We start from the raw sequence: 288,358 nt of genomic DNA on the forward strand, positions 1-288,358 counted from the left end.
GAAAAACTTGGTGCAAATCTACATGCATGCCACAACTGTACAACAGTGAAAAACTACAACTACAAAGGAAATTCTCTATATAATTACGCGCTAGCAATAAACAAACGCTACACTAATTACACAAACTACAAGAAAAAAAATCAGAAGATTCCAGTGAGGTATCCTCGGCTAAGGGTCGACATATGAAACGTCCCCTTAGAAAAATTGTACATGACTGTGCTTAAACTGACACACAATATTTTTAGCGCAACGCAATCTGACTTTCACAAATCCCTACAAAAGAATGGCCCTGACTAACATTAACCTATACCATTCACAAATCACTTACCCCACAAAAATCTTCGTTACTCGAACTACTGCAATACAGCGAGCGCCACTACTGCCAGCTAAATAAAAGATTCAAACTACTGAAGGCACTAACTACTGATAGGCATAGTTAGCAAATGAAATATTTTGATAGAGAACAAACAATGTATTTACCTTAATAGTGTTGAAAAATCATAATATACATAGCAGTTCATGACATCCAGTCTTACAAATTTCAAAACCCCGCCATTTCTCTCCCCACATCCACCACTGCTGGCAGCTCACCACCAACTGCGCAACGCTACACGCTGTTCACATCCAGCTGCCCAACACTACAATGGCAGACAACAATGCAAACTAGCCACAGACTGCACACAGCACAGCCAGTGATTTTCATACAGAGTGCTACGTGGCATTACCAATAAGAAACATAAACAGCCTACTTACAACAGAAATTCTTTGATTAAGTCTTATTGACAAGACGCTACCAGCCATAGCTATACATAGGTATTTTTCTTGCTCTTGTAAAGGCCTTTGACACCTTTAATTACACCATCCTGCTGCAAAAATTTATTCCTATAGGATCAGAGATTATGACTGTTTTAAAAAGTATCTCAGATACCAAGAACAAAATGTTCAAATAAATGAGATTAAGCCTTAAGAAATAGCTGCTGCTACACTTTCACCTAAACAGGTCATAAAACATAGGGTTTCAGGAAGATCAGCCTTAGGCCACTTATTTTTTTAGATTTTAGCGACTAAGTTTTAATCAATTTTAGTTTGTGTTCACCATCCCCCCCACCTCAACTGTACAATATTTATTATTTTTAGTAGCACTTTTACTACATGCACAGCAAAATAATGTGGCAGTGTTATTCTGTTATAAGAATGTTTTTAGATTCTATTTGTACATGCACTTTCACATTTGTTTATTTTATATCGTTTGAGATTAACAATGGCCTTACACAAGACACGATTTTATCTTTCTATTTTAATTTTACATAAACTACTTAATATAGTCTAGGTGCACTTCTCATGTGCACACATTTAGCGCTGTCTGAATTTAGCTTTTCTTAACACTAGAACCCCTACATTTGGACAGTTGACTTCTGCTAATTGTCAGGAGTATATCTACTGTTATAATCCAGATGTCATCATTGTGTTTTATTGTATGTAAGTCAACATTTACGTCAACAAGAATCTTAAGTTAATGGACCACTATATTTGGCATTTAATCTTCACAACTAAAATATTACGTTCCTGCCATCTTAAGCTATGGCTTGTTATTTTTGTGCTCTTCGGATGAGTGTCTCATATGACAAGTCAGATACTGATACCAGCTTTGGATGAGTTAACAAGCCCGGTTGAAAAAGGAGTAGGGGGAGGAGTAGCACATCATTAAAAAACCTTGGTTCACCTGGCCCAGGTGATAGTACCTCGTGAGGGTCCTATGCCAGGGAAACGGTGAAGACCTCAACAGCAGTGAAGGTGGCGATAAAGATCATCAGAACAGTGGAAGTGGTGGAAGAGGCAGGCTTTTGTATAAAAGCACCAGACTCTAGCGTCTGTTCTCACAGTGGGTGGCTACAAAAGGCATCTGTCCCACATGTTAGTGGCGGCCTCACTAATAATTCTAAGCTAAATATTTGAATTTTTATCATCGAAAGGTTCAACTACTTTTCCCCAAACCACACTTTAACCTAAGACATTATGGTAAATTTCAAAAGGAAAACTACTCCAGGAAGTAACCGCTATTCATGGTGGTGCAACTAGGCCTTTGAGTCCTGGAGAGCCTAGAACATCATGTAAGGAAGAGTCAGAGCTTGCTAGTACTTCTTCAAAGATAAGACCCATGAAAAAACATTTACTGGGGACTCTGAACATCAACACACTTATGAAAGTTGGAAAACTAAAACACCTAACAGACACTCTCAATCAATGCAACATACTTATATTAGCACTTCAAGAAACAAGGTATCTGGAGGAAAATGCATTTGAGTAAGGTGAATACAGGATCTACATAGGAAAACCAGCCATTAAAAGTTCCAATAATACAACTATATTAGGGACCGCATTTATGGTCAAACATCAACATATGGAATCAATAACTAATTTTAGCTCCCCATCAGAACGAATTTCATTTCTGACTTTCAAATCAGGCAATAAACGTTACACTATTATAAATGCACATGCACCTATCAACCAACATAACAGAACCAATATTGACAAAGTGGAAGATTTTTGGGAACTGCTAGAACACGAAACACCCATATTACAAAAGGAACATATAAAAATTTTAATGGGTGACTTTAATGCACAAGTTGGCAAAGAAATAAAATTTAAATCACTAGATGGAGATTATCCTGCACATGCAAGAACCAACAGAAATGAGGAAAGACTCATAGATTTTTGTAAACAATTTAATCTAAAAGTACTGTTGGCATGTTTCAGGAAACTTGCAAAGAAAGAAAAAAAGTTGGGTATCACCTAATCCAAATCAAGGTTGGACCATGTGGCAATAACGACTTCCAACTACAAGGAAATCTTGGATGTCAGAGTGAGGAAGGGCCTAAACATAGACTCAGACCATTATCTGACTGAAATAAAGACCATGTTACAACCAAACAAACATAAACCAAAACCAAGAAGATTTCCAAGAGTAAACACTAAATTTCTCATGCAAAATCAGGACAAATTCTGTGATATACTAAACACAAGAAAAATGGATGATTGGGAAGAAATTAAAGAAACAATGCTAGAGTCAATTAAAGAAATGGGACAACCATGAAGAATACCAAAACACAGATGGTGGAACGAGCTGTGTAATGAAGCAATTGACAATCGACTAAAGGCATGGAAAAAATGTAACAGTAATAAGAAACATGAATACTGGGAAGAGTTTAAAGAACAAAGGAAAAAGACAGCAAAAATCATCAGATCAGTGAAAAGAAAATATGACAAAGACAGATTAGAAGAAATGTATTCCGACTTTAAAAGGAACAACACTAGAGACTTCTATAAGACTTTCAGAGCAGTATTAACAGGATTCCAGTCACTAAGTTTACATTTTAAAGATAAAAATGGAAAAATTGTTTCAAGCAATAAAGAGAACTGCCAAATTTTAGCTGAATACTTTGAAAATCTATTAAATTGTGAAGAGCCTAATGACAGATTACAATTTCAAAAACCGCAACATGAAAATCCACCATGGGAACCACCTACAGTAGAAGAAATAGAAAAGTTTATCAAAGCATTGAAGAATAACAAAGCACCAGATGAGGAGGGGATAGTAGCAGAAATGTGGAAACGAGGGGGCTTATCTGTATAGCAGAAAATCCATCCTCTCCATAAAAAAGGAGATAAACCAGACACCAATAACTACAGGGGCCTATCCTTGTTATCAGTGACATACAAAATACTTTCTAGAGCACTTTTAAATAGAATAGAGGAACAAGCAGGACCTAATATAGGAGATTATCAAGCAGGATTTAGAAAATATAGATCATGTGCAGAACAGATTCTTAATTTAAAAACAATTTTGAGAGTGAGAGCTATACAAAATGAAAATACAGTAGTTACTTTCGTAGACTTCAAGAAGGCCTACAATTCAGTTGACAGACAAACACTATTCCAGATACTTTATGAATCAGGGACAGATGAAAACACCAGAAGACTTGTTGAACAAACGCTCACAGATACAAAATCAAGAATTAAGTTTCAAGGCGAAATATCTAAACCACTCAAAATCAAAACAGGAGTTCGACAAGGAGACGGACTATCCCCAATTCTCTTTAACTTGGTTTTAGATAAAATAGTAAAAATATGGGAAAGCACATTAAAAAACAGAGGCACAAAGGGTATAAGCATGGGCCAAGGAAAGAAAAAAATTGAAGTGAAATGCTTAGCCATTGTGGATGATATGGCATTGATAACTGAAAACCGAACAGACGCAACAGGTATGCTTGATCTGTTACATGGGACTGCTGAAAAGACTGGGCTAAAAGTATCCTATGAAAAAACCGAGTATATAGAAGACAAACATAATACAGAAAAGTTTATGAAAACAAAGTATGGAAAAATTAAAAGAGTTGATAGATTCAAATACCAGGGGGAGTGAATCCAAGCCAATGGACTAGTTAACACAACAAATAAAGAAAGAATAAAAAGTTAGAATTTGCATATAAATTAACACAAAACTACTACAATAAGAAATCAATATCCACACAAGTGAAGATGAAACATTATAATTCAGTTATTAGGACACAAGTAATGTATGGATCTGAGTGCCTAACATTGAATAAGAAAGGCGAATTAAGAGAACTTGAAAAAAGAGAGGGAAAAATCTAAGAAAAATTCTAAGTCCTGAGAAATACAAAGAAAATAGGTGGATTAAAAGGAGAAATGAAGACTTACACAAAAATACAGAAAAGATCACAGATACAATGAGGAAGAGATGGCTAAAATTTTATAGACATTGAAAATGAATGTAAGAAACACAGATTACAAAGAAAATTTTTAATTACATTAGTAAGCTGAAAAAAACTGTTGGCTGGATAGAAGCAGTAAAGAAAGACGCCAACAAAATAGGTGTTACAGAAATAATACGTGACAGGAATCACTTCAGGCTACTGGTAGAAAACGCAAACTGTGAAGAAGATGAGCCAAAACCTTGACCCAAGAGAGTGTGGACAGATGAGCAGAGACAAGCAGTTGGCAAGAAAATGAAGAAGTACTGGGAAGAATGGAAGAAAAAGAAACACCATAAGTCTTAAGTTGTATGCGGTCCATAGTTGGCCAAATTAATATATATATATATATATATATATATATATATATATATATATATATATATATATATATATATATATATTAATATGAATGTAGCTACAATGTTTCATGTCAAATAATTTTTCTCTGCTGTACAAGAAGATTATAATTTCGTCAATGTATACAGAGAGAACATTACGATTTCTAGTTGCTGCGATACTCAATGACAAAATAGTATACGCTGTGCAGTAGACTTATATCTAACGGTTTTCCTCTGCAGCTTCAGTATCTGAGATATGTTACTTGAACTTGCCCGAAAAACTATACCATAACTAATGACAGATTCAAAATAACTAGGATATGCTATTTTTGTGTACTCATTTGCTAGTATTTGCATTGAAGATGCAAAATTATTTAATTTATTTTATTGAAGGTAAACATGCAAATTTCAAATAAGTTCATTTCCACATTTAATCCAAGGCATCTGATTTATCGACTTCTTTAATAAGTTGGTCTTTATGCTGTATTTTAAGCTGTAGAGGTTTTGAAATGTGTCATTTGGATTTTTACAGTGTTAACCTTCAGCCCATTTAATGGGATCCAGTTTTCTAGGGTACTGAATGCGCCCACAATGGAGCTCAGAATTTTTTTCTGACTTATGAGTTTGCATTAAAACAGCAGCTTTACCTATAAAAAGGAGTGATATGGAATTTATATTTACAGGTGTGTCAATTACATAGAATGGTAACAACATTGGGCGTAGAATGAGATCCTGAAGAACACCTTGTGATACTATAACTCATTTAGAATGAAAATTCACCTTATTTGAAGTAAAAGTTAGCCTTTGTTTTCTGTTCTAAAGATAAGAGATAAGCAGTTGTAGAGCATTATCCCTTGATCTCATATTTATCTAATTTTTAGATTAGCTTTACTGAGTCTAAGGCTTTTGTAAGTTCACAGAAGATACCTGTAACTTTACCATTCTGAACTAGCGCTTTGATTGTATTTTCAATAAAGTTGTTCACTGCATCCAAAATGTTTGTCTACTTAGAGTAATATCATTTTTTACCAAACAATTTAAATCTGGATTGCAGCTATTTTCTCAAGCCCTTCTTATGGGACTGGGAGAAAAGAAGTAAGATCAGGACTGGGAGAACAGAAACAAAATGATAGTTTCCCATATCTTCCTCTGACGTAACTCTGATTTGACAGATGACCAGACAGCCGTTGCCTTACTTTTCTGTTATATATTAAATTATTTTTTACCATTTTTGACTGCCTTTTCAACTTTTTACATAAAGCTTTATTACTTCTAACATACTCAGTACAGTTACTACTTTTTTATGTTTTAGGTAATTGTGGAATCGCCCAGTTCTGACAATAGGAATTTTTATACCTTGAGTTATCCATTTAAATCTGCTAATCATTTTCTTACAATCATATTAAGTGAGAAGGATACATTGAACATGTCAATAAAAGCAGGGCCATACTATAAAATTTCTCGAAGTTACTACTACATGAAACACAGTTAAATTAATACTGAGAATGGTGAATTTTTTTCATTGAAGTGCCTTTCCGTATGGATTTTGTTACAGTAAATTTTTCTGTTAATTTCACTAAGTAATGCAGGGTGGTCAGACATTCCTAAATCTATGAAAAATTTATTAACATCTCCAAACACATAATTAATTAAAATATTATCGATACAAGATGCTGACTGTGCATTTTTATGGTTTGAGTAAAGCTTAAATTGAAATCATAGTTTTTTTATTATGTCAGTGAATTTGGACTTACCACTGCTTTCAACTGTGATATTAACACTGAAGTCTACAGTTGTTACATTGTTTTCCGCCTTTTCTTTATTAACCCTCAGCCAGGTGCGCCGATTTCCGAAACACAAGTGGGTACGTGGCGCACTTTGTACACACATATAAAATACCAAGATAAACATGTAAGAGCAAAATCATAGATTAATCTTAGTTTAATTAAACAACAATAAAATAAACTTACATAATATGCACTAAAACACTGTTTAATTAAAAATAATGAAATAAACTTTGATTATATCATTCTGTTGCCACAGTTATGACCCACTCGAAGCATTAAACATCGCAGTTGCACCAGATCTCAGCCAACTGCTTATTCGACCGCTCATTATCTCATAGACAGCTGCTTCATTGTGGGATTGTACTGCTAGCTTGTAATATGAGTCATTTCCCTGCACAGATCGTAAATTTTTTCTGATTTAGCTCGCTTTTTATTTTATGTTACTGCTGCTCATTTTGACATATGGGACCTCAATTTATCACTGTGCTACCTGAAGCAATAACGAAGCAACAGGTGTGGGCTCCCCATTGTGAAAGAACAATGGAATCGTACAAAATAATTTTATTTGTGTTTGGTGCACTTTATTATCATAGGCACGTCTGTTCGAGGGCACAGAAAATACACTCCTGGAAATTGAAATAAGAACACCGTGAATTCATTGTCCCAGGAAGGGGAAACTTTATTGACACATTCCTGGGGTCAGATACATCACATGATCACACTGACAGAACCACAGGCACATAGACACAGGCAACAGAGCATGCACAATGTCGGCACTAGTACAGTGTATATCCACCTTTCGCAGCAATGCAGGCTGCTATTCTCCCATGGAGACGATCGTAGAGATGCTGGATGTAGTCCTGTGGAACGGCTTGCCATGCCATTTCCACCTGGCGCCTCAGTTGGACCAGCGTTCGTGCTGGACGTGCAGACCGCTTGAGACGACGCTTCATGCAGTCCCAAACATGCTCAATGGGGGACAGATCCGGAGATCTTGCTGGCCAGGGTAGTTGACTTACACCTTCTAGAGCACGTTGGGTGGCACGGGATACATGCGGACGTGCATTGTCCTGTTGGAACAGCAAGTTCCCTTGCCGGTCTAGGAATGGTAGAACGATGGGTTCGATGACGGTTTGGATGTACCGTGCACTATTCACTGTCCCCTCGACGATCACCAGTGGTGTACGGCCAGTGTAGGAGATCGCTCCCCACACCATGATGCCGGGTGTTGGCCCTGTGTGCCTCGGTCGTATGCAGTCCTGATTGTGGCGCTCACCTGCACGGCGCCAAACACGCATACGACCATCATTGGCACCAAGGCAGAAGCGACTCTCATTGCTGAAGACGACATGTCTCCATTCGTCCCTCCATTCACGCCTGTCGCGACACCACTGGAGGCAGGCTGCACGATGTTGGGGCGTGAGCAGAAGACGGCCTAACGGTGTGCGGGACCGTAGCCCAGCTTCATGGAGACGGTTGCGAATGGTCCTCGCCGATACCCCAGGAGCAACAGTGTCCCTAATTTGCTGGGAAGTGGCGGTGCAGTCCCCTACGGCACTGCGTAGGATCCTACGGTCTTGGCGTGCATCCGTGCGTCGCTGCGGTCCGGTCCCAGGTCGACGGGCACGTGCACCTTCCGCCGACCACTGGCGACAACATCGATGTACTGTGGAGACCTCACGCCCCACGTGTTGAGCAATTCGTCGGTACGTCCACCCGGCCTCCCGCATGCCCACTATACACCCTCGCTCAAAGTCCGTCAACTGCACATACGGTTCACGTCCACGCTGTCGCGGCATGCTACCAGTGTTAAAGACTGCGATGGAGCTCCGTATGCCACGGCAAACTGGCTGACACTGACGGCGGCGGTGCACAAATGCTGCGCAGCTAGCGCCATTCGACGGCCAACACCGCGGTTCCTGGTGTGTCCGCTGTGCCGTGCGTGTGATCATTGCGTGTACAGCCCTCTCGCAGTGTCCGGAGCAAGTATGGTGGGTCTGACACACTGGTGTCAATGTGTTCTTTTTTCCATTTCCAGGAGTGTAGAACCAGAAATTTTCACTTTATCTGGTACTCTTCCAATATGAACTACTATGATATTTAGTTTCATTAATCGACACTGCAGCTCTCAAATATATGCTCTTCATTCAAATAATGAAGGTCATTTCTTATTTCATATTCTATATTGGAATAAATAAGTCTACATGGACCTCCACATGATTTCTCTTGTCTACAAAAGCGTTTGGCTACTTCGAAATTCTGGATGTTATTAAGAATTTTGATATTATGACCCATAGGCCTGTATTCACTCAAGCAAATATTTTTCATAATTTTAGATTCAGAGAGAATAATCTGTAGTTCACTGACATTATTTATAAGTTTTGTCTGGAAGGTCAGCACTTACACTATTAATATGAAAGTGCAAAATATATGGAGTTTCTTTCTTATTTATGGATTGAAGCACAGTTTTTCTTAGGCAGTGTTTCGTTCTTACCACTTCCGTTTCTAAAGATTGGTTATTAAGCCTGTCCCTATCATTTATAATTTTACACGTGTCAGCAAACATTTCACAAAAAATTGTGAACCCTAGCACAGCTACAGTTTTTGTTTTGTATCACAGTTCATTCTAGATATTTTGTAGACGCTACTAGTGGATCGAATTAAGCCTTTTATTTCACTAACAATTTCCACTTCACTACTACATCAAAGAGATATCGTATCTATATGATTGAAGACTCCTTTGTATTTCTTGTTAGTTGTCTGCTAATCCATTCTGTTAACTTATTATGTTATTGAAGTGTTTGTTCCACTGGTTTGTCGGGATCCCTGTCTGTTATGCAATTTGGCACTACTACAGTTTTGAGCGAGGAAACGCCTGTAATGTGGAATTCAATTTTTTTCTTTTGTTCTTCATTCCTGTGACACTTCATTTTCTTTTCACTGTGTTTTGGAGTTCTCCACTTATATTTTTTTACGGTTTTCGAAATTTGAATGGGAAGTCCTTGTGTAGGTGCAGTGGACTCATTATTGATGAGGCACTTCTTAGGCACTTGTTCTTAGGCACAGAGCACGGAAAGTGTGTGTTAGCTTGCCATAGGTGGTTATGTCCTAGTTAGTAGAGTCTTTGACCGCTTATGCTTCCACCTACGGTTGTGATCATAGGTTCCCAGAGTAAGGATGAAAGGGCTGTTCGAGTGTCTCGAGTTCCTGTATAGTCATGTGGCTTTTTTTGTGAATACTTCCTTGAGGGTTACAAGGCAGTATTCATTGGGAAGCTCTGCGGTGTGTGTGTAACATGGAGCATTGCTAATGATGCATAGCAATTTGTTCTGTATGATCTGCAGGCTGCGCAGGTATGCAGGAGGTATGTATCCCCAGATGGGAGCTGTGTACGTCATCAAAGATCTAATTAGTGTCGTGTATATGGACCTCAACACCCTCCTATTCAGTGTACTTCCTCTGTTGAGCATTGGGTAGTGTTGTTTGAGCCTCGCGTGCTCTCTGTTGGCAACGAATTCAATGTGGTCCCCCATGTAAGTTTCCATTCCAAGAAGGCACCGAGATATCTGACTTTCTCTCGGAAACATATTGGGCGTGTATGTGGTGTTGACAGTGTTGATGTTTGCGCAGTAGTTTCGGTATGCATTGGAACAGAACTGCTTCGCACTTTTCGACGTTTACTTTAATACGCCATCGTTCCAACCAAGGCTCAGCAGTTTCTGAGTGCTGTCTGTATTCGTGAATTTATGTTCGACGGTTCCCAGTCTTGCACAAGGATGGCTGTGTCATCTGTGTAGAGGGCTAACGTCGTGTTTTGTATTGCTGGAAAGTCATTACTGTACAGTCATTAATGTACAGGTTGTACAAGATGGGCCCCAGTATGCTTCCCTGGGGTACCCAAGCTCGTATACCATGTTGTGTCGATTGTTTGCCCTGTACATCAGTGTTACAACATCTATTTGTGAGAAATGAGTGTATGAGACGTACAAGTCCGTCTGGGAAACCTGGATGGCTTAGTTTGCATATAAGGCCTTTGTGCCAGAGATGGTCGAAAGCGTTTTCGGTGTCCAGGAACACGGCCCCTGTGGCTTTGGTCGTGTTGTAGAAGTGTGTTATATGTTCGACTACACGGAGGAGCTGTGCTGTTGAGTGGTGATTCCTCATGCCGAATTGCTCCAGTCTTAGGGTGTCATTGACGGTGCAGTGCCTAGTAATGTGTTTTAGTATTACCTTCATAACAATCTTGCTGAGCGAGCACAGTAGACTGATGGGTCAGTAATTTTGTGGGATTGAGTGTTATTTCCCTGGCTTCCTGAACATCAGGACCTTGGGCACCTTCCAAAAGTCAGGGAAGTGTTAGTGTTTTAAGATGGCATTCGCTATGTGTGCAAGGTATTCTATGGCTCTATCCGTGAACTCCTGGAGGATACAGTTTTGAATGCCATAGGGTCCAGGAACTTTTATAGCACTGGTATGCTTGATAGCCCAAGTAATTTCGTTTGTCCTAGTGCATCTGATTTTGTCACACGAGGGCTGGGCTGCAATTCGTGTAACCTCCTGCTCTGTTTCAAATGTGAATACTAGATCTGATGGAGCCAAATTCGACAATGATAGACGCTGCAAGTGTTGTGGCGAAAAGCTCTGCCTTCTCTATCACGGAGTAAGCTGGGCCGTCTGGTCCTTGTAGAGTGGGAATGTAATGTTTCCCCCTGGTGAAGTGTCTGGCTACCATCCACACGCCAGGACATGTCGTCTCTAGCCCTGCGAGTTTCTGCATCCATTGTTCGTTTCGAAATGTTTGTATTTTGTACTGTATTATACCCTGGAGTCTGTTGACGTGAAGTTTATAGAATGGGTGCCTGCTACACTGCCAGTATCTCCTGAGGTGGTTCCTCATTGAGAAAAGGCCCAGAATTTTCTGGGGTAGGACCGTCGAGTGTTGCTTTGGTGTGGAACGTGGAATGGCGTCAGTCATCGCGTCTCGGACAGCAGCAGTAAGAGCCTCCAGCGCCTCATCAATTTGCTGCATGTTGTTAATTTCGTGGGTGTCCGGAATACGACTATCGAGCGTTTCCTTAAACAGGATCCAATTCGCTCGCTTGTAGTTCAGTATTCTGCGTGGTTCTGTGTCCTGCGGTGTTTTTTCCGTGTGTAGTATTACAGGCATGTGGTCTGATTCCAGATCGTTTTCAACCATAAGGTCGATTGTGCACATGATGCCCTCGATGAGGGCTACGTCTAACACGTACGGCCCGTGTCGGGCCTGTGCAGGCACGTACGTGGGAACGTCCGACCCGAGAATAATGTAGTTTCGGCCTAGTACATGTTCGTATAGTTCCTTGCCGTTGGAGGTACGTATTCGTGATTGCCAATCGGGGTGTTTTGCATTTAGATTTCCAGTTGCGATTATCCGCAGTGCTATGTTGAGAACTGTGCTGATATCGCGTGTTACTATGTTTTTAGGAGGGTTGTACAGTGACACCCGTCCACTGTTGGTTCTGTTGAACGTGACCCTGACAGCCGTGGCCTCTAGTCTCTCAAGTGGAGGGAGCTCGATGTTCGTGTGTTCTATGTCTTTGTGTACGATGGTCGCTGTGCCGCCCCCCTTCCTGCCGTCCGCTCGGTAGGCACGATAAACGCACTAACCTGGGATGTTTAGCTGTTTCTGAGGCGTAAGCAGTGTTTCTTTCACTAGTGACATTCGGATACCCTTTCGCTCCATTATCGCAACCATTTCGGATCTTTTGTTTGCGATCTCATTGGCATTCCAAAACAGGATATGTGGATTTGTTTACCCGTTTGCGTTTCGGGGTGGTGTGGCGTGTTGTCCACGTGTTGGTGTGAACAGTAGTGTGATAATACTTTGTACGCTAGTCCAGTTGAGCGAGTCTGACACGAATTGTGTAAAGGGTTGTGAGATACACCCCATAATCTTCGTCACTACTTTGGTGGTCGTGAGTCCGGAGAATAATGTCTCCGTTATTCTTCGGAGTGTCGGGTTAATGTTGAGAGTCTCGGCCTGTGGGTTATTGGTTGTGTTGGCGGTCGCTGGTGCTTATGTTGGCGTCTGGTGTGGGTTGCTTGTGTTTCAGCTGTTTGAGTCGTAGTTATGGGCGCCTGTGTGATCTCTGTGGTGAGTGGGTGTGTTGTGTGAGTCGTCGAGTTGGTGTCCGAGTTGTGTACGTGTGTATTGATGTCTTGTCGTCTGTGACATTGCTGTGGTGTGGTCGAGTCCACTGTTCCAGTTGTTTCTCCTTCTCCTTCTCCGGCGTTGCCGCTGTCCCTGTGTAGGTGCGTCTTTTGTGGTCTGTGGTGGACTGCAGTACTCGGTCTCAGGGGTAGGGCGGTGTTGTTATTTGTGTTTTGTGGTGTAGCCGATGCAGGTGTTGTGTTGGGTGTTGTATGTCTTTGCTGTATGTATGTTGCTGGGGATGTTTGTTGTGTGTGTGCACAGCTCTGAGGTTCCTCTGACCGCCCTGCGCTGCTGGGGGCGCCAGTTACCACTCCAGCGAAGGATATTCCACTCCTTACTGGGCGCAGGGGCGGTTTTGGAGCTGTGATGGCGGTGGTATTTGCGTGCTTGGCTATTTTACGCCTCAGAGCCTTCGTATATGCAATGCACCCCTGTAGATGGCAGTGTTGTGGAGTTTACACTGTTGGGTCATGTGATCACCAGCGCATTTGTGGCAGCAGGGAGTGAGACCGCATCGGAAAAAAAATGGTTCAAATGGCTCTAAGCACTATCTGACTTAACATCAGAGGTCATCAGTACCCTAGACTTAGAACTACTTAAACCTAACTAACCTAAGGACATCACACACAACCATGCCCGAGGCAGGATTCGAACCTGTGACCGTAGCAGTGCAGTTATGGACTGAAGCGCCTAGAACCGCTCGGCCACAACGGCCGGCAGACCGCATCAGATACCCACATGTCCAAAGCACGGCAGTTCTGGCATTGTTTGGGATGTGTGGCATGTTGTAAGCCCATACATTGACAAAGATGTGAAGAAATAATTTTAACTTCAGCAGGTCAAGGGATTTGGCCTTGTCGGCCAACTCCACCAAGTAATTATGCGATGGTCTCACTGAGCCAAACTCAATCATTCAGTTTACAAGAATGCATCCCCACCCAAGAGCGGTGAGTTCCTTGTGTACTGTCTCTGTCAGGGTTAGAGAATCTATCCCCTTGATTGCGTACTGCTGGGTCTTTTCCGAGACTGTACTGTACGTGAAGTTTCCTACCTTTCTTTCTTTTTGAAAGCTCAGTAGATTCATATAATCTGACATGTTCACCACGTACAGTGCGGCATGGTCCCCAGTGAGGTTAGAGTAGTATGTCGTGGGGTTGTGCTTGTTATTACACAATTTCCTTAAGAGACTAAGGTCTCCATAGTCATGTATGGTGACTTGTGGGAAGCCAGCCGAGGACTTGATGGTTTCTGCGTAGCTGCTTGTGTACTTGAGTGGGCTGAAGTCGTGGGGTTCTTTGTGTTGTTCCCTGTGTTGCTGGTGTTGCTATTTTGCGTTGTCGGAGCTGGCAGCAGCACTCGGATGTTGCCTCGTGAGTTTGTGGGCTCACTTGTTAGTGTGTTTTCACGGGGTTTGTGTCGTGGACCGACCTGCTGCCACGATCCGTCTTCAGTGTTGACTGTGTCTTCTGTCAGCTCTGGCTCCGGCTCTGTCGGTGTCTGAGTCACCTGATGTGATAGCGAGGGCATGTGTTTGCGGCAGACGCTTGTGCGTGTGGTGAGTGTGTCGGTGTGTGTGTGTGTTCACTCTCCATGAGAAGCTCAATCAGCTTTCGCTGCTCGGCGAACTGATGATCATTCGAGGCAACTGTACCAAATTAAAAGCTAACACTACATTAACTGGCGTAAAGTATAGGCCTAAACAGGACACTGTGTAGATTTGCCATTCTATGTACCGTATTTCAGTAAATATTGGTGGTAATGAACAGTGTTTCCCAGTAGTGTAACGTAACTGAAATGTCCCAGTACGTATTACAAACAAGACGTATTTATGGGGCTTTGGAGGGAGGGTATAGCTAACTTAGTTTTCAGTTTCTATTATTTATTTTGTGATACACGTTTATTACTGAATTAACAAAATTGTATCGTTTACATTGAAGGCTAGCTATTCGTAATATTACATTAAAAACTATTTTTAATCAGAAGAAACGCGGAATTTCGCCTTAACGAGATTTTATTTTAAACAACAACTTTGAAACAACCAATCTGATGACGTTACATGCGTATATGGTGCAATTAGCGACTGTAATACACACAGCGCTATAGCACACTGGCAATGTTTTGGTCAGAGTGTCATGGCAGCGAGCCACGCCCCCATGGCTTCAATACGTAGTACGGCTGGGATACGTAGCGCCATCTCCCCTTATTCTTACCTCCATGGTTTAATACGTGGTTTGCTTGACAACAATATTTCGTTTCAGATATGTAGTATATTATCTTTGCATAGCATGTGAAAAGCGATCATCTATGATTATCAAAGATTATGTGCTGTGTTATTGTCAAGTTATGGAGTGGTGGTGGAAGTTGAATGTGGGGTAGTTTGTTTTTGTTAATTATTGTATATTCAGATGTCTTATAAATAACGGGCTGTCGTAAGCCTATATTCAAGCATTATGGTTGAACCGGAACCATTTTTTTCAGCAAATTCTTAAAACCAAATGTGTGTTCAGATGATGTATTTTAAGGTATACAAAAAATTCTGTCTAGTTCAGGTGTTCCAGCACATAGAAATAACATACGATTGTTAGACGACTGAGTCCGTATAATACTCTGCCGATAACATATTTCCGAAGTGCTGAACATACCATTACAGACCTGGGATTAAGGTTTTCATAGGAATAATGGAATTCACATCTGAAGGCGTGGAGAAAGCTGTGACAGTATTTTACACATCTCGCACTTCAGATCAAGCAGAGGCACATCGTTGGTTAACTGAAGCTCAGGCATCTACTACAGCATGGAAATTTGTGTGGGAGCTGTTGGATCCGTCGAAGGCAAGTGGAGTTGTAATATTGATTTTGAGTCATGGTTGGTGTTTAAAAGTTCGTAATTGCAATGTTTTGTGAAATTCATATTGTAAACACTTTTCACTCTACTACCTTTCTTCCGACAGTTTCCTTACTTCCTCGCTATGTATCTCTTGTAATATTACGCAATTACCAAGCTATTTGTGTTTGCAGCATTCCAGCTATTCAGAACAATAAATTTCTGTGGTGACCTCATCGTCAAAGTTAAACTTCGGTAAGATTCAATAAAAAAAAAAAAAATGCGATTTATGAGAGTACGACACCTCCACACTCCACAGATTTTCCATTCTGTTTCTTTTTATTGCAGTGTTTCAACTTGGTGAATTTATTTTTTCTCCATTACCTCATCTTACACCCATTTTTATTTGGTGCTGATATCTGCAGCATCCTTTGCCACATAAACAACTCGTTTGTTTATACATAACAAGTGTTATGCAGACGAGCTACAAATTTTATCTAAATGATATGTAATCCAACTTATTATTCAGATTGTTAATGTTATTTACCTTGTGTTCCTTTTGATACTTCTCGGCACTTAGTGTTTTAGCTTGTTTTGACAATGGTCAGAATTGTCCTGCTTATTTTGCTTTGTTTATCCATTTACCACTTATAGTTTTAACTGTTGTCTGTATTAGAGAATTGTGTAATTTTTTTTTTATTCCAGTCTTTGATCACAATATCAATTGTGTGTCCGGGCATTGTACGTAATTTTCAGATTTTTTTGTTCATTTCTTTCCGTATTTTATGTTGTGTTGTTATATATATCTCAGTGATAACCTTCTTAACTGAGATATGTATATCAGTGTGGTGCTAAACCCAGTAACACTATTTCCTAACCACTTCAGCTTTAACCATTTCCAGCAAATCATGGGTGCTTCTGGTATCTTGTACATTCTGGTGTCTTGTATGTTCTTTCGTCTTGTAGTATCAACAGTAGCAAACTAGATTTTTCTTTAAAGGCATTTGCTGACTTATTTACAATCAGTTTTGTTTTGTAGAAAAGCTTTTGTGTCTTTAACATGTAGGTACGAAGGCAGATAATTTTTATGTTGTCTATGGGTTATTCTGTTGTTATTTTGGTGGATCCTAGGGTGACACTTTCGGAATTTAATAGTATCTGGTACATGGATACCTACATGTCTTAATAGTAAATCTGCCCAATAGGTGTAGCACTTCCTAAGTGAAACCATGTTTGATAAATTCAGGTTTGAAAGCTCAAGGGTGTGTACCCAGTCATTGGTAAAGCACCAATCCCCAATTTTCAGATACGTACTACTCAGTAATGACCTGCTGTAGAGACCTGAATATTTTTGTGTCTGTAGTATGTAGGTCATTTAGCTGATGCAGTTTATAAAAAGTAGGATACATGATTCAGATTTTTTATAGAAAGTGTTGGGAAAAAAGAATGCTTTTTCCGGGCTGTGCTTTAAATTTGTGATTTTTTAAAAAAAGCGGAACTTTGTATAGGAAAACAGTACAGATCTCATCCTGTGCACTATAGCTTAAAGATGACTCCATTGGCAAAAACCTCAAATCTGATGAACTTCAAAGTCCTGTGGGGGTATGTAGACAATTGAATCTCAATCTGATTCTTTGCTGAAATGTTTACATATATGGTAGCAATCTTAGGAGCAAAGAAGAATATCCTAATACATTTTATTCAATGGCAAAGAATAAAAGTGAAAATGCCTCTTACACGCACCACCCACATTCAATACTATATAGAATTGGTAAATTTAAACCATGTGTATTTCTTGAAACACTGTACCTAAAATATTTGTGGTTGACCTTTAGGTTGTTAAATATCTTTCCAGTGTATGGAATTATGTGAGACAGCTTGGGTGATCAAATGTGGAGATACATTCTTATATAGGAAGAAGAGTCAGACAAGGATGTTGTCTTTCACTGAGTATGGAGAATGGCTGGCAAGATAAGCTTTGAAAGGATGTGGAAACTTCAGGATAGCACAACAACTCAGCAACACCATCAAGTATACGGATGACCTGGTAGTGCTTGCCGAAAATCAAAGACAGCTGCAACACGTGTTGAATAAGTTGGTGGAAACTGGAAAGAAATATGGCATGGAAATCAACATCAAGAAATCAAAGTGATGTGTTTATCAAAACAGGAGAAACCTTTGAGGATAACTGCCAACAATCAAGATCAGCAGAATGTGATGCATTTCATTTCAAGTACCCGAGAAGAATGCTGACAAAAGTTACCTTCTGCAAGAAAAGAAACTTGAGCAAGAGTCACCAAGGGCAAAGGAGCATTCAACAAGAAGAGGTAGTGCTAAACAGCAAGTTGAGCTTGATATTAAGGGATAAAACTTGTGAAGTGCTACATCTGAAGCATTACATACACTACATGGAGCAGAGACGTGGACCATGAGGAAAGTGGGGAAAAAATACCTGGGAAAGTTTGAAATGTGGTGCTGGAGAAGAATAGAGAAGATCAAGCGGACAGATCAGGTGACAAATGCCGATGTACTGCGACAAGTAGGAGAGAAGAAAACTATTCTGAATACAATTCTTCAGAGAAAGGCCAACTGAATCGGACACATACTTCGGCATGAGAGGCTCGTGCAGGATGTCATCAAGAGGAAGATGAGATGAACTACAGGATGATGAAGAAGAAGATTTCGGCATCTGGACGACATGAAAGATGGAAGGCGATAACGGAAGACTGAAGGAAGAAGCTGAAGACGGGGAACATTGGGGCCAGAAATTCTCTGTACAAAGACATGGACCTGCCACTAGGAAGAATACTGCATAATAACAACGATAATAATGTAATAATGTGTGACATTAATGATTTTTTTACATATATGCCAGTGTATATAGAGATAAAAATTCTGAAAGGAATAGTTTTGTAAACAAATTCAGATACAAAGAAGGAAATTGTATTTTTAAAACTCTTCCATCTTTCATATAACGTTTTCCTTGACATCTTGATCAAAAAATTAACTAAAGTAAGAGATACAATCTTTTTGTTGTCAAGTTTATATAAACATGCACTGTGGCTTTGTAATGATGTGACATCCATCTTACATATAACACTGAAGAAGGGGGCCCAAACAGCTTCTTTCTTACTGGGCTGTGGAAGGGAATGTGCCTAGTCATTGGTCAACTTCACCCTATTTGCGGAGATCTACTACTTCGTAATGAGTTGATCTACACATCTCAGTATTATTATGAATTTAATATGTAGGACACTAATTTGATATAATGTGTAAACAGTAGGATACATGATTCAGATTTCTTATGAAAAATGTTGAAAAACATACTTTTTCTGTGCCATGCTGTAAGTTCACAATTTTTTTTTTTTAAAATTGTAACTTTGTGCAGGAAAGCAATACAGTCTGCAACTTGTGTACTACAGCTCTTTAGTCCTAGTATTAAGTATAAATAATAATGGAAAAACATTTGACATTGCAGTTAATAGTTCTTACTTTCACGTATAGGTCACTCCATTGGAAAAAAAAAACTCAAATTTGCCAAACTTCAAAGTCCAGTGGAGGTATGTAGATAATTGAATCTGAGCTTGATTTCTTGCCTAAATGTTGGCACATCTGTTGGATGTAGGAGTAAAGAAGAATATCCTACCGAACTTTATTCATTGGCAAAGAATAAAATGATCAGGATTAAGACACTGTGTTTGAAAGAAGTCAGAATACAGAGCAACACAAAAAAATGCATAATAATGCATAGAAAAATAAGGTTAGCTTAGTTCATCAAAATATTATAAAATTGAGTAATGCAGTAGAAGAACTTCTTGTCTGAAAAATTTAGAGAGCTCTGAAGAGATAGATATCCTGTGCCTATGTGAGCACAACATAAACACAGGGTTAGATAGGTTACATATAAAAGATTACACTCTAGCAGCTTACTCATGCAGAACTATAATGGGAAAAGGAGGCGTTGTTACATGTATTAAGCCAGAACACAAGTTCCAAAACATTGAGAAAAGTAGATTTTGTAGTGATTAGCACAATTAATTTGTGCTTGTGAATTAATACTGATAAATAGTTCAGTTTTAATTGTAACTGTATATAGATCCCCACTGGGAAATTTTGAACTATTCTGAGGAATCTGCATTCCCTACTGTGCAGTGCGACAGCAGCAAGCGGTTAATAGTATGTGGTGACTTCAGTGTTTATGTTCTCAGGGATTATGATAGGAAAAATGCACTGGAAACCTTATTTGGATCCTACAATTTGTTCTCAGTAATTATCTTTCCAATACAGGTGGATAAAGACAGTTGGACCCTGACTGATAATGTTTCCTCTAGTGAAGCTCAGAGCAAGAAAAAGACGTTTCACCAAATAACAAATGTCCAATCTGATTAGGATGCACAGTTAGGATGAATAACACAGTGCCTACGAACAACTTAAATTAGAAATAACACACAGAAAAGTTGTGGGGAAGGCAAAGTGAAGGCTGTGTTTTATTTTCAAAACACGTAGAAGATGCACAAGGCCTACTAAAGAGATGCCTACACTATGCGTGTCTGTCTTCTTTGGAGTATTGCCCTGTGGGATCCTTACCAAATAGAGTTGAGTACATCATGAAGTTCAAAGGAGGGCATCATGTTTTGTGTTATCAAGAAATAGCGGTGCGTGTCGTGGAGATCATACTGGATGGACATCATTAAAACAAACGTGTTTCTCGTTACTTTGGGATCATCTTGTAAAATTTCAATCACCAACTTCGTCCTCCGAATGCAAAAATATTTTGTTGACGCCAACTTACATAGGGAGAAATGATCATCATAATAGGAGGAGGGAAATCAGAGCTCGCACAGAAAGATATAGGCGTTCTTTTTTTCCGTGCGCCGTTCGAGAGTGGAATAATAGAGAATTCTTGTGAAGGCAGTTTGATGAACCCTCTGGTAGGCACTTACGTGTGATGCAGAGTAACTATACAGATGTAGGTACAATATGGATACTACTCGTCAGTGGGACCCAATTAGAATAATTGGCGACTCCAGGACAAATGGTTTTAAGATTACTTTACAAGAGATGACCTTGGATGTAATTTATGGTGAACCAAATACTAACATAAAATTTAATCTATGCAATGATAAATTCATATCATCATTTTATGGGGGACTGATGACCTTAGCTGTTTAGTCCCCCTTAAACATCCCAACAACCACCAGCACCATCATCATTTTAAAATAGCTGTCTGTATAAGCTAATTAGACAGGACGTTAAACATCCATGTAAAAAGCCATGGATTACTAGAGGAATCAAAGTACTTTATGAAAGGAAAAGGGAAATGTATCTGTCACCAATAAGAAGTAGAGATCTTGCAGCAGTAGCATACTTCAAAAACTACTCAAAATTACTTAGAAAGGTTATTAATAAATCAAGGAACATGCACATAATGCTAGAAATCTAATTACAATAGGCTTAAGGCTATATGGAATGTAATGAAGTGAGAGACAGGACAACTAGCCACAGAATCACAGAACAGGATAACATCACTATTGAGCTGAATGGGAGGGCTGTAAATGATGAGTCACAGGTAGTAAATATATTTAATAATCTTTTCTTAACTCTAGTAAAATTCAAGAGGAAAATCACAGCAATATGTTGAAAAAGTAACTTTCATAAAATTAAGTCATATGGCTGTATCAGAAATTAAGAAAATTGTACATTCTCTCAAAAATAAAAGCTCATCTGATTTTATGGTGTTTCCAACAGAGTACTAAAGATTTGTTTCGATGCAAAAAGCCCAGTCTTATCGGGGGTATGTAATGCATCACTAACTCAAAGCAGTTTTCCAGAGAGACTGAAATATGCCATTGTTAAACCCCTCTTTAAGAGAGATGATTAGAGACATGTCAATAACTACTGACCTGTTTTACTACTGACATCATTTTCCAAAATTTGTGAGAAGATGATATATTCTGGGATAGTACCTCACCTTAACTAGAATAATAGCCTCAGCAAATTGCACTTTGGGTTTCAGAAGGGTTGCTCTACTGAGAGTACCATTTTACATGTTCACTCACCAGATCGTACAAGCATTAAATATTAAAATATTGCTGGTTGGTATTTTATGCAACATATCTAAGGCATTTTGACTATGTGAATCACAGTATTCTCCTAGATAAATTAACATTTTATGGGGATTGATGGTATAGCCAGTTAATGGATAATGTCATATTGAACCAAAAGAATGTAGAAAGTTGTACTCACTAATTGAACATATATAAATGGGGAACCTAATTCTGACTGGGGAGAAATCACTATGGGGTTCCCCAAGGCTCACTCTATAAGGTCCAATGTTGTTTCTCATATATGTAAGCAATCTCCCATCTAATATACAACTGTTAGAGTTAGTTCTTTTTACAGGTGACACCAGTAATGTATTCAATCCAAGCACACATACTGAAACAGAAGAAATGGTAAATAAAGTTCTGAAAAGTAACATTGATTGGTTTTCTGCGACTGGTCTCATGCTTAATTTTAAAAAGACACGACAAATTCACTTCCACACATCTAGGGGTACTACAACAATGATAAATATTACACATGGTGAGGAGATAATAAATAGGGTGGAAACTTCAAAATTCTTAGTTCAGCCACAGTTTCACTTAGAATCTTAGCAAATCTTGGGGAGAGACAAATCGTTTAGTAGTGCCATATGGAATAATGTTCTGGGGCACTCATCTGTAATAAAGTAAGTCTTCATTGCTCAAAAACATATTGTAGGAATAATATGTGATGCTCACCCATGATCACCTTGTAGACATATTGTTAAGGAGTTGGGCATTCCGACTACGGCATCACAGTAGACTTATTTGCTCCTGGAGTTTGTTGTAAATAATACACTGTATTTCAAAAGGAACAGTGATGTACATAATCACAATAGCAGAAGGAAAAAATGACATTTATTACTCCACATTAAGGTTGTCTTAAGCACAGAAAGCCATGCACAGTGTGGCAACCAAAATTTTTGATCACTTACACAGTGATATAAAATGTCTGACAGACAGAAGAAAAAAAATTGAAAATGAACAGAGAAAGTTTCTCCTTGACAACTCCTTTGTTCTTTAGAACAATTTATATTGCAGTAATGTCTAAAAAGTGGTGGGTAGGAATTACTAACTCACATCTGTGTATTAAGAAAACATAGAAATGTTCAGCATGTAACAATATTTACAAATTAATTGGCAATTTGAATGTAAAAGGACTCATTCCACATGATTGCTATTTATAGTGCAAAATTATCTGTGGAACATGATACTAACTAACTTACTTTAACTGTTAAATGTTTTTTAGTCTTAAGAGTTACAGGAGGTAACTTGGGTGAACAAATCTGGTGATATATCCTTGTTCTGTTACTGTAAATGTCAAAGTTAGCGTAAGGAGGGCTATGCGTGAAGCGTTCAGTGAATTCGAAAGTAAAATACTAGGTACCGACTTGACAGAAAATCCTAGGAAGTTCTGGTCTTACGTTAAATCAGTAAGTGGCTCGAAACATCATGTCCAGACACTCTGGGATGATGATGGCATTGAAACAGAGGATGACAAGCGTAAAGCTGAAATACTAAACACCTTTTTCCAAAGCTGTTTCACAGAGGAAGACCGCACTGCAGTTCCTTCTCTAAATCCTCGCACCAACGAAAAAATGGCTGACATTGAAATAAGTGTCCAAGGAATAGAAAAGCAACTGGAATCACTCAACAGAGGAAAGTCCACTGGACCTGACGGGATACCAATTCGATTCTACACAGAGTACGCGAAAGAACTTGCCCCCCTTCTAACAGCCGTGTACCGCAAGTCTCTAGAGGAACAGAAGGTTCCAAATGATTGGAAAAGAGCACAGGTAGTCCCAGTCTTCAAGAAGGGTCGTCGAGCAGATGCGCAAAACTATAGACCTATCTCTCTGACGTCGATCTGTTGTAGAATTTTGGAACATGTTTTTTGCTCGAGTATCATGTCGTTTTTGGAAACTCAGAATCTACTATGTAGGAATCAACATGGATTCCGGAAACAGCGATCGTGTGAAACCCAACTCGCATTATTTGTTCATGAAACCCAGAAAATATTAGATACAGGCTCCCAGGTAGATGCCATTTTCCTTGACTTCCGGAAGGCGTTCGATACAGTTCCGCACTGTCGTCTGATAAACAAAGTAAGAGCCTACGGAATATCAGACCAGCTGTGTGGCTGGATTGAAGAGTTTTTAGCAAACAGAACACAGCATGTTGTTCTCAATGGAGAGACATCTACAGACGTTAAAGTAACCTCTGGCGTGCCACAGGGGAGTGTTATGGGACCATTGCTTTTCACAATATATATAAATGACCTAGTAGATAGTGTCGGAAGTTCCATGCGGCTTTTCGCGGATGATGCTGTAGTATACAGAGAAGTTGCAGCATTAGAAAATTGTAGCGAAATGCAGGAAGATCTGCAGCGGATAGGCACTTGGTGCAGGGAGTGGCAACTGACCCTTAACATAGACAAATGTAATGTATTGCGAATACATAGAAAGAAGGATCCTTTATTGTATGATTATATGATAGCGGAACAAACACTGGTAGCAGTTACTTCTGTAAAATATCTGGGAGTATGCGTGCGGAACGATTTGAAGTGGAATGATCATATAAAATTAATTGTTGGTAAGGCGGGTACCAGGTTGAGATTCATTGGGAGAGTCCTTAGAAAATGTAGTCCATCAACAAAGGAGGTGGCTTACAAAACACTCGTTCGACCTATACTTGAGTATTGCTCATCAGTGTGGGATCCGTACCAGATCGGGTTGACGGAGGAGATAGAGAAGATCCAAAGAAGAGCGGCGCGTTTCGTCACAGGGTTATTTGGTAACCGTGATAGCGTTACGGAGATGTTTAACAAACTCAAGTGGCAGACTCTGCAAGAGAGGCGCTCTGCATCGCGGTGTAGCTTGCTCGCCAGGTTTCGAGAGGGTGCGTTTCTGGATGAGGTATCGAATATATTGCTTCCCCCTACTTATACCTCCCGAGGAGATCACGAATGTAAAATTAGAGAGATTAGAGCGCGCACAGAGGCTTTCAGACAGTCGTTCTTCCCGCGAACCATACGCGACTGGAACAGGAAAGGGAGATAATGACAGTGGCACGTAAAGTGCCCTCCGCCACACACCGTTGGGTGGCTTGCGGAGTATAAATGTAGATGTAGATGTAGATGTAAATTAAAGAGACAGCTTCAGTAACATAAAAGAAAAGATGCAAGCAATAATGAGAGATAAATAATTTTTGATGTATATAGTGGTGTTTATAGAAATAAAAAAAAAAAAAATGCAAGGAACAGTTTCAGAAACAAATTCAAAGAAAGAAACTGTATTTTTCAAACTCTTCCATCTTGTATATAACACTGTTTTCCTTGACATCTTGAACAAAAAACAAAATATGTTCACTTAAATGTAAGAGATACAACCTTTTCAAAGAACTAACTGTCAAGTTAACACCTGTGTGCTGTGACTTTGTAATGGTGGGACATCTGCCTTACATATAACATTTTAGAAGAGACCCAAATAGCATCTTTTCTACTACTGGGCCATGGAAGGAATTGTGATTCAGCAGAAGATATGCAGTTAATCTCAACATCCTTAAATACATGTGGTAACTGTAAAATGTGCCCTGTGTACCAGCTTTCATCATATTTGAAAGACACTTACTGCCCCACTTGCAGCGGTTCCAACAGAGCATTTTCGCAAGCCGCAATAGTAACAGTGGCCCCCTTTGCATCTGTTGAAAGTCTGTTCACTAGAAAGGTGCTAACAGTGATGACTAGAAAAGCGTGCTGTAATCGTGCTCTTCTGTTCTGAAAAACTTTCATACTGTTTGACTGCCTGTGAAGAAACAAAGAACATCTTAATGCCCTATATTATGTGTGCAACTCTTTCACGTAAACTAAAATAAGTCTTTTCTGCAAGTGATCCTTCCTGCACAAAGTCTTGAAAAATTATCATTTTCATAAAGCACCATTATGGCTTGTTTCACAGTTTCAGGTTACTGTCTTTTGACCACTCCTGCATTCTGGGGAAGCAATTACACCACTATTGCCTTTAACTTTTCTTGCTATATGTACCATGTGCTCTTTCACACCAAAAGTAGCTGCTACTCCGACCGTACTCCACGAAGGGGGAGCAAGGGTTAAAACGTAATCAGTTCAATGCAAATTGAACTTACACATTTTTGAGTGAGGAGCTCCAATACAACAGGAAAATGTTTTACACTGTTTATGTGGAACCCCACAAAATACACGGCATTTATATCGGCATTTATATGTTCTTTGTTTCGACACAGTGGATCAAATCATATGAAGGTTTCTTCAAAAGCAGGTACAGTGAGGACATTTGCAGGAACGTGGTCTTACTGTGTACTTCTAGTCACTACTCTAATACATTTCTGATGAAGAGACTTTCAAGAGATGCAAGTGGGACCACTTGCTATGGCAACTCATGGAAAAGCTTTGTTGGAACAGCTGCAAGTGGAACAGTATGTGGCTTTTAAATACAATCAAAACTGGTACATAGGACACATTTCCTAGTTATCACATGAATTTAAAGATGCTGAAATTAACTACATGTTTCCTGCTGAGTCACAATTCCTTCCATAGCTCAGTAGGAAATACCCCTTCTCCAGTGGGTGCCACAGAAATACAAAACCACAGTGCATGTTTGTATAAACTTGACTTCGAAAAAATCGTATCTCTTACCTTAGTTAACTTTTTGATCAAGATATCAAGGAAAACAATGTTATATGCAAGATGGAAGAGTTTTAAAAATACAATTTCCTTCTTTGTATTTGAATTTGTTTACGAAACTATTCCTTTCAGAATTTTTCTCTCTATATACACTGGTATATATGTAAAAAAATCATTAATGTCTCTCATTATTACATGTGTCCGATCCAGTTGACCTTTCTCTGAAGAATTGTATTCAGAATAGTTTTCTTCTCTACTACTTGTCTCAGTACATAGTCATTTGTCACCTGATCTGTCCACTTGATCTTCTCTATTCTTCTCCAGCACCACATTTCAAACCTTCCCAGGTATTTGTTCTCCATGTTCCTCATGGTCCACATGTCTCAGTATAGTGAAATCCTTCAGATGTAGCACTTCACCAGTTTCTTCTTTAATATCAAGCTCAACTTGCTGTTGAGCAGGCACCTTTGCCATGGTGACTCTTGCTCAAGTTCCGTTTCTTGCAGAGGGTAACTTTTGTCAGCAATTTTCCCATGTACTTGAAATGAAATGCATCACATTCTGCTGATCTCGATTGCTGGCAGTTATCCTCAAAGGTTTCTCCTGTTTTGATATCCGCATCACTTTGATTTCTTGATTTTGATTTCCATGTCTTATCAGTTTCCACCAACTGATTCAACGTGTGTTGCACCTGTCTTTAATTTTCGGCAAGCACCACCAGGTCATCTGCATACTTGATGGTGCTGCTGAGTCATCGTCCTACCCTGAAGTTTCCACATCCTTTCAAAGCTTATCTTGCCAGCCATTCTCCATACATGTTGAAGAGACTCGGTGATAGACAGCATCCTTCTGACTCCTCTTCCTATATAAGGATATCTCTCTACATTTGTTTACCCAAGCTGTCTCATGTAATTCTATACACTGGAAAGTGATTTTACAGTGAAATACAACAATATACATTAAGCAAAATGGTCGTTAACTGTTATCAGCTCTCATCGGTTTACAGTTCTGACCTAAAGGTCAACCACAAATATTTTGGGAACAGTGTTTCAAGAAATACACATGGTTTATATTTACCAGTTCCATATAGTATTGAATGTGGGTGGTGTGTGTAAGAGACTTTTCATTTTATTCTTTGGCATTGGATAAAATGTGTTAGGATATTCTTCTTTGCTCCAAAGATTGCTACCAGATATGTAAACATTTCAGCAAAAAATCAGATTGAGATTCAATTGTCTACATACCCTCAGAGGACTTTGAAGTTCCTCAAATTTAATGTTTTTTGCGAATGGAGTCATCTTTACGTGAAGGTAAGAACTATTAATTGCAGTGCCAAATGCCTTTCATTATTATTTATACTTAAGATTAGGACTAAAGAGTTATAGTGCACAAGCTAAGGTCTGTACGATTTTTCTATACAAAGTTATGTTTTTTAAAAAAAATCTGGAATTTAAAGCATAGCATGGAAAAAGTATTTTTCTCAACATTTTTCATAAAAAATCTGAATCATGTATCCTACTTTTATACATTGTATCAGTTTAGTGCCCTACGTACTAGATGCGTAAAAGTATTCAGGTCTGTAGGTCAACTCATTACTAAGTAGTAGATCTCCCAAAATAGAGAATTTGACAAATAACTTTGCACACACCCTTGAATCTTCAAACCTGACTTTATCAAAAGTGGTCTGAGTTAGGCCAGTGCTATTTGGCAGTTACACTGTTGAAACATGTAGGTATTCATGTACCAAATATTACTAAATTCTGAAGTGGTTATCTTATAAGCCCCTATGAGATTACACATAACAATCCAGATAGATAAGGAATGGTTGGATAAATATATCCTGTACTAAATGCCTCAAAGGGAATGGATTGATTATGGGATGCACTGAGCTGTGGAAAAGAGCATCTAATTATGACTGTTTTGTAATTCTTTTTGCCTTTGTCCTTGCATGATGGAGGAACCAGTTACCTATTTTTTCTTTTACTGTTATGGTGCAAAGCACAGACACTATGTGCCAGATATGAGGATTTTGCTATGCAGGTTGATACAAGTACAGCTCTTGTAATGAGATGGTGTCAGCTTCAAATCCTATTTGAGCCATCATGAGTTGGCTTTCCATAACTTACCCTCCTGGATCAACCTCCTTTGGAACACCTGGCCCACTTGTGAATTAGAATGAAGTGAGTTGCCATTTTCCAAAAGATGACAGGATATTAATGGTGATGGTGTATTTGCATACAGTATTCAAATGGAATGTACCAGGCAACATAAAATTGAGTTAACATTGAAATATGAGTCAAAGGAGTACATTTGGAATATTGGGAGCAAAGACATTTCATAAGTCTGTCACCAAACATGAATTAACTAAAGTCTTGTATGAATCATAACTGAAGTTCTAAGAAATTGTGAATTCTTTAGTGAATGTGGTTGTGACAGGTGACTTGACAATAAAAAAATTCCAGGCCTACAAAACACAGTTAGTTACATGTTCCTGAGATTGTTTGAACGATTCTATCGAATGATAGAACAACAAATCAGTGTACAGGATATGTATATATGGTTAGTGTTAACATAAATGAACACATTCTTTTTTAGTCCTATGCCATGCAACTATACTTAAAAACTAGTAGTATTTTTTAAAAAAAATGCTACCAATTTTTAAATGAAATTCATACACGGAACAGTAGTAGTTCACAAGAAATGCTTGCTATCCATGCTTTACAGATCTACATACCATACCAAATGGAAAGGCTTTTCCGTAATTGCCAATGGGCAATGAGGCCCATGGGATTTGGGCCAAGGATTGCCTTTTTAGAGATAGGTATGGCTGGTCTGGAAGCTTTACACCAAGGTTGGAGCAGATCTCCACCTTGACTAACTCTGCCAGTTGCCTGTACGAACTGAAGATGCCTTCAGAACCCAAGTGAGAGGCATTATTGGTGCCAATGAGTGTCACAACTTTACTGCACTCTGTACACTCAATAGCCACTGGCCGTGCCGCCTCTACATCTCGGTTAAGTCCCCCAGCAGACATACCGATTGCATATTGACTTTGTTTCTGGTCGTGGATGCTGTTTCCCTAAGTTATCACATAACACATGTAACATTGGAGTTCCAAATAACTAGTAAACCACTCCACCTCTTCCCTAACTGTGTGTTATTCAGTTGGCATTATGATACGGTGTTTTACCATGGGCTACTTGGTTTACCTTTTCTCCACTCTGGATTTGAGAGCATCTAAGAATTGGCTCACAGTGGCTAACAGCGACGTTGTTCCTCGCTTGGGCCAGATCTTATTGGCAGTTTGATAGCTTTTTCCAGTGTGTTGTCTACAGTGGTAATGGAGTATGATTCTTTGTCGACGGCAATGAACTGCCCATCCTGGAATTGTTTTTCTTCTCTTCTTCCACACATTCCTTTAGGGATGGGTTGTGGCTGCTCATGACACATAGTGATCCAAAGTTCCCCTTGACTTCCTGCAGTGCTTATGATCATCTTTGGTATGTATATTTCTTTTGTGAGCCTGAGTAGCTTTCTGCAGTCAACAAAAACTTCACAGTTAAACAGTGCGTCTAGATTGGTGACTGAAACTCACCTTATTGATAACTGTGGGTAACAAAGTTCTCAGTGGCAAACAACTCCCCAGAGCAATCTTTGTTCTGTGTACGTGTTGGATTGGCTTCTTCAGTCTGGAGCTCTTTTCTTTCACACTTATGAAGGCTTGTGATGCCTGCAAGAAGTTCCACCCAATAATAACTTTATAGTTACATTCTGTTAAAATGATAAATTCAGAGGGCTGTGTCCTGTCATAGTTAGTTTTTCTTGCAACATGTTCCCATCAGCTGGACGTATTTCCCATTTGTGACCTTCAGCACAACTGCTTTTGCATTGTGGAAGATAGTCGTCTTTATTTGTGTTGTGTACATAGTTCTGCGTACACAATTTTCCCACTAGAGTGCGCCCCGCTGAGCAAAACAGCGCAGGCGCAGTGCTCGTCCGTCTCCGCACTACGAGATGGCGCTGTCTTAGAGATGGACCAAATTCTGCTTCCGCCGATCCGTGTATTAATATGTAATGCAGCCGATGAGATTGCTGCTAACATAGAACCTTTTCTCCTCGCGGATCACACTCGTGCGGTGATACCTGAACGCTCGAGGTATTATAACGAGTGTACAGACCTCCGATTAGTCAGTCTACATTAGTCTGTAGTCAAGTTTCAGTCTGCGCCTAATGAGATTATCATATTCCTGTACATAGCCATGAAGATAAATGTATAGACACTTTGTCAAGTATCAGAGATATGTGAGAATAAGATTAACGTACCAAGACCAAAGGAACTTCAGATTGTCAATTGTAGATAGCATCCAGAGTCAAGTTAAGTAAGGTTTATGATTGTTATTATTTTAATAAATGTGTGTGAAAATTAATCAAGTTCTGTTTAAAGTTGGTAACTGTCAATCTGCTACTCTAAACGTGCAAGTGGCGTTTCTATCGTCTGACCTAACGGCAGAAGATAAACACGCCACGATAAGACCACGAGACATATTACTGACACTCGCCTACTTCGTTAGAGCGACAAGTCAAATAATCTGATGGTGTGTGTACCGAAGGTCTTACAGTACACACCCCGCAATTTGGTAATGGTAAACATTTGACATTACAGAAAAAGAAACTCGAGTCGACTAGCGCCCAAACAGTTTCACTGTTAATGATGATGTCAATTAGATTTCCTGTCATCTTGGCAACTCTTGTCCATGAGGGATTTACATTTGTGACAGTCTCACCTCCATGAATTTGGTGGCTAGGCGAGCAGTTGCAATGTGCCTTGAAGCCCTCTGCTAGGATCTCCACCTGTCCTCGCTGGAATGTGCTTCATGTATTTTCTCATGCACAGTCCTTGATTGGTGCCAAAGCCACAAATCAGGACTGATTTATTTCAAGGTCCTCCAGGTGTTAGTCATCCCATGACCTTTTGGCATCTGTTATTTTGAGTTCTCCAGGAGTTTCAGGGTGCAGCCATCTTTTACACTGACGGCTGTAAAATTGTGAATAATATTGTGTTTGGAGAATGAAATTTTCACTCTACAGCGGTGCGCTGATATGAAACTTCCTGGCAGATTAAAACTGTGTGCCGGACCAAGACTCGAACTCGGGACCTTTGCCTTTCGAGGGCAAGTGCTCTACCGACTGAGCTACCCAAGCACGACTCACGCCCCGTCCTCACAGTTTTAATTCCACCAGTACTTCGTCTCCTACCTTCCCAACTTCACAGAAGCTCTCCTGCGAGCCTTGCAGAACTAGCACTCCTGGAAGAAAGGATATTGCGGAGACATGGCTTAGCCACAGCCTTGGGGTTGTTTCTAGAATGAAATTTTCACTCTACAGTGGAGTGTGCGCTGATATGAAACTTCCTGGCAGATTAAAACTGTGTGCCGGACCGAGACTCGAACTCGGGACCTTTGCCTTTCGTCTCGGTCCGGCACACAGTTTTAATCTAGTTGGGAAACCAGGTATGTCTCACAAAGAACGAGCCTGTACATATTTAATAAACAAAGTTTATAGTTTCATACCAAAAGAAGGTTACTTACAAATGCAGTGTCGTATAATATAAGTAGTAGTTACAGAATGCCACAGAGTAACAGTTGGTATGGCTAGCAAAGTTATCAGCTCTCCTCAGTTGATAAAAACCATCATCAGTGATGTCTGTCATGTCTAAAAAATGAAAGAACAGAACTAGGGATCAGAAACTGATCTTCGTTTAAAAAACAGTGAAACAATAACTAAAATGAAAAAGAGATGGGGCCATCTCCATGTAACGTGGAATACCTGCCATAAATGGGACTTACTTGTATCAAAATTATGAACTGTCATCACTTTACCGATTAAAATATGATCTTGTTGGCATATTTCAAGAAACAGACAATGCCCCTCATAAATGTTATCCTGGTAAATACTGGGTCCTGAAGTGATTGAAGAATAAAATAAATCTAGTGATGAAAACTAATGAAATTAATATATTGAAATCTACTGAAAATTATTTTAACTGTTTTGGGGGCCACCAAAGATGGAAAGGAAGAAGCTTATGCTGCTGTTCAAACTTACCGAAAGCTGACACGCTTACGTGTGTTTTGTTACCAACACAGCAACTGACAACACGAGCTACAAGTGTGCAGTGTGTTGTCGAAGTGTGTGCAGTGTCTGCCATCCAGATACTGACACGGTTAAGGAAATTGAAGTAACACGGGCAACACAGAAGATAAAACAAGCGCGCTACTAGTGCTTTGCCGAGGAATTGTTGTCACCGTGCAAACTATCAGACTCAGCTCCCTGTATTACATAAAATTGAACCAGAATAATACTAATATAATAATGTTTCTAAGATGAACTACTTATTTCTGAATCATTAAAATGGTGTATACAATAAATGGATCAGATGACCTACACTTGGACCGGCAGTCCGAGTAAACGTGAATATTAACAGAAAAAAAGCTGTAATAAGCTAACCGACTAGTTAGATGTTGAGAACCCTTACTTCAAAAATTCAAATAGTCAAAGTTGGTCAGTAAAGCTTGATACCTTAATTCCATTTGGTTATTGAGAGTATTATCCGGGGACTGTCTTATGGACTTTATCCTCAAGCACATTTCAGACACCTCTCCTTCTCTCTTTATTGTGAAGATCTGAAATAGAATGTTGATTATCACATAAGTGAGGTGTTAGTGCAGATTTTAAACTGCTCACATTGAGATGTTCTTTAAAGTGAATATCAAAACCTGTGCTTATTTGCCCAATGTACTTTTGAGAACAGTCTTTAGTCTATTTGGCACCAACATTCTGCAGGATAAAAAATGCAGCATTTGTGTTATTCTTTTTTAAACATTTGGCAACTCTTTCTGAAAAAGGGCTTTTCGAAATAATACTGGTTTCTGTAACAGAAATAAAAGGGGGCATGGTGGCATACATGATTGTAACTTTAAAATTTGGTATATATATAGGTCAATAATTTCTTTTATCTTATCATACTTTTCAGCTTTGAATGGTGATTGACAAGTTAGAGAAAGAGTCCAAATACTATGTTTTCAAGATCCCTTTTGGAAAAGCAGTGTGCATTGAGTTTAATTGCTTTTATCTCCCTAAAAATAAGGGATGTTGCTCTCTGTTTTCGAAATTTCATGAAATATTTATACAGATAGAGTGACATGATTTCAGAGACTTTACTGGTCTCGTGCAGATATGATTTTGTGTATATAGACTGAAGCAGTGAGTGAAAATTTGTACGAAGGCTGAGAATTGAACCTGGGTGTCCTCGTTACTAGGCAGGTGCATTAGCCACTAAGCCACCTTCGCACAGTGGTTCACACAACTGCACGGATTAGCCTGGCACACTTCCATCCTCAATCCAAATTCTCACTGCTGCCCCAGTTCTGCCTTACAAACGAACAGAATTTCCGAGGCTCTCCATGTTCTGGAATAGAATACATGAAATCATATCTTTACGAGACCATTAAAGTCTCTGAAATTGTGTTATTTCATTTGCACCTCGGTTTCAGGCTTCATCCCCCATTTATGTTCGATACTGAGATGCTGTTCCAGAACGTGGAGAGCCTCGGCAGTTCTGTTCGTGTGTAAGGTTGAATTTAAAGTAGACTGGGGTGGCAGTGAGAATTGGGATCAAGGAGGGAGGTGTGCCAGGGTAATATGTGCAGTTGTATGAACTGCTGTGCCAAGGTGGCTTTTTGGCTAACGCACCTGCCTAGTAAGCAGGAGATCTGGGTTCGATTCCCAGCCTTGGACAAATTTGCACACACCCCTTTAGTCTATATACATAAAACCTCAGAACAAAAGAGCACGTAGTACTCAATGTCTTAAAAGTTCCTTATTGTTGTTGACTGGTTTGGCGCAGCTCTCCATGCTACTATATTCTGTGCAAGCCTCTTCATCTCTGTGTAAGTACTGCAACCTACATCTTTCTTAATCTGTTTATCATATTCATCTCTTGGTCTCCCTCTACGATTTTTACCCCCCCCCCCCCCCTCCGCCCCCTCCCACACACACACAATTCCCTGCAAAACTAAATTGGTGTTCCTTTGATGTCTCAGTATGTATCCTATCAACAAATCCATTCTTTTAGTCAAGTTTTGCCTCAAATTTCTTGTCTCCCCAACTCTATTCAGTAACTCTTCATTTGTTATGTGATCTACCCATCTAATCTTCAACATTCTTCCCTAGCACCACGGTTGAAAAGCCTCTGTTCTCTTTTTCTCTCAACTGCTTGTCATCCACATTTCACTTCTGTCCGTGGCTACACCCCAGACAAATATATTCAGGAAAGACTTACTAACACACAAATCTATGTTTGTGGTTAACAAATTTCTCTTCGTCAGAAACACTTTTCTGGACGTTATATCCTCCTTTCAAGACACTGTCCATTCTGTTCAACTGCTCTTCCAAGTTCTTTGCTGCCTGTGACAGAATTTCAATGCCATTGGCAAACTTCAAGTGTTTTGAATATTTTTGAACCTGTTAAGGCTTACTAAAAAAAAAAAATTACAAAGAAATTGTTGCAATTTTTCCCGTAATGCTTCCTCAAATTGAGGTACCATTTAATCCAATGTTATAAATTTGAAAGAGACCAAATTTTTACCAGATATGCATTACATGATGGCCGAGGCACTAGACCTATTTAATTCCGCCTATTATGTATATTACAAGGGTAAAAAATATCACGTCTTTCATCTTAATTTTTATAATTTTTCCCTTACAAAATGTTATTTTTTCTATAATTTAGTTGATTCTGCAATAAAGCTTAGGTCTTCTACATAAGTATGGACCATTGCAAGTTACAGAAAAAAATTAGAGCAATGCTTTATAAACTTTAGGAAATATTTGTACCTGAATTATGAAAAACACAACTTGCGGGAAACTGCGAATGAATCTAGCACCCATCCTCTTTTGCACATGTCCACAACACTCAAGTTTTGTGACCAAGGTATCACCATGAACATTGAACCCATTAATTTTATTGAAGGCTTTAGAGACCCCATCGCCTAGGTACTTTGTATATCTAATGTTATAAACAGGCACCAACCTCTGTGAAATAGTTTTAGAGCTCCATCACACTTCATACCTCCACTGTAACCATCATAATTCTTAGAACACTGACGTTCAATATGTCCTTCAGTGTTACCATGGCAGGTGTGGCAGTACTTAGATAAGCACTCAACATCAACAAATTTTCCATTCTCCAGAGAAGTAGCACTTATAACACCATTCAAGTAACGATGTCCTCGATGTTGCCATGTCCCATCAAGTGCAACAGCAATGTCCCTGGTTTATTTACAGTTTCTTCTACTGCACGTTTCATAGATGCTTTAGACACAACTGTCAAGGCACCTAAAAGTATTTTTATGTACTTTCTGAGCCTACTGGTAGGAGGAGGAAGGTCCATCAAACCACAAAATGTTTGAGCAGCCTTTTTTCCTTTTCCTATTGCACAGATTGCATTCATAACTTCAAATTCACATCATATGAATTATGCACAATGTTCAAAGTCATTTTCGAGGTAGATTTTATTGCATGATCTACACAGAACAACCAATTTTGATGCCAAACCCTTCCTGCTACTTTGTTTCCTACACCATCACATTGTTTACATTTTGCCACTTCCTTTGTCAAAGAAGATAAGGTGCCCACATCAACAGCAACTAATCCACTACAAACAGTGTCATTGTTAACACAAAAATTTGAATCGCCGTGTGGGAGTATGTTCCCTAAAGAACTGATACGTAGGTTACTTTCAACAGTGTGGCTTGTTTTGTTTGTGAACTGGTTACCACAGAATTTCATTTTATTTAATTTCTTGATGCATGGCATAGTTCATATTTATTGCACAGTAAAGGATATGTTATTCCACAAATATATGGAGGTTTTGGGCAACAAACATTCAGTAACACGTGAACAAACTGCTTCAGCAAAACAAAAGTAAATACTAGCAAAGATAATTGTTTACAGATACTAGAAACCTGCATTGGTACCAACATATACAATGTATCATATGTATAATCACTGGAAACAGATAGTTCACAGTTCTTTTCGAAATAATACTGGTTTCTGTAACAGAAATAAAAGGGGGCGTGGTGGCATACATGACCGTAACTTTAAAATTTGGTATATATAGGTCATTTTTCATTTGAAACCCTATAATGTATATATCAATGTAATCAGGAAAGACTATTGAATTTAATAAAGCTATAAAGAATTTTGATTTTTCCACCATTTATAAGTACCATATATCCTTAACTATCTCAATAATTTCTTTTATCTTATCATACATTTCTTCAGTCTCATCATCATCATCTGTGGAGCTAATTGGCATATTAACCAGTACTACTGTGGTGGGTGTGGGTGTAGTGTATGTCTTGACTACGATGATAGGTTCTCTATGCTGTTCATAGTATCTTACTCACATTCCTGTTATCTTATTCATTATTAGAACTACTTCTGCATTGCCCCTCTTTGATTTTGTATTTATAACTCTGTACTCACGTGACGAGAAGTCCTGTTCCTCCTGCTACCAAACTTCGTTAATTCCCCCTACATCTAACTTCAACCTATCCATTTCCCTTTTTAAATTTTCTAATGTACCTGCTCCTCCTGATGGTGACGTCCTTCTGAGTAGTCCCCACCCGGAAATCCGAATGGGTGACAATTTTACCTTCGAGATATTTTACCCAACAGGATGCCATCATCATTAACTCATAGAGTAGAGCTGCATGCTATTAGGGAAAAGATTACAGCTGTAGTTTCCATTTTCTTTGAGCTGTTTACAGTACTACCACAGCAAGGCCAGTTTGGTTGATGTTTTGAGGCCAGATCAGTCAGTCACCCACATTGCTCCTGCAACTACTGAAAATGCTGCTGCTTCCCTTCAGGTACTACATGTTTGTCTGGTTTCTCAACAGATACCCCTCCGTTGTGATTGCACCTACGGTATGAAGATTTGTATCGCTGAGGCACGCAAGCCAGCCCACTAGCAGCTAGGTCCATGGTTCATGGGGGGACAAGTTCCTTAATATGAAGAAAAAAAATACTGTGGAAATTACTCATATTAAATGAGCTGCCATGTCCTGTGTATTTCACCACTAGCTTTTGTTATTACCGAAAGCTGTGCGTGAAGCACAAGAAGAATACATTTTGTACAAGCTACACCCAGAAACGTGTATTTCATAAACATTACACTTACTCTATCCATTATATTAGGTGATGAATAATATACAAAGTAATTTAGTTCTTTAGAAATATTTTCAGAATAAATGACTAACTTTTTCACTTTGCCTTTGCTTTCAAAAAATTGTGATTGTTGTTTTTAAGACATTTAATTTTCATTTTACAGCTAACGGAAGTGCAGTTTTTTGGTGCTATTACATTGCATTCGAAGATAGTGAAGTGGTGGCATGAAATTCCTATTGATCAGTATACTCCTCTGAGGAACCAGATTTTAGGTTCCATTGCGTCTCATTGCAGTGGTCCAAAAATAGTTCTCAGTAAGCTTTGTGCAGCTGTAAGTGTTAAAAATATTGTGTTACTAGTGTTTCTTTACATTTATGCTGCATCTTTATTTAAGTACAGTGTTATAGAAATTCATTAATGTAATTACTTGTTACAGCTGGCTGCTTACATTATTAATGTTACGCCTGAGCATTGGCCCAATCCCATCAATGAACTTATACAGACATTTCTGACACCTTCCACAACTGTCCCAGCCGAACGAACCGCTTGGATTCTGATGGAAATTCTTACCATGCTACCAGATGAAGTACGTCAGCAGAAATATTTAATTATGTGGATTTCACGATTATTTTTGCATGATGCACTGGATAAATATCTTGCATTTTACATTGTATATACTACCTGTGTTTCATTTTTTTCTATATTTCTCTAGATTTTTGGTACCTTTAAGTACTGGACCAGTTCTTACTTTATTCGTTCCAGTTAGAGTAAGATAGTGGTAGGTGGTAATTACTTAAATTAATAAATGGATGCATGTAGTAAAACAGATGTGATGTTATTAGCTGATAGGTAAAACAGTAATACTCATTAACACTTGTATACACTGATTATGCAACTCCACGAACATTGGAGTAAAATGAATCCTGAATTGTGATAGAGTCAGCATATTGATCATTTCAGTTATTAATAACATGGCATTTAGATTCATTCACAGCAACAAACTGTATTAAGAATATTTAAAATGCTCCTTGATGTTTTGAATATACGTTTAACATTAGAATAGGAAAATTTGTAATGGTGTGATCTTGCTACTGAGTAATTTTTCGTGGAATTTAGTAATCACTTTTGTCTCCGGTGCAGCTACCTTTCTCATTTAGATTCTTAAAAAAAAGTTAAATAATAAGAGCTCACCTCAACACTGCAATTTTAAAGTTAGAATTTGGGAACTAGGTTTAAGGAGGAGAGTGTAACATTTCAGATGAAGACCATTAATTAAGTTTTTTTGGTGAGGTATGAGATCACTTTATAATACATATTTTGTCTTTGTATACAGAGAAACTGAATTTTGTTGTGCTCTTTTGCAGCTGAATAATTCTCGTATTGGTGCCCAACAGAAAGGAGCTGTACTGGCATGTCTTCGTGATAGTGTTCATAGAGGTTTGTTCATTTGGCTATCAGTACTTTGTTCAGGTATTATCTTTGCTGTGAAATAATAGCCACATATCAGGGAACACTCTCCATAGATAAGTCATAATTACCTTGCCCTCTTTTTTTTTTGTTAAGGAATATGTTGATGAATAGATTGGCCTCTGTGTGTGTGTGTCATCACCAGTGTTTGCACATGATTACTGGACAGAACTTGAGTATTCTTGTAGCTTACTGTAAAGTGGGTAAATTTATGTATAGTTTTATTGTACTTAGAATGTGTGGGACTGACTCATTCATTTCTTTTATCAATTTATAGTGTTGTACAATAGTTATATTCCACCTGTATCATGTGAGAAAATATTTTGGGGAATGTTAATAGTTTTTTCATGACTCCTGCAATAGTTTGTAAATTTTGTTGTTCATAGTACCGGGTGGTTATAATTAAACTTCCCAAGATTTAACATATAGTAACATGGAAACTAATTACCATTCGAGTACCAAACTTTGTAGCATTAATGTCCAGAGTATGGGGTGGATGATTTCTATGCGTCACAGCACCATCATCCAGCTCCAACTACGACTACCAGGTGCCGTGGTCAGTCATCGTGATTCATAGTCTCACACACCTGACCAGTTGCAGTGCACTTGTTGATGTGTCAACATGAGCTTGGACAAAAGGAGTAGGGCATTATTGGTGAAGCTCTATTATCAAAACAACAGTAATGCTGCAGCTGCACTTCGAAAATATCGCTGGCTGAAAGAATTATGGAAGGGTCCTCTTTCTCCACCTGCTGTGCGGAGCATGATGAAGATGTTTGAATCAACTGGAAAATTGGGAGTCACTCCAGGAAGAGACCAACAACCGATTGCACCACAGGTGGTTGGTGAAATCACTGCTTTGATGGCAGACAATTCTGTGCGCAATTCATGATCATCAGGTAATGTACATGCTGTGTTACGACTGTTGAACATTCTGTGGTCCACTGTAAGGGAGGTGCTTCGAACCATTTTCAAATGGTACCTGTACAAGATCCATATCGCACAGCAGCTTGCACCACAGTATGCACGACGTGGTGTTGACTTTGCTCTCCACTTTCTCTCAAGGATTGAAGTTGACAAGGGCTGGCTCTGAACCATCCTATGGACAGACAAAGCTCATTTTTCTCTGATGGATGAGGTTAACATACAGAATTGCCGAGTGTGGGGATCTTCACCTCCAGTCATTGTGCATGAAGTTCCTCTGTATGGTGAATGTTTCACCGTATGGTGTGGCTTCACGGCTGTATTAATCATTGGCCTATTCTTTTTGAACAGGTTAGCACTCAAGGACCAAAGACGTGCAGTGTGACTGGCCAGCATTACTGCAATATGTTTTGCCAGCATGTCATACCCGTCCTGCAGGAGAGAGATGCATTGAACTCAACAATTTTTATGTAAGATGGGGCCCACTGCACATCGCTCGTGAAGTTCCACCTGCTTCTCCGAAACACATTTGGAAACGATCGAATTCTTAGCCGATCGTTTCCAAATGCTTGGTGGGTTCATTCCCCTGATCTCACTTCCTGTGATTTCTGGTTGTGGGGCTACCTGAAGGACAGGGTTTACCAAGGGGACATTCACATGTGCTATCTAAAGTGCAGCATTACCAAGAGAGGAAGCCAGCATACCTGTGGACATGCTTTGTTCTGCTGTGCAGAAAGCAACCCTGTGCTTTCAGTCTCTTCAGGACACTGATGTGTGCCATATTGAACCCCTTTTGTACCACTATGTAATGGTATGATGTACTTCAGTAGCACATTAAAAGTGTTGCAATTGGGTTGATTCTGCATGATTTCTCTTCCCCATGTCCTTGACATTAATGGTACCAAGTTTGGTCCTCATACTGGAATTAGTTTCCATGTTAAAACATGTTAAATAGGGAAAGTTTAATTATAACCACCGGGTATTTACGCAAGTATACAGTCTCAGTCAGAGAAGATTCAAGTGCATCTGGCCACCAGTAATGAGCGAATTAAACCTACTGTCGGAATCCTTGTTAAACAGTGTAGCATATAAAACAGATTAGTTCAGACACTAAATTCATTTGATAGTGAAAAATCGTGACTGGAATGCAAACAGTATTGTCAACCAATGGAACTTGAACTCTTCACCAGAAGTCAGAAATATTCTTCAGGATATGTGGCTGCATTGCCAATCTGTAAAATTCTCTGACATATCAGCCACTGATGCAAGGGTGTTTTGCTGACTCACTCATCACATACCCCGAAGAATTTTATTGATTGTGAGAATGCCTGTGGAAGCCCGTGCTTACACCTTCATCAGATGAGGCATGATTAATGTGCTTGCACGGCATGCAAGATGAATATTTGAGTCACAGGACCTCAGATGTGAGATGTAACACCTGGACTGTGTGCTGAGGAGCAATTGATACTCTGCCAGTTGCACAAGAAGTGTCACGAAGCTTATCACTCAGTGAATTGACACATTAGAAGAAAAAATTCTGATACAGCCTTTCTGCCATATGTTTCCAGGGTGATCAACCGAATTGGCTGTATAAGGCGCAAAAACTGTGTAAGGATTATTTACAAACTGACCAAGAAGGTCAAGGAGTGTCTCAGCTTGGCAAAGGACAGAAGGGAGCACTTACAATGTCGGAGATGTACTGTATGCTGTGTACATTTGGGAAAAGTCTGTGTTAGAATGACTGGACAATCCATTACTGTCCATAAATGGTACTGCAAGCTGGGACAGGTGGAGAATTGTCCATGGCAGAGCATGCATTGTGCGAGATAGACCACATAATAGAATTAGGTGCAGTTAGGTTCTTGCTGTGAAGAAGAGCTATCATGTCCCCTTGTTCAGGAAAAGTCATAGAAATTCATTTGAAAGAAGAAAGTCTAGTACCGTCCGCCGCGGAAATCGAACACGCGTCAGAACAATTGGACGTGGTCAGCCCATAGAGGGCTTCGCCTCCGCGGCGGCTATTCCGCACAGCGAGGGCGCCACCGCTACACCACGTGCAGACCGCGGCCAATAGCCGCTCCCTCCGGTTTCGTATATAGGGACCCGCTCTGCCCTAGTCCAGCCAGTCTGGTACTCACTTTGGATTTCGTTTCTATCTCGGCGGTACTGCGTTCTGGTTGTTGCTCGTTGTTGACATTTGCCTGGCTCTGGTTCCGAGTGGATTTACGTTTGGTGTTTGGTGTTGTGGTTTCCACAAGCCTCCGTTGTTTATCACTTCCTTGTTGTGTCGTTCATAGTCGGTCGTGGTCGGTTGTTGTCAGTTGTCGTTGGTCTGTCGTCCGACTCATCCTGTGTTTACCTGGTGGTGCATGCTCCACCGCCGGCAGCTTCCCCGCCTGGCGGCTCCGATCTGCTGCTCAAGGCGTTCCCGCTGTTGGTTGTGGTTACTACAGAAAGCCTCAGTGTTAATGGATCGTGGATTCCTGTGCTGCAGTGATCAACTGTTGCAAGTATTAAGGGGAGAACTACAGTGGTAATGAGCAGGGAGAAGACCTCAGATGTTGGGGTGAAAAGTACATATGACCTCCGGCCATGGGCTTGACTCCAGTTCACTACTAGCAATGGAGGGTGAACGTATGACAATACTGGCCACTTGTGTTGGAAAAACTTCAGGAAACTGTTAGATTAGATTGATTAGATTAGATTAGATTAGATTAGACCAGATCAGATCAGATCAGTACTTGTTCCATAGATCATGAATACGACACTTCGTAATGATGTGGAATGTGTCAGGTTAATAAAAGGTGTCTATACAAGATATTACATTACACAAAATATTACATGACACTTAATTTTTTTAAATTTTTTTAAAATTTTTTTAAAATTTTTTTTTTTTTTGTGGGGGTTGTGAAAATTACCCACTTACTATATCCAAAAATTTGTCTAATGAGTAGAAGGAGTTTGCCATTAAGAAATTCTTTTAATTTCCTTTTAAATGCTATATGGCTATCTGTCGGACTTTTGATGCTATTAGGGGAGTGACCAAAGACTTTTGTGGCAGCATAATTTACCCCCTTCTGAGCCAAAGTTAGATTTAACCTTGTGTAGTGAAGATCATCCTTTCTCCTAGTGTTTTAGCCATGTACTTTTGAATTCGTTCAGATTGTTTATAACAAATTTCATAAGTGAATATATATATATAGTATGAGGCTACAGTGAAGACCTCTAGCTCTTTAAATAAGTGTCTGCAGGATGATCTTGGATGAGCTCCAGCAATTATTCTGATTACACGCTTTTGTGCAATGAACACTCTTTTACTCAATGGTGAGTTACCCAGAATATGATGCCACACGAAAGCAGAGAATGAAAATAGGCGTGGTAAGCTAATTTACTGAGATGTATATCGCCAAAATTTGCAATGACCCTATTAGCATAAGTAGCTGAACTCAAATGTTTCAGCAGATATTCAGCGTGTTTTTTCCAGTTCAACCCCTCATCAATGCATACACCTAGAAATTTTGAATATTCTACCTTTGCTACCGATTTCTGATCGAAGTCTATATTTATTAATGGTGTCATTCCATTCTCTGTGTGGAACTGTATGTACTTTGTTTTGTCAAAGTTTAATGAGAGCCCATTTGCAGAGAACCACTTAATGATTTTCTGAAAAACATTGTTTACAACTTCCCCAGTTAATTCTTGTCTGTTGCATGTGCTAGCTATACTTGTATCATCAGCAAAAAGTACCAGCTTTGCATCTTCATGAATATAGAATGGCAAGTCATTAATATATATTAAGAACAGCAGAGGACCCAAGACCGAAACTTACGGCACCCCATTCTTGATTGTTCCCCAGCTTGAGAAATCACCAGTTTTTTGCATATTACGTGAACTGCTTATTTCAACTTTCTGCACTCTTCCAGTTAGGTATGATTTAAACCATTTGAGTGCTGTCCCATTCATACCACAGTATTTGAGCTTATCTGGAAGTATTCCATGATTTACACAATCAAAAGCCTTTGAGAGATCACAAAAAATCCCAACACGTGACTTCCGGTTACTCAGAGCATTTAATATTTCATTAGTGAAAGTATATATAGCATTTTTCATTGAAAAGCCTTTCTGGAAACCAAACTGACATTTTGTTAAAACTTTATTTTTGCAAAGGTGTGAAGCTACTATACAATACCTCTTTTTCAAGAATTTTGGATAATGCAGTCAGAAGAGAGATTGGGCGGTAGTTGTTGACATCAGACATATCCCCGTTTTTATGCAGTGGTTTAACAGTGGCATACTTCAGTCTATCTGGGAAAATACCCTGCTTCAGAGAGCTATTACATATGTGACTTTTGTGAGAATCTACTTTTTTCTTTAATCCACCAATATTTTGGTTAAACATGGTAACATTATTATTTACTTTCCTGATGTGAGAATATTGTGAGTTTTGGTCCTCTTTAGCACCTGCCTGCCTGAACTTCTCATTGGACACTGATATTAGTCTAAAACATCTCTTGGGAACAAGCTTTTATTATCCTGCTGGAAATGCCACCAATTCCATGTGAGGTTTTATTATTGAGAGAGTTTATTATCTTCCTAATTTCAGAAGGAGAGGTGAGTGGAAATGGTGTGGGTAAGACCTCTTCCATTAACTGCCTTGCTTCTTCTAATGAACATTTAGATCCTATTTTCTCTACAACATTTAAAAAATGATTATTCAAAATGTTTTGGACCTCCGGCTTGTTGTTTGCCAAGTTTCCATTTGCTTTGATGGTAATGCCGTCGTCCTGTACTCTTTGTTGCCCTGTCTCCCTTGTAATAATATTCCAAAGTGTTTTGATTTTGTTATCAGAGGTATTAATCTCAGACATGATACACATGCTTCTGGACTTTTTAATAACCTTCCTTAATGTAGCACAGTAGTTTTTATAATATTTGGCTTTTTCAGGGTCATTGCTCTTTCTTGTTGTTAGATACAGTTCCCTTTTGTGGTTACAAGATATTTTTATCCCTTTAGTAAGCCAAGGTTTTTTACATGGTTTCTTATAATTAGATTTAACTACTTTCTTGGGGAAACAGTTTTCAAATTCTCTTACAAGTGTATCATGAAATAAGTTATATTTTAAATTAGCATTGGGTTCCTTGTACACCTCGTCCCAGTATAACTGTTGAAGATTTTCCCTGAAATTTCTAATTGTTGAATCATTAATTGAATGCACACCTTTGGAGGGTAGTTTTGAATTACTGAATGGAGCTATGTTATATACTGTAACTATCTGAGCACCATGATCAGAAAGGCCATTCTCAGCAGGACAAGAATTTGTTTTTACACATATCTTAGTCTATAAAAGTGTCATCTATCAATGTGCTGCTGTCCTTTACTACCAGAGTAGGAAAATTGATGACAGATGTCAGATTGAAAGAACCAAGCAAGACTTCCATGCCATTCTTCCTATTACACTCTTTCAGTGAATCAACATTGAAGTCCCCACAAACAATAATTTGCTTTCCACTGTCTGACAGATAGCACAACAAGGCATCCTAGTTTTCCAGGAATAAATGAAAGTTTCCTGAAGGGGATCCATATACTGTTACAATTATAAAAGAGCCCTCCTTCAGTTTAAGTTGACAGGCACATGCGTCTGTATGTTGCTCTAGACCAAACTTTTTTGTATGTAAGCTTTTTACACAGTGATAACTTTTGACATACATGGCAACTCCTCCTCTCACCTTATTCTCTCTACTCATATATGCAGCTAGTTTATAACCACTGATGTTTACCTTTTCCATATCAGACACAATGTGATGCTTAGACAGGCATAGTATATCTATTACATTATTAGATTCAATGTCATCTAAATAAACCAGGAGCTCATCTACTTTATTCTTCAGTCCCAGAATATTTTGGTGAAAAATGGTAACATTATATTTTTTACTTTACTTTTGTGAGAATCTGCTTTTTTCTTTAATCCACCAATATTTTGGTTAAATATGGTAACATTCCCCCCCATGAACCATGGACCTTGCCGTTGGTGGGGAGGCTTGCGTGCCTCAGCGATAAAGATAGCCGTACCGTAGGTACAACCACAACGGAGGGGTATCTGTTGAGAGGCCAGACAAACGTGTGGTTCCTGAAGAGGGGCAGCAGCCTTTTCAGAAGTTGCAAGGGCAACAGTCTGGATGATTGACTGATCTGGCCTTGTAACAATAACCAAAACGGCCTTGCTGTGCTGGTACTGTGAACGGCTGAAAGCAAGGGGAAGCTACGGCCGTAATTTTTCCCGAGGGCATGCAGCTTTACTGTATGATTAAATGATGATGGCGTCCTCTTGGGTAAAATATTCCGGAGGTAAAATAGTCCCCCATTCGGATCTCCGGGCGGGGACTACTCAAGAGGATGGCGTTATCAGGAGAAAGAAAACTGGCATTATACGGATCGGAGCGTGGAATGTCAGATACCTTAATCGGGCAGGTAGGTTAGAAAATTTAAAAAGGGAAATGGATAGGTTAAAGTTAGATATAGTGGGAATTAGTGAAGTTCGGTGGCAGGAGGAACAAGACTTCTGGTCAGGTGACTACAGGGTTATAAACACAAAGTCAAATAGGGGTAATGCAGGAGTAGGTTCAATAATGAACAGGAAAATAGGAATGCGGGTAAGCTACTACAAACAGCATAGTGAACGCATTATTGTGGCCAAGATAGACACGAAGCCCACACCTACTACAGTAGTACAAGTTTATATGCCAACTAGCTCTGCAGATGACGAAGAAATTGAAGAAATGTATGATGAAATAAAAGAAATTATTCAGGTAGTGAAGGGAGACGAAAATTTAATAGTCATGGGTGACTGGAATTCGAGTGTAGGAAAAGGGAGAGAAGGAAACGTAGTAGGTGAATATGGATTGGGGCTAAGAAATGAAAGAGGAAGCCGCCTGGTAGAATTTTGCACAGAGCAAAACTTAATCATAGCGAACACTTGGTTTAAGAATCATGATAGAAGGTTGTATACATGGAAGAACCCTGGAGATACTAAAAGGCATCAGATAGATTATATAATGGTAAGACAGAGATTTAGGAACCAGGATTTCAATTGTAAGACATTTCCAGGGGCAGATGTGGACTCTGACCACAATCTATTGGTTATGACCTGTAGATTAAAACTGAAGAAACTGCAAAAAGGTGGGAATTTAAGGAGATGGGACCTGGATAAACTGAAAGAACCAGAGGTTGTACAGAGTTTCAGGGAGAGCATAAGGGAACAATTGACAGGAATGGGGGAAAGAAATACAGTAGAAGAAGAATGGGTAGCTTTGAGGGATGAAGTAGTGAAGGCGGCAGAGGATCAAGCAGGTAAAAAGACGAGCGCTAGTAGAAATCCGTGGGTAACAGAAGTAATATTGAATTTAATTGATGAAAGGAGAAAATATAAAAATGCAGTAAATGAAGCAGGCAAAAAGGAATACAAACGTCTCAAAAATGAGATCGACAGGAAGTGCAAAATGGCTAAGCAGGGATGGCTAGAGGTCAAATGTAAGGATGTAGAGGCTTATCTCACTAGGGGTAAGACAGATACTGCCTACAGGAAAATTAAAGAGACCTTCGGAGATAAGAGAACCACTTGCATGAACATCAAGAGCTCAGATGGAAACCCAGTTCTAAGCAAAGAAGGGAAAGCAGAAAGGTGGAAGGAGTATATAGAGGGTCTATACAAGGGCGATGTACTTGAGGACAATATTATGGAAATGGAAGAGGATGTAGATGAAGATGAAATGGGAGATACGATACTACGTGAAGAGTTTGACAGAGCATTGAAAGACCTGAGTCGAAACAAGGCCCCCGGAGTAGACAACATTCCATTGGAACTACTGACGGCCTTGGGAGAGCCAGTCCTGACAAAACTCTACCATCTGGTGAGCAAGATGTATGAAACAGGCGAAATGCCCTCCGACTTCAAGAAGAATATAATAATTCCAATCCCAAAGAAAGCAGGTGTTGACAGATGTGAAAATTACCGAACAATCAGTTTAATAAGCCACAGCTGCAAAATACTAACACGAATTCTTTACAGATGAATGGAAACACTAGTAGAAGCTGACCTCGGGGAAGATCTGTTTGGATTCTGTAGAAATACTGGAACACGTGAGGCAATACTGACCTTACGACTTATCTTAGAAGAAAGATTAAGGAAAGGCAAACCTACGTTTCTAGCATTTGTAGACTTAGAGAAAGCTTTTGGCAATGTTGACTGGAATACTCTCTTTCAAATTCTAAAGGTGGCAGGGGTAAAATACAGGGGGCGAAAGGCTATTTACAATTTGTACAGAAACCAGATGGCAGTTATAAGAGTCGAGGGACATGAAAGGGAAGCAGTGGTTGGGAAGGGAGTAAGACAGGATTGTAGCCTCTCCCCGATGTTATTCAATCTGTATATTGAGCAAGCAGTAAAGGAAACAAAAGAAAAATTCGGAGTAGGTATTACAATCCATGGAGAAGAAATAAAAACCTTGAGGTTCGCCGATGACATTGTAATTCTGTCAGAGACAGCAAAGGACCTGGAAGAGCAGTTGAACGGGAGACACTTAAAGTAGTAAAGGAGTTTTGCTATTTGGGGAGCAAAATAACTGATGATGGTCGAAGTAGAGAGGATATAAAATGTAGACTGGCAATGGCAAGGAAAGCGTTTCTGAAGAAGAGAAATTTGTTAACATCGAGTATAGATGTAAGTGTCAGGAAGTCGTTTCTGAAAGTATTTGTATGAAGTGTCGTCATCTATGGAAGTGAAACATGGACGTTAAATAGTTTGGAAAAGAAGAGAATAGAAGCTTTCGAAATGTGGTGCTACAGAAGAATGCTGAAGATTAGATGGGTAGATCACATAACTATTGAGGAAGTACTGAATAGGATTGGGGAGAAGAGAAGTTTGTGGCACAACTTGACTAGAAGAAGGGATCGGTTGGTAGGGCATGTTCTGAGGCATCAAGGGATCACCAATTTAGTATTGGAGGGCAGCGTGGAGAGTAAAAATCGTAGAGGGAGACCAAGAGATGAATACACTAAGCAGATTCTGAAGGTTGTAGGTTGCAGTAAGTACTGGGAGATGAAGAAGCTTGCACAGGATAGAGTAGCATGGAGAGCTGCATCAAACCAGTCTCAGGACTGAAGACCACAACAACAACATGGTAACATTAGTATTTACTTTCCTGATGTGAGAATCTTGTGAGTTTTAGACCTCTTTAGCACCTGCCTGCCTGAACTTCTTATTGGACACTGATATTAGTCTAAAAAAGAGGTACTTCCATGAGTACTAGTGTCCCCCCCCTTATGGATTTCGCTAACAACCCTGCCAGTTTACCCTTCCCTTTCCTATTGAGGTGTAGGCCATGCCTTGTGAAATCCCCCCTATCAATAGTCTCTACAGGAACCGATCCAATGTCTGACGGAGTGGTCGCCCTATGCAAGTGATCCAACTCCATATTTACCCTCCTGACAGAGCGGTTCAACTGGGGCTGATCGTGTCGCACGAAAGCAGGCACCAGTACAACATTGGTATGGGTCGTTAAAACGAACATTGGGTGAAGATCCTTAGGTTAAAGCCAACAGGCAGTGCATGATCAGTGTGATATTGTAACTGTAACATCGGCAATCATACTCATGATTCTTTCTTCTGGCTCTTTCAGAATCCCATTGCATCAGTCATCAGTGTAAGATTTGTATTTATATTGATTTCATAATAAATTTAGTATTGGTGCAAACTGCTTGTTTTATTCAGTGAAACGAAAGTTTACTGTTGCCAGTCACTGTTTATTTATATCCACGACTCATTTTGAAGGTTTAAACTTCCACCAGGTGGATTTACATGTGTTATTATGACGTGTGTGTTGTTTAATGATTTTGGGATAACTTTTGTTACTGTCTTGTGGAGAACAAAACATTACTTCAGAACATGATTTTGGTTTTGAAAATAAGAGAAGTAAAATAGAATACCTCCAGTGGTCACCGCTAGATATACATTTAGTTTTTAGTCAAAAAAACTCCCGAAACAGTGTTCTGGAATAGTGTTTTGTTTCTCCACTAGCGAGTGCCACAAGTTACCCCAAAATCATATTACAACACACATGTCATACTAACACGTCAGTTCACCTGACAATGAGGGTTTAAACCTTCGAAATGTGTTGTGGATATAAATAAACAGGGACTGGTAACAGTAAACTTGTTGTTTCATTCAATATCGATTACAGTCACAATAAGGCCTAACCTAAAATGTTTGCATTTAAAGTTAATCTGCTTGTTTTACTTTTTATTGGAATGGTAACATTTTATTTTTATTGTATAGAAACTAAATCAAGTTTCTTGTTGTTGGTATCAACAGGTTTAGTGCTAATAATGCTAGTAAATATCACAAGTAAACAAACATTCCCATTTCATTTTCAATTTTAATCTCATAATGTGTTCCTCTTGATGCAATTTTAAGTGTTTCCAATCTGTTCCAGTGGTGGAAGTGGTAAGACACTGTCTTTCTGATGCTAGTTTTGAAAATGCAAATGAAGTAAAAGAGCATGCTGCATCATGTGCAGTATCTTGGCTGAGAATAGGAATGCCAATTGCCGCATGTGAAGGCTTGGCTTTGGATTTATTAAACATGGTGTTACAAAATGCAACCAGCGATGATTATACCGAAAGTTCACAAAGGTACATATAATTTTTTTCCTTTTTTGTAGTTATATAATCAACTCTGTGTGTGTGTGTGTGTGTGTGTGTGTGTGTGTGTGAGAGAGAGAGAGAGAGAGAGAGAGAGAGAGAGAGAGAGAGAGAGAGAGAGAGAGAGAGAGAGAGAGAGAGAGAGATGGAGGGGGGGGGGGGTTACTGCTGCTGCGCATGCTCCATAGATTAGCTATCAAACTGCTGTTCTTTTTTGGTGTTCTGCGCTTTCTTGTTTGTGTGCTTGTGGCCAACACTTTCTCTAAATGATGCAGGGTTGTCTCTTTATCATCATTGTCTGTTTTCCAATAAGGATCAATGATATCATACTGAACTATGTTGTTATTTGGATAAAATAAAAATGAGACAAATTTATGAGCTCCACTAAGTGACCAAAACTGGGTAGTGTTGTGATTCCAACCAATGATGTATGGAACATCAGATACTATACATGAAGATTTATCCGATAAAAATTTGTTGCTCTCAATTGACTATTTTGCCCTCACATACAATATGTTGTTGGAAATAACAAAAACTTGTGTAAAAAGTCATACAACCAAAATTGATGCAGGAAATTGTAAACATTTGAAGCTGTTAATACAGAGTGCATAGATTAAGGAATGTGAATGTTGGTTTTTCTGTGGTGGTAGGTGTTTAAAAGATGTGTGCCTTCTACCATATATATTTTTAATTGTAGTTAGTTACTGCATTTCTGATAGACACACACTTAGTTCCTAAAATGGTTAGTTATGATATCTATCTGTAAGGTAACCTCCTTAAGGCCAGTGGTGATCAGTTATCTTGTGTTAATGTGAATTCAGGCTATAGGTAAAATAAAACTATATGAATAGAAGCAGGTTGATGTCCAGTTCAAATTTTTAGAATAGTTTGCCTAATGCTCTCTAAAGATTCACAGTTACAGTGTAAGGAATTTTTGAGAAGCTGTTGTCATAACAGCATTGTGGCTGAGTGGTCTAATTGCGCAGTCTGGCAATTTGTCAATCCAGGTTTGATTGCTACTGATGCCAACTTTTTTTTCTTTTTATTTTATTCCTCACAATGTTAAACTATTATAATAAAATTTAAATATGTAAAATTAATGTATTCAATTTAGTTACGTCAAAAGGCTATCTGCCACCACATTATAGCACACCGGTATAATTTTGCTCAAGCCTGTACTGTCTGAGGCTATGGATAAAATACTGGAATAGTGTAAGCAAGTTTATTATATAAAACTCTTAAAACTTCACCTTTGTAATACTTCTTTACATAGCCACCATTCAGAATCAAGCTTTTGGTATATCTCGTTATAAGTTGACAAGTTCACTCTGCATAAAATTTTGCTGCCTGAGAGTGAAACCATTGCAAGACAGCATCTTGAGCTGCTTAATTGGAGTCACATTGTTGGGAACTAAACCAAAGTTGCATGTGAGTGAAGAAGTGAGTGTTGTAAGACAGGTGTTGAAAAACATCCCATTTGAATTGATGCAACTATTATTCTGTTTGCCTAGCAGTGTGTGGCCAAACATTGTTATGCAAGTACGCAAAACTGGTAGCCAGGATATCACCTTACTTACTTTGAATGGCTATGGCTCGTCTTAATTTTCTTTATGTCTCACAGCAAGCTGCAGAAGTGATTGTTCTTCTGCGTTCCATAAAATCCACATGCAGGATTCCTTTAACACCCGTAAAACTGCTAGCCATAAGCTTTCTGGCATGTTTTCTTTGGTTCGTTGGGCAAGATGGTATGACAACACATCACTTTTCTTTGTCTCACTGTTAGCATTGGTAATCCATATCTTGTTGCCAGTTATGATTTAGTTTGGTTGACATTCTCCTTCCACATCATAATGAAAAACAAAGTCTAGAGTATCTGTAACCTGCTAAGTGTTGTAGTTCTCAGAAAGGAATTCTTTAACCCAGAATAGTGGCACTGTAATTTTTTTGTCATGATTTCGTGCAAAACATTCTCAGAAAATCGCAAAAAGTTTACCGGCAATTGAAATATCACCAATTTGTTCATCAATTTTATGTAACAGTTTATTGCTGTCTATAAATGGACAACCACTTCTGTCATCACATTTGATCTCTATACAGCATGGAGGAGGAAATTGGTGTTTAATGTTCCATCATCAGCAAGGTCATTAGAGATTGAGCACAAGCTCGGATTAGGGAAGGATGTGGAAGTAAATCGGCTGTGCCCTTTCAGAGGCACCATCGCGGCATTTGCCTGAAACAATTAAGGATTGGATTGGATTGTTTGCGGGAGCAGGCCAGACAGCGAGGTCATTGGTCTCATCGGATTAAGGAAGGACAGGGAAGGAATTTGGCCGTGCCCTTTCAAAGGAACCATCCCGGCATTTAGGGAAATTACGGAAAGCCTAAATCAGGATGACGGGACGTGGGATTGAACCGTCATCCTCCCGAATGCGAGTCCAGTGTGCTAGCCACTGCGCCACCTCACTTGGTGAAACGATTAAGGGAAATCACAGAAAACCTAAATCAGGATGGCTGGACGCGGGTTTGAACAGTCGTCCTCCCGAATGTAGGTCCAGTGTGCTAACCACTGCACCACTGCACTCAGTAATACTGTATTCCCCCACTACTTCCCATGCTACTTGAAAACTGAGATTACTTTTTGGATGACCCTAATCTGTCACATAACTTGTAGTAAGTTATTACTTGATCTGTGGAATACTTTTGTTTCATGTACCATATTGACTTATCAATGACTTGATGGTGAAAAGTTGTAGTCATGCGTGGACTCAGTTTGAGTTTCTTAGAAACATGTTACTTAGTTATTTTATGCTGTAAAGAATGGCGTTACTTATTGAGTACAAGAAAGAGCAAATTGTGAAGAACCTACAAATGCAGAGAAAAATGACAGTGCTTAGAAGGTGGAACCATACAAGTGGTTCTTGATTAGTGCAGGATGAGAAACAGTATGTAGATGTGAGGATAGAGAAGTATGATAATACCAACTCTGAAGCTGTTGGTTCTGCTGAATCTTGCCTAGTCGTCAGCTATGGGCAGATTAGGAAACTCGCTTTCTCGGATCGCTAGACAACATTCAAATTGTATTAATGAGTTCCATTAGAAAAAGGAAAAAAATACAATACTTAACTTTGTGCTAAACAGATGTGTTGCAAGCAAAGGGCGACAGACAAAATAAGAAATCTCTTCAGTATAACAATTCTAAGTTTGAGCTACATAGAATGTATGAGCAAAAAATCAGCTTTGACACTTCTGTCCCAATTACTAGTCTTGGTGCTGGTGTAGAAGGCTTATGTTCTCTTTGCGTAGAGGCTGCGCAGTGCTGTTGCGTTGTCATGGAGAGGGTTTGGTCAGCATGCAATTGGCTAATGTCATGTAACACGTAGCCATTTTGGATATACCGAAAATGGAAGGAGTGGGGAGAATGTAAATTTAAGGCTCGTAATGCATGTTAAGGGCTGTGGATAAGGGTTACTAAACTTATACTCTGCTCTGTGGCTGCTGCGTTAGCTCTCATAGGTTTTTTTAAACAGACTTTAGTTTACAAAGTATGTGGGATATGAATTAATAGGGTGTATATGAACCGGGACAACCGGTAGATCAGGTAAAAACCCGGGAATTTTTTCATCCGGGAGAAAACCAGGAAAAACCCGGGATATTCTTAGAATTCCAGGAATTTTTCATTGTTTTAGTTTTTAGTTAAATTTTTGTAATTTTGACTGTTAAGAACCGATACTCTAACAAAGGATATTACTGTCCTGCAGAATAATACTTCAACAATAAAACATAAACAAGAGAGAGAAAAAAAAACCTTAAATTGCAAAGGAAATGCGCCATATACAACAATGACACTCAGTGCTCATGCAAGCGTCTGCCAATTGAAAATGTGTCAAAGGCTTTAGGAAGACTATCCAGTGCTTCATAACAACAAATTGCTTCCAGTGAGCGTGAAGTTGCAACTGTTTACATTCGATTTGTTTTAGCAGTTATGCACGGGCTCATGCGTGTGCGCAGTCAGTCAAATCACATTTGAATAGTAGATTCTCCCACTTCTGGCTACAGGAATGTGGCTGTTGGCTGTGCAAGAAGTCGCAGCAAGCAGCTAGGTGCTACCGGGCAAAGGGGGCACGAAATTCACATTCTTGAGGAAAAAAACTTGTTTCACAAAGCGCCTAGCATCTAGGGCACGTTTGTCTATCGATTATTCATATGATTTTGAAACGTTTTCCTGTTGGTTTTTGAACACATTTTAAGTTGATTTCTGAGTGAATCATAAGTTGACTTTTGAATGCGTGCATAGTGTATGTGATGTCTCTGTCAGGAGAATCCTTGTTGCATCTAGAAATAAACTTTACGCAGACAAAAGGGGACGGAGCTATACGAGCTGAGGGAGTAAACCCGAACGGATGAATGCCAATCACTGTCTGATTAGGTGGTTGATTGGGTTTGCATATGATCAGCATTGTTATAATTACTAGCAAAATCCATAGTTTCAGACTACCAGAATGGAAATAAACGACTGACAGGAATAACAGATGAGAAAGATTACGTATTATCTTCTCGGTGTATCCAAGAAAATGAAATTTTGACAGAAAATTTTTGGCCAGATCACTACACTAGTACGGACCAGTAGTACAGTCCCCGGCTAGCAGCCGCGTAAGTTCTGTTCTGGAAGTAACGCGGAAAACATGTTGTTCGAACACATAATAACGCATAACCGGAAAATAATCATGGGATAACTAAACCTGCAATTCTGGCAGGGTTAGTGAAGTTAATTGGCAAACAAATTTTCACAGTTGCAGCAATAGCTACAGAATTGGTGATGACAAGATTGATTGATAGAACGAGGAAGGAGAAGAAAAGGGGACATCACACAAATTATGGAAGAATAAGACGATTCCAAATTTGTATAAAAATTTCGTAATACTACTTTTCGATCTTATGCTTGAGAAGTTGGTGCGTATGAATGAAATGTGAAACTATTTCCTAACATTAAGCTTTTTGCTTGTAGTAGGCCTAATAGGCATTTCATGTTGGTACTTCGTGGATTATATTCTGTCATGTAATAAAAATGGCCATTTATGCCAAAACAGTCTCGTTTATTTGGTGTGATACAAAATTGCTGCCACACCAGAAAGGCCTATTTTGTTTTATCTAGCTGACAGTGACAAAATAGATGTAATCAGATCGAGAAACCACACCAGTCTTGGGCATTATTTGTATTAACAGCTTCTTCAGTATTAGATAACGACATTTCAATTTTTCATGTAGCAAAATGTTTGACGAACTTTGATGAGGTAATAGATTCTTTCGCAGAAAGGAAAGCACACCATGTAAAACTGTAGCAAGATTAGAGAGAAAAAAATGCTAGGAGCTAAGGTTTGAAGAAATGTGTAATTTCTCGCTTATCTCTTGTCAGTATTGGTTTTATATATCCTGTGTTTAATTTTATGTCACACAAAACAGCAAGTTATTAACTAATAGGCAATAAAGAGTTCAGATTTTCTGAAGAGTTCTTGTTCTCTCGGTTACAAATAATCTCATCCGCTATTAATTGCAAGATTTTTTTTAAAGATGGGCAGACTGTCAAACCGGCCGACTGGGAGCAGGAGAGGCACCACAGGACATTTCAGTTTCCACTCTCCTGAATATAGTTTGGATATGCGGTAGATAAATGCTTTATGAAGAGTCGTGGCACTACACTTTGGCATACTTACAACCAAATAATATGTCTTACATTTCCTTGAATACATATGTTATGTGTTTCAGACTTTTCAGAAAGATGTGTGCTACAAGAGGGAACATATTTTGAAAATTCGATTTTTTTTTAGTATTGACCCGGTTCGCAGATGTTGTAGATCCAGGGCTGATGCGCAGAGCAGTCTGAGTTATAGTGGGTAGTCTCCATGTGACCCGTGTTTACATTTAGTGATTTTGCTGTTTCCCCTTCGTTTACTTTCATGTCAAATGAAAACAAAACGGATATCTGTGGCTGGCTATCAAGTGAATTAAAACACATTCTCATAATTACGGAAGGCTGAAATATGTCATTAGTTTCAGATTTTATTTTATTTCCACCCTTCTGACAGTCAAGCATTAATCGCCTTGTGGAACAATGAAGTTATTTTTGTCTGTTTGCTGAAGAAATTTGACTTTTGTTAACCTTTTCCACAGAGGCAGTCAATGTATCTGAAACGAAATGTTTAATTCCACAGTACTGGCTAGTTTCAACTGCTCGGTGCGTTTCAAGTGCATGTTTTCATTTTCTAGCACGTGCGGCATTATGCCATAATAAAGAACCAAACATGATATAATACAGTACTGGTGCTCCAAGAAAATTTACATCCTGAAAACCACACTGAAAAGCTTAATATCAGGTCGAGGTCTACTTCACTAGGAATTTGGACATACGAATGTGCCCTTTAAGTATGCACTTTAAATGTGCACATTTTAATATGGTTCACAAAATTCCAATGCTCTTGCAGTGTCCTCTGATGTCTTGTTTCTTTTATGACGTAATGTATGATCTTTCAATGTTTTACAGGTATGTACATACGGGCTTCCTACGTCATGATAGCTACCCAAGCGCGGTGTCGCCTGTTACTTGCGCGCTCTGGCAACTGCTGAAACAAACCTATTTCTAACAGGTCGCGGGAAAATATTGCGTATAGTGGTTTGAAAAGCGTTACTTTCAAAGTAAATATCCTTTTACGTAAGTTGAACTATGTACAAGAATGTACAATGAATTTATTAAATCACAGAGCATTTGACTCTCTTTTAAAAATCAGCTCTTTGATGACGAGCCATTTAGAAGAATTTTGAACCGTGAAGTTCAGACATTTATGTCATTATTAAAAATTTACTTAAAGTGTAACCCTCGCAAAAAAGATCAACGGTATATGCGAAAGCTTAGCTTCTCTTGCAGCTTGAGACCAATATTATATGTGAAAGCTTTTCTTTTCTTGTAGCAACACCATGTATATTAATTTAAACTATTAACTTTTCCTGTTTGTGTGTTCGTGCTGCTTAACAGTGATGTTGCTGTTGGCTGACTACATCACGTGTCCTATGCTCTGAATATCCGCTGTCATTGGCTGGTGAGATCACATGACATGAGCTACAAACGGCTTACAAAAGTGCATCGCAATCTCGATTTCAATGATTCGGAAAGTAATATGCAGTGTTTGGTGGAATTCCAATGTATACTTTCGTAATTTGAAAATAAGCAGTGTACATGTTGCTGCACATCAAAGATATTTCCAAAACGTGTCTTTTTCCCTGAGTTTCGTTTTTTAAAATGCCGAGAAATTGTACGCCCGTGTATAAAACCATAACCATTCAAAGGATTGATAAGGGAAAATATGCTGTCACCTGGGAGAATGTGTAATTTTAACCGGGAAATCTGAGAATTTTTTTCCTTGTCCACGTATACACCCTGATTAAATCTCATTGTTTTAAATATCACCTCATCTCTTCATCAGAAATAAAACTTTAGTTTTAATTCACATCTACTTTTTTTCCACTTCAGGAAAGTTTTTATACAAAGTTCCTGCTACTGTGAACCATTATTTTTTGTATTGCTACTGATTTAAATTAGTGTACAGTGCCTGAATAAAGTAGTAGAGGATGAATATAGTACAAAGAGAAAAAAAGACTGCATAGAGTAAAGTGGTAAGGAAGGACTGATGATCAAATAAATGACTGGAGTGTGCTAGTACGAAAAAGGGTACTCACTGTTACATAATGAATTACAGAGTACACGGGAAGGCACTTCACTTGTGTTGCTTGAGAGAGAATCTGATTGATGGACAATAACAAAAAGGAGCAGCAAATGTATAAAAATCACAGTGACGTGGATATTCATTAACACTTGTGTCACCACCATAACACACACTAAGTACTTGTTGTATTAAAATTAAACACATAATGTGGGTGCATTGGAAGGACATGCATTTGCGTGAATGCGAGACAAAGGGGTTTCAGCTTAGCAACAATAACAACAGGATGGCTTTAGAAAGTGTACTGCTGACTTTAAACACATACTGATTTATATTTCCTTATAATTAATGGTATAAAGAGGCACATATGCTTATCTTTATTCATTTATTTATTTATACATGAAGTTCCATAGGACCAAATTGAGGAGCAAATCTCTAAGGTTGTGGAACAAGTCAGTACATGAAAATGCAACATAAAAGTAATAGCAAATAAAAATAAAATGTTTATGAACCCGAAAAAGTCAATCCATAAGTTTAAGTAAACACAATCAACAATACAACAAGAATCAGCTTAATTTTTCAAGGAACTCCGAGAAAGAATAGGAGTGACCCATGAGAAAACTCTTCAGTTTCGATTTGAAAGTGTGTGCATTACTGCTAAGATTTTTGAATTCGAGGGATAGGTTATTGAAAATGGATGCAGCAGTATACTGCACACCTTTCTGCACAAGAGTTAAGGAAGTCCATTCCAAATGCAGGTTGAATTTCTGCTGAGTATTAACTGAGTGAGTGGAAGCTGCTTATTCTTGGGAATAAGCTAATATTATTAACAAGAAATGACAGTAAGGAATATACACCATTGGCCATTAAAATTGCTACACCAAGAAGAAATGCAGATGATAAACGGCTATTCATTGGACAAATATATTATACTAGAACTGACATGTGATTCCATTTTCATGCAATTTGGGTGCATAGATCCAGAGAAATCAGTACCCAGAACAACCACCTCTGACCGTAATAACGGCCTTGATACGCCTGGGCATTGAGTCACACACAGCTTGGATGGCGTGTACAGGCACAGCTGCCCATGCAGCTTTAACACGATACCACAGTTCATCAAGAGTAGTGACTGGCGTATTGTGATAAGCCAGTTGCTCGGCCACCATTGACCAGACGTTTTCAATAGGTGAGAGATATGGAGAATGTGCTGGCCAGGGCAGCAGTCGAACATTTTCTGTATCCAGAAAGGCCCGTACAGGACCTGCAACATGCGGTTGTGCATTATCCTGCTGAAATGTAGGGTTTCACAGGGATTGAATGAAGGGTAGAGCCACGGGTCGTAACACATCTCAAATGTAATGTCCACTGTTGAAAGTGCCGTCAATGTGAACAAGAGGTGACCGAGACGTGTAACCAATGGCACCCCATACCATCACGCCGAGTGATACGCCAGTATGGCGATGATGAATACACGCTTCCGATGTGCGTTCACCGCGATGTCGCCAAACACGGGTGTGACAATCATGATGCTGTAAACAGAAACTGGATTCATCTGAAAAAATGATGTTTCGCCATTTGTGCGCCCAGGTTCGTCTTTGAGTGCACCATTGCAGGCGCTCCTGTCTGTGATGCAGCATCAAGGGTAACCTCAGCCATGGTCTCCGAGCTGATAGCCCATGCTGCTGCAAATGTCATAGAACTGTTCGTGCAGATGGTTGTTTTGAAAAACATCCCCATCTGTTGACTCAGGGATCGAGACGTGGCTGCATGATCTGTTACAGCTATGCGGATAAGATGCCTGTCATCTCGACTGCTAGTGATATGAGGCCATCGGGATCCAGCACGGCGTTCCGTATTACCATCCTGAACCCACCAATTCCATATTCTGGTAACAGTCATTGGATCTCGACCAATGCAAGCAGCAATGTCGCAATACGATAAACCGCAATCGCGATAAGCTACAATCCGACCTTTATCAAAGTCGGAAATGTGATGGTTCGCATTTCTCCTCTTTACACGAGGCATCACAACAACGTTCCACCAGGCAACGCCGGTCAACTGCTGTTTGTGTATGAGAAATCTATTGGAAACTTTCCTCGTGTTAGCATGTTGAAGGTGTCGCCACCGGCGCCAACCTTGTGTGATTGCTCTGGAAAGCTAATCATTTGCATATCACAGCATCTTCTTCCTGTCAGTTAAATTTTGCATCTGTTGCACATCATCTTCATGGTGTAGCAATTTTAATGGGCAGTAGTGTATATATTGAGAGGCCAATGTCAAAATACCGAGACTCGTGAACAGGGGTCGACAAGAAGTTCGTGAACTTAACAGCACTTATTGCACGAACCGCCCGTTTCTGAGCCAAAAATATCCTTTTAGAATGGGAAGAGTTACCCCAAAATATAATACCATATGACACAAGTGAATGAAAATAACCAAAGTAAACTAATTTTCGTGTTGAACAATCACTCACTTCAGATACCGTTCAGATAGTAAAAATGGCAGCATTAAGTATTTGAAGGAGATCCTGAACGTGGCCTTCCCATGACAGTTTACTATCTATTTAAACACATGGAAATTTGAATTGTTCAGTTTCACTAATCATATGCCTATTCTGTGAAATTAAAACATCGGGTTTTGTTAAATTGTGTGTTAGAAACTGTAAAAACTGAGTCTTACTGTGATTTAGCGTTAGTTTAGTTTCTACAAGCTATGATCTTAGGTCATGATCTGCACTATTTGAAACGGGACCGGTGTTGCCCACAACATCCTTGACTATCAAGCTAATGTCATCAGCGAACAGAAATATTTTAGAGTTACCCGTAATACTAGAGGGCATATCATTTATATAAATAAGGAACAGGAGAGGCCCCAACACTGATCCCTGGGGCACCCTCCTACTTGACTGTACCTCTCTCAGACCCCACATCACAGCACTTCTCCACATTGTGAATAATGGCCTTTTCTTGTCTGTTGCTAGACTAAGAGGTGAACCATTTGTGAGCTACTCCCCGTGTTCCGCAATGGTCCAACTTCTGGAGCATTATTTTGTAATCAACACAATGAAACGCCTTAGTTAAAAAAAAAATATGCCTAGCATTTGAAACCTTTTGTTTAACACATCCAGTACCTTACGGAGAAAGAGAATACAGCATTTTCAGTTGTTAAACGACTTCTAAAGCCGAACTGTACATTTGATAGCAAATTATGTGATATAAAATGATCAATTATCCTTACATACACAGCCTTTTCAATAACTTTAGCAAACACTGATGGCATAGAAATAGGTCTAAAATTGTCAGCATTATCCTTTTCTCAGTTTTTATAAAGTGGCTCTACTGCTGCGTACTTTAATCGTTCAGGAAATTGACCATTCCTGAAAGAAAAATTACAAATACTACTAAATATAGGGCTAATATGTGCAGCACAGTACTTGAATATTCTGCTAGATACTCCATCATATCCATGAGAGTCCTTAGTCTTCAGTGATTTAATTATTGACTCAATCTCCCACTTGTCTGTATCACAGAGGAGTGTTTCAGACATCAGTCTCAGAAAGGTATTTGAAAAGAAAGTTATATGATTCCCTGCAGAAACTAAATTTTTATTTAATTCCCCAGCAGTGCTCAGAAAATGATTGTTAAGTACTGTACATATATCTGATTTATCAGTAACAGAAATATTTTTACTACGAACCGACTTTATATCGTCGACCTTGTGTTGCTGACCAGACACTTCCTTCACAACTGATCATATGGTTTTAATTTTATCCTGTGAATTAGCTATTCTATTTGCATACCATATACTCTTTGCCTTCCTAATAACATTTTTAAGCACCTTACAGTACTTTTTGTAATAGGCTACTGTAACTTGATTGTGACTACTTCTAACATTTGATATAATTCCTGCTTTGTTCTACATGATATCCTTATCCCACTAGTCTGAGCTGCCTATTACTACTAGTACCCCCTCTAGAATGTTCTAATGGAAAGCAACTCTCAAAGAGCGTGAGAAATGTGTTACGGAAAGCACAATATTTATCATCTGTGTTATCGACACTATAAACATCCTGCCACTCTTGTTTCTTGACAAGGTTTAAAAAATTCTCTATTGCTGTTGGATAAACTTTCCTACATAGTTTGAAATTACATGCGACATTTGTTTGAGTACAAAAGCCTTTTAGTGTTAAAATTTGTGCATCATGATCTGAAAGGCCATTTACTGACAGAATGCCCATCTAATAATGAAGAATGAATAAAGATATTGTCTGTGGCTGTGCTACTGTTGTCGTGCACCTTATTTGGAAAAAAACACAGTCTGCATCATATCATTTGAATTTAGGAGATCTACCAACATCCTTTTTCTTGCACCATCATATACAAAATTTATATTGAAGTCACCACATATAACTAATTTCTGGTACTTCCTTCAGTGTTAATCAAGAACCCTGCCTAGCTTGAGCAGAAATGCTCTGAAGTCAGAGTTAGGGGATCTATAAACAACAACAATTAGAAGTTTAGTTTCACTAAATTCAACTGCTCCTGCACAACATTCAAATGTCTGTTCAGTGCAGTGCCATGATACGTCTATGGATTCAAATGGAATACTGTTTTTTTACGTACATAGTCACTCCCTCACCTCACAAGGAACTCCTCGAAAAACAGCCAGCTAATCTATTGTGGTAAAGGAAGCCTCTGAACTGTCAAATTATTTAAGTGGTGCTCTGATATACCAATAATTTCAGAGTCAGCATCTATAAGCAGTTCACTAACTTTATCTCTAATACCTCTTATATTTTGATGAAATATGTTAATTTCTTCTCTACTTGGAAACATGACATCCTCTGAAGGTGAGCCCTTAGAGGGATTTCCTTTAAGCAGGTATACCTATCAGCTGACTTTAATCTAAAAAAGGTGCAGCTCTAACACCAACTACTACAGGAATTTTTCCATGTGTGATCACACCACCACCCACTACACTGTCACCTAAGAGCTTTGCCAGCCTCCCCTTCCCATACGTATTGAGGTGCAGGCCATGCCTAGTGAAACCTGATCTACTGATAGACCCAACTGGCACCACTGAAATGTGACCCATGCCCTCTGCCATCAGTGCCTTCTCCAGCCCCATGTTAACACACCTAACAGTCGCGGTAAGACGAGGTCGATCATGATGCTGAAACAGTTGCATGAAATGCACATTAGTGCCACTGGTTTGAGTAGCTATCTTTACCAGGTCATCACCTACATCATATATTTATCTTCGTTAAATAGCTCAGTGTCTTATGGGTGAATTAATTAAATCTCAAAACATTGTTGAAGTGCATTTTGTATTTTTGAACTGAGTGTTTTGCTACAGTTTGAGAAAATATACTGTGATTACATTGTATTCTTTGTGCTTAACAGTCTCATAGAAGCTGCCCTAAACTGCCTCGAGTCCCTGGTTACGCACCCTGATACACATCTAAACCCAAAACATGTCCAGCGCCTCATGGAAGAGATTTTGAAGTTAGAAGTTTTGTTGGGTCCTAAATGGCATTCTGCTGACGAAGTAAGTATGAATAGTACGAAATTACTGCCATTATTTTAACATATTCTGATATGCAACCACTTACTGCTGATTGAATTGTATATTTGGTTTTTCTGTCTTGTATACTATATTTTAAATATTACCAACATGTGGCTTCTTCAGGCAATTTATTTTAACCAATATAAAGTATGCACATTCCAAAATAATCATATAAAAGTGCTTCGACATTGGCACTCTACACTCTTAAGTTACATCAAGTGGTAAAACATCATCTTTGTAAGACTTTTTTGATAACATGTAGATAGCAGGGAACTTATTTATGGCATTTCTTTTTTTAATGATTTGGTTGAGCTATGCAGTGTTTTAAATATGGTGAGGGAGGAACGAGTACGGACACCATCAGGAGTAATCCGTATATATATCTTTGTGTGTGTGTGTGTGTGTGTGTGTGTGTGTGTGTGTGTGTGTACCTATCTATGTTCACCATCTCCTCCTAAACCACTAGACTGATTTCAACCAAACGTGGTACACACATCACTTACTGCCTGGAAAGAATCACTGTGGTGGTAATAGCTACCTACTTATCACAGGGATGGGGGTGAAAAAGCCCACGATGTCTGAATGCGAAGCATAACGTTTGAATTTATTACTTCTTCACTACTATCTGTATTTGTGACAAATTTTGCAAGCAGTATTCACACATGCCATTGAAAGTAACAGCAAAATTATGTTATTGTATGACACATAGTTGAAGAGATATGACATCAAATACTGAGATGCTCAGAAAACTGCTGTGTCGTGCAAGACATTTTAATTTATTAACTCTTTACTATTAACTCAATTCACAACACATTATGCAGACAGTAGGCACATATACCAGTGGATGTTCCTGCAAAATTATGTCATTGTACACCACATAGTTCTGGAGAGATGATGTCATAAACATTGATCTGCATGAAAGTTCAAGGCAAAGTTCACTAGAGATACTGGTGAAGTATGTGTATAAATGTGTTAAAAATATATGTGAAGCTACAAGTAAAAAGCTCATTAAACATCTGGAATTATTTCAAAGAACTTTGGTATACATAATAGTTACAATCTAGAAACAAATACTGTAAGAGTAAGAACAGCCAATGTCCTGTTGGGGTGAGCATGATAACATGGAGAGAGGAGGGGGAGGAGGAGACAGACTGACAGAGGGGGAGGGAAGAAATGGACACACATATGGGGGAGAAGGAGGTGGACAGAGAGAGGGGAGGGGAAATGGACACAGACAGGAGAGGAGGAGATCGACAGAGAGAGAGAGAGGAGGAGATGGAGAGAGAAGGGGGAGCAATTGATAGGCAGTGGGAGGGGGGGGGGGTAGGAGGATATTGACAGAGAAAGGAAAGAGAGGGGGAAAGAGGGATTGGACAGAGAGGAGGGAGGTGGAGACAGACTAATACAAGATTGAAATAAATACATACTCAGCTGTTTGAAGATTTTTTTATATTGTTATTATTATTACATGGATTGTGGGTTGTGAGAGCATTTAAGATGAGCATAGAAATAATAATATTTCACAATTCTTCTGTTATTTTATCTGGTGGGTTTGCACTAATCTTTGTACGTGCACATATCCTTTATGCCAGTAGGCACAGTACGACATCTGTGACAATTTTTAGCCCCTGCACTTCCCTCCATTACCAAATTAACTATTTCTTGTTGCCTCAGGCTGTGTCCTGTCAGTCTAGGTGTTCTTTTCATCAACTTATATCATATAGTCCTTTTTCCCCAATTTGATTCAGCACCTGGTCATTAGTTCCACAATGTACCATCTGATCTTCAGCATTGTTTTGTAGCCCTTGCCTGAGGATGTCTCCCATCAACCTCTCTCTTCTTTTCGTCAACTTCTGCCATAAAGTCGTCGTCCCCCGTCAATTTGATTCAGTACCTGATCATTAGTTCCTCAATGATGTACCAGTCTGATATTCAGCATTCTTTTGTAGCTCTACTTTTCAAAAGTGTATATTCTTATGTGTGTTTATTGTTAACATCTCTCTTTTTCAGAAATGCTTTTTGTGCTGTTGCAAGTAGTCATTATCATATTTGTTTCAGCCATTGTCAGTTATTTTGCTGCTCAAATAGCAAAACTTTGTTCATCTTATAACCTCTGTCAAATACACTATCCACTCTGGTCGACTGATTTCCCCAAATTTCTGCTTGGTTTTCTTTATTACTTGCCTTGCTGTTATGCACCCATAAGAGGTAATTAAAAAAAAAAAAACCCTCACTCACTTTATTACTTGCAACTGTACAGATTGAATAACAAGGGGGATAGAATCAGATTGAATAACTAGGGGATTAGATTATAGGCCTGCCTCACTTTCTTCTCAGTTACTGCCTTCGTTTCATACCCTGCCTCAAGGTCATACTGAATGTGCTTTGGCTGTGCATGGGCAGACAAAGCATTACACAAGTATATAAGAAAGAAATTAAATATTGTTAGAATTTAATAATTTGTTTGTAGAATGAAATAGGTATAATAAAGATTAAGTTTGAGAAAAACTGAATAAACAGTTTCCACAAAAATTTGTTTTTAATAATTTTTTGCAGGTGTCAGGGAAAGAGCGATAAAAAGCTGAAATTTGGAAAATATATGTACTTTGACATAAAAATGTAATGTACAGGGTTTGGTGAAAGTTTCTGAAGGAAAAAACCATATCATACAATTGGATATAAGCAATCGCGTGGAGTGGCCACGCGGCTTGATGTGCGATGTTGTGGATTGCGCAGCCTCTCCCAACGGACGTTTGAGTCCTCCCTCGTGTGTGTGTGTGTGTGTGTGTGTGTGTGTGTGTGTGTGTGTTTTTGTTCTTAGCATAAGTTAGTTTAAGTAGTGTAAGTCTAGGGACCGATGATCTCAGCAGTCTAGTCCCATAGGAATTCACACACATTTTTAAATATAAGCCAGAATAGAGAAAATACTGCACTATATTTGATGTAATGATTAATGATGATATACCAAATTACAGTTCAGTTAATGGGTATGCAGAGGGAATGGCTTTTTAAGCACAGTCACAGGCACTAGCATTTCAGAGATGAGTGTTCCATTTAGCGCTCCACTCTGAATGACACTGTGTCTGTGTAAGGAACCCTGAAGGTGCCTCAAGGTTCATTCACTCAAAGTCTTTAGTCAACATTGTACATCACTGTCGGTGGTGAGATCTGCAGTGAAATGCGTTGTGATGCAGTCTGCAATTGGGAACACGAGCCGTCAGATGGCTGCGTATGGATACTTCGAGTGATGTTGAAGAAACTTCAAGATCACACATTTATAGTAATGGTAAAGTGGACTTTCACGTGAATTGTAGCATTTTAAAAGCTTCTTTCATTCTGCTCAATATAATTTGTGTGCTGCCCATTGCATTATTAATCCGCATGGTGAGTACAATATTGAAATTTACCCTTTTTAAGTGAGCAGTGAACGGTTCCTTATTTTTGGAATAGTACACTGGAATGTTGAGGAGATTCAGGCTCTGAACTTTGCCAAGTGCTGAGTAGCGTATTACAGAGTTATGTGATTTATAAAAATATCTGTGTGTGTGAAACTATAGATTTTCTGATATGCGTGATTATTTAAATTAGTAAACTTTGTAATTTACTGCCATTCTATCTGTACTCCTAGCGATGCAGCAATTATGACTTTCTTTCTCAGTCTAGGCGAACTGAAATGTGGATAAGTGGAATGTAGGTTATGAGTATCAGGCTTTAGGTTACTTTCGGGATATTCATCAAAGTAATCTACAAGCTCTTGAAATGGGAGGTGAAAAACAGAGGTGAGATAATGAAGCACAATCCTGCCGCACCCTTTGACCCTTAGAACTGTAGTCTGGTTTCTGTAAAAGTTGTAGATAACCTTTTGCATACTGTATTTTGTTCCTAATAAGTTTAGAATTCCGGAGACTGTAATCCAGTCAACACCGTGAAAAGCTTTTTTAAAGTCTGCAAGTGCTGTAAATGTGAGTTTGCCTTTCTTCTGTCTTATAAGTTGTTACATGTTCCTACGTTTCTCCAGAACCAAAACTGATCTTCCCAAAGCTCATTTCTGCAGGTTTCCCCATTCATCTGTAAATAATTTGTGTCGATATTTTGGAACCATGACTTATTATTGATGGTTCAATAATACACCCATATGTCAGTACCTGCCTACCTTCGTTTGTGTGGGGACTATTACGTTGGCCTTGAAATCTTAGTGTATTTCGCCTGTGGCATGTTTTCTGCATACCAGAAGGAACATTTTTGTTACAGTTGGTGCTTAAAGTGATCCTAATAATTTTGAGGGGTTGCCATCCACTCCAGTTGTCTTATTTTGCATCAAGTTTTCCAGTGCTTCGTCAAATTTCTCTCACAGTATGACGTCACCCATCTCATTGTCTTCCCTTCTTTCCTTTCTGTAATATTGACTTGTCATCAGAGCTCTTGATATTCATGCAGTTGCTTCTCTTTTCTACAAAATTGTCTTAATTTCTCCTATGAGCAGCATCTGCCTATCCTATAGTTAGGCATGATGTGACAGCTTTCCATCTCTCCTTCAGCCATTCCTGTTTTGCCATTTGCATTTCCTACTCTCTCTCTCTCTCTCTCTCTCTCTCTCTCTCTCTCTCTCTCTCTCTCTCTCTCTGTCTATTTCTCTCCCCCCCACCCCTTTTTTTTTGGTATCTGTATCCCATTCTGCCTGTTTCACGCAGTGCATATATATTTTTCTTTTCATCTATCAGATTAAATATTTGTCATGTTGTCTAAGAATTCCTACTGGCCATTGTCTTTTTGTGTAGGTTTTCATCTGCTGTGTTCAGTTTTTAATCATCTAAAGCTATCTGTTCATCTTCTGTTTTATTTCTTGCATGCGTTTCAATCAGTTGTTGCCTTTAGCTCCCTCTGAAACTCTCGATGACCTCTAGTTGTTTCAATTTATCCAAGTCCAATATCCTTATTATTCTACCTCTCTGCAATTGGGAACTGTCATCTTCATGTCACAACTAATAATTCGTGGTTAGAGTCCGCAACTGCCTGTGAGAATGTTTTCCAGTTTAGATTCTGGTTTCTTAATAACTGTCTTATCATTATATAATCTATCTCAAACCTTTCAGTGTGTCCAGTTCTCTTCCACATATACAACCTTCGTTCATCATTCTTAAACCAAGTGTCTGCAACAGCTAGATCATGGTTGACGGGAAATTCTACCAGCAAGTTCCCCTTTCATTCCTTTTCTCCAGTCCACGCTATTGTTCTATTTTTCCTTTTTCTTCTTTTCCCATATTGAATTTCAGTTCCTCATTACAATTAAATTTTTGTTTGAATAATTTCATCTGTTTTGCCATATGTTTTTCCAGCTTCGTCATCAGAGCTGCTAATAGGTTTTACTACTATATGGACCATGGATTTGTCATGACTGTGATAATCTGTTTACTGTGTTGTTTGTAGACCTTCATCCACATTTCTGTAACCTTATTCATTATTCCACATGCTCCTGCATTATCTTATTTGACTTTGTGATTAAAATATCATGCTCATCTGACCAGCATTCCTGTTCTTCCTTCTTCCGCTCTCTAACTAATCCACAGTGTGTCCAACCTATCCATTTAGCCCTTCAAGTTCTGTAACATGCTTAACATGGATTTAACTCCCACACTCTGACCCATAGAATGACAAACTTGCCGTTTTCTAATGCCAAAAGTCTCTTGAGTAGCCCTCGCGTGGAGATCTAAATTCTGGACTGCTTTACCTCTGAAATATTTCATGCAGGAGGATACCATCACCATTAAATCATACAGTTGATCTGCATGTCCTCAGGAAATACTATGTCCATAGTTTCCACTTTCTTTTAACCATACTGCAATACTGTACCAGTATGCAAGGCCTTGTTAATTGATATTACAGTGTCAGATCATTCAGTCATGCAGACTGTTTCCTCAGCAACTACTGGAAAGCTGCTGTCGCTCTTCAGGAACCATGTGTTAAGTCTGGCTTCTCCAGCTGGTTGTACCTGTGCTTTGTCTATCTGTATCATTGAGGTAGTAATTCATCCCACCATACCAAAAGTCGATTGGTCATGGGAGTTGTGTGTGAATATATACTGGTGGAAAATCAATGAAGTACCCACATTGCCAACTTCATTATCTACCTTGGTACGTGGTAAGAAGTTGAGTGGCTCACTCTTTGATCAAAGCAGGGAATCCATTTGACATATAAACCATTTGCTACTGCAGATAAAAATGAATGAAATAGATGTAAAATAAGTATAGCTCCAGTCATTGACAGAAGTGGCTAATTTTGGATGTAACTTTTTAAACACATGTTGAATGTTGGTATGGACTGAGGTTAATGTTGTCACAGATGTTGGAATATATGGTTATTGACTTCAAAATGCATACCATAGACATCCTGATTGTGTGTGCTGTTTCCTCACATTGGCTAAAATCACATATGAGTGCTGAATTGTAGATCTGAACTTCAGAATGCCCTGCTTTCTAGAATTATGTGGACTCAAACTTTACCATCATCTGCTCTGCTTGTAATGATTTCCTTTGTTTAGTACCACTATTTTTAATTTGGTCATTTGATTTTGGCACCACTCTGTCAGCACTTTTTGAAACTTTCTGAAAAAAGAACAGTTGTAGTGAGTAAACATGCGAAAGGTGTGCACAAATGTAAACATTCAGCCAAATCGTTTTGCAAAGGGAAGGTATCATGGTACTCTCTTGTCGCTCTGATAAGTGAGGGCAACTCCATCAATGTTCCTGTTTGAGTACCGTTATCTCCAACCATCTTTCTCACATCGTCACCTTCAACATTGGAGTGCACACACAATGAACTGAGGGAGTTGTACAATTGTGGATCGTGTTGTTGCCTTCTTTGTAATCTCAGTCATATACTGATGTAATAAGTGTTTGTCTCAGGAGGGTTGAGAATATTCCAAGAAACTAGTCCACACACAATCACAACTGTGTACCTTCAACTTAGCATGGAGAAGAAACATTTTCAGGAGCATATAGACAACCGGAAGCATTGTGTGACCAAATTATTATAGGGGTACTGTCAACGCACTCATATTATGTCTTTCAAGCCCATTGTGATTCAGTAATGTGTACTGTATCTACTTTGATAGTGTTCCATTTGTATGCTTGCATATAGTCCTCAATGATGAAGCACTATGTAATATTTTACATAATTTTAGTATACATATTTCTTCTTTATTTCAGGTTGTAACAAGTAAAATATACAGACTGTTTGTAGGAATGGGGGAATGCCACTCTAAATTGATTCTACGTCTATTATTACAACCAGGCAGCTCTAAAGTGTTGGGCAGCAAAATCGTCGAAAATATTCTGCGTGCTACCAGTATTCAAGGTGTCTATCCAGTAGAAGAATGTATAAGTGTACATTCATTAGGGTTTTGGTACATTTTACAGGTAATAAATTACTTTTTTTAATTTTTAGTCACATAAATTAATAGGAGTTGTTAGCTATTATCTGACATAAATTCAAATTCTATGGAATATAGTCAGTGTAAAACTTAAAAGGCGGAAGTGAAAAAGTAGGAGACAGTACATAGGATCCATAACAGTAATGTGGACCATTACAGAGCAAGTAAACCAGCTGACACACCTTCATCTTTGAAGTACTAATTAATTTGAAAGTCATTGAATCATTCACTTTGCTATATGTTTAGTACCTCTTATTTTGAGTTCTGCACAAGCAGTAATATAAAATGAGTAAAAATGAAATAGAAACAGTGATGGACAGAAATTGGCTCCAAGTCACACGGTTAGTAAATATAACAACAATGCTATGAAAAGGATAGATTGCTACTCAGAATATAGAGGAGACTTGGAGTCACAGACAGACACAACAAAAGACTGCTATACATTTTAGCTTTCGGCCAGAAGACCTCCTTCCAAAATAGAAAATACACACACATTTACACAAACACAACTCATTAGGGGACCTTTATTTAATACTTTTCCTTCAGTTTATGCAAGAAGTTTAGGAAAACTGTGATATTTGATATTTTCAGGAAGATGTGCAGCCCATGGAGGGAGATGAGAGGACTGATTGTATAACTGTGCTTTCACCAATATACTGCACATTGGTTGAAGTATTGCTGAAAAAATCTGCTCTTCCACCTGATATAGACGAATGGAACAGTGACGACCGAGAGAAACTTAGATGGTATAGGCAAGATGTTGCCGACACACTAGTGAGTATTTTACATGCTTATCGTGGTCTGAAATGGTGGCAGTATGTTATAAATGTATAAAGGAGATTTAATTTAGTTCTCAAAATGTGCAACCAGTCAGGATATCCTTTATATTTTTCTTGTTGTTTAATCAATTTCTGGTAATTTTGAATTCTATAAAGCTCTAAAGTTTTTGTTGTCAAAGCTACCAATACCCGTTAGTGATTTATGGCAGTAATATATTTATTGTATATAAGCTAGTTATTGGGTTTTCCTTGAGTATTTCACTATAAAAAGAAGTTGTTATTAAGAGATTGAGGAAAACAGCAATCAATCATAAACAAGTTTAATAACTGTTTTTCTGAGTCAATACTTTTATTTCCTTAATAAAGTAGGAACTCATTCAGAAAGTGCACAGAAGAGTTATAAATGTTTGATGATAAAGAGCACTTTTCATATTATCCTTCTGTTTCATTACACAAAGGCTAGCGTTTTATAATATGATATTGTACTATTGTGCTAAGTGTATGTCTTCCATTGTTTTGGGAAAAAAAGGTGTGTTATATATTTCTATGTGCTTAATTATCCAAGGCTGTTACCAAATACAGAGATGTCAGAGGAAAAAATACCTAACACAGTTGAGAATTTATCATGTGTGTCCAGTGTCCAGTGAGTGGCACACTCTACACCATGTTTACCTGTCATCACAACTAGATGCAACAAATACAGTCCAATGTCTGCTCTTTGAACAAGATGTGCCTGTGTAAAACTTTTTACTGCTGCCTTTGAGGACATTATTCCATATTTTCTACTGTGTGATGCGAGCACCTTAGCTCACCATGTATGTTTAATTTTTAATGTCGTGTAATTTACGTTACTTTCTTTCTGAAGAAGTGGTGGTATTGAAACTTGGTCAAGGTTTTTACAGTAGCAACCAGTTGACTGTATACTTTATGTATTGGAAAAAAGTTACTTTGAAATTTGTTTTGTCACTACTACTACTACTACTACTACTACTACTACTACTGCTGCTGCTATCAATATTTTCTTCTTCTTCTCCACTTTTCCAAATCATTTTTCTGGTGAGCGAAGAACATTTACAGGGTGTATGAAATATGGGAAGGTGGTGCATGTTGTTTTTGGGTAAGATGTGTTGAACCTCACTATTTTGCATTTTTCCATGGTTACTCTGAGATCAATTTATAAACTCTCACAGTATTTTCATCCATTGACAAAATCAACCTTGTGTCAAGCCAGTTTATGACTGTCAACTCACCATTCTTGACATGGGATAGGCCAGTCATAAACTTGTAGCAGTGATTCTGTTAGATGTGAGCAGTACCGCTATTTCCTGAAGACAAAAGAAAATTTATCAACAGCACATTTTTTGTGCTTTGCAGCACACTCAAAAATTGATACATGTTGATAGTTGATTAACAAATTTGCTTAATGTCAGAACATGCCTTTGCTTGAAACCATTTTTAGGTTTTTGCATAAAGATTCCACCAATAACTGAAGCATTTGGTGAAGCTTAAATGTGTTACAATAAGCCCACTTATTTATGGAAGCATTTAAATTTTCTTCATGGTAGTCCCCTCCACTCCTCCCCCTTTCTGATATAAACATAATGAGCAAGAATTTATGTATTGTGCTGAAGAAAGGTAACATCTTCATGACTAGTGGAAGTTTAACTTCACATTTTTTGTTTCTTTGAAATGGTAAAAAAGTCTATCTTCTCCTAGGTAGTAACTGATTACGAGCATACATTTTCAGTTCAAGTTTCGTGAGTACGTGTGTTGCAAGCATGGGGCCCCAAGATATTGTACCACCACCTTCCTTTTGTGTGCTGCAATTTTCTGACTACCGTATTTACTCGAATCTAAGCCACACTCGAATCTAAGCCGCACCTGAAAAATGAGACTCGAAATAAAGGAAAAAAAAATTCCCGAATCTAAGTCGCACCTGAAATTTGAGACTCGAAATTCAAGGGGAGAGAAAAGTTTTAGGCCGCACCTCCAAATCGAAACAAAGTTGGTCCATTGTAATGTGAGACACAACTTAGGTCGAATGAATGACGATACAGCTACAGTAGTTTGGTTAGAGTCGAAAGCTTAGCAGTTAAGCTTTACCAGGTAGCCATTGCTATGCGTCAGGCGCTCCGTCCGTATTTATACGGATACCCTTCCTTTTTCACGTGCTTCGTCTGGTTTGAATCGATTGCTTATTTTGCTTTGATCTGAAAGTGCCGTTTTCTATGTTATAGGTGTTTACGTCAGTCACTCTAAGCTGAAAATGCATTACTATACTGTGTCATGCATTGTTTGACGCATTCGATAGTGCGTGTTTACGGCCTGCCGCTGCTCGCGGCATGGCTTGCTTTTGTGCGCGCTACCGCCGCCTACAATTAAAAAAACAGAGGAATTGTCACATTAGCGAAACAATGGCAAGAGACTGCTATTTGTTGTTACTTACACTGCTGCTTTCTTTGATAATGATCAACAAGAACCAAATAGCAGACTGCGTATGATAGAACATGTTCTGAACGAGAGTTTGGCGAAAATTTTTCTCCGTTTGAAACTCTTTGCGGCCGCTTCTTTAGTACATGAAATTCTGCACAGAAATTAGTCATCTTAGATTTAAAAATCTAGTCAGTTGCCGTGCTTCATTTCTGACTGTATCACTATTAGGCATAAGAGTAATACGAATATAAACATGACACGATACGTATATTCTTCCGCGTTTGCTGTTGTCTCACTCTAGTTTCGTAGTTTATTTGGCAGACAGGATTTAAATGAGATAGAAGCAAACACAAAAGAATACATGGTAAAATGTTTATATTCGTATTATTCTTATGGTGAAGACAATACTGCATGTGATTCACAAAAGTTCCCATTAGCAACCATCTCTTCTCACAGGTAGGAAAAAATTCAGAACGTAGAGTTGGCCATATTGACAAAAATCCCAGTATTACCAGTCGGATTTTCGTAGTACATTGAAATTCGAAGATGAACAATACGGAATTTGTATTTACTTCGTTGGATAATGTATGAAAAAGCAGTGGTCGAAACTAGGGCAGAGAAAAAAAAACTCTTCTTCCAATTTTTTTTTAATTTTATTTACTGACGCAGATGTTTTGGCGCCAGTATTTATCTTTGTGCGTGCAAAGGATGCCTGTGTAGTGCTACATATATTCGACGGCAGAAGTTAGTTGTGGCGGCACCCATCAACATTTTTCAGAACTTCCGCTTGCTTTGCACTCGATTCTAAGCCGCAGGCGGTTTTTTGGATTACAAAAACCGAAAAAAAAAAGTGCGGCTTAGATTCGAGTAAATACGGTATCCTCCCCCCCTCCCCCCCCCCCCCCCCCTCTCCCCCATCTCTGTGTCCGCCTTTTATGTCGATCCAGCTGCCTTTGATGTTGACCCGGCTATTCTCTAGGTTCTACTTTCCTTTCTTGGAATATTCTTTCATTCACCACCAAAATGTGGCTCTAATAATTTCTGGTCTCCTCCTGGGTTTGACCATTGTCCAAATTTTCCCGTAACGTTGACTGGCTGGGGAAGAACACCTTAAATACCGTATACTGCGTGCAACATTAAAGATCATCGGCGAACAGTACCCGGTTAGGCTCTTATTTGGGCTTCAAAACCAATGTGGTAGCCAATGCGACACCTTGGGGTAGTTAGCTACACCTTCAGTTGAGCCAACTGACAATGGGATCACACTGCTGATGCCTGTGCTGTTAGCTTCCAACTCATGCCAAGGAGTAGATGACCGTCTTCCTGGGGCATCAGGACTCACAGCAATGGCCATTGTGCTAGATGGCCTTTTCTGCAGTTGGGTGGTGTCCATGGGGAGAGACCTTGTTTAGAGTAGCTGCCATCTGGGCGGACGTTTCGCACATGAAACAAATTGCATCAAAACAGTGACTGTTCTGATCTGGCCATCTCATCAGACAACTATAGAAATTTCAGTGTGGATAGTTATAATGCTGCTGCTTTCACTACCCTGGCTACTCCATGCGAAGGGCGACAAGTCAGACATCTAGGAGGAAAGCAATTTATCCAGTACTTAGTATGTGCTCGAACTGAAGGTGATACTTTTATTGTTACAAAGCCATTATTTTTTGTGAAACATATTGTAGATAAATTTGGAGAAGTTGTGTAATTGGGGAAAAATGCACAGTGGATCGTTATCGATTAAAGCTGCCTCTGCTGCACAATCTGCAGCTTTCAGTCATGTGTACATCTGGGTGACATACCAATGACCATTTCCCCACATAAGACTTTGAATATGGTGGAAGGAATCATCTTCCACTGAGATCTTATCCTCTAAACAGGCAAGGAGCCATGGGCTAATCTTGAGTGGCGAGGTGTACATTTTGTGTGATGTGTCCTAAAAAAGTCCAAGGATAACTAAATAGATACAGGTGCCTTAATCTTAGCTTTTGAAGGGAATTTCCTCCTGGAAAAAGTTAAATTCATGGTGTACAGGTTTGATGTGAAACATTCCGTTCCATATCCTGTGAAGTGCTTCTGTTGATGGTGCTTTGATTGTATGTCAACCTGCTGCATGGCAGACCTAAAATGTAGTAACTGCATACTATCACTCCATGAAGGTGGACCTTGTGAACAACCAGCTTCATGTGTCAGGTCCATGGAACACCATCTTCCATGTACATCAATTTGCCCAGTCTTCAAGAGGGTGTAGGGGGGAAACATATAAAGCTATTGACCATCTCTTGTATGCTGAGTAACGTAAAAAATATTAACGCCTACATCCTGTTGAAATGCGTACAGTTATGCAAAAGTCACAGCCATCACTCCCACTACCACAATTTTTTCAAAGTCAGTTTTCCCAGCACAGCTCAGTCATGGGGAATCACTTCCCACACCTGACCTGAGGAGCAGCTTCTTCCTCTGGTGCCTACTGGTGACAGGGCTCCCTCTTGGGATCAGTCTCCCCAAAAACCCATAGATCAGAGGCCAGATGCCAGCCCATGGCTGCTTGTTCTTCACCCACCATGCCACATCTGGACTTGAAACTCTACTAGGGCACCCAGAGCTTGGAAGTTGCTGCACAGTCCCATTGTCTGGGCTTCCATTTTGATGAACAGCGGACTTGGCTGCCCCATATTCGCGGCTACAGACTAGCTGCACAGTAGGGTTGGCAAGTTTATGACTGGGCAGCACATTTGGCTTTGAAATTGTTCGACCGAGTCCATTATGGTCGAGTTCGTGTGGTCACTCATGCCTTTTGGTCTAGTCATTGATGAAGCAGGGATCTTACCTCTTCATCTCCGACAGTACCAACTCTTGGTCTTCTATGCAGCTACCGTTTGTCACTTCCCTAATCTTTTTACATATGAGGGGTGTCAATCTCCTGATACCCATCCTTGGGGGAGAGTACTAGTTGGAATGTGCCTCACAGCCCTCTGCCAGGATCTTCGTCTCTCCTCCCTGGAATGAGCCCTCCATGTTTCCTCGTGCACTGTCCTTGGTTGGTGCCAAAGCCATAAATTAGGACCAGTCTCCTTACCTATTTCAAGGTCCTAAAGTCTTAGTTGTCCCATGACATTCTGGTGTCAGTTACTTTCAATTGTGGGTGCAACCATCTTTTACACTAATGGCTTTAAAATTTTGGATTAGATGGTGTATGCTTGTACATCACCTGCCAATCAGGAACACCATTCATTGCCAGGGACATGTAACGGTTTTATGGCAGAGCTGATTGTCATTAACAGAGCCCTCCATTTTATTAAATGGCATCCCCTGACTGCATTTTGGTACATAGTGCCTCAACACAGTCTTTAGATCATTTACCAATGTTACTCTTGTCTCCCTGTGGTCTCTGCTATTCATTACCTCCTTGCTGCACGTATTCATACTGACTACTTGGATGCCTTTGTCTGCGTCCCAAGCCCTGTGGGTAACCCAGGGAATGAACTGGCTGACCTTTTGGCTAGAGAAGTTATTACTCACCCTCATTTGCTTTGCTAATCCCAGGTGCAGATTTGCGGGTGCAAATAAGACCTCTGTTCACTCAGAGATGGAATGACAGCTGGAGCTTTTCCCACTGCATGCTGGGTCTGGGGGACCCTTGACCTTGCCTCCTCCACCAGCTCACTCTTTCATCCCTCTCTTGCTCTGCCTGAATTGCTTTTAGATACGGTTTGCCTCCTTTACTGCTCACTGTATTTTCTGTTTCAGAGTGAGCACTCTGTTGAATAGTGGGTGCTGTTAAACACTTGACTACACTGGAGCAGGGATGGGACAGCTGTGGGTGGAGCAACTCCGGCCGCATGCAGAGCGTCGGTGATGTCCACCTGCTGCTTTACCTGTTTCTCTCCTCTTGTTTTCATTATTGATGGTCCGACTGATTTTTGTTACATTTTTTTACCTCACTTTTACTTTTTTGAATCTACCATTTAGAAGGCATTCTTGGCTCTGTAATTGTCTTCGGCCTTCATTGAGCTAGTGGAGGGCCAGATGCAGTGTGGTACTTTTCTTGGAATTGGATGAGCCTTAGGAAACACCTTGTTTGCTCTGACCTATGCACTGGCTTAATCCATACTCTTCTCAGTAGAGTCTTTCACAACTCTAACATCAGTATTGCCTTCAATGCCTTGGTCCTACCATTCCTACATACATTCATCATCAGAACATATATTTTGCATACATCACTAATTCCAAATGAATGCCCCTAGATTTCAGTTCAAGAAAATTGGCTGATTTAGCTTATCCACTTTCTCTAATATGTCAAATCATAGGACTCGGAAACCACTACAACCATGATATTTGGAGCATTTATGTATTATTACTCTGATATTTGCATAGCAAAAGTCATAAAAAAACCAGATATTAAGTATTTCGCATTGAAATTTTGTGTTTCTGTCTTAGAAACTCTGTACTTACCCTCTATGCAGACTCAGTGATGTTTTAGTGTGATCAGTTTTGAAAGAAATTGGTAAATGTGGGGGTAGATTACAATTTATTAATTTGCTAAGCAGTTTCACTTAATTTTCCTCTGTTGTAGCACAGTGAGCTACATTTCGTTGGCTGCTCCTTTTCTCAGTTGCTGCATATGCATCTTAAAATGAGACTAGTCCTCTGCTTGAAATCGAAAGGAGTTTATGTTAGGAAGTTTACATTAAATTTTAAGAGTGTTTCCTGTTTCTGACATGTGAATTTATGAAGCACAAAATAGCTACTGTGAATATGCATGGGTTTAAAAAATAGAAAAAGATTTTGTCACACTTTTCTCACTGCGTTCAGCACTAGAACCGTGATCTTTCTTGTAAAATTTAGGCCGTAAATCACTACAATCATTTGAAAGACCACTAAATTTGGTGTTAGTGTGTTAAGCATAGTTTACCAGATCTGTAATCCTTCTTGACAAAGTGATTCTGTTTAGAAGTGGATTTGCCACTGGAAAATGAGTTCCACACTAATATAGTGCAATAAAGAGATAAAACATATTCCAATATTGAGAGAGCACACAAAAGGAAAAATGTCACACCAGAAAGCCATGTGCTTGTAATATGTGCTAAGTGGATATACGAATGAATGCTAAGTGGACGAATGAATGAACGAATGTATGTGTGCGTAAGATTGCACTACACTTACTTATACAGTGTGTCGCAACCGTGCAGTCTGTGGTAGTTAAACACTGCGAGAGCTTAATGGCAGTGTAACAAGTTAGGCACGTCAATTGATGATTGGGTTGAGCACTGGCATTTACAGGAAGGAAATCCTTTCTTTCACCTTTCATATTCTAAGTTGTATTTCTTTCCCTTCATCTAATGCCTTTCATGTTCCCAAATTAACAGGTATATCTTTGTTTCTCTTGTCATTTCCATATTTACATGCATGTGAATTGTTGAATCTGGTATTGTTATTGATTTATTACATTGGTATTTTGCAGAATTAGGAAGATGTTAGTCTTCTGTAGGAACTTCTTCTTCTGTGGCTCTACAGCTCATGACGAGTCTCGGCCTTTTCAACTATCCACTTCCATTTATCCCAGTTCCTTGCTAGCATTTTCCAGTTCCTGTAGCCCATCTTCTGAAGGTCTTCTATGACTCCGTCCACTCAGCTAGTTTTCTGTTGACTTGTCCTCTCTGCCCACCTGGCTTTTCTCGTAAAATCTTTTTGGTATTTCCGTATCGTTCATCCGTGCCACATGTCCTGCCCACCTTAGTGTAGATAACTTCACAATTTTTCTAACAGGCTGATCTTTGTAGATGCTGTACAACTCGTGGTTGTATCTCCTCTTCCTTTCACGAATTGTGCCAGTGATTCTCCTGAGTATAGTTCTCTCGAATGCATCCAGCGATTCAGCATCCGTTGCTGTTAGAGCCCAGATTTCAGAGGTGTATATAAGCACTGGTCTGATATGAGTGTTATAGGTGGTTAGTTTTGTGGTCCTAGTCAGGAGCCTTGAAGATAGAAGCTTTGTTAAGGCTAAACAAGCTTTATTGGCTGCAATTAGCCCCTGCTTTATTTCATAGGAGGTATTATTTAGACTGGTTACAACTGAACCCAGATACTTGAAATGATTGACTCTTTCAAAATTATAACTACCCATCATTATTTCGGCTGGCATGTTCTTCCTGTCCGCTTTCACAGCAGCGAGGTATTTTGTTTACTGCTCATTGATAATTAGTTATATAGTCCAGCTGGCTTGTTCAAGTGCAGTGAATGTCTCTTCCATTGCTGTCAGAGTTCTTGCTGCTATGTTGATGTCATCTGCATAGGCCAATATCTGCACAGATTTATGAAATATCATTATCCTATTCGAGATATTTGCTTCTCTCATCACCTTCTCCAAGGCGACGTTGAATAGGAGGCATGCTACCTTGCATTCCTCTCATTGTCATTCTTACTATCTTTATCAGTTTTTTTGGAATGCCCAATTTACCTAGAGCATGATATAGTTGCTCTCTGTCTATAATATCGTATACTGCTTTAAAGTGAATGAAAAAAAAAGAATGATACATTCCATCCCCATATTCCTTAGTTTTTTCCAGCATTTGTCTTAGGCTTAGGTATCTGGTTGATAGTTGACTTACCAGGGCTAAATCCACATTGGTATGGCCCCATTTCCCTCCGTATTATTTGAAGGAGTTGTTCATACAGTATTTTAGAGAGTATTTTGTGTACCAGGTTATGCAGTGTGATCCCTCTATAGTTACTGCATTCCATCTGGTCTCTTCTCTTATCATATACGGCATATAATTCCCTCTTTCCATGTTTGAAGAATGTCCTCCTCTTCCCATTTTTTAGATTAACCAATTCTAGAATGTTCCTTTCCAATCCAGAGTCCCCTTGCTTCAAAAGTTCTGCTGGAGTGCTGCCTGTCCCTACCACCTTGTTGTTCTTTAATTTCCTCATTGCAGTTTTCATCTCTTCTAAGTTAGATAGTCCACACTGTTATCTGGGTCCTCTTCCTCCTGTATTTCTGTTGGATTCCTTGTTACGACTGGTCTTGGATTAAGATGTTTATCAAGAGTAGCAATGCCACCTTTTTCATATCTCCTTCTCTTTGCTTATAATTTCTTCTCATCTTTTATTAAACTTGTTCTCCCCCGAAAGGTTTCCATGCCTTATGCACCTCTATACAATTTCCTTGCTTTGTTTGCACTTCTCACAAGCTCCATTTCTTCAATATTTGCTTCCATCCACTCCCTCTCTGTCCTTTGATGGGTCCTTTCTTCAATTCTCTGTTTTTCTTTATATTCTTCCATTATCCTCCTGGTGCAATGTGGTTGTAATGCCCTTCTGTTTGCTTCATTTTTTCATTAGTTACTGTTTCAAATTTGGTATCGAACCCTGAGGTTCTTATTTGCTTTACGCTGTTCCTAAGTATCTTGCTTGCTGTTATCTGCACTGTCTTTTTTTATCCTTTCCCACTGATCTTCAATGTTGTAACATTCTGTAGCGTTTTCAAGGGCCTGAATTATTCCCTCCTGGTATCATTCCCTTGCTTCCTCTGATTCTAAAGCTGTGATATTACATTTCTGTGTCCTGGGGCAGCTTCCTTTCACTGCATTACATATTCTTGCCCTCATCCATGCCCAAACTAGGAAGTGATCCGTGTCTATATTTGGACCTCTTTAAACTCCTTACATGCAGTAAGTCTGACTTCTGCCTTGCATCAATAGTACATGGTCGACCTGATTTATTGTATTCCCATCTGGTGCTGTTTCCGTGTGTGGGAACAATGTGAAGACTACCACCATGTTTCTAGATGTTGCTTTGTCTCATTGTCATTATTTGCAGCTTATTTACTATAGATACTGACTGTTGGTCTACAGATTTGTTCTCTGCCCACCTGGGCATTTAGGTCTCTGGCTAGTATTTTTATATCATGCTCTGGGCAATCGTCATATGCTCTTTCCAGAGATTTGTTGAAAGCTTCTTTCTCCTCATCCTCTGATTCTTCAGTTGGTGCGCGGGCATTAATTACGAAGTAATTGAAGAATTTCCCTTTTATCTTAAGTGTAGATAATCTTGGATTTACGGGGTTGAATCCTATTAGTAAGTACTTTAGTTGGTGACACACCTCAAATCCTGCCCCGAACTTAAGGTTTCTTTCGCTACAGCTATAAAATGTGTGTGCTTCTTTCCTTCCTAGGATTCCACTCCCTGTCCATCTTACTTCTTGTAATACTATGATGCTCTGCTTCAGGTTCATTATATGATCTAGCATCACTTTCAGGGCTCGAAGGCAGTATAGTGATCTCACGTTCCAAATACTGATGAATAAATCCCATTTACTCATTGTATTGGTTTTCTTACTTTTTTTGTCTCCATTGTTTGGTTGCCCATTGTCCATAATCTTGTCCATGTCATGTCCATTGTCCTTTATTTATCTGACATTTCTTTGTTGACCTTTTGTAACAGGTACTTTTTACAGAGTGAGCTGTCAACCCTACGTCCAAACTCTACTGGAGAGTAGGTAACTTTTATTCAGTGTTTTCTTCCCTTAGCCTCTGGAGGCCCAACTCCCAGCTGCAAGGTAGCAGTTTGCTAGTTTTGGTCTGCCCTAGGTGTTTTATTTCCCCAGTGTCCACCATATCTGGTGAACGTTTCCCTATCCACCACCTGAGGAGGCACATGATGGAAAACCACATGGGTTCTGTAGGAACTAGAACAGTATAATTTGGATTTAGCTTCATCAGTTAAGTTGCTGGAAGAGTTTTTTACTGCAGTTACCTGCCGTAAAACATGTATTTCATATATTTTTGTGACTTTGATGTCATGTAAATAACAGAAATCTGTTCACTGAACATAGGTTTCAGATAAGTCTTTTTTCTTTTCATTATTAATATTATTATTATTAACAAAAAATTAGTCTGCCTCTGTAGCGGAATAGTAATTGCTACTGACTTGTCAAGCGAAGGACCCAGGTTCAGTTCATGGTACTGTCCGGACTGTTTCATTAGTAGGAGGACTGGTAAAGGGTGTACTTCGTCTCATGACATGAACTCAGGAGCTGCTTGAGTGACAGATGAATCATTCATTGCATGAGTTAGATATTGGGAATGGGTGATGAAGGGCAGCCAAATTAGTATGTACAATATACAACCATCAAATGGCATCACTGTCAGAGATCAAAATCTTCACTCCCTGTAGAAAGGTCATGTCTCATTGACCCATGCTGTTTTTGCAATGGCTATATGGAACTGTGCTTAATTGAAAGTGAAATACATTGGTGGCCGTGTGTTACTTTCATTTGTATTTTCTTGTTAATTTTGACAGAGTAAGAATCTGGTGTTTGACAGCTGTATCATCTGGAAGATTTAAAAAGATGAAACATTAATTCCCTGTACATGGGCATAGTTTTCTCCCATATGATAGAAATGGGGCTAAACGAAGTTGGTGAACCCTCATGACAGGACTTGTATACTTGAAAAGTATGCTACAATGATCAAAAAAGTGTCAAGTAAATTCCCAGTGGAAACTGGTGCTCCTCTATTAGCATTTAAAAATTGATGACCTGTCTATTTCAAAATGTCTTGCTTCTCTGAATCAAGCATGGGAAAATTTCCTAAGGAACATTAACTTTCTTTTTCCTCTTGGAAAAGGATGAGTGAAAACAGAACAATTCATTGATGGTGCTGTCACAGAGAGATTTCAGCTCTTTTACAGCTTCACTAAGGATCCTGTACTCCCAATGAGTTAGCATATCTTGAAAAATGGGTGCCCATCAATGTCAGAAAATCATGATATATATTGAAAGTTCAAAGAAAGTACATTCCACATGACTATATGGAATTTTACGATCAGTTGCAAGAATCGCCAGTAACAGGAGAACAAATAGTGATGATGACAATCAAGAAGGTTAACCTGTTTTATTGTGTTTCATTTCACTATTGTTATAAGAAGTGCAGCTAAGCTCAAAATATGAATAAAATGCTAACAGTCTTATTTAAGTTTGCAGTTCATCATATTTAATGATTTTGTAATGAAATCAACATATTTTTCAAGTATAACTTTCATTTATTGGAACAAATAGTTGTTCATTTCAAACAGCTTGTGTCAGCAATTTTTAAATTTACTTTTATGCTAAACTATAAATTACAAAACAAAAACACACAATGCTACACAGTCCTTGGAGACTCAATAGCCATTGACATTGAAATAACAATAAATACACTGATGGTTTGCACTGTAGGTAGTTTTTTCTTCTCCCGTAAAATTTTACTTTTGTGACTCATGACCATTTTGAAATGATTGATTCAGATACTTTCTGTGCTGTTTGGAAAGTAACCAATGGCTGTGAGAGTGGTAAGCTAACCATGTAGCACAAAGTGAACAGAACTGAGGAAGAGAGGTAGAAAGTTAGTAAAATGGGAGCTCTTAGCAAATGAAATGAAACTGCCGGCTAAAAGTGTTAATGGAATTTCTACTTGTGTTAGAAATGGTGGATGCAGTGATATTTTTTTGCAGTGATGATGAATAAGTGTCCAAATTACATTTCTATGTCCAGAAATACTGAAACTGTTTAGGAGACTGTTGTGGTCATTGGCACAAGGAATATGGTAGCATCCATATTACCAACAAGTGTTAAGAGACTGAAGTAGAGCGTCCAGTGTAACGCCAGATATAAGATGTTTTGGTGATGGTTGCCATAGGCTTGAATGTTTGGTTTCAGCGTCTTACACATACACAGATCAACAAATACCAATTTCTTATGGAAGTGTAGGTGTTTCTGATTGTCTGCAACCCCAAAGTTACTTATTTGACTATGAGTTTGTGGCATCAAATGAAATATGAACATGGGACAGTTATTCTGACTTGGTGAACATCTTGCCACCATCATTGAAGAATGAATTAATTGTGCCATTGATTATTTGCATGATTTTTATGGAAGTGAAGTGAAACAAGTCATCTACAGCCAATGTTAACATGATTTGTTTGTGTGTGTGTGGTTACATATTGGTCACTTGAGAATTGGTTGATGGAACAGTAGCTTAAATGTAATAAAAATAACACATTTCATGTATTTGCAAACACAAATTTAGTATGTCTCTACACTAGAATCTGCAGAGTAGCAGGGGCAGACACATACAGTGACAAACCTATAGTTCTGTAACTGACACAGGTAAAGAGAAATCTGGTGTAGGAACTTCCAAGCAGGATAAGTCTGTAGCACAAGTTCCATTACCAAAAACACAAACACGCAGTATGGATCAGTCCAATTGTAAACAAGTTTATAGCAGTGACCGGAAGTACTGCTTTATGAGAAGGCACTTGTTACACTGCGGAGTCCCATTATTAATTGGAGGAAAGATTACCACTTATGCTACAGATAGCATCCATGGTAAATACAGAACAGGCTATAGGTTGCAGAGCGAGCTACTGTATTCGGAAACTACTGCCAGTGGGTTGCCCAAGAAATAACTTGCTGTTATGATATTCTTATTTTTTCATGTTTTGAATAAATAAACAAAAACTCTTGCAAAGTAAACTACTTTGTGATTACAGTTGTGTTGTTTGGTGTCGTCCTATATCGCAAGCATAAGCTTGTGATCACTGCGCATTTTTAATTCTATTAACATCACAAACAGCCACAGCAGTCGAATCGTGCTTGGGTGCCTGAGCTTCACGGCCTCAATCGTAAGTGTCAGTTTGTCTCAAGAGTGTTATGTGGACGTGATGGTCAGGGTAGCTATCATTCATTTGACCACAGATACGAAGGTGCATCAACCTGCACTTCAGCTGGAGGACCTTACATTGGAATAGATTTCGAATATTGCACAGTCATTGGAGATCTCCCACACTGCTTTCCGTCAGTGAGAGACTTGGAGTGATGTCACCATTGTTGAGAGCATGCAGCCCCAGCATGTGGAGAGTAGCATGTTGGGGGAAGAGGAACTCGGCCACATTATACACAAGCCCACCTGGCCGATGTGGCCAAATGTGTCGGTAGCAGTAACAGTGAACGCCACTTCCTTCGTGCCCCTCTTCTTTTGTACAGCACGGGCAGGTGGCCTGCCCAAAGCAGTGGGGCTCCTGCTATAAATTTAAAACAAAAATGGTCACACAGCAATGGTATGTTGATCTCTAACTTCCCCTTCCCCTTCCCCCTCCCCCTCCTCCTCCCCCTCCCCCTCCCCCTCCCCCTCCATCCCACCTCCCTCATGAGTCATTAAAGAAATCAATGGATATCGACATTCACACTGTTTTGTTGTTGCGTTTACCGTTGTCTGCAGGCCAGAACAAATTTTTCATTGAAGTGCAGGTGAAAGATCAGTCATTACACTTACAATTCAACATGGGAGTTTCACTTGGTAAGCTATAACAAATGGCAGATTCCTATTCTTGGCTAATTCATGCTCTAATCAATGTACAAGTTCCGTTCTGTGTTGTACTTGGTGGCTAATGATATGAGTACTGAAAATTTGTTTGGGTTAGATGCCTTTGCTACTTTTGGTTTTTCTGTTACGGATGTGGTGCATCCGGTGTTGGACCAAGTGCCGTATCATGAATTGGATTCTTTATGTTCTCAGTTTCCGCATCTGTTTGCCCTAGGGTGAGGTTGTGCATACAATTTCACAGCACACATCACCCTCAAACCCTCCACCCGCCTTCATTTGTTTCGGGTGCGGCCAGTGCCGGTAGCTTTATGTGAGCAGGTGAAGATGGAGCTGGATCGCTTAATGTCATTGGGAGTGATTAGACCAATCTCCTCAAGTGAATGGGCCACACCCATAGTGATTGTAAAGAAGCTGTCGTGTCAACTTCATCTTTGTGGTGACTTTGTGGTCACCATTAAAGCACAGGCAGTCGCAGACATGTACCCTCTACCTCACCTGGAGGAGGTATTCACCTTCAGATTCTGTTGGATGAGGCAAAAAAAAAAGAAAACAGTTGCTTGTGGTTAATGTGCCTTTCAGCCACTACCAGTGTCAAAAACTAAGTTTTGGGTCAGTAGTGTGCCTGCCATCTTCCAACATTTTTTAGAACACATTATGTTGGTGGTCCCTCAGTGCATCAACTATCTTGACGATATCATCATGACGGGTGCTACCCACAGGGGATCATCTATGTAAGCTCTTTGTTTAGTGTTCTACAGCCCATGGACCTCAAATGTAATCTCACCAAGTCTCACTTTTTCCAGCCTTCCATTGTTTATTTGGACCATGAAATTTCCTGGCAGGGTGTGTACCCCATGGGAGAACACACTGCCACTGTTATGGCTTTTCTCCATCTGTCTAATCTACAAGAACTTTAGGCATTCCTTGACAAAGTGGCATAATATCAGAAGTTCATTCCCAGAGCGACCACTATCGCCCACCCCTTGCATCTGTTGCTTCGGAAACATACTCCTTTTGTTTGGTCTGCAGGCTGTGTGTGTGCTTTTGGGCAGCTTCCTTTTGTTTGGCCTGCAGGCTGTGTGTGTACTTTTGGGCAGCTTCCGTTTGTTTGGTCTGCAGGCTGTGTGTGTGCTTTTGGGCAGCTTAAGGATAGTCTCCAGTCAACACCATGTCTTGCGAAATTTCAATCAGGCAAGGATCTGGCCCTGGCTACAGATGCGTCGCAGTACAGGATGGGGGTGTACCTGCCCCAGCACCATTCAGATGGCTCTGCACAATCTAATGCCTGCCATAAATGCTCAACTTGGCTTAGCAATGTTATTCTCAGGTGGAAAAAAAAGCTCTTGATATTGTCTGTGCCTTAAAAAAATTTCATGTGTTCTTGTCTGATGAAAAGTTTTATTTAATTGCCAACCATGAACCCTTGGTTTCCGTTTTTAGCCTCTTGGCATTCTTACTGGACAAAGGCAGTCACCATTTTCTGCGGTGGGCTGTGCGCTTGTCTTGGTGCACTCATAGGATCCATTTGTATTCCATTTCACAACATGAAAATGCAGATGCTCTGTTCTGGCTTTCCATGGGCCCTGATTCCACATTCGACTAGGAAGAACGGCTTTGTTTTCAATTTGATGTGGAGATGAGACATACAATGGATAGCTTCACTATTGGATAGCTTCACTATCACCAGATCCCATATTGCCTCTGCTGTGGTGGCAGATAAAGTGCTTCAGCGGGTCGTATGCGTGATACAACAGGGTTGACCTGACCATCTGCCAGACCGGGTAGTGGACATGCTTCGGAATATTTGTGCATTGCACCATGACTTCTCCCTCACGGATGGCATTATTCTCCTTTTGATGGATGGGTTTACACCACGCATCGTGGTTCAAGCAGCTCTGTGGCTGGAGGCCCTCTGCTTATTACACCAGTGTCACTGCAAGATGTCTCACACGAAACTGGTGGCGCACCACCATGTGTTTTGAGTGGGAATTGATCAGGAGATGGAACACCTTGTGACACCTTTCCACAAGTTCCAGATCAGCAGGTGGTGCCTCACAGTATTTTATCACCATGGCTGGCATCCACACAACCTTGGGAACGAGTCCACATTGATTTTGCTGGTCCAAACACTTTTTGGTTGTTGATAGGTGATGCTTTTTCTCATTCTACTTATGTCATTTGTTGTATATCTGCACCAGCAGATGCAACTGTCAAGTTCGTGTTGAAGATATTCTTCATAGAAGGCTTGCCTTACACCCCAGTTTCAGACAACGGTACTCACTTTGTGGTACAATTTTTCAAGGGCCTTTGTACACACAGTGGCATTCACCACATTAGAGTTCCATAGTTGAACAGTGAGGCAGAACACGATGACCAAACATTTATGACATAGATGCGCAAGTATGTAGAAGATTTTTAGGCTGAGAAGGATTTCACATTTTTTATAAGCTCGTACAGAATGATGCCAATTGGGGCCAAAAATACTGTCAAGCTCCTGCGAGGTCATCAGCTGCAGATGCTACTCAACCTCTTGCTACAAAGCAGGTGTCTCCCAGCAGTTCTGGTTTCATTGACATTTGTGCCCAACACGCTGGTCTGGGCCAATGCATTGCTGGGTCTTCATGATTTGCACTGGAAATCGACTCATGACATGCCACCAGAATCAGTTGTGTCCCAGGATGGATGGAGGGCTGGATACTAGGGCTGTGGGTGAGTCAACTCTTTCTTAGTCAGCCCTGGCTGCTCCAAGAGTCAGGCAGACCTGGCTGTGCTCTCCTAATTTGGCGATCAAGGCTCTGTGAGCACAGATGTTGAGTTTACTTCTTGTGACCAGTGCTGGCACCGCCCACTGCATTGATTGGGAATCTGGGTCTCCATCGCTGGAGCCTCTCCTCTCCAGACTGTAGTCATCATTGCGCCAACATCCAGATAGCTGCTGCCTCCCTCTTGCTGACTGTGTGCACTAGTTGTCTCGGGGTCCATGGATGGTGGACTTGCCATCATTCCAATCACTTTTGTGGACAGTGACACACGGTCCTTTCCCTTACAAGGAAGTAGGTGCATAGCAACTCGCTGGTTGCTACACCTACTATCTATAGCGGACATAAGTCAGGTCACTATTGCAAACGCAGTGTGCGGAAACATTCGAATGGTGTGTCTACAGTAACTCAAGGTGGCTGCCAGGGGCAGGCGAGTCACTGACCGCAATGACCTGTTATGCCAAGCACGTGCAGCATGAACCTGGTGGCAGCAGATGGAGGGCAGCAGATGGAGAAGGCGTCATTATAAGTCCGTACGTGGGCCTCCGGGCTCTCAGTTGTCAATGTATTTGATAAGTGTAACTACATCCAGTTTATTCTTCATGTCACGCCATGACCCAAAAACTGTGTTTATTTTAAAGCTCTGATATTCCTGGTGTTTCTAGTTAGAGCACTATTGTCTGTGCTGCAGGGTCACATGATCATCTGGTACCGGTTCTACACCATCAGCAGTGCTGCAAATCGGCCAGTGTGCTCTTATGCAGGGTAACTAATGTTTTGTCTGGTGAGCTTATTACAAACAGTTAACAGTTCCGATATTAACATTATGAGTATCAAAACATAGGTTGCTCGTTCATACTGTAGGTTTAGAGCTTATGGACTGAAAAAAAGCACTTATCTGTTGTGGATTGGCATTACCAAAATATGGATAAGATGTCTGCGAATGCTGATTTCAAATTGCACTACAGAAAGTCAATCTTGGTACCTACACTCATATTATCTATAAAGGAAGAATGACCTGTTGTTCTCCATGAGACATTTACTCATGTGATTGGAAGCATGCCTTCCAGAGTAGACATGGTCATAAAAAGTTAGTTCAGTACCATATTCCATGTCACAAGATGAGATGCATGCAGTAGCTCATCATCAGGATCAGTATAAATTATATTTCTGAGACAATCTACAGATATTTATTACAGTAATATTATTAATTGGCTGTCTAGCAACTGTGTTGACACAAGTTGCTGCTGGAGCTGGGTATAATGAAGAATTCTCTCACACATTTTGTCATCTACCACAGTATTAAGTTTGATGAAAATAATCAGTTTGGTGAAAATAATCAGTTTTTGAAAATATAATGTAATTCGATAGATAAAAAGTGTACTCACCAAGTGATGAAAGGAGAGTACACAAACCAGGTGGTTGTAATTAAACTTTCCCTATTTAACACATTATAACATGGGAAATGTGAGTATCAAATTTGGTAGCATTAAAGTTAAGGACATGGGGAAGAGAAATAACGCAGAATCAATTCAGTTGAAACACTAATGTGCTGCTACGGTACATCATACCATTACGTACTGGTACCATTACTGCTACAAAGGGACTCAATATGGTGCCCATCAGTCTCCAGAAGAGTCTGAAAGTGCAGAATGCATTCTGCACAGCAGAACGAAGCATATCCATAGGTGTGCTGCCTACCTCTCTTGAAATGCTGCGCATCAGTGCACGTGTGACACATTCACCATACAGAGGAACTATATGTACAGTGACCGGAGGTGAAGATCCCCACACTCAGCAATTGTGTGTGTTTACCTTACCCGTCAGAGAAAAATGAGCTTCATCTGTCCGTAGGATGGTTCAGGGCAGCCCTCATCAACTTCAATGCTCGAAAGAAAGTGGAGAGCGAAGTCAGCACGTTGTTGTGTGTACTGTGGTGGAAGTTGCTGTACGATATGTATCTTGTATGGATACCATTTGAGAACGGTTCGAAGCACCTTCCATACAGTGGACCACGGAATGCTCAATTGTCGTGGCACAGCACGCGCACTGCCTGATGATCTGGTATTGGGTGCAGCATTGTCCGCCATAGCATCAGCGATTTCATCAAGCACCTGTGGTGCAATCGGTCATTTGCCTCTTCCCAGAGCGATGCCCAGTTCTCCAGTTGATTTAAACTACTTCATCATGCTCTGCACAGCAGGTGGAGAAAGAAGACCCTTCCATAATCCTTTCAGCCGGTGATATTCCTGAAGTGCAGCTGCAGCATTACTGTTGTTTTGATAACAGAGCTTCACCAATAATGTCCTGCTCCTTTTGTCCAAACTCATGTTGACATGTTAACAAGTGCACTGTGACTGGTCAGGTGTGTGGGACTATGAATCACGATGACTGATCACAGCACCTGGTGGCCATAATTGTAACTGGACAGTGGCACACTGATGCATGGAAATCATACACCCTGTACTGTGGACATTATTGCTACCAAGTTTGGTACTCATATGGTAATTAATTTCTGTGTTATAACGTGTTAAATTTTGGAAAGTTTAATTATAACCACCAGGTATAAAGGTATTTAAATTTGCAAGCTTTCAGAGCCAGTGGTTCCTTCTTCTGGCAGCAGGGAGGAGAGACCTACTAGACAGGATGAGTGAGTCTGGTTGAGTGGAAATTGCCAGATAGGTCACAGATTAGCAGGGTAAGTGCAAGAGATTGCTGTATTTGAAACTGTAAAAGGGGCTGGTGTAGAGTAGGGTTACATCCAGAAACAGGGACTGTCGGTAATAGCCTTTAGTGGGCAACTCCCTGGTTCCAAGAAACAAAGTGTGGGGCCTTATGTTTGGTAGTATAAAAGCATATTTTCAGAAAGACTAAATGTAATATGCGATGGGATTCATCATGGCAAGAGAAGAGGGTTTGAAGTGTTAGAGATGGGAGTGTTAAGAGATGGTGGCAGTGGTAAAATGCTGAATATTTCCTCAATCAGTGCCCAGCTGATTCCAGACTTGTGATGTCCTTCCTGCTGACCTTAATCAGCTTTATACTTACCAGTAACTACTTTACCTTTAAGGGGCAGACATACAGACAAAATGGGGGCATGGCCATGGGAACCAGGATGCCTCCTTCCTTTGCCAATCTTTTTACGTGTCACTTGTAGGGGGCTTTCCTGGGATCCATAAGCTTTTAGCGCCTGGTTTGGTTTAGATACATTGATGACATCTTTGCCGTATGGACTCATTGTGAGGCTCACCTGTTATAATTCTTCTTGGAATCTCTAAATACATTCTCCCAATTAAATTTCATATGGTCCTATTCTGAATCCCATGCCACTTTCCTTGATGTAGACCTCTTCCTCCCTGGAGGTCAACTACACACTTCTATACACATTAAGCCTACTAACAAACAACAGGAGTTGCATTTTGATGGTTGGTATCCTTCCTGTGTCAAACTTTCCCTCCCATAAAGCCTTGGCATTTGAGGCAAACTTATTTGTTTAGATGCAGGCTCTTTACACCAATAAACCATCATTCTCACCTGAGCCTTCACTGGATGTAATTACCCCCCACCCGCCTTGTTCAAAAACAGATTATCCAGGCCATTGCATCCAATCCTGGTACTGATGAGCCCTCAAAACATAGGTGTGCATCTATAGTTACTGTTATCCATGTCTCGAATGTATTAATCACCTACTTAGACAAGGCTGTGACTTTGTAAAATCATGTCCTGAAATGAGGTCCATTCTGTCTGACATTCTGCCCACCACATGTAGAATTGCTTTCCTTTGCCCTCCCATTCTCTGCAGGACCCTTGTTGGCTGCATGCTCCTTCTGCACCCATTTCTCTATTCTGTGGTTCCCTACCCCTGTGACTGTCCCCACTGTAAGAATTCCCCTATGCACCCTCCTACCACCACCTATACAAGACCTGTAACTGCCAAAACATATACTATCAAAGGGAGAGCCACCTTCGAAATGGTATCTTGTGTACCAACTGTTATGTTTGGCTTTTTACATTGGCGTCACTACCACCAAATTATTTGATAAGGATGAATGGGCATAGGCAGAGGGTGTATACTGGCAACACACAATATGCTATTGCAGTGTGTCCTCTAAAACATGCAGTTGTAACCTGGGTGCCTGTTTCACCACACTTATCGTATGGATTCTTTCCTCAGACATTAGTTTCTCAGAACTCCGCAAATGGGAATTGGTATTACAACATGTCCTTGGTTCTCACTACCCATCTGGTCTTAATTTATGGCAATTCTTTCCATTTCAGCATTTCTTCTCAGTAACTATTCCTTTCTTCATTCCCATTTAGTTTTCTATATCTTTTATTTTCTAACCTTTCTATTTTTTTCCACCTCCCACCTCTGCCACAAGCACTTAGCTTTCCTCTTTTATTAACTTGTGTACGATGTTTAACCCATAATCTCTGTCTTGTGTATTACCCTTTCATCCACCTTAAAGCTTTCAGTTTTTTAAATCTCGTCCTGTGTAGTCTCCAACAGTCAGTCTGTCCTTCTCGTCCCATCCAGTATGTCTCTCCTGACCCGCAGTTCTGGGTGACTTTTCTGGACTGTCCCCATTTCCTTTAGCCCTTTTCCTTCCCCTTCAACCCTTCTGTCAGAAGAAGGAACCACTGGCTCTGAAAGCTTGCAAATTTCAAAAAATTCAGTACCTTTATATGTGTGTTCTCCTGCCACCGCTCAGTGAGTAGATTTTTTTCTCCCTCTGATTGCGATATTAAGTTTGATTTCCATTCCAATTAACAGAGAAGATATGCACAATAATTCTGTGATATCCCTCTGTGGGATACCTACATAGGAACAGAGGTGGCCAGAAGTAGTGGAGCAGTTGATTATTGCCATTAGAAATCTGCACATGGGCAAATTATTATTCCATACCAATAGTCGGTAAATGTATCTTTACTTAACTTGAATCAGTCCTGAAGTAAAATCCAAATTCTGAGTCAAAGGTTCACAGCAAAATACATCAACTCAAAACAACAGTCTATAAGCAGGGCTTGATGTCCGTTTTCCAGCCCACGATCAACTGAACTGAACTTTAGCTGCCTTGGGGTTGTGCTTTAACCAATATGCAGAGGTCACTCTTATTAGCAGCAGGTGAAAGCCAGGATCTGTAGGTGTGGGTCAGTGGTCGCAATGTCGTCCTTCGCGTGCGCTATCAGTGTCCGCTGAAGTCTTGCGATGTGTTACCAACTATTGCCAGGTGCTGACTCTGGTGGTATTGATTACAATGATACAGTAAATTCTGCTTGAAATGTATGTCTAGATGCTCTCAATCACATATAGATTTTTTGTAAATAATAGTTAGGGGGGAAGATGGTCATTGAACTTAAAGATAGTGATGAGTAGTTGACAGAATTAAAAATGTGGTATTGCTGTTCAAATTTGGGAGAAATTTACATAATAGGTATGCGTGCACTCAGTTTTTATTTTAGGTCATAAATCATTCATGTGATTGCTCGGAAGGGATCTTGATGTGTAAGAAATTCAGATTTAATTGTGTGATGTACCTTCCTGGTGGGACAGATCTCTTAATATCCAGTTGACGTCTAACGTTGTCGAGTGAGTAAAGTAGGTACCTCAAAAGTTGGATATCACTACTTCCTGTATTAGGCTCAGAAGCACTTTCTGCCCATTGTTCCCGCTATCCTATTGGTTAAAATGTCATGTTTATGACATTGTTTGAGTTGAGTAAAAACGTTTTTGATTTCATCTCTCTTCAAAATGCAACATATCGACAAATTCATCATCTTTTTCTTTGAGAGTGACTGTATATGTTCTTGATGTGTTCTATGTTTTGTACATGACTGTGATAGTGTCTCTATTCTACTGATGGTGCTTTTAATCTTTAATGACTGTAGTTTTTTGTTACAGATGTATTGCTATCAGATACTACATGATCAAATTCTGGAGTTACTCCTTCATGACCTTTCTGCAAGAGCTACAGAATTTGAAGAGTCGTGGCAGCCTGTTGAAGCAAATTTGCATGCTTGGATGGCTATTGCAGAATTGGTGCCAAATGTGAAACCACAGATTGGGTCGTTTTTTATGATTCTACAAAACATACCGATTAGCAAGAGTAATATAAAAGTTTTTAATGCAGCAATCGACTGTATGGGTAAGTCTTAATGTGTTTTGTTGTTCAGATTATTTTAGAATCTCGGTTGGTTAGCTTTGACAAAATTGGCAATTGTTTTTTCATCTGTATGTGTTTTAGCACACTGGTTGAAGCTTAGTTTGGATTATGAAAAGATCCACTAATAAAACAGTGCAATAATTCTGTTTTGCAGTAATAGATGACTCTTACCTATAGTGCATTTCTACATCTTTAACAAAGAGTTTTTCCCTTCATCTGCATGCTTCAGTTTATCCTACCATTATCATACATACCTGTCTCAAGTCGACAAACAAATGGATATTGTAGCAGTTAAAAAATAATGTTCCACTGTAGCTGACAGCAGTGATCCCATGTCAATTTACATATAGTGTTTTACAGCTGTGGGATCTGCGTGGTGTCTGTTCTTTTGAAGTATTAGACACCACATGTTCACATAAAATATAAAGCATGGACTCTGAACATACAAACTATAGAAGAAATATTTCGAGGGCTGAGAAATTTGAATACCTGGTGAGATCTTAAATGCAGTCAATGGAAGCTTCGTCAAAAAGGAAGATAAATAGCCTTTAAACTGTGCTGTGATTCATAAAAAATTCAGAGGGCCATAGACACGGGTTCACAGGTAGATGCCGTGTTTCTTGACTTCCGCAAGGCGTTCGATACAGTTCCCCACAGTCGTTTATTGAACAAAGTAAGAGCATATGGACTATCAGACCAATTGTGTGATTGGATTGAGGAGTTCCTAGATAACAGGACGCAGCATGTTATTCTCAATGGAGAGAAGTCTTCTGAAGTAAGAGTAATTTCAGGTGTGCCGCAGGGGAGTGTCATAGGACCGTTGCTGTTCACAATATACATAAATGACCTGGTGGATGACATCGGAAGTTCACTGAGGCTTTTTGCAGATGATGCTGTGGTGTATCGAGAGGTTGTAACAATGGAAAATTGTACTGAAATGCAGGAGGATCTGCAGCGAATTGACGCATGGTGCAGGGAATGGCAACTGAATCTCAATGTAGACAAGTGTAATGTGCTACGGATACACAGAAAGATAGATCCTTTATCATTTAGCTACAAAATAGCAGGTCAGCAACTGGAAGCAGTTAATACCATAAATTATCTGGGAGTACGCATTAGGAGTGATTTAAAATGGAATGATCATATAATGTTGATTGTCGGTAAAGCAGATGCCAGACTGAGATTCATTGGAAGAATCCTAAGGAAATGCAATCCGAAAACAAAGCAAGTAGGTTACAGTACGCTTGTTCGCCCACTGCTTGAATACTGCTCAGCAGTGTGGGATCCGTACCAGATAGGGTTGATACAAGACATAGAGAAGATCCAACGGAGAGCAGCGCGCTTCGTTACAGGATCATTTAGTAATCGCGAAAGCGTTACGGAGATGATAGATAAACTCCAGTGGAAGACTCTGCAGGAGAGACGCTCAGTAGCTCGTTACGGGCTTTTGTCAAAGTTTCGAGAACATACCTTCACCGAAGAGTCAAGCAGTATATTGCTCCCTCCTACGTATATCTCGCGAAGAGACCATGAGGATAAAATCAGAGAGATTAGAGCCCACACAGAGGCATACCGACAATCCTTTTTTCCACGAACAATACGAGACTGGAATAGAAGGGAGAACCGATAGAGGTACTCAAGGTACCCTCCGCCACACACCGTCAGGTGGCTTGCGGAGTATGGATGTAGATGTAGATGTAGATACATCAACTTGGACAAAAATGGCAGCTGTACTGTGCATTGGTTAGGCTAAAGGGCCTCTTTGGTGCATAGACGTAGCTAAACTTCTCAGTTGAGAAAACATAAGAAAATTTTGCAGAAATATGTTAGGGCGCAAGAAGTTTTCTGAAGGCTTTACACTAATGGGAAGCATAACCTCAGTGCAGAGGAGGAAGTTAACCTTTTACAGACTCTTGAAGAGACTGAATCAGAGAATGTTGGCACATAGGCTACTCACTCTTCAAGAGAAGTGGAAAACTTCTCACCGCTGATTGGTGGAAGAACACATTGACATACCAGTATATTTGAAACCTTTTGAACAAAGGTGGAATGAAAGTCATAAGCCTGTGAGGAAAAGGAATTAGATGGTTAGATTTGGTGTTTGTGTAGTCACCAATTGACTACATCCACAAACAGTAGTAATAATCCAATCAGTTTTGGGGCACATTATTTTCTTACAGTTGCAAGGGCATTGTGGCTACTGAATATGTTGTTGTTGTTGTCTTCAGTCCTGAGACTGGTTTGCTGCAGTTCTCCATGCTACTCTATCCTGTGCAAGCGTCTTCATCTCCCAGTACTTACTGCAACCTACATCCTTCTGAATCTGCTTAGTGTATTCATCTCTTGCTCACCCTCTACGATTTTTACCCTCCTCGCTGCCCTCCAATGCTAAATTTGTGATCCCTTGATGACTCAGAACATGTCCTACCAACCGGTCCCTTCTTCTTGTCAAGTTGTGCCACAAACTCCTCTTTTTCCCCAATTCTATTCAATACCTCCTCATTAGTTATGTGATCTACCCATCTAATCTTCAGCATTCTTCTGTAGCACCACATTTCGAAAGCTTCTATTCTCTTCTTGTTCAAACTATTTATTGTCCATGTTTCACTTCCATATGTGGCTACACTCCATACAAATACTTTCAGAAACTACTTCCTGACACTTCAATCTATACTCAGTGTTAACAAATTTCTCTTCTTCAGAAACGCTTTCCTTGCCATTGCCAGTCTACATTTTATATCCTCTCTACTTCGACCATCATCAGTTAGTTTGCTCCCCAAATAGCAAAACTCCTTTACTACTTTAAGTGTCTCATTTCCTAATCTAATTCCCTCAGCATCATCCGACTTAATTCGACTACATTCCATTATCCTCGTTTTGCTTTTGTTGATGTTCATCTTATACCCTCCTTTCAAGACACTGTCCATTCTGTTCAACTGCTCTTCCAAGTCCTTTGCTGTCTGAATATTCTGGTTAAAAATCTGAAATACAGTTTTTTCTTATGCAATGGTGTTCCATAAGCCTCATCTTAGAGAAGCTGAGTAAAAGAATCAAGTAATAAGGTTGCAGTCAAATCATAAAAAGTAAGATGATTGTGTAAATTACTGTACAAGCCTCTCAACAGTGTTGCATATTGGATGAGCCATGCCTGTGTCCTGAGGCACTCTCATAAATATATTAGTCATCATTGGCCAAAAATCTCCATGGTCACCATCCACCATTGCTTTGTAAACCATTTTTGCTCCATTAGGAACTTCTTCCATCTTAGCACACTAGAAGTGTACTCATAATGCAACTGTTAAGTAACTCTTAAGTAGAAAGGTGGAAATATGTGATTTATTACTTGATTTAGGAATGTTTAACAATGTACATTGTAAAATTTTGTTCTTGGCATGGTACCAAACTAAGCACTGAAATCAAAACAAAAGAAGAGTAATTTCACTGGTATATGTCAGTTACTACACACTATAATGCAATTTTCCTTAACAGACAGAGAACCCATTTGTCATAATACACACTTTGTATTAATTTTTGAAGAATTTAGTGGCGACTATTTAAACCAAACTACAGAGTAAAAGAAAGCAAGAAAAAATCATTTGCTTTGCAAGAACACAATACAGTGAAACCCCCAGTATACGTTTTGTGATGTCTAGATGTAACAAATGCAAAATTGAGGAAAATGCAGGATTGAGGAATATATTAAAACCTCCAAAATACGATCAGAAGCATATGTAATTGGCATATATGATTAAAAATCGTGATCCTCTCCAATAAACTGTATAAGATCTGTATAAGTGAAGGAAGTTAAATGTACAATACAATGTTTATACAATAATGTGTGGTAATGAATTTCGTCAGTTCATAAAAAAATCACAGATGTGTAATAGCAAATAAAAATTCATCAAAAAATTGAAGTTGTTATCTGGGTACATGGTAATTTAGCATATTTTCCAACATGCTACGACCACAAATTGTACTTCAAAACACACATTTTTGAGAGCTCTTTCCTTTGTTTGCACCCAGGAAAAAGCAAAAATTGATGAACATGGTGAGTTAAACCGAAAACTGTGAAATACGGTGAAAGGCATTGGAATCTAATATGTGGGGCATGGGTTTCCTTTGCTCAATGAGAGAAACAGAGATGTGAAAAATGATTTTGCTTCCCCAGTTGATGTTACAAGCTTATTAAAAGTCTGCTCGGTCAATTTCTGCGTGCCGTGTAAAATGTAAATTTAAAAGAAAGCTCAGGCCCTGCAGTTTCACTTCATGCTTTCTATGATTGCTGCCAATATTTATGATCAACAGTGTGTGATACGATGTATATATGTGACTAGTGTATGTAGTTGCTGCAATTGTATCGTGTCAGATTTGTACACGAATGTCTTTAAAATGTGCTGTCACAAAACCCTTGTTCTATCTCATGTGGCATCTTGCCACAGCACATGACCTACACAAAAAGTATATTTTCAGCACTTCACAAAATGCTTTCATCCCTACGTGCACTCCCATCATTAAAGGGCCACTCCATCTCCACACACCGAGCAGGTGAGCTCATTTTACATATGTTAGTGTGGTGTGGTGGCTGCGCTGGCTGTTAGGTGCTGTAACAAGATGCCAGCCAATATGAGATCACTAACCAGAAATGACCAGAATTTCCTTGATTCTGACTGAGCATATTCTTCAAGACTCAGTGTTTGAATTTAAAAGGTTGATGGTCGATATTGTTACTGAATACAATACATTGCAAATACATGCAAAAAGAAAAGACTGAGTTATAAGTGACACAGGAAAAGCTAGCAGCTGGGTCCGTTCGTCACGTGTTGGCTCATTACGGAACACTTCGTATCAACTGTCCTGTTTTTCCATTGCTGCTGCAACGTAGCAGTAATTTTATCATAATTACACAGTGAAGTTAAGCATTGCAAGCTGTTTTGGCAATGTCCAATCACAGATTATGTCAGCATTTCCTCTTCATGTCTCCCCTCTCCACAGTTATGTAATAATATTCCCTCAAATCCTCCACCACCACCACCGCCACCACCACCACCTGCGGCACGAACCATTTGTCTTTTGTGGCACTTATATCTCGTTCAGTCACGTCAAATGTTAATAGGAAAAAAACAGGATGAAGTCAGGTGAGACGTCGATAAGAATGTAGAATTGAGGTAAACCTTACTAGGAAGAAATGTAAAATTAGGGAATCTTTAGCATTGATCTTACGGATTTTTCACAGGGGCTATGAATTTTTGGGTATGGAATTGCAAAAAGCATAAACTCGGAGAATATAAAATCAAAGTTCCACTGTATTTTACTATTTAGAACTCTCATCTTTTAATATTGCCTTGCCAATCAGTGGGTATCATTAGTCTGATAAACATGCTGTAATGAGAGTTCTTTTCGTCTTGGCTGAAGTACGCTTTCCCAGCAGAAACCTTACACTATATTACATTTTATAGTTTCTGTGACTGCTCATTTGGGTCAACCTCAATTCTTTCCAAATCATGGTAGAAAAGGAATGCTGAGACAACTGTTTAGATAATGCTTTGTAGACAAACATTCAGTTGTATTGGAGAGTGATCCAGAATGAATGTGTTTCATAGCACCTAAAGTTGGGATACCATGTGCTGCAGAAGACGAGTGTACATATGTGAGATATTCAGAACTGACAGTTTGCAGTTCCTAGTTGCTAACTGTTTCCTTGGCTATAGTGAGTGAAAACAGTGGCTCTTATTCCTTCTCTTAGTAACCTCGAGGTTTAACAATGGCTAAATTTTTTAAACACACAGAACATATTGATAATCAAAGTTTGTCAGCTGTATCTAGTGTGAACATTGTACACAACCAGGTGGTGTGTTACTCACAAGGGCAGTTTTTTGGAGGATGGAAAACTGTTCGTGGTCTGAAGAGTACATGGGGCAGCAGGTGTGGAAGTAAATTATGGAGAACAGTCATTTTATCATTGTGGGAATTGACAGTCATGTCCCACAGGTATTCTGATGCTTGTTGTATAAAATTGTTAGCAAGCACTGTTGTTTCTGCTGAGTGAGTGCCTAAGATCTAACATCCAAATAGCAACAAAATGCAAGTGTGCAGCATTATTATTTCCTCAGTGATATATTGACGGTGATGACAAGGCGTTGTACAGTATTATCACAGGCAGTGAAATATGGATTGCTCATCTTATCTTTCAGACTGAGCAGAAGTTAATGCATCTGCATAACACTTTCTCTCCATTTAAGACAAAATTTGGGAAGACAACCTTTATAATAACTATTGTCCACGTACTTGTGGCACTAAAAAGACATTTTGTTAAATAATTTAATGCTCATAGATGTGATGGGAAACACTAACCATACATCAGTGATGACAGGCCCTCCAGAATATGTTCGGTTCTATACATATGTTGCACTAATTCATCACGATGCTTTGATCATGTGTTATACAAAACACAACAGATTTTCTATGGATGTTGGGCTGGAAGTAGTTAGACTGTCTGTCCAACAGTAGTGATCTTCTTCTCAGTGTTTTCTATATTTTTGTACCACAGAAGAAATTCTTATCCAGTCAAAATTTTCACACTGTTGAATAGGCTCTGATATCAGTCACACATTGATTCCAAATCAGATGGCAGACCTTCATGAAGCAAATATAACAGCTGATTCCTCATTGTGGCAAATATGCAAGTTCTAGGAGGGAAGTACGTCAATGATTGCTATATCTGTTCCAGAACAAAGGAAGGAAGGATGATTAGGGTTTAACATCCTGCCAATGAGCTCAATAAAGACAGAGAACAAGCTCAGATTTGGGAAGGATAGGAAAAGAAATCAGCCTTGGCCTTTGCAAAGGAACAAGTCTGGGATTAACCTTAAGTGATGAAGGGAAACCACGGAAGATTTAAATCTGTAGGACTGTATGGGGATTGAACCACTGCCCTTTTAAATGCGAGTTGAGAGTCTTACCACTGTGCCACCATGGTCAATAATATCTGTTGTAGTAAATGTTTTCAGGGTGCTGTCCTGTTTACAGGCATAGGGGAACCTTAATGTATATCAGGTTTGTTGTGGACTTCTACTTGATGAGTCAACAGCTGTTTGCTGTTGGACAGTTGTTATGATTTTCATTTTTTGTTCTCAGAATTGGGAGTTTATGCTGTTTAGCTATATTTACTTGGATGTAGTGAAGAGTTACCTTTGATAAACTGTCACTTGCAGTTATACACTCAACTTCTTTCTTAGACTGCCCTACCAATGGAAGGCACAGTAACGGTTAATACTGTATTTTGCATATCATCAGTATGTGGTTCTTCATTTCTGGTGTCATGGTCATCATTTTCTTGTGAAAATTTCTGTCCCAGACAGTGGAAAATATATTAGTGCGTTTTTAGGAATGCAAAGAGTCTGTGAAGTTTATAGTTTAGTCTGTTCTGTTGCTTCTTAAGGTGGCATCATTGGCCACTGCATGTCTGCCAGCTGAAACATTTCATCTGTGACTGTACATTGTTTTTCCTCAGTTAAGTTATTTGTATAATCCAATTAAATGTTTAATATAAGAGTAAATATGGAGTATTAGGTGTAATTGTAAGTAGTGCACCATGATACTACCATCACAGCACCAGAGAAAACCAGATTCACATGATACTTGTAAAGTTGAGAGTAGTCTGAGTGAGATGGAACACTTAGTACAGCTCATAAAGATAAACTCATATTTCATTATTTCTTGTGTCAAAGTGGCTAATTGGCTGCCAAGATGTAAGTTATTGTATTTCGTACTGTGTTGATACCTAGTTTTCAAAATCATCGTTAGTTTCTTCGTGACAACAGAATAATCTGTGAAAAGTTTTTTATGTTAGAGACATTGAGAGATGCTGACAACTTCTCAAATGGTGGCGCTTCCTTCCCATATACTGGTTTCATGTAGTTGTGAATCTGTTTTTGTGATTTATCTTGGATATGTAGGAAATTGCATTCTCCTGCTTCTGCATTGTCAGTAATTACACCTTCCATTATTCGTGTATTGAAAAAGGAAAAATCTCTACTCATTATTATTTTGTATGTTTAAAATAGGAAGATGAAGACTGAATAGACAATTTAGGGTGCTTATAGTTCATTTCTGTCACTGCGAGTCCTGTAACTTGTCTAGATCTGTAGCGCTGTGTGAATTGTTTTCATCATAAAGATTGTAACATGTTGAGTGGGACAGACTCTTTAGATACACGTTTTGTGTGATCTGCATGTGGCAATATGTTGCCCTTGTTTATTCTCATAGTTTGTAGTGCCCTTTAAGTATTAAAATGGCTGCACATATCCACGGTAAAGTTAATCAAACATTAAACAATCAATAAATAAAATACAGTCAAAATAAAGCTTCATTTTACTATTCATTGTGTACAGATTTGACTGTTGAAAGATAATGTTGTTGTGCGTGTATTCAAATGTTAATGGAGATCAGGAGGTCGTTGGCTGCAAACAATGATTGTGGCACAGCCAGCTACTGAAGGACAGAGAAATGTTTTCATCTCATGTGCATGTGTATTACACCTCTGTTGCGATAACATTGTTGCGTGTGATAACATTGTTGTGTATCTTTTATATACAAAGAAAACCCCCTTGAATATGACAGTGGACTATGTGCTTATAGACCAGTGTCTGCTACATTCGTGGCATGGGAATAGTAATAATTTTTGAGTTTTTGAGGTGGCATACACGCTCCTTCGTTCATTTGTATTTGTTTTTAAAGTGGACATATACTACTGTTGGCCACTATTGTGAATGATAAAAGAATTTTCTCTGCTACTGGTGATACTAATATAAGAAATGGTTCATAATAATGAAAGTAGAAGTTTTTAACTGTTTTAATTTGGACTGCATATGAGGTGTATTATTAAACTTTTGGAAGCACATCTCCTTCCATAATAAGTTTAGTGCTGTAAGAAAGTGGATCCTAAATTTTAGAAACATGCACATTCTTTTGTGACATGATGCTTGATTACCAGGATAATGCCGTTAAATCTTCAGTTATCAAAATCAGGCAAACATATTTGTTGCATGTCTTTATTGGCATATAATATGAAATTTGGTAGTGCAGAAATATGCCTGGAGAGATTGTGCTTTTACATATTTGATATATAATAGGGTTGTTAAAATCCATAGCTGAAAATTAAGTTCTAGTTTTCTACAGTGATTGAGAATTCTTGTTCAAATTTCCATGTTTTATTCTTTGGTGACTAGAAAATGGAGACAAGCTGCAAAGGCTTAAAATAAAATATATGCTGTTTGCTAAAATTTGTATCAGAAAGAAACTAAAGTCTAGTATGATCTTTAATTGTATCTTAAATTTCTTGCGTAAATTCTTGTTACCATGGGTCCCACCAAGAGTGCAGCTTCAGCTCTGGCAAATTAGTGATTCCTGTTGTTGTTAAAGAATGAGTTCTGTCATACATGAACACAATCTTTTCACTTTTGTTACAGATTCATACCAGCATTTCATGTTTACAAAATGTAGTTAATGCAGTAACAGATTTCTAATTTTTTTTATAGGTCACACTGGCAACTTAAATCAATTTTTATTAACTACTTGACTGCAAATTAGATACAGTTTAAACTTCATTACAAAATGACACAATAAGAATAATTTACAAGTTAGAGAGAAACTTAAGTTGGGTTAATTACAACTAAAGAAACACCATATCACAACTGTTCTTGTAGAGGTAACATAAGACTGAGAATGAGAACCATAGTGATCTCTGTCTTGTACACCAGTTTTGTGAATTCTGAAAAGATGAGTTATATAGAAAATGTTCATGTCCATGATCTGGACATCTCCTCTACTTCTACTTCTACTTCTACATCTACATCTACATCCATACTCCGCAAGCCACCCAACGGTGTGTGGCTGAGGGTACTTTGAGTACCTCTATCGGTTCTCCCTTCTATTCCAGTCTCGTATTGTTCGCGGAAAGAAAGATTGTCGGTATGCTTGTGTGTGGGCTCTAATCTCTCTGATTTTTATCCCCATGCTCTCCTCACAAGATATACATAGGAGGGAGCAATATACTGCTTGACTCCTCGGTGAAGGTATGTTCTCGAAACTTCAACAAAAGCGCGTACTGAGCTACTGAGCGTCTCTCTTGCAGAGTCTTCCACTGGAGTTTATCTATCATCTCTGTAACGCTTTGGCGATTACTAAATGCTCCTGTAATGAAGCACGCTGCTCTGTGTTGGTTCTTCTCTATCTCTTCTATCAACCCTATCTGGTACGGATCTCACACCGGTGAGCAGTATTCAAGCAGTGGGCGAACAAGTGTACTGTAACCCGCTTCCTTTGTTTTTGGACTGCATTTCCTTAGGATTCTTCCAATGAATCTCCATCTGGCATCTGCTTTACCGACGATTAATTTTATATGGTCATTCCATTTTAAATCACTCCTAATGCCTACTCCCAGATAATTTATGGAATTAACTGCTTCCAGTTGCTGACCTGCTACATTGTAGGTAAATGATCTTTCTTTCTGTGTATTCGCAGCACATGACACTTGTCTACATTGAGATTCAATTGCCATTCCCTGATTCCCTGCACCATGCGTCAATTCGTTGCAGATCCTCCTGCATTTCAGTACATTTTTCCTTTGTTACAGCCTCACAATATACTACAGCATCATCCGAAAAAAGGCTCAGTGAACTTCCGATGTTATCCACAAGGTCATTCATGTATATTGTGAATAGCAACAGTTCTACTACGACACTCCCCTGTGACAGAGGAGTTAGCAAGTGATTCTGGATGGGAGACTGAGGACAATTCTAGAAAAAAGTTGGCTTACCCAACTCTAAGCTGGTGCTGTACTGAAAGTTAGAAAATTTTGAACCAGAGAACTCATTAAGTTAGGAAAGGAAGCTCATACTAGGATTTACAGCGAACATGGAAGTATGACTCAATTTGTAGTGAACAGCCTGAGGCAGTAAGTCATTCTTGGAAACTTCTTGATCGCCCTACAAAGCAAGTTCAACAGGGAATATTAAGTCTCACGCCATACATAGACTGAGTGACAGAGACTCAGCATTTAAGTCCCAGGAATCCTCATCCAGCACCTCACATTCTGCTTACACAGGCTTGCTCAATGTGCCCCCTGTGCATTGTGTGCTGTCCATGTGATCTGTGGCTTTTCTGTATTTGGTTATGTCTCTAAGTGACCTGTGATAATAGACAATTTCACTAGTACCTGCGGTGTAGGCTCTTCCACTTTTGACGGCACACCTTCTCACACAACATGCTACATTTTGATCCGACTTGTTGTGAAACATTATGCCGTGCACAGATCCTATGCCAGTAAACTAAACAGAGTACAAAGCAAAAGGGAAGAAGGCAAGAGGAAGAAGTTTCATCGCAGACGATGTCAATGAGGAAACACAGTCCTGCTCTAGACATGTAAGCTTTTTGGATGGCATTGTTTCACAGAGGATGGAGAATGCAAGGATGGTAATATTTCAGTAAAACAGGCTAATCAATGAAAATGAGACAAGAAGATAAATGTAAAAAGTTTTAAAACTGTAATTAACATGAATAAGAGATCGTCTGAGTTACAGAATCATCAATGGCGCTTACAGAAAGTACTGATGAATTTGCATTGTAGTTGCTCATATGTTTCTGAAGAGGGTTTTAGAGATTTTTTTTTGATGATGATGTGAATGTGTTAGCTTATGTCCATTGTATGAAGAGTATTTTTCGGCTGTTTGATAACACTAGGTGAAACCTGAGTTGAAAGTTGTGGATAAGAAAGGATGGTAACACTTTAGTACAGGACTGGAAATGAAACTCCCCACTTGCCAACCTTATAGAAAGCCTGGGAATAAAGTTTGCCATTTATATGAGTGAGTGATTTGTCAGTCAACAAGGTCAGTCTGTAAATAATTATTTTTATTCAAATCACATAAATTGCTTGAGTGGTTGACTGTAGGTGAAAGCTTGATTATGGTTATACAGGGAGTGCTTTTGTTGGCATGTAGTGCCCTAGCCACTTCAAACAGTTCAGCCATGCATTAACAGTGTATTTATATATTGTAACATTGTGTCCTTTCAGTCTGGGTACCAGGTGAATTTCTGTTCTTTTTCAGAAAGCAAATCACCCACAAAACATTTCTACATTGTTGTAATATATATTAATTATATATATTAATTAATATTGTTGTTGTGGTCTTCAGTCCTGAGACTGGTTTGATGCAGCTCTCCATGCTACTCTATCCTGTGCAAGCTTCTTCATCTCCCAGTACTTACTGCAACCTACATCCTTCTGAATCTGCTTAGTGTATTCATCTCTTGGTCTCCCCCTACGATTTTTACCCTCCACTCTGCCCTCCAATACTAAATTGGTGATCCCTTGATGCCTCAGAACATGTCCTACCAACCGATCCCTTCTTCTGGTCAAGTTGTGCCACAAACTTCTCTTCTCCCCAATCCTATTCAATACTTTCTCATTAGTTATGTGATCTACCCATCTAATCTTCAGCATTCTTCTGTAGCACCACATTTCGAAAGCTTCTATTCTCTTCTTGTCCAAACTATTTACCATCCATGTTTCACTTCCATACATGGCTACACTCCATACAAATACTTTCAGAAATGACTTCCTGACACTTAAATCTATACTCGATGTTAACAAATTTCTCTTCTTCAGAAACGCTTTCCTTGCCATTGCCAGTCTACATTTTATATCCTCTCTACTTCGACCATCATCAGTTATTTTGCTCCCCAAATAGCAAAACTCCTATACTACTTTAAGTGTCTCATTTCCTAATCTAATTCTCTCAGCATCACCCGACTTAATTCGACTACATTCCATTATCCTTGTTTTGCTTTTGTTGATGTTCATCTTATATCCTCCTTTCAAGACACTGTCCATTCCATTCAACTGTTCTTCCAAGTCCTTTGCTGTCTCTGACTGAATTACAATGTCATCGGCGAACCTCAAAGTTTTTATTTCATCTCCATGGATTTTAATACCTACTCCGAAATTTTCTTTTGTTTCCTTTACTGCTTGCTCAATATACAGATTGAATAACATCGGGGAGAGGCTACAACCCTGTCTTACTCCCTTCCCAACCACTGCTTCCCTTTCATGTCCCTCGACTCTTATAACTGCCATCTGGTTTCTGTACAAATTGTAAATAGCCTTTCGCTCCCTGTATTTTACCCCTGCCACCTTTAGAATTTGAAAGAGAGTATTCCAGTCAACATTGTCAAAAGCTTTCTCTAAGTCTACAAATGCTAGAAACGTAGGTTTGTCTTTCCTTAATCTGTCTTCTAAGATAAGTCGTAAGGTCAGTATTGCCTCACGTGTTCCAGTATTTCTATGGAATCCAAACTGATCTTCCCCGAGATCGACTTCTACTAGTTTTTCCATTCGTCTGTAAAGAATTCGTGTTAGTATTTTGCAACTGTGGCTTATTAAACTGATTGTTCGGTAATTTTCACATCTGTCAACACCTGCTTTCTTTGGGATTGGAATTATTATATTCTTCTTGAAGTCGGAGGGTATTTCGCCTGTTTCATACATCTTGCTCACCAGATGGTAGAGTTTTGTCAGGACTGGCTCTCCCAAGGCCGTCAGTAGTTCCAATGGAATGTTGTCTACTCCGGGGGCCTTGTTTCGACTCAGGTCTTTCAGTGCTCTGTCAAACTCTTCACGCAGTATCGTATCTCCCATTTCATCTTCAACTACATCCTCTTCCATTTCCATAATATTGTCCTCAAGTACATCGCCCTTGTATAGACCCTCTATATACTCCTTCCACCTTTCTGCTTTCCCTTCTTTGCTTAGAACTGGGTTTCCATCTGAGCTCTTGATGTTCATACAAGTGGTTCTCTTATCTCCAAAGGTCTCTTTAATTTTCCTGTAGGCAGTATCTATCTTACCCCTAGTGAAACCATTACATAGTGGGTTCTATAAAATGCCCTACCCATCTTGCAGAAACGTCATGTTCTATCAGTACTGGAGTTTGAGGGTATGTCTTTTCACTTTACCTGCAGCACTGACTTTGGTCTCGCCAGGGGACTCGCCACTCTTCCAACATCTACATATCTACTTCACTAGCCACCAAGTGGTGTGTGACGGAGGGCACGATTCACACCGAAGTCATATTTCTCTCACCCCCTCCTCCCCCCTCTGTTCCATTTGCGGATCCCGTGAGGGAAAAACGACTGTCTGAACGCCTCAGTACGAGCTCTAATTTCCTTTATCTTTGAATGGTGATCATTGCGCAATTTGAAAGTTGGTGGTAATAATATAAGCTCTACATCCTTGGCGAAGATTGGATTTTGGAATTAAGTGAGCAGCCCCTTCTGTTTAGCGTGTCATCTATCTGCAAGTGTGTCCCAATTCAAACTTTCTATGAGATTTGTAACGCTTTCACAATGGCTAAATGTACCAGTCACTAATCTTTCCGCTCTCCTTTGGACCTTTATACAAGTGGTTCTCTTATCTCCAAAAGTCTCTTTAATTTTTCTGTAGGCAGTATCTGTCTTCCCCCTAGTGAGATAAGCCTCTACATCCTTACATTTGTCCTCTAGACATCCCTGCTTAGCCATTTTGCACTTCCTGTCGATCTCATTTTTGAGACGTTTGTATTCCTTTTTGCCTGCTTCATTTACTGCATTTTTATATTTTCTCCTTTCATCAATTAAATTCAATATTTCTTCTGTTACCCAAGAATTTCTACTAGCCCTCGTCTTTTTACCTACTTGGTCCTCTGCTGCCTTCACTACTTCATCCCTCAAAGCTACCCATTCTTCTTCTACTGTATTTCTTTCCCCCATTCCTGTCAATTGTTCCCTTATGCTCTCCCTGAAACTCTGTACAACCTCTGGTTCTTTCAGTTTATCCAGGTCCCATCTCCTTAAATTCCCACCTTTTTGCAGTTTCTTCAGTTTTAATCTACAGGTCATAACCAATAGATTGTGGTCAGAGTCCACATCTGCCCCTGGAAATGTCTTACAATTTAGAACTTGGTTCCTAAATCTCTGTCTTACCATTATATAATCTATCTGATACCTTTTAGTATCTCCAGGGTTCTTCCATGTATACAACCTTCTATCATGATTCTTAAACCAAGTGTTCGCTATGATTAAGTTGTGCTCTGTGCAAAATTCTACCAGGCGGCTTCCTCTTTCATTTCTTAGCCCCAATCCATATTCACCTCCTACGTTTCCTTCTCTCCCTTTTCCTACACTCGAATTCCAGTCACCCATGACTATTAAATTTTCGTCTCCCTTCACTACCTGAATAATTTCTTTTATTTCATCATACATTTCTTCAATTTCTTCGTCATCTGCAGAGCTAGTTGGCATATAAACTTGTACTACTGTAGTAGGTGTGGGATTCGTGTCTATCTTGGCCACAATAATGCGTTCACTATGCTGTTTGTAGTAGCTTACCCGCATTCCTATTTTCCTATTCATTATTAAACCTACTCCTGCATTACCCCTATTTGACTTTGTGTTTATAACCCTGTAGTCACCTGACCAGAAGTCTTGTTCCTCCTGCCACTGAACTTCACTAATTCCCACTATATCTAACTTTAACCTATCCATTTCCCTTTTTAAATTTTCTAACCTACCTGCCCGATTAAGGGATCTGACATTCCACACTCCGATCCGTATAATGCCAGTTTTCTTTCTCCTGATAACGCCATCCTCTTGAGTAGTCCCCGCCCGGAGATCCGAATGGGGGACTATTTTACCTCCGGAATATTTTACCCAAGAGGACGCCATCATCATTTAATCATACAGTAAAGCTGCATGCCCTCGGGAAAAATTACGGCCGTAGTTTTCCCTTGCTTTCAGCCGTTCGCAGTACCAGCACAGCAAGGCCGTTTTGGTTATTGTTACAAGGCCAGATCAGTCAATCAACCAGGCTGTTGCCCTTGCAACTACTGAAAAGGCTGCTGCCCCTCTTCAGGAACCACACGTTTGTCTGGCCTCTCAGCAGATACCCATCCGTTGTGGTTGTACCTACGGTACGGCTATCTGTATCGCTGAGGCACGCAAGCCTCCCCACCAACGGCAAGGTCCATGGTTCATGGGGGGGGGGGGGGGGTTAATATTAATATTAATATATATTAATTACTGGTGCCAGAGCCAGTGGCTTCAGGTCTGAAGTGCAGATTTTTAAAATTAAGTATCATTTGTATTAAGCAAGAAGATCAAGTTATACAGTCAATGTCCTTTTTAATATCTGGAGACCCAAATATGTTTTCCGTAATTGGTAGCTTAGTTCAATTGGATTAAGACCCAGACTCAGAGTAAATCATTTTAGGCCATGTAACTGCTCTGTAATCGCCATGCTTATTATGTGTTGGAAATTACAATATGGCTTATCATAAAAATTTAAAAAAAAAGAAAGAAATTAACTTAGCACCACACATTTTTAAGGATTCCTCCTCCTCCTCCTCATCATCATCATCATCATCTTCATCTTCTTCTTCTTCTTCTTCTTCTTCTTCTTCTTGTGGTTCATTATCTTCATCCTGCACATAAAGCATATTGAAAAGCAACCAGCAGAAAAATAAATTCTGAGAATGAAAAAACCCATGAAAAAAAGAGAAAGTGAAGTTACAAGATGAGTATAAAGTTGTTTGTACAGTTAAAAATACAATATATGTAAGTGAGAGTATTTCTCTCAATTTTCAGCATTACACATTGTTATAAAGGGTTAAAGGCAACATAATTTGCTGGCTGTACCTTTTATATCACATGGGGTTACTTGCAATATTTCTTAAATGCAAGTTTCCATTCATAGAATTGACATGACTCATGGCTATGAGACATGTGTAAAATACCTCTTTGTATAAATTTCTTTGTTCAACATATTGCCATAATAGACAACATTGCATAAGCTAGTGTAATGATGTAGCATCACACTGACATTATGTCATGATATAGAGTTTCATTTAGTCTTCTCCTAAAGTAGTTTACAGATTATTGTTGTTTTTCTATGGATGCCCAATAATGCCTTTCTAATTAATGTTTAGGTGCATATGCAGACTGGATTAACATCAATCCATCTTTCTTGTCATATGTCATTCCCACTGTCATGTCTGGCTTGGAGAACACTGAATCAGCACCTTCTTCCTCAATGGCTTTGAAAGATTTGTCAAGGGACTGCCAGTTAACAATTCAGCAGTATGCAGATAATATCATCAGATGCATTCAGGTACGACAAAGTACTAATACTTTTCAGAATTTTTAATGTTAAATGCATATATCACGTGCAAGCTTTACTATTAGTTGCATTGTGTTTCATGTGCACTATGTAAATAATAAAACTGGTGAAAATTTGCACTATTTATTACTGATTAATTGCTGTTGTAAGAAAGATTATCAAGTCTCATCTGAATGATTGGTAGGGTAAGACATGATCTTTTACAGAAAAGATATTGGGAACTGTGTTCTATTTAAACAGTGTGCTTTATTACTTGATGTAATTATTATTTTTTATTTTACTTATGTGATTTTTAACATGGCTTATGCTGTACACACCATTAGAACTTGCTTTCTAATTTCACACTGAACTGTCCTGTCGGTGACAAAGCTACTGCTGCAGTCTGAATATGGTCTTCAAAAATTGTCATTGTAGTTTTAACTGTACTTATCAGATGTGTATGTTGCAAACATTAGGTATCAGCTGAACTTCTGCGGGGGAAAACTAAAAAAAAAATCACATGTAGACGTACTCTTTGCTAGTCTTAAGTAGCCTTGAACTTTTAGATTTCAAGTAGGCATTTTTTATGACACTACTCAAGAATTTGAGTACTTGATATGATGAGTTCTGCTCATGTCTGAAGTACTAAAAAGAGTGATTGATTCCTAGAGTCAGTAATTTTGTAGTACAATTTCTACGTATTGTGTGCAAAGATGGTGCATAAAGTCATTATAAAATATTTCTTTTTTGAAAGCAGGGATTATCAGAAAAAAAAACTGGTAAGTCTTCAAAACTGTGTACATTTTCAGGACACTTGATGCAGTTATCGGTATTCCAAAATACCTCTTTGGTGGAACTATGGAGCCATACTGAGTATTGTTTTAGCTGCTCTGCTGTTTTCATAGAAGTTAATCCTTGCAGAGTCAGACAAATTTTAATTGGGGCTGGCTAGTCTGTACTGACTGTTCAGATTTGCATATTTGTTTGCTTGTTGAATGTGTCATGTGACACACAACAATTGTCATCAATGTTTATTGCTGAGTCGTTCTAGGAATGTATATATACATTGTTTTGCAAAACTGTTTAACAGTTTAATACAAGTACAACAGCAGACGTGCTGAAAATGTCTTGCCTGTAGAATTATGTTTTCTCATTCAGAAAATTTGCATTTTTAAAAATTATATTTATTTGTACAAGTAAATTTCCAGTTCTTTTAATAAATAGAGCTTTTTCTGTTTGCTGTGGTGTGATGGATACGGAGTATTCCACTTTCTGCTTTTTGTGACCTATGCTGCATTTGTGTGGTTGTAGATGCTGTGTTAAAATGGTTTACTCTAAATGCATCAAGACATCCTTGAAAATGGTTCTTAAAAATTATTCTGGTGTAGTCTTCATAATATGCAGAACAAGTTCCATAATAAATTGGGGTTGAGAGGGGGAGGGGAGGGGGTAATGCTAGTCATATTTCTGGTATATTCAGTAAAGCCACTTGTGCACCCCATGTTGTTCCTCTGGGAACTCAGCCTTTTTTCACTGGGTACAGGCTGTGCAAACCAGGGTTGCCTGAGTTTGGGACTGGTAAGTGCTGCCAGTCTTCTGTAACCGAAACTCTGGGCATGCTTCTGTGACCATCCTGTGGCTTGGAAAGTTGTGTGTCTCAAGGAATGGAGATTTTGGCTTAACCTTCCAGATGGTGAGGATGGTATAAACCTATATTTAAAAAAATCTCAAGATGTGCTGTGTACCAATGACATGCATGGCTATTGAGGCAGAACAGTTGTTAGCAGGCAACATCTTTTGAACCTGCTGCAATTCAATTGTGTAAGGCTTATGCATCCAAGGGAAGTCCTATCTGTGTGCACCCTTCCTTCCCTAGCTGCTCGTGGGACTGAGATGGCACCATCTAACGCTTCTTGGTCAACTCCCAGCAGAATAGGTGTACTGATGGTGGATATGTTAGTTGGTATGGGGATCACCCTGTCTGAAGTAGACTGCAATGTCGATCTTGAAGAAAGGAAGGTACGTGAGGTAAGAACAACAAAGCTTATTCCATGTGGTGAGCCAAAACCGATGTAAAGCAATGCAACCACCAGTTTTCACCAAACATTATAGAGCTTCCAGCAGCTCTGCAGCAGGCGGACTCCAGCTAGCAGGCCAGCACTGACATTGACACTGACATTGACATTCCTACAAAGTTTTCTTCGGCAAACAGACAAAGAGAAAGTATCAACTGCAGAAGAAGATGGGTCGTAAACAGTTACACTGTGTTGAACTCGCACCATCTGATGGTTTTAAGGATTCCGCTTCTGGGTAAATGGAATACAAAGTGTGCCTGAGGCAACCATCTGGTGCCTCAACTAAACCTCCGACTGTAGCAGGATGTCCTCCCTGGCAGAGAGATAGGAGAAAGAAAAAGCTCACAAATAAAATGGCTCCCATACTACAGTGGAACATCAGCGATTTCAGGAAATGGATCTCCTAACTCAGGATGTCTCATGTGCTTGTGTTTACAAGATGCACATTTTAAACTTGCTGATGCCCCTGTGTTTTGGGGCTATATTCTCTACCACAAAGATGACCCAACTGGGAAAGGACCAAGGGAGGAGTGACTGTATGTGAATAACACACACCACTCCTCTTTTGTGCTCCTGGTTACTGACCTGCAACCAGTTGCAACTGAAATTCATGTGGGCCAAAGGTTCACAGTATGCTCTCAGTACTTACCACCACAAGATGAAATAGAGTCTGAGGCTTGTGCAGATCTTGTAGAACAACTCCCCTGACCATTCCTACTACTGGGAGACTTCAATGTCCACAATGTATTGTGGGGCTCAAACTCTACATGGCCCGGGGTCAAGTTTTAGAGCACCCCATGTCATCTTAGAACCTGCGTATCTTCAGCATGGGCAATCCCACTCGTTTCAGTGCTGATACTGGATCACCATCAGCCGTAGACCTCTCTGCTCTCCAGCTCTTATAGATTCTGCTCAGTGGGAAGTTACTGATGACCTTAATCCACTGACCATTTCCTTCTTTGGACCCACCTGTGGACACTGTTCAGCCAGTTGTCTGTTTGAACACTGAAGCAGTATCCAGGAATGGGTAGACCACATTACACGTGTGAACTGCAATGCCACTGACTTATCCATTCCATAGTCCCGGTCTTCTTAGAAGGCAGCCTGTACCATGGTGGACAGATGAGTGTCACTCAGCAATTCACGTCATGCACGCGCCTATGTGAAGGTTTAAGTGCTGCCCAACAGTGGAAAACGTCACAGCCTTTCGAGTAGCAAGGACCGACACTAGAGAGACAACCGAGAAGAGCAATAAAAGGCCATGACAGGTGTTCCTGGACTCTGTCAACCACTCTTCTTGTTCTATGAAAGCATGGCAAGCCATCAGAATGATTTCTGGTAAATGCAGTTGGTTACCTATAGCAGCTGTGCAGAAGCAGGGATGTCTCCAAACACTGCAGGAAACATCGCCCAGGTAATGGCAGAGAATTTTGCGATGACTACTGCCAGTGCCAGCCAGGATCCAACATTCCACCACTACTGTGCAATGATGGTGAGAGGTGTAAGTTGGATTTCAGATCCAACTGTTCTTTCTCAGTGTGGGAGCTGGATTTGACATTGTCTTAGGGTCTCGTACTGCACTCAGCAATCACCAAGTCCACTACAGCATGTTGCAAAACTTGCAAATAGAATGTTTTCATTAAATATGACAGTTTCCCAACATGTGGAGAGAGTCAGCCTTCATGCCTTTCCTCAAACTGAGAAAGGAGCAAAAGAACAAAAGTGTTCCAGTAGTTACAGAAGCAGTTCCTTGACAAGCTCTGTGGGAAAGACCTTGTAGCGAATGGTCACCTGTGGTACGGTCCTGATATTAGAGACCAGGCAGCTGCTTAGCCGTTCTCAGTGTGGATTTAGGAGATGTCGAACTACTGTTGACAAATTGACCCAGCTAGAGGCGACTATCCAGCAATCTTTCCTACATAGACAGCATATTTTGTGATATCAGTAAAGCATATGGTACTACATGGAGGCACAGTATTCAAGGACATCTTTGGCAGTGGGGCTTTTGTGGCCACCTACCCACATTCATATGATCCTTCTTATCTCAGAATGCTTTTTTAGGCACTTTGCTGGTGACATGCTGTTCAATAGTTTCCAGGAGCAGAATGTTGTTCCCTGAGGAAGTGTGTTAAGTATTATCCTCTTTGACATAGCCATTAACTGTATAATGTCTGCCGATAGGAGTCCTGCGCAGTGCTCCTTATTTTTTTCGACGTTCTGCGTCAATGCTGTATGATGTGAATCCTGCACTGTGCAGCAATACTTCTGAAGAGGACAGACAACCATAGTTTAGGCAGTCTCTTTAGTAGGCATGTTGCATTTTGTAAGTGCTCTGCCAATAAATTGCAGTCTTTGGTTTGTTTTCCCCATAACTTTAGCCATGTGATTTTTCCAATTTAAGTTGCCTTTAGATTTGTGTGATTTATTGTGTAATCGAAATTCAGCGGATTCCTTTTAATACTCATATGGATGACTCATATTTTTTATTGTTTAGAGTCAATTGCCACTTTTCACACCATGTAGATGTATTGTCCAAATTATTTTTAATTGGTTTTGATCATCTGCTGACTTTACAAGATGGTATAAGTGACAGTATCATTTGCAAGCAGTCTAAGAGGGCTGTTCAGATTGTGTCTTAAATTATTTGTCTAGATCATAAACAGGAAAGGGCCTATAACACTTCCTTTGGGAATGTCAGATATTACTTCTGTTTTACTGAGTGACTTACCATCAGTTATCTCTCTACAACACTTGTACCCAGCAGGTTACATCCAGAATGCTCTTCTCTACCTACAAAGGCTGGGGAAGGAGCTGTCTTTCTGCTGGGTGGCAGAACACTTAGGTATTAAGGGAAACAAAATGGAAGATGCAGCAGTCAAGGAGGCATGTCACGTTAATTAGATAGTTCAGTGTGCCATCCTGCTATTATCACCTCACTGTTGAAGTATGGAGTCATGCATAGATGGGAAGAAGACTGGCTAGAAGTGCCAGACAATAAGCTGTGGCTATTGAAGTCAACAGCTCGACCATGCGTACCTCTTTCCAGCAACACATACAGGATGAGCTCCTTCTCATTTGTCTTTGCATAGGACTCATCCCTATGTTGCTTGGATTCTTGATCCAGTGAGAGGACTCTTCAATTTTGATTGTTTGTGGCATGTGGATTGCAGTGTGCCCCATTTTAGCTGACCGTGTTTGCTATTCAGACAGGACAACAGCTAATTTATCTACAGATTGGCCCTCTGTTTTAACTGACAGTGACACAAATTTGGTATGACTTTTAAAGTTCTGTGAAATGTCCAACTTGTTCCCTAAAATTTTAAACAGAGGCTTTTAATGTGTTATCTGGGTGACTGGCTCATCCATGTTTTTTTGTAAGTGATAAGTCATCCACGTACACCTGCGTAATTTTCTATCTTGTATTATTTGTATTTAAATTGACAGTTTTAGATCATATGATTGTATTTCTTCTATGAAATCGTGTGACGGTGCAGGTGACAGCGAGTGAAATTGTGAGAGATAAGTGCAGTTTTATGTCAAAGTGACTCTTCCTTGTTTTATAAAATTTTACGTGTTTTAACCACATTCCACAATAAACAATGTATGTATCATCTGTATATTCTTTTTCAATATGTTAACTGTTGTACTAGTTTAGAGTGTAGAGTGCTATGTGAATATTGTGTTTTTCGGAATATACTGACAACCTGAGGTAGGAGATGGTGGCATATTTTGTCTGTGTGATACTATCCATTATTTTCTTGTCTTGCTTTAAAGCCTGTTTCTTTGTTAATAATATGTTGATAAGTGTTTCTGAGCATCCATTGCTTTTTACTATGTTTTTTTCCTTGATAAGTAATTGTTTCATAAGTTAGGTCCAATTAGTGTGATTATGTGGGCTATGTTTAGCATACTTGTTTTAGTATCTGAGGATGATGTGATATGCAGTTAATGATGATGTCACCATATGTCGGTTAGAAGCTGGTGTGTGTGGTTATTGTATGTAATATGCCAATCCAGAATAATTAATCGTTTGTCATTCTTCACATTCTGCAGAAAATTTGATATTTTTATGTAACTGGTTAAATTCTACAAGCAGCTGCTAAATTTCATCCTTGTTTCTGTCAAAAAGGCTTAATTTGTCACCCCATTATCTTTTATAGCACACTATTTTGTTAGCAGTTGTGCTATTCTTGTTGGAAAGTGTGTGCTCTAAATGGTTGATATAATCATCTGTTTGGTTATGATCATGCCCATGGCAAGGCTTTCTTCCTGCTGATGAAATTTTAGATTGAAAATGAAGTAATTCTAAGAAAGTAACAATTTCAGGACATCTCTCATCTTGGAAATTTATGGGATTTTTTAAAAATGTTTTACAATTTCTATCTGGATCCATCTGTAGTGTTTCATTCATGTGGACATTTATAATTAAGCATTTACCTCACTTTGGTTTTTTAAAAAACTTTTACCTATGGTGTATGGTCATACATATTTTTTTTAGAGAAGAATTTTCATATGTATAATACTGCCAGAGGATGTTGTTCAGCAGCTGGAGTGACTTTCCTTCAAACAGGACAATTTAATCTTGTCCATTATGTTTGAAATTACTCTCTCAGTTCAGATGTGTATATAAATTCTATGTTGTCACATGATGACATTTGGGTCTGTGTTGCAGCATCTTCTGGTGACACTATGTTTAATCCTTGAGTCCATAAAGGTATCTATTTCACCCTGAAGTCCACAAATCTCACTAGAGATATGTATCTTAAACCAGTGTGTCAGTAATGTGGCAAATCTTATAACAGATGTTATTCTAGATTAATACTGAATCACTGATAATGGTGCCATTGTTGAGTTTTTAGGAGTAGAAAATACATAGCAGTATCTGAAATTTTTAAAATGCTACATCTGCTTGTAATTTGAATCTAGTTGCATCAGGTTTTCACCTTCTGTCCATGTAAGAACAGCTATGCAGCACTTATCTGTTCCTGAGTGGAAGTGCATTTGAACTTCTGATGTATTGCAAGACATGCTTGAATGTTGGTGGAGAAATAAACAATTGGTATGCAGATACAAGATAAATGTTAAAAATTCTTTTAGAATTAGTAAGTAATGTGTACTTTGTTGATCTCTGTTTATCTTAAATACAAATAAATAGCCGGCCGGGTTGGCCAAGTGGTTCTAGGCACTACAGTCTGGAACCGCGCGACCGCTATGGTCGCAGGTTTGGATCCCACTTCGGGCATGGATGTGTGTGATGTCCTTAGGTTAGTTGGGTTTAAGTAGTTCTACGTCTAGGGAACTGATGACCTTAAATGTTAAGTCCCATCGTGCTCAGAGCCATTTGAACCATTTTTGAACAAATAAATACCACTAAATGAACTGCAGATTGCTTGCTTCCAGCATCTGAACTTCATTTAAATATTTCTTTTTCTAAAACTGAGATACAATAAATAAGAAACCAAATTGATTTGGATTGTGTGATTTATAAATATTCAGGTTATAGTTTCTGACAAATGCTACTACATGGAGTGATCAGTGGTACTTACTCATAAATACTCGTAGATGTTGAACTATTCATTTTTCATAAAAATCCTGTATGTAGTGAGAAATTCTAGTAAGCCATTAATTCTTTCACATGGGAGTTACATAGAAAAGTCATATATTTTTTATGTAATTTCTAGGCAGCCATCATCAGTGGAAGTCTAGGACATGCTGAAAATATTAGACTTATGTATGCCTTGGGTCGTTTGCTGTCACCAATGCCACTGGAGAAGATAATGATGTATTTGAATGAAATACTTGTTCCTTGTGTTAGAGAATTGGAGATCCTGGCAAATTCTGAGGTATTTATACAATTTGAGTCCAAACTTTTGTTTAACAAATAACTTCAATTACCCTCTTTAAATTAACTTTATATAGAAAAATTACTTTGGAAGTGGATTTAACTTTTAGATTTAACTTAACAGAAGTAATAATATTTACACCTTATAATATGTGCGTGTATGTGCTGGTACAGGTAGATTATCATAATTTGCTATCAGTAAAAAAAAAAAAAAAAAAAAAGAAGAAGAAGAAGAAGAAGAAGAAGAAACTCTGTGTATAGGGGGCACACATCAATACTTCAATGGAAATACTACTATTCTTGGCATATATTCTGTTCTGACATTCTTGGAAGACAGCAGCTTACCACAAAGACTCGTATTACACTATCAGAGATATGTGACAAATCTTCTGTAAAAACCATTACCACACCTCAACTTTTATGTAAGATATGACAAAAGTACGCCAATACACCATCAAAGATTTTATAAAATGTCAGTAATATAAAATCTTCGACAAAGTTATTTTACTGTGTAATGTGAACCAAAGTCGAGGTTTTCATGTGTGATGTAATTTTTGTTTAGTTCATGAGTACCATTCAAAGTTACCTATATTGTAGAAGCATGTTCTAATTGTACTGCAAATATATGAATGATTCATGAGAAGAACATTTTATTTTGTTTGTTTTACTAACGCTTCTGCCTGTGGAAGGCTATTTTTGTGAAGCACGTTCACGGAAGCACCAGAGAAACTGGTAATGGGCATGCATATTCAAATCAGAGGTATATAAACAGGCAGAAGACTGCACTGTGGTTGGCAACGCCTATATAAGACAACAAGTGTCTGGTGCAGTTGTTAGATCGTTAAGTACTGCTGCAATGGCAGGTTATCAAGATTTAAATGTTTGAACATGGTGTTATAGTTGGTGCACAAGCGATGGGACGCAGCATTTCTGAGGTAGTGATGAAGTGGGGACTTCCCATGCGACCATTTCACGAGTGTACCGTGAATATCAGAAATGTGGTAAAACACCAGATCTCTGAAATTGCTGCGGCTGGAAAGAGATCCTGCGAGCATGGGACTAACAACGACTGAAGAGTGTCGTTCAAAGTGACAGAAGTGCAACCTTTCCGCAAATTGCTGCAGATTTCAATGCTGGGCCATCAACAAGTGACAGCATGCAAACCATTCAACAAAACATCATTGATATGGGCTTTTGGAGCCAAAGGCCCACTCACGTATCCTTGATGACTGCACGACAGAAAGCTTTACGTCTTGCCCGGGCCCATCAACACCGACATTGGACTATAGATGACTGGAAACATGTTTCCTGGTCAGATGAGTCTCGTTTCAAATTGTATCAAGTGGGTGGACATGTACGGGTATGGAGACAATCTCATGAATCCACAGACCCTGCATGTCAGCAGGGGACTGTTCAAGCTGGTGGAGGCTCTGTAATGGTGTGGGGTGTGTGCAGTTGGAGTGGTGTGGGTATGGGACCCCTGATATGTCTAGATATGACTCTGACAGGCGACACATAGGTAAGCATCCTGTCTGATCACCTGCATCCATGGGCAACTCCAGCAGGACAATGTGACTCCCCACACATTCAGAATTGCTACAGAGCGGCTCCAGAAACACTCTTCTGAGTTTAAACACTTCCGCTGGCCACCAAACTCCCCAGACATGAACATTATTGAACATATCTGGTATCCCTTGCAACGTGGTGTTCAGAAGATATCCTCATCCCCTTGTACTCATGTGGATTTATGGACAGTCCTGCAGGATTCATGGTGTCAATTCCCTACAGCACTATTTCACACATTAGTCGAGTCCATGCCATGTCGTGTTGCAGCAGTTCTGCATGCTCGCGGGGGCGCTATACAATATTAGGCAGGTGTACCAGTTTCTTTGGCTCTTCAGTGTATATTATTTGAATCAAGTCTGTTCAATATTGGTTAGAAGCAGGGCAGTAGAAATCATAAGCAATGTGTGAATTCACTCAGTGAAGATTTTTCACACTACAGTGAAACCCCTGCATCTGCGCTTTTCAAGGGACTTCAGAAAATTCTGTAAAATGCGGGAAAAAGTGAAATGTGGGAAATAACATATAAACTGTAAAAGTTATGTATGGGACACCCCCTTGCATTTCTGCACTTTATGTATTATATATGTACATAACAGGCATCAAAAGACTTGTCAGGGACTTGTTTATTATCTAGTAAAGGTTTATTATTGAATAAAAACTGTGGATGTAACTGGAACTGATAACTGTCTGGGAAGTAGAAACGTTTGACTCAATTTCAGATGTCATAATTGATGTTTTTGGAAAGGCTTCACCTGTCATTCATTATTTAAATAATGACATACTGCACCAGCTACGTATTTTTTCATGCTTAGCATGACGCATTTTGAGAATTTTCTCTCATTGTCTAGTGTAAATATGTACATAAATGTTTTGTTTAGCATTTGAATATGTGTTATTCTGCCTCTCATGCAATGTAGTCACCTTTTTGAGGTTATCAGGTACTGTGCCTCCTCAGTTATGTAGAAAACCACACACACACACACACACACACACACACACACACACACACACACACACTGTTTGTGTAACATCACAAAAAATACATACGAAAATACTGCACTTGACAATGAGAATAAATTCTCAAAACACATTTCGCTCAGCGTGAAAAAAATACATAACCGGCATTGTGTTTAAACTAAAAGCATTTGAGCAACGCATAGTGAATGATAGTGTCATCTAGCACTACAGGTGTCCAAATGCTGAAACACACCAAATATGGTTGGACGGTGTCACAACGCTCATTGAATATGTGTTATTCTGCCTCTCATGCAATGTAGTCACCTTTTTGAGGTTATCAGGTACTGTGCCTCCTCAGTTATGTAGAAAACCACACACACACACACACACACACACACACACACACACACTGTTTGTGTAACATCACAAAAAATACATACGAAAATACTGCACTTGACAATGAGAATAAATTCTCAAAACACATTTCGCTCAGCGTGAAAAAAATACATAACCGGCATTGTGTTTAAACTAAAAGCATTTGAGCAACGCATAGTGAATGATAGTGTCATCTAGCACTACAGGTGTCCAAATGCTGAAACACACCAAATATGGTTGGACGGTGTCACAACGCTCACAAAATCATGAAACTGCATTTGCACAATAGAGTGTTTGGAAATGGTTGTGAATGGTCGTGATATCTGTATTCAAACAAACCTAGTTACTCCCATCAATCACCATGCCAAGTAGAGCTTGGCAGTGGCGGGAGATGCAAATTGTTCCAACTTTTACACATTTACTGGTTCAAATCCATTGAGTAGAGTGCCCTGGTGTCAAGAAACTTAACCACATTTTATTTGTAAACATTACTGGATGGTCAACATCATGCCAGCATCATTTTTCTCAATGAATATTTTTTCTTAATGTGTAAATCACGGGAAAATTATAAGTACGTTGATACAAAATCGGGTGCAAATTAAGATTGTGGACATTTTGACAGGAACGATAAAAAATGTCATAAATCGTGGGAAAGCTTTTATTCCGGGAACATAAAAGTGTGGTTATACTGTACCTTCTATCAGAGAACTGTGATAACTAGTCCAGGTAAAGATAAAAAAAAAAAAAGCATCTTGAGGGAAGATCACAGTTGAATTCATTTTCTTCTCATATTAACACTGTGCATGGTTATCATCAAACAGCCATACAACTTTGAAGAACTTGACTTAGACAAGAAATTTTACTGTCATTAATGACCACAACAGCAGTGGGACATTAAATCCTGATCTTCCTCCCTCTGTTCAGTAATTTATGTGTCTAGTTTCATACATGAATGGTGCAGCTCCCTGATGTTGTAGGAGTGCCATCAGAAAGACATCCTTCAGATAGTGTGCGTTGTTTATTGTTCCCTCAGCAAACAGCAGAGGTGTACAGTCATTAAAGGCTATGGCTCCTCACACCGTGGTGCCTGAAGTTGGTTCGGTGTAACACTGTTCAGCGTACTCAGATAGTTGCTTTCCTTGTTAATGCTGTTTTCAGAAACAACCAATAATAATGCTCAGTCAGAATCTGTTCTCATCGCTAAACACAACCTTCCACTGTTCATTCTGAAGTTGAGATTTTTGCTACACCTTCAAAGTTCATCTGCATTGTATTGAATATCTGTGTTGTTAATACACAGCATTATTACATTGTCTTGTCAGTTTTTTGTGAATGTTTGATGTACCTGTGTGCTGCAAAGGGTCCATTTCCATGTTTAAAGATTGTGTCCATTTCCGCACTTAAAAGAGTTCCTCTTCATAATGTCTTAGAATGACCAAGAGTGGTGCGTGGGTACCTAAACAGCTACTATATAAAATGATTTAGTGTAAACAATTTCGCAATGAGATCATGGATTCAAAACATATATTTGTGATCAAAACAGCAAAAATACTATTGATTTGCCCAGTGAAACATGTTCATTTGTTTGAATACACTGTCACAGATGGAAAAAAGCAAATTGTTTTTGTATTTGAGCACCACATGTTTCAGTAACTACCTTCCCCATAATAAGAAGAAAGTAGTTACCATTCATAGTTTACAGATATTTCAAACAGTAAAATTCAGATGTTAAAATAGGTAAAACTGATGAATATATTTAGTTGAATGAAAGCTCATTAATCCACTATAGCTGTATTAATTGACGTCCTGGTAAACTCGCACAAGCAGTTTTTCGACATTTTTAATTGGATCTTGTGGTGCTTCTCTGTATAAAAATTGCCGTAATATTATAATAGCAAAAATGATTGACATACTGGGAATAAAGTATTTGTGGATTGACTAAGTTAATTTCACTTCTTGACAAGTTTCTTTTCAAACTGGGAAACCTACCTTTTTTTGTCACTTGGTTGGGACATTGTGCTTACAGTCAGATTTTGTACATAGTGGGATATTCTTGGCCATTTATACTCTATAAAGGAGTGACAGACAAATTTCCATACTGTTATATCATCATCTTAAGTGACAAAAGGAGACGGTAAATTTGATGGGGGAGCATTCTCAAGGTTGAAGTTACGTCTGCAAAAATCTTTGAACCATCACAAGTTGTTAAAGTGCCACTAGTAGTCACCCTCAGACACTAGAAATATTCATCAAACTTCAATCCTCAAAAAAAAAAAAAAAAAAAAAAAAAGACCCTGAAAAACCATGTGTCAGTAATATTTCTTTACCTCTGGTGTTAACTGATTCTTCTGTTGGTTCTTGGTAGAACAACTTCACACGTATAAATGACTTACTATGATGGTAACTGATAACATCTACTACAATATTAATAATAATAATAATAATAATAATAATACTAATAATAATAATTTGTACAGAATAACATTAGAGTCATGTATTACCTGGCAAAACGAACTGGTTATCTGGCCAAAGTGGCAGCACTGTCACGTTCACAACCGAGAAGCAGGGAAGGGAGGTAGCTGTAAGGGACACTCCAGTACTCTTACCACTTCAGTTTAGTCTTTTTTTCCCTTGCTGAAAGATCTGGAAGGAGGTCCCCTTAACTTTGTGAGGGCAACTGGAAAGCTACTTGAATATAAAAGGACCAAAATTCTTTCACAAGTCACCAAAGAAGCTTTACGAGGTGTGGCTATAAAATAATGGGACTGTTGCTGTAAAAGATTTAGTTTCAGAAACATACATATTTAGTTATTGTTGCCCCCAATAAATTCCTCTCCTCTATCCCTGCAATGCTCTGTGTGAATTTTCCATTGATGGAAACAATGCTGGAAGCCTTTCTCTGTGAGCATCATTAGGACACATGCCGCTTTTTTTGTCACTGCTTTCAATGCAGTTTTGACCTTGGAGAAGAGATAAAAGTCACATGGTGATGGGTCAGGCAAATAAGATGGCTGATCTAACACTGGGATGCCGTACTTTTCTAGAAACCTCTTAACAAACAATGCTGTGTGCCGATGTGTTGTCTTGGTGCAGAACCCATGACTTACTCTTGTTCTGTTTGGGTATATTTTTTTTTTTTATGTTCTCATGGAGTTGAGCAAGAACATCAAGGTAGTAATGTTGAGTAATAGTTTGACCTTCAGGAACCCAGTGAAGATATGCAGTTCCATGAACATCGAAAGAAAAACGAAAAAAAGAAACACCATCATTGCTTCTAATCTTGATTTACTCATTTGAACTCTTTTCACTCTCTGTGAAGTTGGGACCTTCCAGTGCCTGGATTGGTGCTTAGTTTCTGGATCATAAGTGAAAAACCAAAATTTGTCATATGTTATCACTCTTTCCAAGTAATTATGATAATTTTCAATGGTATTCAAAGTGTCAGTACAAACATTTTCGTGAGCTGCTTTTTGTTCAGTCGTAAGAATTTTTGGCACGAGTTTAGCGGACACTTTTCTCACGTTAAATTGGTTATGTAAAATTTTCCTTACACATTGTTTATCAATTCATAAAGTTTCAGCAGTCGATCACATACTCAACTTACAATAAGATCAAATCAGATTACCTATTTTTTCAATATTTTTATCTGGTTTTGATGTCTTGGGTGTGAGTCATCTTCGTCTTCTTGGTCATCTTGGAAATGCTTGAACCACTCAAAAACCTGTGTACATCATAAACAGTCTTTGCCTTACACTTCTTTCAGTAAAAGACAGCTTTCAATAACAGTATTCTCAAGTTTCATGTGTTGACCCATTGTTTGTTACTCTGTTATTAGATGTGTCATTTTTCCTGCAAGCCATGGCCACACTGATTTGTTTACAGAAACCAGAGATGCTGTATTTGACTGAGAAGGCTTCGTACTTCACAGCTATTGGTCATTCATCTTTGGTGCATGCGTGCTTATTCTGTGACAGCATCATTCTTTTATTTTATAGCCACACCTCCTATGTCAAGAGGCATGCACCAGGTAAGGTAACACAAGATGTTCATTTATTACCATTTAAAGCATCAACTGTTATTTTTCTGGCTAGAAAATAAAATACATGATGTATTACAACTACGTATCTTGTTCTTTGCGAGATTCCAGAGCAGCTTATAGGATTTAGGTCTGGAGTGTATGGTGGCAGTGGGGAGGGAACCATTTTCTTGTGAAATTTTGTCAGTGGAATAAAGATGAGAAGTGCCAGGATACTATGTTAACAGATTACTGGGTTACTAGTTTTGGCAATATAAATAGCCATATTAAGAGCTATAAAAGAAAATATGCCCAGGTTACAGGCGTAAAGCAATATAAAAAAAAAAAAAAAAACAGTAGGGCATACACAAAAACTCGATGACAAAAAATTACATGCCCATAAAACTGGGCAGTGTTAGTTACGTCATACAATGATTTAAACCACTAGGTCATAATGAGAACATACAGTGTGCTGTTTGATAATAACTCTCATAAAATTATGTTCATACAGAGGGATACAATCCAGAGTCAAAATAAAATAATGAATGCATCTAATAAGTAAAATTCAATAAAAAAGTACCACAAGAAAGCTGAGGTACTACAATAACATGGCAGATGTGCAACCATAATGTATGTACTGCTTAGGGTTCGCATGGCATGAATAAAACAGATACATATCGCATAATTTTATCTCGTTGGTTAATGCGATGTTGGCTATGATAGAGTAACAGATGACTAGACCTAGAGTACAACAGAAATGTTAAGTGCTGTACATTAGAATTAACAAAGGTAATTTAACATTGAAAATAGTATACAGAAGTAATCATAATGGCTAAATAAGAGAGACAGCATGCTGCAAAGTATCATGGATGGTGACCCACAAAGTAGGAATTATCCATTGAAAAATATTTTGATGTAATGATAATATAATATGGTGCATGCAGTATTAAAAGATTATGTCATACAAAACATACACTTTGTCTCAAACCTTTTGGGTCAAATTGAAATGTGGTGACAGTGGATCCACAACCAATTACATTGAGATAGGTAACCGATGGCGTAAACGCATATTTATTGTGTTGTGGACATGCACAGCGTACACAGCATAACAACAGCGTAGCTTATAGCAGTTGTTGAAAGCAATGACTGCCAGTCACAGTGCATGTATTGCAATGTCTAATGCAGTTCTGCTGCACTTTTGCAAAGATCCTGGGTGTCTGTTGTACACTGGAACAGGCGGTGGGTGATAAACAGCATACACCCCTGACCACCAGACAGACGTACTATACACAACTTGGCGCAGAGCACGTATGTTATGTGACGATACTGCACACCTTTCTGCACAAGAGTTAAGGAAGTCAGATCCAAATGCACGTTTGATTTCTGCCAAGTATTAACTGAGTGAAAGCTGCTTATTCTTGGGAATAAGCTAATATTGTTAACAAGAAGTGACAGTTAGGAATATATATATTGAGAGGCCAATGTCAAAATACCCAGGCTCATGAACAGAGGTCGACAAGAGGTTCGTGAACTTACAGCACTTATTGCACGAACCACCCATTTCTGAGCCAAAAATATCCTTTTAGAATGGAAAGAGTTACCCCAAAATATAATACCATACGACATAAGTGAATGAAAATAAGCAAAGTAGACTAATTTTCATGTCGAACGATCACTCATTCCAGATACCGTTCGAATAGTAAAAATGGCAGCATTAAGTCTTTGAACAAGAATTGAACGTGGGCTTTGCAACAACAGTTTACTATCTATCAGAACACCTAGAAATTTTCTGTAGTACCGAACTTCATACAGTTTGTATTGTTCATGGATTAGGCCTAATTCACCTGTGGTGGTATTTTCAACAGCCAACAGCCTTGTCTGGAGTGAGGACAACCCCACGCCATCCACATTGGTTGCTACCAGCAACAATTCCCTGTCAACATATGGGTGGGCACTGTCCAAGATCACCTAATAGGACCTCATTTGCTGCCTGTCCATTTGACTGGTTCACATTACTTGGTGTTCCTGTGAGATGTGCTGCAACAGTTCTTGAAGACAGTACCCCTTATTGTCCACAAAAGGCTGTGGTTTCAACATGTTGGTGCTCCAGCCCACTTCAATATTAGTGTCCGTGAGCACTTGAACAACACATACCCTCATTGTTGGATTGGAAAGAGAGGTCCCATTCATGGCCAGCATAATCACTGGATTTCATACCCCTGGACTTTCTCCTGTGGGGTTATGTCAAGACATTGGTGTATGAAACCCCCTTAGAGATGGACAAAGACATACTTGCTAGGGCTGGCTGGGGTAGCCGAGCGGTTCTAGGTGCTACAGTCTGGAACCACGCGACCGCTACGGTCACAGGTTCGAATCCTGCCTCAGGCATGGATGTGTGTGATGTCCATAGGTTAGTTAGGTTTAAGTAGTTCTAAATTCTAGGGGACTGATGACCTCAGAAGTTAAGTCCCATAGTGCTCAGAGTCATTTGAACCATACTTGCTAGGGTCCAAGCTGCCTCTCTCTTTTTACGACAGACACCAGGGATCTCTGATAGAGTGCGGCAGAACTTAATGTGCCATTTCCATGCATGCATTGAGACTGGCGGTTGTCACATTCAACAGTTACTATGAGCTATGTTGTCATTATGCAGTGTACGCTGTGTATTCCCATAACACAATAAATATGCATTTCTGACCTTGGTTCTCTATCTCAGTTAATTGGTTGTGGACCCACTACCACATATTTCAATTCAACACAAAAGGTTTGAGACACCCTGTATAATAGAACTATTTTTAGAGGAAAACTACACAGTTGACCAATACAGAGAAAACAGATAGGATTAGATTTTATTGTTTGGTTTTGCTGCAAGCGGAGGATGACAAACAATTATATTATAGGAAACTGTAAAACAAACCCCAATGCAATACTTTCATGTATAGTCGTGTGTTTGAAAACATGTATTGGTGTGTCGTTACATTAATCTTCTATCACTGTATCAGTAAAATTGTAATTGGTTTATAACTATTAGACACAATTTTTGAAAATGCATACAGTGTGGCTAGCTATATGAGAGAAGTTGTAAGAAACTACACTTATTGGGCCAACTATGTTATATAAATGGAGTGATACTTTTTCACATCCTGAATAAGTTCGTATGAACAACAAAACATTATCTTATTTAGTAACTGTGACATTATTTGTCACATACTATTGGGAAGTTTTGTGTTACTGTTATCCTCATAAGACCAGCGACATATGCAACATGAGTGTCTTTTATTAGTACTAAAGTACAACATGCAATCGCATAAGAGTAACATCCTGTAGCATGCTAACTATTTGACGAAATTGGTATGACACTCTCTAGCTCAAGATCAAGATCCTGAGTTGATTTCCCAAAAGAGTACTAATGCTAAAGATGAAAATCCCGTACTAGAAGAAGCAATTGCACATCGTTACCATGTGTAAAACAGTGTAGACTTAACCTAAGTAAGAAGAAAATAACTATGAAGTGTGCAGCTTTCTGTGTATGCAGCCTATTGTATCCTTAATTCAGTTTATAATCTACTGGTTAGTGAAAATTGCCTGTATTTGTTGTGATAAGAGTGGTAGGGGAACTGTGATTACAAGAAACCTTGGTTCAGTGTAATGTTACAATGTAGCTCAAGGTCTAGGTCAATACACTCAAACTATGTGGTCCGTTAACCACCTAGCGACAAAATAAGACTAAACGCTTTCCAAAAACATCAAAATGGTGAGGCAAATAAACCCATCTCGTGATAGGCTTTGTCAGGGAAAGCACACAAAGCAGTACAGGCCACATAGCCTGAGATCTACTTCGGACCAACCCGAGGCCTTGGTCCTAAATAGAATCCCGGAAGATTAGTAATGGTAAAGCTGAAAATCCAGGAAAATGGAGAACATTGATTTCACACTTGGAGTAGCAACTGTGTGTCATTACCATAGTGTAGACTTACACTAAGTAAAAAGAAAATAAATACTGGTATAAATAACTTTTAAAAATGTATGACCCTTCCAGAATTCGAACATGTGACCTATTTATATGCAGTCAGGTGCACTATCCGTTGCACCACCGAACACCTGCTGGATGCTGTATTTCTGCTGAGTATCTTCTACAGACAAAATCAGCTCTAAGTTTTGCCAAGAATAGCTCAAGACTGATTGTCAACAATCTAGTTATAATATACAGACTCATTTGCAAAAGTTCTACAATTCTTTAGTTTTGAGCGAGTTTAATGATGGTCAGGGAGCAGAGAAAAGAATGTCCGTTGTTGCACATAACGCTGCTCTGAATTGGGGAGCATAAACACATCAACTTTCACAAGGCTTCCATTATCAGTGTTCAAAAAATTTGTTTCTGTTGTTACTTAAAAGTTTTAATTGTGTTTTCAGTCACTAAATAGGTAAACTGGTTTCAGAAAAAGTGTGTAAAAACCTTGTAACTTCGGCTAACACTCCTATAACGCACATATAGCTTTGTCTTTCTCCTAGTGTGTGACGTCAACAGAGCATCAGCCAATAACATTTCCATCATGTGACCAGATCTTGATTATTTAATGATTTTTAAGCTTCAGTTACATAAACATAACAGATATTTTGTGAGAATATTTACTGTAAATGTTGTTTAAATGTTATAATCAATTAGAATAGCAACAATCCAAACCAATTTTTAACGTAGGAAAATAGCCTATTCTAGCAATCTAGGAGGAATTCCTAATGTTTACTGTAGCATACCGAGCGAGGTGGCGCAGTGGTTAGCACACTGGACTCGCATTCGGGAGGACGACGGTTCAATCCCGCGTCCGGCCATCCAGATTTAGGTTTTCCGTGATTTCCCTAAATCGTTTCAGGCAAATGCCGGGATGGTTCCTTTGAAAGGGCACGGCCGATTTCCTTCCCCATCCTTCCCTAATCCGAGCTTGTGCTCCGTCTCTAATGACCTCGTTGTCGACAGGACGTTAAACGCCAATATCCTCCTCCCCTCCTCACTGTAGCATGGTTTGGGGTAAACTGTAACATTAACCCTTTTTGTTGAACTGGATGTTGAGTTGAATTACTGCTGTCTTCTTGTGAAGTTATTCAAATTATTATATACTCCTATAGTATGGCTAGGCACTATATTGTTGTTCCTGACATGATCAGTCGTCCAGCAGAAAGTGGGCTGTGATCCATAGCTCATTTATTACTCGCTATCGTATGATAATCCCAAATTTTTGTTTATTGCAATGACGAATGTGTGTATTCATTACACTGACTTCTTCATTCACTTTTACAAACACAGTTGTCTTAAGGACATACTAAAAGTACACAGTTGGTAAATTGTACTGGATGAAATAGTCTCTACAGGATTGACATTTACTTATATATTACCAATTACTCTAACTGCTCTCTCCTGCAGCCTGAATACCCCCCCCCCCCCCCCCCCCAAATCTAGACTGCCGGTTCCCTACCCCAAATTTCTATCACATATTGAGAACATGAGTGGATTAACCCACAGTAGATTTATTTTAGGGCCAGAGGAGTGGTTATATATGTAAGGCATTTTAATAAGCAAATGTTATAGCTAATCTTTTTACAGATGCTTATCCATTACAATACCCAGAAGTTTATGTTTATCAGATGTTTCACTTTTGGACAGTGATTCAATGTTTATGTTTTCTTGAGACTGGTCACAGTTTAACAATAATTTCATCACAACTGTCTTAACCACCCAACTAACTTGATTTCACCTAGACCTGTTATACAGGACCAGATAACTTCACTGCCACACTCAATTTCAACCTCAGTAGAGAAAATATCTTGGTCACCCTCAATGAACACTCCTCCTCCTGTTACGTATAATCTATCTTGTGAGATATGTTCCACATAATACACTCTGTTAATGCCATATATTGTAGCTGTTGTGCCAAGACCAAGAGAAAGGAAGTAAATGAGACTGAGATTTCTACAGATTATGAAAACACTTGTTGCTGCCAGGATTCAGCACAAAGGCTGACTGTGGTACGTGAGTTGCTGTTGAAGACAACTTTGTTCCAGAAGAAGGGAGGAGTAGTAGTGACACTGATATTTTTGAAAATATGGCACTCCAGGACTTTGTACACTGAGATTCTGACGTCCTCATTTCTCCACCTGAGACAGAGTGGAATGCTTCTGAAAGACACTGAGGTAGGGGCTGGAGGTGACAATGATGTTGACAGTGAAGAAGAAGAAGAAGAAGAAGAAGAAGAAGAAGAAGAAGTAGGAGGAGGAGGAGGAGGAGGTGGCGGCGGTGATCATTGCACCAAGTATCGTTGTTGCTGTCCAACGGATAAATTGATACTATCAGGAATTCCTTTTCCTCTTTTAACATAAATGGATAATGCTAACTGACAGCAACTAACTGGAGTGACAGCTTTTATGCTGGAAAGACAAAGCAAAGAAGTTGTCTTGATAAAAAGAAAGCCGGCCGCGGTGGTCTAGCGGTTCTAGGCGTGCAGTCCAGAACTGCGCGACTGCTATGGTCGCAGGTCCGAATCCTGCCTCGGGCATGGATGTGTGTGATGTCCTTAGGTTAGTTAGGTTTAAGTAGTTCTAAGTTCTAGGGGACTGATGACCGCAGATGTTAAGTCCCATAGTGCTCAGAGCCATTTGAACCATTTGATAAAAAGAAAGAAAGAAAGAAACAGATTTGTGTGTTCTATGAGAGGTGTAATAATTATATGGGTATTGCATTTAAATCTGTAGCACAAGATATTGGTAATTTTGTAATGAAATAGCATGTATATCACCGAAACATGCTTAAATGATGATTCGGGGTCACTTTTTCCATGTACTCTGGCAAAACCTCTGTCTAAGGAAAACCCATGTGTAAGGGAAAAAAATACATTTACATCTGTTTAGACACTCTGCAAGCTACCGTACGGTGTATGACAGAGGGTACCCTGTACCATAACAAGTAATTTCCTTCCCTGTTCCACTTCCAAATAGAGGGACGAAAATTGGCTGTCTATATGGTTCCCTATGAGCCCTGATTTCTCATATCTTATCTTTGTAGTCCATATGCGCAATATTTGTTGGCGGCAGTAGAATCATTTGGCAGTCTGCTTCAAATGCTGGTTCTCTAAATTTTCTCAATAGCGTTGCCCAAAACGAATGCCATGTTCACTTGCGGGATTATCATTTGACTTCCCGAAGCATCTCCATAACACTTCCATGTTATTCGAACCTACCAGTAACAAATCTAGCTGCCCACCTCTGAATTGCTTCACTGCCTTCAATCCGACATGGTAAGGATCCTAAACACTGGAGCAGTACTCAAGAATAGGTTGCACCAGCAGTCTATAAGCAGCCTCCTTTCACAAAAGACTGTGGCAAACAGGACACTAGTAAACTACATAATCAACAAACAACTGCAGATTGCTGCCCACACTGTTAGCCAAATCATTTATGTATATAGAGAACAGCAATGGTCCTATCACACTTACCCTTTGGCACGCCTGATGGTACCCCTGTCTCGGATGAACACTCACCATTGAGGACGACATACTGGGTTCTATTATTTAAGAAGTCTTCGAGCCACTCACATATCTGTTAATGAGCTCATACCTTCATAACAACCTGCAGTGAGGTACTGTGTCAAATGCTTTCTGGAAATGTAGAGATATGGAATCTGATTGTTGCCCTTCTTCAATAATTCTCAGTATATCGTGTGGAAAAAGGGAAACCTGAGTTTCAAATGAGCGGTGCTTTCTAAAACCATGCTGATTTGTGGACATAAGCTTCTTAGTCCCAAGAACATTTATTATATTGAAACTGAGGATATGTTCAAGGATTTTACAGTGAACAGAAGTTAGGGATATCAGTCTGTAATTTTGCTGCTCTGTTCTTTTAACTTTCTTATATACTGGAGTCGCCTGCACTTTTTTTCAGTCCCTCGAGACTTCTGCTGGGCGAGAGATTCATGCTAAATGGAAGCTAAGCAAGGAGCCATTGTTCTTAGGGTAACTTTCAAAAAAATGAACTGGGATTCCATCCGTACTTGATGATTTATTTGTTTTCAGATCTTGCAGTTGTTACTCTACACCAGGGATGCTTATTTCTATGTCGTCCCTATGGGAATCTGCCCGATGGTCAAATGATGGTATGTTTGTATGGTTCTGCTGTGTAAATGATTTCTAGAATGTGAAATGTAAAAGGTTTCACTTTTGTTTTGCTATCTTCAACTGCTCCACTAGACTGGTCAACAGTGGACTGAATGAAGCCCTTAGACTTGCATAGCGATTTTAGGTATGACCAGAATTTTCTTGGGGTTTCTGCCAGATCTTTTGCTAAGGTGTGACATTGGTAGTTGTATGCTTCGCGCACAGATCTTTTAACAGAAGCACGAATGTCTACTAACGTTTGTTAGTCATCATTTGTGCATCCCTGTTTGAACCTAGAGTGCAGCAGTCTCTGTTTACCTAGAGTGCAAGCCTCTGTTTTCTCAGCATCCCCCGAATTTCGTTATTGTACTGTGGTGGGTCTTTTACATCCTTTATCCAATTACTAGGGACATAACTCTCCAGACCACAATTTAAAATCTGCTTAAACTTTGCCTATAATTCCTCTGCATCCATCTTACTGGAACTAAGTAAATGGAATGAAATGAAATGATCATATGGCATTGTTGGCCGGGAGGCCCCATGCGGGGCAGTTCAGCCGCTGTATCACAAGTTCTTTTTAGTTGATGCCACATCGGCGACTTGCTGTCGTCAATGATGATGAAATGGTGATGCCAATTCACTGTCTAAATAAGATATTAATAACTGATTATCTACCCTATCTAGCAGAAACACTCTTCTAACCTTCTTGACTGATTTACTAACTTTTATAATCATAGTTCCTATAATGACATCACGATCACTAATCCCCATTTATATACTGACATTGTCAATAAGGTCTGGCCTATTTGGGGCTAGAATGTCTAAGATACTTCCATTGTGTGTGGGCTTCAGAGCTAGCTGCTTAAGATAATTTTCAGAAAACATGTTCAAAAGTATTTAACATGACTGGAATCCATAGGCATCCCAGTCCCAGTCTATACTTGGCAGCTTAAAGTTGTCTCCAACTAGTATTGCATGATCTGGATATTTATGTGCTATTTAGATATTTATGCACTTTTGACTCTAGCCTTTCTTTGAATGACTCTAGAACTGTCACAGTGGAATCGGGTGGCTAGTAAAAACATCTAACAATTAACTGAGTTTCACCTACACCTTTTATACATGACCAGATGTATGGTTCTGCTGTCACACTCTTCTTGACTTCAATAGAGACAATATTTTTGTCAGCTGCAATGAAAATTCTCCTCCTATGGCCTCTAATCTGTCTTTTCCGCTATACATTCCATGACTCCCTAAATATCTTAGAGCTTTCCAATTTGGAGGTTCATTAAAGAGGTTTTTTACTTTCTGTCTTCAATTTTCCTTCATTTGTGAATTTCTGGATGGATTTTAAGTTTATGTGTGTACTCTGGTTTCTTTATTGTTTTTATCATTGTACATGCCCAATTATAATTGGTTAAATATTTCTTAGAAATCGCCTCACTTTTCAGTAGTATCATTTGATTTGTATGTATCTGCTGACAGTCGATGTGTGAAAAGTATTCCGTAAGTTTATTATCGTCTTTTTCTTTTAGAAGTGATTAATTCACTATGCGGTACTATTTTGTGGTCTGTATTAATCTCTGTGGATCGAGCTTTATGGTCGGAGAGAGAGAGAGAGAGAGAGAGAGAGAGAGAGAGAGAGAGAGAGGGGGGGGGGGGGGGGGAGTTAGTTTCAGATAATGAACACTATTAATTCTTCTGTATTTACCGAATAAGGTGGTGCAGTGGTTAGCGTACTGGACTCACATTTGGGAGGACGATGCTTCAAACCCCTGCCCGGCCATCCTGATAGAGGTTTTCCGCGATTTACCTAAATCGCTTCATGCAAATGGCAGGATGGTTCCTTTGAAAGGGCATAGCTGATTTTCCTCTCCATCCTTCCCTAATCCAAACTTGTACACCATCTCTAATGACCTCATTGTCGACAGGATGTTAAACACTAATCTCCTCCTCCTTCCCTATTTAAATTCATAACAATGTAGTCAGTGGAAGTCTTTGAGTCAGATGTTAGTCTGGTTGCCAGTGAACTTATATGGATATCACTGTAGCACTGTAAAAAGTCAGGATACCTAAGGTAATTTACATTATAGCTTAGAGAGTGTGTTCACATCCTGCCCCCTTCACAGATGAGTTGTTGTAAATGACAAGAATTCATACATTGCTGTTTGGTGATGTACACAGGCCAACAATTATTAAAGTGTTTTTGCCTAGCTTTATTTTAAGTATTGCTGATTAAAATGCCATCTCCATAGTAAACGGCCATCTTTGCAGTAAGTTGATCAACACAACCAATTTTTTCGCACTAAACATTATTTCAAATGTAAATACCTACTCTACCACCCTTGTGTATTTATCTACAATACACACTCACAATTTTAAAAATTTTTTAACTTAAAACTAAGATTCTTCAATTTCGCCCACAAGTTCATTCTTAATATAGAAGTGTGCTGTACCCTCTCCTAGAAATTCATTGACTGATTTTGTTTTATTAGTAATGTATTGAATATTCTGGTACATTATTTTGCATTTTTTTCTTCTTTGGTATGGCCAGTGGATATTTTGGCTTCTTGTGTGTATGCTGAAGGCCTTTTTTTACTCTAAAAAGAGACTTAAAGCTCAGTGGCAAATAAGTTGTTTTCATAGATTAGCCTGTAATTATTTTGCATAATTTTTCATACTAAAATGCATAGCCTAATAGTTAAGATGTAATCTGCGTGTAGTGTGAAAGCTTTAATCTGAATTACCTATGTCTAGAATTAAACAGTTTTCATAACCAGGGCATAGTAATTTAATTCTTGTATCTGTTTTTCTAATATATCTGTTATCAGACAAGTTGCATTCCAGATCAAAAGTGATATGGAATGGTAGCAACAATAGTGTTTTATAGAAAATTTTTCAAACTTTCAGTACAGATGCCAGCTTTTACCATGTACCATATCATTTGCATCTGTTACACTTGACAATAAACTCACCGTCTGTGCGACATTATACCTTCCAGATCTACATTTCATGCAATGTTTTTTGTTCCCAGTCCTGGCTTCATCACACTCTTGAATTGTATGTTATTGTTTGTATTGTGTAGGTATTAGTTAAATTTCATGTGGGGTTATCAGCAAGCAAAAGTATGTTGCACTTCAGTCTTGATTTTTGAGTGTACTGGTTACTTTCACACATTTATGCATGATTTATCAATGTTGGTAATTGACTATTCTCCAATCTATTCTACAAATTTACTGCCCTTTGTCAGTGGAGATTGATTGCTATTGTACTCTTCTTTTGTATTAGGAGACTAATTTGTTTTTCTATACACAAGCTGTTTACAAAGTTCATCACCCTTCTTGTTTTCTATCCACAAACTGTTTATAAAGTTCATCATCCATCTTGCACTCAGAATTGGTACAACTTGTTGACAATACACTGTACCTGTTTTTATCCACAAACATTTTTTCATTTGCATAGTTTGAAAACTGTTTGGCACTTCCTTTCTGCTTTTGATAACTCTTTTGCCTTCCATTTTGAAATGAGCTTTTTTTATTATTTAGAACATGACCTTTCTTCTGTAACTCAGAATTTTCATTTTTTATATACCGAATATCGTGCCTTAGAACATCCATAATTATCTGTAAATTTAAAACATGTTTGTTTAGCTTCACAATTTCGCTGTTTCAGTTTCTACGAAGTTGGTTTTTCACAGCAGGACTGTAACTTATTTCCATTTTATTACTATGCACAACTGCATTACATGTCATCTTGGCTCGATGCTCAATATTTACAGCAAAGCCGATAGGAGGAACGTGAGCTCTTGGCTACAGAGCATATGTGGGCAAGTCTAAACCGACTTACAAGGAGACGGCAGTACATTTCTAATAGATTTGTGTGCTTATTGTGTATTTCACCACAGTTTTTTGAATTAATGATTTTAAGATTTCTGTGGTTTCAGTGTTGTCTCTGTGAATATAATCCCTAAAAAAGAATCACCAGAAAAATTATATTTATCTTGCTTTTCAGGATAAAGGAATGCAGACCTATAGTGACATCTTGCTGAGACTTAAGATGATGAGCACAATTTTTGCAACTCTAGACACCAGTGCTGTGAGAGGAGGAGCTCTAAAGTCTGATGATCCTCAGCCTGTTCTTCTCATTTTGGAGAAAGTTTTTCCAGTTTTGGAAACTATAACATGTAAATGGTGTACTGATGAAGAAATTATGAAGGTGAAGTATAATATATGTGTAATTGTGTGTGTGTTTTTACTTTAGGTAATTAGCTAATTTTAACTTTCTTATTAACTTTATTGGATTGTTTTAGTATTACATGATTATCATTGAGACCTTCAAGCTTTGCTTCTAACATTTTCGAACCATCGACCGTGTAGATTGTAGCAGAATTTTAGTGACAATCAACATTTACTTTTACTTTCTGGGTGTAAGATTCTGTTCTTCAAAAGTGAGGAAAAGTGACTGCTGATGAAAGTTAGCCAAATATCACATGCCTTCTCAAAATATCAAGAAATTTTACAGTTGCAGTTTCAGTTGAAGGAAACAATAAATGAAATAGGGTAGAACACCTCTGAAAAAATTTTCAAAGGAGAGTTAATGTTTCACTTTTTAAGGTGCTAGTACCATATAAATTCCTGGTGAAAATATCAAGTTTATTCTTGAGATTTTTTTTATGTTTACAGTCTTAGTTTCCTGTGGTGGAGCAAGTATTTTTTATACCTGTGATGTATCACTTACTTTTGGCGATCCATCTTATTGATAGGGGTAAGATTGAAAGGTCTAATAGGTGTCAGAACTGGATTGTACACCCAGGTCGTCTTGTTTCAAGTTACTTTCTATAGAAATTTCCTTAGCTAATGCTGACAAAGGCAAACAGTACACATCACAGTGAAGACTGAAATAATAATTCATTTCTATACTGTGGTGTCATACATATTACATCTGAGGAGTAAAATGGATTTGACGGATGAGATTGGTTGTCAAGATATGTGTCTTCCTCATGATCAGATTGAGTCAATGTACTCTAATGAAGAGCTGTTGTTAAATTAAGTTGTTCAGAGGATGATATGAAAACAAAAATTGGTGATATTCTCAAATGCAACAATCAGCTGTAAAGCCCTGAAAATATCTGGAGAGCCAGTTGAACCAATCTGACATTTCTATTTTAGTAGTTTTTTTCCTCTTCAGTAAGAGCCTGACTGGTTCACGAGGAATGAGATTTATTAGTCTCTTGACTTTTACTGTTAGACAATTAGAATGGTCAGAAGTTTTGCTGTAATAGAAAGAGGGAAGAATTACTTTCAGTACAATTACTCTGTGAGTCATAACAGATGTGGGAATGGTTTTGCTAGTACTAAAGTGCAACCTGCTGCAAATCTCTGCTTGCATTGACACAAGAAGTGTGTAAATTTCATTCACACCTTTGGTTTCTCCCAGCACTGTCTGATGGGACAAAATTTTGCTCATACACAGATTTTCTCAAAGTCTTCTATTTTGCAGCCATATAGGTCTAAACCTGAAGCTTTGCAACCTCAGTAATGTTGATACTGAGGCTACGAATTGTTTGAGTTGAACCATATTCAGGAATTCTGTAGTGTACTCCTCGATAGGTTAGGAATGTGGTACATCTGGGATACAGACGCCAGGGTAGTAAAGAATGTAAAGCATGCAGAGATGAGTTTGAAATTAGCTTTTAGTACCTGGAACAAGGGAGAAATGATAGTCTATGTGCCTTTTATATGAGCCATAATTTCTCTGATCTTGTTTTCACAGTCCTTACGCAAAACGTATGTTGGCGACAGTAGACTCATTCTGTAATCAGCTTCAAATGCGAGTTCTTTAAATTTCCTCAGTAGTGTTTCATGAAAAGAACACTATCTTCCCTCCAGGATTTGCATTTGAGTTCACAAAGCTTTCCCATTGAACCTACTGATAACAAATCTAGCAGTATGCCTCCGAATTTCTTTGATGTCTTCCTTTAATTTGACCTGATGGGGATCCAGACACTTGAGCAGAACTTACAGAAATGGGTTGCACAGGTGTTCTGTATGCAGTCTCCTTTACACTTTCCCAAAATTCTCCCAGTAAACTGGAACACACATCATCAAGAACAACATAGCGGATTCTATTCCGTAAGAAGTCTTTGAGCCACCTGAGAACCTATTCCATGTATTTGGACCTCCGTTATCTGTCTGCAGTGGGGCACCAGGTCACACACTTTCCAGAAATCTAGCAGTACTGAATCTGCCAGTTGCCCTTCATCCATGGTTTAGCTGGATATTGTATTAAAAGGGCAAGATGAGTTTTGCATGAATGATGCTTTCTAAATCCTTGCTGATTTGTGGACAGAAGCTTCTTTGTCTCAAGGAAATTTATTATATTCGAACTTAGAATATGTTCAAGAATTTTGCAACAAACCAATATTAAGAATATTGGTGTGTATTTTTGTGGGTCCGTTCTTTTATCCTTGTTAAATAAAGGAGTCACCTGCCCTTTCTCCAGTCACTTTGGACTCTGTACTGGGTGATAGATTCATGGTAAACGGAAACTAAGTAAGCGGCCTATGGCACACAGTACTCTTTGTAAAGTCAAATCAGGATTCCAACTGGATCTGGTGACTTAATTGTTTTCAACTCCTTCAGTTTCTCTCAATGATAGGTCTATCCAGTGGTTGAATGACACTATGTTTGTACAATCCTCCTCCATGAATGATTTCTTAAATGCGAAACTGAAAACTTAAGCTTTGCTTTGGCTGTGTTCTGTTGCCACACCAGACTGATTGATGAGTGACTGGATAGAAGCCTTTGACCCGCTGTGTGATTTTATGCATGGCCAAAATGTTCTCCAGTTTTCAGCGAGATCTTTCTTAGGGTAAGATGGCGCAAGCTGTTATATGCTTTGAGCAGTGATCTTTTTATAGACGTACAAATTTCTACTAACTTATGCCTGTTAACATTTCCACGTTCTTTTTTTTGACCTGAGAATGCAACAGTCTCTGTTTTCTTAGCATTTTTCGCATTTTGTTATTAAACCATGATGGTTTTTTTTTCCATCCTTAATCCATTTACTGGGCACATCCTTTTCAGAGTGTGATTACAGCCAGTTTAAACTTTGTCCATAATTCCTCTATATCCATTATATTGAAGCTAAATAGTGTCCATTCATTGTCTATGTGGGATACTAACAACTGTTTATATACTCTTTAAAGCATAAATACTCTTCTAGCCTTCTTAATGAATTTATTAACCATGACTACCATGATATTGTGATTGTTGATGCTTGTCTCTATACCGCTACTGTTGATAAGGTCAGGCCTGTTTGTAGCTAATAGATTAAAGTATTTCCACTGGACGTGGGCTGTAGAACTAACTGTTCAAGATGGTATGTTGTAGTGAGTGAACAGTTGGTAACCAGACACTTCTTAATGGTGCTAACATATAAGTAAATTGCATTTTGGGGATGGCATGTTCTTCCCATTGTACTTTTGTTGCATATTGATGGTTCTGTTATTGTTATATGTACATATAAATAGTACATTTGCACCTTTCATATTGAAATGTTATTAATGATTTCATCTGAAAGACAAATCTTGGTTGTGGTGACAAAATAATGTAAATTATTGTACTCACATTGGATGGAGGACCCTTAATTCATTTCCTGCTTTTGCTGCTTACAGGAATTTCTGTGTTGTTGTTGTTAATTATGAGGTCCATCTTAGGTTGAAAGATGGCAGTTTGGTTGCGAGCTGGTAACCCAGTGAATGTAAAATCTTGGTTTAGCTTGCAGACTGATCTGTGGTGTAGCTGGAGGTATATGTTAGCTTGGAAGCTGATTGATTCACTTTCCATTATTATCTGTGTATTTGCATCTAGAGTCCTGCAGAGCATAAATGCTGTGATGTGGCAAAAGCAGAAAATGAAAACTCAGCATTAAATAATTTATTACATGCACATGTAAGTTTGTCTCAGCAAATGAAGTGTTTTTCTGTGAAAATTCAGTTTGATTGCCATCCAGAACCTAGCCTGTTCAAGTTGTTTTTAGATTAAATATTTAATATTTCTGCCACAATCAAAATGAAAACATATTGTTACATCATTGCCTATACAAATCAGCTGTTCTGCCATCATAACTTCCTAGTATCACTCATTACAGGAGTTACCAACATATACACTACTGGAAATGGAAAAAAGAACACATTGACACCGGTGTGTGAGACCCACCATACTTGCTCCGGACACTGCGAGAAGGCTTACAAGCAATGATCACACGCACGGCACAGCGGACACACCAGGAACCGCGGTGTTGGCCGTCGAATGGCGCTAGCTGCGCAGCATTTGTGCACCGCCGCCGTCAGTGTCAGCCAGTTTGCCGTGGCATACAGAGCTCCATCGCAGTCTTTAACACTGGTAGCATGCCGCGACAGCATGGACGTGAACCGTATGTGCAGTTGACGGACTTTGAGCGAGGGCGTATAGTGGGCATGCGGGAGGCCAGGTGGACGTACCGCCGAATTGCTCAACACGTGGGGCGTGAGGTCTCCACAGTACATCGATGTTGTCGCCAGTGGTCGGCGGAAGGTGCACATGCCCGTCAACCTGGGACCGGACCGCAGCGACGCACGGATGCACGCCAAGACCATAGGATCCTACGCAGTGCCGTAGGGGACCGCACCGCCACTTCCCAGCAAATTAGGGACAGTGTTGCTCCTGGGGTATCGGCGAGGACCATTCGCAACCGTCTCCATGAAGCTGGGCTACGGTCCCGCACACCGTTAGGCCGTCTTCCGCTCACGCCCCAACATCGTGCAGCCCGCCTCCAGTGGTGTCGCGACAGGCGTGAATGGAGGGACGAATGGAGACGTGTCGTCTTCAGCGATGAGAGTCGCTTCTGCCTTGGTGCCAATGATGGTCGTATGCGTGTTTGGCGCCGTGCAGGTGAGCGCCACAATCAGGACTGCATACGACTGAGGCACACAGGGCCAACACCCGGCATCATGGTGTGGGGAGCGATCTCCTACACTGGCCGTACACCACTGGTGATCGTCGAGGGGACACTGAATAGTGCACGGTACATCCAAACCGTCATCGAACCCATCGTTCTAGCATTCCTAGACCGGCAAGGGAACTTGCTGTTCCAACAGGCATGTATCCCGTGCCACCCAACGTGCTCTAGAAGGTGTAAGTCAACTACCCTGGCCAGCAAGATCTCCGGATCTGTCCCCCATTGAGCATGTTTGGGACTGGATGAAGCGTCGTCTCACGCGGTCTGCACGTCCAGCACGAACGCTGGTCCAACTGAGGCGCCAGGTGGAAATGGCATGGCAAGCCGTTCCACAGGACTACATCCAGCATCTCTACGATCGTCTCCATGGGAGAATAGCAGCCTGCATTGCTGCGAAAGGTGGATATACACTGTACTAGTGCCGACATTGTGCATGCTCTGTTGCCTGTGTCTATGTGCCTGTGGTTCTGTCGGTGTGATCATGTGATGTATCTGACCCCAGGAATGTGTCAATAAAGTTTCCCCTTCCTGGGACAATGAATTCACGGTTTTCTTATTTCAATTTCCAGGAGTGTAGTTTGAGTTTAAAATATCAGTGGCCTCTTATAAAACTGTACCATCATTTCACTGAGAGTAATGTATATTTCAGAACAATTCTAAACAGAACAAAATACTGGAATTATGTGCTGTTGATTAGTTACAGGAGACTTTTAATATGCAGTCAGAATATCTGGGAGAAGGTACTCGTCCCTTTAATAGAATAAATTAATAGTGTTAACTGCATTTCTTCATTTTTAATTCTGGAATAGTCATTACAATTACTGAAGACAACCAATTTCTGGAAATTGGAAATATTAAATGCTATTGCCAAGTATTGGTTGGCTAAAGTAATTAAACATAGAAGTTTTGTATCTGAAGGAATGACTGTACGTTACTTCCCATGACTCACTTTTTCATAAAGCTGTGACGGGGATTTTTTTTAACTTATACCAAGAAAAAAAAGCAGCACTCCGTCTTCAGGTCACAAGTGGCCCATCGGGACCATCCGACTGCCGTGTCGTCCTCAGTTGAGGATGTGGATGCGGATGGGAGGGGCGTGTGGTCAGCACACTGCACTCCTGGTCGTTATGATGGTTTTCTTTGACTGAAGCCGCTACTATACGATTGAGTAGCTCCTCAATTGGCATCACAAGGTTGAGTGCACCCTGAAAAATGGCAACAGCGCATGGCAGCTGGATGGTCACCCATCCAAGTGCCCGGCAAGCCCGATTTTGCTTAACTTCAGTGATCTCATGGGAACCGGTGTCTCCACTGTGGCAAGGTCGTTGCCTATACCAAGAAAGGTGACAAAGTATTTATCACACTGAAATTACATTGGGGATTGTCATGTTTTATGTGGTTTGGACAACGTATTTTCTGTACTGCAATAAATGGTACAGAATGATGTATGGTGATAGGATCCACACAGTCAGTTTCATTGCATTTTGAGGAACAAGTTCTGAGCTCTGTAGCACATTGCCCATCTCGTTTTCTTTTGGTGCATTGGTGATACTTTCTGCATATGTCTGGCCTCATGGTGAGATGGCTATTGGAAGATCACATGAATGATGTTTGTCCCAAGATTAAATTTGCCACCAAGCTTTTTGGCACTACAGCCCTTGTAGGGCTTGGCCTCCCAGACAACCTCCACCCACTTCTCTCTGCTGGCTGCCTTGGCTCTCCATCTTCTCACTTCCATCCTTCTCAAGTCCTCTTCCACTTTGTCTAGCCATCTGGTCCTTGGTCTGCCCCTTATACAATGTCCACTGGGTTTTCCTTTGAAAACTTTGTTGACTGTGCTGTTCTCCACCATTTTTTCTACATGTCCCAACCAATGTAGTCTGTTAGTCTTTATTTCAGTTACGATATCTGGTTTGTTGCACAACTCTCTGATTCCATATTATTTCTGATTTTCCAAAAATCCCTATCATTCACTGCCCCATAGATTTTCCCAAGTATCTTCCTTTCCCATTTCAGCATCAACTCCTCATTGTTTTACGTCGTAGTCCAGGTCTCTGAACCATACATCACCACAGGTCTAACTACTGTACGATACACCATCAGCTTCAGATTCCTACTAAGGCTCCTTGCTTTAAATACTTTAACCAGTGGAAAGTAGCTCCTGTTACCAGCTGCAATCCTTGCATGTATTTCTTCTCTCACATCATTATTCTCAGTTACCAGTTACCCAAGATATTTAAAGCTCTCACAGCGTTCGTATTCTTTTCTGTCGTGCCTCTTTCTCCTTCACTATATCTTTTCCTAGATGTTAATGTATACTTGGTCTTTGATTGATTAATGGTCAGCCCCATCTCCGCACCATATCTTTCTACTTTTTCAAGCTTTTCTTCCAGGTCCTGTTTCCTCCTGGATAACAAATCAATATCATCTGCATATGCAATCTCCTGAGTCACTCTATTAAACAGTGTTCCGCCAGAGTTGTTGCATTGTATCTTTCACATTAAACTCTCCAAGGCAACATTAAACAGAATAGTGGAGAACACATCACCCTGCCACAGACCTTGGTTAGCTTCAGATGCCTTTGATAAGTGCCCTCGATCTTTACTTTGCATACTGTTCTTCTCAAAGTAATTTGAACCAATCTTATCAGTTTGTTAGGGACTCCTGCCTCTTGCATTGCGTTCCAAAGTTGATCCCTTTTGATACTATCACAAGCTTGTTTGAAGTCAATGAACAGCTGGTGGACATCGATGTTGTACTCGTAACATTTTTCAAGGATCTTTCTGATAGTGAAAATCTGATCTTTAGTGGATCTATTAATTCTGAAACCACACTGGTAGTCTCCTAGATACTCTTCTGCATGTGTTCTTAACTGCCCAGCCATGATTTTTCCTAATACTTTATATACTACACAGAGTAGTGCAATTCCTCCATAATTCCCGCAGTCAGCTTTCTTATGTATAGGGCAGAGTATTGCTGTACTCCACTGTTTCGGCATATTTTCTTTCCTTCATATTTCCACTATAATCTCATGCAAAACACTAGTTTTTCTTCACCATATTTTATCATTTCCACTATAATATTGTCTCCTCCCAGAGCTTTATTGTTTTTAGGAGTCTTGATACTAACTTTAACTTCTTCCAGTGTGGGTTCTGCTACTGATCCCTGGTGCTCTTCATCTCTGTTTACTTCCTGCTCCACCTCTTCTTCCATATACTTGCATCTACCCCACCTTCATTTTCCGATTCTGTATTCAGTATTTCACTAAAATACTCCTCCCATATGTCTAAAATCTGCTCTTTTCCTCCAATCAGATTTCCCTCCTTATCTTTACAGTAAACTGGTGTGGGTTGGAATCCTTTCCTTATATCTTTAACCCTCATATAGAATTTCCTTGTTTCTTGAGCAGTATTTCTCTTTCCTAACTTATCTATCCACTGTTTTTCAAATTCTCTCTTTTTCCTCCTACATTCCTTATCTGCTTCCCTTCTCTTCTCCTGGTATTCATCTGCAGTACCTCTAGTTCTCCTCTGCAGCATTCTTTTTCTTGCCTCATTTCTTTCTTATATATTCCTCCTACAGTCTTCATCAAACCAGCTCTGGATTCTCGATTGCTTCTTTCTGCCCAGTACAGTTTCAGCTGTCTTTGTATTATTCCTTTAACCGTTTCCCATCTTTCTTCAATATCCTCTCCTGCCCACTCTTCAGCTTCATTAAGTCTATTTGTCAAGATAGTTTTATACTGTTGTACTGTATTTTCATCATTTTTTAACTTGTTGTCAACAAACCGTGGTGTGATAGCTTTCTTGATCTGTGTATAATTGGCTATCCTATATCTGTATTTGATTCTTACCAAATAATGATCACTATCTCCATTTGCACCATGACAGCTATCCACCTCTAATATATCTGAAGCATGTCGTGTATCTATGAGTATGTGATCAATCTGATTTTTTGTGATCCCATCTGGGGAGCTTCATGTAACTTTCCTTATATCTAGAATGAAATTTTCACTCTATAGCGGAATGTGCGCTGATACGAAACTGTGGCTAAGCCATGTCTCCACAATATCCTTTCTTCCAGGAGTGCTAGTTCTGCAAGGGTCACAGGAGAGCTTCTGTGAAGATTGGAGGGTAGGAAACGAGGTACTGGCAGAATTAAAGCTGTGAGAACGGGGTGTGAGTCATGCTTGGGTAGCTCAGTTGGTAGAGCACTTGCCCGCGAAAGGCATAGGTCCCGAGTTCGAGTCTCGGTCCGGCACACAGTTTTAATCTGCCAGGAAGTTCCCTTATATCCTTACTTTGCATCCATGTGCTTTTAATAATCATGTTATTGCTCGTGGCAAAAATCAATTAGTCTGATACCATTATCATTAGAAACTTCATGCAGACTCTCCTTACCGGCTGTTTTCCTGTATGCAATTTCTTTTCCTACTTGAGCATTGAGGCCCCCCATAATCACCTTAACATGCTTTGCCCCCCTTGCTATTTCCTGCTCAGTTGCTCATAAAATACATCTTTTACAACTGACTCTGCATCTTCTGTTGGTGGATATGTACATATGAAGGATATATTGAAGAAACGGGCTTTCATTTGTAATACACAGATTCTTTCACTAACAGGCTTAAAGTTCAATGTGACAGCCTTTAGAGCATTATCAACCAGGAAACCTGTGCTCCCATATCCTCTGCTTCCACAGCTGTAAAACATTGTGTGTCCCAGATGTTAATATTCCACTTCCTTTCCATTTCACTTCTTGTACTGCCGCCATCTTCATATTGTATTTCTTCATTTCCTTTTTCAGGTTCTGTAGTCTCCCAGGCTTGTTCATTGTTCTCACATTTCAGTCGCTAAATACCAATTCGTGTGCCATTTCTGTTGCCAAGGCCGTTTATCCGTTGCATCCATCTGGCTTTCTTTGTCCTTTGGTTCTATAACAAGCTCTCTCTTTCTGGGGTGAGGTTGTTAGCCTCACGCCCAACCCCCATCTTGGGGGACCTGGATTTTTTTAGGGTTCATTCCTCTATGAGTGTTGGCTTCCCTACACCTATAGAGCCTCTCCTGCCTGTGTTGTGGGACACACTTCGTCTGTCTCTTCTGTCGAGACCAGTCTGGCTTGGGTGACCTTACCAATACCTACGCTACTGCTGGCACAGCCCTCGGCTTCATCGGAGCATGCAAAACCTCCCGCCCAGCACTGAAGGTGCCTACCATAAGGTGGTTTCCCCCGGGAGGGATTTTCGACCCTGAATCCAAACAATTTTCATTACCCGATTTCTCACAACAACCATTTCCACTATAAATTCAAGCATATTCGTGGGCAATATTTGCAACACTAAAGATATTGCAGATGCTTTGGATTCAGTTGGTGAACAACTATTTTGGTAGTCTTGCATGTTGTGTTTCTGTGTGTTCCACAATGAAATGGAGTGGACAAGAAGAAAAATTTATAAATTTGCCACTCTGTGAGGCAGAGGGGGGAGGGGGGGGGGTTGTCTCATTTCCAGTTACTGCTGCAGCAGGATGGTGAAATAAATAAATAAATATGATACTTTCTATGTGGCAGAAATGAGTGTATGTATGAAGCAACAATGTGTAGTAAACATGGATTTGGCAGAGGGAGCCTCACATTCATTGGCAATGTGACAGACAGTGAGACTGAAGAAGTTTACTTTATTAAAAATGATAATTTGGATTCATTTTAATCTGAAAATGGGGAGCACCCCTCCCTCCCTCCCTCCCTCCCTCCCCCATATTTGCAATGTGATTACTGACAGTCTCTTCTCAAGGTTGGCAGTTATGACACTGGTTTGATAGAGGCTGAAGAAAGGAGTGTAGGCTTCATGAGGGACGGCTATGCTTTTTGTTTCGTGATTGCATTGACAATTAAGTATGACAGATTACTTTTGTTTGTAAAAGTTTTTTTTTAACATTTTAAAGCTTTATGTAAACTTGTTTCCATTTGTAATGTTTCAGGCAATGTGTACGCTGCTAAAACAAGCTGTGTCAACACTGCTCGAGAAATTTGAAATAGTTTTACCACCTGTTGTGAACATGCTTATGAAAAGCTTCCGTGTTCGTCCTCAGCCATCAGTTCTTGAACTGTTGCAGCAGGTCTGTGGACAGATAAAATAATAATTTTATGTTGTGATACTAATTTATCTACATCACATTAGTTTATGGATTTGGAATAGTGCAATGACAAGGTATTTAATTGAGGACTGATGTTTAGATTGCCATGTCAGATACCAATGAGGATGTTTGTTTCGTGTGGCTCGTAGGTCAGTGAGGTATATTAGTCAACCACAGTATTATTGTGCCTAGGAGTGAGGGCACTTTGTTCTGCTTGTTGTGAGTTTTATCATGATATTTTGAGAGGGCAAGCTGAATCACTCGATAGTATATGCACAAGTCTCTTGGAAGCATTCAGAGTGCAATGCATTTTCATAATCACTGATGTACTTGTTTATTGTAACATCATTGCATATTTCCAATAATGGCCACAAGAGGTTAAGTGTAATAATATCATTGTTGAGTATTACTACCTAACTTGTTGATGAGAATATTACAGTGCCTATGCAACTTGCAGAGTGTAAAAAACCTTTGGAGGTGTTGGGCCAGATAGATTACAACTTTTTGCAGGTGGAAAGCTTTATTAAAATAATGTTTCCCGACCATCAATCTCCTCAGATAATTCGTCAGTCAGTCTCATTTCTTAAAAATACCTTAGTCTTCAAGAGTGTTGTCCTTTTAGTCCCTTTTTCCAATGAAAACTAGAAAACAAAGTATTGGTGAAAGTATATTTAAACTTTACATTTAATGTTACTGTGTCTAGTGACATGCAGTGAATGTTTATAGAAAATCTCGTTGGGAGTGGGATGAAAATGGAACACACAGCACAAATACAGTAAAAGTTTGTGTATACGTTTTTCAATGGACTACAGAAAAAAAATTAAAGTGTGAAAAATGTATATATGAAATATAGTACCATTCTGTCAAATTAATTGGTAAACACAAATTAAAAATCCAGTAAATAAAAAGTTACATTCTACAAAACGTTATATAGGCTTACTAGGTACCATACTTACCAAAGATATAAAGAGAAATGTAAACCTCTACACAGAATAAAATGTCATTTCGCAAAAAAAGTCAGTAATTTTTGCTTGTTTTTTTTTTTTTTTTTTTTTTTTTTCTTTGACATGGCAATAGCATACACTGTACCCTCAAAACGGGTTAACTCTGTCATCATTTTTTCAGAAACATTGTGGTGCATCACAAATTGTTTAGTTATATCTGACATATTTACTGCATCGTTAAATGTCACAGAGGAATGCTGAGGCTCTTCTGTATCATCCTCATATCAGTTTGCTATGGGCACTGCAAGTCGAGGATGTAAAGTCACATGAAAATCCCTTTGGGAATGGATGAGAGTACATTTCAATATTAGCTCAAGAAAGGGGCTCCTCATATTATGAAGCAGAACACTGTTCACAGAAATGCTACATCCGCAAAAGATAGACTTACCGTAATACTGCAGTTTCTAGCTACTCTAGTTCACAGTACTGGAGTAGCACTCTAATGCTGCAGTCCACATTGGCGAAAATAATACCAGAAATGTATGTAGCTATTTATAATGCACTGAAGGAGGAAAATGTGAAGGCAAATAAATTTAATACGTACTGCAGTCATGAAAATTTTTTATTTCCACAGAAGTTGTAGATTTTCTCCTTTATATTCACAGTGGCAAATAGTATCCGCAATTTTTTTTATAGCTCTGACTTTTTATTCTGTTCTTGTATACAGGATGTCGTAAGCTACACAGCGCTTCATCTGCCTTGAATATTTCTGTCAATTTAATTATATATGCGACACACCATGTATATTTGGGCGTCACATCGTGTGTCAGACAGCGATCCTAGCGCTCTGAGCAGTTGATTTCTCCATGCAGTAAACATAAGATGAACATTTCCTTTGATCAAATCTAGATTTGATTACAGTCCAATATCGGCCTTACCAATCCACTTCCCCGCAACCCACTCTGAAACACTGCATCATAACTTGCGCACACTGTGGATATTTTGCTGGGACATAAAAAAAAAGTAAAAATAAAAATGTATAAGTGAGAAAAATGTATAAGTAAAAACGTATAAATGAAGTTTTACTGTAGTTGACACTAAAACTTGGTAACTTGAACAGAAAAAGCAGGAAGAAAGAGGAAGTTCCTAAATGCAAATTTATAATTCGTAGGTCTTGGAATAACAGTCCAAATCGCCTATATAGCAAAGTAGACAGGCTGCTGCTGTTATGCTAAAACATGCAACAGTATATTGCATGCTACCAGCATTGGCTAATTGTATCAGTTCAGTCTCACTGATAATTTAGTGATTATCGTGCTGATGAAGGAAGATAAATTGTGGTTGCCTGTGAACTGGTATAGAATAAGAGTTACCTCAAGTGGCACTTCATTGTATAAAGTAGGTAGTTACAATGGGGGCTCACACTGATGTTACAGCAACATGTCAAGAGAGATGTGGTCCAGACTGTGTGAAGTGATTTTTTTCCTTCTTAATTTTTTATAGTATCAGTCCAGCTAATGTTCCATTTTGTACCAATCATTGGGGCTCAGTAATTGAGCCACTGGACACGTGATCAGAAGGAACAGGGCTCAAATCCCTATCCTGTTATCCTGGATTAGGTTTTCCATGGTTTCTGTACAGTAAATTAATGCCGATGTTGGGGTCTTTTCTTTTGGAAAAGAAGGACTTGTAGTTAATAGCAGAACTCATCATTGATGAGAAACTAAGTACTAATCTGCAGTCCTTCTTGCATTGCACATTTTAACAGTGTGTTGGTCCCCTTGAGAGGTTTGTATTCCGTCAACTATTGATTGCTTTGTCTATAGAAACTGATCACTTCATGCTGTGAGATGTATCTGTGCAGCTGTTGATGTATTATACCGGTACTATTAAGCTTATCAGGTGAACAGTTGAAGTGTTTGCTTGTTGATAATGTTAAGCATCAAATATATGATAGTTGTGTAATTCTTTTGTTTTACAGATTGTGATCCTGTTTGGCAGAGATACAGAACATACACAGATGATTCATTCACTTGTCACAGACATTTGCAGGATATCAATGACTTTCTGCTTTTCTTCTCCATCCACATCAGAACATTGTGATGTGATAGAATCATTTTTTAACCTTCTGTCACAACTTATAAAGAAAATTCCTAAGCTGTTCCTTATGATGGATGTCGAGGAAGTGAAGGGGTTCTTCAGGAGTGGTAAATTTTTTATAGTTAATATATCATAGTATGCAGAGTGCACCGTTGTCTGATTTATTCTGAGGAAAACTTAATTTAATTATCATAGTTGTATGGTGTGAGGACTAAAATCAGCTATTTAAATTTTATCAAATAAATGAGTGGTTGGACTGAAGATGTGGAAGATGGTATACCGTGTTGGCAAGGAGAAGCTTTATTGCACACTGTGCGAGCACTGCAGTTTTATGTCTCCAGCATTTTTCTAGTTCCTCACCCTGCTTTGAGCGATTCTCTGTATTTGTTATTGTAGTTGATTAGACTAGATTAAAGTAGTACTTGTTCCATAGATCATTAATACACTTCGTAATGATGTGGAACGTGTCAGGTTAATAAAAAGTGTCTCTACAAGATATTACATTACACAAAATATTACACGACATTCTTTTTTGGGGGTGGAATTACCCATTTACTATATCCAACAATTCACCTAATGAGTAGAAGGAGTTGCCATTCAGAAATTATTTTAATTTACTTTTAAATGCTGTATGACTATCTGTCAGACTTTCAATGCTATTAGGTAAGTGACCAAAGACTTTTGTGGCAGCATAATTTACCCCCTTCTGAGCCAAAGTTAGATTTAACTTCGCGTAGTGAAGATATATTACACGCTTTTGTGCAATGAACACTCTTTTACTCAATGATGAGTTACCCCAGAATATCATGCCATACGAAAGCAGAGAATGAAAATAGGCGTGGTAAGCTAATTTACTGAGATGTATATCGGCAAAATTTGCAATTACCCTATTAGCATAAGTAGCTGAATTCAAATGTTTCAGCAGATCTTCAGTGTGTTTTTCCCAGTTCAACCCCTCATCAATGCATACACCTAGAAATTTTGAATATTCTACCTTAGCTACCGATTTCTGATCGAAGTCTATATTTATTAATGGTGTCATTCCATTTACTGTGTGGTAATGTATATACTGTGTTTTGTCAAAGTTTAATGAGAGCGCATTTGCAGAGAACCACTTGATGATTTTCTGAAAAACATCATTTACAATTTCCCCAGTTAATTCTTGTTCTTCAGTTAATTCTTGTCTGGTGAGTGTGATAGCTATACTTGTATCATAGGCAAAAAGTACCAGCTTTGCATCTTCGTGAATATAGAATGACAAGTCATTAATATATATTTAGAACAGCAGAGGACCCAAGACTGAACCTTGCAACATCCCATTCTTGATTGTTGCCCAGTTTGAGAAATCACCAGTTTTTTGCGTATTATGTGAACTGCTTATTTCAACTTTCTGCACTCTTCCAGTTAGGTATGATTTAAACCATTTGAGCGCTGTCCCATTCATACCACAGTACTTGAGCTTATCTAGAAGTATTCCATGATTTACACAATCAAAAGCCTTTGAGAGATCACAAAAAATCCCAATGGGTGACTTCTGGTTACTCAGAGCATTTAATATTTCATTAGTGAATGTATATATAGCATTTTCCACTGAAAAACCTTTGTGGAAACCAAACTGACATTTTGTTAAAACTTTATTTTTGCAAATGTGTGAAGCTACTGTACAATACATAACTTTTTCAAGAATTTTGGATAAGGCAGTCACAAGAGAGATTTGGCGGTAGTTGTTGACATCAGACGCATCCCCTTTTTTATGCAGTGGTTTAACAATGGCATACTTCAGTCTATCTGGGAAAATACCGTGGTTCAGTGAGCTATTACATATGTGGCTAAGAATCCCACTTATCTCTTGGGAATAAGCTTTTATTATCCTGCTGGAAATGCCATCAATTCCATGTGAGCTTTTATTCGTGAGAGAGTTTATCATCTTCATAATTTCAGGAAGAGAGGTGGGTAGAATTGCAATTGTATCAAATTGTGTGGGTAAGGCCTCTTCCATTAACTGCCTTGCTTCTTCTAATGAACATTTAGATCCTATTTTCTCTACAACATTTAAAAAATGATTATTCAAAATGTTTTCGACTTCCAGCTTGTTGTTTGTAAAGTTTCCATTTGTTTTGATGGTAATGCCGTCATCCTGTACTCTTGGTTGCCCTGTCTCCCTTGTAATAATATCCCAAATTGTTTTGATTTTGTTATCAGAGGTATTAATCTCAGACGTGATGCACATGCTTCTGGACTTTTTAATAACCTTTCTTAATGTAGCACAGTAGTTTTTATAATATTTGGCAGTTTCTGGGACATTACTCTTTCTTGTTGTTAGATACAGTTCCCTTTTGTGGTTACAAGATATTTTTATTCCTTTTGTAAGAAGGTTTTTTTGCATGGTTTCTTATAATTAGATTTAACTAATTTCTTGGGGAAACAGTTTTCAAATTCTGTTACAAGTGTATCATGAAATAAGTTATATTTTAAATTAGCATCGGGTTCCTTGTACACCTCATCCCAGTATAACTGCTGAAGATTTTCCCTGAAATTTCTAATTGTTGAGTCATTAATTGAATGCACAACTTTGGAGGGTAGTTTTGAATTACTGAATGGAGCTATGTTATATACTGTAACTATCTGAGCACCATGATCAGAAAGACCATTCTCAACAGGACAAGAATTTATGTTTTTAAACTTACCTTGGTCTAAAAAAGTGTTATCTATCAATGTGCTACTGTCATTTACTACCCGAGTGTGAAAGGAGTACCTTTGTATTCATTTTCTGTGGCTATTAACAGTTGACTTTATACTCTTTTAATTTCATATTCTAAATATGAACCTGTAGTTATTGTTTATATTTACATTACTCTTGAGAGTCTGCAAAATTTAACAATGTGGCAATGTATCAGCAAATAAAAATAATGGACATTATAATAGCTTGTCCTATCTGGCAACACATGACAGAAACTACAATAATTTCATTGCAAACTACTGCAAAAAGTAATATCCGAGGTTATCGAGAAGGTGCAAGTTTGAATTATCACTGTAATGAAAGTGAATGTATGCCTTCTTAGTTAATTAGCTTCCAGATAGAAACATGAATACACCACACACCATAATTATCTCAGTAATATTATCTTTCCCCTCGACTTCAAAATTCTTTTGAATAACGTATGGATTTCATTAACATAGCGATCAGTTTAAATGATTACCACATACTTATATCTTTCAATCAGTAATGGCATTTGTTCATAGGATAAATTTTGTATACTTTTGATTCTATAAGCCAAGGGAAGGAACAAGAAAAAATGGGAATTAAATATGACCCTGAAATGGTTTTACAATACTTATCGATCGACAGATAACAGAGATTTTAAATCGTGCGTGTCCTGCACCTATGGAATTGTATGTGATCGCTGACAAAGATAACAAATATCTTGAATTACACAAGCATGATACAATATATATTACCGTGCCCCTAATTGTGATACACTTTATTTACCAAGTAAACAAGGCTCTCACAAGTCTGATTTTACTTGCTGCATTGGTAATTGGTTTTTTATCATTTTCTTTATTCTTTGGAATGACTAAGTTCTGTTCTATCTTTTCTTTCAGATGGAGCTTCAGTTATCTCTGTTTGATAGAGGAGTGTGGGTGTAGGATCAATATTGGCTACATTTTTGTTTGACAGTTTTCTTTATGTACATCTCAATGTTGGGTATCCATAAATTTGAACTTTATTGCATGACATACTGAAGGTGATTTTTTTTTTATAATTTTTTTTTTTTTTTTTTTTTTTACGGAGTCGTGTTCAGAGAATTCTTACAGTCTGAATTACAATCTGTTTGACTTCTTACATTTTACAGCACTGACTTTTGTCGATGTGACGTTTGCTGCTTGTCAGGTTGGCTTTTTGTACTGTGCCCTGGGTTACTTCACTGAATAGTCATAGCACAGTCTGCCTTATGGCTGAATCGGTTCGCTGTTCATCACCTTGTGACTCATAACACTTCCTAATACTACAGTAGCATATCACTGTCTTTAATAGCTGTAAACGCACTCACATAGCATCTGCGTAGTCAGTTAATTGCAGTTTTGATAATGTCTTCCAGATCATTTTAAGATGCTTAATGCACACAATCTTGTTCCTAACAAGTAATGTCGGCAGGCAAGTCTAATTGTCGCATCTCTTTGTGACACATTGGGATTCGTGTCTATGAATGGCAGTGTTTCTGACACACACACACACACACACACACACACACACACACACACACACACCTTCACCATCGAAATTCTTGCTCAAAAGTTAGTGATATTCCCAGTTTATTTGTGCATATGTATCTGCAGTTTGTGAGTCTTTACTCACACTGTAATATCAGTTCACACATGTCTGGCTAGACAAACTAACATATGAATTTTCATATTGTCAGTATGCAGATACAAATCTAATAAATATACTGCATCCTCACAGTAAAACATTTTGGTTGGCTGCCATTGCAAATCCCATGTGATAACAACACTGTAATATCAGTTCACACATGTCTGGCTAGACAAACTAACATATGAATTTTCGTATTGTCAGTATGCAGATACAAATCTAATAAATATACTGCATCCTCACAGTAAAACATTTTGGTTGGCTGCCATTGCAAATCCCATGTGATAACAAACTATCCTACGATCAGGGTATTTTTCTACTGGAATCAATTGTACTATGTTCAGTGGGACAAGCAGCTGATAGCAAGACTGAGATAGATGGACAAACTAGACAAAGAACCAATTTAGAATAAAACCCTAAACCTAACTTAGAACACACTTCTCAACTTAGAATTGCATAAAGTCATCAAATTATTAATCTTCTCTTTATTAGATGGAAAGCAACCTTTGTTACCCTGAACTTTGTGTAGTTACTTTCCAATATATGCATGTCTGCAGCATCTCAATCTTTTCAGACTGGTTAAATACACAAGTTTGATTGATGTGTAAAGAGCACACCTAATGATTTTACCACTTCATTTACTTAAAGTACTATATTATTTGAAACAATAAAAATTCTCTGTCCATTTACTAGAACAGGGCACTACAGGGCACAAACTGTCTTTAAATCATTTATTTAGGCAGCATTTACCTCCATGTACACACTCTATTCTCTGTTTCATATTTTTTTTTTCTGAATGAAATGTCCTCTACCCTTGTAATTGATCAACATATATACAAGACAAATTTTATTAAATGACACAAAGTATGCCTTAACTTAGTATTTACAATTATGTAAAGATTCTTGTAGTACCATAGAATGACCAAACATGACTACTTATATACACATACAAATTATTTACAAATACACATGTAAAAAGCACACATGTTCTGTTGTAGTTCGTTATAGTGAAGACATATCCACTGTTTCACACTACAAGTAAAGTGTCCATCACATTGATTTACTACGTAGTGTAGAAACTACATTCACATACAAAACTATATACACATCTACTTTGCACACTCAGCTAGAAGCATTTTTCTAAGTCTTCATTTGGACAAAGACCTTTTGTTTTATTACTTCCAGGATATGCAGGGTGACACAGAATAATGGGAATGTTTGAAATGAGGAGTAGCAGCCATAGGCGGTGGCAGCACTGTGGGTTCATGACAGTTAACGAGTAAACAGTCCACCATTTCAGTAATCTTGGATCAGTGGAACGGACAACAAGCGTGCGTTAGCCATAAAATTTTGTTATAAAAACTTTGATAGTTTAGTAGCAGTGCAGAGGGAGTTTCGACGTTTTTATAATTTAGGATGTCATTATGCTGTTCCATTGAAACACACAATAAAATGTTTGATTAATAACTTTGGAAAGACTGGATCTGCCCTCAAGAAGAAACAAACAGGATGACCAAGAAGTGTGCATTCTCCAGCGAACATTGATGTATGTGAGTCTGTCTTATGGAGCCCACAGCGTTCAATTCGTAAGCAAGCAGCAGTGGTTGCAATGTCCTGGGAGTGTGTTTGCAGAATTCTTCATCTTGATTTAAAATTTCAACCGTACAAACTACAGATGGTGCAACAATTGAAGGACAACCATTACCTTTTACGATTAGGATTCTGTGAACAAATGATGAGAAAAATAAACAGTGACAATGAATTTCTGAACGAGCTGTGGTTCTCAGATGAGGCACATTTTCATCTCACAGGTTATGTGAATACACAGAACTACCATTACTGGACAAACACAAATCCTAATGACATTCATGAGTGCCCTAACACACTAGTGAAGTGACAGTATAGTGTGGTGTTTCATCACATGGGATTATCGGGCCGTATTTTTTCGCAAACGAACAGGAAAACACAATAACTGCTGATCATTACGTGGAGATGTTACGAACTTCCATCACACTTGCATTGAACAACTTTCTAAACATTCAAGAAGCCTGGTTTCAACAGGACGGAGCATGCGTACCAGTATCTCATTTGGTGTGCAGTTGTTTGAGGTGTGTTGAAGGTTATTGACTATTTCTTCGAACTGAATTAAAAAATTTACCCAGGTAGTTAATTTGTTAGAACAATATGTCCTGATAACTTGTGTAAGTGTGGTTTACTTTGCCTGTGGTGGTACTTTAGGTCAGTATTTGGTTCACACCATTTCTCTACAAGAAGCTTCTCCAGCATACACTAGTGAAGTTGCTTGCATTGTCTGACAAGGTAGCTGCAGGCTTGCCAAAGTTAGTGTTATAATCAGTGACCAACCTTTGTATTATGGGAGAGCTCATCACCATATTTAGTGCATATAATTTTAGGTGCTTAAGAAAAGTTCATAAAGAGCTACTATGAGCATTGATCCAGAAGTAAGGCTCCCAAAGATCTCCAGCCACACACTAAGGTGCTAAGTGAAATCCATCAACACCGCTGTGTACAGCTGTTCACCTACTCTCAATTCCACCCTGCTGCGCTTCACTGCACCACTCAGTATTGGCTCAGCAGCCGTACACAATGGATGTGCCCATTGTTGATCCCACCAAATGCAAAATACGTTCCGTAATTCAGTTGGTGCATGCAAAAGGGACTCCAGCCATGGATGTTCATCGTCAGTAAACACAAGTGTATGGCAACAAGTGTATGTCCGTTCAGCACATCTGAAAATGATGCAGGAAGTTGAGTGCGGGTCAGGAGGAGGTCCACGATGAGGAACGGAGTGGAAGACCTTCAGTTTTGGAGGCAGTTATCGAGATGGTCCAGTGTGAAGTGTTTCAAAATGGGAGGATCACTGTCCGTGAACTTGTTGCTCAGATTCCTGGGAGTTATTAGGGTACAATTGAAAGCACTTTGACAGAAAAATTGGGGTATCTCGAGTGTTGCGCTCTATGGGTACTGCGTGTGCTGACAGCAGAACACAAAGAGAAACATCTTCATTGTGCTTGCCAGTTTCTTCAAAAGTGTCAAGAAGATAAGGAAGGGTTGTTGAACTCCATTGTATGGGAGATGAAATGTGTGTGTTTCATTTCACTGTAGAAATGAAAGAAAAATCTAAACAATGGCATCACTCAGGATGAACAGTCAGAGAGAAGTTCAAACGAACTCATTCTGCTGGCAAAGTCATGGCCCCTGTATTTTGGGATTGTAAGGGGATACTGTTGATGGATTTCAGGGAACCTGGGACAACAGTCAACTCAGACAGTTATTGTGAAACATTACAAAAACTCAGGTGAGCTATCTAGAACCGCCAGAGAGAACGACTGACAGAAAGTGTAACGCCACTTCATGATAATGCCCTACCTCATGTCTCCTCAGGAACTTTTGACAGACTTTGTTTGAACTGTCATGCCCCACCACCATACAGTTCAGCCCTCGAGCCTAGTGATTATCACTTGTTCCCCAAGGTAAAGGAACATTTGGGTGGCCAACGCTTCCAGAGCGATGATGAAGTCAAAGAAGAGGTGAAACGCTTACTCAGTGGGTTGGCGGCGGCGTTCTACAACATGGGGTTACAGAAATTTTAGCATCGTCTCCAAAAATGCATAGAAAAAAAAGTCGATTATGTAGAAAAATAGAGCTAAGTTTTTTCTTTCCAGCGGTGTAAATTTCTATGAGAATAAATAATGTGGCCTGTTACTAAAAATGAAGGGAACATTACTTTTGGATCAACCCTTGTAATATCTTACCCCAGCATGTGCACTGGAAAGTGTCAACATATGACTGCTGCAATGAATGGTAAAGGTTCCTGTGTTACGATAGCATTAACTCGCCATTACACACTTGTTTGACAGGTTTGATTTCTGACAAAGCAGCAATTGCTGCACTTTCCTCCTCGTATTTGGAAGGCAGCAGTGTGAGCTGATCTTATTTTGTAGTGTCCTTGGTGTAGGATGCTATGGTGAATGGTGTATTGAGGCCAGGCTGGTGGAACACGACAACAGGTACTTGTGTTTGCCTGCTCAGAGGTCAGGTGCCCATCTGACATCTGAAGGCATTAATAAAATAGCATTACAGTATTGAACATTAGTTGTCTACAAAACAAAACAAAAAACAGGTGATGCTTCAGTGTTCAGGCAGCCAGTGAAGACGGGCACAAGCCGTAGTGCTTGCACAGTATGTACTGACCTGGGTGCTTCCTGCAGCAGTGTTGGTTAGTCAGCACCACTATCATCACAAAGCCGTTGCCCTGCAGTGTTAGCACGTGATGCTGTCTGTGATGCTCATGGTGGTCACCAGCTTCCCAGAGAAGATGGTCAGGGCACCCATGATCCAGTCATAAAGTATTCTCTATAGATAGCATGCAGGGAAGCTGTCTACCAGCTCAGCTTGGAGTACATGAAGCCATACAGAGAAGTGCTGTGCCCTCCTATCTAGGAGAGAGAGGCTGGCAGTATCGGTGTCTGCCACAGGAACAGAGGTTGCCCATACTAGTGGTGGATGGTGATCTACCCTCAGTCCCTGCAGGTTAGGTCTCTATAAGGCCTGCCAGACGGGGACAGGGACAGGGACAGGGACAGGGACAGGGACAGTCTTGATTCTGTAGGTGGCACTGCAACTCACAGCAATAAGCCCCTCCAGACAGAACTGGCTGCTCCATAGCAGATCAAAGGCAACTAGATGAGCAGAGGGCCAAGTGTCATTGGCCTCCCCTCTTGACAGGGAACAGAACTCTACCAGAACAGAATTAGTACTTATACAAGACGGACTTGTGTGGGGCAGCAATGACATCACTCATTCTGTTTTCTCATTTTGTCAGCTCTCTTAGTCACTTCAAGATTTCACAACTTCACCTTTTGGATGCTCTTTCCTGCTGTGTCATTAACTGAATAGTTACTCTTGTGTCCAATTTAAGCTCTCTTGCTACATTTTGCACAGTCACGATTATGACGATAACAGTCTGTCACCATGATGTCATTTTGCTTCGTTGCTTGCTTGACTACTCAGTCCGTTTTGGATGTTGCAGTAGCCTCTGTGTGTGCTGCTACTCCATCAGCATTTGTCTTGCTAGCATTCTGCCTGGTCATTGACCAATTCTGCTCTGCCTCTGGTGTTGCCCTGTAGGAACTTAAAATTTTTTCTTGCTGACCCAGTATACAATTCCGCTGCGCAACAGTTTGCATACTGAACTGGGACACACCAGTTGTCAGAATCCGGATATTAACAGTAAAATAATACTTGTTACAAATAACAGTCTTCGTATCCCCCTAGTGATGGCAGGTCGTTTCGTACACAGAATGGAGTAGGCTGTATGGCAGAAGGTATCGTGCAATATGACATTTAGGTGACACTAATGTACCCATATTGTACCAGGCCTTTCCACAAATACTCTTGAATACCTTACCAAAGTAGTTGTTAAGTAAGTCAGAACATTGTTCGCCAGTTAGATATGTAGACTCTCTTTATCTTGCCACCTACCTGTTCTCTAATGTTGGTCACAGTATTTCTTTCAGGTTGCTGCCTATCCATGCAGTTAGTCTCACTGCTTATTGTCTTAATTTTTAGTCGTTGACAGTATTTGATATGACTTACATTGGATTTCAATAATTCTGTCTCCACCCTAACACCATCCACGTCAAATCTCCCACCGGAAAGGTAGATTGTAGCGTTCCTTTCACAGAGAAACACTGTGCCTAAAATGCAATCTGCAATCAATGAACCAACTACAAGGAAAGTGCATGAAGTCACTAAATTTCCTAGCTGGAGCAGTATGCAGGCTTGCTGTTTTGCATTGCACGACGTGACGCCTATAGCTCCCAGTATCTTATAGTTGCTGACAGGCAAGGTTGACACATCATAACCTCACATTTTTTTTTTATATATATGTCAGTACAGATTGCGTTGAATGCAGTGCCCATGTCTAGTATTACTGTCATTAAAAATTTGGCTAAATGTTGATTCGTAGCAGATTGTGAAACAGTAATGTGTCATCTATCACACTTAGTACCATTTGAGTACAAATAATGCCTAAGGTCATGCCTGTTATTGTTTCTTATCAAGATGAATTGACTGACCACTTTTCCTACCCCATTCCATGACTGCCATTCTGGGGCTGAACAAGGTCGTAATTAGTTTTTCGGGTTGGATGTAGACAAACAATTTAAATCATCTGCCACCTTCTGATTAGAAATCGAACTATGCCAGTTCTGATTACTTTGATTACTTCACGGCAGTTGCTGCCGCTGATTATGGTTATTGTGGTTTGCGTAACTGGGGTTATACCTTTTATCGTGTCATTTTTGATTTTGTCTATCAAAGTGATTATTATGGTTCAGCTGGTGATTGTTGCTCTCACTACGCTGGTCTCTCGGTGCACTATTTTTTCTGGTGTGGTTTGCATAATGATTCTTTTCAGAATTGATGTTATTGTCATTTTTGCTGTTAAACTTTGCATTGTTAGTTGCTCTTTTTACATGTTCAGTTATCAGGTCTGCTGAATCTGAAACTGACAGGAATTCCTCCGTATTGGCTTCTGATACTGTAAGTACTTTCTTCCTGATGTGCATGGGCAACTTTGCAGCACATCATGATGGGAAAAGGAGTTATCCCAATACCTAGATTTATTAATGCATTTTTCAAAATATTTATGTAAGCTGCCCTGCTTGGCTGGCTTTGGACTGACGACCTCTTTACGGAGTCACTCCTGAACTCAACGAGAGCAGTAGATTGCCAACAAGGATGTTTTGAACTTGTCATAGATTTGGCAATATTCAGCTGCCTTTGTAGCCCACACCATTGCATTGCCCTGGATGCAGCCACTGATGAAGCCTCGAAACGTGATCTTGGTATGGCTCCCCAAAATGCCAAAGTGAATACCACTGGATGAATATTTTTCTTATTTGACAAACACACCTGAAATTTCCATTGTCTAATTAAATTCTCCTCAAGTAGCAAGGAAGTAAAAAATTGGGCAACCCCATACCACGTAACTAATTGTGCAGTAATGAAGTTAGCAGCTCAGTTTCACTCGCTGCAGCCTGCTCGGTGTGGGTTCAGAAATGTGAGTTTCTTCAAAATATTGTGTAATTGACCAACACACACTATATCCCTTGTGTGTGCTTGTTGTCTTCTCGCACCATCAATTTGTACACTAATAGCATTATGCCATTGGGACAAATTGTGATCTAGCTTCTATGTTGCATTGCACAGTTCAGTTTTCACCCAACTAGATGAACAATGATATTTAGATGTAAATTTTGTTTTTGTGGTCTTGCTGATGGGTTGTTGGAACCTCATATCGATTGTTTCTGTTATCTGATTGTCCTTTTTGGATATCTAGGAAACGAATGAATCACTGATTGTCCTTTTTGGATATCTAGGAAACAAATGAATCAGTGAATTTGTTATGTAGCAGCTCAGATTGTTCCTGCAAAGATTTCTCTTGCTTGGCAGCTGCATTGATAACTCTTTCAGATAGTTGCCAAACAGTTTTGGATAGTGTACTTTATCTTTACTTGATCTTGACGACTTTGGTGGTCAGCTTTTGCACTGCCTCATGCAAACCTGCCTGGGCTGTTATCAGCTCGAAAATTTCAGCAGAAAGTTTTCTCACCAAAGTGTTCTGTTTTGAGGATATTTTGGTGGACGGAGCATCTTGGTGGACAGAGCATCTTGTTTTGCTGAAATTTCAGCCAATGAAGCATCTTGTTTCCTTGAAATTTCAGCTTTTCTGAAATTTCAGATGACATAGTGTCTTGCTTTTGCGACGATTTACCTATGTGGCTTAATACCACGGACATTGTCCTGTATATTACATTTTTTTTTTTAATGGATCATTTTTTTGAGTTCCCTGAATGGTAGATCATTTCACTGCACGGCTCATCGTTTATGATAGACTTCGTGGGATCCATGTTCAATTGCTTAGCTATCTTCACCACAACATGAACCACCACAAACTATCAAAGTTAAAACTTTTTCACTTGTAAAGTACTTAATTACAATACTTATTACTCTGTTTAATAATTGCAAATGATAATAGTTGTGTCATAAGAAGTACCTAAAGTCAAACAGTCTAATGGCATGTGGGGTTAAATCTGACTTTGGTACAGAAAGGGGTAAATTATGCTGCCACAAAAGTCTTTGGTCACCTACCAAACAGCATCAAAAGCCTGACAGATAGCCAACCAACATTTAAAAATAAATTAAAAGAATTTCTAGATGACAACTCCTTCTACTCATTGGTTGAATTTTTAGATATAAATTAAGGGAGGGGAAAAAAACAACTTAAACATTAGTGTAATGCAATATTTTGTGTAATGTAATATCTTGTACAGACATCTTTTATTAACCTGACACGTTCCACATCATTACGAAGTGTCGTATTCATGATCTATGGAACAAGTATTAATCTAATCTAATCTAATCTGGGCCTATAGTTGTCTCAGTGCACAGATCTCACCAACAGACTTCTTAGGTTACTGCATAAAATACTCTAACAGTTCCATAAAATCAGCAAGCTGGGCTTTGAGCTGTTCTAAGTGATTATGTGGGAGCAAGCAAGCCTGTATAAAAATGTGTAAATTTTAACAAGAATTTTTCTCCACTGACGAAAATTCTCCTCTTTTTGGTGTATCACTCTCTTTTAGTCGTCTTAGGATGTTTTCCGCTCAAATTTCCATGAAACTTAAAGGTATGTCCAAATTGCATTAATAGATTACAAAAATTCCATTTCAGTAATGTGTTCTGTCACAGTCACCTTTTTATAATATATTGACATGTTCACAAGCTAAAATAAGTGGTGTTATAATTAATCAAACAGTGGAAAATCCAGGATGAAATGTAACAATATTATGAAAAGGAAAGTTGCTACTCACGATATAGCGGAGGTGCTGAGTCATGGATAGGCACAACAAAAAAACTGTCATAAATAAAGCTTTCTGCCAATAAGGTCTTTGTCAGAAATTGACGACACACACACACACACACACACACACACACACACACACACAAATGCAACTCTCACAAGTCTGCAGTCTTAGGCAACTGTAGCCACACTGCGAGCAGCAGCACCAGTGCTTGATGGGAGTGGCAGCTGGGATGGGGGTAAGGAGGAGGCTGGGGTAGTGAGGGGGAGGGATAATAGGGTAGGGGTGGCAGACAGTGCAGTGCTGCCTGGGAACGTTTAGGGACGATGTGGAGAGTGGGCAGCTATGTGCAATCGGGAGGTTAGACAGTGGGCAGGGGAGAGGGGATAGCGTAAAAGGAGAGAAGTAAAAAGACTGTGCAATAGTGGAATGAGGGCTGTGTAGTGCTGGAATGGGAACAGGGAGGCTGGATGGGTGAAGACAATGACTAATGAAGGTTGAGGCCAGGAGCGTTATGGGAACGTAGGAAATATTGCAGGGAAAGTTCCCACCAGCGCACTTCAGAGAAGCTGGTGTTGGTGGGAAGGATCCATGTGGCACAGGCTGTGGAGCAGTCATTGAAATGAAGGATGTCATATTTGGCAGTGTGCTCAGCAGTCAGGTGGTCCACTTGCTTCTTGGCCACAGTTTGTAGGTGGCTATTCATGCGGACAGGCAGCTTGTTGGTTGTCATGCCCGCATAAAATGCAGCACAGTGGTTGCAGCTTAGCGTGTAGATCACATGAGTGGTTTCACAGATAGCCGTGCCTTTGATGGGACTGGAGTAGGTGGTGGTGGGAAGATGTATGGAACAGGTCTTGCATCTAGGTCTGTTACCCTACTATCCCTCCCCCTCCCCGCCACAGCCTCCTCCTTACCCCCACCCAGTCGCCACTCTCATCATGCAATGGTGCTGCTGCTCGCAGTGTGGCTACAGTTGCCCGAGACTGCAGGCATGTTTCTATTTTTGGCAAAGGCCTTACAGGCCAAAAGCTTTATTTGTTATTTTTTTTTGTTGTGCCTATCTGTGACTCAGCATCTCTGGTATTATAATTGCTTGTCCTATCTGGCGGCACATGGCAGAAAGGAAAATAGTTTCATTGTAAACTGTTGCAAAAAGTAATCTCCGAGATAAAATCAAGAAGCTGCAGGTTCATATTATTGTCATAATAAAAGTGAGTGTATGCCTTCTTAGTTAATTGCCTTTCAGATAGAAATGTGAATACACTACACAATATAATTGTCTCGGTAATATTATCTTTCCCCTTGACTTAAAAAATTGAGTAATAATTACGGGTTTCATTAACTTAGGGATGACTAAATGATTACTACAAACTTACATATTCCAAACAGTAACAGTATTTATTTATAGGATAAATTACATATACTTTTGAGTGTGTCAGCCATGGTAAGGAATAATAACAGAAAGGGAATTAAATATGGTTTTATATTATTTAGCAACCCAAAGATAACAGAGATTTTGAATTGCACGCATCTAGCACTTATTGAATGCTACATGAGCACTGATAGAGATACAAAATATCATCAGTGACACAAATGTGATATGACGTATTATTCAGCAGAAGTAATTTTATTGCAAGTGTTATAATTTTTCTTATATCCTCCTTCAAAAATCGAAGCCTTATTCATATGCAGTGCAAATAGTGCCATTGTTGTCCTGAAAGACTTTATTTTGGTTTCTTTCTGGTTTTTTTTCATTGCAGGTTTTGGAGAACTGCTATATGAATTTGCTGTTTATATCTGATCTAGTTTCAAATGGGCAGCTGGTTTCAGTTTTGTATGAAATCATTCAAATGTATTTTAAAATGTGGTAGAGAGACAGTTGTCTTAGGTAGCTTCTCTATTTTCCTTGTAATAATAATGATAATAATAATAATCAGTTCAGGGATTACAAAAACTGTTTCCTTATCAACAATACAACCTTTCTAAATCTCTCCCTCCTTTAGCCTGGTGCTGGAACACATTGTTGTAACCTTTCTCTGGTATGCTAAGAATTTAATGCTGTTGTTTAGTTTGGTAAAGGTGATTTCTTACTGAAAATAACAGTAGCAGTCGGTGAATCTGTGTGTTAACAATAGTTTAATGGCTGTACTCTTTATACATATGATAAGCAACAGTGGATGGTTGCTGTTCTTGTTTTCAGTAAGAAATCCGTTGTAGGTTATACAGTCACAATCAAATAACATCAGTTTCCAACAAGATAACATTAGATTGGTACATATGCTTTTTATGTACTGTCATTTTCTGAGTATCCGGCGTTTAACTCAGTGCCTCAAAGTTACGCCGCTTAGGGAACACAAATCTCATCTGTAAATCGTTGATTTTAACCATATTATCAAACCAAAAGTTTGACTTTTACATCCATAGAGAAATGGTAGTTTTTTTAATGACATTGTCACATTTGAGTTTAATTTATTTTCTTATTTGTTTACTAATGCTTCTTTTTAAAATTCATTTTAACTCATTGTATTTCATTAAGTTTTGCTTTGTGTGGTTTGTAATTTGTGATCTTGGCTCCCCAAACATATAAAATATGTTAGTTGTTTTATTTCTTTTTTATAATTAAACACTTAAATCTCCCGTACCAGTAACATCTTCAGAAATTTTCAGATTTAACTCCATAAAGATATTTAGAAGCATGCACTCAGCTCTTTGTAAATCCTCCATATTTGGAAGCATCAGTAATATATTGATGCTTATAGCTATGTTTCTCTTTTATTTGTGTAACTGGAACTATTGGCTCTTTACCTGTATCTGTGGCAGCTGAGATGTTTTGCATCAGTGCTTGTTTTGTATCAGTGCTTAGTTACCCTCCTGAGATAAAGAGTTCTTGCTTTCAGCTGCTCTCTTGAACTCTTCCATGCTTCCAGCATGTCTGAAGTGTTGAAAATTACTGCTGTATTTCCAACCATTCAGCACTGACTTCACACGTCATAATTTCTTGTATTTGTTTTTATAATTGCATCAAAGAGATGTCATCAAGCCAGTGCCTCATTTCCTACCTTCCAAATTTCACAGAAGTTCTCCTGCATAACTTTCAAAACTAGCACTCCTAGAAGAAAGGATATTTTGGAGACATGGGGTAGACATATTGTGGGGTATGTTTCCGTATGAATTTTCACTCTGCGGTGGGATGTGTGCTGATATGAAACTTCTTGACAAATTAAAACTGTGTTCTGGACCAGGATTGGAACCTGAGACCTTTGCCTTTTGCAGTATCATTGCCTGCACAATTGCTAGTCGTGCAAGTTACACAGGAGAACTTCTGGAAAGTTTGCAATGTAGGACATTAGGTATTGGTGGAGGTAAAACTGTGAGGATGGGTCATGAGTCTTGCTTGGGTAGCTTAGTTGGTAGAGCAATTGCCCATGAAAGGCAAAGGTCTCAAGTTGGAGTGCTGCTCCGGCACACAGTTTTAAGATGTCATAAAGGTCTTGCAGTTTGTTGGTAGATACTACTTCCTAGGAGCTTGGAAGAGAGAGAGACAGATGATAACAGATTGTAGTCTAGAGTCCGGCATGATGCATGACAAAATGCCTCATCATTCCCAGTGAAAAGCGGAAGTTTGAGTCTCATTCTAGCTCTGGCCCATCGTCATCGTCATCGTCATCATCATCATCATCATCATCATCATCATCATTGATCCTGTCCACCTCTTATTTTATTGGTAATGATTTAGTCAGTTATTAATTTAGATCCTCATTCAGGTCATGTATAGTCATTTTTATTTGAGAAAAGAAATTCAGACTTGTAAGTTCATTAAAATATGTAAACTTTCTTAGTGTCTTGTCTCTTAATTGTTCGAGAAAAAATGCAGAAGTTCACAACCATCTGAATGACATTAACAGTGTGAGATAGATGGTAAATGTTTTTTCTGATCTCACAAACAAGGCCACAGTAGGTTCTTTCGTAGTGGCAGCAGTACATGCGCCAGACCTTTGTTTTCAGCAATTGCCTAAAATGGATTAAAATGTAGTTACTATTTTTTTAGGTACATCCAATATGATGGACATTCATTAAGCTTTACAGTTTGCCTGTGTACATGTACAAGTGAATAATTGCAGTTATACCCCTTTTAACAAATCTTTGGGGACCTAAATAATTGTTACTTAAATGGGGTTTACCTAAAGTTGAAATTTATTTCACTTACACCATCGGAGGATCAGAATGTGCACTGTAACTTTTTAGGTCACATAAGTGTTAATTAATCACAGGCTTATAACTTAGCGTGAACTCAATAACTTTTCATGTTAAAGCACATACACTCGTATAATCACCAATCAGGAATGTGAATTACAAAAAGATTCCAAAATAAAGAAAACTACTTAAATACTGTCATTTGTTCTGTGAAACAAAAGAGACTTAAAATATGGTTTCTTTCCTCTTTAGTATAATTCACAGACAGGAATTGTCACTCCAGCTGGTTGTTGCTGCAAGAACTGACTAAACTGATGAAAAATACCCTATAAACAGTCTCAAGCCCCCACACAGCTACAGCTAAACTTCTTCCAGGTGAATTCTCCTTTTCATCATCATCATCATCATCATCATCATCATCCTCATCCTCACTGCTGATCTCTCCACCATCATTTGTTTTAATTTTTCTTTTACAGGAGAACCACGCAATTCATTCACATCTGTCCCTCTGAGATCAACCTTTCATTATGACAAACCATCCTGAAATATTTCATTTGCTAAGCCATCTGTAATAATCTCTCATTCATCTTTGCGGAAACTGGCTGCTAGAGCAACTGATACTGTGTCACACCTAGAATTTGCAAAACAATTCAATGCTGGCTGTTTAGTCATGGTATAGTGTATAACCTGTAAAATTTTAATTTCCATTTCTGCCTTTGTATTGGAGAATAAATAGACTCCTGCACAACTGCGACTCATCATTTTTCTTTCACATAGTGAATTATGCATTGGTACAGTGATGCGGGTAACTTCTGCAGTTAGTAGTAGAACCACATAAAATTCCTTGGAAATTATGTTGCCTTTGGACATGGAGGTCATTGTAAGCAACAACAACAATCTTTCCGTCTCCATTGCAATGTCTGCTGAAATACTATGTAATCTTTCAGCTACATTCATACAGTCATTGCTGTTTAAATCTAAGTGTAAAGTAGTGTTTATTGGTGCTTAAAACACCTGGTTTTACACTTCCAGAAGACTATAGCAAAATGCAGGAAGACATAAGGAGGATCTGTGATTGGTCCAGTGACTTGCAGTTGACCATGGATATAAATAAATGTAGCATATTGTGCATAAATAGTCAAAGAATTAAATTACTGTTCAGTTACACTATTGACAATAAATCACTGTCAACATTAACAGCCATAAAATACTGATAGTAACTGTCCATAGCCACCTCAAGTGGAATGACTAGATAACAGTAATTGTAGGAAAAGTAGATGTCAGGCTGAGAATCATTGTAAGACTCTTAAGGCAATGTAAACACAATATAAGGAAAAGAACAGAGTGCTACTCACTGAAAAATTGGAGACAGGCACAATGAGAAGACTGTTGCACGGTAAAGCCTTCGTCGACAAAGAAAACACACACAGATTCACACAAGAAAGCACACCTCATGCACACATGACCGCTACCACCAGCAACTCCGACCGGAATGTGACTGTTACGTGAATAGTAATCTGGAATGGGACTGGGAAGGGGGGAGGGATAGCAGGGTACAAGTGAGGGGAGAGAAGAGTGCTGTCTGGTGGGGCATGCAGGGACTAGATGGTATAGCCTGACATGGCTGCCATGCACACCAACTACCAGCAGTCCCTGCGTTTTGACTGCTGCCATCCCTTCCACACCATAAAAAATCCCTTCCATACAGCCTGGCCACCAAGGGACGGCATATCAGAATTGCTAAGAACTCCCTTTCCCAGTATGCTGGAAGTCTCACTGAGACATTCACAGATACACACTATCCCCCGGACCTAGTCTGCAAACAGGTTTCCTGTGCCATTGCCCCCCCCCCCCCCCCCCCCCCCCCCCCCCGCTCAAGAGCCAGCTACAAAGAGTGTGGCCTTTGTCACCCAATACCACCCTGAACCACTAACCAGCTACCTTTGTGAGGGGTTTGATTATCTATCATCATACCCAAACAACCTCCACATCATCCTGATCCATCCCTATGCCATTCCCAATCCCAACCCCTAGTCACAGGTATCATATCCCTGTGGGAGATCCAGATGCAAGACCTGCCCCATCCACCCACCTACCACTTCCTATCCCAGTCTTGTCACAGGCTTATCTTACCCCATAAAAGGATGGGCCAACTGTGAAAGCATCCATCTCGTATACCAGCTGTGCTGCAGCTTTTTATAGTGTAAGACTACCCATCATTTGTCTACCAGGATGAATGGCCAGTGCCAAAGTGTGGCCAAGAGTAAAGTAGACTATCCTGTGGCACATCATGTAGCTGAACATGGCATGCTTGATTTTAATGGCTGCTTCACAATACGGCCATCTGTATCCTCCCCTCCACCACCAGCTTTTCTGAACTGCACAGATGGGATTTATCCTTACAATATATTCTCTGCTCCTGTAATTATCTCAGCCTCCACCTGTGGTAACCTACTGTCCCCATTCCCACTATATTTTTATAGTTTTGTTTAAGAGTTAATGTGTAGCATGTTGTTAGTCTGCTGTGCAAATATACTGGCAGCTCTGCATAGCAGGCCTAGATTTTGTGCTTGAAATGAAGCCTTCTCATTTCCCCAATGCATGGAATGTTTTTTAGAGTAAAATGCTGCTTTACATTTTAGATGGTGTAAGGCTGTAATTACTGCATTTTCACTTTGGCTTCCTAACTGTGTGGGGTTGATGTGTTTGTCATTCCTCATGAAACTAATGTTGGAGCTACTAATTCAACATAATAATATTTAAATGACTCGTGTTTATAAATTGCTGTAATGCTAGTCATGATAAGAACTTTCACTACAACGTACATGGAGCAGAATTATAATCAGTGCCAGTTGCAGTAGCCACCAGAAAGATCGCGGGAGGCGCACATCGGCATGGCACGTCACGGACAGTAGTTGCCGCAAATGAAGTCCCGTCCACCAGAGGGCACTCGAGAATTAGGCCGCACCCTTTGCCGGCAGAACAACAACAACAACACAGGCAGCATGGGCTGTGCCCAGTCAGTTTTTACATCGGGCATGCCTAGCAGACAGTTCCCGGTCTACACTAAGTGAAGTGCGACGGACAGCGTGAATCGTGTTAATACACAATTGGCGACGAGTAGGGTCGTTCTTTCGTGTGCTGCGTCGTCGTTCTGGTTTCGCAGCTTATCCACGGCATGGAGGATTTAGTGCGGGTTTTGGTTGAGCAGCAGAAGGGACTCATGGCAACCATGACATAAGCGCTTCCAGCGTTGCTCTCCAGCGCTGCTCCCTCCTCCCTTTCCCCCATATGATGAGACGGCGGAAGATTGGGATGCATATGAACATCGCCTTCGGCAGCATTTCCAGGCATTTCATGTTGCCAATGCGGAGGTATGTCGTGCTCTTTTCTTGTCTTGGATGTCTCCCTTGCTGTATCAAGTTTTGTGGCAGCTAGCGTCGTTGCAGGAACCCTCATCCTTGACTTTTGACGCATTGTGTTCATTGATGTCTTCCTATTATCACCGCCGCGCGCATGTTGGGGCAGCTAGGGTCGAGTACTATCAATGCAAGAAACAGCCCCATCAGACTTAACAGGCGTGGGCCGCTACCCTGCACAGTCTTAGTCGCAAGTGTCATTTTGTCACGGAGCAGTTGCGAGAGTCGTATGCCCACGTTATGGTGCGAGACGTCATTGTTCGTTCGGCCCCTGATATGGAGGTCCGGCAACAGGCCCTGCATTTGGAAGACCCTTCCCTTGAGGAAGTCCCGTCCATTGCTCAATAGTATGAAGTCTCTCACACCGCAGGTCAACAGTTGGAAGCGTGGTGCGACGTCGCGGTGGTTCGGGGCGGCGCAGCCGCATCCGCTGCGTCCGGGGTGGACGACGTGCAAACGGTACAATCCGGCCGTTACGGTTACTCTCGCATGGCGCGTAAACAGAGTTCCGTCCGCCGGCCCCTGTTACTGTCCTGTGCGTCGTGCTATATACATCGTGATCGGTCAGAATGCCCCCAGCGTTGCGCTGTTTGTCGCAAATGTAATAAAAAAGGACACATTGCTAAAGTTTGCCACTCAGCCTCAAAAGAATCGAAGGAAGCAGGTACCGAGGACATGGACGTTGACATTCAGGAAGTTTCATCAGGCCAGGCTCTCGACGCATCGGCACACAAACTCTTTATCGAGGTGTCGGTTCGGTCGCGCCGACTACAACTGCAAGTAGATACGGGCGCGGCAGTTTCCTTGTTGAATGCACAAACTTACTCTGACCTGGGGTCGCCCCCATTTGCGCCAGTTTACCGGTGTCTCCGCAGTTATGGTAAACAGTTCATTCCCCTACTGGGTCAATTCACTACCGACATTACTTACAAATCAGTCACTCGGCCTGTTACTTTTATTGTTATCAGTGATGCGAGCTCCGCTAACCTTTTTGGATTGGATGCCTTTCAAGATTTTGGTTTTTCTATCGCAGACACCATACAGTTGGTCTCCGAGGACGTTCCCTATCAATCATTGGAATCTTTGACCTCTGACTTTAAGGATATCTTTGAGGAGGGGCTGGGGCATGTTTCACATGGTAGCCGGTAGTAGCAGTCGTGTGAATTAAGCGTGCTCGGATGTGTGAATTTGTATGTGTTTTCTTTGCTGAAAAAGGCTTTGACCAAAAGCTATAATGTGTAACAGTCATTTCATTTTGCCTGGCTGAAACATTGAAGGCGTCGGCTCGCCCGCATTTTCTATCTACGCGCGAGACAGGTCCCCTTGGCTCTCTGCCCTCAGGTAAAAGCAGAGCTAGTCTGGCTGACAGCCCTCGGGATCGTTCTTCCCATTTCTTCTACTGAGTGGGTTCGCCCCTCGTTATTGTCAGGAAACCCTCGGGGAAAATTACTTCTTTGTGGCGATTTCAAGGCCACCATTAACTCCCAATTGGTGGTGGACACCTACCCCTTGCCTCGTTCTGATGAATTGTTCTCCGACGTGGCAGGAGGCCAATATTTTTCGAAAATCGATCTTTTGGAGGCTTATCATAAGATACCACTTGATGAGGACTCCAAACGGCTGGCGGTCGTCAACACCCCGTTTGGCCTTTACCGATACCAGCGATTGGCCTTCGGAATATCCAGTGCCCTGGTGATATTTCAGCATTATCTTGAGCATGTCACGTCGACAATCCCTCATTGTATTAATTACCTGGACAACATAATTGTCACAGGCCGCAGCATGAAAGAACACTTGCACAACCTTCGAACCCTCTTTCTCAAATTCAGGTCCGTGGGCCTGCATTGCAACCTGCGTAAGTCAAACTTCTTCCAACCGTCCATTGAGTATCTGGGCTACACCATCCAGCCGCTAGGAAGTTTGGTTGAAGGTATCGTCGACCTTCCGCGGCCCGCTTCGCTTAAGGAGTTACAAGCTTTTTTAGGCAAGATTGTCTATTACCACTGGTTCATTCCCAGGGCTTCAACCATAGCCCACCCTCTGTACTGCCTTTTGTGCGAGGGTGTTCCTTTTGATTGGTCACCTGCATGCGAGCGAACGTTCACCTCGTTGAAGTGCCTCCTCATGTCAGCGCCTTGTTTGGCTACTTTTGACGCCAATAAGCTGTTGGTCCTGGCTACAGATGCTTCGCAGTATGGGGTGGGGGCGGTCCTGGCCCATCGCAACGTGGATGGCTCCGAGCAGCCGCTGGTGTTTGCATCTAAAACTTTTAGTCCTGCGCAGGCCCATTACTCCCAGGTGGAAAAAGAGGCTTTGGCCATTGTCTATGCTGTTACCAAGTTTCACCCTTTCTTGTATGGCATGAAGTTTCAGTTAATCACTGACCATAAGCCATTAATATCGTTATTTGGACCCAGCTCTCAGATTCCGGATAGGGCAGCCCACAGACTGCAGTGCTGGGCCTTGTTCCTCTCTAAGTACCATTATGACATTCATTTTCGCCCTACTGGACAGCATGCCTACGCCGACGCTCTTTCCAGTCTTCCAGTGGGCCTGGATCCTAAGTTCGATCGGGAGTAGATCACGTGTTTTCATTTGGATGTGGCGTCCTGCCAAGTGGTTGATGGCTTCCCGATCACTAGTTCTAGAGTCGCCAGGGAAATGGCAGCTGACCCTGTTCTCCGGCAAGTAGTTCGCCTCGTTCAGCAGGGGTGGTCGTCCCAACCTCCAGGCCGGGCCTCGGACCCTCTTCGTAATTATATTGTTCTACGATACCGCCTGTCAGTCTTGGAAGGAGTTCTCCTTCTGGCTACTGATGATACAGCTCCTTGCGTGATTGTTCCAGCAAGTTTGCGAAGGGAGGTCCTCACGTTATTACGTGAGGGGCACTGGGGTGTTTCTCGTACTAAAACCTTGGCTCGCAGACATGTGTACTGGCCCGATATTGACAGCGAAATTGAGCACTTGGTGGCTGCCTGTTCCCAGTGTGCGAGCCAACAGGCGTCTCCCAGGTCAGCGTTCTCTTCATGGCCGCCTGCAACCCAGGCATGGGAATGTGTTCACATAGATTTTGCGGGCCCGTTTCTCAATGACTTTTGGCTCATTGTCATAGATGCTTATTCCCGATTCCCATATGTGGTTTGCTGCTCCTCAACCACTTCAGAAGTTGCAATCCAGGCACTCACAAAAATCTTTTCTGTGGAAGGTCTGCCAGTCACCCTGGTATCGGACAATGGACCTCAGTTTATTTCGCAGACCTTCCAGGATTTTTGTAGGCGCTTCGGTATTCGGCACGTTTGCTCTCCCCCCCTTTCATCCATAATCGAATGGGGAAGCCGAGTGCATGGTGCACACATTTAAGACGCAGATGAAAAAGTATGTGCACAAATTTCCTGCGGAGAAGGCGTTGACGTTTTTCCTGACGGCATACCAGACCACACCGATGGGAGAACGCAGTCCCGCAGAGCTCCTCCACGGGTGCCAACCTAGGACTCTGCTACACCTCGTCCAGCCTGGTCCTCGCCAGTCTTCGCAAAATGGGGTACCCGGCTTTCCACAGGGTATGTCGGTCTGGGCACGTGGGTTTGGCCGCAATCCACGTTGGATACCAGCGGTGGTCCTGCGTCGCAGTGGTCGCCGGCTCTATACCTTACAGGTGGGGTACCGGGAGGTGCGACGTCACCAAAATCAGCTACGTCCACGTTTGGGCACCCACCCTCCGACCCCTCAGGCACCGGCTTCCCCATTGCCAGCACCCGTGTTGTTTTCCCAGGGGACGCTACTGCCCCTCCCCCCCGTGACTCTGCCACACTACGATGGTTCACAGCCTTGGCGGCCTCCAGGAGCTCCAGCACCGGCATCGCCATTGTTAGAGATGCCCCGGCGAGAGCCAGCCCCCCTCGCAGGCCCGGTTTCTCAGGAGGCTGGTTCACTGGTGGTCGCGCCTTCCCCATCGTCCCCACCACTGGGTCTTGACCCTCTTGAGGTGGAACGGGATCCAGAGTTCGACAGCTTGTCGCCCGTTCTGTCCCAGGCTCCGGTGATGGGACGCTGGGGGCCTCTTCGTGTGAGTCACTTCCAACCGTATTCGAAGGTTCCGGCTCGAGGGTTGGCAGATCCCACTGACTCCAGCATTCCAATGGACGTGGAGGTCATCGCTACTGCATGATGCTCCACCTTCCGATGCAGTGGATCACAGTGGCTTCACCCCCTGAAGGAGGAGGAGTGCAGTAGCCACCAGAAAGATCGCGGGAGGCGCACATTGGTACGGCGCGTCATGGACAGTAGTTGCCGCAAGTAAAGTCCCGCCCACCAGAGGGCACGCGAGAATTCAGCCGCGCCCTCTGCCGGCGGAACAACAACAACTCGGGCAGCACAGGCCGTGCCCAATCAGTTTTTACATTGGGCATGCCTAGCAGACAGTTCCCGGTCTACACTAAGTGAAGTGCGATGGACAACATGAATCGTGTTAATACACCAGTCTTCTACACAACATGAATAATGACCATTTATTGAAAATATGATGATTCAGAGCATAGGTCAATACAATTATTATGAAGTATTGAGTGAGTGACACAATTTAAAAAATAGTTAGCGCTGCTTGCAGGGTTGCCAACCTTTTACAGAGAAAATCAAGGATCAAGGAGGAATCCTACAAAATAAACAATTCAAATAGTGTTTTCTACAAGGAAATATATTTAAATGTGCATACATGTTTTATTTTACATTATTGCTTGTATTTATTCACAGACTTTGCTACTTTTTGCAAAGATTCATTCGATTTTATGGTTCAAATGGCTCTAAGCACTGTGGGGCTTAATATCTGAGGTCATCAGCCCCTAGACTTAGAACTATTTAACCTAACTAACCTAAGGACATCACACACAACCATGCCCGTGGCAGGATTTGAACCTGTGACAGTAGCAGCAGCAGCACGTTTTCAGATTGAAGCTCCTAGAACCACCCTGCCACCCAGCCATTCGATTTTACATATGGAAAGAATTGTCTACAATTAAAATTAAAAGTCACTGCTACTTTCAGTTCTTATTTTATAAGCTCAGTGGTACATTTGTTGTGCCTCACTGTCCATTTATGGTTCATTAGGGGAAAAAAATTCTTGCTGCCTCAGTGTTTGAACCAGGAATGCTTAATACAAACCCAACTACTTTCAGCAAATTGGGAACCTGAACATTTTTGGCTCTCAAGGTACAGAAAACAATAACCCACCTTCTGTTTGCATTGCCTTCCATAGATATGCTTTGCTTCAAAATATTCTTTACATTACAAAATTCCTCATACAGACAATCTTCATGTACATCATCTATCTGCACTGACTCCATTGCTCCATGAAGGTGCTTAAATATTAGCTCAGAAATTAGACAAAGAGGCATCCAAGACTCAATTGACAATGGCAACTGACCTACAAATTTGAAATTCTTGACCAGATATGTTTCCAATGACACATAAAATTCCATAAGATTATTTTCATTGTTTTTTCTGGTTATGGAACAAGTGAGCGTATTTAAAACTTTATATGTGTCACTACCAAAATATCTGCCACTCATTCTTTGCTCAATTTTACAGATCAAAGTCTTGACCGCCTCAAAAATTTCTATTATAGTAACAGCAGAGCATTCTGAAATCTTAGAACAATCTAAAACAATTGCACCAATATGGGCAAAAAAGTTAAATAAAAAGTCCCGTCAGAAAAATTTAAAAATATCTTTAGAGCTTTGTGACAATCATCAGTACTTTTCATATAACTTTTAATGTGTTCCCAATATGCAATGATTCTAGCAGGTATATGTCGGAGAATTTTGCTTCATTCTACATCTACAAATTTAAAAAAAAGATTTTAGGACTTCCCTTCGCCTTACAGAAATGGATAACTGACCATATAATTTTGGGACCAGATTTTAAAGATCAACATCTAGGGTATCACGAACAGTTTGCCTTGAATATTTGTTTGTTATCATCATTTAATGGCTTAAATACTGAATTATGCTTTCCAAAATTAATGTTGGCATTATCAGCACAAAAAGCACTACATTTGTTTATATCAAGATTGAGGGATTCCAACGAACATTTTAACAAATTGTGAATAGACATTGCTGTTTCACTGCTCTCCTCTATAACATCTGGAAGTTTATTTTGAATTCCAATTTTGGGATCAAAATATCTCAAAACAGTCAGAAACATCTTCCTATTTTTATGGTTAGAAGGATCAATTACTATAGAGAAAAATTTTCTCGTCTTATTGGGATCATTTAAAATAGTAACAAAATCTGAAATGCTTTTTGGAGCCAAAACTTCTTTCACTATTGCTTCAGCTTTAGTGCACCCACAATACTTTTTTTTGTAAACTATAATCACTGAATATATCCTTCATGATTTTAACATTGCAGTCTAAGCTATTATAACTGTGATTATGTTTCACTATGTGAAACACAAATGTCAGTTCTTTGCAACAGCTCTGTGTAATCCACTTGTAGTGGAGCTACCACCAGCAGAAAAGAAGCTGGTAATCTTGGAAGACTCCTTTATGTCTTTCTCCTTGTTTGTATGACCTAATGCTATTGAAGGTATTTATTACTACATTAAATTCGTATTTACGTAATTTTAAATTGCACCAAACGAAGTAATACAATGTGACTACAAAATTGACTTATAGCTTACCTGTAGTTTTTGCATGCTGAGAATAGTCAATATTGCCTCTATGTGCTACACTAAATTCCCGTTTTCAGATACAACAGAATGCTTTGAAACAGTTAGCTTTCACAGGATGAAACCAGGAATATATTTCTTCCTAACATGAATGGTAAACACACGTTTTTAGTTCTCTTCCTTGTGGGTGATTTTACCCTATCTTATCTTCATCACTACTCTCATGAAAGCAGCTATGTGCACAACTGAAGTAACCAGTTAAATACTTGGTGCCTTTGTGGCTTTGAAATTGATTTCACTATTAGTACCGATGGGATAAATAAGGAAAAAAGCATTCAAAAAGTACGTATTGATTATCAAAATAAATGCGAAATTAGAAGTAGATATAAGTGGCAAAGTTGACGACAATGCAGGCAACAGTGCAGTCAACACCGACAAATATTACGCTGCACAGGTGGCAACAAACATCTGTAAATCGCCATGACACAAAATCGCCTGAGAGCCACTGATCAGAAACTAAGGAGCCCGCGGTGCCAAGTTACAGTTCCGCATAACTGTACACCCAGATGAGCATTTATTTCACTTGTGGCACTACCAATACTGGCCACACGGGCACCTCTCTCACGCATTGTGCATCCCCTTGGCTATGGCCACATGAGTGTTACTTTCACGCGTGTTTGTACAGCAATTCATATTGCCAATATAGATCACTATTTGTTTTAGTCCTGCTTCGGTGCAAGCTGTGGTAATTTTTACTGTGCATAGTTAGTATCGACTCTGCGTGTGTCAGGAAAAATACATTATTTGGTCTAGTGTTGCAAAAGATAGAAAAATACAGGATAAATTCAAAAAATACAGGACACGGGATCTGACAAAAAAAAAGTAGCTAAAATACGGGATTTCCTGGAAAATACGGTATAGTTGGCAACCCTAACTGCTTGCATTGGCTTTATTAGCTTTCTTCTTTTTCAGAGCAGGTAGTTGATACCCATAGACGTATGCATGCTTCTGATGATGCTTTACAATCTTCATTAACTAGTTATATTTATGTTGCAAAATATCTTTTTGGTTGCTAGTAACTTAGATTGTATTCTTGGATTTTGGATAATTGGGAGGAGTTGAAAGATGAAGAAAGTGTGAGTTCAGGAGTCACTGTGAAAGTTTTGAGATTTCCTTAGTTGGTGTTGATTGTTTAATATTCAAGAAAGGTGTTTCATCATGATAGCAATTGTTAGTCAGTCATGCAATTTTCGCCGGCCAGTGTGGCCACACGGTTAAAGGCGCTTCAGTCTGGAACCGTGCGACCGCTACGGTCGCAGGTTCGAATCCTGCCTCGGGCATGGATGTGTGTGATGTCCTTAGGTTAGTTAGGTTTAAGTAGTTCTAGGTTCTAGGGGACTGATGACCTCAGATGTTAAGTCCCATAGTGCTTAGAGCCATTTGAACCATCATGCAATTTTCAGTTTGCTTGGCATCCTGGGTGGACCACTAGTCCTTCATTTGTTTTACTGCAAGTGTCAGTCAGGTTGAGTGGATATGGGGAAGGTCGTACTGAATGCAAATCAGTGTTTGTAACATTTTCAGCAGGTTTTGGAGAGACACCCCAAAGAAACATTTTACAAGAAGTTCAATTAGTCCAGACACAAGATAAGCTCTATTTAAGATAAATTTTGCTGGTAACGGCCATTAGTGGCTGCAACAGAAGAAAACTAGCTTTGAAGCGGGATGATGATTGAAGATAATTCTTGCTTCTCTGAAATCAGAGCAGTAGTAGTTTATAATATTCTGGACGAGGACATTTGGATACCATAACTTTAACCTCTTTGTAACACCTGTGTATGTTTAACTCTGCCAGTGAGCACTATAAAAATTAAATCCTGAGTGTTATAACTATCATAACTAGTGGCAGAAGAAGGCTGTACCAACTCTTAACAAAGTGGCACTCATGCATTTGGATCTTCCCAGAGAAATTGGCTCATCAAAAGTAAAGAAAGCATGATATGGGGGGAAAGCTTTTTGAGCATATCCTTTGTGACAAGGGTCTATATCACTACCATTGTTGATGGTGAAAGCCATGACAATAACTGCAGGTTGTTACGTGGGAATTTGCATAAGCTTAGTGTCAAATCTGGTTTTATCATGACAAAACACCACATGACAAAAATTAACATTGCATGAGGAGGCTTGGGCTCCAGAAACTCCTTTGTTCCCACACTGTAGCCCAAATTTAGCTCTATGTGATTTTTTTTTTCTTTTTCATGAGATGGAATGGAATTGCCTACAGTCAGCAATTTGTGTATACAGAAATATTGATCTCTGCACGTGATGCTTACCCAAATGATACGTCAAGATGTCTATTATAAAGCAAATGGTGGAAAATTGTTACATTGTCTATTATGACCTTTCCCAACTGGTCTGAAGGGATGCAAAATGCGTAGAACATAAGGGAGAGTACTTTGAAAAGGTGAAAGCCATGACCTGGTCCAACATTTTATTGATTAGTATTGTTAGATGCTTGCAACTTCAGTTGTGTGTAAAATTTAAAGCTTGGTGATAATACTTTATATCCCAGTAAAATTTGATTTGGTGCAGAATATGTCAGGTGAAGTATTAGTTCAACTTCACATTGAATTCTGACATGGCTATAATTCTTCTTCAAACTAATTAGGCAAAAAAAATTTTTTTGTTTATTCATGGTATAACAGCTCCCACAAATGTCAGGTGAATGCCAAATGATCTCCATAGCATGATAACGTATTAAGCAATCAAGCAGTCTTATAGGTTAGTAGGCAGCTGACAGGTTTACTATGTTTTAATTTCTTTGAATATAACCACTTCTCCAAAGATTAAGGTTTGCAAAGAGCTTAGCAAATTGTGAGAATTCTTATAAAATAAATTATGATGAACACTTTGTGTACACTATTTTTTCTGTTTTTATAGGTATTGAAAGCTTGCAGCTACCTGAGACTCCTGTGCTGAAAGCTAGTGCAACATTCCTAAAATGTTTTATTAAACAAAGTTGGGAGTATGTACACTTCTCTACCATTGTCAATGACTGTGGCGAAGCACTAGTACAGAGAATTCTGTTGTGCATAGGTAATGTCAATACATATTTATATATTTGTAGTTTCTGTAATAATGAAAAATATTTAGTCATAGCTGCTCATGTTATACATTTATTCTCCTGATAAATTTAATACTATTTTTCATCCTCTATTTTAGCACTAGTGAGTGGAAGTACTGTGTGTTTATTAATATTATAAAAACTGGAAATACTGTGTTTATCAGAACACTGTTTGAAGCTGGATATTACAACAATTAACATCTATAGTCACAAAATTAAAAGTTGAGTGGCATGGCCACCTATGAACAGGAGACAAAAACATTCATTTTTACTCAATGTAAATTAGGTCCTGTTCATTATTGAAAAGTAATAATTGTACTAGTGAAATAGTATAGTTTTGTTTCCAGCAGTAACATGGAATAGCAGCATGTTTTTAGCAGAATGTTCTTAGTCCTTTTCTAGGACTCAATTTAAATTATTTATGTGTAGGTGGTAGAGTAATATATTTCATTTATGATGGGTATTTGGCTTACTTTGTAAAGTTGTACACTGGCAGACAAAAAAAGTGAAGCAACTGGAAGGGGAGGAGAAAAGAAAATGAAACTTCATGGGTTGAGATGGTAAGTGGTCTTATTTCAGCCATTACAAATTCGAGTTACATTTGCAAAGAACTTGGCAGTATGAACCCACTAATATATATGAAGTTGCACCTCCTCTGACCTGTATGCATGCACTGATTCAGTTGGGAAGGGTGTCATAAAACCACTGTATCCTCACCTGAGGCAAGCTAGCCCACAACTGTTGTAATTGGTCCTCGATATTCAGGGTACTGGCACTGGCATTGCCGTACAAGTTGGTTCCACTCGTGTTCAGTCATGGATATAACTGAGGATATTGTTGGACACTGGAGTACTTCAGCATCACACAGACAGTTCATAGAGAGACGTGCCATGTGTGGATGGACATTGTCTTGTTGAAAAATGATACCATGATACTGCTGCCTGATAAGTAACACTGGAGGACACAGAATATCCATGACATACTGTTGTGCCATCAGAGTTCTCTCACTCACCACCAGCCGTGACCTGAAGTCATACCGGATATCTCCCCACACCGTGATGCCAGAAGTAACTTCACTGTGCCTCTCCAAAACAGTGGAAGAATGGAACCTCTCCCCAGATTGCTGCCATACTCACAGACAATGGTTGTCCAGATTATTGCAGAACTGCAATCCATAACTGAACTCAATGCAGCACCCTTAGACGCGGTCATTGGTGTTGTGCTATTAACAGTGGTTTATGCATGGGATAGTAGTCCCTACTTTGGCAGCTGCTGCTGATCTCTCACCAATGATGCAGGATGACACAGAATGTTGCAGGAAGCCCATTACTTGTTTTCAGATGGCAGGTGTCGATGTGAAACACATTTGCATATAGTGCGACACTGGGTTACCTTCAAATCTGAATGTCCCAAAAATCTTGATATTGCACAATTTGACCAGCTGGTCAAACAGACAACCAGAATGAGGTCTTTCTCAAACCCTGCCATTGCTGATGTTGCTATCTCACTTGGGTGTTTGGCATTTCTGTGTCCTTCAGTGATCTTTCAACATCACATGCTGTTCATGCCCCTTATATACCCTACCAGGTCTGGTAACAGCACTAAACATGAACAACATGAATGCATGATGGTGGATGTTGACCAGTTGCAGAGAATTGCTTCTGTTATCATTTACATACCAACCAAGGGTGTGTACATATGAGAAGTTACTTTGGAATCTGACTATGTCTTCTAGGTGCTTAACTTTTTTGTCAGGCAATGTGTGTTCCTGTATTATCACAACAGTGGACCATATCTGCCCACCTCTACCTTGTGACTATTTCTATTTACCTAAAACAATGTGCTGCTTCTTATTGAAGAAGAATCATACTCAGTGCAGAATTTGGATTTTTTCTTCAATACATCAAGTTCTGAGGGATAAATGGTTTACTTTGTGTTATAACGTCAAGTTTAACACATATATTTCAGAACGACACAACACATATAAGTCACAGAGTAAGTTGACAAGCAAGACATGTGTACACGTTAGCATTCGAATGAGCACAGAGTCCCAGTGTAGCGGCTGCTGCTCGGTTGGCCGCTTAGGTGGCGCAGCTGCTGCATGGCTGGCAGACAGCGCCGCACGTAGAGGACGCACGTAATTGCGCGGCGGTGCTTTGAATGATCGGCGAGTCACAACACTTTTCCCCCCTTTAAAATTGTTGCACTGGTCTTGATGGACGCGTCCTGGAGATGGCTAACGTCCATAGGCGTTGTTTGACTCGCCGTAAAGTCTCGAGGAGGAGGCTTCCCGTATGGACGGAAGTGTCCCTGATGATAACGGGTTGAGATGACAGGAGACGTAGGGGTCAAATCTGCTGGGGCCCCATGCACCAATCTGCCCATTGCGGCAAGTCCAGTTGATATGACAGGAGACATGGGCGATGTGTCGGCGTCCGTTGGAGGAGGAGGCGAGTAGATTTCCTCTGACAGAGGATAGCCATCCGGTTCCTGCATGGGCACGTCTCCTGGTGGCGTCCGTTCTTGTGCTGGCATCGTGATGACGGTGAGAGGGCTGCGTTGTGAGTATCGAGAGATGCCAAGATCCCGAGCGTCAGGTAGAGCCAAAGGTGGTGTAGCGGCATTCGGAACAGGCGTTGCTGGCACACGAGGCCGAAGCTGGTCCGAATGACGCACTGCAACACCTGTGTCCGTCTGGATTTCATACAGGTGTCTGCCACGGTGTCTTAAGATGCGGCCCGGGCTCTATTTTGGCCACCTGCCATATCCCCGTCCCTAGACGAGGTCATCGGCGGTGAACCAGCCAAGTGAAGGCACCCGCGGCCGTGAGGTGGAAGGCCGCAGAAGATGAAGTAGCGTGCGGGGCTGTCGGCCATGTAAGAGCTCATCCGGGCTGTGGTCGCCCATGGGGGTGAAACGGTAAGACGCCAGAAACTGGAGAAGCGCATCATCAGCAGCAGAAGCAGTCAGAAGTTTCCGCATCTGAGCCTTAAATGTGCGGACCAGTCGTTCAGTCTCACCGTTGGATTGTGGATGGAATGGCGGGGCCGTGGCATGCTTAATGCCATGACAAGCACAAAAATCCGCAAATTCGGAAGAGGCAAATTGTGGACCATTATCAGTAACAAGATTAGAGGGGAGGCCTTCCAAAGAAAAAAATGCGGGCGAGAGCACTGGTGGTTGCCGCGGTGGTAGGCGACGTGCAACGGACAATGAAAGGAAAGTTAGAGTAGGCGTCAATTACGAGGAGCCAATAAGTACCTAAAAAGGGCCCCGCAAAGTCAGCATGAATGCGCTCCCAGGGCTTCTCAGGCGAAAGCCACAGTGACAAAGATGACTTCGGGGCAGCGGCCTGTGACGCACAAGGGCCGCAGGCAGTGACCATGTGTGCTATTTCAGAGTCAATGCCAGGCCAGTACACATGACGGTGCGCCAGATATTTTGTGCGAGACACACCCCAGTGCCCTTGGTGAAGGAGGCGCAAGACCGAAGCACGCAAAGACGCAGGTACCACAACACGCGGCGAAGCATTGTCAGTGGAGAGGAGGATAACACCATCCCTAGCCATGAGGTGGTAGCGCAAAGTGTAGTAGTTCCGCAACGGATCAGAAGTCTTAGCGGATGGGCGATCTGGCCAACCCTTCTGAATACAGCGTAAAACCTGGGAGAGAGTAGGGTCAGAACCCGTAGCAGCCGCCAGCCTGTCCCCAGTGATGGGGAACCCGTCCACAACCCGCTGCTCGGCAACATCCAGGTGGAAACACAAAAGTTCGTCCCTATCGAATGCCTGATCAGGACCCACGGGAAGGCGAGACAGAGCATCAGCATTCGCATGTTGAGCCGTCGGCTGGAAATGAATCTCATAATTGAAACGAGACAAGTAAAGATCCCAACGCTGGAGGCAGTGTGCAGCCTTGTCGGGAAGTGACGTTGATGGATGAAACAAGGAAACAAGTGGTTTGTGATCCGTAACAAGATGAAATTTTGAGCATTCGAATGAGCACTGAGTCCCAGTCTAGCGGCCGCTGCTCGGCTGGCCGCTTAGGTGGCGCAGCTGCTGCATGGCTGGCAGAGAGCGCCGCACGTAGAGGACGCGCGTAATTGCGCAACGGCGCTTTGAATGATCGGCGAGTCACAACACTTTGCAATACATGTTCACATGGAGTGAGTTTTATGCATCCTAGTTGGGCATATTGGTTCTGGAAGATAGCCTTCATAGTGTCCACCCGTGTTTTCTTAACAGCATTTGTAAATAACTTTCAGTATGTGGTTTCATTAGGTTTTACACCCAAGTACTCCCACACATGCTATATTGCTGAAAAATTTGGCGATCTAAAAAGTTGGAAAAATACGGAAAAATCTCTGTAACTGCTATTGACGTACAGCTTCACAATTTTCTGCTGGGAACTTCTTGCTGGAAGCCCTGCTAAAAGAGAAAACATGTGCAGCAACAAGATGTCCTGCAGACATCATAGAAAATCCAGGGTAGAGGTGCTCTGCAGAAGCCCTCTCAACATACGACATTGCTAAGGCACAAATAGAAGCTAAACAATCTCATTTGCGTTCATTGCAGTTTTCATGTGTTCTTTCCGTGACACCTCTGCAGACATAGTTGTGAGTGAGTATCAGTGGCTGGACACACACAATTTTGCTGGAACTGCACATCTTTTGTCAAGCACCTTATGTGGGTGCTTTTATATACTGTGCAGTGTCGTCGCTTGTGCCAGGTTTATGAATAGCAAAACAGTTGTGCAGCTTGACCTTTTTATCATGTAAGTTTATGCTCTCTTAAAGTGCTCTGGTGAGGAAACCTAGAGGCCAGCTACTATTCCTACCATCAGTGAACAGTTTTATCTCAGTGTCCTTAGGTGATGAGCTGTGCAGCAACGTAATTCGCCAGCCTCTCACCATTTAATTATGCATACTACCCTCAAACTCAGTTATATGGGGCAAAACTCAATAATTGCTATGTAAATACATGCTACTTGTTACAATATTTTTTCATCAGGAAACAGTGCTTCGTTGCTCGACAGTTTGCATTCTGCTCAATCTTGTTGGTCATATGTGACAGCACACACACATGATCTTTGGAGGTGGGTCATGCAACTCCACATGACACTACGGTAGTTGGTAAAATCTTTTTTACAGCATGTTTATGGAAAGGATGAGTGGGTTGACTTCAGCTTAATGCCCAATCTGATCCAGGCATTTTTGACATTCATGAAGAGGTGAAAGTTTTAAAAGAAATTGTGAGTCGGTACTAGCTAAAATCTCAAGCTTCTGTGGAGTTGGTCTGATAACACTGGCAAAAAAGAAGAAGAAGAAGAAGAAGAAGAAGAAGAAGAAGAAGAAGAATGTTTCCTGCACATCATGAGTCAACTCTTACTAATTTTGGGTCGAGAAAAACAAATATGACGATGAAAAATTTTCTTTAGCTCTAGTTTCTGTGGTACACATTAGGTGAAAGTATTTCATATTAGCAGATTAAGAGAAAAAGATACATTTTAATTACATATCCTAACAACATTGAAATTGTATTGGAATTTTTGAAAATGGTAGTTACATTTTAAGAGTTCTAAATTGCTGGAAGAATACCTCGCAGATGGTTGGGTCTGAAGAAAATCATGTGGTGGCCGCATGAGATCATTTCCTTTCAGCTTGCCTCTTCTAAAAGTGTTCCGGAGCATCCTGACATCGAGGTCAACAGTAATTTGTAAGCATTGCTTCATTCCAATGGCCCTGATATCTTTGTTCCATAACAGAAATGTCCTGATGGAATCTTTCTCCATGTTCACTACTGACAGCTCCACAACTAGGAGGGGAAAAGTCTAGGTGGGAGTAGAGAAAATGGATTTTAAGGGACATGCTGCATCCAAGGTTATGGTATTTTTACAGGAGTACTTTCACCAAATGAATGTAGTTATCATCTCTTTTGTTGCCTAGAAATCCACAAACAACTCCCTTGAAGGCTTCCCAAGCTTCTTTTTCTTTCCCCTGCAAAACTTGGTCAAATGCAGGATCATTTACAAGTTCTAGAATTTGTGGTCCGGTGAAAATACCTTTGTTAACCTTTGTGTCACTTAATTTTTAAAATTTCTCTCATATGGCCTTAAAGGCCGTCCTTCGTGGTTGATACCTTAGACAGAATTTTTCTTTAAACCTAGTTAGAAATGGGGGGGGGGGTGATGGAAGAGGAACATATTTAGGGTCCAAGAGAGGCTGGGAAATGACATTTTTCGCACTAGGGTTAAGATTTCGTACTGGCCAGTTCGCTTTAATATAATGCAATTTCCTATCCCTACTGTTTCACTTACATAAGAAGCAGCAATGTTTTGTGTACCCCAGTTGCATTCCTAAGAGTACGGCAGTGACTTTTAGATCACCACAGATTTTCCATTTGCGTTCATCGAATCTGATTGAGTCCAAGAGGGCTGATACCTGCATATGTCTCCATGTGAACTGCATGACCAACAGGAATAGAAGGAAGAAGGGCTGCCATCATGAAGCAGCACAGCTTTCAAACTAAGCTTGGAGGAAACTATGAATAGCCTCCATTCAGTTGGATCATGGTTCAAATTCAAAGATTTCATCAAGCCATTTATATTGTGGCAAACAACAAGATTGATTGTTTCTCCAAAAAGGGAAGCAGTTCCATGTGACTTTTCTGTACTGTGAGACTGTGACGTCACTTTTGAGAAGATTCCATTGCTGTAGTCGATACCCAAGAATTTCTGCCTTCTCCTTAATTCTACTTGACTCAGTGTGTGCAGTTTATCATCTTTTCCCTCATCATCAGGGTCACAAGATGTGGAAGGCTTGTTTGGTTCTTCTTCTTCTTGGTCCACATTGTCTTCATTTTCTACTTCAAACACATAATTTTCAGGTGAAGTGGGAACTGGTAAACTATCTGAATGCAGGATGGGTTGATTAGCAGACCGAAGATTTGGGTAATGAACTGTTGGTCTTTTCTTCATAGACAACACTTCCTTTGTAGGTGTAGGCAAGCAGAAATAGCAGTCATCTGTAAGATCCTGCCAAGCCATAGGCACAGCAAAAGCCATGGATGGTTTCTTATTTTTCAGCCATTCTCACAGTGTATTTGAACATGCGTTGCAACATAAACATGTGGAGCCCAAGACTTATCTTGGTTCATTTTCATTGTTGGCCGGTGCAACCAAACTACGATAAATTTAAAATGGAAAATTTCGTTTTCTAACAATTTTGTAACTTTCCATCAACAGATTATTATTGTTGTTGTTGTTGATCTTGTTATTTATTATTAGTATTATTTCAAGTTTTTGTGTTATGGACAGGAGGAAACTGCCCAAGAACCATGATAGATCATCTGGCTGATCTGTTAATGATGCTCAACAGAAAACAAACAGAAATGTTTGCTCGATGGCTTACTGACAATGTGTCAGCAATTGAGTTCCCAGGGCACGGTGTGAGTCAGAATGCAAGAGCACAGTTTGTACAGATGGTTTTGAGGTATGTGGTATTAAGTTAATTTTACTGAATAATTTTTAAGTCTTTGAGATATGTACGAGTCACTAAATTTTCAGTGATTTGTGCTAGAAATTTGTTTGTGATACTGTGTATGTTAAAATCTTAAAATTTACAACCCAGGTGAATATTTTGAAATCTCATTCATGTTTCATTTCTTGACTACTGATGTATATTTGTACTAACATGGTAGGAAAGTTGTGGTAGAATGTAAATAATTTAGGTCTTGAAGAGATGACTCACTGAATTCGTACTGAAATAGCCCGTACCAGTAAACCCTTGATTCTTTAAAGAATCAAACTCCCGTGCATGAAACAGCTTCAAATGTCATTCTTTACAAATGTTAAATATTTTACTTTAAGCACAGAAGTGAGAAAAAGATTAGGAAAAGTTTGAACTTACACTTAAAGTTCGTTGGGGGTATCTAAGTGCTCTCATTATGAAACACTGCATGAATGTGGTCTGGGTAATGTATGCTCCATTTTAAGCAAAAGCGAGTTTTTCACACATTGTTATGTTTATGACATCATGCAGCAAGCTATGTATCGTACAATGATATAATTTTGCAGGTACATTCAGTGGTGTACGGGATACCTTCTGCAAACTGTGCTGGGAATAGAGTTGGTAGTAAAGAAGTAATAAATTCAAATGTCTTGCCTGATGCTGAAGTTGTACTGTACGAAGAGCAGAAATGTAGAAAGCGATAAAATTTTTTCCTTTCATCATTTTGTGGGAAATGTCAGTGAGAAAAAGTTTTGTAAATGTTTGAAGTTATGTTTAATTTTTGTTGGAAGTCACTAAGTACTCTCATTTTCAAATACTGGATGAATAAAATCCTGTTATTTTCACACCATTAGTTATGCTACCTCAATACAAACACACAGTTTCCAACTGTAATATTTGTCTTATCGTGATAAATGTTTAATATACCTCTCAATGAGTAGATTATGACAGCATTTTAAATTTGGCCAATAATTACACAAAATATTGAAAATCAGATTCATGTTGCCCCTGGAAATTATTAGATAGGCATCCTGCAACTGGTACAGGATTATATGCTAGTTGCGAAGTAATACAGATTGTTGTACTATTTTATGAATGTTGATACACTAATAGAGTGTTGTTACATGCTACTGCCACAGTGTTAACAAAATGTAAACTCATATTTTTTTCAGTTCAGTCATTAATCTTTTCAGAATTACAGTAGAAGCAGCTTATTTTCATGTTGCTGTGGAGAGGAGGAGGATGGGAGAGGCAGTTTTGATATAAGGAAGTATGTCCTCTAATCATGCAACACATTTGAAAAGGAAATATATTACTGTGATCAAACTATTGATTTTGTTTGCTGTACTTACCAGTATGCCTTGAAACGTGTTACGTACATAACAAAAGCTGTATGAATAACACAGTTTCCAACTGTCCTCTCAACCTATTCCATTTGACTGCACTATGGTACTGTAATTAATATAAATTTAACAGTAGGTATTACATTTTACGTAGTAGCAGTACAACCAACTGTGGTCATAATTTTGTGTGTGGTTTGCAGATATTAGCTGTCTCTGTAGTTGTAATATCTCATTGTTGTGCTTCCAAGTTCTTCACTGAAGTGGTAGTACAGAGCAAGGTGTTCTGTTGTCACAGGCATGGAGTTATTGCAAGTGTAGTCTGTGGTATTCTACACTTCTGTTATTCATTCACAAGCAACATAACTGTTGCCTTATGTACTGACTCTGGCCTACTGCAGAATCCTAGAATTGATTTTAAGTCCATTGCTTTATTGTCTTCAAGGTTCCTTCTGAAATCAGTTCATGCAAAATACAGTCTTGTTGTAAGTTACAATTTAGAAAAAAATGAAAAGCACCAATCGGAGTTAGCATATTTCCAAAATATTTTAAGGATCTTATAGCATATATGTTCTGCATTAAATTATTTAATGTGACTGCATTTTTACTGATTCTGTACAGGGAAAGAGCCAACAAGCGGAAGCTACAAGAAATTGTGAGAGGATTCACATTGATTTGCCGTGGCCTTGCTGGTACAGAGTTTGGAGGACAGTTAATCATTTTATAATGTAAGTAACTTATTTTGCAGAGTCTTGTGACTCTGTCGTTCTCTTGGAAGTCATTAAAATTACGGTTTATAACTCTTAATGTACACGTGTCTAGGGGTCCCTAAGGGGAGATGTGCACTGCTATTTCAATACCCACTGAAATCGAATAAAGTCACCAAGTTATACAACAGCGATGCCTTCTCTTAACAAAATACCGTTACAGAGATATTCCTTGAATAAAACAGTGTATTAAATCCACTGATTTATGAATTTCACAATCAGTCATGTTGCGGGTCCCATGTAGTTTAAATGGCTGCTGATCAGCACACAAATGTTAAGTTGCCTGTCATGTCCCCATTTCACATAAAACATTCAAAGTGTGAATTCCCTCAGAAATATTTTAGAGTCCAGAGCTGTCTACATAACATCGAAATCCTTAAGTGGTTGCATAACTTGAAGTTCATCAGCTGTTGGAAATGTTTTTAAAGTTCAATGACTGTTAAAAATATTTCAAAGTGTGATGAAAGTCGAAAATATTTGAAGTCAGACTCTAGTTGGAATATTTTCAAGTCCCACAACACAGCACACTAGCAGAAGTTCCCTGCGTCCAACAACTATTGAAATATTTCATAGTCCAGCACCATGTGAAATATTTCAAAATCCTACAACTTAGCAAATTACCTGAATTTCCAAGTCCACACACGTGACCATTTCACTGCTCATCTCCCGACACTCACTAGCCTGGCAGCCTAAAACCCTAGCTAGCAAAAGACTGTCTTCACAAGTGCCAAGTTGCAGTGACCTTTTTTCATTGCCATTGAAGTTGCATGGTGTTTCATCATTTAAAAGTTTTTCAGTTTGTGTAGGTGTTATAAATGTCAGGACTGTGCATCATTCCAATGTCCATCTTGTGACGTGTGTATAAATTCTTTGTAACTAAAATTTCACCTACAGTCCTGTTTTTATAGTATTGAAATCATGCTTTGTAGCATGAAAGTTTACACAAAGACAGGTTACTTAAAAATAGTTATATTATCAAATGTTGAGCAAGTCTAAATCACCAACTTTAATGTGGTGGATGTTATTAGGAGTGGCTGCTTTGTGGAGGTGCTGGTTTGGATAATTGCGGCTTTTGATTCTTCTAACCCAAGCTGTTCCAGCTCATCGGCTCCGTGGTGAGCTGCAGAGCGCTCCCTGCTCCAGGGAGCCGTGTCGCTCGCTGTGACCATTCAAGTGGGCCAGCACGTGGCACGGCTGGCTGAGGCAGGTGGCAAGGCAAGCGTTTTGATGTGCCACCTGCGTCTTACAAGATCGACAACCTCATACTCTTAGCTGCTAAGACGTGGTGGCATGCTACACCAGGAAATACGATGTTCAGGAAATAAATAAGAAACAACTATTTTACAAGATATTGCATACTAAATTTATTGGGCCTTTGTAGCTTGACATCTTCTTTTCATTACAAGATCGGAAATATCGGGCGTCAAAGTGTTCGCAGCGTTAATGCGGAGGATGGCCTTCATTGTTGCATCCTGAAGAAATGATCGTTCCTTACTTTTTACTCTTTTCATTGCTGAGAAAAGCTGCTCATAACAATACATAGATCCAAACGTGCACATGATCTGAGCGGCACTGTTGTGAAGCGTGGGAAATGTTTTTTGCTGTAATGAACGATACCATCATTACAAATCCAACGTGTTGTAGTACCTCTCTTTCAACAAAGTTGAATTTTGCAAATCAATAATCTCCAATTGAAGTGACGATGACAAGTCATCGGGGGAAACTGAAAACGGAGTGCTGAACACTTTAAGTTCTATTTCCAAACTAGTGAGGTCTGGGAATCGTGTTTCAGATGACGTGATGAGCTGCTTTAACTTTGCTTGGTAATCGCCGAAAGTAGTACCTTCAGGTAGTTTTAAAGAAGCAAGACTATTGAAGAACGTTAAATGTCCATTACTCATCTGCCTCTCAAATAAACGTATCTTTTCCATGAATGTTTTGATCGGGTCATGCATGTCAATGCCCTGCAATGACAGATTTAAATTATTCAGATGCATAGTTACGTCAGCTAGGAACGCCAGGTCTGATATCCATTTTATATCTTTCAGACAATGCATTTCTTCCCCTTTCACTTCAAGAAAAAGGGATATTTCCTCACGAATGGCAAAGAAAACATCAAAAGCTTTTCCCCGACTCAGCCAACGAACAGTACTGTGGTAAAGTATATCCCCATACTCTGCTTCCATATCTTTCAGGAATCCTTCGAATTGGCGATGATTCACATCGTGACGCCGCTAAAATTCACATACTTCACGACTTCTTTCATTACGACACCTAGCTCTACTGTTTCAGCACACAGTGCCTCTTGGTGAATAAAGCAATGAAGATTCAAAATGTCTTTCCCGAATTCGTCCCTGAGTTTATTTTTCAAACCAGAAGCAAAACCTTTGTGAAGCCCAATCATTTGTGGTGCACCGTCTGTTGCTACACAATGGAGCTTATCCCACGGCAAATTCGTATTGTTCACTGATTCAAAATGTCATGTCCTGTTGCGGTGTAATCGAGTGGTACCACATCCAAGAGTTCTTCAGTTACTTGCAGCTCCATGTCAACACCACACACAAAGACTGTAAGCTGAGCACAGTCCAATGTGTCGGTGCTTTCGTCAAGCACCAGCGAAAATGCAACACAGCTCTCCACCTTTTTTCTGAGCTGTGTCTCTAAATCCGCTGCCATGTCAAGGATTCGACGAGAGATTGTTTGCTTCGACAGGCAAACCCCTTCAATTGCCTGCACCTCCCTTGGAAACAAACATTCTGTAACTGCTACCATGCAAGATTTTACGAGTGGTCCCACCGAAAACGGCTTGCCTCTCGTCGCAATGATGTGAGCGACCCTGTAGCTTGCTCGAATTGCAGATTCAGTAGTGTTTTCTCCGCTCTCATTCACCTGAAAATTATAAACGCATTACAGAACACGAACTATGTTGCATGTTTTGATACCCTCCGTATTACGAAACTGTTTTTAATCTGGCATGTCATTTTTAAGCCTGGCTACCAGTTCTCTGCGTGCAACGCCTTCTGCCTGATTGTAGTGCGCTGCGTGAAGACGTGTATAATGTCATTGTATATTGTACCTCTTCGCGGAATTAAATACTTTATGACATACAAGACACTGAGGATGACCATCCCTCTCAATGAATAGAAAAGTATCCTCCAATAGATGTACAGGGCTCCCGCGGCTAGTCATAGCTGTCATTAAACACAGATTATTGCGTCAGTTGCGGGTGCATGCGGCCAGGGGGCAGTGAGTTCGCTTTCCCCCTCCACGTGGGCTCCGAGCTGCCGCAGTGAGCGCTCCGGCTCCCTGGAGCTCGGTTGGAACAGCCTGTTCTAACCCATTGGCCTACCCACTATCTCCTGATTGCTTGGGCTATAGTAAGCAAGGAGGTTGGTCGTGAGCTAGTGAACGGTTTTGCCAAGTGCTCAAACCAGCGCCAAATGTTGTGAAATAATAAACATCATTTGGGCACAACCAGTAATTTTCGGATGTCTGGGAAGTAAATATGACCAATTCGTCAGTGAACAAAAATTATTTATTATTTGCAAGTGGGTAATGTGTATTAACAATTTGTAAATTAATGCTTAGCTTTTAAATTTACCGTTTTCAACAGTTATGGACAATTGATGATAATCAGCTGTGTGATATTTTTCGAAACCGTGAGGTACATGTAACACAACTTGACTGTTTTTACATTCCCACATTGTTTCATTCCTTTACTCTTTTTTGTACATGCTTTGCAAGCCCTTATTGGATGATTTTTCATGATGTGGGATCTATATGTTTTGGAAAATAATCACAATGTTACGCGTGTAGCGTCAATGGTATAACTTCTGTTACAAGTTGAGATTTTCAGTGGTAGTCTTATTTAATTCTGCTTCATATAATAGATCTTCCTCCACATCATGACTGCAGTATTTTCTCATTGTTCCTACATCATTTAACTCTTTCTCTCTCTTTCCATTGAATAACCAACGTGAACCCTGTGCTCCAGATGTGTTAACGCATGTGGCAGTTGCTGCCCCCGGATGCTTCGGACTTACTTACGTGCACCTTTGATGCTGTCATCTGGTGCTCTAGACATGTATATGTGCAGCCACTTGCTGCTGCCTTTGTGCTCCTGATGTGTTAACGCGGCCGGCCGCTCAGATCTCTGCTCCGGACGCATTAATGCAGGAGGCGCTTAGTGGCCAGGTGGAGTCGCCCAATAGCTGCTTTTCCACCCAGAGTGTTCAGCAGCTTTCCATTGTTCGATCATTCGGCCTGTGTGCTTTTGCTACTGTTATCGTATTTGTGTTGCTGCTTTCATCTTCATTTTTGACAGAGAAAATCACGCGCTATTGAGGTTGTAGAGAGAAAGAAACCGTGAAGACTGTGACAGGCAATTACACGTAGTACTTGGCATCACAGGATAAAAGAAACTGAAGCAGTGTTAGACACCTCCATACACAAAATTATTTCAATAGTGTGGCTAAAAAGACTGCGTGGCTAGCTGATATCATTACATGTTGCTGTAACATGTTCTAAAGGATGTAATTAAACAAAAGATCTCAGTGGAAACTGAAATAATTAAAGCATTTAGTTACTTAGTGGTTATATCGTTTGACATAACAAAAACCAGGTTTCGATTAAAGATGAGTATCCCACATAGAATATTGTAAATATTAATGTGTTCAATGGCACAATATTCTTTTTGGACTAGATACGAAATGCAGTTGAAAGAAGTACATCTTTCCATTGAAAAAAAAAAAAATATTTCCATCTATATCTTGATAGGTAAAAATGTTTCGAGTATTAATCAGACAGCAATGTAAACAACTCTTTGCATGCTTCATTTGTAAAAAAACCTCTTTTCTGTATCTTGAACTATTAATGAAATACGGCAAATAGTATGATTGGCATTCCGCACGGAAGGAACACTGGGCACAATTTGCGGAACCCTCCCGTGGATATAAGAACAAATATCTTGAGAATGGTCATATATATTAGTCTGCTCTCAACTTTAAATACAATTTTAATGTATTACCTAGATCTGATACACTGCAATCAGCGACGTAAAATGAACCGTATGCGTAGTCCGTGCAACGTGTTTTTACCTCCGCAAAAAACTTTGATGCGGCATAATGACTAAGATAAATAACGAAAGGAAATCCCATCATTTATCAAACAGAGATATACTATAAGATGCAAAAGAATCAATTTTTTGCCAAATAGTTTACTTAAAACTGGACGATACATGTTTAATAGTGTTCGGTACATCCACTCGAGTACATTGCTGACAATTCGTGCAACTCCCCTGTAGATATAAAAACATCTCGAGAACATTGATATATATCTCTCTAATCTGAGCTTTAAATGCAATTTCGATATCTTCGCCACATTTCATTCACTGCAGTCGACAATGTAAAACAAATCGTACCAAAATCTATTCACTGTGTCTTTACCTTCACGAAAATTTTAAAATACTGTGCAATGCTTTACTTCATTGGATGCAGCACGGTAACTTAAGACGAGTAACGAAAAGTAATTCAGTTTGTTATCAGACGAAGATATATTACTGTAGGATGTGAAAGAATTAAATTTTTTCACCAAGTAGTTTTTGTAAAATTGGATGATAAGTATTTGATTAGTGGCCCGCATGTCCGCTCAACCACATTGCTGACAGTTCGTGAATGCAATGAACAAACATGTAGTTAAAAGGTTAATAATGTGGCTCCCAATGACTGCCAATGTATTAGTGATCACTGAGAGATTCATCCTTCCCTCGAGTTATTGCAGTTATGAATACGTGTAGGCCAGCAGGTGTGTGCAAACTATTGGTGATAAATCACTGTTAACTGTAACAACTGTAATATTTCCAGGAGTAACTGTCTGCAGTGATCTAAATTGCTACGACCACATAAAACTGGTAGGAAAGCAAACGCCAGGCTGAGATTCGTTGGAAAAATTGTGAGAAAATGTAATTTATCTGTGAAAGAATTGGCTTACAGATCACTTGTTTACTTGATTCTTGAGTATGCTCAGCTGCCTGGGACACCTAACAAGTAAGATTACTGCAGGAGATACAGAACATCCAAGAAATAGTGGCACGTTTGGTCACATTTTTGGTTATGTTGGTGGTAAGTCATTGCAGGGATGGTTGGCAAACTGGTAGATGTTGAGAGAGAGGCATTGAGCATCATTAGAGAGGTTTGCTGTTAAAAAAGAAAAAAATCAGAGCAATTAGACTTGATACTGAAGCTCCCTCATAGACAATCATTCTTACTATTCAATACTATGAGTTGTCATTTCGACTGCCACAGCTAACAAAGTTCTCCAAGAATGAAACAATTTATTTTAGTATTACTTCATATATAGTCAGTCAACAAATTATTTTCTGAATGGCTTCAATATTACCAATGTATCTTTCTCCCATACACTATGAAGCAAGAAACGGTACACTCTTCTCTTGGCTGAGCAGTATGTATTGTTGTCAAACTACTCTACTTTAGCGTGAATGTAACTCTTACAGTACTTAAAGTTTAGAACCGTTCATTAATAATTTTTTTTAGGAAATTGTTCACAGTAATTCAAGAGCTAATGTTATGTGATCATAAGAAATGGGAGAAATTTCAAGAGATAGAAAATTCAGGTATTTGTGCCTTCATGAAAAAAGTAACTTTTTGAAATTGCTGGAGTTAGACACAAATGACATTTGTAATTGTATACTCAATTCCAACTGTATTTCGGATAATCGACAAAGTTTTGGACTTCGGCATCTGTGATTGACAGTGTACTGATAGCAATGTCTGGGCCTGTACAATCGATGCAAGTTATAAATGAAACTGAAACAAGTCTCAGAAATATATTGATCTTCTGTGCCAAACCCTAAACCTGGAAAATACACACAAGAACACACAGAGAGTTTGAGCGAGTGTTTGCAGTATGTTTTTAATAATTTAGGAGACGCTTAAGATTGGAGGAGTGATGAGAATATCTTAATATAACTGTGTATTTGAAAAATCACAATTGTATCATATTTAAAATCAAACTTACGGAAAAAAGCTATTTCAGTACTTTATAATTACTTAGTTGGAAACACCTTTTAAATTCGTAGAAAGTTATACTTTTAGTTCCTACACTCTATTTTGTTTGAGCTCTTTTTTGCCAAGAAAGCATTTCTGTTTTGGGCTTCTTTCATTCTAGAGATCAGAAACTCAAAATTTCGTTTAGAGAATGTCATTTAGAGAGTGTTGTTTCAGTGCACTTTGTGATAATTCTTTGCCATTTTCTTTGGCATATTTTTTTTAAACATACTGATACATGTAACTGTACAGTTGTCCTGCGGTTTTCAGTGCATTAAAGCTTGGAGGTCAATTATTTATGTGGCATAGTTTTTGCATTCCAAAAAATATACAGTTGATACTCTATTTTTAAAACCAAGTTAAAAGCTGTCGAGAAAGTTAATCTTTCTTTCACTGAAAAATAAAATAAAATAATTTGAGAAAAGGATAGATTCCTACTCATCATATAGGGGAGACATTGAATCACAGGTAGGCACAACAAAAAGTCTGCTATACATTTAAGTTTCCAGCTAAAAGGCTTTCTTCCGAAGTAGAAAACACGCGTACAGTCACACGAGCACAAATCACACTCGAGTGTCTCCAGCCACTGTGGCCAGACTTCGGAAAGAAACTGTGCCTCGTGGGAGCAGCAGTCTGGTGTGAGTGGTAGGGGTAAGGAGCCAGCATGAGGTGGGGAGGCAGAGGTATAGCAAAGTAGGGGTGGGGAAGATGTAGTGCTGGTTGTGGGAGCATGCAGGGTGCAGGGACAGGGTAAGGCTGCTAGAGGTTTGGGAGGAGGGGGGAGTTCCAGGCTGTGGAAGGATCCATATGGTGCAGGCTGTGAAACTAAAGCAAACTTGCTTAGGTGGGAACTCTCCCTGTGTTCCCATAAATCCCCTGGCCTTGGCCTTTGCTAGTCTCTGTCCTTCACTTATTTATCTCCATCCCTGCTCTCATTCCAGCACTGCATTACCACCTCTTCTGCCAACATACCCATTGGTCTTTTTTCCCCCCATTTCTCAATTTCTCTTTTCTTCTGCCTCCTCCCTGCCCCATCCTCCTGACTGTACGTAGCAGCCGTACCTGTCCCTACCGTGTCCCTGTATGCTTCCACAAGCAGCACTGTGCTTTCCCCAATCCTATCCTGCTATCCTTACCCCTCCCCAGCCTATGCTGCTTGCTTAACCTTCACCATTGACAGCTGTCTGCAGTCTGACCATAGTGGCTAGAAACAGTGATTGTGTGTGTGTGTGTGTGTGTGTGTGTGTGTGTGCTTTTTACTTTGGAAGAAGGCCTTTTGACCAAAAGCTTAAATATATGGCAGTCTTTTTGTTGTGTCTGTCTGTGACTCAACATCTCCCCTAGGTGGTGGGTAGCAATCTATCCTTTATGTATTATAATTTAGTCTGATATAAATGTGCATAAATATGAAAAAGCAGGTATCAGTTACCGTGAGGAATATAATAGAGACCAACAGCCTAAACATGATGTGCACACTCACATGCGAGACAGTGCGTGCGCACGCGCGCGCGCCCACACACACACACACACACACACACACACACACACACACACACACACACAGAGAGAGAGAGAGAGAGAGAGAGAGAGAGATTGCCTTGACTTCAGTAGTGATGGCAAACAAAACAAAATTTTTCACTCTCAGCATGTGTATTTATACAGATAAGTGTCATCTGTTCATTCATTATTAATACTATATAACTGTATTTGAATTGCTCCGTAATTTTTATTTTTTGACCTCAGCAAAAGAATGAAAGCATTTTCATAGTAGTTAAAGGCACCTATCACACCTCCATAAAACTAATGAACTCATTGTATTTCTTACAGGAACCACTTCATTGCTACAGTTTCACATGATGTAAGAAAGATGCAGCTTCAAGAGATCTATTTTGGATATACTGCATTTTTAAAGAAAGAAGAATGAATTATGTTTCTCATTTCCTAAAGGTGCTTAAGTTGAGGACTGTTGTGACTATTAATGTAGAAAAATAGGGTTGTTGTAAAAACAGAGATATTTGTGTGCTGGATTCAAATAATATTTGGTATGTGCGTGTGTTTTATAATAAAAGTAGTGACATTTTCTATTGATGTACACAGAAAAATAGTGAAAAAAGCGATATTAAAAAAAAAAGAAAACCCTAAGACATTTACAACTAAAGACAGTTACGAATTTATTGATCTTTCTGTTGTGTTTCCTTATTTAGTGTATATTGTGTTGTGTTGCAAATTTGTAGCAGTAGAAATTTGACCATTCCTTTAATTAAAATTATTGTTTTTCTTAACATTTTCAAACCAGTGGATTCTGTTCATTGGTGTGTTCGTATACTGTTAATTTGAATTTGATTAGCTTTGTATGTTAGATCTCTTTTGCTAATTTTTATGACTTCGAGTTATGTCAGAATTGTAGGAGTGAATCACTTTTTCATAAGCATGTACCTGATTAGCCAGTAGATTATTGCTTGCTTTTGTTCATGTGATTTAATTTTTTTTGTTTAACAAGTTACTGGGGACTTTACATAGTAACTGAAAACATCCAATTGCTCATTCTTTGTCTCCTGCTCACTAATTCTCATTGATTTCTGAAGAACTTTTACTTGTAATGATAAAATAATAATTGAATTATTTTTGTGCATTTTATAACCACTGCTTTTGTCAAAGTTACTGACTGTAGCAGAAGTATTACTAGAGGAAGGAGAGTCCTGCGTTGTTTGTTATTGATAGCTAGGATTATCGTCCACTTCCAGAACAATTAACTGTCTTACCCTTTAATCCTGAAAAGTGGTGCTTACAAGGTATTGCCAGCTGGCCAATTGGGTCAGTATAAAAAAGTGTTCATATAGGGTGACAATTATTGAACTGTATGAAAGAAAAACGTAAATTAGTTATAAACTACAGTGTGCACATACTTTATTTAACATGTAAATGACAGTACAGGTATTCTGATTTTGGTTATGACATGTTCGACATGCCTGTCATCATTGGCGATGATGTGGTGCAGACAAATGCGAAATTGTGCATGACCCGCTGAGGTGTCAGAACATTGATGCTGTCGATGACCTGCTGAATGGCTGTATCAGTTAAGCAATGATTTTTGCGTTATTGCTGTACACCTTGTCTTAATATAGCCCCACTAAAAGGAGTTTCGGTGTTCAGATCCGGAGAATATGGCAGCCAATCAAGCCTATGCCAGTGGCCTCCAGGTACCCCAGAGCCGGAATGCGGTCCCCAAAGTGCTCCTCCAGGACATCAAACACTCTACTCCTTTGGTGGGGTCGAGCTCAATCTTGCAGGAACCTCATCTTGTCGAAGTCAGGGTCACTTTGGATAATGGGGATGAAATCATCTTCCAAAACCTTCACTCACCATTTAGTAGTCACCGTGCTATCAAGGAATATCGCACCAATTATTACATGACTGGACATTACTCACCACAAAGTCAGACATTGAAGGTGAAGAGACTTCTCAATCACGAAATGCGGATTCTCAGTTCCCCAAATGTGCCAATTTTGGTTATTGATGAACCCATCCAAATGAAAGTGGGCATCATCACTGAACCAAACCATTCAGTGCGTACTAATTCCCATCATTTGTTGGTAAATCAGTATGGCCAACCGTGAAGTTTGAACATCCTAACACAAACTATTGAGAAGTTATGACAATTTTGTTTCATATAGTTCAATAATTATCCCCCTTTTCTTGCATGACCATTTGCCTGATGGCCAGACATTCCAAATGTTGGCAGGTATTTACAGTCCGCTGTGATTCTTCTGAGCTCTGTCAATATCGGTATGTTTTAAAAGCTAACCCTTCTTTCTTGTACATTTGTGTAACTGTTTCTGATCTTTTTGCAGGAGAAAGACTATTGTGTGTAGCAAGAGAATGTGCATCATTTTGCAGACTACAGTAAATCTCCATTAAAATATTTGCTCTCTTCCTTTCTTACTATGTTTATGTGATGTATATTTGAGGTCATAGATTTAATTCTGTATTTTAAGTCAATCAGTTCCTCTGAAATTTATGTTTCATTTTTCACTAAACGCAAATCCTATTCTGTTAACTGTGTTGTATTTTGTTGTGGATGTGGATGTTTTTATGAGGTACATTGTATGTTTTGTATGTCTTGCCTTTCCTAAGACTGAATTTATGTGTAACACAGTAATAAAGTGTGAGAATAATGCCTTTCTCCCAGCATCAGGGCTTGGGTTGAAAATTGTCATAAAATCTGAAATCATTATGTTTAAATTGTTTTATCAGTCAGATCTTCTAGTATCAAACAATGGAAAATCCAGGATGGAATGTGACAGTATTATGAAAAGGAAAGTTGCTACTTACTATATAGTGAAGATGCTGAGTCGCAGAATGGCACAACAAAAAGATTGTCACAACTAAGCTTTTGGCCGACAGTGCTTCTGTCGATAATAGATGACAGAGACATACATCACTCACGCAAGTGCAACTCACACACACATGACTGTGGTCTCTGGCAGCTGAAGCCACACTGCGAGCAGCAGCAGCAGTGCATGATGTGAGTGGCAACTGGGTGGGGGTAAGGAGGAGACGGGTGGGGAGGGGGAGGGATAGTAGGGTACGGGTTGGGGACAGTGAAGTGCAGCTGGGGAGCGTGCAGGGACGAGGTGGAGAGAGGGTAGGGCAGCCAGGTGTAGTCGGGTTAGACAGTGGACCATGGAGAGTCGGAGAGTTGGGGGGGGGGGGGGGGTAGCGGAAAAGGAGAGAAGTAAAAAGACTGGGTGCATTGGTGGAATGAGGGCTGTGTAGTGCTGAAATGGGTACAGGGAAGTTACTGAATGGGTGGGGACAGTGACTAACGAAGGATGAAGCCAGGAGGATTACGGGAACGTACGATATATTGCAAGGAGAGTTCCCACCTACACAATTCAGAAAAGTTAGTGTTGGTGGGAAGGATCCATATGGCACAGGCTGTGTGAAGCAGTCATTGAAATACGTTGGGCAGTGTGCTCAGTAGCAGGGTAGTCCACTTGTTTCTTGACCACAGTTTGTTGCTTTCCATTGATGTGGAGAGACAGCTTGTTGGTTGTCATGCTCACATAGAATGCAGCACAGTGGTAGCAGCTTAGCTTGCAGATCACATGACTGGTTTCACAGGTAGCCCTATACTTGAATGTATAGGTGATGTTTGTGACCGGACTGGAGGAGTAGGTGGTGGTGGGAGGATGTCTTGCATCTATGTCTATTATAAGGATATGAGCCGTGAGGTACGGGGTTGGGAGCAGGGGGTGTGTAGGGATGGACAAGTATATTGTGTAGGTTTGGTGAATGGCGGAATACCACTGTGGGAGAGGTGGGAAGGATAGTGGGCAGGACATTTCTCATTTCAGGCCGTGACGAGAGGTGGTCGAAACTCACTGCTGCATTCTATGTGGGCATGACAACCAACAAGCTGTCTGTCCGCATGAATGGCCACCATGCCACCAATGCACCCAGTCTTTTTACTTCTCTCCTTTTCTTCTACCCTCCCCCTCAGCCTCTCCCCTGCCCTCCGTCCAACCTGACTGCACTGTCCCTGCATGCTACCCAGCAGTGCTTCATGGTCCCCCACCCCTACCCTACTATCCCTCCCCATCCACACACCACCCTCATCCTTACCCCTACCCATTTACCACTCCTGTCATGCACTGCTGCTGCTGCTCACAGTGTGGCTTCAGTTGTGTGTGTGTGTGTGTGTGTGTGTGTGTGTGTGTGTGTGTGTGTCGTGTCTGCATGAGTGGTGTATGTGTCTGTCGTCCATTTTTGACAAAGCTTAGTTGTGACAGTCTTTTTGTGTGCTTATCTGCAACTCAGCATTTCCACTATATACCGAGTAGCAACTTTCCTTTTCATGAAATCTTCTAATATACTGGGCACATATGCAGGTATCTATTTCATTATCACGGTTTTTAAAATTATTAGTGAATGACAGTTACAGAGACTATGTGCATACATTTATTTGAATGCTGAGAAATCTGTAGACAAGTACTCCATTTTGATCATGTAGTGCAGTTGTAGATGTTTTTATTGTTGTTTTCTGAAAAGAATTGCAAATTTCAGTGACAGGAAATGAGCATGCAGAATCTTGTGTGTGACTGAGTTAAAAAAAGTCTTACTGTAGCTGGAAACTCATTGGTGAAGCACTTATGAATACCAGCAACAAAATATTGTTCAAATTTGCCACTTGTTCATATAATAATTCCTATACTAAGAAATGAAAAATATAGAACTCTGAATGGTATACTTGTAATACCACAGCATTTGCAGTTCCTTGTTTTTCATGTTCACAATTATTTGTACTTCATTTCTCCATCTATGACTCCTGAACAAAGATGTAGTAATGCTTTGCTTGCTGTAACTGTTGTGTGTTGTGTGTTAATTAACAGTAGACAGTTTATATTCCTATCTGTCACACTCATTGCCTTCTTTCCATAGAGGAGGAGAAAAATTAAAGGGAGGGAGGGAGTGAGGAAGGAAGGAAGGAAGGAAGGAAGGAAGGAAGTGGAACGTGTGCTATCTGGTTTCATAACGTTTCCTATTGTCATGAAAATAAAAATGTATGGAAAATTAGTTAAAATTAATAGCTCAATGTAATTCCACTGATAACCTAACATTTATTCTGTCTTTGAGTGGCCGTACTTGGATGTACATACTTAACTATTTCTATTTTGATCAACATTTGCAAGAAAATCTGTAGTACTGATGTTTTTACAGTGTCAGGCAGTAAATTACTGATATTGACAGTTTTTGTACTTTTTGTAACTATAAAATGTTCTTAACCTAAAATAGTGGATATTATTAAGTCGTGTATTTATTTTGATATGTCTTTTTTGATGTGTCCATAATACAATTTGTTAATGTATGACAGACATTAATGAAAGTTTTAAATTATTCACAGTATGTTAACATATGCTTTTGTAAGTGGCAGTCAGTGTCAAGTATCTGAATACCTTCATACAAAATATATTCCTGGGACAAATAGTGGTTATTAACCAAGTGTGATAAGCTTTCGTGTCTAAAGAGTTGTCCATTACATCATAAAATGATCTTTGTGTTTAGTACAATCTTGGGACTAGTTTAAATGGTGCATATACAAGCTAACTCAATGCCAAGTCATGCATGTATTAAAACATGTGCTGCATGAAGTACCTGTTAAATTCCAGTGAAATAAAAATAGTTTGTAGACGTGTGAAGTAACTGCTTAAAAGCATGTTAACAAGGATAAAGGTGTAGTTCCATGTATTCTCAGTGTCATCTTCCTTCCCCAGTGGTATGAAACTTTAATGGATATTAAAGTGGATCTTTATTTAAGTGAAGTTTATTTGTAATTTGAAAGAAGAATGTGGAAAGTAATTAACCACAGTGTTAGAGGAGCTGTCCTATCATTTCCCCAGAATCATCTACTGCATTCACAGGTGGCATTACTCAATAATATGGCTAGGCAGAAATTTGGACATAACATCTGAGTGATGGTGCAAAATGATGAATGTATGACCATGAGAAACATTCAGTATTACTATTGTGTATTCAGTGCTATGGACAGTCTGCCCTCACAGTGGCATCAGCCATGATTGTAACAAATCTTCTTCACTGTGTTTATCCTTGATATGTTGGATTATCACAAGCATTTGTCTGCTGCTATGTTGTGTAAGATTTTGAGTGAAGCTCTGTAAACAGAAGAATAGAAGTGTAATTCTAAAGCTGCATGCTGTTTGATATGATTTTTACATTTTCCTTGGGTGACTTTACCCATAGTGTATTGACATCTCTCTCTCTCTCTCTCTCTCTCTCTCTCTCTCTCTCTCTCTCTCTCTCTCACACACACACACACACCTACACCTACCTATGTTCTGCAAATCATTGTTAAGTGCATGACAGAGGGTACCACTTATTTGGAAGAATGAGTGCATAAATGTGTTTGTGCTTGCTGTAATTAGTCCAGTCTTATCTTCGTGGGTCTTATAGGAGTAATATATATGAGGTTGTATGAATTCCTAGATTCTTCACTTAATGCTGGTTTTTGAAACTTTGTAAGAAGGCTTTTGCAGGATAATAGGTGTCTTAATTGAGTTGCCTTATTCCAGTTGTGACCCATAAATACTGTTCTCATAAGATACAGCAGATTATTTTTTGAAGTGGACAGCTTTACATTTCTGAACATTTAAAACTAGTTGGCAGTCTTTTCACCACATTTTAAATCGTATCAAAATCTGACTGATTACTTATGCAGCATTTTTCAAGTAGTACTTCATTTGTAAGTAGTACTTCATTTGTAAGTAATGCCATCATCTGCAAAAAGTGTGTGGTTACTGTTCATATTGTCTGCCATGTGATTACTTTCCAACATAAAGGATCCCAATACATTTCCTTGGGACATACCTGAAATTACTTCTAAGCCTGTCAATGACTCTTCATTCAAAATATCGTACTGTGTTCTCCCTACCAGGAAATCCTCAGTCCACTCACAAATTTCATTTGATTCGCTTTATGATAGTATCTCACTAATAATCATTAATGTAATACTGAGTTGAGGCTTTTCAGAAGTCAAGAAATACTGCCTCTACCTGACTGCCTCGATCCACAACATTCAGGATGTCATATGACAATAGTGTGAGTTGGATTTTATGTTACTGATTTTTACGGGATCCGTGTTGATTGGCACGCAGCTAGCCATTCTGTTCGAGATACGTCATTACTTTTGAGATCAGATTATATTCTAAGATTCTACAATAGATGAATGTCAAATATTTTGGATGGTAGTTTCGGGGATTTATTCTGAATATCCTTCTTGTATATGAGTGTGAATTGTACTTTCTTCCAACTACAGGTTACAGTTTTTTGTTTGAGGAATTTATGATTTATATGCTTAAAAGAACAACTAACTCAGCCACAAATTCTCTGTAGAGTAGTACAGGGTTTTCATCAGGACTTGGAGCTTTGTTCAGTTGTAGTGGTTTCAGCTGTTTCTCATCACTACTGACACCTATGTTTGTCACTCGTCATTGCAGTGGCGGAGAATTAAATTGGGGCAATATGCCTGGATTTTTCTTTGTAAGGGAATATTTGAAAATAGAGTTCAGCATTTCTACCTTCAGTTTCCTACCCACAATATCAGTTCTTGTTCCATACATGTTTTTCTGGACAATAACTCTGTTACCACTGACAGCCTTTACATCTGGTAAGAAATGGATTTACAAGAAACGTTTTGATAAAATTCACACACTTTCAATTTCCAACCAAATTCTCTACTCAGAAAACAGCATACTGTTCACCTATTTTATTAAGTGTATGATGTATTGTGATATTCATTTTTTTATTATAACATTTTGCCTTGAAATCTTATAAGAATTATACCTCTTAGTTTTGCTTCATAACAACGTCAATTTCTCTTCTGTTCTTATTTAACAGTGTGTCAGGCTGTAAATTAAATCAAGTCTATTTCTTTCATTAAAATCTAAACAAAAGAAAGGAAAATGACTATAGAGGAAAAAAAGATGCTACCTATGTGAAGTCTAAACCCATGAGTTTTGTTTTGTGAGGCGACTCTCCTTTACTCCCAAGGCCTTGGCCAATTTTTTACACACAGCAAATCTTTCATAAGAAGATCACTAAGAAATACAGAGACTATGGGAAAACAACTGCTGACATGTTGAATGAGTAAGAACAGGGTGTATACAACCCAGGACAACCGGGAGATCCGGGAAATACCCGGGAATTTTTTAGAATTCCGGGAATTTTTCGTTGTTTTAATTTTCAGTTAGTTTTTTGTAATTTTGACCGGTAAGAACCGATACTCCAATGAAGGATATTACTGTATCCCGCTACTGCAGAATAATGCTGCAGCAACAATGTATGAACGGGAGAATAAAACCTAAATTGCAAAGGAAATGTTTCATATATATAAAGACAGTGTTCATACAAGCGTTTGCCATCAGCAAAATGTGTCAAAGGGTTTAGGAAGACTATGCAATCCTTCGCGACTACAAATTGCCTCCTATGAGTGTGACGTCACAACTGTTTACATTCTATTCATTTAAGCAGTTACGAGCGAGATCATGCGCAGTTGAGTCGCGTATGGGTAGTACCTTCTCCCGCTTCTGTGTACAGAAATGTCGCTGTTGGTTGTGTCCGCAGCAAACCAGGGTATCGGAACCGGGTGGCAATTTTGGTCATGAGGGGGGCAAATTCGTATTCTTGAGGGGAAAAAAATCTTGTTTCACAATGCATCTAGCGCACGCTAGTCTATCGATTATTCAAATGATTTTGAAATGCATCCCTGCTGCTTTTTTAACACATTCTAAGTTGATTTATGAATGAATCATAAGTTGCTTTTTGAATGCGTGCATAGTGTACATGATGTCCATGCCAGGGGAATCCTCATCGCATCTAGAAATAAACTTTCCTGCAGACAAAAGGTGACGGCGCTATACGAGCTGAGCGGAATAAAGCCGAACGGGTGAATGCCGTTTGTTTATGTGATTGATTGATTGGGTATGCGAATGATCATCGTTGTTATAATTACTAGCTATGTCCATAGATTCAGACTACCAGAGTGGAAATAAACGACTAACAAGAATAACAGGTAAGAAAGATTATGTATTATCTTCTCGGTGTATCCAAGAAAATGAAATTTAAACAGAAAATTTTTGGCCACATCGCTACAGTAGAAAGGGCAAGTTTTACATTTCCTGGCTAGCAGCTCATAAGTTCTATTCTGGGAGTAGTGCGGAAAACGCGTTGAACGAACACGTAATAACGCCTAACCGGAGAATAATCGCTGGGTAACTAAACCGTTGATTCTGGCAGGGTTAGTAGAGTTAACCGGAGAATGAGCTTTGACAATGGTAGGAATAGTTACAGAATTATTGATGAGAAGATAGTTTGTTAGAACGAGGAAGGAGAAGAAACGGGGACATCACACAAATTATGGAATAATATGACGATTCCAAATTTATACAAACATTTCGTACTACTACTACTTTTCTATCTCGTGCTTCAAAAACTGGAGCGTATGAATGAAATGTGCAACCATTTCCTAACATAAATCATTTTGATTGCAGTAGGCCAAATAGGCATTTCATATTGTTACTTCGCGAAGTATATTCTGTCGTATTATAAAAATGACCATCATTACCAAAACATTAGAAAGGCCTGTTTTCTTTTGTCTAGCAGACAGTGACAACATAGACGTAATCAGATCGAGAAACCACACCAGTCTTGGGTACTATTTGTATTAACTGCTTTTGCAGTATTAGACAACAGCATTTAGGTTTTTCATGTAGCAAAACGTTTGACAAACTTTGATGAGGTAATAGATTCTTTCGCAGAAAGGAAAGCACACCATGTAAAGCTGTAGCAAGATTAGAGAGGGGAAAAAAAAGAACACTAGGACTTAAGGATTGAAGAACTGTGTACTGTCTTGCTTGCCTCTTGTCTTACCTGGTTTTGTGTATCCTGTATTTCATTTTATGTCACACAGAACAGCAAGTTACTAGCTAATAGGCAATAAAGAGTCCAAATTTTCTGAGGGGCTCTTGTTCTTCCGGGCACAAATAATCCCATCCACTATTAATTGTGGGGTGGGGGGTGGGGGGGGCATGATGTCAAACCGGCCGACTGGGAGCAGGAGATACACCACAGGACATTTTAATTTGCACTGCCCTGAATATAGTTTGATGGCACCCAGTACAAAATATAGACATTTGAGTTCCACAGTGCGAAGTACAGTGACGTGCGGTAGAAGAATGCTGTGTGAAGAGGCGTGGCACTGCCCTTGGCACACTTAAGACCAAATAACATGGCTTACATTTCCTCGAAGTTATATGTTTTATGCATCAGACTCTTCAGAAAGATGTGCACTACAAAACGAACATTTTTGAAAAGATTTTTTTTTTTAATTTTTTGTGTCCTATCTCAAATGCTCGATCGTAGATCCATGTGATCTGTGTTTACATTTAGTGATTTTTGCTGTTTCCTCTTCGTTTACTGCTCTCACATTAAATGGAAAGAAAAGTGATTTCTGTGGCTGAGGGCTATCAACTGAATTAAAATACATCCACATAATTATCGAAGGCTACAGTATGTTGTTAGTTCCAGATCTGATTTTATTTCCACCTTTCTGACAAGTCAAGCATTAATCGCCTTGCAGAACAATGGAGTTATTTTTGTCACTTTGCCAAAGAAATTCGGCTTTTATTTATCTTTTGCGCTGAGGCAACCAGTTTGTTTCAAACGAAGTGTTTTATTCCATACTATTGGCTAGTTTCAACTGTTCACTGCATTTCAAGCACACGTTTTCATCTTCTACCACGTATGGCATTATGCCATAATAAAGAAACAAATATGAGGCAATACAGTACTGGTACTCCAAGAAAATTTACATCCCGAAAACCACACTGAAAAGGTTAATATTAGATCGAGGCCTACTTTGCTGGGTATCTGGACATGCGAATGTGCACTTTAAAGCGAATTATTCATTTCAGTATGGTTCAAGAAATTCCGACTTTTGTGGAGTATCCTCTGATGTCTTGTTTCTGTTATGACATAATGCAAGATCTTTAAATGTTTTACTCATGAACATACGGGCTCCCTACGTCATCGTAGCTGCGCAAGCGCGGGGATGCCTCTTATGTGGCATTCTCTAGCAACTGCTGGAACAAATCTATTTGTAACAGATCTCGGAAAATATTGCGAATTGTCGTTTGAAAAGCGTTGTTTTCAAAGCAAATTTCCTTTTGCGCAAATGAATTATGTGCGAGAATTTACGATGAATTTCTTAAATCACAGAGCGTTTGACTCTCATTTAAAAATCAACTCTTTAATGACAAGCCATTTAGAAGAATTTTGAGCCCAGATGATCAGAGATTTATGTTGGTATTAAACATTTTACTGGCAAATTTATGTGATGCCTTAAAGTGTAAAACACGCAAAAAAGATCAACATTATATGTGAAAGCTTCTCTTGTAGCTTATTAATCTTCGCGACAAATATTAAATATGAAAAACTTTGCTTTTCCTGCCGAAACAGTGTGTATTAATTTAAACCATTAACTTTTCCTGCTTGTGTGTTTGCGCTACTGTGATGCTGTTGGCTGACTACATCACGTTACCTATGCTATGAATATCCGCTGTCATCGGCTAGTGAGATCACGTGAAGTGACATGATCTATGACTGGCTTACAAAAGCGCATCGCAATGTCTATTTCAATGTTTCGAAAAGTAACATGCGGTTTTTGGTGCAATTCGAATTTATACTTTCGTTATACAAAAATATGCAACGTATATGTTGCTGCACATTAAAGAACTTTCCAAAACGTGGTTTCCTTCCCAAGTTTCGTTTTCTAAAGTGCCGGGAAATTCTAATCCACTGTATAAAACCATAACCATTCAAATGATTGATAAATTTTACTGCTCCGAGGAAATGTATACTGTCACTTAACACGGAAAAGTGTATTTTTAACCGGGAGATCCGGGAAAAATCCGGGATTTTTTTTCCTTGTCCACGTATACACCCTGAAGAAACCTAGAAGACTGGAAAAAAACTGATGATAACATGTTGAAATCAAAAAGATATGATTATGATACACATTGATACAATAAGGCACAGAGAAGCAAAAGGGTGTAAATTAAGCTTTCACGAATAGTGACTGTCAACCTAAGCCATGATGTACTTTGTTCAGGTAAAATCCTCACCTCTCTGGAAGCTGATAATATTATGGTCCAACCGGCACCAAAAATCAAAAGATGAGGCTGAATCTTGAGCTTTCAGTACTGAATATTTGTCATACAGGACTTATAGAGACCACTGCTGGATTCCATGTGGTCATTATTGAAACTAGTAAATGAAATAATCATTAGCTGGCAACCAACATAATTTGCTTGGTGTGGTTTTTTTTACCATAACTGACTTAAGAGAGAATGATTAAATTTTTACCTGTATTATTAGGTCAGGAAGTGAAGTTAACATGAAGCCAATAGCCACCACAGTAGTAAATGTTTATATGCCTATTAGCTCCACAGCTAAAGAGACTGAAAGAATGTTTCATGAAACAAAAGAAATAATTCAGTGTGTTATTTGGGAGATGAAAATGTTGTTAAGATGTGGGACTGGAATTCAATAGTAGGAAAAGGAAGGGAAGGAAAAATAGAATGTGGACTAAGGGAAATGAATGAAGAAGGAAACCAGCTTGTAGAATTTTTCACAGAGCAAAATTTAATCATTACAAATACTTGGCATCGAGCGAGGCAGCTCAGTGGTTAGTACACTGGACTCCTAATCAGGACGACGACAGTTCAAACCCATGTGCGGCCATCCTCATTTAGGTTTTCCCTGATTTTCCTAAATTGCTTCAGGCAATTTCTGGGATGGTTCCTTTGAAAGAGCATGACTGACATCCTTCCATAATCCAATGAGACTGATGACCTTTATGTTTGGAACCCTCCCCCATATCAATCAGTCAATGTTTTTGGTAAATTATATAGTGCTAAGACAGAGATTACAAAACAAGATTTTCAGCTGAAAACCATTTGCAGGGGCAGACATGGTCTCTGACAATTTTACTTCATTTACTGTACTATGAACTGGAGATCAAACCTGAAGAAACTGCCAAATGATAGGAAGATTCAGATAAGTTGAAAGAAGAAGTGGTTGTGGCAAGTTTCAGAAGGAGTGTTGGGTGGTGATTAACTGCAACAAGGGAAAGGAATACAACAGAAGATGGATGGGTAGTTTTGAGAAATGAAATACTAAAGGCAGCAGGGGATAAAATAAGTGATAATACAAGGCTTAGTATAAATTTTTGGAGAACCCAATGTCTTTTTTTTTTTTTTTTTTTTAATTGAAAAAAGGAGAAAATATAAAAATGAAATGGACAGAAAGGGATATAGATATCTAAAAACAAGATTAACAGAAGTGCATAATGGCAAACCAGAGGTAGTGAGGAGAAACGCAAAGCTGGTACAAGTATGTATGAGTATAGGAGAGATAGATGCAGTTTGTAGGAGAATTAAAGAAACCTCTGGAGAAGAGAGAAGTAGCTGTATGAGTATCAGAAGCTCATATAGCAAGCCAGTAATAAACAACAAAGGGGAAGCTGAAAGATGGAAGGAGTATGTCAGGTTCATACAAAGGAAACAAAGGTGAAAACAATATTGTGGAAAGGAAAGAATAATTTCACAGATGTCAAAGACCTACATCAGAACAAGATGACATTCACTCAGAATTTTGAGTAAATGACATTCCCTCAAAATTATTGCAATCCATGGAGAGATGTACCATCACAAAACTACTCCACCTGCTATGGCACAGGAGAAATACACACAGACATCAATAACAATATAATAATTTCAGTTCCAAAGAAGGCAGATACTGGCGCCAGAGGTTGCAAGGTAATGTCATGAATTATGCACAGAAGAACTGAAAGACTGATATTAGTTGATGTTGCAGAAGATCATTTTGGTTACCAGAGAAAAGTTGGAGTACAATGAGGCAATACTGAGCCTACAGTTTCTCTTGGAAGGCAGACTGAAGAAAGCAAACTTACATTTATAGTATCTGTAGGTTTAAGATCAGCTTTTGATATCAACTGGAATAGCCTCTGAAACTGTAAAGGTAGCAGGGATAAAATAAAGGGATTTAAATGTTGCTCACAACATTTACAGAAACAAGACGGGTATGAAAGAGAAGCAGTATCGAAGAAGGAAGTGAGACAGGGTCGTAACTTATCCCAATGGTATTTAATCTGTACGTTGCACTAGCAGTAAAGGAAACCATGGAGAAATTTGAAAGGGAATTAATGTTCAGGGAGAAAAGTAAAAACTTTGAGGTTTGCTGACGATGATGAAATTCTGTCAAAGGTGGCAAAGGACTTGGACGGTTAGCTGAATGATAGGGATAGCGTCTTGAAAACAAGTTATCGGATGAACACTAACAGAAGTAAAACAAGAGTAATGGAATGTAATAAAATTTAGTCAGGTAATGCCGTGGGGAAATAAAATAATGAAATGGTACACTAAAAGTAGTAGATGAATTTTCTTTCATCTGGGCAGCAAAATAACTGAGTATGACCAAACTAAAACTAAACTCCATCCGAACAGGCCTTGGAAGGCCCAACAGTACCGACCGGCTTCCGTGTCATCCTAAGCCCACAGCTGTCATTGGATGTGGATATGGAGAGTCACATGGTCAGCAAACCCCTCTCCCACCCTATGTCAGTTTACGAGACCGGAGCTGTTAGTTCTCAATCAAGTAACTCCTCAGTTTGCCTCGTGAAGGCTGAGTGCACCCCGCTTTGCCAACAGCATTCGTCATTCTGGATGGTCACCCATCTGAGTGCTAGCCCAGCCTGACAGCACTTAACTTCGTTGATCTGATGGGAACTGGTGTTACCACTGTGTCAAGGCTGTTGGCCAGTATGACCAAACTAGAGGATATAAAATGCAGACTGGCAGTACCAAGGAAAAAATTTTTGAGAAAGAAAAATTCATTAATACTGACTATAAATGTTAGTATCAAGAACTCCCTTTCTGTAGGTATGTGTCTAGTGTTGCCCTGAACAGAAGTGAAACACTAATAATAAACATCTAGACAAGAAGAGAATAGAAGCTTTTGGAATGTGGTGCTACAGGAGAATGCTGAAGATTAGATTGGTAGATCAGATAACTAATGAAGAAGTACTCTATCAAATTGCAGAGAAGAGAAATTTATTGTACAATTTAACAAAAGAAGGTAACAGTTGGAAGGACACATCTTGAGACATCAAGGAATCCATCAGTTTGACAGTGGATATCAGGTATATTTTTTAGAGGGGTACCAACAATTTACTATAGTGAGCAATTGACATGGAAATAGACTGCAATAGTTACACAAAGATGGAAGAACCTTGCACAGCATAAACTAATGTGGAGAGCTGCATCAAACCAGTCTTTATACGGAAGACTGCACCAGCAAAATGTGGATCTGTAATTGTCTAAAAGAAGTGAAAGAGGAAAAAATCATAAATAAGAAACATTAAACAATCTCTTTGGTAAAATGAATGTAATGATCACTTTGTAGCAATTTCAGTCTTGGCGTAACGAGCAATGTGATGCCAAATGGTGAGGATGTCAAGTTAAATTTAAAATATGCTGATGCTTGTAAAAAAACTGCAATGCATGAAGAAAGCATGCAAATTAAATGGATCTTGCAGCAGGCTGGAAGCAGGATATTATGTAATAAACTGTGAAAATTCAGGTTGATAGTATAGGCCTATAAAGCAGCTGAGTATCAGTATTTGAGATGACAGGTCAAAATGAGTATGAGGTGGTATACCACAAATCTAAATAGGAGCTCTTAGTTCACCCTGAAATACACAGGGAAATATTCTTTAAGACAAATTTTATGCACTGGTTCTAGAGCACACTGATTTGTGTCCCTTGTATATACTACCGCAGTGACTGATGGCATGTAAAAACAATTCTAACATAATTAGAATTCCATGAAAACCAATGAGGGTTTCATAATTGCTGCCCACTAATAAAGTGTGTGGTCACTGAGAGTGACGACACTGCTTCCCACTTTGAATGGATTCAGCAAGATTGTTAGTGAATTCTGAACTAAAATTCTGATATTCCTAAAGCAGAACATAGGGTACTCTTCAAGTAGAGCAATCTTTAGTTCTGTAAAAGTGATGGGCACTATTGTCCCAGCTGCAGTGAGTGTAAGTGAGTGAGTTACAAATGCAATAGCAGCAAAGTCTGGAGAACATACTGGTTATGGCATTTGAGTACCAACATAAGATCATAGAAAGTAGTCCACCTACTGAGCTCTATGAGGATGCGAATTATTATCAACAAGGAGTTAATAATCGCCAATGACACCACCATGTAGCTGAATAACTGACAATTTATGGGATATTATGTGTCCTAGTGTTCTGTGGTGTGCGTGTGCCCACTGAGTGTTGCTAATTGACAAGAATATTATGAAGCCCATGCAGTGATGGCTGCATTAGTTTTGACAAATCCAGGAATCCCAGGTTGTGTGTAGGGGAGTTAACTTATGCATTATTACTTGCTTTGTGTGTTTGTAAGAGAAGTGCCACTAAGCAAGTTACTTAATTGTTTACTTCAGTGTGAGAACCTTATCACCCTCTGCATCAAGAAAATCATAGAAACCTTTGGAAAGAAAACTTGGCACAAAATGTATATCAATGAGATTGACAGTTGATGCAAGACATGTAACAGCAAGTAATGCTAAGGGCATTTACTGCATTCTATTTCATCTGGCACGTGAGCTCTCCCAGGTCCAACATGCTTCCTAGACACTTGTAAAAATTGCAGTACATAAAAAGAATTGCAGGAATAAATTCAAACTTTTTGCAGCCTCAAACAGAAGTGAAATGTTGACAATAAACTTACAGACCAGAAGGGAAAAGAAGCTTTTGAAGTGAAGTTTTACAAAGGAATGCTGAAGATTAAAAGTGTACATTGGATAACCAATGAAGAGGTACTGCATGGAATTGCAGAGAAAAGTAATTTGTGACATGACTTTATTAAAACAAGTTTCAAGGGACACACATTGAGGCATTAATGAATGAGCAGTTTGGTACTGTAGGGAAGTGTGGGGATAAATATTGTAGAGGGAGACCAATAATTGACTATAGTAAATAGATTCAGAGGGATGTAGGTTGTAGTAGTTGTACTTAAAGAATTTCTGGTGGTGTTAGTACTTCATGCTGGAATGTGTGTAGTGTATGCAGTGATTAGTGTTGAGAAATGAGTGAACAGTGTAGTATTAGCTGTTTTCTTTCGAAATAACTTCTTTGCATAGTGTATAATCAAAACAGTATTGTACACTGTGGATAAACTAAATGATCTTACAATGTTTTGAACAGACTGGTGTCAAATTGGGGAGGATGGAGCCTCTAATCCCCATCCAGCCATCCTTATTTCCCCACTACCACCACCACAACCACAACCACTATCGCTACTGCCACTGCCATGACATCATGTGGTTCAGAGGTCTGTGTAGTATTGTGGCTTGTGTATTTCATGGTGAGGTTACTCAGATATTCCACCTTCAGTATATGGGAACTTTGTGCAGATGTTCTCCAGACCTTAGCCACTGTCATAGTAGCAAAATCGATTCCTGTATGCTGTTGGGATTATTGCTGAGCTCTTTTGAACAAAACGGCAATGAGTATATGGAGACTTTTGGCCTCATTCAGTCTGATTATCCCTTGGCATTTGTAAAGCAGTGCATCTAGAAATTAGTTGAATGAACTAATTTCTGAGTAGCAACACATTTTATATATGTACAGATGCATATTGAGAGGGATGTCTAAGAAACACCAGATGCCACTTTATACACTGATTAGATGCAGATTTGTCTGCTGTGGTGAGTCTGAACACAGTGAATATGAAGATATGCAGGAAAAATTGCGTGACTTGGAGACCCTGATGGTTAGGTTTGTGTATAGTTGGGAAGGTTTCATTTCTTCTTCAAGAAATATGTTTTATTAACATGCAACATGTCACTCATAAAACAAGCTTACTGTATTTATCTATATAATCATCTCCATTACTTAAATATATCTTACATCTGTACACAAACTTTTGAAGTCGTGCTGCATTAGTTAGTGGGTCCTATTAGCAGGCAATTAAATTGTAGTTTACAACTAGTGTGCACCCTCTGGTTGCTTACAGAACTATTAAAGGATGTGCAGAGGAAATGGATGAGGCAGTCATTTGATAGGAAACAGAAGGCAGATATTATTGTTATCTATTATAATTTACAGTGCTGGCCATTGAAATTACAGCACCAGGAAGGATAGCAAATAATGAAACTTTACTTACTAAGCCTGTATATTATAGTAGGATGAATACAGGATTAAATTTGTAGATGATTTGGGAGTATACAGGCTGCTAAATTCAGTGTACAAAGTTGCCACCTCTGGCAGCATCAATAGCTCTAACTCAGCTCAACATCGAATCAAACTGAGCTCGGATTTTTTTTACATTATATATATATATATATATATATATATATATATATATATATGGGTATGCCATTCCATGCTACTTCAACACTCTGCCGCAGTTCATTAATTGTAGTGACTGGTTAATGGTGGTGTGTCAGGTTCTCGGCAACTTCTGACCAAATGTTTTCAATGTGTGAGAAATTAGGAGAATGTGTAGGTCAGGACCACAGTCAAACAGTCTCTGTGTCAAGGTATGTCAGGAAACACGGGTAATGTGAGATCTTGCATTATCCTTTTGTAAGGTAATGTCAGACAGCACGCAGCCATTGGCCTTAACATGTCAGAAATCTAACAGGAGCTGTTCTAAGTATCAGCTATGAGAACCAGAGATGTTTGTGGTGTACCCAGTAGCAACCCGTACCATCATGCCAGATGCTGGTCCCATTTGATGATGATGAATGCAATATGGCAATGTTTGTTCTCTTCAGAGGCCTCCACACGAGATATGTCCATTATGATGGTGTATGCAGAATCGGGACTTATATGAGAAGACAACATGGTACGACACCTGTGTCCTGTATGGTCATTGGTAACTCCATTGTTAACATGCCTCACTATGCTGCTACATCAAGGAAGCCAGAACAATGGTCACCATGCTGACAGTATGTGGTGCCTCAGGCGTTATATCACACTGTCCAAGTGGATACTTATCTTGCTGCATATGAACCCATTTCTCGACTTGCAGTACACGGCTTTTCAATCGTGCACATCTGAGACAACAATGTCCGTCTTCTCAGGCACTACTCTTGTGGGCTCAATGATATTCTGAACCCAGTGATTCCATATTCACATGGCACTCATGAGATGCCTCCTGACCAAGCAGCAATATCGAGCAGAACAATAAAATGCACACTTGATAGAGCACAGTCTAGCTGCTATCAAATTCCAACATATGCAATTTCTGAATGAGAAACCTGCAGTGTAGCCATTCCATATAAACTGAATGTTGATGGTATTGCTCCTACCTACTTCTTATGGTTGCTTGCATATCAAAGCCTGTAGTACACTTCATGCCAATTTGACACTTACCGCATGCTGTGTTCATGGTCATACAATTTCATTGGGCAGCAGTGTACTTTGTGTGTTGTTGAGAAAAAGCAGGAACATTGATGTTTTATGTATTCAAGGATTCTTTTTGCAGAACTGCTTTATATGAGAATGTTATTATATTTATTATTATGACCTAACACACTCAGACTCTGATTCAGATATTGATACCAATATCAGTTCAATACAGTCACTGATGTACTCTGTGGCCTGACCAATAATGTCTGTTGTAGAGGTTGAAAATACATTCACAAGTGAAGCTAGATTTGTCAGTCCATAACACATTATTTACAAAATGTTCATTATCTTCTACTTGGTGCAAAAGACATTCACAAAACTGTACACATCAACTACAGTCTTCTGGGCCCTAGTGTTGAGTTAATATGTAGTGATGTGGATGCAGTTCATCATCATGCAACACTTCATCGACCAGTCTCTGAGGTATTTGGGAGTATCTTGTAATATTGGAGGTACATTTCTGACTTGACTGGTGAACTATTTCAAGAATCGCATCCTCTGTTTGTGGAGTATGTCTAGTCCTTGGATGACCTCTGGCTGTTACTTGTAGATGAAGATTACTAGCTTCCTGAAGGTGTTGCTCCAGGTGACGATGCTGCTTTTAAGGAGCAGCAGCAACAGCAGCAGCAGCTTTGTTATTGTATACACCCAGCACTAAACGTATATCGACATTTTCATCATTTGTGTATTCCGTCAGGAAGCTGCCCGACAGAACCAGTTATGGTTGTGCATTGTGCGGTTAGTACACACATGTATGCAGTTTAATGGATCCCACTGTCATGTGATAGGCTATTGTCATGTGACAAAATGGTATCCTGCTTATAAACAACAAGAACTAGAAAACAGATGTAAAAAAAAATTTTAAAAAATGAACCTGAGGAAGATTCAAATCATAGCTCCATGGTGTCCCAACAGTATGCTCAGTGAGCTATGGTGGCTGATACAGTAGTGCAGATTGAAACACATTCCTCTGTGCATTCTGATGTGTTGCACGATGTATGTGACATTGTTGGCAGTTCCTCATTTTCACAGGTGTTTTCAAAGTGCATCTGATCTGATTTATCTACATAAACTTTTGTTGTGAATCTAGACAAGGAATCGCACACCAACATCCGTGTGGTGCATTTTTTCTTCACCCTGTATAGGGACCAGATTTGCAAGACACGTTGAATCACCGAGCAGCTAGTAACATCACCTGAACTGATGTAGGAAAATTACCATTGCCTGTGGACTTGGATTCGTACAAATTACTACATTGGATGTATTGGAGGTACATTGTCAGCATAGCAGTTTGGCTTCCCCTCGGAGATTCTAGTTCGACCATCTTGTTTTGTTTTGGGCTCCGGTGAACTTTGACTTGGCATGGAAGGATTACGAACTAAGTCCCTTATTGTACTGTGCCTGTTATTTCAGTGTTTGAGTAAATCTGAGTATTTGTCTAGTTCAGTGTCAGATACTTAAGTGGTGATGAGTACACTAGTTAGTGCATTGACTGGATTCAGATCTCGCTCTCTGCCTGCAGCTAGTGTAACCAACTCAAAATTATCAAAAGCAGGACAGTGCTTTACAAAAAGCAGGTCATTTTTTAAAAAAAGACTGACAGTTTATTTTAGAATCAACAAATAGTTTATACTTTACACAGTGGGATGATATGCATACTCTGTTCTCAATATGAGCAGAAAATATGTAGAAAATCTGCTATAATATTATTGCACTGTCTTTTTATGCTGTCACTACTATTCACTTAAGGAGACAATGTACTTCTAATTAGTAGGATGCAATTGTATATAGCAAGTGCACTTCACTAAAATTCAAAATTCTCAACGAATCAGCACTTCAGAACATGAATACATACAAATACTCTAGCGTGAAATAATTAAGTTAACAACTGCAGCAACAGGCTGAGCAACAAGCCATGTAACAAGCACCTTTCAAATGTGTGGAAGACTGGCACAGCTTCCACCACAGACATCTCCTGAATTTTCAGGTACGTAATATCACTGATGATGTCGTGCAGCTTAGTTGTCTTTGCAGCTAACAGTCCCAAGTTACTCTCTCTCCATAGTAAATTATGTCTTGTAGAACATGTGAGCAAATGGTTCATGTGGTTGCTGCTAAGTTTGAATTTTTTCAGTGTTGCAAGCAATCCTGGTACACTTAACGCAGTTTGGGGGGCAGATTTAAAAAGTCTCTCTGGGAAGTGACACTTTACTTGTGAGACCCTTCCATGTAAACAGCTGTGCACAGTATCTTTAGTATGCAGTATCATAATTCTTTATGCTCCTAACCATGAAGTGGCTTTACAGTAATTGAAATTAGACAACTACACATTAGACAAAGCTCTGGCAATAATTAAAGCTTATGAAATCTCAACATCAGCACACTGTTCATTCAGCGAACTCTCTTTTGCATCAAAATCTTTCCTCTTCCACAAAACTGATCAGGATAAGAAGTTGACTGATTAGTCTTCTGACAGTGATTCCAGTTATTGCATGGCAGGAATTCAGGGAATTCTTCAATGAGCGTATTGTTCTACTAATAGAAACACCTATACACACAGAGTGATTCTGTTCATGCACAGGTTTTTCCAGGCTACCATCATTGCTTCATTATGTCTTCATTGTTCCATTAAGTGCTCACTGCTCAAAAACATGCTTTAGGAATAATACATGGTGCTTACCAATGATCATCTTGTAGACATCTGTTTGAGGAGTTGGGCATTTTGACTACTGCTTTGCAGCATACATGTTGCTCAGAAATTCCCATTCCAACTTTCTAGGATTTATTGAGGGGGGAGAGTACATAATATTTTGAATAGGAACCCATGTCCAGAAATGTACTATTTCCATTTACGATGGTTTCAATTCAGATATTTAGCGCATTCACTTCTGCTTGAGGTACTGAATTAGGCATAGTGCAGCACAATTACTAGGTAACAATATGAAAGGAAACACAACAAAACATTCATTTATCACTTAAGCACATTTGTTTGTATTTACACTTCAGTGGTATGTATTTAAATTACTCCAAAACAAAAAAGTACCCAGCATACTGTGCATACAAAACAGTCCTGATGCATTACAACAGTAGCTCAATGTAGGGACCATCAACATTGTTACATACATTGTACCTATGAAGCATGTTCTGGTACATTCTCTCCATCCCACTTGGTATCTCTTTAATTTCTATAGCAGCGGCCAGAACTCATGCCAGCAGATCTTCCTCTGTCTCTACAGGAGTCTCTTAAATTAAACTTTGCATGTGTTAAGCAACTTCAAGTGACTGTCTGATGGAGTACATATCATTCTGTCTACCCTATTGAATAGCAGTACAAGAAACTCAGCAGATGTGGAAGCATTACACATCTGAATTGAAACCATCGTAGAGCAGAAATGGTACATTTCTGGACATGGGTTCCCGTTCAAAATATATTATACTCACTCTACACTGTGCGCACTAGAAGTTCTAGAAGTTTGTAATAGTTTGTAATGAGAATTTATGAAACCCTGTATTTATTGCCTCATGAAGTTTATTGTAAATAATCCACAGCAGTTCAACAGGGACAATGATGTACATAATTACAATCCAGAAGGGGAAATGACATTCATTAGTCCATATCAAGGTTGTCTTTAGCACAAAAAGGAGTGCACAATACTGCAACAATAATTTTTGATCACTTACCCAGTAATATAAAATGTCTGACAGACAGCAAATAAAATTTGAAAACTAATTTCTTCTTGACAATTCCTCCTGTTTTGTAGAAGATTTCTATTACTTTAATGTGTAAAAGGTGGTGGGAAGGAATTACTAAATCACTTCCATATATTTAATTATAGTAAATACAGTGATAATAATAATAATAATAATAATAATAATAATAATAATACAACAATAGTAATAAAATAGTTGTAAATGATCAGCATGTAGACATATTTACAAAATAATTTGCGATGGCACGTGATTATGATTTATTGCGCAAATGATCATTTGAACATACAAACTAACTAACTAAGCAGTCTCATGCCTATGTCCTTAAGAGGAATGTGATCACTGAGGCTAAATCAGACACACGGCTGATGTTTGATATAAAATGCAGTGGCAGCCAGCACAGACCCACTTGCAGCTGCCACGGCTAGCTTATACTCGTCAGGAACCAAAGAGGTTAGAATAACTGGAGATAACCTAATGTTATAATAAATGTGAAGCCAACAGCTTATGCATCGGCACGGCACTGTCATGTCAAGGTGTATTCACACTGTCTGTCATGTTAAGTCGGTTTAAATCGTGATCCCAACTGCATGGCTGTCCTCAACTGTTATTTTTTGCGGGAATTGCAGTCTTCACAAGATGATTTTCAACTGTTTTATGTGTGAAGTGCATGTAGTCACATACATAATGCGGCAGTTTATATATGTGGATACTAGAGTCCACATTTATATAAAATGACATTTATTGAACTCAAATGGTTTGCAGCTTGCAAGGATATTTGTATATTAGAGAAGGAAGACAGAAGTGCAAACCAACACAAAAAAGGAGTGTGGATATGAAAAATGTCATTATGTTTTGCAGGCAAGCGTACATTTGTTTAGTAAGTGAGTTAGTCAGGCCCAGCTCTCGGCTGATACATATCTACAGAGTGGCAAGTTAAGTGTTTTTCTTTCCCTTTGTTTTCCTCATAGTACATTCATTAAATCGTGTGCATGTTTTTCTGTTTAAGAGGTTCAGTCTCGCATTTTTGTAAGTGTAAATTCATTCAGTCTGTAGTGCAGCAGTTGCTCATTTGTTTTGTTTCGCAGACAAGAGTATTTTAGTTCAGTAAGTGATTCAGTCAGGTCTAGCTCTTGGCTGATACGTAACAGAACAGCAAGTTAAGTGTTTATCTTTTCCTATCTTGTCCTCATAGTATATTTCTAAAATTATGTGCATGTTTCCATTTAAGAGGTTTAAGCTTACATTTGTAAGTGTAAATTCAGGCAGTCTGTAGCACAGTTTTCATTTCTTCTGGGCAGCCAGCTACATAGCTCATTGAGGCATCAGCGTCCATTGGTGACACATCAGGAGGGTAGCAAGTTGCATATCTAGGATTTGTCTGCTTTTATAGTTTACTTTTTCAGTTATTCTTAGTTTATTTTTTCAGTCTCGCTAGGAAGGATAGAATGTGCGCATGCTGTGTGTGGATGTAGAGGAGCTGGCCACAGTTTGCAAACAGCTGAATGTACTTTTGGCTACGGTTAGTCACCTTCAGGCTACTGCCTCTGTGTTTAGAGGTGGTGGAGAATCTGGGGCATCAGTTGGGTGACATTAGGTGATGCTTGTTTCACTCACAGGCTCTGCTACTGAGGGACCTCGTAGTGTACTTGATGCAGTGGATCTGTCCTCGCAGCAGAATGAATGGCAGGTGGTAATGCATTAGCGTCACTCAAGGTGGAAGGTGGAAGATCGTCTAGCCTTGCCCATTCTCCCTGTGTGTGGACTGGTGGCTGCTCCTTCAGCAAGGCCTGAGCAGGCACACAGGTGGGAGGGATTTACTAATTATCAGGACCTCCAACGTTAGGCACATTGTGGAGCCCCTTAGGCAGATAGCATTCAAGGCTGGAAAGAGAGCCAGCACGTACTTGGTATGTCTGCCAGGAGGCCTCGTCTGAGATGTGGAGATGGCCTTGCCTATCACTGTCACATGTAGGGTGCACTCATCTACAAGCTGTGGCTCACGTTGGCACCAGTGACACTGTCAAATGGGTTTTGAGGCCATCCTCAGTTCATACAGGCCGCTGGCAGAAGTGGTGAACACTGCTGGCCTCACGCATGGAGTGCAAGCAGAACTCGCAATTTGCAGCATTGTTCCCAGTGTCGATTGGGGTCCTTTGGTTTGGAGCCAAGTGGAGGGTGTCAGCCAAAGGATTCGTCGACTCTTTGATGAACCTGGCTGCAGATTTATAGACCTGCAGTCTCAGTTGGGGGTTTGTAGTGCTCCCCTTGATAATTCAGGGTGCACTACACAAAGGAAGCATTACTTGGATAGCAGAGTACTTGTGAAGTGCACATGAAAACTCGCCAGTCAGTACATAGCAAGGGAGGTCAGACGGCATTCAGAATAAAGACTTCAGAATAAAGACACTTCAGTGGTCAAAATTTTATCAGTAAATTGTCGAAGTATTCGCAACTAAGTTCCAGAATTTACTGCCCTCCAGCAAAGTTGCTCCACTTATTCTCGGAGCCGAGAGCTGGTTGAAACCCAAAGTGGAAAGCTCTGAGATATTTAGTGAGTCATGGAAAGGCAGATTAGAGAACATAGGAGGGGGAGTGTTCATTGCAGTTGACAAAAAAAAATATAGTCTCTATTGAGGTTGAAGTTGAGTGTGATAGCGAAGTGAAGTCACATATAACAGGTCTAGGTGAAACTAAGTCAACTGTTCGATGTTTTTACTGACCACCCACTTCTGCTGTGACAGTCCTAGAGTCATTCAAAGAATGTCTATGGTCACTAGCGTGTAAATAGCCAGATCATGCATTGCTAGTTGGAGGCGACTTTAACCTACCGGGATGTCTATGGATTCATTGCAGGGGATACAGACAGACAGTCGTGCAAAGTACTTTTGAACACGTTTCCTGAAAACTATCTTGAGCAGCTAGTTCGGCAGCCCACATGCAATGGAAATGTTGTAGACGTTGTACCTACAAATAGGCCAGACCTTATCGACAACGTCAGTATAGAAACGGGGATTAGGAATCGTGATGGTACTATAGCAACTACGGTTACAAAAGTTAATAAATCAGTCAAGAGGGCTAGGGTAGCATTTTTGCTAGAAAGAACAGGTAAGTAATTGTTAGCATCTCACTTAGACAGTGAACTGACATCACTCAGTTCCAGTAAGACGGATGTAGAGGAATTATGGGCAAAATTTAAGCAGATTTTAAATCATTGTCTGGAGAATTACGTACCTAGTAAGTGAATAAAAGACTGAAAAGACCAACCACGGTTTAATAACGAAATTCGGCGGACGCTGAGGAAACAGAGGCTGTTGCACTGTAGGTTCAAATGGCTCTGAGCACTATGGGACTCGACATCTGAGGTCATCAGTCCCCTAGAACTTAGAACTACTTAAAGCTAACCAACCTAAGGACATCACACACATCCACACCCGAAGCAGTATTCGATCCTGCGACCGTAGCGGTCGCGTGGTTCCAGACTGATGCGCCTAGAACCGCGCACTGAAGGTTCGAAAGGGGATCCGCAAATGATGACAAGCAAAGGTTAGTAGAGACTCGTATGTCTGTGAGAAGATCTGTGCGCACAGCATACAAATACTACCGCCATCGTACCTTAGCAGAAGATATGGCAGAGAAACCGAGAAAATTCCGAAGCTACGTAAAATGGCTAAATGGGTCTAAGGCTTCCATTCAGTCACATGTTGACAATGGAATCTCAGTTTGGTTTTTCAAAGATTAGTCTACAGTACCGCCCCCTCGCTTAGCTCGCATTTATTTTGAATTTCTCGCTCAGCGCAAAGTCCCAAGTGACTGTTGTATATATAAAAAAAAAAAAAAAAAAAAACAGAGCCACGAAATTACAGACCAATGTCCCTAACATCAGTTTGGTACAGAGTCCTCTGACATATTCTCAGTTAGAGTAATTTTCCTGAAAGCGAGAAGCTTAAGTCGACCAATCAACACGCTTTTAGAAAGTATTACTCGTGCGAAACTCAGTGTGCCATTTTTTGACACGGTATACTGTGAACTACGGATGAAGGGCAGCCGGTAGCATCCACATCTCTAGATTTGCGGAAAGTGTTTGACGTGGTGCCCCACTGCAGGCTGTTAAAGAAGGTACGAGCGTATGGGATAGGTTATAGAACCCAGTATGTTGTCCTCGACAGTGTGTTCGCCAGAGACGAGAGTGCAGGCAGGAGTGCCCCAGGGAAGTGTGAGAGGACCACCATTATTCCCCATATACATAAATGATTTGGTGGGCAGCAATCTGCAGTTGCTTGCTGATGATTCCGTGGTTTACAGTAAGGTGCCGTCATTGTGTGACTGTAGAGGATACAAGACGACTTCGACAAAATTTCTACTCGGTGTGATAAATGGCAGCTAGCTCTAAATGTAGAACAATGTTAGTTGATGTGGATGAGTAGGAAAAACAAACCTGTAATCTTCAGATACAGCATTAGTAGTGTCCTGTTTGACACAGTCGTGCCGTTCAAGTGTGTGGGCTTAACATTGCAAAGCGATATGAAACGGAATGATCACGTGAGAATTGTAGTAGGAAAGGTGAATGGTCGACTTCGGTTTGTTGAGAGAATTCCAGGAAAGTGTGGTTCATTTGTAAAGGAGACGGTAATGCGACCTGTAGCGACTCCTTCCGTCGCCTCCAGACGACAGACCGAAACCGAGCGATGAGCGAAGTGCCTCCGAACACAGTCGCGCTTTCCTGACGCCGTGCACCCCGAACCGTCACTCGAGCAGTCTCTTCTCCCGCTTCGACGAGGCAACACCTCCACGCCGTGCTGTCAGCAGCTTGTCCCTCGCAACGCCACGTGGCTCGCGTCATCGTCTGCTGCACTTTGCCAGAGTATGCGCGAACAGCAGGATTCTTAGCGCACATCCTGTGACAGTGTTTTGTCGCGATTAGTTTAACGAGAGGAGTGCTACCGCGTTTTCCGCGCCGCCTTCCCGAACCACGTTCCATCGAGGTGCTTCCACTGACTGCAGTTGTACAAAGCCTGATGCCGGACGCTCGGTATGGGCCCTAGCATCAGCACCTGGAACACTTTGTGCAGTGTGGTGTAAATAGTGCAGTGAAGTGCAGTGTGCGCCAGGAGTACCAGGCTGGTTTATTACCATTCCATCCCAGGCTGTTTTGGCGCCAAGCGCTCCACTGTAGTGGGTTTTCCCGCACCTCCAGACGACGCCGAACAAAGGCTGTAAGCCATTTGTAGTCTGCCCTGTCCAAACACTACACTACACCACTAGGGAACGCCTTCCGTCACTAAGAGGTAGTAACTCATAAAATTTTACTGTAGTCGTCTGCTTTTAGGAACAGTATCTCCGAACTAGCTTGCACAGCTCTTCCAGCACACCCCGTTATTCGTTGTCGCCTTTCTTAATTGTCGCACCGCTATAGGTATATATGCTCCTTCAGACCTATTCTCGAGTACTGCTCGAGTCTTTGGGATCCGTACCAGGTCGGATTAAAGGAAGACATTGAAGCAATTCAGAGGTGGGCTGCTAGATTTGTTACTGGTAGGTCGGTTCTAACAACGTGCAAGTATTACAGAGATGCTTCGCAAACTCAATTGGACATCCCTGGAAGGAATGCGACATTCTTCTCGAGGAACACTATTGAGAAAATTTAGAGAGATACCATTTGAAGCTGACTGCTGAACGATTTTCTTGCCTCCAATGTACATTGCGCATGAGGACCACAAATACACTGCTGGCCACCGTAAATGCAACACCATGAAGGAAGCATCCGAATCAAGTGCAATTTACACCATGAGTTTGCAGCGATGAGATATGCAACTGATTCGAATTTCAGCACAGACGCACATCACGCGCGCCTGTGGCGCCACCTCATAGCGCCATTTAAGGCTTGGCGATTTCGACGAGTGTACGTTCGGCACGTGTGTTTACCTTGTGGTTGTTTCACAAGACGATCAGTTATGCCTCGTAGAAAACAGCGAACGTCTTTTGTTCAAGTATCCGAGTTCGACAGAGGAAGGATAGTGGCTTACCGAGATTGTGGATTATCATACAGAGAAATCGCTAGTCGTGTTGGACGAAACCAAACTACTGTAATGCGGATATGTGACCGTTGGATGCAGGAGGGTACGACGGACTGACGTGGTCGATCGCATTCACCTCGGTGCACCACTGCACGTACTGATAGGCAAATTGTGCGCATGGCAGTGACGGATCGCTCAGTGACATCCCGAACCATAGCACAGCACATTGCGTCTGTAACGCATCATCCAGTGTCTGCGCGTACTATTCGACGCCGTTTACAGCAGAGTGGTCTGTCCGCAAGACGTCCATTGCTTCGTCTACCATTGACGCAGAACCACAGACGTCTCCGTCGCCAATGGTGTGATGACGGATGTGGACGGCAGAATGGAATGACGTTGTCTTTACTGACGAGGCACGCTTCTGTCTGCAGCATCGAGTGTGGAGACACCGTGGAGACACCGTGGAGAGACACCGTGGAGAGAGGATGCTGGACAGCTGCATTATGCACCGGCACACTGGTTTTGCACCGGGTATTATGGTATGGGGCGGTATTGGATATTACTCTCACACGCCTCTAGTACGCATTGCCGGTACTTTAAATAGCCGGCGCTACATATCCGAGGTGCTGGAGCCAGTTGTCCTTCCTTACCCTCAGGGCTCGGCCACAGCCATATTTCAACAGGATAATGCGCGACCACACGTGGCACGCATTGTCCAAAGGTTCTTCGTCAATAACCAGATTGAATTGCTTCCCTGGCCGGCTCGCTCTCCGGATCTTTCGCCGATAGAAAACATGTGGTCCATGGTTGCTCAACGAGTGACCCAGATTACATCCCCAGCTGCCACGCGTGGAAGCTGCTTCGGCTGCTGTACCCCAGGAACACATCCAACGTCTCTTTGACTCAATGCCGAGACGTGTGGCAGCGGTGATCTCCAACAATGGCGGCTACTCTGGCTACTGATTCTGGCAGGAACCACATGTCACAGACGTCTGTAAACGTAATCATTTGATACTTGGTCAACATGTTGTCTACAAAGTAAATTTTGTTGTGCTACCTCGTGTCTTTCTTGGTGTTGCATTTACGGTGGCCAGCAGTGTATAAGATACGAAATGTTTGGGCTCATAAGGGGGCATGTAGACAGTCGTCTTTCCCACGTTATATTTGTAAGTGGAACAGAAAAGGAAACGACTAATAGTAGTATGGGGTACTCTCCGCCACACACTGTAAGTTGGATTGTGGAGTATCGATGTAGATGTAGATGGAAGCTGCACTACATTTTTCGTAATTGGTTGTAATGTTTTAGTGTATGATATACATTTATTTTTATCATTGCATCGTTTCTGTTCTTTCAGACATGTCCGAAACAGCAGACACCGTGCGGAATCCACAGTTGGGGTACATATTATGAAAATTGAAGGTGGAGCAGGAGAAAGGAAAGATAAGAACCTGTCGATGTCAGCTGCAAAAAAAAAAAAAAAAAAAAAAAAAAAAAAAAAAAAAAAATAATAATAATAAAAAAAATGGCTCTGAGCACTATGGGACTCAACTGCTGAGGTCATTAGTCCCCTAGAACTTAGAACTAGTGAAACCTAACTAACCTAAGGACATCACAAACATACATGCCCGAGGCAGGATTCGAACCTGCGACCGTAGCGGTCTTGCGGTTCCAGACTGCAGCGCCTTTAACCGCACGGCCACTTCGGCTGGCACGATGTCAGCTGCATCGAGACCTTATGCAGAATCAGCGGCGTCAAGCGAAAACGTGTGCTGGACCAGGATTTGAAACTGGCGTCTCTTACTTACTGGGCAGTTACGTTAATCACTGCACCACCTGGACACAGTTGTGCAGACTATCTTGGCACGCCTCTCGGCTGATCCATATTAGCACCTAGCGTCGCCTGTCTGCAGTCCTCATCAGTGTCCTCCATGCTCACTACTTTGAGATTCCTGCAGGAGGTCGAGCGAAACTATGCATTTGCACTGAAGAACGTGGATTCGTTGCCTCTCGAGATGAATAAATTGTATGAATGCACGGTCTCTGTTCTTTTGGGCACGTGGGGACAGCAGATAGGTGGCACTAGGTTAGAATGTGGGTTGGCTGATAGTTGTGCCGAGATAGTCTGCGCAGTTGTGATAAAAGCTGTGTCCAGCTGGCGCAGTGGTTGACGTAACTGCCTAGTAAGTGGTAAGTTGGTGATCCCAGATTTTAATCCTGGTTCAGAGCATGTTTCCACTAGTCAGTGCTGATTCCACATAAAGTCCTGATGCAGCTAACATCAATAGTTCCTTCCCTTTCACTTTCTTTCTTCCTCCTCCACCTTCAGATTACGTAATACCTATTTATTTGATAGAATTTTATGTTAAACTTATTTTCCTTTGTTGTTGGAAGCTGGTGTCACAGCAGCTGTCATGCACTGTACAGGGTTTGGACAAAAATGTGGAAACACCAAACGCACAACACATTACCACGCCTAATGTGGTCTAGGAAAACCATTGGCATTCAAAATAGCTTCCAGCCGCTGTAGATTGGATATGTGGGAACTCTTCCCATCAGAGATTACAGTTCTTGAATTAATAACATCCTTGTTCTTTGACAAAGTGTGCCATCTTTTATCTTCGTTTTTTGTTGTGCTGTCTAGCGGCTTCCATGCTTGCTACATGCATGTGATTATAGTGCAATTAGAATGTTCTAAAGTGAACAATAAAACAACTGTATCAATGAATGGGGTACCGCAAAATTATTTAGAGCGCTTCCTCAATGAAGTCCCTACAGTGGCGACCCCAGGAAGTGCAACGAATTTAGACTCCACCTTCAAAGTGCGCTCTACTACTCTAGTGCTTAAACCAGCTATGGAGAATCTACAAGAACACTCATTATTCACCCAAATACTTCAGGGAAGCCCCTTCCACAGGGAACAGTCAAACATTTCGTGCCCAATGAACTACACACAGTAGAAGTGAAACGTTAAAGTGTTGTGCCGAAGCATTATTTCACCTACAATGCGAATGCCGGTCAAAGACATGAACGACATTCACACCAAATGGACCTACCTACTCAGTGATGTCACACCGTAGAACCCAGTACTATTTATCACCAGCATGCAATCCTGATGACAACTGAAGTTCTTTGCAGTGAATGTGCATATATTTTACTGGTTGTTCTGTGTCGATTCCATTTCAGTCAAAACCATTCATTACACAATACGCAGTCCAGCCATCTGGGCCTCGTGGGATAATTTTGCTTACGCCCCACAGAAATGTAACAGCCGTACAGGTTTCTGAACAGACGCACGACAACTAAGAGCCTCACGAACGCTTCTGACAGTGCCCGACTGAGGTACACTGACCCTCAGCCAACTGGGAAGACCGTGCCCACGGTGGATAGCAACACTCCACGTGTCAGCGAGACAGGTTGGCAACAGTAGTGCTGGTTCTGTGCCCATTTCGGCGAGAAAGCGCGCACCTACTCACAACCTTACAGCTTTATGAAACTTCAGAAATAGGTCACAGTAGGCGCTCTTAATCCTGTAAGGACTGGGAGCAGTGGAAAAATCCATTTGACCAAGCCTGCAGGCGTGTGTACAAGACTTTATGCATCAGACTAAGCCTCTAACAGACTCCACCTAACTGACATTGGCACTACAGTGAGCACATTACCTGCTAATTTCTTTAAAGCAACGTGTGAAATGTTGGACACACAACTATGTGTTGCCAATGACACCCCATCATATCTGAACAGTGGAACAGACAGTGGATGTAGGCCTACATCAGAAATGTAGTTGGCAGTTTGTTATAGCCGACATGTGCGACCCAATACTGGGAGTGGACTTCCTATGGAATTTACACCTCCCCCCCTCTCATTCGGCTACAGGGTTCATCCACCAAAATATTAATGGGGAATCTGTGCCAGGGCACATTGGCATCCCACTGACAGGCGAAACAATTACTACCGTTTGTGACACACAATGGGCTCTGGAACACGACCCTGAGGATATGATCAAGAAATACGAGAAAATTAAAAGAGAAACTCCGTTTGTCCAAAGAGGCCTTGGAAGGCCCAACGGCACCGACCGGTCGCCGTGTCATCCTCTCAGCCCAGGGCCGTCACTGGGATGCAGATACGGAGGGGCATGTGGTCAGCACACGGCTCTCCCGACCATTTTCAGTTTTCCTGACCGGAGCCACCACTTCTCAGTCAAGTAGCTCCTCAGTTTTCCTGACAAAGGCTGAGTGCACCCTGCTCGCCAACAGTGCTCGGCAGACTGGACAGTCACCCATCCGAGGGTTAGCCCAGCCCGACACCACTTAACTTTGGTGATCTGACAGGAACTGGTGTTACCACTGTGGCGAGGCCGTTGGCTTAGAAAACAGAAAACGCTAAGAGAAAACTACAAGCGAAAACTATCTCGAGAGAAAAATTATATCTGTTAGAAACCATCTTTAATGACAAGGAGCTCACCTCGCACACTTACAACAACATCAGAGGTCACAACATCATCACTGTCGTCAGCAACATCGACATGAGCAGAATGAGTCAGTTTTTCAGTTGTCCACAGGGAACTCTACACATCTGCAACAACAGTAGCAGCACCTACCACAGACTTCCCAGGAACTAAAATGGAAAATGGCGATGCACACATCACCATTTGCTCAGGTCAGTGTTGTGTACAACACTCCCAGTGTGCATCCTGCCCCCACGAGTGTACCCCCCGCCATTCACACGCAGTTTATGGAAACTATCAACAGGGAGTGAATCGTGGTACTATTCATTGAATCAATACCACATCGTTACCGGCAGTCCATTTCAAAGTGGGGCAGTCCATTTCAACGTGTGGCACGCAGTGCCTGATAGACTGCCTTATGCAACAAATGAAATGCGACAGATGAAACGCCATGGGCTGAGACTGTCAGACAATCAGAAAATTCATCGGTCTCACCGATCTATTTGATGCCAAATTATTATTATTGTAGAGTTTGCAGTGACAATCATGATACCCTGTACCTAACATTCAGGGCTTTTTGCATGCCTCAGATGGTGCTACCATCTAGAGCGTCGTAGACTGCAAAAAAGCGTATTTACAGATTCCCATGGCGAATGAAGATGTATCCAGAACTGCCATAACAACACTGTTCAGATTATATGAATTTCTATTCGCGCCTTACAGATTAAAAAACACTGCCCAAACGTGAGAATGTTTTATTGACAAAGTATTGTTACAATTGTCTTTATGTTTCTCGTATCTCGACGACATTTTGGTTTTCGCGCCATTGGAACAAGAAACAACTCAGCTGTACTTTCGACACACTAGAAAGACGCGGTGTTGTGATCAATAACGAAATATGTCAGCTCCAACACAAAGAAGTTACATTCTTTGGTCACTGAGTCAGTCATGCCGGAATTCATCCTATGGCAGAAAAGATAGAGCTACTATGCTCACTCCCGTGTCCTAGCAACTATCACGAATTAAGGAGTTTTCTTGGAGCTATTAACATTTGTAGAAGAGATTTGTCTCAAGTCTTAGCGATACAAGTTCCACTTACTGACTCACTAGCAGGAAAAAACAAGCATGTCAGAAAAGCTCATACATGGATCAAGGAGATGATAAGAGCATTTGACAATATCAGAGAGCGTCTGGAACAATCACCTTGGCTCACCCTGTTGAGAACGCCCCATTGTCAATCACAGCTGACGCCAGCGAAACATAGTTGGGCAGTCCTGTAACAACTAGTACACAGACAACAGCAGCTGTTAAGCTTATTTCAGAAAAACTTACCCCACTCAACAAAACCAACTTGGCCACTTACGAGGCTGTGTGGCGCTTCTAAGAGGAGTGGAAGGCAGGCCATTTTCAATTTATTTGGACTATCACCCACTCGTTGTCGCTATAAGAAATTAGAGTAATGACTGCTCTCCTGGACATTTCTGCCATCTCAACTATGTCAGCCATTTCTTCACCAACATTGAGCACATCAAGAGTGCTGGTGACTTAATGGTGGACTACTTGTAACGTATTAAAGCATTGTCTACAAATATTACCCATGATGAACTTGCCTCAGGCCAAGAACAAGACCCGCAAATCCGTGTGATACTTCAGGACCAATTGACGTTCTTAAAATTTGAACGTCTCTCTCTTCCTGGATTTAATAAGCAATTCTGGTGTGACCTATCACAAGGGAGAGCTCAACCACTGATTTCCGTTTTGATGTGACTTCACATCTTCCACAACCGCCACCACTTGTCACAACCCGGAATTTGACTTTCCGCCAAACTAGTCACAGACCAATTTGTCTGGCCACATGTAAAACATGACTGCAAACTGTGGAAGCAGGCTTGCAAAGCCTACCAGCGATGAAAAACAGGGTGCTACGCAAATCCAGTGCTTGGAGAATACGATATTCCAACACGAAGACTGCAACATGTAGAACTAGACCAAGTCTGGCCGTACCTGGAGTCCAGAGGATACAGATACATACTTTCCACAACTGTGTCCGCATTATGCGGAGGGTAGGAGCAGTGCCCGTATCGGACATTTTGGCGGAGACCCCGCCAAAGATCTTCATTCAACTGTAGATCTCACGCTTCAGATGTCTGGGAGCAATAGCCGTGGACCAGGGTCACCAATTTGAGTTAGCACTGTTTTCAGAAATGTGCAAACTATGTGGAGTGAAATGCTACACACCAGCAGAGGAGTGGGTCGGTGGAGTGGTGCCACTGTGCTTTAAAGGCAGAATTAATGTACCACAAGGGCAATGGATGAAATCAATACCTCGGTTACTTCTGGGGATATGTCGATCTTTTAAGGAGGATTTTCAGGCACCGTCGGTGGAGCTTTTGTACGGAGAGTCTCCGAACATACCGTCGCATTTCCTTGAGCCTGCAGAATTTCCAAACACCAATCAACTGCCAACTCTATTCAACGAGGTGAGACAGTGTATCTGACGCATAAAAACGCCACCCCCTCAGTTCTACATAACTTCCAAAATCTTCGTTCAGGAGGCCCGCAAAACCTGCAAGTGATGACACTGTGTGGATGGCCCTCCTGTCACCATACTCTGCCCCCCAAGAAGTACTATATAGGGGTGTGAAAACCTTTGATGGCAAACCTCAGAACATGGACACAAACCTGCCCAGATCCTACACAACACCACCAGTGCCCAGGACCTGCGAACCACTCTCAAATCGGTGGATGAACAGCGACATTTGAATACACCACATCGTCGAACGACACATTTAGTGACACAGCCGCTTGTTTCTCCTTCCCCTGCCGGCCGTAGTGGCCGAGCGGTTCTAGGCGCTACAGTCCGGAACCGTGCGACCTCTACGGTCGCAGGTTAGAATCCTGCCTCGGGCATGGATGTGTGTGATGTCCTTAGGTTAGTTAGGTTTAAGTAGTTGTAAGTTCTAGGGGACTGATGACCTCAGAAGTTAAGTCCCATAGTGCTGGCTGGTTCAAATGGCTCTGAGCACTATGGGACTTAACTACTGAGGTCATCAGTCCCCTAGAACTTAGAACTACTTAAACCTAACTAACCTAAGGACATCACACACATCCATGCCCGAGGCAGGATTCGAACCTGCGACCGTAGCGGTCACGCGGTTCCAAACTGACGCGCTTAGAACCGCACGGCCACACGGGCCGGCCCCATCGTGCTCAGGGCCATTTTTTTCTCCTTCCCCACTGCCAGCTGTGGCATCCCCTGCACAGGGCAATGCACCGCAATCCTGTTATGGGCACACCCACTGACTACCACTTCAGCTCGGTGACTACATCCTCGACCGAGTGGAGATGCCCACGCCTCCGCTCCAGTGCTCCACACTATGTGAGGGGGGAGGGCGGCTGTGTGCGAACTCTTCCCATCAAAGATAACAGTTATTGAATTAATAACACCGTTGTTGGTGGAGTGTATTATCTTTTATCTTTATCCTTCGTTCCATTGTCTAGTGCCTCCCATGCTTACACACATGTAATCATTGTGTAATTAGAGCGTACTAAAGTGATCAATAAAATAAGTGGATCAATGATTCAGAGGGCTTCCTGAGTGGAGTAAATACAGGTGTTTTACGGTTTTCGAGGGCGTCTTGTACCATTCTTTCTGGAAAGTGGTAGCAAGTTCAGATTAAGACGATGGAGGTGGGTAGCGATCACGCACTATTCTCTCCGAAGTAGACCACAAAGGCTCAGTAATACTGAGGACTGGTGACTGTGGGGGCCACGGAAGATGCGACAGTTCATAATGACAAGATAATTCTCGGCATTAATGAGGCCTTGCAGAATAACCGAGAAATACCACAATACGGCTGCCCAAACCATCACCGACCTCCAACCGTGTTTCACTCTTGGGATGCAGACTTGGCCAAAAGTTGGAGATAGTGTGGAACGAGACTCATCCACCAAATGATTTTCTCCCATATTCCAAAGTCCAGGTTTTATGGCTCTGGCATCACGTTTTACTGTTACGAGCATATAATCACTGATTAGTGATGTTGGAATTCCCTGCTTACGGAACTCCCTTCGTGTTGTTCTGGTGTCGATAGCGTTCGTGAGTGCGACATTCAGTTGTGCAGTGACTTTTGCAGCTGTCGTCATAATTCTCTTCAGTGACCGTCTGCCTAAATCACGCAACACACTTTTTCGTCCACATTGTGACTTAGTGGATGATGTTTTCCCACTTCACCCTGTACGAGTTATAAATCTTCGATACGGTGCCTCTAGTAACACCAAACACTTCGGCCAACTTGGTTAAAGAAGCACCCACAGTACGAGCACCAGCAATTTTCTTAAGCCGAATTCATTTAGCATCAACACAACGCACTCACACTATTCTGACCACGACTGCCACTTGCAACGTACTGAGGACATCGCACAGGTGCCACTCGTGGTCAAATACGACAGCGCAACGTGCAGGCTTGGCTAGCATCCGAAGCTTGCATTTCTCGTGGTATTTCTGTACTTTTATCCAACCTCTATATATTTTCCTTAAGTGTTCACCTTTGAGATAATCCAGAGAATGAGTGTTATGACTAGGCAACAAATTATTCACTTAAAATCTTGTAAATGTTAATTCTTTTTTGTGCATATATGATTATTCTGTCCTGTACTAATTGTTATGTTGGAGGAGTTTTCTTTATTTTGGGAACTTTTTTTAGGAAAGAAATTATACACTCCTGGAAATGGAAAAAAGAACACATTGACACCGGTGTGTCAGACCCACCATACTTGCTCCGGACACTGCGAGAGGGCTGTACAAGCAATGATCACACGCACGGCACAGCGGACACACCAGGAACCGCGGTGTTGGCCGTCGAATGGCGCTAGCTGCGCAGCATTTGTGCACCGCCGCCGTCAGTGTCAGCCAGATTGCCGTGGCATACGGAGCTCCATCGCAGTCTTTAACACTGGTAGCATGCCGCGACAGCGTGGACGTGAACCGCATGTGCAGTTGACGGACTTTGAGCGAGGGCGTATAGTGGGCATGCGGGAGGCCGGGTGGACGTACCGCCGAATTGCTCAACACGTGGGGCGTGAGGTCTCCACAGTACATCGATGTTGTCGCCAGTGGTCGGCGGAAGGTGCACGTGCCCGTCGACCTGGGACCGGACCGCAGCGACGCACGGATGCACGCCAAGACCGTAGGATCCTACGCAGTGCCGTAGGGGACCGCACCGCCACTTCCCAGCAAATTAGGGACAGTGTTGCTCCTGGGGTATCGGCGAGGACCATTCGCAACCGTCTCCATGAAGCTGGGCTACGGTCCCGCACACCGTTAGGCCGTCTTCCGCTCACGCCCCAACATCGTGCAGCCCGCCTCCAGTGGTGTCGCGACAGGCGTGAATGGAGGGACGAATGGAGACGTGTCGTCTTCAGCGATGAGAGTCGCTTCTGCCTTGGTGCCAATGATGGTCGTATGCGTGTTTGGCGCCGTGCAGGTGAGCGCCACAATCAGGACTGCATACGACCGAGGCACACAGGGCCAACACCCGGCATCATGGTGTGGGGAGCGATCTCCTACACTGGCCGTACACCACTGGTGATCGTCGAGGGGACACTGAATAGTGCACGGTACATCCAAACCGTCATCGAACCCATCGTTCTACCATTCCTAGACCGGCAAGGGAACTTGCTGTTCCAACAGGACAATGCACGTCCGCATGTATCCCGTGCCACCCAACGTGCTCTAGAAGGTGTAAGTCAACTACCCTGGCCAGCAAGATCTCCGGATCTGTCCCCCATTGAGCATGTTTGGGACTGGATGAAGCGTCGTCTCACGCGGTCTGCACGTCCAGCACGAACGCTGGTCCAACTGAGGCGCCAGGTGGAAATGACATGGCAAGCCGTTCCACAGGACTACATCCAGCATCTCTGCGATCGTCTCCATGGGAGAATAGCAGCCTGCATTGCTGCGAAAGGTGGATATACACTGTACTAGTGCCGACATTGTGCATGCTCTGTTGCCTGTGTCTATGTGCCTTTGGTTCTGTCAGTGTGATCATGTGATGTATCTGACCCCAGGAATGTGTCAATAAAGTTTCCCCTTTCAGGGACAATGAATTCACGGTGTTCTTATTTCAATTTCCAGGAGTGTAATTTATATGCATCAAAAACTTCCGTCACGTAATGCTAATTTTATGCATATGTAGTATTGCCAAATGATGTTCCCCGCAGTAAAGCACCATCACCTCGTGACTGTTGTACTTATCTAGAGGAAGTCATTCACTGTGTGTGAAGTAAACGTGCAAAACAGGAAGAAAATCAAGCTTCTGCAGTAGCCAACTTTCGACGCAAGCAGCGAAAAATTCATTTTGAAAAATTTGATAAATGCTTTACGGAGGAAGATCTACACAGATGAAGAGTAGACCAGTGCACAACACTACAGGCTATCCTACGTGAACGAAGAGTTGTCACATGTGATTCCCAAGACATGTTCTTCCTTCTTACAAAATGTGGCTAAGGTTTGAGGTGTTTTTTATTAACGCTTAGCCGGCCACTGTGGCCGAGCGGTTCTAGGCGCTTTAGTCCGGAACTGCGCTGCTACTATGGTCGCAGGTTCGAATCCTGCCTCGGGCATGGATGTGTGTGATGTCCTTAGGTTAGTTAGGTTTACGTACACTACTGGCCATTAAAATTCCTACACCAAGAAGAAATGCAGATGATAAACGGGTATTCATTGGACAAATATGTTATACTAGAACTGACATGTGATTACATTTTCACGCAATTTGGGTGCATAGATCCTGAGAAATCAGTACCCAGAACAATCACCTCTTGCCATAATAACGGCCTTGATACGCCTGGGCATTGAGTCAAACAGAGCTCGGATGGCGTGTACAGGTACAGCTGCCCATGCTGCTTCAACACGATCTGGAGAATGTGCTGGCCAGGGCATCAGTCGAACATTTTCTGTATCCAGAAAGGCCCGTACAGGAACTGCAACATGCGGTCGTGCATTAACCTGCTGAAATGTAGGGTTTCGCAGGGATCGAATGAAGAGGGTAGAGCCTCGCGACGTAACACATCTGAAATGTAACGTCCACTGTTCAAACCGACGTCAATGTGAACAAGAGGTGATCGAGACGTGTAACCGATGGCACCCCATACCATCATGCCGGGTGATACTCCAGTATGCTGATGACGAATACACGCTTCCAATGTGCGTTCACCGCGATGTCGCCAAACACGGATGTGACCATCATGATGCTGTAAACAGAACCTGGATTCATCCGAAAAAATGACGTTTTGCCATTCGTGCACCCAGGTTTGTCGTTGAGTACACCATCGCAGGCGCTCCTGCCTGTGATGCAGCGTCAAGGGTAACCGCAGCCATGGTCCCCAAGCTGATAGTCCATGCTGCTGCAAACGTCGTCGAACTGTTCGTGCAGATGGTTGTTGTCTTGCAAACGTTCCCATCTGTTGACTCAGGGATCCAGACGTGGCTGCACGATTCGTTACAGCCATGCGGATAAGATCCCTGTCTTCTCGACTGTTAGTGATACGAGGCCGTTGGGATCCAGCACGGCGTTCCGTATTACCCTCCTGAACCCACCGATTCCATATTCTGCTAACATTCATTGGATCTCGACCAACGCGAGCAGCAATGTCGCGATACGATAAACCGCAATCGCGATAGGCTACAATCCGACCTTTATCAAAGTCGGGAACGTGATGGTACGCATTTCTCCTCTTTCACGAGGCATCACAACAACGTTTCACCAGGCAACGTCGGTCAACTGCTGTTTGTGTATGAGAAATCGGTTGGAAACTTTCCTCATGTCAGCACGTTGTAGGTATCGCCACCGTAGCCAACCTTGTGTGAATGCTCTGAAAAGCTAATCATTTGCATATCACAGTATCTTCTTCCTGTCGGTTAAATTTCGCGTCTGTAGCACGTCATCTTCGTGGTGAAGCAATTTTAATGGGCAGTAGTGTAGTTCTAAGTCTAGAGGACTGATGACCTCAGATGTTAAGTCCCATAGTGCTTAGAGCCATCTGAACCATCAACGCTTAACTTTTATTCTGCAAGAGTATATGATTATGTCAGGGTTATATTTGATACTTGCTTGCTACATTCTACAACAATAAGTGGTGGCAGTGTGAGGCGTCTAGTTTAGGGTGTCCATTCGTCCCGTTTTTCCCGGGACAGTCCCGTTTTTTACCAAAATGTCCTGCTGTCCCGAAAGTTTTTTTGGGGACGCTCAAATGTCCCGTTTTTTTTATGATTCCGCTTGGCTAGAGTATTTTACGCTACTAGTTATTTGACTTACTATTAACTGCGCAATTATTTACGCTAGGAAGCGTGTGATGACTTTCAGCGTACCCCAAACGTGTACCGAACTATCAAAAATCGCAAGTAATTTTAAACACACTATAGGTTACGAATAACAACGAAGATTCTTCTCTTCTAAATCGATCCACTGAATCCGTCCTTTCGGTCCAGAGATACTCTACACCACTGATACTTGCTCTCTGGCTTTCGTCACCACACTGTTAATGTTTTGCACTGTGCAATCACTGTTTCATTATGCCAAAACGAAGTGTAATTTTAACAGCAATATAAAAAGCGAGTTTCATTTTATCACTGGTAGTGAAGAAACTGTACAATGTACATCGTGCAGATCAAAATTTGCTATTGGTCGTGGCGGAAGGTCTGACATTGTGAATCACATTAAGACGAAGAAACATCGCATGAGTGATCAAACGAAAAGAGCAAATAAATGCGTGAGTGACTACTATGTAAACTTAAAATCAGTAACAGAAATGGATAGGCAGTTGGCACCACAAGAAGCTACGTTTGCATACCACAGTGCAATGCATAACCATAGCTTTAAGTCAATGGACTGTACTACAGCAGTTGTTAAAAAACTTTTCAATCCTAAATTCACATTTGGACACACAAAATGTAATGCAGTCATTTCAGATGTTATTGCGCCGTATGTAGCTCAGCAGGTTTTAAATGAACTGAAAAGTGCTCTATTCATTTCTGTAATGATTGATACATCAAATCATCTGGATTTGAAGTTGGTTCTTCTCCTTATCAGGTATTTTCACCCTGAAAATGGCATCACGGTGAAAGTGCTCGAATTGGTTAATTTAGTTGGAGAAACTTCAGATTTACTTCAGAACTATGTGCTGGAGGTTTTAAAGAAATATGATCTTGAGGGAAAGGTGATTGCAGTTTCTGCAGACAACACTAACACCAATTTTGGTGGTAAGCAGAGGAAAGGAAAAAACAATTTGTTCAATAAACTGCAACAGAACACACTGAATAAGATAGTAGGTTTGGCTGTCCAGCACATGTGGTGCACGATTCCTTAAAAACTGGCTCAGATTGCCTACCCATCGACTGCCAATTAATTGTAGACAAAATCTACCAGTAAGGGTTGAATCTCTGAAGTCATTCTGTAAATTTACTGAAACTGAATATAAAACTGTACTTGGGCACAGGAAGACAAGGTGGCTATCTCTGCTACCAGCATTGGAAAGAATTGTAGAGATATTTCCTGCTTTGAAATCATGTTTAATTCCCCTTGTTAAGTGTCCTGTTATCCTTAAACAATTCTTTGATAACCCTGTGTCTATTGTTCTTCTACATTTTCTTGTTAGCCAGCTAAAACCTTTCTCCACAACAATTAAATGAATTGAGAAACAAGAAATCACAATAGTGGAAGTTTATCAAGAAATAAACAAATTATTGGGCAAATTACAATGTAGAAAATCTGAAAGATTTCTCACATCCTTTGTACATGAGACTCTAAGAAAGCTGGAAGAAGAGGGCGAAATTACTGTAGAACAATTTCATATTTATGCTGACATCTTCTATGACTCTTGCATTGAGTCTATTAAAGAATTGTGTTTACCGTGTCTCACACCTTTTAAAGCATTTGACAGGGTTAATACTGAAAAGGAGCAGCTACAGTGGAAGGATATTCAGGACTGTTGTGTTTTTGTTAAAAGCATTGTACCAAATTTTCCTGTTGATGAAGACGAACTGTTCGATGAAGTTTCACGTGCACAGAACTTCATAAAAAGTGAAGAAGGAGGCAAAGAAAGTGTAAGTGCAACGTGGTGCAAAATATTTGCTTATTTCAAAAGTAAAAACATTAACATGAAAAATATGATTCATTTGGTGGAGTTTTGTCTGGCAATTCCTGGGTCAAATGCTGCTGTGGAACGTGTGTTTTCGTTAGTGAACTCTTTGTGGTCAGATGAAAAAAACAGAATGAATGTTGAAACAGTGAGGGCCTTGCTCATTATCAAAACACACTTTAATGGTGTATCGTGTACTGATTTTTATGATACAATTTCAAACGAAAATGCACTTCTTGATAAAGTACATAAAAGTGAAAAGTACAGTGATAGTGTGGCAGAATAATTGTAAAAAGTGATTTGGGATCATCTGAGTGCACGATGTAAAGGTAAACTTGCATGTGTATTTAATTTAGTCAATACAATATTTATGTCCCGTTTTTTTCTTCATTGTCCCAGGTTTTTCTCTAATTTATTTTAAATATCCCCTTTTCCAATGAAAATGAAATGGACACCCTAATATAGTTTAAAAAGTGATGCAACATATATGTCCACCGAATTCAGCTGATTTAACGGGTAGTGATGTTATAAGTACTCGTAAGTTTTTTTTTTTAAAATTTGAGTCTCACACGAGAAACCAGTAAGCACCTGACAATGTCTTGGAACTACAGTATAGCTCGTGCAGTGAGAATGCTGAAAGGTTTTTCTCATGGGAACAAATGTGAATGCAAGTACGGTAATCTAATTGTCTTTGAAGGATAGTGAACTAGATTTGTGATAAAGTAGTTAATAAGGTGCAAGTTTGTTTTATTACAGTCCCAGTGGTGTAGTGGTTATGATACTAGACTGTTGCATGGAGGGTCCTGAGTTCAAATCTCACCTGAACTGTAAAATTTGAATGACACCATTAATAAATATAGACTTCGGTCAGAAATCGGTAGCTAAGGTAGAATATTCAAAATTTCTAGGTGTATGCATTGATAAGGGGTTGAACTGGAAAAAACACACTGAGGATCTGCTGAAACGTTTGAGTTCAGCCACTTATGCTATTAGGGTCACTGCAAATTTTGGCGATATACATCTCAGTAAGTTAGCTTACCACGCCTATTTTCATTCTCTGCTGTCGTATGACATCATATTTTGGGGTAGCTCATCATTGAGTAAAAGAGTGTCCATTGCACAAAAGCGTGTAATCAGAATAATTGCTGGAGCTCATCCAAGATCATCCTGTAGACACTTATTTAAAGAACTAGAGATCTTTGCTGTAGCCTCACAGCCGGCCGGTTCTAGGCGCTTCAGTCTGGAACCGCGCGACCGCTACGGTCGCAGGTTCGAATCCTGCTTCGGGCATGGATGTGTGTGGTATCCTTAGGTTAGTTAGGTTTAAGTAGTTCTAAGTTCTAGGGGACTGATGACCTCAGAAGTTAAATCCCATAGTGCTCAGAGCCATTTTTTGTAGCCTCACAATATATATATATATTCACTAATGAAATTTGTTATTAACAATCCGAACGAATTAAAAAGTAATAGCAGTGAACATGGCTACAACACTAGGAGAAAGGATAATCTTCACTACTCAAGGTTAAATCTAACTTTGGCTCAGAAGGGGGTAAATTATGCTGCCACAAAAGCCTTTGGCCACTCAACTAATAGCATCAAAAGTCTGACAGATAGCCATATAGCACTTAAAAGGAAATTAAAATAATTTCTTAATGGCAATCCTTCTACTCATTAGATGAATTTTTGGATATAGTAAGTGGGTAATTTCCCCAACCCCCACAAAAAAATTAAAAATATTAAGGGTCATGTAATATTTTGTGTAATGTAGTATCTTGTATAGACACCTTTTATTAACCTGACACATTCCACATCATTACGAAGTGTCTTATTAATGATCTATGGAACAAGTACTAATCTAATCTAATCTTTGTAAAAGTGAAATAAAGATTTAATTTCACAAAGCACTAGAGTAGTGTTTCGTTGCATAAAAATTATCATTTAAGAGTATAACCCATTTATTGATGAAATTCCTTTTTACAGATATTATAACTGAATATATGGGCACTAGTGATTGTGATGGTAAGTTAAAATCATGACTGAAATATGTGTTCCCGATTGTGCAAAATTATCAAACGAAATCTGTAGTGTGTAAAATGACCTAAACATTCTTAGGAGAGGGAAAATGTATGAGATAGACGAAGATAAGATTTACTTGATATTAAGTGTAAGTGTTTGATTTTAATGGCAATTCCTGGTTGCACCTAGGCCCAATCAATAATTTTCGTACAATATCGCCGTGTTCCTACTACTAAAAAACGTCATTTCAGAGCTTATATTCTGAAAATCGTACATTTTGACAGTGAAGTGATTGGAAGGAGCTTGTGCCTTTGTACTATTAACAGCTAACAGTTCGACTTAAATTAAAACTATCAGCTGTTTCCTCACGATGTCGCTAGCGCTTAACAAATGAAATTTCACATCAACAAATTAAGTTCTCAACTGTCTGATCATGGATATTCTTCCACGAAAGTATGTCGTATCTATTTACGTACTCAGATCTGACTGGCTTTAAGTACTCTGGGCAAGTTTCACACAGATCTCACGGCGTCCTTCCCTTCTGCGTGAGTGGCCTACATGCCTTTCAGGCTTCGGTGTTCACTTTAGAGGCGTTGTTATGTGACGAATATTTTCCTCTCTTCGACGCCAGCCTGAGTTTTGCAGAAGACTGTAGTGCACATATCACGCTCAAACCCACGGCTCTTACCTCACTTCTACCAGGCTCGCTCTATTCCTGCCGCTCCCTGCGATCCCCTCAGTCAAGCACTTGATCGTCTGGAGCGGTAGAAAATTCTGACACTAGTCTCATCCAGTCAATGAGCTATGTCAGATTGTAATAAAGAACCTAGAGGCAAACTTCGTCATGTAGGGGACCTACATCCAAGATGCCTGATAAAACAGACTGACTCCCTCAACACTAGGTTCTCATTTCACACTAAGACGTTCATTATCATCATGCACTTGAACATGCAACCGCAGTTGCACTCTTCCACCTCTCCATGGGCCTTAATCCCTTATCCAATTCTCTTTTAGATCGATCACACCAGCAGCAAAACTTTTTATACTTTCCCAATCAATGCAGAGATCATCACTGCGGCAAATATGAGGCGCATTTAACTACAGCGCGTTCACTACAGGATGAATCACTTAAAATTTGCAACGCAGGTATTATGGAAATGGAAAGTGCTATTGATGTGCGCTTTTCACAGAATGGATTGAAGGTCAGGTGCTCATAAGCATTGGGGCTAGGCTGGCACCACCCCAAAGTACCGTTATCTAAGATGGCGGCGATGGCGTCCTCCAAGATGGCGGCGAAGACGTCAATCAAGATGGCGGATTTTGGCGGGAAGTTTGAATTTCGGCAGGAAAGTGCCAAGCCCCCTCGCCCAGAAAAATGGCGCAAAGTTCAAATTCCGACATGATAAAGCGTCACACCCCGGTTATCTCTACTAAGCAAAGAAAATGGAAGCAAAAAAGGACTTGTCTTTATTATTTAACCAATTCCAAGCAGGTGTGTTTTCCACTGGGTCTGGACTCCAGTTGGCCTAGTTCATATCGGTGCCACCAGAGGGCGCTCTACCGACATCAGGCAATGACGCGCAAGTACCGTCACTTGAGATGGCTGCGCCTAATGTATCCACCACGTGCTCCAGAGATTGTGTGGTTTAGTTCATATCAATGCCACCAGAGGACGCCACCACTACGTCGGGTGATGACGCGAGTACCGGTTTGCTAGGTGGCCGTATACAGTGTGTTCACCGTGGGCTCCAGAGCCCGACAGGCTTATCTCGTATCGTGGCAACCAGAGGACGCTACCGTGACATCGGTTGATGACACAACATCATCTCCCACCGGTCCGCAGGCGTCTGACCACTCACGTCAAACACTCTCGGTCCTCACCTCTGTACATGCACCATACACAGTCTTCTGTAAATATGCTAACTAAACTAACACCCACATTGCCCATCTAAACTATCAATTATCTTAGTACTTAATTTCAATTTTAATCATATTCAATAAGTCAATTTAAAATTTCAATGTACAATTATCAAATGAGAATTCGACATTTTCCAACTATCAGCACGGTGTTCATTCGTGACATAACACCACCCCACCCCTCAAATGTTGCACTCCTAATTGCTGCTGCATTAGTCACGTGATTCGACTGCATTGAAACTAGGACTTGGAATCAATTTTCACCATCGCCACACCCACCTGAACTTGGAATCAAATAGCTAAATTCTCCACCATGATCCTCAACCCAGCACTACACCCCCTTGCCGACCCATGTTGGCGGGCTAATGTGCACTAACCTGTACTAACGTGTACTAACGTGCACAGTGCATGACGTCATCCAAGATGGTGGGGGCGAAATGGCGGGAAAACAGATCTGAACACAAGTCTTTATTTTGCATGCGGTGTCTCCACCACAAGGTTTACTGTCCACCTCACATAGTTCACATTACTGCCATCAGATCGTACTGTCACCCCTCCTATGACCTAATCCCAGATGGTGGTCTGTAGGGGCGAGAATTATGCTAAAATTACCCAGGCTGCGCTAGGCTGCTGGGGAGAGTAAGAATGGAGTCCACACTATTTACTTTCGAACATTTTATTTAGAGATCGAATATATTTATCACACTGAGGCAAAACACTCTCCGTCTTATGCTTGCACTCACAAGCAGACACGCAAACAACTCCAAATTTACGCAAATAATTTAAGTACAGACATTCAGACTCCTCCTAAATATTTCTCTGCCTCGTGATGACTGGGTGTTGTGTGTTGTCCTTAGGTTAGTTAGGTTTAAGTAGTTCTAAGTTCTAGGGGACTGATGACCATAGATGTCAAGTCCCATAGTGCTCAGAGCCATTTGAACCATTTGAACCTCCTAAATAATCCAGCACAGTTATACCTAGACACGCTCAGTACTCGAAAACTGTCCAAATAACTCGTAGCACTGCCTACAGACCTGCTTTCAAAATAATTCAATCAACGCTCGCAAGCACCCTCCACCACATCCTGTCCACAGCCCCAACGACGAGGCGCGGCTGTCAGCTGTCAAACCACGCACAGAGTCCCGCAAGTGGCCACATCTCATTCATACTTCATTTCTGAGAAATTCCTATCCAAATACGTGTTCACCTGGACACACGTGCTGACGTGATCGGGCGGGAGCGCAACCGCGAGCTGCAGCCGAACGCAGGCCAAAGTTGTATGTAGGCGCCGTTAATGAGCGGGGGCTTAATTACATAGCGCGCTCTCCAAGCACAGCCGCTCCTCGCTACCCTCACTCTGACTGCGGTCCAGCGAAGACAGCAGAACCCGCTTTCTCCTTAGCGATTCTAATGGACCATACATCGCGTTTGACTGACGCTTCACCACGCATAGCAACATACCATCGCAAATGCATCTAGCAATGTTATCAATCTTATACTCAAGTTACATTGCTATCTAAAATAATAACCAACTCTAATTCTAGTAAATTCCATAGGCCCCAGAAATACTTAACGTGCACTTTTGTACCAGTTTTCGTCTTCTCTCAGCTTTTATGCACGGAAATTAATGCCCTAACAGAACCTCGTTACGAAAATAACATATAATAACGTCCAATGCAGTCATCCTCGCGTATCTAGCGTGATATCCACCCCATCATGTGATACCCATCCTGCTCTCAACATACGTAAATGTTCGCACAGCTATGTAGAGGCTCCTATATCCCAGCACAAACCATGTTAATGAATCCAACATTATCATTTCCTCTAATCCAATTTACTCGCCAAATTACTGATGCCGCCGGTATCAAAGCACCATCCACCTATTCCGTTCGGACTTCCAGCTGTTATTTTACACAGATCGCTAAATTGCATTGACAGTTAAACCGGCAAAATTCTCTACACATTATCAAATACATGCCTCACACACAAGAATATTGGAAGCCAGGAACATATTTACCTTGTAACTACAATTAAATATTACGATTGCTGCTACACTCTGACACCAATCAATGTACAGGTAATCTCTCCTCTTGACGACTGTGCTTCAGTATCTATAGCGCATATGATTTTCCACTAAAACTCTATCTCATACCCTCGTCGTTATCAATGTGCTCAATCTATACGTCCCTCACGATAAGACACACAGTCATCCTCTCTAGTCGTGCCTTAACATAAACCAGACTATCTTTACAATGCAATATATACGCAGTTTAATCCACACTATCTTTACAATACAACATGTACACATTTTTGACAAACACCGCAGTTATCTTTTATATCTGTACAGCATTCGAAAAAATTATCGTAAGACTACAGTCACTCCGTCTATATGTCACGATTCACTCCCTAGTCCTAGGGAAGCACTGTCAGCCTTTTCTTTCTTTCTACAGACGCGACATTCAGCGGTAGTAAACTACTTCACACAGATCAACATTTCGCACCGAAAACTAAGCCTCGCAAACGATGTTGATCTAGTAAACATATAGTTCAAATCCCTCACCACACAAAATCACCCCTTTTACATCAGCGAACCAAAGTCACTCTCAGCACTGATCTACAAATTCGCGATCGTTTCCCCCTCGACACAAATGCTTTACTGTCTCCGCTTCCTTGCCTGCTCGCCTTTCTATGCACATCTCAAGACTCGGGGATTACAAGAACAGACGTATTTTCGCCATAATATTATACCATTTTCGCTATACTTCTCGATATCAAGTACGCAGCAGTAGCCTTCCAGCCGCTAACGTGACATAATTCCCGACACATAGACCCGAAATCATTTCTCTACAAACACGAAACTTTAGCTACGTGGAGCGTCCTCTAGACCATTGAGTAACTACAAACAAACACATGAAAAATTATATTTCATACTAAGTATTAGTTCGCTATCTGCCCGACTAGACGAGGGCAAAGTTAACTCATATACATTCCTACAATCCAACAAGCCTCTGCAGTCACACGGATGCTGCTGTTACCAGAAAACGTGTATCATTACCACCACGGACTTTGCATACACGTAATCATTCTGGAAAACTGCTCGCATATATATTTATCATTATACTTACAATTAAATGCTACGATCGCGCTCTCAATTGAACAGCATTCGAGAATGATCGAAGTATCGGAAATACACCCTCTTGTCGGCAGTGGCTCTGGATAGAGCTGTACCTTCCTTACACCTGGACATACTCCCCCCATTGCTATCACAGTACTCCAAGTCAAATCCTTACCTTCCCTACGACAGGGCATAGTCATCTCCTTGCCCAAACACACACTTTATGAGACTAATGCTCAAATGCGAACATATCACGTATCCACTAAGCATATTACTTTGTCAATAACTGATTGCCTACCATACCAAATAATACTGATCGAAAATCGGCGATGTGCATGCATCTCTCTTAAGTTCTTCTTTCGAGTCATACCACTGTTTCCTAGAAAGAGAGACATAATCCGCGAGATGTTAAAGAAAAAACTGGTCCCAGAGAAAACGATGACATCGAAAAACGAAGGCAGGCAGGGAGGCAGTAATTTTTTTTTCCGTTGAGGTATTATTATACTGTATGTCTATTGAGGTACCAGTGATACACGCGAGTTGACTACTGTACTTGCTGCTTTGTAGGAGGACAGAGATCGATTCAGCTCTAAACTTACTTGCATCTGCGTTAGAGGTTAACGGAGAGTGGACGGGTTGATCGATTGAGTTACAGCTGTAACGAGGTACGATTTAATGGCTAACTGGTTCATTCTCGAGAAGGAGTAGTTGCTGCAGGTCAGTTTTTTTCTAGTGTTCTGTCCGGATGCATCAGTCACTTGACATAGCCTGCATTCTACTTGTATACAGCTGATTGTACCGTATGTGCTACTTGTGGTCGTTAACGGTAAACCTGTCTGTCATCTCTTGTGTGATGAAACTTGACACATTCCTCTAATGAACCTTGATTTATGTGATCCCTCCATGTCGCGTCTTGGGTGTAAAATCGATACTTCAGCGTAAGAACTAAGTTAGCAGTAGGAGCTTGTGAGGTGCTGCAATCCCCGTGTACACATTTGCCCGACAGATGTGCTGTTTACAGAGTTCGTGACTTGTAAGTTTCACATGTTGGACGCTGCTGTTATGTGTTTATCTGTTTCCTTGTAGGAGGTATCCCCCGCTACTAACTATCATTTTATGTAGGCCTGATGCAGATATCGTGTAATTTCTGAGCCATGATTGGATGTGAACAGTGTACACTATACAACTCCGCAAAGCTGTATTGTGCTCATATCATGCAAAGAAAATGTTTTACGGAACTAGTTTTTTCGTTTTACTATTCGATAAGATAGTTCAGCGTAGAGAAACCGTGAAGAAGGATGTATGTTATTCGCGTGAAATATATTTCTCACAATGCAATATTAACGGCGCTACATTCGATACATCTGATAGGTTGAAAACGCAGGTGATCTAACATTATAGTCCGTTTTTAAGTGCAGAAACGTTGTAGCCTTAGGAGTGCCTGTGTTTATGTTCTCTCTCTTACCAATAACTTCTAGGTACCGATCCTAGACTCTAGAACAATACTTTAGAGTTGATAGCTTGGTTGGATTAGGTAAAAATGCGCCGAACTCCATCCGTCTGGAGCTCTACCATGTATAAAAATAATTTAATTTCTTGTTCTTCTTAACTGTCTGCTATTACATGACGGCAATTTGAAATCTGTTACTATACATAGATAAGGAGTGCTAAGCTCCTCGACATGGTCACATCTCGAGAAATGTCATGCACTTGGATGCGTTAGGACTCGGAAAGCTCAATTCATTCACGAGACATCAGTTGCAGATTAATTCGCTAACTGTGCTACAGAGCTGGTTGGTCAATGGTCATTGGAAGAATCCTAAGGAAATGCAATCCGAAAACAAAGGAAGTAGGTTACAGTACGCTTGTTTGCCCACTGCTTGAATACTGCTCAGCAGTGTGGGATCCGTACCAGATAGGGTTGATAGAAGAGATAGAGAAGATCCAACTGAGAGCAGCGCGCTTCGTTACAGGATCACTTAGTAATCACGAATGCGTTACGGAGATGACAGATAAACTCCAGTGGAAGACTCTGCAGGAGAGACGCACAGTAGCTCAGTACGGGCTCTTGTTGAAGTTACGAGAACGTACCTTCACCGTAGAGTCAAGCAGTATATTGCTCGCTCCTACGTATATCTCGCGAAGAGACCATGAGGATAAAATCAGAGAGATTAGAGACCACACAGAGGCATACCGACAATCCTTCTTTCCACGAACAATACGAGACTGGAATAGAAGGGAGAACCGATAGAGGTACTCAAGGTACCCTCTGCCACACACCGTCAGGTGGCTTGCGAAGTATGGATATAGATGTAGATGTAGACATTGTGATGAGGGTCTTTCAATCTCTAATTTTACCCTAAGACAGCGAGAATGCTCTGTCATCCCCCATACGCAGAGAGATAGATCATAAATTAAAGACTATGCTCGAGGTGGTAGAAATATGTGGAGAGCTGTCTTCTATACTTCGATGATTTATATGTTCGAGAATTAAGACTGAATGGACGTACTGCTCAGTCATCTATCCATGTTCGCAATGATACAGCGTGGAGAGGGCATGGTATAGCTACGATACTGAAATTCGGGAAACATACTGTCACATCAATGGCCAGTATTGTAAAATTGTTCGCGCAATCAAGTTTCATATTTATTATTGGAGTACATGGATGGTGTCTTCTCCATCCCACCCCTGCATTGGTTAACAGATAATAATTGACCGATACGGCTTGTTTGAGTTGGGGAAAAAGTTTTCGTGGATGGACAGCAACTTCTGGGGGTTGCTAGCAGCGAAACAGTGCTCGCGTACGTGCGTGCAATATGAGGAATGAGTCGAAAGGGAACGCAGAGTCGTCAGCAATCCCGGCAGTGCCAGAGACGAGTCTAAATGTATAGGTCGTCATTCGCTTTCCGACATCAGTTTGGAGAGCTACGGCAACGCCATAAAAGTCTTCTAGTTTCGTTATATTATAAGTGGATTTTTATTTAAAATAAGCAGATGTGTGGCGTGTTATGGTAGTTGTAGTAACAAAATGATTTACACCGTGCGATGTCTACTTTTCTCTGAGAGGCCGTGTATCAGGGCGTCTTAATGTTAGTTTAGAAGATGAGACAAGCATCGAAGTTATGGCAGAGAAAACGACATGTTTGAAGTTGTACAAAAGCGTGTTAGAAAACAGTGTTTGAGACAACTAAACAGGACCAGAGGGATTGTGTCATACGATAGCCGGCCAGTGTGGCCGAGCGGTTCTAGGCGCTTCAGTCTGGAACCGCACGACCGCTACGGTCGCAGGTTCGAATCCTGGATGTGTGTGATGTCCTTAGGTTAGTTAGGTTTAAGTAGTTCTAAGTTCTAGGGGACTGATGGCCTCAGATGTTAAGTCCCATAGTGCTCAGAGCCATTTGAACCATTTTTTGTCATACGATAATTCTCCTAGAGTATAGGTGATCAAACTTTAAAGTGGCCTCAGCGGTGCCTGTATATTTCATAGAATCGTGTCATACATACAGCATCAGTAGCAGTAGCAGTTTGAAGTGAGAGCCAGTGAGGAAGGGGTTATACGGCTAGGAATGCGTGGATGGCTGCCCGCTACGCTATTGTGGCAAGTATTGTGATATCTGTTTCCCTGCGCTGGAAGCCGAGCGTAGCTATGTGTCATTGCGCCCGCATCGGTGCCTTGGTGACTTCTAATTCGTATGAGCTTTTATAGTTCGTAATTTTTATCTGTTGGGCTGATTGATTTGAATGGACGTGGATCTGTAGTACTTGTATCTAGTTTGGGGACGTACCACATTGTGTGCATTTCCCCCAAATGGTCAAAACACGGTCCTGTTATAGTAATTCAGGTCCTTCTGTTTCTACAGAGGTTGGTGAATGTGGTGGATACGTCTTTCTCCGACTTCTGCTCAGTTCAGACTTAAATTAGACCGATCACATGCGCGAAGCTGTAGAAATTGGATCAGTTGCACGATGTGTAGCGGGTGAGTAAAACCACGTTGGAATTTCACTGTAGAAGCTAGGTTCGGGAAAGGTGACTCGTTTCGAGATATGAGAGTGCCACAAATATGATTGAGTAGTGGTTGTAATCCGATGCTGGTATGTTTTTGAATGGAGAGAGGTGATTCCAAATGATTCACATAATTTCGAACATATAGCGTAACACTAGATATCTGAGAAGCTAGTGCACATTTTTCTTCTTACGACCTCAGTCAGCACATCATCTACTACTACTGTTTGTGTTCCTTCTCAATCAGTCATCCCCTATAACTCGGTGGATATATCGAGAAACCTCTGATATGATGTCGAGTCAGAGTGTGTTACAAATACTAAAGAATTAGGTAGTTGGGGGGGGGGGGGGTGACGGAGTCTCAAATACCGCGTACATACCACGTTCCTTAGCCGAATCACTTTCAAAGTTCAGTTATTTTTATCCCTAGGCTGCATCATTGGCTGATAATACGCATTCCTACTATCACGATCACGGTATTTGTCCAGAAAAAACCACCTCATTGAGAGCTAATGTCCTACCTCCATTCGTAATGCGGGTATAGCTTTTAACATTGATACTTGTGTGCACCTGTAGAACCAAGACTGATTGTGACAGTAACACGCGCTAGTTGCTGTGACCGATTTTTTCTTTAACATCTCGCGGATTACGTGACACTTTCTAGGACACAGTGGTATGACTCGAAGGAAGAACTTAAGAGAGATGCATGCTCACCGCTCATTTTCGATCAGTATTATTTGGTATGGTAGGCAATCAGTTATTGACGAAGTAATATAATTAGTGGGTACGTCATATGTTCGCATTTGAAAAACATGGATCAAATGGCACTGAGCACTATGCGACTTAACTTCTGAGGTCATCAGTCGCCTAGAACTTAGAACTAATTAAACCTAACTAACCTAAGGTCATCACACACATCCATGCCCGAGGCAGGATTCGAACCTGCGACCGGAGCGGTCGCTCGGCTCCAGACTGTAGCGCCTAGAACCGCACTGCCACTCCGGCCGGCTGGTTACACGTTTCCTGTTAACAGCAGCATCCGTGTGAATGCACAGACCTGTTGGACTGTAGCAATGTATATGAGTTAACTTTGCCCTCGTCTAGGCGGGGAGATAGCGAACTAATACTTAGTATGTGTTGGGCGGCTCTCGTGATCAAGTGGAACTTTGAGAAGATGGTTCAAATGGCTCTGAGCACTATGGGACTTAACATCTGTGGTCATCAGTCCCCCAGAACTTAGAACTACTTAAACCTAACTAACCTAAGGACATCACACACATCCATGCCCGAGGCAGGATTCGAACCTGCGACCGTAGCAGTCGCGCGGTTCCGGACTGAGCGCCTAGAACCGCTAGACCACCGCGGCCGGCCTTTGAGAAGATGGTATGATTGAGATGGAGTGTTATTGACTCCCATGTAAATTGTTCGGTTGACTGTTTGTGCACATTTGGGGTTGTTATATCCTAGCCAGTAATGCCAACCGAGCCCGCTGCCAAAAGGTTGGCAGCATCAAAGTCCGGACGCCGTCCGCATAAACAGCGCCAGCGATACAGGAAATCGCCGCAAGTCTGCGCGCGCCACCGCTGGCTTCTGGCTTCTTAAGCGCTGGAGTCGCGAGCGCTAGGACAGTTCTGTATTCGCCGCTCAGTTGTATACTCGCCACCGATTTGTGTACTTGCTAGTCAGTTGTGTGTTCATCGCAGCAGAGTTGTTGTTTGTCGTCAGCCGACGCTGACCTAGCCGCTCCGACTCGAACTAGACAGATTTCTGTAGACACGGAGTTCACTACTGTGTTTCTGTATCTTCGTTAATAAAGATAGGTACCGACTTTTATTTAATCAGAGTGTTTGGGTTTTCATCTTTCTGTTCACTGTTCCAGCGGACCGGTCGGCCCGCTATTAAAATTGTGGCGGTGACTTCGTAAGCCGTTTCTACAGCGAAGTGTTTGTCGCTACGAACGCCGCCACAAAAGGGGTCTTTATTTAGATGAGAGAAGATCGTATATGGTGTGTGAGGATACGTTTGCCTGTTCTCTAGATATGGGAAAGACCTTAGTTGGCTTGTAAATTATATGGATGATTTGGGGTATGTTAGATCAGCGAGATCGGTATTCGCGGGCTGAAATATAATTTTTCATGTGTTTGTTTGTAGTTACTCAATGGTCTAGAGGACGTTCCACGTAGCTAAAGTTTCGTGTTTGTAGAGAAATGATTTCGAGTCTATGTGTCGGGAATTATGTCACGTTAGCGGCTGGAAGGCTACTGCTGTGTACTTGATATCGAGAAGTATAGCGAAAATGGTATAATATTATGGCGAAAATACGTCTGTTCTTGTAATCCCCGAGTCTTGAGATGTGCATAGAAAGGCGAGCAGGCAAGGAAGCGGAGACAGTAAAGCATTTGTGTCGAGGGGGAAACGATCGCGAATTTGTAGATCAGTGCTGAGAGTGACTTTGGTTCGCTGATGTAAAAGGGGTGATTTTGTGTGGTGAGGGATTTGAACTATATGTTTACTAGATCAACATTGTTTGCGGGGCTTAGTTGTCGGTGCGAAATGTTGATCTGTGTAAAGTAGTTTACTACCGCTGAATGTCGCGTCTGTAGAAAGAAAGAAAAGGCTGACAGTGCTTCCCTAGGACTAGGGAGTGAATCGTGACATATAGACGGAGTGACTGTAGTCTTACTATAATTTTTTCGAATGCTGCACAGATACAAAAGATAACTGCGGTGTTTGTCAAAAATGTGTACATGTTGTATTGTAAAGATAGTGTGGATTAAACTGCGTATATATTGCATTGTAAAGATAGTCTGGTTTATGTTAAGGCACGACTAGAGAGGATGACTGTGTCCTATCGTGAGGGACGTATAGATTGAGCACATTGATAACGACGAGGGTATGAGATAGAGTTTTAGTGGAAAATCATATGCGCTATAGATACTGAAGCACAGTCGTCAAGAGGAGAGATTACCTGTACATTGATTGGTGTCAGAGTGTAGCAGCAATCGTAATATTTAATTGTAGTTACAAGGTAAATATGTTCCTGGCTTCCAATATTCTTGTGTGTGAGGCATGTATTTGATAATGTGTAGAGAATTTTGCCGGTTTAACTGTCAATGCAATTTAGCGATCTGTGTAAAATAACAGCTGGAAGTCCGAAAGGAATAGGTGGATGGTGCTTTGATACCGGCGGCATCAGTAATTTGGCGAGTAAATTGGATTAGAGGGCCGGCCGGTGTGGCCAAGCGGTTAAAGGCGCTACAGTCTGGAACCGCGTGACCGCTACGGTCGCAGGTTCGAATCCTGCCTCGGGCATGGATGTTTGTGATGTCCTTAGGTTAGTTAGGTTTAAGTAGTTCTAAGTTCTAGGGGACTGATGACCTTAGAAGTTAAGTCCCATAGTGCTCAGAGCCATGGATTAGAGGAAATGATAATGTTGGATTCATTAACATGGTTTGTGCTGGGATATGGGAGCCTCTACATAGCTGTGCGAACATTTACGTATGTTGAGAGCAGGATGGGTATCACATGATGGGGTGGATATCACGCTAGGTCCGCAAGGATGACTGCATTGGACGTTATTATATGTTATTTTCGTAACGAGGTTCTGTTAGGGCATTAATTTCCGTGCATAAAAGCTGAGAGAAGACGAAAACTGGTACAAAAGTGCACGTTAAGTATTTCTGGGGCCTATGGAATTTACTAGAATTAGAGTTGGTTATTATTTTAGATAGCAATGTAACTTGAGTATAAGATTGATAACATTGCTAGATGCATTTGCGATGGTATGTTGCTATGCGTGGTGAAGCGTCAGTCAAACGCGATGTATGGTCCATTAGAATCGCTAAGGAGAAAGCGGGTTCTGCTGTCTTCGCTGGACCGCAGTCAGAGTGAGGGTAGCGAGGAGCGGCTCTGCTTGGAGAGCGCGCTATGTAATTAAGCCCCCGCTCATTAACGGCGCCTACATACAACTTTGGCCTGCGTTCGGCTGCAGCTCGCGGTTGCGCTCCCGCCCGATCACGTCAGCACGTGTGTCCAGGTGAACACGTATTTGGATAGGAATTTCTCAGAAATGAAGTATGAATGAGATGTGGCCACTTGCGGGACTCTGTGCGTGGTTTGACAGCTGACAGCCGCGCCACGTCGTTGGGGCTGTGGACAGGATGTGGTGGAGGGTGCTTGCGAGCGTTGATTGAATTATTTTGAAAGCAGGTCTGTAGGCAGTGCTACGAGTTATTTGGACAGTTTTCGAGTACTGAGCGTGTCTAGATATAACTGTGTTGAATTATTTAGGAGGAGTCTGAATGTCTGTACTTAAATTATTTGCGTAAATTTGGAGTTGTTTGCGTGTCTGCGGTCTGTCTATTGTGAGTGCAAGCATAAGACGGAGAATGTTTTGCCTCAGTGTGATAGATATATTCGATCTCTAAATAAAATGTTCGAAAGTAAATAGTGTGGACTCCTTCTTTACTCTCCCCAGCAGCCTAGCGCAGCCTGAGTAATTTTAGCATAGTTCTCGCCCCTACAGACCACCATCTGGGATTAGGTCATAGGAGGGGTGACAGTACAAGCTGATGGCAGTAATGTGAACTATGTGAGGTGGACAGTAAACCTTGCGGTGGAGACACCGCATGCAAAATAAAGACTTGTGTTCAGATCTGTTTTCCCGCCATTTCGCCCCCACCATCTTGGATGACGTCATGCGCCGTGCACGTTAGTACACGTTAGTACAGGTTAGTGCTCATTAGCCCGCCAACATGGGTCGGCAAGGGGGTGTAGTGCTGGGTTGAGGATGGTGGTGGAGAATTTAACTACTTGTTTCCAAGTCCAGGTGGGTGTGGCATTGGTGAAAATTGATTCCAAGTCCTAGGTTCAATGAATTCGAATCACGTCACTAATGCAGTTTCCTATAGGAGTGCAACATTTGAGGGGTGGGGTGGTGTTATGTCATGAATGAACACAGTGGTGATAGTGGGAAAATGTCGAACTTCTCATTTGATAATTGTATATTGAAATTTTAAATTGACTCAATGAATATGATTAAAATTGAAATGGAATTAAGTACTTAGATAATTGATAGGTTAGATACGCGATGTGGGTGTTAGTTTAGTTAGCATACTTACAGAAGACAATGTACGGCTGGTGTACGGAGGTGGCGGCCGAGGATGTTTGACGTAAGCGGTGGGACGCCCGGTGGCCAGTGGCGAGAGAGAGCGGACGATCTTGTGTCATCAACCGATGTCACGGTAGTGTCCTCTGGTGGCACTGATATGAACTAAACCACTTGAGCTCTGGAGCTCGTGGTGGATACGTTGGGTGCAGCCATCTCGAATGGCGGTACTTGCGTCATCACCTGATGTCAGGAGAGCGCCCTCTTGTAGCACCGATGTGAACTAAACATGAGTGAAACATGGCGGCGAGTGAGTGACGTGCGTTAGCTTGGCTCGCAAGTTTACGTGAAATCTGGCGGTGTTTTAAGCAGTTAGGCTAGTCTACATATATTAAAACCGTATATCTACTGCCAAGTGTCGTATTTTACATCACATACTGAGCACCAATTACACGGAATCGCACTTAAAATGGAAAATCGCCGAACAACGCGCAGTGCAGCCAACGGCCAGGCCGGCGACACTGGGAGCTGCGGCCGCTCCGCCCGGCATCGCTGACATCGCCGCACTCACCTTCTCCAAGTCCTTTGCAATAGCGGGAACCCGACTCAGGAATAACCTCCCTCGTTATGTTAGAGAACTTAAAAACATGTCCGGCTTCAAAAAACAGTCAATGACGTATCTACTTAAGCAACAGTAATGCCTTCCTCTGTACATGAATGCACTTCACCTCATTACTTCCCTCTTTCCCCCTCCTTAAATCTCCCTTCCCCAAAACTCGCTATACTAGTAAACATCTACTTTACACACCAAGATATTAATGTACATCTGCACAGATCTTCGTGAGTGCCGCGCTGCAGGCTAAGGAGACGCTCGGGCTCGTTGTTCAAACCATCACTGATTCTGTCACTGCTGCAATGACGGACAAAAAACAAAAAACTCTGGAGACGAATGTGAGCGAGATCCGTGCACTGGACACATCGTTAAAAGCAAGTGAGGAGTAAGCACGACTGCTCGAACAGAAATTGATCGAGAAGTCAGAGACGCAATAATCTCAGACTGTTCGGCATTCCACAGAGCAGCAGAGAGAACATAGATGCACTAGTGATAAACCTTGCCCAAGGAAAGCTAGGCGTGCAGGTGACTCTGTGTGAAATTGACAGAAGTCATAGAGTGGGTCCTAGGTCGCCAGGTTCTTCAAAATCAAGACCTATAATAGTGAAATTTGTGTCCTATAGGAAAAGATCTGAAATCTTCAGAGCAAAGAAGAATCTCGCGAAGTCGGGTCTGACAGTACGCGATGATCTGACCTCTGAAAGGCTAAACATTTTGAAAAGCGCGATTTCGAAATTTGGGCTACAGAACGTATGGACAAATGACGGCAGGATAATGGTTAAGTCCGAAAACGGAAAGAGAACAATTTGCAGTGTTAATGAACTCGAAAGCCTGTGCTTTAGAAGGTAAATCATGTCTAATCTTGCCGCCACTAACCTGTATGTTTATATTGTTGACACTGTCAACCATAACTTAACTAATGTATTATAAAATTTTTCGTTTCTCCACATAACTATTTTTTATCTTTAATTGTTTTCTCATGTAATTTTGTTATTATTTGTATTATCAACTTTTCGTTTCTCCACATTACTATTTTCATCTCTAATTGTTTTCTCATGTAATGTTGTTAATTATTACATAAGGTAGTCTCACTTCCATCTTTAATTAGCAACCCACCATCATACTTTAGTTGTTATCCTCATGAGTGCAATTAATATCACACTCTACCGCTACGTGCAGATTACTCCCGTTGTGTTTAGCGAAATTCCTTTCCCTGCCAGCCCACGGCTACTTCCAGAACCGTTGCAGACCTCGCTGACCTTGGCCGCAGTTCCCGTTGCCTCCCCGGGGACCCACCCCCTCCCCCTCGCGGCCGCTCTCACTGCTCAGAATTGGGTTGGGAGGCCACTCCCTCACCCCCCCCCCCCCCCCCCCCCCACGCTTCACACACCTTCCGCATTCCTCATGCCAGACCCTCTTGTCACCGCTAACCACCACCCGCAAACATCTGTCGGCAGCCTCCTCCGGCAATCAACACCCGAACGCACCAAGCTGCATATTGCACATGTAAATGTCCAGTCTCTGCCAGCTCACTTAGACGAGTTCAAATATATATTTCAAACTACTGATATACACGTAATACTTCTGTCAGAGACTTGGCTCAAACCAAGTATACCTACAACTTCCATAAACCTAGATGGCTATATCTTTCTCAGGCATGACAGATGCAACAGACGAGGGGCGGAGTAGGGGTGTACATACGCTCTGATTTGTCCCCTACCGTACTACATACATCCGACACCAATGTACATAAACAAGAGGAATGTATGTTCATAGAGATCAAAGCCCTTAACAGAAAGTGCTTAATATGTGTCCTTTACAAACCTCCAAAAGCAGGTGGGTTCGCCTGCTTCGAAACTGCCTTTTCTAGTCTCGAATCGTCATATGAACATGTAATTTTAGCAGGTGACACTAACATTAATTTTCTGCGCATTAGTCCTTCCACTGGGAAATTTAAGAGGATGCTTTCTTCCTCAAAAATGACGCTACTTCTGCTGGCACCTACTCATCACACGACTACCAGTCACATTCACAACGAAATCTTCAAACAGAATAATCCGCACCTCTGAAATATCTGCGCGTGCCATGTCTGCCCATGACATCATTTTCATGACGTATTCAATAGAATGTCCTAGAAAGAAACAAAAACTGTCTACATACCGAGACTTCAAACGCATAAATTTGCCTGAACTCGAAACTGAGGCACAAGAAATAGTTTGGGGGATGATCTCTACTCTCCTCATGGACAAAAAAGACAAACTCCAGGATTTCACTAACAAAATTACTCAACTATATGATAAATATGCTCCAGTAAAGACCAGAAAAGTAAAAAGGAAACCTGCACCTTGGCTGACTGATGAACTAAAACAGCTCATGAATCTCAGAGACACTGCACATCAAGCATACAAGATACACCCTACACCTGAAAATCGTACTGTACACAAGCAGAAACGGAACATAGTCAGTCAAGCTGTGAGAAATGCTAAGCTCAGGCATGCCCGTACATTAGCTGACAATAGGTGTAGACCAGCTATCCTGTGGAAAAATCTCCGTAGTCTCAGTTTAGGCAAAATAAAAGTTGCAGAAAATCCCATGGTCCCAGCTGAAGAACTAAACCCATTCTTCACATTACCTACAACCACAATTGAACCGCAAAAAAAGGAGAGAATCATTGATTACTTCATGGGGATGAACGACTGTAGCAAAGAAAAAATCTATCTACAGCACGTCACTTGCAATACTGTCAAGAAAGCCATAATGCGGATTAGATCAGCATCTACTGGACATGATGGCATCACTATCCAGATGGTAAAACTTATTATTGATCAACTACTGCACTCTATAACAGACATTTTCAACGATTCATTAAACACAAGTGTTTTCCATGAGGCCTGGAAACTGGGACAAATTAAGCCACTGCCTAAAAAGCACATCGCCGCAGCACCCTCTGACTACCGCCCCATCTGCCTTCTTCCTGCACTAGCAAAGGCATTAGAATATATAGTCCACGACCAGCTCACCAACTACCTAACTACTAACAACCTACTAGACGAATACCAGTAAGGTTTCCGTAAACATCGAAACACAACATCCGCACTGATAAAGGTGACAGATGACCTGAAACTTACCATGGACAGACAAGAAGCGACTATCATTTGCTTCTTAGATTTCAGCAAAGCACTTGATACTGTCGACTTCGACATCTTGCTAGCCAAACTTAGCGGTCTAAATTTCTCACCAAGTGCAGTGCAATGGTTTTGCTCATACGTGACGTCTCGTAAGCAACGCGTCCTGTCTGGGAATATAAAATCACAATGGCGGCAGGTAGTGTCAGACGTTCCCCGAGGCTCAGTATTAGGTCCTATACTCTTCTCTCTGTATGTCAATGATGTGTCATCGGTTCTGACCTATTGCAAATATCATATGTATGCTGATGCCCTTCAGTTGTATCTAAGTGCAAAACCAAGCAATCTTAAGAAAGCTATTGAAAATTTAAATATTGGCCTCGATGCACTATCAAAATGGGCACAGGACATAGGACTAAAACTAAACCCATCTAAAACCCAAGCGGTACTTGTTGGTCACTCTAAGCTCATTAGCCCAAAACATTGGGAATCCGTACCATCTCTTATCCTAAATGGAATAAATATTATCTTCTCTCCCTCAGCAAAGAGTTTGGGAGTAATAACAGATGAAAATCTAAATTGGACAGAGCACATAACTGCAGTGTGCAAAAAAGCATCAGCATCCGTTTATGTCCTACAAAAATATAAAAAACTCTTCCCTTTCGATCTGAAAAAGAAATTAGTACAAACGCTTATACTCCCAATCATTGACTACAGCGATATTATCCTACAAGGCCTCTCTCAGGAAAATTCGCGACGTCTGGAACTAGCTCTGAGCACTGTGTGACTTAACTTGCTGAGGTCATCAGTCCCCTAGAACTTAGAACTACTTAAACCTAAGGACATCACACACATCCATGCCTGAGGCAGGATTCGAGCCAGCGACCGGAGCGTCTGGAACTGGTCATGAATGCCTGCGTCCAATATACCTGTGATGTTCGACTTTTTGATCACATTTCACCAGCATATGCAAAATTGTCCTGGCTGCGTGCAGACAAACACAGAGATTTCCATACACTCTGTCTCATCTACTGCCTTATAAATGTACACTGTCCCTCATATCTCTCTTCGCCCTTAACGCTTATGTCTGAACAACATGACAGAAACACACGTTCCCATCATAATAAAATCCTCTCTGTTCCACTGCATCTGTCAGTCACCTTCTCCAAGTCCTTTACAGCAGCGGGAACCCGACTCTGGAATAACCTCCCTCGTTATGTTAGAGAAGTTAAAAACATGTCCGGCTTCAAAAAACAGTCAATGACGTATCTACTTAAGCAACAGTAATGCCATCCTCTGTACATGAATGCACTTCACCTCATTACTTCCCTCTTTCCCCCTCCTTAAATCTCCCTTCCCCAAAACTCGCTATACTAGTAAACATCTACTTTACACGCCAAGATATTAATGTACATCTGCACAGATCTTCATTACTATTGCCAATTTTTCTCATGTTTATCACCATTATTTGATTTTTTATACTGTTATTATTATTGCTTTTATCATAATTTGTATGTATAGCACTTGCAAAAATACTGCCAGCATTTACTGTATTAGGTCTTAGTAATTACTCTTTATTCATATTGTCACTAGAGTAATCTAATTTTCTTATTTAAACTATTGTCATGATGTAACTCTCATGTGTGAAATGCTGCATGTGTGGAACACTAGTCCAATGTAAGAGAGGGCCTGATGGCCCTAATCTGATCAGGTTAAATAAATAAATAATAAACCACTCGAGCTCTGGAACTCGTGGTGGATACATTGGGTGCAGCCATCTTGAATGATGGTACTTGCGTCATCACCTGATGTCAGGAGAGCGCCTTCTGGTGGCACCGATATGAACTAAGCCAGCTGGAGTCCTAACTCAGTGGAGAACACACCTGCTTAAAATTGGTTAAATAATAAAGACAAGTCCTTTTCTCCCGCCATTTTCTTTGCTTAGTAGAGATAACTGGGGTGTGATGCATTATCATGTTGGAATTTGAACTTCGCGCCATTTTTCTGGGCGAGGGGTGCGTGGTACTTTCCCGCCAAAATTCAGACTTCCCCCCAAAATCCGCCATATTGATTGACGTCATCGCCGCCACCTTGGATAACGGTACTTTGGGGTGGTGCCAGCCTAGCCCCAGTACTCTCGTACTGTTAGCCGATAAACAGAGTGTAATAATACTCATAAGGTGTATTTTTGTGCAATAATAATAATAATGATAATAATAATATTGCCGGAATGAGAATTTCACTCTGCAGCGGAGTGTGCACTGACATGAAACTCCCTGGCAGATCAAAACTGTGTGCCGGACCAAGACTCGAACTCGCACGAGAAAGTGGCATGAGTCAGGCAACTGTCCTACGCATTCTCCATCGAAATAGACTCCATCCCTATCACATCTCTCTCCATCAAGAGCTATGTGGAAATGATTATTAGACTCGTGTTAAGTTCTGTACATGGGTGTTAAGACAGGATATTCCAGATGTCTCATGTATTTTGTTTATTGATGAAGCCACATTTACCAATCATGGCCTGGTAAACCACCAAAACATGCGCTATTGGTCAATTGACGATCCCAATTCGCTTCTTCGGGTGGAACGTCAGCGTCCATGAAGTGTAAACGTGTGGTGTTGGACACCAAACCATCAGCTCATAGGCCCATTTGTCATAGATGGAACACTGAATGCGCCCAAGTATCGCAGCCTCCCAACAGACCATGTTCCACGGATGCTAGAAGACATTCCTCTGCTGACTAGGAGGAACCTGCGGTACCAACACGTTGACTGTCCAGCCTATAGCGCACGAAGTACTATAGCATACCTCTACGAATTGTTTCCACATCGTTGGATTGCACGCAGAGGACCTGTACCTTGGCTGGCCCGTTCCCCAGATTTGACGCCTGTAGACGTTTTCCTGTGGGGAGAGCTGAAAGACGCTCACTATGAGGACATACCAGCTACACCCAGGATATGTAACGACGTAGTACTGCAGCCTGCTTGAACGTCTCCGCTGAAATGCTAGGACGTGTGTAGCAACGTTCCATACCAGAATGGAAGCGTGGATTGCCTCTGCCGGTAGCCATTTCTAACACAGCCTCTGATGGTCAGTTGTCTTGTTACTGGTCATAGTCCACAAAACTAATGTATGCACTTGTGTTGTTCTTTAGTGTGTGGTACCACAGGCATTGTACGAGTGTCGCTGTGGGAACTTTTAAAATACGATACCTCGTAAACGACTCGCACTAGAATTCTGCAACAAATACCACCGACATTCTAATTTTCCCTATTTTTAGTTGTTTTTGTCAATAGGCATTGTTCCATTAAAAAGTTATGTTTGCATAAAAGTACGCTTTCTAAGTACTATTACAATCTGTTGATTGGCTACCAATACGAGCCCCTGACTACCAATACATTCCTTGAAAACCGCACATCAGTTTAGCACTTTCCATTCCCACAGTATTTGTGGTGCAAGGTGCAGATGATTTAACCTGTATAGGGACTTTCATCGGTCATGAGAGAGCACTTTAGATCATCAAGCAGTTAGTGACATAACCTGAAATGATGAAGGAAACCTACCATTTATGAAGGCTTGGATATACTGGACCACTACATTGAAGGACTTTGCTATTGCATATCATGACCATGCTTTCAATGTTTGGACATTGTGGTTCAATTATCTTTTATTGGTCGCTAGTGGAACTAAACTAAGCATGGGCAGGTTATAGACGAATTCATTTATTGTAACTGGCCATGAGAGAGAAAAGGTAAAGGGTGAAACCTGGTGCTGGATGTCGCTATCAACAGTGTCATATGTTCTCGCTCCTTGAAACACAGAGGAGAGGTTTGGAATATAATCCAGGTCATTAGCACCGCATCTGGCGATCAGTAAGATTACGCCATCATCTCTCCTCACCCTGACACAACAAAATATGGGCAGGAGGCACTTTGTTGGAAATAAATAGCAAAGTGCAATGGACCATCCCATAAACAAGTTTTGTTGAAAATTGCTAAAACCTGCGACCGATGCGCATGTCAAGTTGGTGTAAGTGCACAGAAAAGAAGCCGTAACCATTTTGCTTATGACTAATATGAACACTTTGGGGTTGGAAAGGAATCTGTTGACGATGTTCGGACGTTAGGGCCAATCGTCAAATAATGTAATGACAGGCAACGTGAGCCAACTACAGCAGGTACGAAATTTGCGACTGTCCATGAGCTTGATTAGGTTAGACTAGATTCAGTTTTCGTTCCAGAGACCTAAAAAATGTGATGATTCTCATGGGTGTAGAACATGTCAGAAATTATGACATAAAAACATAAAAAATTTGAATGTAATACTTACTACCCTGATCATTTGTCAGGAGATAGTCTAAAATAAGCTAATACAATGCAGTAAACTGGGACAGCTAGTAATTACAGAATTAACACACTGTCAGAATGAAACACTGTTATCCACTATTAATAAATTTATCATACGCAAAATACCTAATCTTGACTGTTGTGATGAAGTGTTGTCAAAACTGAAATGTAAAAGATATTTTTACTTAAGCTGACTTAACAGTCTCTGTTAAGATATTCATCTATGGAGTAGAAGGAGTTACCTATCAAAAAGTCTTTCAAACTCTGTTTAAGCCGTGCTTTATCTGAAACCAAGTTTTTAATGGTTGCTGGCAGTTTATTAAAAATATGCGTTCCTGAATATTGGACCTCTTTTTGGACCAAGGTAAGTGATTTTAGGCCTTTATGTAGATTCTTAGTATTGATACTGTGTACTGAGCTATTGACTGGAAATAGAGATGTATTACTTGCAACAAATTTCATTAAGGAATCTACTGAGAAGCAGAGATTAGAATACAAAGTTCCTTGAGCAGGTTTCTACAAGATGTTCTTGAATTTACACCACAAATGATTCTTGTCACATGCTTTTGCACCCTAAAAACTTTTGCTCGGTTTGATGAGTTGTCCCAGCATATGATCCCACACGACATAATAGAATGAAAGTAAGCAAAGTATGCAAGTTTTATTGTATTTATATCTCCTACATCTGACATCATTCTCACGGCAAATACAGACTTGTTTAGGCGCTTAAGCAATTCCTTGGTATGCCCCTCCCAACTGAATTTATTATCGAGTTGTAATCCCAGAATTTAACAGTCAACCTCTTCGATCTGCATGTCTTCATACGTTATACTCATGCTGGAAGGAAATCTCTTACAGGTTCTGAACTGCATATAGTGGGTCCTCTCAAAGTTTAATGACAAAGAATTAGCTTTAAACCGCTTATTAATGTCAGTGAAAATTTGATTAGCAGCTATTTCTAAATCTGTACTTGACTTGCTACTTATTGCAATTTTTGTATCATCTGCAAACAAAAGAAACTTAGCATCTGGCAATGTAACAGATGAGAGGTCATTAATATACACAAGAAAAAGCAATGGACCCAAAATGGAACCTTCAGGAACGTCACATGTAATTAATTCCCAGTCAGATGAAGACTGACTGCTTACTGCAAAGGTATTTCGCAACGACACCCATTGTTTCCTGTTAGATAGATAAGACTCAAACCATTTTGCAGCATTGCCAGTGACACCATAATACTCTAATTTACTTAGGAGAATGCCGTGGTTCACACAGTGAAAGGCTTTTGACAGGTCACAGAAAATGCCAGTAGCCTGTAATTTATTATCTAATGAATTAAGTACATTCTCACTGTATATGTAAATAGCTTTCATTATATCAGAACCCCTCACAAATCCAAACTGTGACTTGGACAATATATCATTTGCAGTCAGATGCTTAAGGAGACGCCTGAACACAATCTTTTCAAATATTTTTGAGAAAGCTGGCGAAAGCGAAATTGGTCGATAGTTTGATGGTATCTCTTTATCCCCCTTATTGTATAGAGGCTTAACTTCAGTATATTTTAGCCAGTCTGGAAATGTTCCGCTGATAAGAGATTGATTACACAAATAACTTAAGATAGAACTTAACTCACATCAGCACTTTTTGATTAACTTTGTTGATATGTTATCATACCCACTGGAATACTTCGATTTTAAGGGTTTTATGATGGATGCTACTTCTTTGGGAGATGTGAGTGTCATTTCCATTTTAATTAAGTTATTTTTAAAGACTGGTCTCAGGTACTCCATTGCACTGTTCACCGAACTTGGTATGGAAGGAATTGGAAATTACCATGCACAGATGTATAGGCGAGTGGAAGATCTGTCCTTGATTTGTACTGTATGAGCTAGCTGATTAGAAGTTTTCTCCAGAAGTCTGGACTCCTGGAAATTTCATTTACATACGTGATTAAGATTCGCCTTTATTACAAACGATCAACAAAGGGGGTGTTGTCTGGTCATGCTTGTTGGATAAGGAATATGAGAGACATTCATTACAGCCACTGTGCACATCTCTTTGCCTCACATTATGGTGGAAGTCTAAAGACATGTGAAACAGAGATTTGATTGAAATGTCTCGTGTGTACATCGAGGCGCCAAAGAAACTGGTACAGGCATGCGTATTCAAATACAGAGATATGCAAACAGGCAGGATAAGGACCTGCGGTCGGCAACGCCTAGATAAAATAAACATGTTCTGGCGCTGTAGTTACATCGGTTACTGCTGCTACAGTGGCAGGTTATCAAGATTTAAGTGGTGTTATATTCGGCGACGAGCGATGGGACATAGCATTCTGAGGTAGCGATGAAGTAGTGATTTTCCCGTACGACCATTTCACGAGTGTATCGTGAATATCAGGAATCCGGTGAAACATCAAATCTCCGACATCGCTGCGGCCGGAGGAAGATCCTGTAAGAGCGGTACCAACGACGACTGAAGAGAATCGATCAACGTGACAGAAGTGCAACCCTTCCGCAAATTTCAGTGCTAGGCCATCAACAAGAGTCAGCGTGTGAACCATTCAACGAGACATCATAGATATGGGCTTTCGGAGCTGAAGACCCACTCGTATACCGTTGATGACTGCATGACACAAAGCTTTACGGCTCGCCTAGGCCCATCAACACCGACATTGGACTGTTGATGACTGGAAACATGTTGCCTGATCGGACGAGTCTCGTTCAGATTGTATCTAGCTGATGGACGTTTACGGGTATGAAGACAACCTCATGAATCCATGGACCCTGCATGTCGGCAGGGCGGCAGCGGACTGTTCGAGTTGGTGGTGTAACGGTATAGGGCGTGTGCAGTTGGAGTAATATGGGACCCCTGATACGTCTAGATACGACTATGACAGGTGACACGTACGTAAGCATGCTGCCTGATCACCTGATCCATTCATGTCCAGTGTGCATTCCGACGGACTTGGACAATTCCAGCAGCACAGTGCGGCATTCCACACGTCCAGAATTGCTACAGAGTGGCTCATCACTCTCCTGAGTGTAAACACTTTCGATGGACACCAAATTCCCCAGACATGAACATTATTGAACAACGTGCTGTTCAGAAGCGATCTCCACGCCTTTGTACTCTTACGGATTTATGGACAGCCCTGCAGGATTATTGGTGTCAGTTCCCCCAGCACTACTTCAGACATTATTCGACTCCACGCCACGTCGTGTTGCGGCACTTCTGCATGCTCGCAGAGGCCCTACACGATATTAGGCAGGTGCACCAGTTTCTTTGGCTCTTCAGTGTAATTCTCTGTACTTTTTTGAGGCATGAAGTACGATACAAACAGATTTGGTAGCAGAGAATACACTTACGTAATTTTATGTTTTAAGAAATGTATATTTCAGTTGATTCTTCTAAGAAATCAGTGACGTGGAGTAGAATGAGCTGTCCACGAAAGAATCATTTGGACTTCCCTTAAATTGAACCTTATTAGAACATAATTTTTTATGGCTGATGGCAAAGTATTGGAAATATGTGCTCCTGAACAGTTGTCGCCTTCATAGGCCAAAGAAAAAGGCTTTCAGTCTTTATGCAGATTGTTCTCATTTTCAAGATTGATTTCACGAACTGAGCTCTTGGTCTGAAACAGAGATAAATCATTTCTGACAAATTTCATTAGAGAATAAATGTACTGGGAAGAAATAGTTAATTCGCCAGAGCAAGGAACAGTACGACAGGCCAATGCGCCAACGTTCGCCAATACACAATATATTAGTTACTATGATTACCAAGTTTTTCAAATCTAGGATCTAGTGCATTTAGAGCTTGATCAACTGTAAAATAAAATAAAAAAATGTTTTATAGTGTTCTTTTGGAGCTCTGAAGTACTCATCTTGTGCTTCGTATGAGAAGTTCCTTTTTATTATTCTAACATAGTGTCAAGTTATAACTGATCCATAACTAGCCTTCATATCAATTTTGGTAGCAAGTTCTACAAAGTATAGATCAGAATCTTTTGTTTGCATCAACTGTCTCATTGGATCAATGGAATTTGACATTTCATGTCAAATAACTAATGAATACGAAGATTTGAATTGTTTAATACAATTTAATATACCCAAGACCTCGTCTCTTATTAAATTATCACTTTCCTGGTTTCGGAAATGCTTAGCAAGGTGTCGTATACATACATCTCCCAACAGGAACCAGAGGCCTTAAGGCCTCTATCCTGCTCTCCCAGCTAGTGTCGCGCAATGGTTTCAAAGTTAAACCTCAACTATGTTTCAAAAGTATTGCTCACTGAAAAGTAGAAGTCGAAAAAAAATATTTTGTGGACAATTTTGAAGAAAGTAGCGGCTTCCAAGGGTACTTTTGCCATATCTTTAACAACAAGAATGGAAGATGGGCTGCTACATGGATCATAGGATGCTCACGAATTATATTGTTTCATTCTAGATTGCACTCCTGCTTTATCGCCCCTCATATCGGACCTGCTGTATCACTGCCTTCTGATATCCTGCAAATTTAAACCAAGCCATTAAGTTCTCAAATTGTAATATCCGACATTTATTTTCCTGTGGATCTTTCGATTAGTAAAAAGAACAACACGTAGAACAAACGCACAGCAATTGTAGAATATGTGGTTGGATGCATTCGAGTACAGTGCTATACTATACCGTCTGATTAATGTGTTGGTCTATCTCGTGTATAAGAATGATACGAAGGACTGTCTGCCTCCATCCAACGGACACCTAACACAAAAAATAGCGTGATTGGGGTGATGATGTGACGTCATCGTGGATCTTCAGGGTAGAAAAGTAGGTGCGATAGGTGCAGCGGGTGGTTTCGGGTGGCTATTATTACTAGAGAATCTAGACAAACTTGTTACAAATATTGGTAAAATAAATTATATCAAAGACGTTATGCTCTTTAGCTGGGTGAATTTAAATGTACTTACACCCACTGCAGAACCGTTTTGCGAAGAGTATTTCGCTATTTGCAGAGCTGTAGCACTGTCGAAAATAACGTACAAGTGGTTGAAATCGAGACTTCGCGATTGGTAATACGCATGCTGAGTCTCTATGTGTACGTGCATAGAGCTGTCAGCGGTGGATGGTTGCTGTTCGGACGCATAACTTGCTAGCTGTTCATCTATAAATGACGCTGCTGAGCAGACGTGCTCTCTAGGTAGAGAGAGAGAGAAGGGAAACCCTTACGGCCGAAGATGCTACCTGCAGTCGAAACACTGTGAACTGACGAACGACTTACTACTGGGGTGATAAAAATAAATGCCCTAAAGCTAAAGTTTCACAGAGTTGTAGGTACGTATCAGAGTTGGAATGTGTAAACAGAAATAAAGAAGCAAATCTGGTAAGCAATAAGAACATATACTAATGGGAAAAAAATCTGAGCAGCAACAGAAATCAACACTGTACACACGTCAACTCCTTGTTGCAGATCCCTACCCGATGGAGTGGAAGTCAAATGAACATGTAGAACTGTTTCCAGACTTTAAGTTTCCATCGAGTGTATCACTACACGAGTCTGCGGACATGCTCTCTGATGGGCTGGAACAGTACTCGGAATTATTTCCAGACTTTGAATTTCCAATACATCCATCATCTCCACCATTAGTTGAATCTCATATAGATGCAAAGCGACTGTTACTGTACTTTTCACGATCTTCCTATCCAAAACACATACATGTGGATCATTGGGAAGAAGGGAAGTCTTAGGACTTATTAATAGGTTGGTGTCATAAAGGCGCAAATATTCTGCTAGAAAATAGAACAACACATGGGTATGTCAGCAATATGACCATATACATGTGGAAAACTGTCGAAAAAATATGAAAAATTATATTAAATCAGCAAAATTCGAGGAAAACCTGGTATAAACACGAAAAATTGATGTGAAATACGTAAAACTGATGGAAATACGATGAAATATGTAACGCGTAAACCTAGCAAAATTAGGGAAACTGACTGACAATAGATAAAATTAGAGAAAAAATACCATGAAATGAGTACTGACCAAAATCAGTGAAATTGCATGTTCTGGAGGAGAGTCGACTGACGCTACGAAAGTAGGAGGGAGAAGGCGGCACCACCCCAGTTTTCGTACCAAATTGATATGCAAAATAATTAAATTGATCAATGAACTACCCAGCCCCCCCTCCCACCCCTATCACCACTCCGAGCCACCCCCATCCGCGGATGACATCATGTGTTTTTCTCAGCCTGCACGTGGGTGCCCACCCCCTCGCGCTTCCCCAACCCTCTCCTTCCCCTCCTCCCTCATCAATTGTATTGGCGGGAATTTCGAATTTCGGTGGATTTTCGCATTTTGGCAGGAATTTCTTTGTACCACAGCCGTGCTGACGTCCCGCCCCACCCTATTAAAAAGAGCGGTGCCCTTTCTCAAACCCTTGTCCTTCTGGATGGGACACACAAGTGCAAGCTCCCCCCCCCCCCCCCCCCCCCTTGAAGTATGGAAACTAATCAGATGCAGGAGAAGAAGGTTAGGTTAGTGTACTGTACTTATTTTGGTTGGGAAACTGAAGAAAAGATCGGTCCTAATTACATAATTAATCATAAAGATCGATCCTAATTACACAACTATATGTATAGCGCTGTGCAAGGAGTAACTAAAATCGCAACGCAGCTCAAAAAATGATAATGCCATACAACTGATGTTATCGTGCAGGGAAAAAATTTCGCTAAAACCACTCGAAATTAGTGGCAGACACACTCCAACCCTATCCTTCACCTACAAGCTGGGGGGAGAAAAGGCTTGAGTGGGAGGTACTACCTTTATTTTTTTTAGTGGTAAATATATTCAGCTGACAAGATGCTGGTGCCGGACAAAGAGGAGTTTGATAAGTGTATTACTTGTAAGCATATAGCTGAGGACTGTATCTATCCCTGTTTGACTCAGAGTTCGCTACAGACGCCTGCTTGACAGTTACCCTGCAGCCCAGGTAACTGAAGCCAATATACGCTACCACAACTGAAGGAAAATGCTTCACTGCTCTAATTACACATCGACAGTTTCGTGAAAAAAAAAACCAGAACTCGTAATCAGTCGGTCATAATGCAACATGTGTACTGGGGAAAATTGTCATCCCAAAAGATTGCAGAGGACTAATGGAATTACAGACATTCCTACCTCCCCTCATCCCTCCGTGTTCCTCCCTCCACCTACGGTGGGGACATAGACCTTTTCAAATGTCCAGCTGCTACTGCTGTGCGCAGCATTCTGCTTTGCCACCTACAGCCATTCCCCCTGGCGGACGAGTTCACAGTCGCTGACTGCCTTGAGGCGACGTCCAAGCATCGGCCCTTCGCCAACACAAAAGGTTAATTGAGAGGCACCGCCCTGTTGCACACACTGTCCCCTGGTCGGGGCACAGCTGCCTAGGGCGACATCACGCACACACACACACACACACACACATACACACGCAAGACTGTCCCCACCCGGGCCCCACAAGTGCCCGCCATTCTGAATGTGAAAACACTGCCGCGCGGGATTAGCCGAGCGGTCTCGGGCGCTGCAGTCATGGACTGTGCGGCTGGTCCCGGCGAAGGTTCGAGTTCTCCCTCGGGCATGGGTGTGTGTGTTTGTCCTTAGGATAATTTAGGTTAGGTAGTGTGTAAGCTCAGGGACTGATGACCTTAGCAGTTAAGTCCCGTAAGATTTCACACACATTTGAACAGGTGATTAAAACTCAGAGGTCAGGCTGTACATCCCCTATACATGTTCACCCTTCGTAAAATCGGGAAAAACTCCCACTATTTAGCTGCAAAAACTATCGACATCACAGAATGTCTTCGTTGTTTCGAAACGATCATCGAAGTGAAGAAACAGCGAGAATTTAAACTCTGAAGAAAAAATACTTATGTTAAGCAATTTCTTTCAGCTTGATGGACAAATTACATGACCTGAGATTGTCTCTCACCTTCAAATCAGTGCCTGTAAATGAATTGTCATGCACGTGTGTATTACAAACCTTTCAGACACGTGAAATAACATTAGACAGAATACAATGTTTCACGCCATTTGCACACATTTCAGAAGAAACACAATCATTTTATGTTCGACAACAACAAGCTACAATTCAAGAGTATATTGCTGTTTTGTACACTATGCAAGTCCCGTTTTACCAATGCCAAGCTATATGACACTCGAGTTTATGAAACAAGTCGTGAGAGCCTGTCTTAAGCCTAGTTTACACGACGACATTGGGTTGCGCCACTCGTTGCGTGGAATGAGTTGCACGCAGGTGGTTTCATATATGACTGTAGACACGGCGACACCAGTATACACTTCAGTTTCGTCGTTTTGTGGGTCCCTGAGTTGTGTCTGAAATGAAAGTTTTGGCAGCTGCACGTCGCACAAGTTCTGATGGAGTTAAAGCTTGTTGTGTGGAAACGTTGCATAAGAAAAACAAAAAAGGAAACATGTTTCGATTCGTGATTGGATGATGAAAAGACGTCAGCTTGGTTGCTCAGCATCCTTCCTGAAATAATTTATAACGGAAGATCCAAGACGTTCTTTTAATTATCTTAGAATTTCACCAGAACTGTTCACGTTTCTTCTAAAAAGAGTTAATTATGCGATGAGGAATAAAGGTACTGCAATGCATAAAACACTGTCGCCAGAACTGAAATTACATGTCATATTGCGTGCATTACAATCGAGAACACTCGGCATGCTTTAAGATACGGTTTTCGTTGGCGATGACGCTATTTCATCAACACAAATAATTATTAACATTAACAGTAATAATTATCAACATTAGCAACAATAATTATTCGCAGTATGTCGCATTAAGAAGAGAATGGCTTGCAAACTACTCTCTTGAAGATAGATCTGTAGGCCCTACAGTGGCAATATTTCAAAATTCTAACATATGTAAATGGGGAGCTCTGCAGCGACTTTTGAAATAGATGAATGTTGAATAAAGAATGCAGCTCCATGAATTTGTATAGCCTTCCCTCCTGGCAACAATATTTCTTAACAAAGAGTTGGCCAACTCGAATGATGGAATTTTAGTCTTGAAGACGAGAGCATTGCCCCAGCTGGAATTAAACTTGCTTGTATTTTTCTTAATTCAGGGGTATATGTGGTGCTAACTCAATAAATTTTGCCCTGTAGCTCAGATATTGTCAAACCATCTACGTTATAATCGCACATGACGGTCTCAGCGGCAGCAATATGTTGCTTATTTTTGTAACCAGCATCACTGTAATCCCACAAACACCTATGCAGAGAATAGATATCCAAAAAGCGAACATTATTCTCCGTTCCCCACTTCATATTTCAGTTTGTCTACACTATAAGAACACACATAACCTCAAAACTCATGCAACTAGTGTCGCCAAAGTTGGACCACTCCGAAAGTGTTTAGTTTCACCAACGAGTTGCGCAAACGCTCAGCGCGCATGTGCATTGGCCGGCAGCGCAGTTGCCTGCAACCTAGTGTCGTCGTGTAAACGAGACTTTATAATAGAATCTCCTATAAGAGTTTACTGCATCTCTCTCTTTTCCGATTTCAAAACCAAATACTTTCTGCGTGCTTATGTTTGACAGTCTTGCTCCATAGCTCTCCTCTACCGACCTGCGTGTAAAATTTCTGTCATACAACAGGTAATCATTCGCAATAGCACCAGATTCTTGCATTCTAGTTTTGTAAGCAGTTTGATCATCACTGCAATCTACTCACATGTCGGGAAAAACGCTATCATTTTGAGGTTCCGCAAGCAGCTATAATTCAAGTGATGTATACTTTATAAGTAGAGGTTAGGAAGTAGAAAATGACACAGGACTTGCGGTAACTCCTATTTTTAAACACGCAGCCGTGACGATAATAACAGAAACATTAGTGAATACGTGAGAATAGATACAGCGGATTTCTGTTAGCTTTATGAAAAAAAAAATCGCTGTAGTTTTGAGAGAGCTATTAGCATCCAAACTTTAACCAGTTATACCACTCTTTGTAATGGACTCTCCTATAAGAGTGGCCGCGCGCTTAGAGGCGCCATGTAACGGATTGCACCAGGGGGGTGAAACTCATATAGGGATTTCCGGTAACACGACGTTGGTTTGGTCCCAGGCCACTTGGAGCGCTGCAAGTTTAGCAATTTATAGTCTCGTGTTCCTATTGGATGACGTAGTTTTCCATAATTGTTTTGGTATCGTAGCAACGTGATCGTGATTTTCCGTTTAAATTGCAGTGTAAGGATGTTGCTATTATTCTGCTTAATTTTTGGATGCATTCGTAGTATTTGATGGTGTGATGATTCAGTATTTACTTTTTTACTTTTGTTTCATATAGAACACGAGGTTGTATCATCACATTACGTTCTGTGGACTCTTGTATATTTGTTCCTGCAAAGAAATACAATTTCCATTGCTCAGTTCACTTAAAGGGTAAGTATATTTCTTATTTCTGTTCATATTTCCTTGTATTTCATAGAGAATCCCATGCTAGCAGATTTTGACATGGTTGGTATTCAACTTTCCGAATCCTGTTATGGAATATAATTCTGGCTTTGATTCATCTTCCTTTTTGCCACGAAGTACTCTTAGTGACATAATAAGTACCATTTATTGTGCCGTTTACTACACACCAAATATTGGACGTGTTACAATCGATTCGTAATGCCTCGAGTGTGTTCTATTTCCCGTTTTCGACAGTAAATATTCTGTACAGTACATAACACTCTATCCAGGTAAAAAGTGTTTGTTGCTCTTGTATCGACAAAGGTTGTGTTCTCACATAATAAGACATTTGTTTGGAAGTCACACAAAGCAGGTCCTTCAAGCAGTTGGACATTTACACGTATTATTGTGGCAATATCCAATGCAGTAGAAATCTTCTTGCACTTTAATGCTCAACACAATGTAATACGGATTTACAGCTGTAACTGTTACTGATAATGTACAGTTGAATTTGATATTTACCATGGTATCTAGATGCTGAAATATACTGGAATGGTACAATAAGCAGTGTTTCTACTGCCTGATAGCACTGTTCAACGAAGTAGTGTTGAATATAGAATATAGTGCAACTACGCTCACGCAGTTACATATAGAGTGATGTGCATATCCGTAGTAGAAATGAGGATTTGTTTCGTTTTTTCACTATTTTGTAGCAATACCACATCACATTACAAGCCATGATAACAGTTATCAATACTTCAGTACAGGATAGCTGCATTTAGACATAAGCTAATATGATTTTTGATAGGGAAATTAATTTCACATTGAGTTTTCTTTAACATTAATCAATGTAAACCATACCTGATCTTTTTTCTCGTTCCTAATTTTTGGTTTGAATAACATTTCAGACACATGAGGATGGATCATACAAGAAGAGAAGAATCCAGTTTGAGATTGAAATTGAAATACTCGTGCAAGTTTCCCAGATGCAGGAGTAGTTATTATGTAAAAACAAATTCCAAACATAAGAATAAACATTTCTATAAATTTCCAACTGCATCAAAAAGTGAGACTTTAAAGAAGTGGAAATTGATCTGTAATATAGATGAAGGTGTCAACTGTAGTTATTATTATGTGTGTTGTAAGTAGGCTGTTTAGATTTTTATATGGGTAATGCCACGTAGCGCTCTGTATGAAAGTCACTGGCTGTGCTGTGTGCAGTCTGTGGCTAGTTTGCATTGTTGCCTGCCATTGTTGTCATGAACTGCTATAGCTGGATGTGAACAGCGCGTAGCGTTGCGCAGTTGGAGGTGAGCCGCCAGCAGTGGTGGATGTGGGGAGAGAGATGGCGGAGTTTTGAAAAATGTCATGAACTGCTGTATATATTATGAATATTGAGGTAAATACAGTGTTTGTTCTCTATTAATATCTTTCATTTGCTAACTATCCCTATCAGTAGTTAGTGCCTTCAGTAGTTTGAATCTTTTATTTAGCTGGCAGTAGTGGTGCTTGCTGTATTGCAGTAGTTCCAGTAACGAAGATTTTTGTGAGGTAAGTGATTTGTGAAAGGTATAGGTTAAAGTTAGTCAGGGCCATTGTTTTGTAGGGATTATTGAAAGTCAGATTGCGTTGCGCTAAAAACATTGTGTGTCAGGTTAAGCACAGTCGTGTATAAGTTGTTCTAAGGGGACGTTTCATATGTCGACCCTTAGCCTAGGATACCTCACTGGAATCTTCTGATTTTTTCTTGTAGTTTGTGTATTTAGTGTAGCTTTTGTTTATTGCTAGCGCGTAATTGTAGAGAGAATCTCCTTTGTAGTTGCAGTCTTTCATTGTTGTACTGTACAACAGTTGTGGCATGCATGTAGATTTGCACCAAGTATTTCGCAGCTGCAATTAACTAGATATTATTTTCAGTGCTATGTTAATGTGTTTTCTTATTTTTGCTATTCAAATTGTGCTTTTCTGTGTTATCGTGTGAAATATTGTGACAATAATGGCGTGTGAAAAACGTAACACTCGGCTCCAAAGTAAACTGAGAAACGACAGCGAAGACGAAAGCAATGTGTTAGCGCCACTGTGTAATGAGTTAACTAATGTTCAAAGTAGTAATTTGGTAACTGTGCATAGGGAAATGGAGCGGGCGTCAAACAATGGCGTAGACAGTCAAACAGGTAGTGAACAGGGAAGCATTATCGATCGATCGGTCGGCAACAGCTCGCCTCAGGAATCCGAAATGATAGGACACAATTTTGCAAATACTGCAGATTCAGGTTTTGCGTCCTCACCGTTTTCTCAAATAAGTCAAGACACATTTTCAGCTTGTCAAAATGTGAATGTTGCCGGTGCAAATGCACTGCCGAAAAGAGTAGAGGAACAGATTCCAGACACTAATGCATTGTTATTACAACTAATGCAACAAATGGAACAAAATCAGAGACAAACACAGCAACAGTTAGACACAATGGAACAAAATCAGAGACAAACACAGCAAAAGCTGCAAAAGTTAGACACAATGGAACAAAATCAGAGACAAACACAGCAAAAGCTTCAGAAGTTAGACACCACACTTGAACAAACACGTGAAGATTTAACTACTGAGTTACATAACATCGAATCGAAATGTCAAAAGGTCTGTAATGACGTAAAAACACAAATTTGTGAACATTTTCAACCTATTTTTTCGCGGCATGAAAATGCATTACAGAATCACGAAGCAGCCATAAAAGAACTGCAAACTATTGTTCATGAAAATCATGAGACCTTGCAAGCTAAAATGGACTCAGTTGCATCTACCGATTCGGTTACGCAACTTGCAAAAACTCAGGAAAACTTAAAGGACACAGTAGAAAGACACATGGAGGAAATTAGTTCATTATCAGAGAAAGTAGCCGAACTTTCGGATCAGGTCACTAACTTATCTACAAAGGTAGATGATGATCTGAATGACACAAGACCCGTAGCCTTCAATGACACAGAAGAGTGCGAACAAATTAGGAAATTCAAACAAAATCAGAATCAAATTAATACGCAATACAAAAGAGAAATGCGGGAAGTACAAGATCAGTTGACGCAGGTGATACAAGAATTACGTATTTCAGAGGACACTCGCGCCCCAATAAGGGAAGAGGGACATAGAAATACGGAACAGCCACAAAATAATAACACAGGGCATTTCGGTAATTATGAAAGAAATTGGCAAGGTACACCGAATTTTGAGATGGAACCGCCGACACGACGTAACAATGACCGATATGCTACTCGCCGACACGATGATTTTGACTATAAGCTGTTCATTACTACACGTAAATTCAAAACGTTTAAGAATTCTGCTAACGACATTCATCCACAAGCGTGGCTCCATCAATTCTCTCATTGTTTCCCTCCCAACTGGTCATTGGAGCACAGGTTAGAATTTATGTGTGGCTACTTAGAGAATGAGCCAGCTGTAAGAATGCGATCGGTCATTCACGATTGCAACAGTGAAGGAGAATTTTACCATGCCTTCCTCTCAGCATATTGGTCTCAAGCCACACAAGACCGCGTAAAACATAGCATCATAATGATGAAACACTTCGAACAATCTGAATTTTCCAGTCTTGTGAAATATTTTGAAGACATGTTGCACAAGAATCAATACCTGTCAAACCCATACAGCCCCTCAGAACTCATCCGCATTTGCTTAATCAAACTGCCCGAACATTTGAGACATATTATTTTAGCAGGACGTTGCAAAGACGACATTGAAGCTTTTCAGGGACTGTTACAAGAATTAGAAATTGACACAGACAGTCGCGGGATGCGAAAACAGGAAAACAATCACTACAGGTCACATCCGTCACAATTCTGTGACGACAGAAACGATAACTGGACGCGACAAGGCTATTCTCACCACATAAATCGTGACCAAAATAGACACCACCCGTATGACAACCGTTGGCAGAGTAGTAATAATTACAGGGAAAGATCACCTCTCCGCGATAATGACTATCGCAGAGACAATCAGAGAAACAGACAATATGGGAACCAAAATAACTATTATCAAGGGAGACAGAATAACTTTAGACGCAACGGTCCAGCGCGTAGTTACGATTCAGGGAGAAATTCTCCACCACGTGACCGACAAGAAAGAAACTATGGAATCTACCGACATGACGACAGACGATATGATCGTAATGACAGACCTGAATTGCATCAGAACTGGCGAGATTTAAACAGAGCAGAGCACTCTCGTCACGATGAATTTGTAGAAGTTAGGTCTCCAAATCCCAATAACGACGCGCGCCAACAAAGAGACAATAGGCAATGACTCACTCCGCTGGCAGCCACAATATGTACTTATGAAACTGACGACGCAGCTGCCGTAGCTAGTAATTACGTAAAAATGGAAGACATTAGGGACATCTTACTCCAGGAACACGACGTAAAACATAACAACATTGCATATCCTGTGATTCACATTACTGTAAATGACGTAAAATTTACGGCAGTACTTGACTCTGGCAGTCCCATTTCAGTAATTAGTGAAACAGCTTTTAGCAAATGCAACAAATCGAACGATTGCCCCACACTTCCGTTACGTAAGATTAAATTACAAGGTGCAATCTTTGGAAAAAGTGTAGATGTACGCCAACAAACCAATTTAGAATTCTTTTGCCAAAGCCACAGCTTCTCTATGAACTTTCTTATTGTTCCATTATTGTCGACGGAAATTATACTGGGAGTAGACTTTTTGAATGAATACAAAGCAATTTTAAGCTTTCACGATGCTGAAATAAGTTTAGAGAAAGAAGGTAGGTCAATAGCTTTGAAATTTGAAGACTGGCTCTCAAACCATGATGAGGAAATTAATCGGCTTTACCTTCTGTTAGATAACAGTTTGGAATTTTCTACGGAACTAGACACTAACAATCACTCTGCAAGTACTGACAGGGATGACATCGACGGCATATTTGAAATTAATGAGTTAATTCAGAATAAAATTCAAACAATTGAGAATTGTAATGACACTGATAGGCAGGACCTTTTTGAGATTTTACAAGCACATTCCACAGTTTTTACTCACAAAACAGGAACAATCAAGGGATTTCAATACCAATTTCGTGTTCGTGAGCATACTAAATTTTGTGTTAGACCATACGTAATTCCGGCGCATTATAGGGACCGTGTTAGAACAGAAATACAATCTATGCTTGACGAGGGCATTATTGAGCCTGCAGTAAGCTCATACAACAATCCGTTACATGTTGTTGAGAAGAAAAATGGATCGATCAGACTTGTCTTAGATTCGAGACAAATCAATACTATCATCATTCCTGAAACAGACAGGCCGCAGACGATGGAAGAACTTCTTCAAAATTTTAATGGTGTAAAAGTGTTGTCTTCCATTGATCTCAGATCCAGCTTTTATCAGATCGAACTTCATCCAGAATGCAGAAAATACACAGCTTTCCTTTCTTTCGGCGTTTGTTATCAGTTTCGGAAACTTCCTTTTGGTTTGAACATTTCTTCGGCAGCATTCATTCGCGGGTTAAATTCCATATTACCTGAGTTCTTAAAACGTCACATCACCTTATATGTGGACGATATCCTAATAGCAGAAGCTTCATGGGAACAACATAACCGCATCCTCGACAGTTTGTTACGTATTTTTGCAGAATCTGGAATTACAGTTAACTTGGAAAAGTCTGAATTCGGTAGGTCAAAGGTGAAGTTTTTGGGACATATTATTTCTTCTGAAGGCATTCAGCCGGATCCTGAAAAGTTAGAAGCAATCAGAGCCATTCCTGTTCCATCCACAAAAAGACAAGTCCGCAGTTTTCTAGGTCTCGTAAATTTTTACCGTTGTTTTCTGAATATGCAAATTCTTGTTACACCAAAACTTTGTTCTCTCACTGGAAAAAATACTATTTGGAACTGGGACGAACAAGCACAGTTGGAATTCAATTCTTTGAAAGAAGCGTTACTTCACGCGCCAGTACTAGCTCATCCAGATCTGTCACAAGATTTCTGCCTTAGCACGGATTCTTCTAAAGTCGGTCTTGGTGCCCATTTATTTCAAGAAGCCATAGAAAATGACACTACCATTCAGAAAACCATTGCTTTTGCTAGCCGAGTGCTAACAAAATCTGAAAAAAATTATTCCGTTACTGAATTAGAAGCTTTAGCTATCGTTTGGGCATTTAGCAAATTCCGTTTCTTTCTTTCTGGTAAGCACGTAAAAGTATACAGTGATCATCGTGCATTACAATTTCTTATGTCTTCAAAATTAAATCATGACAGGCTAAAACGTTGGGCATTGTTTCTGCAAGAATTCCGCTTCACAATAGTCTACATTCCCGGCAAGGAGAACATTGTTGCGGACGCGCTGTCACGCGCACCGGCTGGACTTGAGAAAAGTAACACAGAAGGC

At 40.3% G+C, this 288,358-nt stretch overlaps 1 protein-coding gene and 1 non-coding gene across 2 annotated transcripts; one reads left to right on the plus strand and one right to left on the minus strand.

The window, feature by feature from the left end:
• Positions 1 to 15,424: 15,424 nt before the first annotated feature.
• LOC126183871 (importin-13) lies at positions 15,425 to 206,414 on the plus strand. The gene is made up of 18 exons (XM_049926165.1): positions 15,425 to 15,924; positions 38,052 to 38,219; positions 38,325 to 38,474; positions 39,253 to 39,325; positions 50,768 to 50,966; positions 64,093 to 64,237; positions 71,461 to 71,670; positions 72,276 to 72,458; positions 95,923 to 96,166; positions 113,203 to 113,384; positions 121,129 to 121,290; positions 140,355 to 140,558; positions 151,319 to 151,456; positions 154,400 to 154,625; positions 184,998 to 185,153; positions 192,495 to 192,669; positions 194,649 to 194,755; positions 203,686 to 206,414. The coding sequence occupies exons 1-17, from the start codon at positions 15,772 to 15,774 to the stop codon at positions 194,752 to 194,754; spliced, it is 2,874 nt and encodes a 957-aa protein (XP_049782122.1). The 5' UTR covers positions 15,425 to 15,771; the 3' UTR covers position 194,755; positions 203,686 to 206,414.
• Trnas-cga (transfer RNA serine (anticodon CGA)) lies at positions 31,788 to 31,862 on the minus strand. Its single transcript has one exon. It is a non-coding gene; the product is annotated as a tRNA-Ser (tRNA).
• Positions 206,415 to 288,358: the final 81,944 nt, after the last annotated feature.

Source organism: Schistocerca cancellata, chromosome 4, assembly GCF_023864275.1.
Source record: "Schistocerca cancellata isolate TAMUIC-IGC-003103 chromosome 4, iqSchCanc2.1, whole genome shotgun sequence".
NCBI lineage: Eukaryota > Metazoa > Arthropoda > Insecta > Orthoptera > Acrididae > Schistocerca > Schistocerca cancellata.

Bases quoted from the DNA above. Each gene is read 5' to 3' on its own strand.
- LOC126183871 (XM_049926165.1), top strand. From the start codon at position 15,772: ATGGAATTCACATCTGAAGGCGTGGAGAAAGCTGTGACAGTATTTTAC. The intron at 38,220-38,324 runs GTAAGTGTTAAA...TACTTGTTACAG, and splicing joins TCAGTAAGCTTTGTGCAGCT to CTGGCTGCTTACATTATTAA. The intron at 64,238-71,460 runs GTAAGTATGAAT...TCTTTATTTCAG, and splicing joins AATGGCATTCTGCTGACGAA to GTTGTAACAAGTAAAATATA.